Source organism: Mya arenaria, chromosome 12, assembly GCF_026914265.1.
Source record: "Mya arenaria isolate MELC-2E11 chromosome 12, ASM2691426v1".
Lineage (NCBI taxonomy): Eukaryota > Metazoa > Mollusca > Bivalvia > Myida > Myidae > Mya > Mya arenaria.
This window is the reverse complement of record NC_069133.1, coordinates 56463475-56751832: the sequence shown is the minus strand read 5'-3', so window position 1 is coordinate 56751832 and position 288358 is coordinate 56463475. Positions and strand designations below refer to the sequence as shown.

General features: G+C 37.7%; 19 protein-coding genes across 46 annotated transcripts in view; 12 read left to right on the top strand and 7 right to left on the bottom strand.

Moving 5' to 3' along the window:
• The window catches only part of LOC128210185 (uncharacterized), a 10221-nt gene extending 1109 nt beyond the window's left edge, over nucleotides 1–9112 (top strand). The window contains exon 2 of the mRNA XM_052914363.1: nucleotides 7243–9112. Coding sequence (XP_052770323.1) covers nucleotides 7243–8232 — 990 coding nt within the window. The 3' untranslated portion in view covers nucleotides 8233–9112. The remainder of the gene's footprint in view (nucleotides 1–7242) is intronic.
• Nucleotides 9113–24420: 15308 nt separating this feature from the next.
• On the top strand, nucleotides 24421–26135 carry LOC128210822 (uncharacterized; the record flags this gene model as incomplete). The annotated part of the gene is made up of 1 exon (XM_052915175.1): nucleotides 24421–26135. A coding segment is annotated over one exon (876 nt), but the record flags the coding sequence as incomplete, so codon positions are not given.
• Nucleotides 26136–33875: 7740 nt separating this feature from the next.
• LOC128210970 (uncharacterized) lies at nucleotides 33876–40966 on the top strand. The gene is made up of 2 exons (XM_052915323.1): nucleotides 33876–34179; nucleotides 39473–40966. Exons 1-2 carry the CDS (start codon nucleotides 34048–34050, stop codon nucleotides 40481–40483), a joined length of 1143 nt encoding a protein of 380 aa, XP_052771283.1. The 5' UTR covers nucleotides 33876–34047; the 3' UTR covers nucleotides 40484–40966.
• A 12516-nt stretch (nucleotides 40967–53482) lies between these two features.
• Nucleotides 53483–54005, top strand: LOC128210821 (RNA-binding protein cabeza-like). Its single transcript, XM_052915174.1, has 2 exons — nucleotides 53483–53854; nucleotides 53973–54005. The coding sequence occupies exons 1-2, from the start codon at nucleotides 53483–53485 to the stop codon at nucleotides 54003–54005; spliced, it is 405 nt and encodes a 134-aa protein (XP_052771134.1).
• Nucleotides 54006–57168: 3163 nt separating this feature from the next.
• On the top strand, nucleotides 57169–57990 carry LOC128210820 (uncharacterized). The gene has a single exon (XM_052915173.1). The coding sequence runs from the start codon at nucleotides 57169–57171 to the stop codon at nucleotides 57988–57990; it is 822 nt and encodes a 273-aa protein (XP_052771133.1).
• Nucleotides 57991–60037: 2047 nt separating this feature from the next.
• LOC128211846 (uncharacterized) lies at nucleotides 60038–61911 on the bottom strand. Its single transcript, XM_052916938.1, has 2 exons — nucleotides 61399–61911; nucleotides 60038–61285 (listed from the first exon to the last, which is right to left on the bottom strand). Exons 1-2 carry the CDS (start codon nucleotides 61416–61418, stop codon nucleotides 60961–60963), a joined length of 345 nt encoding a protein of 114 aa, XP_052772898.1. The 5' UTR covers nucleotides 61419–61911; the 3' UTR covers nucleotides 60038–60960.
• Nucleotides 61912–69201: 7290 nt separating this feature from the next.
• LOC128210204 (uncharacterized) lies at nucleotides 69202–72949 on the bottom strand. Of its 2 annotated transcripts, none has more exons than XR_008257119.1 (2): nucleotides 72828–72949; nucleotides 69202–70170 (listed from the first exon to the last, which is right to left on the bottom strand). XR_008257119.1 is itself a non-coding variant. In XM_052914392.1 (2 exons), the coding sequence occupies exons 1-2, from the start codon at nucleotides 70844–70846 to the stop codon at nucleotides 69846–69848; spliced, it is 354 nt and encodes a 117-aa protein (XP_052770352.1). In that variant the 5' UTR covers nucleotides 70847–70894; the 3' UTR covers nucleotides 69202–69845. The 2 variants fall into 2 exon arrangements, 1 of the variants encoding a protein (XP_052770352.1); XM_052914392.1 differs by lacking the exon at nucleotides 72828–72949 and adding an exon at nucleotides 70818–70894.
• An 11915-nt stretch (nucleotides 72950–84864) lies between these two features.
• Nucleotides 84865–94353, bottom strand: LOC128212376 (mitotic checkpoint protein BUB3-like). The gene is made up of 7 exons (XM_052917812.1): nucleotides 94299–94353; nucleotides 93859–94066; nucleotides 93376–93445; nucleotides 92831–92982; nucleotides 92342–92525; nucleotides 86373–86592; nucleotides 84865–86043 (listed from the first exon to the last, which is right to left on the bottom strand). Exons 2-7 carry the CDS (start codon nucleotides 94057–94059, stop codon nucleotides 85887–85889), a joined length of 984 nt encoding a protein of 327 aa, XP_052773772.1. The 5' UTR covers nucleotides 94060–94066; nucleotides 94299–94353; the 3' UTR covers nucleotides 84865–85886.
• Nucleotides 94354–94381: 28 nt separating this feature from the next.
• On the top strand, nucleotides 94382–125897 carry LOC128211361 (dynactin subunit 1-like). 5 transcript variants are annotated; one of them, XM_052916067.1, is made up of 37 exons: nucleotides 94382–94485; nucleotides 95493–95617; nucleotides 96054–96230; nucleotides 96547–96648; nucleotides 97048–97277; nucleotides 99558–99755; nucleotides 100076–100147; nucleotides 100369–100476; nucleotides 101009–101105; nucleotides 102039–102117; nucleotides 102771–102930; nucleotides 103182–103286; nucleotides 103605–103706; nucleotides 104116–104205; nucleotides 104683–104902; nucleotides 105345–105430; nucleotides 105848–105975; nucleotides 106501–106615; nucleotides 107048–107101; nucleotides 107675–107806; nucleotides 108481–108564; nucleotides 110574–110594; nucleotides 112093–112158; nucleotides 112821–112923; nucleotides 115629–115658; nucleotides 117398–117497; nucleotides 117946–118039; nucleotides 118214–118342; nucleotides 119118–119260; nucleotides 119626–119765; nucleotides 120065–120138; nucleotides 120683–120754; nucleotides 121761–121916; nucleotides 122303–122360; nucleotides 123128–123219; nucleotides 124002–124097; nucleotides 124669–125897. In XM_052916067.1, exons 2-37 carry the CDS (start codon nucleotides 95509–95511, stop codon nucleotides 124804–124806), a joined length of 3960 nt encoding a protein of 1319 aa, XP_052772027.1. In that variant the 5' UTR covers nucleotides 94382–94485; nucleotides 95493–95508; the 3' UTR covers nucleotides 124807–125897. The 5 variants fall into 5 exon arrangements, with proteins under 5 accessions (XP_052772027.1, XP_052772029.1, XP_052772030.1 ...); XM_052916069.1 differs by lacking the exon at nucleotides 110574–110594 and adding an exon at nucleotides 109477–109494; XM_052916070.1 differs by lacking the exon at nucleotides 110574–110594.
• A 17155-nt stretch (nucleotides 125898–143052) lies between these two features.
• On the bottom strand, nucleotides 143053–145746 carry LOC128211556 (uncharacterized). 14 transcript variants are annotated; one of them, XM_052916488.1, is made up of 4 exons: nucleotides 143883–145746; nucleotides 143791–143821; nucleotides 143481–143697; nucleotides 143053–143418 (listed from the first exon to the last, which is right to left on the bottom strand). In XM_052916488.1, exons 1-4 carry the CDS (start codon nucleotides 144351–144353, stop codon nucleotides 143286–143288), a joined length of 852 nt encoding a protein of 283 aa, XP_052772448.1. In that variant the 5' UTR covers nucleotides 144354–145746; the 3' UTR covers nucleotides 143053–143285. The 14 variants fall into 14 exon arrangements, with proteins under 14 accessions (XP_052772448.1, XP_052772447.1, XP_052772443.1 ...); XM_052916487.1 differs by having other exon boundaries at nucleotides 143053–143697; nucleotides 143883–144279; nucleotides 144342–145746; XM_052916483.1 differs by lacking the exon at nucleotides 143791–143821 and having other exon boundaries at nucleotides 143822–145746.
• Nucleotides 145747–145751: 5 nt separating this feature from the next.
• On the bottom strand, nucleotides 145752–176407 carry LOC128211555 (protein neuralized-like). Of its 2 annotated transcripts, none has more exons than XM_052916473.1 (4): nucleotides 176260–176407; nucleotides 154979–156013; nucleotides 148544–148663; nucleotides 145752–148013 (listed from the first exon to the last, which is right to left on the bottom strand). In XM_052916473.1, exons 1-4 carry the CDS (start codon nucleotides 176285–176287, stop codon nucleotides 147553–147555), a joined length of 1644 nt encoding a protein of 547 aa, XP_052772433.1. In that variant the 5' UTR covers nucleotides 176288–176407; the 3' UTR covers nucleotides 145752–147552. The 2 variants fall into 2 exon arrangements, with proteins under 2 accessions (XP_052772433.1, XP_052772432.1); XM_052916472.1 differs by lacking the exon at nucleotides 176260–176407 and adding an exon at nucleotides 167718–168489.
• Nucleotides 176408–176567: 160 nt separating this feature from the next.
• LOC128212193 (retinol dehydrogenase 11-like) lies at nucleotides 176568–191994 on the top strand. Of its 5 annotated transcripts, XR_008257403.1 has the most exons (8): nucleotides 176568–176666; nucleotides 177307–177462; nucleotides 178696–178935; nucleotides 181394–181483; nucleotides 183692–183880; nucleotides 186047–186156; nucleotides 186360–186469; nucleotides 190059–190072. XR_008257403.1 is itself a non-coding variant. In XM_052917517.1 (7 exons), exons 2-7 carry the CDS (start codon nucleotides 177309–177311, stop codon nucleotides 190251–190253), a joined length of 978 nt encoding a protein of 325 aa, XP_052773477.1. In that variant the 5' UTR covers nucleotides 176568–176666; nucleotides 177307–177308; the 3' UTR covers nucleotides 190254–191994. The 5 variants fall into 5 exon arrangements, 4 of the variants coding, with proteins under 4 accessions (XP_052773477.1, XP_052773478.1, XP_052773480.1 ...); XM_052917517.1 differs by lacking the exon at nucleotides 186047–186156 and having other exon boundaries at nucleotides 190059–191994; XM_052917518.1 differs by lacking the exon at nucleotides 186360–186469 and having other exon boundaries at nucleotides 190059–191994.
• A 1285-nt stretch (nucleotides 191995–193279) lies between these two features.
• Nucleotides 193280–201344, bottom strand: LOC128211763 (transmembrane emp24 domain-containing protein 9-like). 2 transcript variants are annotated; one of them, XM_052916805.1, is made up of 5 exons: nucleotides 201161–201344; nucleotides 198801–198916; nucleotides 197187–197291; nucleotides 196477–196623; nucleotides 193280–195894 (listed from the first exon to the last, which is right to left on the bottom strand). In XM_052916805.1, the coding sequence occupies exons 1-5, from the start codon at nucleotides 201285–201287 to the stop codon at nucleotides 195745–195747; spliced, it is 645 nt and encodes a 214-aa protein (XP_052772765.1). In that variant the 5' UTR covers nucleotides 201288–201344; the 3' UTR covers nucleotides 193280–195744. The 2 variants fall into 2 exon arrangements, with proteins under 2 accessions (XP_052772765.1, XP_052772764.1); XM_052916804.1 differs by lacking the exon at nucleotides 198801–198916 and adding an exon at nucleotides 199992–200107 and having other exon boundaries at nucleotides 201161–201342.
• A 3902-nt stretch (nucleotides 201345–205246) lies between these two features.
• Nucleotides 205247–206971, top strand: LOC128210819 (uncharacterized). The gene has a single exon (XM_052915172.1). The coding sequence runs from the start codon at nucleotides 205247–205249 to the stop codon at nucleotides 206969–206971; it is 1725 nt and encodes a 574-aa protein (XP_052771132.1).
• Nucleotides 206972–211528: 4557 nt separating this feature from the next.
• Nucleotides 211529–234723, top strand: LOC128211669 (coiled-coil domain-containing protein 149-like). Its single transcript, XM_052916671.1, has 13 exons — nucleotides 211529–211659; nucleotides 215204–215362; nucleotides 220926–220985; nucleotides 222010–222114; nucleotides 222599–222721; nucleotides 223300–223472; nucleotides 223723–223795; nucleotides 225361–225445; nucleotides 225881–226019; nucleotides 226255–226331; nucleotides 226688–226832; nucleotides 227133–227266; nucleotides 233240–234723. Exons 1-13 carry the CDS (start codon nucleotides 211567–211569, stop codon nucleotides 233926–233928), a joined length of 2055 nt encoding a protein of 684 aa, XP_052772631.1. The 5' UTR covers nucleotides 211529–211566; the 3' UTR covers nucleotides 233929–234723.
• Nucleotides 234724–240169: 5446 nt separating this feature from the next.
• Nucleotides 240170–252358, top strand: LOC128212495 (uncharacterized). 3 transcript variants are annotated; one of them, XM_052917977.1, is made up of 10 exons: nucleotides 240170–240329; nucleotides 240835–240993; nucleotides 244122–244289; nucleotides 244892–245011; nucleotides 245521–245653; nucleotides 246899–246968; nucleotides 247563–247701; nucleotides 248912–249073; nucleotides 251617–251771; nucleotides 251847–252358. In XM_052917977.1, the coding sequence occupies exons 2-9, from the start codon at nucleotides 240883–240885 to the stop codon at nucleotides 251725–251727; spliced, it is 1014 nt and encodes a 337-aa protein (XP_052773937.1). In that variant the 5' UTR covers nucleotides 240170–240329; nucleotides 240835–240882; the 3' UTR covers nucleotides 251728–251771; nucleotides 251847–252358. The 3 variants fall into 3 exon arrangements, with proteins under 3 accessions (XP_052773937.1, XP_052773936.1, XP_052773938.1); XM_052917976.1 differs by having other exon boundaries at nucleotides 251617–252358; XM_052917978.1 differs by lacking the exons at nucleotides 240170–240329; nucleotides 240835–240993 and adding an exon at nucleotides 242176–242238 and having other exon boundaries at nucleotides 251617–252358.
• A 1307-nt stretch (nucleotides 252359–253665) lies between these two features.
• Nucleotides 253666–259526, top strand: LOC128211595 (protein BCCIP homolog). Of its 2 annotated transcripts, none has more exons than XM_052916576.1 (7): nucleotides 253666–253977; nucleotides 255865–255939; nucleotides 256674–256754; nucleotides 257426–257527; nucleotides 258359–258543; nucleotides 259003–259152; nucleotides 259343–259526. In XM_052916576.1, the coding sequence occupies exons 1-7, from the start codon at nucleotides 253681–253683 to the stop codon at nucleotides 259503–259505; spliced, it is 1053 nt and encodes a 350-aa protein (XP_052772536.1). In that variant the 5' UTR covers nucleotides 253666–253680; the 3' UTR covers nucleotides 259506–259526. The 2 variants fall into 2 exon arrangements, with proteins under 2 accessions (XP_052772536.1, XP_052772535.1); XM_052916575.1 differs by having other exon boundaries at nucleotides 255862–255939.
• A 2848-nt stretch (nucleotides 259527–262374) lies between these two features.
• On the bottom strand, nucleotides 262375–272437 carry LOC128211594 (V-type proton ATPase subunit B). The gene is made up of 14 exons (XM_052916574.1): nucleotides 272280–272437; nucleotides 271968–272023; nucleotides 271461–271559; nucleotides 271047–271140; nucleotides 269919–269996; nucleotides 269178–269317; nucleotides 268734–268838; nucleotides 268160–268257; nucleotides 267909–268032; nucleotides 266441–266591; nucleotides 266054–266136; nucleotides 265604–265708; nucleotides 265093–265222; nucleotides 262375–264439 (listed from the first exon to the last, which is right to left on the bottom strand). The coding sequence occupies exons 1-14, from the start codon at nucleotides 272389–272391 to the stop codon at nucleotides 264255–264257; spliced, it is 1560 nt and encodes a 519-aa protein (XP_052772534.1). The 5' UTR covers nucleotides 272392–272437; the 3' UTR covers nucleotides 262375–264254.
• A 3737-nt stretch (nucleotides 272438–276174) lies between these two features.
• LOC128211597 (transmembrane protein 230-like) lies at nucleotides 276175–286474 on the top strand. Its single transcript, XM_052916577.1, has 4 exons — nucleotides 276175–276262; nucleotides 280033–280150; nucleotides 281667–281789; nucleotides 285834–286474. The coding sequence occupies exons 2-4, from the start codon at nucleotides 280070–280072 to the stop codon at nucleotides 285969–285971; spliced, it is 342 nt and encodes a 113-aa protein (XP_052772537.1). The 5' UTR covers nucleotides 276175–276262; nucleotides 280033–280069; the 3' UTR covers nucleotides 285972–286474.
• Nucleotides 286475–288358: the final 1884 nt, after the last annotated feature.

Genomic DNA, 288358 nt, shown 5'->3' with positions numbered 1-288358 from the left:
GTAACTATTGCTTTCCCCTCCACGTCTGGTTTGCCAAGGTTACTATTGCTCTCCCCGCCACGTCTGGTGTGCCAATTATTCCCTTGCTTCCTCCACCACGTCTCATGTGCCAATGTTTCTTATGCTTACCCCACCACGTCTGTTATGCCAATGTTTCCATTATTTCCCACCATTACGTCTGGTATGCCATTGATTCCTTTGCTTCTACCACAAAGTGTTATGCCATGTTTCCCTTGCTTCCCCATCACGTCTGGTATGCCAAAGTTTCCATTGCTTCCTCCACCACGTCTGCTATGCCAAAGTTTCTCTTGCTTCCTCAACCACGTCTGGATTGCCATGGTAGCACATGTTTTCCGCACAATGTCTGATATGCCATGGTTTCTCTTTCTTCCCCACCACGTCTTGTATGTCATGGTTTCCCTTGCTCTCCCCGCCTCGTCTTGTGTGGAAATGCTTTCTCCACCACATCTGGTGTGCCAATGCTTCTCTTGCTTTCCCCGCCACGGCTGTGTGTCAATGTTTCCCTTGCTCCACCGCCACGTTTAATGTGCAAATGTTTCTCTTGCTTCCACCACCACGTCTGGTATGCCCATGTTTTAATGCTTACCCCACCAGTTTTGTGTACCAAGGATTCTCTTGCTTTCACCACCATGTCTGGTGTGCCAAAGTTGCTCTTGCTTTCCCTACCACATCTGGTGTGCCAAGGATACTCTTGCTTTCACCACAAATCCTGATGTGCCAATGTTTTTTCTTGCTTTCCCCTCCATGTCTTGTGTGCCAAGATGACTATTGCTTTCCCCACCACGTCTGTTGTGCCAAGGTTACTATTGATTTCCCCTCCTCGTCTGGTGTGATAAGGTTAATATTGATTCCCCCCTCACGTCTGGTTTGCTCCACGTCTGGTTTGCCAAGGTTTCTCTTGCTTTCCCCTCCACGTCTGGTGTGCCAAGGTTACTGTTGCTTTCCCTTCCATGTCTGGTGTTCCAAGGTTACTATTGCTTTCCCCTCCACGTCTGGTTTGCCAAGGTTACTTTTTCTTTCCCGCCGTGTCTGGTTTGCCAATGTTACTATTTCTTTCCCCTACATGTCTGGTGTGCCACGGTAACAGAAGCTTTCCCCTCCACGTCTGGTGTGACAAGGCTACTATTGCTTTTCCCGCAATGTTTGGTTTGCCAAGGTTACTATTGCTTTCCCCACCACGTCTGGTGTGACAAGGCTACTATTGCTTTTCCCGCAATGTTTGGTTTGCCAAGGTTACTATTGCTTTCCCCTTCACGTCTGGTGTGACAAGGCTACTATTGCTTTTCCCGCAATGTTTGGTTTGCCAAGGTTACTATTGCTTTTCCCTCCACGTCTGGTGTGACAAGGCTACTATTGCTTTTCCCGCAATGTTTGGTTTGCCAAGGTTACTATTGCTTTTCCCGCAATGTTTGGTTTGCCAAGGTTACTATTGCTTTTCCCACAATGTTTGGTTTGCCAAGGTTACTATTGCTTTTCCCTCCACGTCTGGTTTGCCAAGGTTACTTACAATTACATGGGTGTGTTATTGCATCTTTTGTGTCTTCTTCTTTGCACAAATTCATAAAAGCTACGGTTGAAATTGGTACATGCAAAACCGAGAATTTGACAAATGCTTTCGTCAATATTTTCGATAACATGCAATTTGATTGCGTGATATGATTCCATGCTTATTGTTGTATGAATATAGAAGTTTATATGTACAAACAATATCATATCATACCACACTGATACCAAACACGGGGAAACAGACCGGTCAATATAGATAAACCAGGCAACACGTTTTATAGTCTATCAGATGAAGTGATTGATGTTTGAAAATGAAAAACACCTCAGTGAGAATACAGAATATATTCTTATTTGTTTGGAACAAAAAGAAAATCACCCCCAAATACCTGTTGCAAATTGATAAATATGAAAAAATGTGTTGTTAATGTTTTAAGGGCAAATACAAAGACTGCTTTCATTACAGAATTATCTAAACAAGGATATCTATAAACTTTTAAAACACCTTTGTGTTTGAAATGACAAATGAACTTAACAAACATCATGTTTAATAATCAAAATCAATTCATTCATATTTAAAACCGGTTTGATAAAATCAGGTTTATACTAAAAGAAATCGGTTTAAGACATTTGACAGTTAATTATGCATGTAAACATGTATTCTTTACACATTTAGATCACCGTTTATTTTTTACAACTGGTGGGAAATAAAATTGTATGAAAAAGCTCATGTTAAAGTTTTCTAGACTTTTAAAGACCCAATATGTTTTAGTAATGTTATTTTATCATATTATGAAGTAAATGTATATCTAAATGACCTCTCTTAACATTGTTGACATCATTTAACCCCAAGTATGAAAAAAATGGATTTATCGCAATAACAAATATGCAACACAACTGAAGTATATTCTGAATAAAGCATGGAAATAGTTAAATTTACCTATCATGCGACTTTCTTAAAGACCCAGAATGTTTGAGAAGTTTAGACTTATCAAGGCGTTATTACACACAAATGTCTACTCCTAACCCTCACAAATATCTACTCCTAACCCTCACAAATGTTTACTCCTAACCCTCACATTATGTCTACTCCTAACCCTCACAAATGTCTACTCCTAACCCTCACAAATGTCTACTCCTAACCCTCACAAATGTCCTCACAAATGTCTACTCCTAACCCTCACATAATGTCTACTCCTAACCCTCACAAATGTCTACTCATAACCCTCACATAATAGTTCAACCCACAGGATGATAAAAGAAATGATAAATTGCAATTACAATCAACATTCAACAGAGCTGAAAGTATATTCTAAATTTAGCGCCTATATAGCATATACAAAAAAGATATCAAGTCAGTGATACTGTTGGACATTTCCATACATTTCTTTTTAATAAGCACTGAGTGGACATTTGGGGTTTTATCCAATATTATCTGAGACTGTTTTATACACAGTTTTTAAACCATAAAACATTCTCGGCCATTAAAGTATGAACCTGATTTCTTATCAAATAAGAACGCAGTCAAAGATCACAACATTTTGTTGCCATAAGCTGAAATCAAATATACACTAGATAAATCACCAATCTTCATCATTAATGTAGTTTTGTTTTACTGCTTATATAATTAGTTCCTAGTGTAATGCTCAAATAAAAGAGCAAAGACAATAGTTTCACAAAACAGACAAACACGAAGAGGTTGTTGTTTCATTAGAAAATGATATAATCTCATGGCCGCGACCAGATATAATCTCATGGCCGCGACCAGATACAATCTCATGGCCGCGACCAGAAATAATCTCATGGCCACGACCAGATATAATCTCATGGCCGCGACCAGATATAATCTCATGGCCGCGACCAGATATAATCTCATGGCCGCGACCAGATATAATCTCATGGCCGCGACCAGAAATCATGCACAACCGGCATGAAACAGAGTCATTTAGGAATGAAACAAAATAGAAAGATAAACTTAAAGATTCAAACCCACGAATGACCGCGGGTTTCCGAACGACTGCATGTTCGAATGACCGCAGTTTTACTGTATATGTTTACTTGTTGAGGCAAACATTGAATCATTTATATATTGCATCTGTTTGTTTCAGGAAAAACAGCTGACATTTTACACTATTGTGAACCCTGATCCTTTATGTCATGCGTTTGTTCAATACAATGTAGCGTAAAAGTATGATATTTATTTTTGGTGGTTTAAAATATCTAGTGACATTTTGGGGAATTTTCCACAAAGAACTTAACCATGTGCTGTGAACTTTCAGAAACTATAAACTCATTGTGTTGGCAGCGAAAGCGAAATGTTGGTGGAAATTTAAAGTGAGGCTTACTCACTGAATGTAATGACTATTGTGTGCGTGGGAGGATGGGGCAGGGTAGGGAGAGTGCTTTCGGTAATTCCAAAAACAACCAAATACTAACAAAAAATTACAATCATTAAAGCCCTTATATACAATACAAAGGTCAGTGATGCACCAGTGAACCAGTGAATTCTTACCACGCCCCGCCCCCCCCCCCAGGTCCGGAAATATTCCGGGAATAGCAGGGGAAATGGGCCGTGTTTTTACCTTCCAGATGGCGATGCAACACTGCGAGGCCGTCCCGCTATTTTCGGCACGAAATCAAAACCACTGCATTCACGATGCACTGCGAGGCCATCTGGAAGGTAAAAACATAGCCTGACCTAGGATATCCCTGGGCTGGGGTGCGTGGGCATTTTTAGGGGGGATTTTACCAGCAGTTTGATTCCGCAGGGCAGGGATTTTACCCGGGATTGGCTGGACGGAAAGTTAAAGTCCCCGCTATTCCCCGGGGAGGGGGGGGCGTGGTTACAGTTGACTGATGCATAAGTTGTTTATATAAGATCAGTGTAAGACACGTATATATACAAAAAACGGCATACGTGTATATGTATTTATGTTACCCATGCTATTAAAATGGCAACTAGCCCAATTAAAGATCATTTATGTCATTCACTGATTCGTTCAATCTTAAATTAAGAACATAATTGTGACTCACATATTTAGAAAATACGGCCGAACTGGTGTATTTATTTTTGTGTTTTATGTGTCATAATGCAAATCGTTTAGAATATTCAAAATTGCCGCAGCCGTTGGCATAACATCAACAATTATTTCACCTTCTTTATGATCTAGTTAAACATTTTAGCAGCGTAATATCACAAACAAACGTTGTAAAACCGATAATAAACCGTTTCCACTGATGCTATCAAACAACAAATGAGAAAAATCTGTAAAATAAAAGTTTAAATGGCAATATTTACATTGTGTAAGAAGCGTGTTGGAAAACGGATATCGGATAATTGGTACCCATTCAATATCGTGCGAATGCTCCTGGAACAAGTTTTCGTAAATATGGTAAACCCGTACCTCGATTGGAAATTTTCCAAAGATAGATAAAGCATGAAGATTCTAGTGAAATGGTTTTCAAAATATATGTAATTCAATAAAAAATAAAAACATGCATCTCATACAAACTCACTTTTACAAATTTTAATCAGACTTATTTGTTCCGCTTACTGGGAGTATGATTTGTTATTTGTCTCAGATCCAAATAAAACAAAATGGCGTCTAATGCCCACTTGAAATCTTCATTGTAGCGTGAAATGCGGATTAATATATTCAAAGTTCATTCTATGTGTATTTAGTCTCAGCGTTACTTAGTGACTTGTCGGATGTATTAACTGCTTCATTGACAAAAACAGTTTGCTACATGCTGTATTGCACAGTAGTGAAACATGCTTTCCTATCAAATGCAGTACTATTTTAAACGCATATCCATACATGGAAGTTCGTATCTAAAACGTACATATACCTCGGGTGTTTCCGTGTTGATTTTCATTGGTTAACGGAGGTCAAACACCGCCCAAAACATGTACAATTTGTTTGCCGGCCTGCACGCGCTTCAAATGAGCAAATAATGACAATCTTTGCTGGTTTCCACTTTCATGGTTCAGTGGTGCCCATTTTTTTATACCCATCGCTCCGGCAAAAAGGAAGTAGTCCCTTCCATACACATCAACGTAAGAGGGCTTGTAAAGCTGAATGCTGCGTGTTCGTTTTCAAGCCAGTATAGATGCCTTAACCTGTTAACGTTCGCGAATCGTTTCGTTTTAACGACTTAATTTTCGCGATAATTATCTTGCTATCTAGTTAATATTCGCGTTACTGTTTTGGTAAGATAAATAACATAAGACTAAAAGCAGGCTTGAAAGTGTCAAGAACTGCCACCTATTACCTTAGCTGTACAACATTTACAGGTTATCTAGTTATGTTTTGAGAATTCCACTAAATACGTAACATTTTTACTGGTTAACGTAATAAGATTCTTGTTACCTCTTAGCTATAAATGCATTCCAGATTCAGGCGCTAACAGGTCACAAAGTTATGGTTTGTGTTGCCGGGTCACCTCTGACCTCCAAATGGGCGGTAGATTCGGGAACAGATAAACTTGTGGATTCGTACTAATCGTTTAAAATATAGAAAGTATCTATATCATCTACGTCATGTCTATCTTCAAAAACAATGCATATATATTATAGCATATAATATAACATGGAACATGTGCAAATACTTGCACACAATTTCAGGTAAGGTAAACAATGGCGCGATCATTACACAATACATTGCAATGTAAATATCTCACGACATACACAAACCTATAAGACAATAGATCAATACAAAGAGAACAGATTATAATAACGGGATTTAATGAATTACCTGCAGTAATCTAAATAATAAGTATCTGCATAAATGGAAATTGAAAGCACACTATAAAAATGGCGTAGTGCGTGGTAATGCTCCAGTCAGTTGTAGCCACACACCCCCCCCCCCCCTGGTCCGGGGAATAGCGGTGATTTTGACTTCCGGTCCAGCCAAGCCCAGGTAAAATCTCCGTCCAGCGGAGGCGAACTGCTGGTAAAATCCCCGCCAAATGCCCCCGCTTCCCAGGGACCCGAGGTAAGGCCCATTCCCCGATTTTTGGCGCGAAGACAAAACCACCGCATTCACCCGGCACTTCGGGGCCACCTGGAAGGTTAAAACACGGCCTATTTCCCCGGCCATCCCCAGTATCCCCCAAGACATGGGGGGGGGCGTGGTTACAATTGACTTGTGCATAATTCGTGGACTTGAAAGTGAAAATAGATATCAGTTGATTGGTTAATATGTAACACTGACGTATTAGTTTCAGGTTAACAGACACTATAACTCGATATCTAACAAACTACACCTCGCTACATGTATAAGTAACCAAACCCTGATAATTTACGGGGCGGAGAAATAATTGAGAATGAGGGTAGTTTAAAAAAATACGATAAAATATTTGAAACACTTTTATTGAATATAAAAGTTACACCCTATGACATTAGCATATTTCCACTTAATAAGTAACATACTAACTGGTTAACGTAATAAGATTCATGTTTTATATAATATATAATATATGTGATGTATTCCTAAACAACACAGAACCATTGTATAAACAAAATATTATAGAAGCTTCAGCTTCAAAAGTCTGCAAACAGTTAACAGAACTCGTATTTAATAAGGATAAGAGATAGCCACTGTGTTTTATGATAAGTGTTTTAAGGCCTGCAATTACTTTATATGCATGGATTTTTGCATGCACATTTTGTACACACTACATTGTGTAGTTGTTTTTATGTTGTTGTATATTCTTCAGTTTGGACGTGTTCTTCATTATACAGACAACACCGTCAGTGAAGCATCAAAATTCAGGACGTCCACAGATATAACACCACATGGGGACAGGAAACAGATTCATCGACAGAGTTTGATAGAGAACGTTACCTCTAGCAGTGAGCATGACGTCACCGTTGTCACGGCGTATTTCGATCTTGGAACATTTAGGAAAGGGTCTGCTAAACATTTCTCTACTGAGACCTACCTCAGTTGGTGCAAAATATTCAGATATCTGCTTAACCCGTTAATAGTATACACCGATTCACAGAAGTTTTATAATTTAATGAAGAACATCAGAAATGAAACAGTCACCACAACACGGATTCATCTCATCAAAAGAAACTCGTCTTGGGCTTTTCAGCTGCGAAGCAATATATCTAAAGTATTTTCCCAAAAAGGATATCCTAAACACTATCCTAATACAGTTTTACCCGAATACGCATGCGCACAGCTCGCAAAATATGATGTCATATCCCGTGCTTCTCGCGACGACGTGTTCAAGACGAATTATGTTATGTGGTTGGACGTTGGTTACTTCAGAGATAGAAAGTCAACCAACTATTTTTCACTAAGAAGGCCGATAGGCTACAACGAAAGTCGTGTAGCTATGAATGTCATCCATGCGAATACAAACATGGCTATGTCAGTGACAGATATATTCCGTAACAATCTAGTTTGGGTCGGCGGAGGTCTGGTGTTTGCAAATAGGGATATCATTTCTCGATACGAAACTCAGCTGAAAAAGGCCGTGGATTATTTCCTAAGCAGGCGGCTGATGAATACCGACCAGCAGGTAGTGTACGCGTTGTTTAGTGACGAGGGGCGACGCGGGATCCGCCCTCACATTGAGCTCCAGTTGAACACCCCTCCTGCGGACAACAACTGGTTCTACCTGGGAAATATCATGCTCAGAGAAGACCTTCCATTTATTTCAAGTTCCACCAACAATAGAACAAAACAACGGATATAAGTATACGTAATATTGACAGTTGTCTGTGTTACATATACATAATTAACACATACAAGTAATCAATATAGCGACCGACCTTCAGAAAATTGTATAACTAACATATTTTAGTATGAACTGAAATACTAATGGTATCATTGCGTATCACCAGATTATAGCACGGTATCATAGTAAGGCAAGTTATAATATAAATCATATAAGATAACTCACTGAACAATATATCCAAATTGTTTGGATAACTGCCGGAAAACTCTTTTTTTTTGAGAGCGTTGGTAAAGTCATTACACATCTATCTTAAAACGTACATGTGAAAATATGTGATCTGATCTTTTGTCAGCAGTGTTTTATTACTGGTTCCAGACATTAACGCAAAAAAATGGTTCATTCCAAGACAAACAATAGTGATCAAAACCATTAATCTGTGAGAGTGCAGCTGTACCTATCAACACACATTTAATTACAAACCTATGGCAAAACCATGTCCAATTTCTATGGATTTTAATTCATTTGTATGGGATATCGCAAGGATGTCACAAACTCCAAAGATAAACAAACATTGTTTGATTTAATATAAGCGAACTTGGCAAGCATCTATTAATAATTCAGTCAAGATGCAATTACAAATTTATCAAGACCAGTTTTAATTGGAACCTTACCATATGAAACTAAATCCTTCTTTAAGGGTCCCAATTATCACGCTAAATCAGGAAGGTGCACAAATATTGGCACTAGTCAAAGGAAATGTAATACCTGTAAATGAGACATCGGCGATGAAGCTCATTATATTATATTATATTATATTATTAATATCGTATAATATAGTTGATGCAGACAAAAACTTTCTTAGTACAATAACTAATATTTCGTCCAACAGTCAGTAAATATAATAACACTTATACTTATAATTACCAAAAACATAGCACCTTTAATGAAACTTTCGAGGAATTTAACCATATGTCTTTTGAATACTGACCATGAACAGAAGGAATAAAAAAATATTTATTCAAGAAAATAAAATACACAAAACCCATTTGAAAAAGGCGTAAATGACACGTGATCAAATTCATAGAATAGAGTGGCGTACATATACAAATAGCGGAGAAGTAAACTACAAACAAGTATATTTTTATCGCAGTATTAACAAGTATATCAATAGAATTAAAAATTCATTCATTTATGCATTTATTATTCGAATTACTGACGCACAATATTTTTGATTTTCTTCAATGATTTTTAGCATCAAACGATAATTTTACACTTTATGCAAATGTACTCCACAATATTGATTTAGTCATGTAAAAGCAAGATAAAATAGTCTCATTTGATCTGGTTATATGCAGTGCTTTTATCATAGTTTTATTTAATTTTGTTGTAAACATAATCTTATAGTATAGCTCCTTACCAAATGTAGAAAGTGTTTAGAATACTACTAATGCCAAGTATTATACAAGTAGTACATACAACCTATGACTAACCCAAATAAAGGGTTTCCAGTCCAAATGAAAAATAAATGGGTGTATTTAGTATAGCTATTAGCTATAGCTATAAGATCAGATCGCAGATTTTCGTATTTCCGATCGAAAATTAATGTTTTATGGCTAAAAGCGTTACTCACGGATTAAGAAAAATACATAAAACATCAAATTTTGAACTTTAATATGAAAATCTGCGCTCTGTTTCTTGTCAGCAGTCTTATAATACTGGTTTTCATGCATTTTAGGATAAATTGGCTCGTTCCAAAACAAAAAATACAAAGTTGTCAAAACGTTCAATCTGTTGAGAGTGCAGCTTTAACATATTTGTATTTAAAGACTTTAATATAACACTGATGTAAAGATGTCTGGGGTGATACTCAATATACAATTTAAGTTATTCTTAGGGTCATACATATTGACTTCATCGAGAGCTATAAACAAAAAAGCGTCGGTCCATTGTTCAATGTGTGATATTTTGGACGTATTTGGTTTGGCTCTAAGCGCAATTTCGCCGTTCGGGCCTATTGATCATTGTTTCACATCATCTTGAGCGCTTACGGGGTTTTCTTGGTCTAATTATTGAGCAAAATCGACATAGCTACCAGATATAATCTTAGATTTAATGGAAGCCGACACTGAGTCTCCCAAATGGCTGTGTATGCTTGGCGACATATACATGGTTGCATCCTGCTCTAAGGGTACATTAACTATTGGGGTTATACCTTGCTCACAATGTGCCTGATTCACCAAGGGAGTGGTAAACTCCGGGCTCTGGCTTTGGGCGGCCTGCACGTCCGAATACCTCATGGGAAGCGCGTCGCTGTATGATGTGGCACTAAATGTCGCGGCGCTTGTCGGTGCTCCTGACGGCTGAGCCACGTGGCTGGCAGGCGGTGCGTTCATGGTGTTCACCTGTGTGCACGTGGACTGTGTCCCTGTTACCGGCGTGGCCGTCTCGAATCTGGCGCGCTTGGCCGTCCGCACCTCGTGTATGGTTTCGCGACTTCAGATCTGTCTCAGACATGTCAATAAATGGAAAAAGAAAAGTATACAAGGAAATGACAGCATTATTAACCATTAGCGAGTAAGTCTATTTAACCACAGCTTATATCACTTACAGTTCTTATAGTAAATATTTATTTTATGACAAGACCCGGAACCACTAAATCACTAGTGCATAATAACTATACTACTCCCACACAGCTATAAATTTTAATTTCCCCTGAGCTGAAAAGATGTATATTGAAGTCAAGTATTGAAAACAAAAACCCGAATAACAGAACGCGTCCTCTCAGCTCAGATAATTATGCGGGAGCTATCATTACCATTCTGTTTTAGATACAGCTTTACAATAGCAAACCAAGGTATAGTTACGTATTATACCGGGAACACGTGCGCTCTGTCAGCTGAGCAAATATCGATCATGACTAGACATATGTAACAGGGTCCTCAGCGGAAACACCACGGAGAAGGTGTTACTAACATTTCAAATTTAGTAAAATAACATTTATCAACTACGCACCTGTGAGAGAGAATTCAATATATGTGCTCAGTACCACATACTGGTAAGACATTTATGTATAATTGTCATGTAATGTTTACTGTTTGTCATGTAATATATTTCGTTGTATCAAGTTTGTATTGTTTTATGTTATATGTGATTGATTATGTGTTATTAACGGACAATCGCTTTGTATTGTATCTTTTGGAATTATTGCGATTGACTATTGATTTATTATTGCTATGTTGAATATATTTGAACTTGTTCTTTCAGTGCATGAGTTTTCGTAATAGCTAATAGCTGTTTAATAAAAAGAATAAAACGAACCCGCAACTTAACCTTCTTATCATAATATTGTTGGCTGCAATTTTGTTCCGTCATATTTCATTGTGAGATATATTGTAAAAGCGAGAAAATTTCACTTGCATGATTTCACCTTATGGTTAAGGGCATCTTTTATAACTCCGTAATTCTCTACAGTTTTAAAAAATTTCTCATTCTTACTATCTCTTTTACCTAATTGAGAATAACGTTCTATTTCCAAAATGTAAAAAAAATACTATGAAAGATATTTGGAACGTCACAAATCGAAGTCATTTTTTCACTCCATTTGTTATGTTTGAAGTGGTCCGTGTTGATGCTAAAATTAATTCACACGTGTATTCGGATTTGTAATTAAGGAATACTACCAATATATCATTAAGCTTTGATTTAGTGAATCCTGCATATATTCAAAGGTTTAAATACGGTTGTCTGAGTGTTTACACTATTTGTTGATGTAGTATTCAGTTTGACAGTTGGGAACTACTTTCTGTCCGGTTAACCGCTGACCTTTATACACATGAGAGGTCTTGATTGTTTTCCTACGAGTTTACATTACGAGGACATTTCATTGGAAGTTGGACGTTATCTGACTTAACAAGACTATAATATTAGCTCAGAAGGTTATCTTTAGTTGACCTAGTTTATTTATAGTAATTTAAAACCGGAAAACCAGATCAATAGTTCAGTTTGTTTACAAGTGGATATATTAGTATAGTATAGACTAGTGTTGATGGCTGCTTTCTCACGGTTTTGGTTCATAGCTTCGTGTATTCACTACAAGAAATTGTAGATTAAGTCTTCATTGATCTAGAAGCAATTCATTTGTGTATTATTAGTGATTTAAACAGTTGTATGAATGGGGCCTATATGAATGTGATGACCTCATTCAATTCTACCTTGTATATACATGTCAATGTTTACAAACACTAGTAGAGTGATTTTGATCAGAGACTAGCATTCATATGCTTTGATGTTTTCATTTATTTATGCAATACAGCAATTACTTGTGTAGTATATTGTGGTGATTATTTTGATTGATTAATTTTGATGAAAATTATTTTTGGTAATAACTTTTGTTGTAGCTGATATTGTTTGAAAGTATATTGAGTGAAACATTAGTTTAATTTATTTAAGTTTTGGCCTTATTGATAATACTTGAACTTATTTTATTTAATTTCTTAGACTAGACTTGAATTATTTTGGTATTCTAAAAAAGTTTACTATTGTGATTTTGTAAAAAAAAATAATATTGAAGGTTCTTTAATTTTTATGTTGAGTTTGGAGAAAAGTATAGTTAGTTATAAGACTTAGACTTGAAGAGATATATTAATTGATCATTAATTGAATTACTTTGCTCAAACAATACTCTGATTGATTAATTGATAGCAAATGGTTTGACGGTGAGTGCTAGAAAGTTTAGGGTTTATGATAGACATTGATTAAACTTATGTGAAGTTGATAGATTGGTACTGTGGGTACATGAGAAGTTGTTGATGGATACTGGATGCATTGCCATTTGATGATGATATTTGGTGGTCATTGGAATTTTGATATTCATTTAGTAAGAGACATATTTGTGTATTTTTTAAAAAAGGTGATTAATAACTGGTGGATTCATTATTAGGCAAATGGGTGCCACATTGAGATGTTGTTGTTGTTTTAAATTGAATTGAGCAATTTTACTTGATATTGTATGGAATTACATGAACATAGCTTATTGGAAAGTGTATACATGTACAGAGGTTGTAAATTATACAGCTGATTGACATTTTATTTATTTATTTTTAATTTGAATTTGAAAAGTGTGATATAAATACCTTTGGATTATAGGGGTATAATTAAAGATTGTCAACATGGCAAAGTCATTAGAGTTACTGGAAGATGAAATGGACATTGAAAATAAGGGTGGGGGTGATGGTATATTGAATAGTAGTCATAGATCAGAGGAGGATGAGAAGCTATTGAAAGCATTTCATGCTTTACCAGTTCAGCCAAAGGTTGAAAATCCACAAGATTTGATTAAATTTATGGAGATGTTTGGTAAATTTAGTATAAAAGAAAAAGCTGAAACACAGCAGCAAAGGCAGGTGCCTGAATCAGATACGGCTGAACATAATTATCATTTTCCAAAGTTACCAGCATTCTTTGGCGAAGCTAGTAAGGGGGATGTTAGTTGGCCAGCATTCAAATATGAAATAGATAGTCTGATCATTGATAATAACTTCACGGAGGATCAGATACTCTATGGAGTTAGGAGAGCACTAAGGGGAAAAGTAAGTGATCATTTAAGGAGAGCTGGAACTGGGTTAACACTTAATGCAGCCATACGGAAACTGGAAAGTGAATTTGGGAGTATTGAGACACCTGAGATTGTCATGCAGAAGTTTTACTCTGTTGAACAGAAGGTTAAAGAAGATGTATCTGCATATTCAGCCAGGGTAGAAGATTTGTATGAGCTTGCTGTTAAGTTAGAGGTCATTCCTAGAGGTAACAAAGATATGTTAAAGAGAGTTCTTTATAAGGGTCTGAATAGAGAGTTAAAACAAATGGCTGGCTACAAATTTGACACCATTCAGGATTATGACAGTTTCAAGGTAGAACTTAGGAAGATGGAAGCATATATTAAACCATCAGAGTCAAATAATAGCAAACATTGTGGTGCTGCAAATTTTGAGAATCTGAACTTGGAGAAGTTAAGGTTATGTTTCAGCAGTTTAGTGAACGTATCAGTAAGTTAGAGAGTGAGAAGAATGAATCAAATAATGTTGGATGTTATTTTACAACTTATGGAGGGTATAGAGGGACTGAAGAGGTCGTACTGGGTTTTCAAGAGGTTTTGATAATATAGGTAGGGGTAGAGGTGAGTTCAGTGGAAATTTTAGGGGAAGAGGTGAATTCGGTGGTCATGCTAGAGGTAGGGGTGAGTATGAAGGCAGAGGTAGGTATGGGACAAGAGGGCCAAGGGGGATGAACAATTTTCGGCCAACATGTTACAATTGTGGGAAGGAAGAACACATCAAAATAAACTGCCAAAAAGTGTAAGTGCCTCTGTTGAAGGGTCGAAGGAGAGCAGGAAACATCAGCATTGCTGGACACAGGTAGTTGTGTGAGTGTGATATCAGAGTCCTATTACAAGAATAACTTGAACTCTAAGACAATTCAACCTCTTAGTGATATCATGAAAATTGAGTGTGCAGATGGACAAGCACTTCCATATTTAGGCTATATTGAGGCAGAGCTTGAAATCACAAAAGGTCTTCCAAAATCATCAGTATATGCATGCTTATTTTTAATCACTCCTGATACAAAGTTTTCTGAAAGTATGCCTATTATTTTAGGAACAAATATTATTAATGAGCTTCTTTCTGAGTGTAAAGATAATTTTGGGGAACAATACTTGCAAAGAGCAGGATTGCACAATCCATGGTATTTATCTTTCAGAATGTTACACATTAGGGAAAAGGAATTAAAGAGAAACAAGAATAGGATTGCGCTAATTAGGTGTGCAGAAGCTGACAAGATAGTTTTAGGTCCTAATGCAACTAGGAACATTGTTGGTCATACAGACAAAGAGCTTAACGGTGTTCAAACATATGCTATTATTCATGAGACTGAAGATTCTAATTTACCAGCCTACATAGAATTAACACCTACAATATTGACCTTTAAACCGGGAAAGAATTTACAGGTTATGGTCAATGTTTCAAATTTGACAAAGAATACTGTTGAAATAGCACCAAAGGCAATACTCTGTGAACTGCAGCCAGTAGTCATTGAAGGAAACATAGAGGATATTATCAACAAAGAACAAGCACAAGAAGATATGAAGCTTATACATGTAGATAGAAGCAATAAGTTGAACCCTGAACAGAAAAAAAAAACAAATTGATGATTTGTTGCAAACCCACAATGACATTTTCTCAGTTTCAGATATAGATATTGGGCATTGTACAAGAATTAAACATAGGATAGATTTATTACCAGATGGTCAGGTAACATTTAATCAACCACATAGGCGTATTCCACCTGGAATGATTGAAGAAGTTAGGCAACATTTGAAACAGCTTTTAGAGGCAGGTATAATAACAAAATCTAAATCGCCATGGGCAAGTAACGTTTTACTGGTTAGGAAGAAAAATGGAAAATTGCGTGTGTGTGTAAATTATAGGATGTTAAATCAACGTAGTACTAAAGACGCCTACGCATTACCTAGGATAGAAGAAATTTTTGATTGCTTGGCTGGTAGCAAATATTTTTCAACAATAGATATGAAGGCTGGGTATCACCAGGTTGAAGTAGAGGAAACACATAAAGAAAGGACTGCTTTCACTGTAGGAAACCTTGGGTTTTTATGAGTATGTCCGTATGCCTTTTGGTTTGTCGAATTGTCCTGCAACCTATCAGCGTCTAGTCGAATATTGCTTAGGAGATTAAAATATGACCATATGTGTAGCCTACTTAGATGACTTGATCATTTTTGCGGATACATTTGAGGAACACTTGGATAGATTGAACAAAGTTTTGACTAGGTTGAAAGAAAACAATTTAAAATTATCACCTGAGAAATGTTTTTTTATTGACGAGAAATTGAGCTTTCTAGGACATGTTGTAAGTGAAGAGGGAATAGAAACAGACCCTAGTAAATTGAGAAAATTGAGAAATGGCCGACTCCACAAAATACTGACGAGTTCAGGTCATTTATTGCCTTTGCAGGGTATTACCGCCGTTTTGTAAAGGATTTTTCTAAAATTACCAAAATTACTGCAAGATTTACTCCCTGGTCAGAGTAAGAAGAAGAAAGGAAAGCAGACAGAACAGAAAGATTGGGTATGGACGGAAACAGAGCAAGGGGTATTTGAAAATCTTAAGAAGATACTGACACGACCCCCAGTATTGAGCTACCCCGATTTTACACGACAATTTTAATTACATACAGATGCGTCTGGAAAGGGGTTAGGGGCTGTATTGTATCAAGACAAGAAACCAGTAACTTTTGCAAGCAGATCTTTATCTAAGTCAGAGAAAAATTATTCAGCATTTAAATGGGAATTTTTGGCTTTGAAATGGGAAACAAGGAAGTCGAGAAAGTGCAAGTGGAAGAAAGGAGAGATAACTTCATTGAGGATGAAGATGAGTCAGATGAGGATTGTGTAGCATGTACACATGGACTCGGGGACGCCCATAGGATTTCTGACAAGATTACGGAAGTAGAAAAAGAAACCAATGATGCGCATCATAGGAACAATATTACGGAGAATATTGCTAGAGAGAGAGTAGAAGAAGTTGTAATAGAGGAACGTACTCCAAGTGAGAACCCGGTTAATGGTAAGGTTGAAGATGGGGGAGTAAATGATGACGTCAGAGAAGAAGTCGTCGAAATTGAGACTTAACAAAAAGATGAACATGGAGAGGCAGTGGATAGGACGAGGGCAACAGATGTAAGTAACACGGAACAATCAGATTTAGGTAGGGAAGAGAGAAAAATAGAGCCGAAACAAGTTCAGGAGATCTTCGAGAGGGAAGAAGCCGCCAGATAAATATGGGGATTATCACATGTATCAGATGGTTACGAGACCTAGAGACACGAAATTAGATACATTGAATACTTTGATATCCTCTGGAATATTCAATGAGCTAGATAGTGATGTGGTACACAAAATCATTAAAACTATAATGAACTAATATGATCAATATATTTTTTATTTTATTTTTTATCTTTTATAATTGTATTTCACATGTATTAATTGTTTTTGGTACATATTTGATGTGAAAACGTCGGATTGCTATTTTATTCTTTTAAAAAACTATTTATTTTTTTTTACTTTTCATTTTTTGTGGTTAATTGTGAGGTCACAATATTTTCAAAGTAGGGGAGCAGTAGTTATGAAGTCATATTTTGAGAAAGTAGTTATGAGTAAGGATTGCATTTATGTAGTGTTTATGACTAGCTGGTATGCTGTTTAAGGTTACTTTGTGTTCATAGTAAACGTAGATAGGAACATAAATTTATATAGTGTACAGAATATGTATTTATTAATATATACATATATATACATGTTGACAGACGATGACGAGACGTCATTTTTCGAAGTGGCGGAGTATGTAACAGGGTCATTTATTATTATGATCATTATTATTAGTATGGTGATGACGACTTAAAACTAACATTTCACGGTTTAGGAGATCGCGTAATGGGGGACTACTTTCTTTACTTTCATTTTCCTATATATTTACATGTATGACCTCAAGATTGAACTTCAGCGCTTGGTATGGTTTTGGATATTCGTTTTCCATTGGCCGATAATTATTGCCGCTTTTATTGAATCGTGCTTTTGTGACAAGTTTTTAATTCAATTACATTTTGGAGCTGAACGGAGAAGGTGTTACTAACATTTCAAATTTAGTAAAATAACATTTATCAACTACGCACCTGTGAGAGAGAATTCAATATATGTGCTCAGTACCACATACTGGTAAGACATTTATGTATAATTGTCATGTAATGTTTACTGTTTGTCATGTAATATATTTCGTTGTATCAAGTTTGTATTGTTTTATGTTATATGCGATTGATTATGTGTTATTAACGGACAATCGCTTTGTATTGTATCTTTTGGAATTATTGCGATTGACTATTGATTTATATTGCTATGTTAAATATATTTGAACTTGTTCTTTCAGTGCACGAGTTTTCGTAATAGCTAATAGCTGTTTAATAAAAAGAATAAAACGAACCCGCAACTTAACGCCTTATATATTCCCATTACGAAGAATAGACAATAAGGACGTGTTACACATATGAAAACCAATAATAATGTGAAGCCGATAAATATTTTGCTGATACTGACATATCACTTATAATATTAATTTTGACATAGAAATATAATTTATATCAACTAGTTGTTATATAAATTATCATTTTTTTAAATGCCGGTGAAATTAATTCCATAACTTTTAACACACCTTGTATTGACGATGGCTTGATTCGAAAGAAAGCATTTCCACAAAGGATTAATACTTGTGAAGCGAGAATTAACTTGACCAATATAAATTTAGAAGAGCAATGAACAAGTCATGCGAATTGACCCTACGTTGACCTTCGGTTAATAACAACTAACATTTCATTTGTTGATAACCTCGGTTACTCGACATGAGTAACCGGAAATATCGCTTCATGCGCGAGTAAATCACTTTTAATGTCTCATCCATGATCTAACAAAACCCTGCAGACAAAACTTATTTTACTCGTCTTAACTCAAAAAGCAATATATATGCAAAAAGCTACAGAAACATGCTCAGTAGCAAAAAGTTTAAATATAAACCCGGTTTAGTGGCAATGGGCAAACGCCAAATACATAGAACACAACATCACAAACAAGAAACATAGAACAGCACAAAACTCTACAAACAGCACAGTGCATTAATACTATATATATATATATATAAATAATTGGTATGTTTATCAAGAATTGTTAAGTACCGGCTTGGAACGGTCAGTAAAATGTAAATTTACTGGGGGTTTAAACCAGTTTATGTGCACAAACCTAACTCTTATCCCAACAATTCTTAATAAAGATAAAACGCAAAAGGTAAATCTTATCAAAGTATGCATTAACTTGAGGAAACTTATCAATAAAACAAATAATAATAAAAAACGAAAAGGTAAACCCCAAGTACTTCAATGATTAGAGATCCCAACTCTTTCTGCAGACGGGGGGAAACAATTCAGAGCACCTAATGCAAATACTTTTCAAAGATACGATGCAGTCATCGTTAAAAACCAAAAACATCACACACAGTCTGCCTTATAAAATAAAAGGTTTAAAACTGTGTGAATTTCATAATAAAAAGCATCATTGTACTAACACTTGGAACAAATAAAGAAAAACATTATTAAAAATAAAAGCGACTTGTATATATGCTATTCTCTCCTTCCAAATGATTTGAAAACGTAAACTATTTGAAGAAAAAAAATCACAGCCAAAACACTCGGAGTCAGTCAACACGTGTCTGCCAAAAAAGGTTTAAAGAATAACATGAATAAGCAAATTCTTCATAAAACTCAAAGGTCTGAAAGTTAAGTTATGAAAGGATGCTATATTCAACCCAATATTTTGTTTAAGGTATTCATCTTCAAACGCAAGAAGGCAAGTGCTGTTCAAAATATTGCCTTTATATCCATATAAATCTGTATATCTTTATATTCATATTTGCACAAACTGGCTTAAAATTGGTGCCACCTGTATTTTATCATAAATAACTAATCCATAACCAGGTAAACGCCAATACGTGACAACTACTTTTGGAGACAGAGCTTATTCTCTGTAATACCAGAATGACAATGGTTCGGGAATTGACACGGAGCCTTGGTCGTTTATTCATATGTGTGGTTGTTTTAGTTATTGTGTGTTGTTGTTTTATGCTGGTTCTAACGAAAAACATGGACATAGGAGAAAGTATTTTCAAGGTATGGCTTAAGCTCATCTGTGCCCTATACTGCAGAATGAACCATTTTTCTGGGTTCACATTACAATATTTACACTCGCCTAGTCCTTTGTGTACATAGCACTTCACGTTCATATTGTATTTGTTCATTAAGCATTAACAAAAAATGCGATTAATCCTTACGTATATGGTACTTTTAAAGTTGTCATATCTCATTTTATATTTATGGCCATTAATTATATTGATGAAATTTATGTTAAAGTATGTGTAAAATATAATTTTGACTAATTAAACTCATTTATGAAGCTTTCATCATCAAACCACTGTGTGTATGTTAATTGTCCACGAATATCATATTTAAACATAACTGAAACTACATTTTTGATTATTTAAATATTCACAATAAATTAGTAAGAACAACGGGTATATGGCAGTATCACAGATATATCTAAAATATATATATAATTATACCGAAAACATATGTTCACTTTCTCTGATGGATACTGGCACATGATTTTGCACTTTGCACTCATTAACACTTGCATTCCCCAGCGAGTCTGGTGCGCCAAGGTGTCCCTTTCTTTTTTTCAACATCTTGTTTACCAATCTTTCCCTTTCTTTTCTTACCACGTCTGTGTGACACGGTTTCCCTTTCTTAACCTACCCCTTCTAAAATACCAAGGTTTTCCTTTTTACCCTACCACGTATAATGTAACCCTTGTTTCCCACTCTTTCCCTTCCACGTCTAGTGTACCAAGGTTTTTCTTTATTTTCCTACCACGTCTAGTTTTCCTTCCCGTCTCTATCACGTCTAGTGTACAAAGGTTTCCCTTTCTTTTCCTACCATGTCTAAAATGCCAAGGCTTTCCTTTTTCCCTACCACGTAAAATGTAACCATTGTTTCCCTCATTTCCCCTTCCATGTCTAGTGTAACAAGGTTTTTCTTTATTTCCATACAACGTCTAGTTTTCCTTTCTTTCCCTACCACGTCTACTGACCAAGGTTTCCCTTTTCCTTACCAAGTCTTATGTGTCAAGGTTTCCCTTTCTTTACACACCACGATTGTGTAACAAGGTTTGCTGTTCTTTCCATACCACGTCTAGTGAACCAATATTTCCCATTCTTTCCCTACCACGTCTGGTGTGCCAAGGTTTCCCTTTCTTTATCCACCGCGTTAATGTAACAAGTTTTCCTGTTCTTTCCCTACCACGTCTAGTGTACCAATGATTCCCTTTTTTCCCTGCCATGTCTAGTTTACCAAGGTTACCCTTTCTTTCCCTACCACGTCTAGTGTATTAAGGATTTTCTTTCTTTCTTTCCCTACCACGACAGGTGTGCCAAGGTTTTACTTTCTTTCCCTACTATGTTTGTGTACCAAGATTTCCCTTTCTTTTACTACAACGAATACTGTGCGAAGGTTTATATTTAATTCCCAACCACATCTGTGTGCCAAGTATTCTCTTTCTTTCCCTACAACGTCTGTGTACCAAGGGTTCCCTTTCTATCAATACAACCAATACTGTGCCAAGGTTTCTCTTTAATCCCCAACCACGTCTGTGTTCCATACAACGTATTGTGTGCCAAGGTTTCGCGTTTTTCCCTACCACGTGTTCTGTACCAAGTTTTCCCTTGCCTTATCAACCACGTTTTGTGTGCCAAGGATTCCATTGCTTTACCCACAGGTCTGGTGTGCCAAAGGTTCTCTAGATTCCACAACCAAAACATGAGTGCCAAGGTTTCCCTTGCTTATACCAAAACGTGTCATGTGACGAGGTTTCCCTTCCTTTCCCATCCATGTCAGGTATGCAATATTTTCTCATTCATGTCTGGTGTGCCAAATCTTCAATTGTTTCCAGCACAACGTCTGATTTGCAAAAGTTTCTTTTCCGTCCTCCACCACTTCTGGTTTGCCATTGTCGGCCTTGCTTCCCCCACCACGTCTGGTTTGCCAAAGGTTTCCCTGGCTTTCCCAACGATGTCTGGTGTGCCTTGGTTTCCCTTGCTTTTTTCACCACATCTGGTATGCCAAAATTTCCCTTGATTCCTCCAACACGTCTGGTATGCCATTGTTCTTTTACTTCTTCCAATACCTCTGGTATGCCATTGGTTCTCCTGCCTCTCCAAACACGTTCAGTAAGCCATGGTTTCTCTTGTTTCCTTCACCACGTCTATTATGCCAAAGGTGCCCTTGCTTCCTCCACCACATCTGGTATGCCAACCTTTCCCTTACTTCTCCAACAATGTCTGATATGCTAAAGGTTCTCATGCTTTCTCCACAACGTCTGGTTTGCAATGGTTTCCCTTGTTTAATCCACCTCTTCGTGTATGCCAAAGGTTTCCCATCCTCCACCACGTTAAGTATGCCACGGTTTCCCTTGCTCCCAAATCCATGTTTTGCGGGCAAAGGTTTCTCCATGCTTCCTCCACTACTTCTGTTATGTCACGGTTTCCCTTCCTTCCCCAAATACGTCTGGTATGCAATGGTTCCCCGTGCTTCCTCCACCACGTCTTGTATGCCATGTTTTCCCTTGCTGACCTTACTACGTCTGGTATGCCATTGTTTCCCTTGCTGACCCCAATACGTCTGGTATGCCATGGTTTCTTTTGCTTCCGCCACCGAGTCGAGTATGCCGTTGTTTCACTTGTTTCCCCAACCATGTCTGGTTTGCCATCGTTTCTCCTACTTCCGCCAACACGTCTGGTATACCATGATTTCCTTTGCTTCTACCATCATGTCTGGTATGCCATTGTTTCCCTCGCTTCCGCCACCACGTATGGTATGTCATGGTTTTCCTTGCTGACCACAAAACGTCTTGTATCCCATAATTTCTTTTGTTTCTCCCAACACGTCTGGTGTGCCAAAGTCTATCTTGCTTCCCCGCTACGTCTGGTGTGCCAAAGTTTATTTTGTTTCCCCGCGAAGTCTAGTGTGCAAAAGTGTTTCTTGCTTCCCCGCAACGTCTTGTATGCCAAAGTTCCTCTTGCTTCCAACAACACGACTGGTGTACCATTGTTTCTCTTGCTTTCCCGCCACGTCTTGTGTGCCAAAGTTTCTATTGCTTTCTCGTCACCTCTTGTGTGCCAAAGTTGCTCTTGCTTCCCTCAAGACTTCATGTGTGCAAAGGATTCCCTTACTTTCCCCACCACGTCTTATGTGTCAAGGTTAACCTTGCTTTCCCCGCCACGTTTGGTATGTAAGGTTACTTATTTCCCCAGTTTCAGAGAGTTAACCTTGACCTTTTACGGTATTTCATTATATAAAAAGGACGAATAAATATTCAACCAAGTGTTCAATGTGTAAGTAACCGAAATTGCATTGTATATGTTTTCTTGGGAAAAAACAATCATTATTTAACAGCATCATGAGCGCAGTATCATTGGTGTTTTATTTATATAATGGCTCAATTCACACCACAAATAATAAACAATTATTTATTCATTAGCTGTAAAGTATGCTGTCATTTTATCCAAAAAAAGCATTGTTCACCGAGGCGATAGCCGATGTTTATAAACGTTGTTGCGATTAATATGAACGGCATATTTCAAAGCTTATAAGTCAATAACTATTTAATTGTACGTTACCGCATGATATATAATGATGTTAACAATAAACTTGTTACGGTCTTTAAAAGCAGGTCAATTTAGCGTTTTGGAATTATTTTTTTTCTAGCGTTATATATGATATCATATGATCCGGTCTATAAATAGACAGTTCAGTATGGGGTTTTTTCTGTCTTCAAATTTGTTCTTTGTCCAATCATGAGTTTGTTATTTATAGATCGTGTAAGAATGTGTTTATAATTCGCTTACGGTGGTTTAAGGAGATTCATCATTGAAATTAAAAATCTATACCACACGCTCTCGATTACAAATCAAACGTCAGCGCGCACATGAATAAAAAGTGTTTTAAAATGGCATTCAATTTTAGTTGTTGGCTTATATTTAAAACAAATTTTGTTTCGGTGTCAGATTGGGATACCAAAAGAAAATATTTCACTTGTTGGTACGCCACTATTCGGGCGACTCATCATTCAGTAATTAACAGATACGTTCAGTATATTTCTACTTTGCCATTGGTGTGATTCTTCCCTAAACAACACAGAATCATTGTATCCAAACAAAATAAAATGGCGGCTACTACTAAAAAAATTCTGTATCAAATTAAAGACAAAACTCTTATTTAATAAGGATACGAGATACGAGCCACTGTGTATTATTATAAGTGTATATAGGAGTTAATCCCTTCCATAATTTTAATACATGGAATTTTGCATGCACATTGTGTACACACTACTTTGCATAGATGTTTTTATGTTGTTGTATTTTATTCAGTTTGGACGGGTTCTTCATAACACAAACAACAACGTCAGTGAAGCATCAGAATTCAGGACGTCCACAGATATAAACCCACATGAAGACAGAAAACACATTCATCGACAGATTTATATAGAGAACGTTACCTCTAGCAATAAGTATGACGTCACCGTTGTCACGGCGTATTTCGATCTTGGAACATTTAGGAAAGGATTTGCTGGCAATTTCACTACTGAGACCTACCTCAATTGGTGCAAAGTACTCAGATATTTGCTTAACCCGTTAATAGTATACACCGATTCACAGAAGTTTTATAATATAATGAAGAACATCAGAAATGAAACAGTCACCACAACACGGATTCATCTCATCAAAAGAAACTCGTCTTGGGCTTTTCAGCTGCGAAGCAATATATCTAAAGTATTTTCCCAAAACGGATATCCTAAACACTATCCTAATACAGTTATACCCGAATACGCATGCGCACAGCTCGCAAAATATGATGTCATATCCCGTGCTTCTCGCGACGACGTGTTCAAAACAAATTATGTTATGTGGTTGGACGTTGGGTACTTTAGAAAAAGAAAGTCAACCAACTTCTTTTCCCTAAGAAGGCCGAACGGCTACAACGAAAGTCGTGTAGCTATGAATGTCATCCAAGCGAATGCAAACATGGCCATGCCAGTGACAGCTATATTCCGTAACAATATAGTTTGGGTCGGCGGTGGTCTGGTGTTTGCTAATAGGGATATCATTCCTCGATACGAAACTCAGCTGAAAAAGGCCGTGGATTATTTCCTAAGCAGGCGTCTGATGAATACCGACCAGCAGGTAGTGTACGCGCTGTTTAGTGATGAGGGGCGGCGCGGGATCCGCCCTCACATTGAACTCCAGTTGTACAACCCTCCTGTGGACAACAACTGGTTCTACCTTGGAAATATCATGCTCAAAGAAGACCTTCCATTTATTTCAAATTCCCCCAACAATAGAACAAAACAACGGATATAAGTATACCTAATCATGACAGTTGTCTGTGTTACATATACATAATTAACACATATACGAACATTACAAGTATACAATATAGTGGGCGACCTTCAGAAAATTGTATAACTAACATATAAAGTTTGAACTGAAATACTAATAGTACCATTGCTTATCACCAGACTATAGTACGGTATCATAGTAAGGCAATTAATAATATATCTTAAAGGTCCTCTCTTACAGATCGACAGTATTGACTTTTAATTTTTCGTCTCAGAATCAGCTGATCTTTGTATCAATGTATCCCATTCAGTCATATAAGATTACTCACTGAACAATAGATCTCAATTGTTTGGATAACTGCAAGAAAACTCTGAGAGCGTTAGTAACGCTTTTAGTCATTACACATCGATCTTAAAACGTAAATGTCAAAAACTGCGATCTGATCTTTTGTCAGCAGTCTTATATTACTGGTTTCCAAATATTAATGCAAAAATTGGTTCATTCCAAGACAAAAATAAAAAAGTGGCTAAAACCGTCAATCTTTGAGAGTTCATCGTTAACTATCACCATACAATACAAACCTGATGGTGAAGCACCTCCAATGTCTAGGTTTTTTTCTTCTTTTGTAGAACGATTTACTAACGCGATATCAATTTGGGTTTCGGCAAAGTCAAAGAACAGATGATTGCATTTTTGTTTAAAATCAATTATAAACAAAGTAATACAACACCAACGACGAAAGCTTTATTGCGCATTTGTAGACTTAAAAAGGCGTTTGATCTAGTTTACAGAAAAGACATATGGTTTAAGCTTCACACCAATAATTTATCCCCAAAATTTGTTAAAATGTTACATCTATGTATAAGTCTGTCAAAACATGTGTTCGTTAAAATGACAATGTCTCGGACTATTTTGAAAGTTGTATGGGTGTTTAACAGGGGAAAACATTTTCTCCACTATAGTTCATTATGGTTATAAATGATATGTCTACCTATATATATATATATATATATATATATATATATATATATATATATATATATATATATATATATATATATATATATATATATATATATATATATATATATATATATATATATATATATATATATATATAAATACTCTTAAACAAGCGTCAGGAGTATTTCAAAAAAATGGAATATCACTGTTTATACCAAGAAAACTGTAGCAATGGTTTGTAAATTTGGAACTCGAGTTAAAAACATTGATGTGTTTTATGATAACGTTAGCCTTTATTGTGTATCCAAATTTACATATCTAGGAGAAACGCTATCTTAAAACAGCAAATTATATGAGTCGAAGAAGGCTTTAGCCGACCAGGCATTATAGGATATTTGTTCACTGAAGTCACTTTTTAACGTTGTGTCACAGGGGATAAATGAAAAACTTAAAACATTTTGACAGCATGACCATGCCTATATTTAATTATTGAGCAGAAATATGAGCATAAAGCTCTGTAAAGGTGGGAATTCAAACCATAAACGCTTATGTTTATGGTGAGCTTGAAAGGTTTACCTTAGATATTGCACATAAAGAGCGAATTCTGAAATATTGGTACAAAATTACATAACTAAACACCACGTTGCTTTACCTCTTATGCCCATGACCCACGAATATTATTTATAGAATAATAATGACATTTCATTGCTTCAATTTCAGTTTCACACAAAGATTACATGATCATTATTGCCATTACTGGTTTTCTCTATTAGATACGTCAGCTAAATTAAAAACTTATTGTAGTTAAAACGTAGATTACGAGAATTATCTAAATTGTAGTAAAAACGAGAAGCATTAATGTTGTTGAATATGAGTTTCAATTTGTTCTAGTATTTCCTTTTTTACAGAGGAATACGGGTGAATTTTTGCCTAGATATTTTTGTCATTGGCCCACAATGCAAAAGTTTAAATTGTTACTATCTGATGAGCAGAGTAGTACCCAAATTAAACTTGCTAAGTATGTATATCTTTCAACTGCAAGACAAGAAAGTGACATAAACAAATAAAAGTATTGCTTTTTCTTCTTCTTTTATTGCTATATTGCTATGCTTTATAAATAATTGAGTGCGTTTTTCTTTCTTTTTAAGTCTGACCATTTAACTAAAATAAATACTAATTATGCCCTGAACAAGGACCTAAAACGATAGCCTTCCATCACTCACATACCCGCTGTTGTCAAGAAATGCCTGCCTGACCGACTACCTTATTAGCGGGGTTGGTCAATCTATTCATATTGTTCAGTAAATGGATTAGGGTACGTCACTTTCCAAGCAATATCACATTAATAATTGAATAATACTTGCATTATCAATATCTTAATGGTGTCAATAATCTGTGTCATCATGTTATTATGCTCTTCTCAGTTTTCTGGTTCCGGTCAGAATGAATGTGTATATTTTTTTTTGCTGCAATAAATTGTAAATAATCTTTGAAATATGGATTACTTCGTACTAAATCTTACTAGACTTTGTGAGTGAAGCTTATTGTTGCTATAGACTACCTTTGAAGTATAACACAAAGTGAAATTGAGGAGTTTGCTATATTGCCATGTATATATGCCATTTTTAAAATTATTTTGAATGTGAACGCCATTATGGTGAAGGGGTAATGCCGCGTGATACTATATTCTGCCTGAGGCTATAACGAACTGCCTTTTGTGTTGAGTTTGCTGGTCGTTATCAGTGCTCACTATGTCAGCTATGTTACCAAAAGCAAAGGACATAGCGATAGAGTTTGAGCCACCGGACGACGACGATAAAGCAGGTGTTAAGGTACAATGCGGTGGAAATGTAATGGACTGTGACCCAGACATCACGGACAATACAGGATTTAACTTGTCTGGGGTTGCCAAAGAGGACAAATTCTACACGGAATACAACAGATCAGTTGTACTGTTTCAAGATCTAGCAGAGTGAATGTTTGTGTCTCAAATAATTAGCGACTTTCAGTGAGGATGATCTAGAGTCTACGATAGCTCTGAAATCGAATGAGGATTTTCCCTACGACGACAAAGCGGAGTTGATACGCATAATTGCTAGCCGTAAAGGCGATAAAGTGAGTGTTAAACTAGCAAGTGAAGATTATTCACTTTTTAAGGACTTGCTAAGTGCGGCCAGAAAATCAACTTCTGATGACCCGAACCAGGAGAAGAATCCACGTTACACAGACACTTGTGATACTAACCCTTGTGAAATGAACTTACTGAAAGAAAATATGTCCTCGCTACAGGCGGACATGCTTTTCAAGAAAGAGACTTTTGTAGAAGCCGAGAAAACAAGATTGGAGCAAATGAACTTTACTTTGAGGCAGTGAACAATGTCAAAGATGACTTATACAATTACAGTAAAGCTCTCGGAACACTGTACAAGAGATCAAATCTGTCATACCATCCTTACAAAATGTTTTGATTCCATTAAATACTTATGAATTAAATATGAAAAACTACAGAAACAAGCTCAGTAGCCAATAGTTGAAACATTAACCCCGTTTAATGGCACTGGGTAAACGCCAAGGTAATAGAACACAAAAAAAAAAATCACAATTAAGAAACATGGAACAACAGCACAAAACTCCACAAACAGCACAGTGCATATATACTATATAAAAAACAGGCATGTTTATCAAGGATTGTTAGGTACCGGCTTGGAACGGACAGTAAAATATAAATTTACTGGGGTTTAAACCAGTTTACGTGCACGAAGTGCAGGTTGACCATATTGACAAAGGAGTTGCGAATGTCGAAAAATTCATGAATTTTGGAGTGATAGTTGACAATATACCAAGAAATTTCTATGAAGACTTTGGGACAACTAACCGTCATACTTCGGATTTTACTATGACAATGGATTTGTCGTCAGGTAGCACAGTAAGGGCATGCCCTGACCATCCGAAACGCTTATATAGCGATGTAGCGACATATGATTCTACTGCGCGTGGATCAGAAAAAATGTATAGTATTATCCCCGATTCTATTGGGGCGGCGAACATTACCCCTGCCGCCCAAGTTTCGGCGCCTCCGGTGCCGGCCTCTGTTCAAACTTGTTGCCAAGCTATTGTAGTGCGCTCGGAACTGTACTCTCCTTGAAATTCAAAAACTACTGCGTTTGGTTTTGCCGGTAAACCGATCGAAGTGCATCAAAATGCCCGTCTAGCAGAGCGACTGACAAAGACGGATTCACACTTTATGAACCTCGTCACATAGAAAACTATTTTATATCTGGATATAAAAAGGGTGTTAATACTGATGAAATTGTTCAATATATCTACAAGCAAGGAACACATGTGACCAACATTAATGTGTTTGATATGAAAGAGACAAAGACTATATGCATTATTCGTCTTAATCTCCAGGCGGACCATTATACCTCGTACTCGAAGAAGGGTTCTGGCCGTCATTCTTAATGTGCAAACCTTAGCTGTCACGCTTTAAGATACGACAACAGCGACAGCCACCAAGATTTCAACGGATGTGTTGCAACACAAATGTCAGTCGGCAGGATCGGCAGTCGCCCAGACAGGACAATGTGGAGCAGCGTGGAGGTCTGCGACAATATCAGCAGCCAAGATTTCACCGAGCGGCTACCGGTCGTAATATAGACACTAGTCAGCAGACTCGTAAAACTCCCCTGCAGGATCACGGGAAACCTTAAGGGTTGTACTCTAAAAGAGTGTTCCTTGAAACGCTAATTTAAACATAATACATGTAATGATGAATGTGAACTTTGCGTGGTTATTGTATTTTATTGTATTTTTAAACACTTGTTTGATTATGTTTAATGAAATGACTTGGAATGTAACTGGTATATTCTCAAGTTCCATTTACTTGTCTGATGTGGTGATTGAAAAGAATGTACACATTTGCGGCCTATCAGAACATTGGCTGTACCCACACAATTTACATTTTTTAAATGCATTAAGTATGAATTACAATGTGTATGCTGAATGTGATAAAGACTTATGCGTAACATCTGCCAAAGGGGTATGTAGAGGTGGGGTAGCTCTATTATGGCATAAACGACTAGATCATTTCGTGTCGCCGTTGCCAGTTGTTGATGAGGGTACGAAATGAAATGACCAGGGTACGAAATGACTTGTTCCTCAAATTCATTCCATTTCCGAAACCGACAATTAAATTGAAAATGCTTGAAATGAATGAAAACGTGCGGACGTCTAGCTGAATACCAAATGTGTGTTTGTACAAAGGTACGTTTTAACTAAAAGCATGCAGTATAACCGAAGTTGCGTATCCGCTTTGTTTATATATTTTAATCACAATACGTCATAACTTTGGTCGGGTTTTCCCTGCTTTGCACCAATTTCAGGGTACGAAATGACTTGTTCCTCAAATTCATTCCATTTCCGAAACCGACAACTAAATTGAAAATGCTTGAAATGAATGAAAACGTGCGGACGTCTAGCTGAATACCAAATGTGTGTTTGTACAAAGGTACGTTTTAACTAAAAGTATGCAGTATAACCGAAGTTGCGTATCCGCTTTGTTTATATATTTTAATCACAATACGTCATAACTTTGGTCGGGTTTTCCCTGCTTTGCACCAATTGCTCCTCGTTTTATTTTTGTTCAAGGACGAATCAACTTATTTGGTATTGGTAAATAACGACGTCTTGTTGACACTGATTATAAATTATTCTGCAAGTGCCTTTCGTCACACAACCGAAACCTGGCATAATAATAATAGAGTAAATGAATTTTGATGTATTATTGCTATTTCTAGTACTGTTAGTAACCTTTCAACAGTACTGCTGTACCTATTCCATTTTTAGCGTTTCATTTGATACCTGTCAAGCCAAGAGCATAGCAAATTGTACACATCTGTTCTTGTTAATGTGTGTTCCCCCACTATTACCTATTGTCTTGTACTGGTCATATGTGTACTCAGTCTCATGTGAATACCCGTAGAGCTATCTTGTGTTCTTGGCAAAACTGTACATAACGCTGATGATTACACTAAAACTTTCACATTTTCACATTAACTGTACTATTTTTCTTAGAAAGATAGACAAACTTAAAATTTTCTGAGAAAGCTCCTGTTTTTCGGCCACTACTAGGCTTATATTTTAATAAATTGTATCACAGTGTGACAAGATCGGCTAAACATTTTCTCTTTCTATCGCTAAATTGTTCGTTATTAACGTGTGTGTTTCAGTTCAGCATGTCCCAAATGGCGGGCCTTCTGCAAAGTTTTCTGACCCTTCACCAGCTGATGCATGTGCTCTTTAACAAGCTATCGAGCCAGAAGGCCACCAAAGAGAAGGCATGAATCAGATCCAGTACTATTTAAAGAGAAGACTTGTGCACAGATAGACATAAGATATATAATGGCTTACTGTTGATGTGATTTTCTACTTAGATGTCATTTTTTTTTTACTTGAAGCATTTAGCATAAAGTAAAATGTATTTATTTGGTTTTCAAAAGCTTACACCGAGTGAGCACAAAGTTGTATTTCTTGAGTGATTATACCACGAGTAAAATATTCATTTTGCATGTTAAAGTTCCTTTCACTGAAACAAAGAGTTATCCTCTTAGTATATAAATAAATGAAATATTAATTTTAGACAAAACAAGATATATATTTAGATGCGTGAACGATTTATCTTATTAGAATTTCACAACAGATGCTTTCTAAAAAAAATGTTGAACTTCGCAATATAAACAAAACAAACATTAACATACATGTACATGACGCTTAGAGGAAAATGAATCCATTTTATTTCAACAGCCAAAAAGTGAAGTTTTACAAAATACAAAAACAATAGCTGGATGCTTGTCATAAGGCACATGAAACATAAATATAAATGATTGGACAGTAATACATTAAAGAAAAATAAATATTTCCGATATACTTTAGCAATTTCATGAATAATGAAAACCGTCCGCCAACAGCAACATATGAAAATGCAAATCTGAATGCAGAAACGACGCCAAATTATACAGAAATAGGTGGTTTTCTGTTTTATTCATCTCCAAACACTTTGCAAATTACTGCACCCGTTTTCGACAATATTTGTTCCATTTCACTTCTATCAGGATCGATTCGAATGATATTTGATTCCTGCCAGGTGTACGTTACAAAGTCACAGAAGCCTGCACCAGTTACAAGAAGCTGACCCTGTACGTTATGCCGATGCTGGTGCGTATTCATGAGAAAATGTCTTATTTGTAATTACATGTATTGTGTTTATTCATATTTCCCCGATTTAATGGTGATTTGGCGGCTATAGTTCGGTATCATATGTGGGTTATAATTATGCAACCTTTTTCGGCCAAAATAAAATATATTTTCATATCATGTGTTTTAAATATTCCCGAAATAATTACCGGGCCACCTGGAAGGTAAAAACATGGCCCATTTCCCCGGCTATCCTCGGTATACCTTAGGGTGTGTGTGTGTGGGGGGGGGGGGGTACAATATACTGCGTTGTAGATGCTGCGGATAGCGCTCGAGTAAAACATTGCTTTCATTGGTCACTTAGTGTCGATTGATTGATGATTCTGGCTTGCAAGAATCGATATGCATTTTAATATAAAGTTACCTACTTACGCAAACGACTCCACAAAATTTAAACAAACAAAATAGCGATCGATATCAATTATTAAAGCTTTAATCCAAGAAGTATGTCCTTAATATGTCTCTGTTATATAAAATAACAACGCCATTTACCTTAATAATTCGAATAGGACTGTAAACAGGTTTGACAATTTGACAATCAAAATAAAATGGGAAACAACATATAGGTTACAGTCAACAGTTTTGCACGGCTGTGGTAAAATTCTACAAGCTGTCATTAACCAAGTAATACAACATTAGCGAAAAATCAGTGTTTATGATGATGGCTGCTGCTTTTGAGAAAATACATCTTAAAAACCTGAAATAAGTATTAAATGTTAGAATGCAAACTACGCTTCTGTCTGTGGCGAGCTTGGGATGTTTCTTTTAGATATTGCGCGTAAAGAGCGAATTCTAAAATCCGGTACAAAATTGTAGCTCAACGCCACAGTTATTTGGTGCATGAGGTGTATTGAGATCAAGTAATTAAAAATATTCGCTGACCATTGATATTATATGTAAAGCAATCGCTTAATAATCTAGGTTTTAGTTATTTATGGAAAAAAATAATAGTGCGCCATGCTATTTAAAATATGTGTTTTGTGCAGTCTTCACATTCAAATGCATGTATATGTCTTGTGCAGTCTTCCATATTTCATGTCATTCATATCTATGTCTTCTGTAACTATACGTATTTGGTTTTTACTTTTACTTTTAACCATATCGGTTCAATCGTATTTCGATTGGCGACGGGAGATAACTTGTACTCACTGGCTAATATAACGAAACTCTTTTTTCAATAAATTCTTTATTTCATAATATGTGTGTGCAACATTTGTCTACAATTCGTATTATTAATATAAGAATAGGATAAATCAAACATGATTTATTAAAAGCGTATTTCGTTAACTTTCTTGCGTATTTTCGCTAATGATTTGCGTATTTCGGTAGTTTAGTATACACTTGGTTATTTTATAGGATAACAGAGTCAAATTACCCGGCTTTACAATAACAGTATGCATCAATGACTTGGTGAAGCCCGACCGAAATATGGGTTAACAATGTAAACTTCACGAGGCCGCCATTTTTGTTTTGCGTTTCGGAGGTCGTCCGGTTGCGTTGTCACGGGACGAGTTACAATTACATTTGGAGACAACGAATATTCTCTCTTATACCAGAATGAGAATGGTTCGGACATGGATACGGAGCCTTGGTCGCGTGTCCATACCTCGAATTGCATTAGTGGTTGTGTGTTGTTGTTTTATGCTGATTCTGACGACAAACATGGACATAGGAGAAGGTATTTTTAAGGTATGTGGCTTGATGACTTAAGCTCATTTGTACCCCATACTGTCGTATGAACTATTCGTTTTGGTTCATATTACAATATTTACACTCGCCTAGTCCTTTGTGTAGATACCACTTGACGTTCATATTGTATTTGTTCATTAAGCATTTACAAAAGAAAACATGCGATCTATCATGTTCTTTTAAATTTGTCATATCTAATTTCATGTTTAAGGCAATGTATTATATTGATGATATACATGTTAAATTATGTGTGAAATATAATTTTGTCTAGTTAAACTGATTTATGAAGACTTTTATGAGCTATTTTCATCAAGCAACTGTGGGTATGTTAAATGTCAAAGAACTATCATAATTATTAAGATATAACTAATATATGATTTTTTTCGTACATACTTATCATAGTTATTGAACTACATTTTAAATCTTTGGCTACATGTAATAATTATAATTATATCTAACATAATTATGAACACCAGCTCTAACTGATCCTGGCACATGGTTTTGCACTGTGCACTCAAAAACAAGGTTTCACTTGAATTCCCACCACGTCTGGTGTGCCAAGGTCTCGTTTCTTTCCCTACCATGCATGTTTGGTATGCTAAAGTTTCAATTTCTTTCCCAACCACGTCTGGTATACGAAGGTTTCCCTTTCTTTTCCCAACCACGTCTGGTGTATCAAGGTTTCCCTTTCTTTCCCTACCACGTCTGGTGTGCCAAGGTTTCCCTTTCTTTTCCCACCACGTCTGTGTGCGAGTTGTTCCCTTTCTTTCCCATCAGACTGTGTACCAAGGTCTCCCTTTATTTCCCCCACCATGTCTGTGTACCAAGGTTCCCTTTCTTTCCCTACCACGTACAATGTTTTTCTTGCTTTCACCACCATGTCTGGTGTGCAAATAGTTCTCTTGCTTTCCAAATCACGTCTTGTGTGCCAATGTTTCCTTCGCTTTCACCACCACGTCTGGTATGCCAATGTTTCTCTTGCTTCCACCACAACGTCTGGTGTGTCAATATTTCTCTTGTGCTCCAAACCACGTCTGGTGTGCCAATGTTTCTCTTGTTTTCACCACCACCTCTGATGTGCCAATATTTCTCTTGCTTTCTCAACCACGTCTTGTGTGCCAACGTTTCTTTTGCTTTCCCAACCACGTCTGGTATGCCAATGTTTCTTTTGCTTTCACCACCACGTCTGGTGTGCAAATATTTCTCTTGCTTTCCCTACCACGTCTGATATGCCAATATTTCTCTTGCTTTCCCTACCACGTCTGGTGTGCCAATGTTTCTCTTGCTTTCCCTACCACGTCTGGTGTGCCAATATTTCTCTTGCTTTCCCTACCACGTCTGGTATGCCAATATTTCTCTTGCTTTCCCTACCACGTCTGGTATGCCAATATTTCTCTTGCTTTCCCTACCACGTCTGGTATGCCAATATTTCTCTTGCTTTCACCACCACGTCTGGTGTGCAAATATTTCTCTTGCTTTCCCTACCACGTCTGATATGCCAATATTTCTCTTGCTTTCCCTACCACGTCTGGTGTGCCAATATTTCTCTTGCTTTCCCTACCACGTCTTGTGTGCCAATATTTCTCTTGCTTTCCCTACCACGTCTGGTGTGCCAATATTTCTCTTGTTCTCCCTACCACGTCTGGTGTGCAAATATTTCTCTTGCTTTCCCTACCACGTCTGGTGTGCCAATATTTCTCTTGCTTTCCCTACCACGTCTGGTGTGCCAATGTTTCTCTTGCTTTCCCTACCACGTCTGGTGTGCCAATGTTTCCCTTGCTTTCACCACCACGTCTGGTATGCCAATATTTCTCTTGTGCTCCAAACCACGTCCTGTGTGCCAATATTTCTCTTGCTTTCCCTACCACGTCTGGTGTGCCAATGTTTCCCTTGCTTTCACCACCACGTCTGGTATGCCAATGTTTCTCTTGTTCTCCCAACCACGTCTTGTGTGCCAATGTTTCCCTTGCTCCCACCACCACGTCTGGTATGCCAATATTTCTCTTGTTCTCCCAACCACGTTTTGTGTCCCAATGTTTCCCTTGCTCCCACCACCACGTCTGGACGTCTGGTATGCCAATGTTTTTCTTGCCCTCACGCCACGTCTGGTTTGCCAAGGTTGCTCACTTGCCTAGTTATTGACATATAAATGGTGCATCATGCGCGATATATATTGATGTTCTATGAATGTATTTACTCTATTCAGACCACAAGTATAAACTTATAACTGTGAAATATGTTGTTATATTGTCCAAAAATCATTATTGACTGAGGTTATCGCCCAGGTTAATAAGGTTTTGCGATCATGAAATATGAACTGCAAATTTCAAAGCTAAAATGTAAATAACTATTTCATTGTACGTTACCGCATTATAAATTATGACATCATGCTATAAACAGTTTCTGGCCTTTTAATAGCAGGTCAATATGGGTTTTTTTGGAATTAATTTCCCAACGTTATATATGACGTCATATGTTAAATTGTTTCCAGTCTATAAATAGAAAGTTTAATATGTATCTTCGTCTAATCATGGACTGTTTATTTTATAAAGAATGTGTAATAAATGTGTTCACAATATGCTTAACGGTGGTTTATTCAAATTCATCATTGATTTGAAAAATCTATACTGCCCGCTCTCAATTCATATCAAACGTCAGCGCGCACATGGCTAAACAAGAATGACGGTAGTTGGGGATTCGAATATTCAACTACCTGCTATTTACCAGTTGGTGATTCGAATATTCATCTTCTAACTAGTTACCAGTCGGTGATTCGAATATTCAAGTACCAGCAAGTTACCTGTTGGTGATTCGAATATTCAACTACCAGCTAGTTGCCAGTTGAGGAATCGAATATCGAACTACCTGCTTGTTGCTAGTTGGGGATTTGAAATTTCAACTACCTGCAAGTTGCTAGTTGGGGATTCGAATATTCAGCTACCACCTGGTTGCCAGTTGGGGATACGAAAATTTAACTACCACCTGATTGCCAGTTGGGGATACGAATATTTAACTACCACCTGATTGCCAGTTGGGGATTCGAAAATTTAACTCTCAACTAGTTGCCGATTGTCGATTTGAATATTCAACTACCACCTGGTTGCCAGTTGGGGATTCGAATATTCAACTACCTACAAGTTGCCAGTTGGGGATTCCAATATTCAGCTACCACCTGGTTGCCAGTTGGGGACTCGAATATTCAACTACCTACTAGTTGCCAGTTGGGGATTCGAATATTCAACTACCGCCTGGTAGCCAGTTTTGGATTCGAATATTCAACTACCTGCTAGTTGTAAGTTGGGGATTTGATTATCTGCAAGTTGCTAGCTGGTTGCCAGTTGGGGATTCGAATATTCAACTGCCTACAAGTTGCCAGTTGGGGATTCCAATATTCAACTACCACCTGGTTGCCAGTTAGGGACTCGAATATTCAACTACCTACTAGTTGCCAGTTGGGGATTCGAATATTCAACTACCGCCTGGTAGCCAGTTTTGGATTCGAATATCCAACTACCTGCTAGTTGTTAGTTGGGGATTTGAATATCTGCAAGTTGCTAGTTGCTAGCTGGTTGTCAGTTGGGTATTCGAAAAATCAGAGTTAGATGCTGGTGTTGGTATTAAGCCACTCGACTATTTTCAGTCGGTTATTTGAAAATATACAACTACCAACCAGTTGGTGATTCAGATTTTGTCTTGTTTTATGGATTATAAGTACAAATGCAAAGAATATTACATCCAATACATTCTAATGAATGGATGTACACTCCTATATCTTCGTGAGAATAACTGTTTTATTTCAAAAAAAATTCTCCATTCGGCAGGTGGATATACGAACATTTTCAGTTGGTAGTTCGTGAATATTTAACTACCTATCAGTTCGTACTTGGGGATTCAGATTCTGTCTTGTTGTATGGATAAAAGGTACACATTTGAGGAAATCACATTCTGAAGTATGTTTATGCATGTACACATATGTTTCTCCAACCTCAGATAAGTAGATCCAATAATTTAACCATGCTAGAAATTCTTATCTAGCCCACGGGCGAAGATAAAATGCCCGTATGGAACTTCTTTTTAATTTCTCGCTTCAAATGTCACCATAAAACAGTTTTCATGCACCTTTCAAGAAATAATGCTTCAATCTCCATAGAACTATTTATAAACCGAATTGACTATTAACATCATCTGAGTCATTGCGCGCATATCCATGACAATCACGAATTATCACAAATGGTTGGCAGTTGGATATTCACAAATAAACGACTGGAAATGGCCAAATATCCGACTGGCGAATGTACGAACAAAAGTGATTTAAAACAAAGTTTATTACAAAGATACATATATTTACATGCATAAAAAATTATATATTTAGTACATGTGATTTCTCCATATGTGACACTGAATATACATTATCTGAATTCCCAGCTCCTGACTGGTCGGTAGTTAAGATATTCGCAATAAACCAACTGAAAATGGTCGAATATCCGACTGGCAAATGTACGAATAATAGTGATTTAAACAGTGTTTGGTACGAAGATACATGTATGTTCAGAAATAGAAATACAATAACTGTTTGAGTTCTTTATTAGTGTGCATATCAAACAGAAACAAGACAAAATCTGAATCCCCAACTACCGACTGGTAAGAGGTCAGTAGCTTAATATCAACATCACCATCTAATCTGGCGTATCGATTCCCCAACTGGCAACTGGAGTGTAGTTGAATATTCGAATCCCCGTCTGGCAACTAGCAGATAGTTGAATATTCGAATCCCCGTCTAGCAACTAGCAGATAGTTAAATATTCGAATCCCCGTCTGGCAACTAGCAGATAGTTAGATATTCGAATCCCCGTCTGGCAACTAGCAGATAGTTAAATATTCGAATCCCCGTCTGGCAACTAGCAGATATTTAAATATTCGAATCCCCGTCTAGCAACTAGCAAGTAGTTGAATATTCACAAACATACACACACGCACACAGATATATATAGAGAGAGTCAGCCTCATTGATTTAACAGATGCGTTCAGTATATTTCTACTATTTTCATTTGGGTGATGTATTCCTAAACAACACAGAATCATTATATACAAACCAAATATCATTGAAGCTATAACTGAAAAAGGTTGCAAGCAATTGACAAAACTCGTATTTAATAATGATAAGAGCCCCTGTGTAATATTATGAATGATTATAGGAGTAAATGCCAAACCATTACTGTAATACATGGAATTTTGCACAATATGTACACACTACAATGTGTAGATGTTTAATATGTTGTTGTATATTCTTCAGTTTGTACGGGTTCGTCGTTGCACAGACAACACCGTCAGTGAAGCATCAGAATTCAGGACGTCCACAGATATAACATCACATGGGGACAGGAAACACATTCATAGACAGAGTTTGATAGAGAACGTTACCTCTAGCAATAAGTATGACGTCACCGTTGTCACGGCGTATTTCGATCTTGGAACATTTAGGAAAGGGTCTGTTACACAATTCTCTACTGAGACCTACCTCAGTTGGTGCAATACATTCAGATATCTGCTTAACCCATTAATAGTATACACCGATTCACAGAAGTTCTATCATTTAATGAAAAACATCAGAAATGACACTGCCAACAGAACACGGATTCATCTCATCAACAGGAACTCGTCTTGGGCTTTTCAGCTGCGAAGCAATATATCTAAAGTATTTTCCCAAAAAGGATATCCTAAACACTATCCTAATACAGTTTTACCCGAATACGCATGCGCACAGCTCGCAAAATATGATGTTATATCCCGTGCTTCCCGCGACGACGTGTTCAAAACGAATTATGTTATGTGGTTGGACGTTGGATACTTCAGAGATAGAAAGTCAACCAACTTCTTTTCACTTAGAAGGCCGAAAGGTTACAACGAAAGTCGTGTAGCTATGAATGTCATCCAAGCGAATACAAACATGGCTATGCCAGTGACAGATATATTCCGTAACAATCTAGTTTGGGTCGGCGGAGGTCTGGTGTTTGCAAATAGGGATATCATTCCTCGATTCGAAACTCAGTTGAAAAAGGCTGTGGATTATTTCCTAAGCAGACGTGTGATGAATACCGACCAGCAGGTAGTGTACGCGCTGTTTAGTGATGAGGGGCGGCGCGGGATCCGCCCCAACATTGAGCTCCAGTTGTACACCCCTCCTGGGGACAAGTGCTGGTTCTACCTGGGAAATATCATGCTCAATTCCACCAACAATATACACACAACACAACAGATTCTAGTATATGTTATCTTGACATGTATCTACCTTACAAATAAATGATCAATACATAAACTAGCATATAAAGTATGAACCGAAATACTTATAGTACCATTGCAATTTACAAGACTATAGTAAGGAATCATAGTATGGCAAATACTAATATCTCTTAATGCTCAACTCTAATAGGTTGACAGTATCGGTTTTTAATTTATTTTTCTCCCAGAATCAGCTGAATTTGGCATCAATGCATTCAATTCATATTAGATAACTCACTAAACAAGAGATGTCAATTTTGATCGTATACTTGCAGTTGTAACGTACCATCCGCATTTCCATAATGTCTCTAAAAATTAGCTATACAGCTTTGTATATCTATTATAATTCACATTATTGCTAAACATTTTCCATATTTCTTAAGCTATACCATATTGTTATTGATATTTGCTACCTTGTAACAATGAGCACATGCATGATACGTGTGTTTATTTATATTTATGACGAGATGCTTTGTTATATGAGTCGAAATAAACCTTCGCTATGCTCTGTTGTGTTAAATTTCATTTTTGAAAAAGAAACACTAATGTGTTTTGTATTTAAAGTTTAATGCACAAAGGTCATGTAAAACACGATGACATATAATGATATAATTAACAATAGTATGATGTACAATACAATCATATAATGCACCAGTCAATTGTAACCACGCATCTAGGTCCAGGAAATAGCGGGGACTTTGACTTACGGTCCAGCCAATCCCGGGTAAAAAACCCGCCCTGCGGGGACACACTGCTGGTAAAATCACCGCAAAATGCCCCCCCCCCCCCCGCGACCAGGGGAAATCCTAGTTATGGTCCATGCCCCGCTATTTTCGGCGAAAACCGCACCGCATTCACTAGGCACCGCGGGACGAATGTAACACCACGGCAAATTTCCCCCGGTATACCCCCTGACCTGTGGAAGGGGGGGATAGACTTCTGCACGAAATATCAAAGAAATAGTTATAATAGTTATAGCATCCACTACTAGAGTTGATTTTTTATTACGAGCGCAAAGATTTGAATAAGTTCATTCAAAAGGATTTGATTTATTTCACAAAGTAAATGATAGTAAGTTTTTTATGACATCACAAACAGATAAAATGGATCCAACCAGTCACATACGTACTTATAGTATCGTATGCTCCGACCAGTCACATACGTACTTATAGAATCGTATGCTCCGACCAGTCACATACGTACTTATAGAATCGTATGCTCCGACCAGTCACATACGTACTTATAGTATCATAGGCTCCGACCAGTCACATACGTACTTATAGTATCATAGGCTCCAAACAGTCACATACGTACTTATAGTACCATAGGCTCCAACCAGTCACATACGTACTTATAGTACCATAGGCTCCAACCAGTCACATACGTACTTATAGTACCATAGGCTCCAACCAGTCACATACGAACTTATAGTACCATAGGCTCCAACCAGTCACATACGTACTTATAGTATCATAGACTCCAACCAGTCACATACGTACTTATAGTATCATAAACTCCAACCAGTCACATACGTACTTATAGTATCATAGACTCCAACCAGTCACATACGTACTTATAGTATCATAGGCTCCAACCAGTCACATACGTACTTATAGTATCATAGACTCCAACCAGTCACATACGTACTTATAGTATCATAGACTCCAACCAGTCACATACGTACTTATAGTATCATAGGCTCCAACCAGTCACATACGTACTTATAGTATCATAGGCTCCAACCAGTCACATACGTACTTATAGTATCATAGGCTCCAACCAGTCACATACGTACTTATAGTATCATAGACTCCAACCAGTCACATACGTACTTATAGTATCATAGACTCCAACCAGTCACATACGTACTTATAGTATCATAGACTCCAACCAGTCACATACGTACTTATAGTATCATAGGCTCCAAACAGTCACATACGTACTTATAGTATCATAGGCTCCAACCAGTCACATACGTACTTATAGTACCATAGGCTCCAACCAGTCACATACGTACTTATAGTATCATAGGCTCCAACCAGTCACATACGTACTTATAGTATCATAGGCTCCAACCAGTCACATACGTACTTATAGTATCATAGACTCCAACCAGTCACATACGTACTTATAGTATCATAGGCTCCAAACAGTCACATACGTACTTATAGTATCATAGGCTCCAACCAGTCACATACGTACTTATAGTATCATAGACTCCAACCAGTCACATACGTACTTATAGTATCATAGGCTCCAACCAGTCACATACGTACTTATAGTACCATAGGCTCCAACCAGTCACATACGTACTTATAGTATCATAGGCTCCAACCAGTCACATATGTACTTATAGTACCATAGGCTCCAACCAGTCACATACGTACTTATAGTACCATAGGCTCCAACCAGTCACATACGTACTTATAGTACCATAGGCTCCAACCAGTCACAAACGTACTTATAGTACCATAGGCTCCAACCAGTCACATACGTACTTATAGTATCATAGGCTCCAAACAGTCACATACGTACTTATAGTATCATAGGCTCCAAACAGTCACATACGTACTTATAGTATCATAGGCTCCAACCAGTCACATACGTACTTATAGTATCATAGGCTCCAACCACTTATAGTATCATAGGCTCCAAACAGTCACATACGTACTTATAGTACCATAGGCTCCAACCAGTCACATACGTACTTATAGTATCATAGGCTCCAACCAGTCACATACGTACTTATAGTATCATAGGCTCCAAACAGTCACATACGTACTTATAGTATCATAGGCTCCAACCACTTATAGTATCATAGGCTCCAACCACTTATAGTATCATAGGCTCCAAACAGTCACATACGTACTTATAGTATCATAGGCTCCAACCACTTATAGTATCATAGGCTCCAACCACTTATAGTATCATAGGCTCCAACCAGTCACATACGTACTTATAGTACCATAGGCTCCAACCAGTCACATACGTACTTATAGTATCATAGGCTCCAACCAGTCACATACGTACTTATAGTACCATAGGCTCCGAACAGTCACATACGTACTTATAGTATCATAGGCTCCAACCAGTCACATACGTACTTATAGTATCATAGGCTCCAAACAGTCACATACGTACTTATAGTACCATAGGCTCCAAACAGTCACATACGTACTTATAGTATCATAGGCTCCAAACAGTCACATACGTACTTATAGTATCATACGCTCCAAACAGTCACATACGTACTTATAGTATCATAGGCTCCAAACAGTCACATACGTACTTATAGTACCATAGGCTCCAAACAGTCACATACGTACTTATAGTACCATAGGCTCCAAACAGTCACATACGTACTTATAGTATCATACGCTCCAAACAGTCACATACGTACTTATAGTATCATACGCTCCGAACAGTCACATACGTACTTATAGTATCATAGGCTCCAACCAGTCACATACGTACTTATAGTATCATAGGCTCCAACCAGTCACATACGTACTTATAGTATCATAGGCTCCAACCACTTATAGTATCATAGGCTCCAACCAGTCACATACGTACTTATAGTACCATAGGCTCCAAACAGTCACACACGTACTTATAGTATCATAAGCTCCAAACAGTCACATACGTACTTATAGTATCATAAACTCCAACCAGTCACATACGTACTTATAGTATCATAGGCTCCAACCACTTATAGTATCATAGGCTCCAACCACTTATAGTATCATAGGCTTCAAACAGTCACATACGTAATTATAGTATTATAAGCTCCAAACAGCCACATACGTACTTATAGTATCATAGGCTCCAACCAGTCACATACGTACTTATAGTATCATAGGCTCCAACCACTTATAGTATCATAGGCTCCAACCAGTCACATACGTACTTATAGTATCATAGACTCCAACCAGTCACATACGTACTTATAGTATCATAGGCTCCAACCAGTCACATACGTACTTATAGTACCATAGACTCCAACCAGTCACATACGTACTTATAGTATCATAAGCTCCAACCAGTCACAAACGTACTTATAGTATCATAGGCTCCAACCAGTCACATACGTACTTATTAACCAGTCACAAACGTACTTATAGTATCATAGGCTCCAACCAGTCACATACGTACTTATAGTATCATAAACTCCAAACAGTCACATACGTACTTATAGTATCATAAACTCCAACCAGTCACATACGTACTTATAGTATCATAGGCTCCAACCAGTCACATACGTACTTATAGTATCATAAGCTCCAAACAGTCACATACGCACTTATAGCATCATAAGCTCCAAACAGTCACATACGTACTTATAGTATCATAGGCTCCAAACAGTCACATACGTACTTATAGTATCATAGGCTCCAACCAGTCACATACGTACTTATAGTATCATAGGCTCCTACCAGTCACATATGTACTTATAGTATCATAGGCTCCAACCAGTCACATACGTACTTATAATATCATAAGCTCCAACCAGTCACATACGTACTTATAGTATCATAGGCTCCAACCAGTCACTTACGTACTTATAGTATCATAGGCTCCAACCAGTCACATACGTACTTATAGTATCATAGACTCCAACCAGTCACATACGTACTTATAGTATCATAGGCTCCAACCAGTCACATACGTACTTATAGTATCATAGGCTCCAACCAGTCACATACGTACTTATAGTATCATAGGCTCCAACCAGTCACATACGTACTTATAGTATCATAGGCTCCAACCAGTCACTTACGTACTTATAGTATCATAGGCTCCAAACAGTCACATACGTACTTATAGTATCATAGGCTCCAACCAGTCACATACGTACTTATAGTATCATAGACTCCAACCAGTCACATACGTACTTATAATATCATAGGCTCCAACCAGTCACATACGTACTTATAGTATCATACGCTCCAACCAGTCACATACGTACTTATAGTATCATAAGCTCCAACCAGTCACATACGTACTTATAGTATCATAAGCTCCGAACAGTCACATACGTACTTATAGTATCATACGCTCCAAACAGTCACATACGTACTTATAGTATCATAGGCTCCAAACAGTCACATACGTACTTATAGTACCATAGGCTCCAAACAGTCACATACGTACTTATAGTATCATAAACTCCAACCAGTCACATACGTACTTATAGTATCATAAGCTCCGAACAGTCACATACGTACTTATAGTATCATAAACTCCAACCAGTCACATACGTACTTATAGTATCATAGGCTCCAAACAGTCACATACGTACTTATAGTACCATAGGCTCCAAACAGTCACATACGTACTTATAGTACCATAGGCTCCAAACAGTTACATACGTACTTATAGTATCATAAACTCCAAACAGTCACATACGTACTTATAGTATCATAGGCTCTGACCAGTCACATACGTACTTATAGTATCATAGGCTCCAACCAGTCACATACGTACTTATAGTATCATAGGCTCCAACCAGTCACATACGTACTTATAGTATCATAGGCTCCAACCAGTCACATACGTACTTATAGTATCATAGGCTCCAACCAGTCACATACGTACTTATAGTATCATAGGCTCCAACCAGTCACATACGTACTTATAGTATCATAAGCTCCAACCAGTCACATACGTACTTATAGTATCATAACCTTCAACCAGTCACATACGTACTTATAGTATCATACGCTCCAACCAGTCACATACGTACTTATAGTATCATACGCTCCAAACAGTCACATACGTACTTATAGTATCATAGGCTCCGACCAGTCACATACGTACTTATAGTACCATAGGCTCCGACCAGTCACATACGTACTTATAGTACCATAGGCTCCAACCAGTCACATACGTACTTATAGTATCATAGGCTCCAAACAGTCACATACGTACTTATAGTACCATAGGCTCCAACCAGTCACAAACGTACTTATAGTATCATAGGCTCCAACCAGTCACATACGTACTTATAGTATCATAGGCTCCAAACAGTCACATACGTACTTATAGTATCATAGGCTATAATTCAAGAGTTTAATGATTTATTGTATATTTACTGTAAGAATGTTTGGAGTAAATGTTTGCGCCTATGCAAGTTTATCATTTTTTGACTGTTGACATGTACATGTAACGAGTTTGACTGGATCATATTCCGCCTTTCGTTTCATTGTAATAATTACTTCATCAATTGAATTTATCGTCTTCTACAGAGGAACAAAACGTATTTTCGGGACGTTTCATCAAGACAGCCTACCTACAATATAAATTTAGAATTTCTTTCGGTGCGAAAACAAAATAACCACATTCACTCGACACAATTGACTGGTTCATTATTAAGCTGAGATGATATAAGCTCAATAGCAATAGGCAATTTACAAAAATGCGTTCGATGATAGTAATGAACAAAAGTATATAAACTCCTGTCATTTCATTTTTTTTATTTTTTTGACAGGCACATGTAACATTATTGTTGCATTCATTTTAAGTCAAAATGTCGAGCGCGCTATCCAACCAAAGTTGTTGTTTGATGGAAATATGTTATTGGTCTGTCACGGGGCGTCAAACTAAGTGGGCCATAACCCGTTTGTAAAATTATCTTGATTAAATGATCATAATGGTGCTTGCAAGTACCCAGCTCAAACGACAAGTTTAGAGTGTTCTTTTAAACAGGTGCCGGTTCTTAACCCAGGCTAAGAGCTCATAGATGAAGGCCACAGCGTTCGGTTCATCTTTGTCAAATTCCATTGATTGCCTAATTATAAAGGGTGTGTGTACTGCCCATACATGGGCATGGTCAGACATGTTTGGCAAAATCAGCTCACCTGCTCAAAGGTCTAGATGATTGTTTGGATGAACTTTGGGAAGCTTCATCCTCGAGAGGGAATGGTGTTTAACTGTTATGGGGTAATCACAGGTCAAATGATTTTTGACTGTATTGTGAAAAAAGGCAATGTATGTGTCAGTTGAGGGTATTCATCACGGTAATGAATAGCTCTTGTAATTATTAGTTTGCTCTGTGTGTGTGTGTGTGTGTGTGTGTGTGTGTATACAAGACTTAGGCTATAGTAATTGGGTGTTTAAATGGTTTATGTTACTTGTATGAGGAAGTAAGTATGCATAACAATTGTTAACGTTTATTTGTTCTTACGTAATACTATAAATGTAATAAGGCAAGCAATCCATCATTAGGATGCAAAGATGTGTTCGTGCATTTTAGAATTACACAATAATGCCGCTACAGTTATGATATGATGTATCAATAATGCCGCTACAGTTATGATATGGTGTATTAATAATGCCGCTACAGTTATGATATGGTGTATTAATAATGCCGCTACAGTTATGATATGGTGTATTAATAACGCCGCTACAGTTATGATATGGTGTATTAATAACGCCGCTACAGTTATGATATGGTGTATTAATAACGCCGCTACAGTTATGATATGGTGTATTAATAATGCCGCTACAGTTATGATATGGTGTATTAATAATGCCGCTACAGTTATAATATGATGTATTAAAGGGACAAGAAAAAAAGAAAAATGACAAAAACTTACATGAAATTGATATCGTTGCGTTTCACGCATTGAATCTTACTTACTGATGTATCACATTTTTAAAGACACATGTATCTTTCGTATTTTAGCATAATTTTCCAATTCGAAACTTACTGGGTGTGCCTACAACATAAATCCCAGTTAATTGAAAAATAGAGTCGCTGTATGTATCTGTACTAATCACGTGACTTTCACATGATAAATATACACACTATAAATTGGGAAACCATTATGCGCTATTTTTAAATTGGTAAACTCAGCTGAGACAGCGACAAAATATTCTTTTAATCATGTAAACTGGTGTATTATCGGCCTCATACAAGCTCATATTGACAATTCTAGGCGTGTTTTGTGGAAATAATGAATTTGCCGATTTGGGGACCATCCGGTGTCTAGTCCCTTTAAAGGAAGGTAATGAAACGAATTTAACTATTATTACATAGCAATTTTGTTAATGAGTTTCTTAAATACAATTTTAACGTCTCTATAAAAAAAGCGCTGAAAAATAATAACAAATATTCAAACTTAACATTTTGTATCTTTAAAATGAAACTTTACAAGTGTCAAATTTTATATTAATGGTGTATGGCTTACCGTAAATATGTAATATGCTTATTGTATAAAATGAAGTGGAAATAATAAAAGATAAAACATTTCAATTATATGCAGTTGTCTTGTATCTCTAAAACCACTAAGATGAGTATATGCCACCAGAGGATCTACCCTCTTGTCATTCGTAACTGCTTAAGCAGTAGGTGTAAGGCTTTCTTCAGTTCAGACTACTACTTTGAGGCTTGAACAACAGCAGTAAGGGCTAAGCAACACGGGTTATCAAGCTTAAAATAATACATGCCATGATGGTAATGAAAATAAAATATGATGCGGGTAATAACAACCTTGTGCGTTTCTGGAAAAAAACGTTAGACAGGGAAAAGTCTATAAAACTGGGTTGAAGGTCACTGATCTCGTGTATACTAACATTTGTTGCCAAACATATTGATAATGCCTATCAAAACTGCCTTAACCTAGTATTCTTTTGAGCAGCTACTTAAATTAAATATTTGATTATTGAGGTCTATGTTTTACAACACGTGGTTGTCAATAATTTTAACAACTCGTGTTTATGGCCAAATTTGTTAAGAATTATATTACTTTTAAACCCGTGTCGCAATGCATAATAAAATGAGATACCTTTAAGGCTTAAAAACATGGTCCTGTAATGACAAATATTCAGCCGCCTCCACAATGCCTATTTCAGGTAACATGTGTATGTGTACTGGTCACCTTAAAGCTGCACTCTCACAGATTGAACGTTTGACAACTTTTTTATATTTTGTCTTGGAACTAGCCAATTTTTGCGAAAATCCATTGAAACCAGTTAAATGTTACTGCTGACAAAATATAAGATCGCAGATTTTTATATTTAAGTTAAACAATTGATGTTTTATGCATAATGCAAGTTGTAAGAATGGTTAACCTGTGAGAGTGCAGCTTTAAAGAATGGTGTTTATATTACAAATATTTAGAAGACCAGAACTTTAGTATTTTTTTGTATAATGCATTCTTTTAAAAAACTTATGTCATTTGTGCATTATATGTCTCCATTTGTGGAACTAAATCCTGTTAAATTTCAAGTAAAGTCAATATTGAAAATATAGAAATGGTCTCCTTTATATGGTCCTCCTGATGTAGAATCCAGGGTTATAATAAGTACCGGGGTTAGTAGGTGACCCAATATGGGATATACGGGGCAAAGGAAACCATATCGGGTGAAAGCGAATATATGGTTTCCTGTGCCCCGTATATCCCATATCGGGTCACCTACTAACCCCGTAACGTGTATATGACGTTGACAACCTGTTTTCATGTTTAAATCTTTCATTTATTCATCGGAATATTCATTGGAATCGGAAAATACACGCCATTTTGGTACGATATAAATTTGGTGAACCAAACTACAGAACAGTATCATAAACTGCTTCATCAAACTACATCACAGTATGATAGTATGACAAATTATAGTGCAATATGATAATAGAACAAATAAAAGTACTTTGGTTGGATAGCGCGATCATATTATGATAATAAAACACATATACATTTGTTTTACAAGCATATGTTTGTTGGAACAATCAACTTTGCAATAAATGAATTATTAGTTTACAGATACAGATCGTTAAATTTCAGTATTTAGACATAAATACGGTAATTCATTCATCCTGTCACTTGCATACAAATCGGTCCAATAACAAGATGCCATGTTTATATAGAGAATACTTGGTTAGTGCCGTGGATGGAGGAAGTTTATCTGGCAAGGTGGAGGAATTTATCGGGTGAGCCGAAGTGCTGGTCGGGTGACTTGCGGAATAATTGTTACATCATCAGATAATGTTTGGTGACTGATCAATGTTAATGCACTTTTAAAAGTTTTTTTGTTTTGAATTGATATTGATGTATTAAAATGCAATGACTTTGACTACAAGCTTATTGAAAAAAGTTGAACAGTTTTGAGAACTATTGGGGGGGGGGCGATTTTGATAAACATGGATACCGAGTGTACCGACGTCAACAGGGAAAAAACAGTTGTCCCCCTTATTTTTAAGGATACTTAATAATTATAAGGTTATATATATTGGCAAACATAATGTTCAATTGTTTATTATTTGCTGTGATTAATCAGATTTTGTGAATTAATCATGTCTTTGTTGCACTTGATTTGAGTACATAAATAATGAACTTCTTACGATAAAAATAGCTTATTTACTCCAGCATACTTATAAATGCTTGACTTGTTGAAGCCGGTGGTGTACATGGATTTACCCCAGTAGGCGGGTGCATAAAACCTATTATGGTTTCAGCCCCGATATTGCAAGTGCTCATATTTCGAAATTATGAAAATAAAGCTCAGTCTAATGGATGTGGGTGTATATACATACAACGGGATTTCATTAAAGTGTTGCATTCAGTATGCTAAAAAATGGTTATTTGATAACTGCATTCTTAAAAAAACTGCCACGGGAAGGGACACCCTTGACGCCCCCTCCAACTGTGTTGACAAAAAACACTCATAAAGACCTTCACACGTCGAAGTCTCACTTGAATATATTGGCGTTCACTGTAATGATTCAAGTTCGCCCATGATTGATGTGGGGTTGAGGAACAATAGTTGACATGTTTATGAACAGTGCACATTGCGCCGATACGCAGTGCTCTGCTGTTAACAAGTTTTCCATCAAATTTGTGACCTAATCAGTAACTAACAGTTTGAGACCGAATAGTTGTTAACGAACGGTTGACATTTTGTTATGGTAGTAAATTGTCAACTTCTGGCTTATATCTAGACGATGTCAACTGCCAATAGCGTGCTAAGAACGTATACTAACGCTACACTCAGTAATGGCTTTATCGAATTCTCGCTGCGTATTTTGACGTTGATCACCTCTCTCCTACAGTATGGACGTTGTCAGTGTTGTTCAGGCCTGTGAAAATCGTGTTCACCAATCAAGTATGTCTTCACAGTCACGTAGCTACGGCCATGTTCTAGCCGGTACCGCTAGCGGACTAGCGACCCTTGGAAACACGGTATCACGGCTCAGAGGCCATATTTCACTGCTCGTAATCAAATGTCGACTTTGACAGGTCCCATGTTCTCTATACATACATGGCAAGTCGCTACTCGCTTTTATAGTCCTTCGATTATTTCAGTTTTACCATTCGCTCAGAAGACCGCACCGGAACCGGTTCTTTTTTAACCATGGATAGGTCAGTGACTCGCTTTTTATACATATACCATACGTTTAATAATAAAATGTTCATTAAGTTTCATAATTGAATTATGTTTCATGTTCGATTTAATTAAAATATTATTGATATATTCGGTTAATTTTTGGAATTAACTATGAAATAAATAACGTATAAGATGTGTCTTATGGTTAGATAAGTACGGATGTGTAAGCGGACCTTGAAATTTTGTAGTGTATATTTTTTTCTTTTTCAAAAACGGATACCACGCATACCGCTACATCATTGCAGAAAAATATATTATTCGTTTGCTCTATATCCCAAAAGTGCCGTACTCTCAGACATTGATCGACGGGACGGGTCACTTGAAACGAACTCTGATTAAAGGAGAATATATTAAAACTTTATCCCGGAGTGAAATTCGAAATTTACCCATGTATTTCCATGGGCTTATTTGCTTCATCTTTTTTCCAAAAGATAATGTATTGAACGCGCTTCATATGTATATAACAGCTGTTTAAGATTCAAAAAGAGTGACTTGACCGCTTGTTTCAAATTAAGCAACTATGGAAGCGCTTGGTGGACTTCCAAATATCGCTTTATTGTGTTGTTGTACATGTCGCAAAACCATGAAACAATGCAACGATATAGTTGCATTTTAATTGGGACAACATACTTTGTTATAGATATGCATTTTTGACAAAATGTTTACGGACAAATCGGATATTCCTTAAACGTTACCATACTATTTGCAGAAAAAAATAATTCTAGTAGACATGCCATTCAAAATTAAAAATAGAAAAAAACTTAAGAATAAAATAGTAGTAACAACTGGTCAATCAGTCCTGTCCCTTGCTACTTAAAATAATTTACCACATTTTAGCCTTAAATGTTATAATTGTGGGAACTACTTTTATGCGCAGTCACCCATAGTCGCTTAGGTGTTAATCCGGTCTGGTCATTGTTCAGTTTAATTTCGTTCCGTCCAGACGTCCAGTATTCGACTTAAAAAAAAACGTGTTTGGTCCGCAGTGTTTGGGTAGAAATTGAAGGAGTACGCAAGGGGCGTGAGGGGACGTATTCTAAAGACGCACGCCTAACACCTATAATCATTTCTTCAGACAAAAATCAACAACGTACCAGGTTTTATTGTATTCAAACGAAGCATGATTGAACACAGAAATAGTCAATTGCTATTACTGTAGAACATGCTATAAAATATCCGAACACGTGTCATGGACAGTTCTAATGTTCTATTTCAAAGGAAAGTGACAACCTCTATTATAAGTGATGCGGATTTTATGGCATGTCGTGATCTGTAACAGGTTGTATCATTGGACCGGACTCATTGATTAGTTGTAACTACTTTTTAATTATTTTCATTTTTTATATTTTTGGAGACATGTCTACTTGACAATCTGAAAAAATAATTAGTAACTGATTTGAAAAATGACGTTGAGTTCTTAATAATTATATCGTTTTAGCGCTGGAAACATGTTTACAAAGTTTTACCATAGGTTTGATTTTAGATGTTAACTCTTTTTCATAAAATCATCAACGAATTCAGTGCAGCTTGATTAATTTCTGACAGAATGCAATAAAGGTACCAAAAATGTAACAGTTGTGTAAAAATAAGTCCTGTTAGTGTGCCCAACTCGTATCATTTCAATGTTTACAGATCCGTGCCCATGTGTTATTGCTTACTTGTTTGCTGTCTGCTGTACAAAACCGGAAATGGTCAGAAGCTGTACAACCCGCCACCGGGGAAGGGCGGCATTATTTCCGGTTCTATGCCAAAGTCGGTCGGCACAATAGTGGAGCCCTACCCGGCGCCCTTTGACCGCGTGGACATGAGCGGCGCCGGGCAAGCCGTCTACCCCGACCAGGCAGTTGATTACGGGCGAAAAGGCCACGGCGGCATTGACTACGGGATGTCACCAAATGGCCATGGTGGCGGCGGCGGTGGTGGTGCCGGCGGTGGTGGTGGCGGCGGAGTGATAGACTACGGGATCCCACGGGAAATCCATGGTGGTGGAGGCGGCGGCGGAATAGACTACGGGGTGCCACAGAAAGGACATAGCGGCGGCGGCGGTATTGGCGGAATGGATTATGGGATGCCACTGAAAGGCCATGGCGGCGGCGGTGGTGGCGTAATAGACTACGGGAGTTCACAAAAAGGCATTGGCGGCGGTGGTGGGGTTGGCGGAATAGACCAGGGGATGTCACAAATAGGTCATGGTGGCGGCGGCCCGGTTATCGATGTAGGAGGTGGCGGAATGGGTGGGAGGCTGTTTCCGATGGAAAGAATAACAAAACATGTCCGAACGATGGAACACCACTACGATCCCAACGGTAAGATTCTTTGTTAAACGAACATGGTTCACTATCTATATCAACGTGCCTTATTTACGCAATTAAGAGCATATTTATTCATGTTTGTGTTTTAGCATTTCACACATATGCTACACATTCGTCTGTTTTTTTTCTACATATATGAACAACCTTTTATTTCAATTCATTAAAAGACAATGCTGCAAATTTCATATATAAGCTCCATATTTGTTTAACGTTTCATAAATATGCATAAATATTTTAATAAAATAAGGAACACATCTACAGTAATCGGACCATTCATGTCGCTAAAGTTCCCCAAAAGTAAAGAAATATCACTAAAATCTAACATTTTTCATTTCCCTCATGTTAAACCACATGTTTTTATTTTCACTATACCTACGTAGTGGTGTACATGACCATTTAAAGATTGTTTGGATAGAAGTATTGTTCTCCCTCGTGCAAAATATTAAAAAAAATATGTGACGTGATATTCTACACCTATATACGAACTAATATGTTCTTGATACAATGGGGGGGGGGAGGTCAATGTTGATTTTTATAGAAATAAATTCATATATTAATTACAGTGAAAATATCATTGAGAATTAAAATTAAACCAGTTACTTCATGTTTTAAGAATAATTGGATAACCTGCAATATATGAAAACTTGATCTATATAATACATGAGGCAGAAGGATATCATAGGCGGATCCAGGGGGGGGGGGGGCGTACCCGGCGTCCCCCCCCCTCTAAAATTTTCCAAGTATATGTATAAATTATTAATATCGTTCCATCATTGTAGATAGCTTTTAAGGTTATGATTTGCTCCACACAAAAAAATAGATCTCGATTTGCCGTGGTTGTATCGAACATCTATTTGGACACATTGTACTCTTACGAAACATAATTGGTCCGAGACGTTGTGGAACGCTCTTATCGATTAAATTATCTATTATGACGTATTCAGTAGAATGTGTTTGGTCATTAAAACTTGTTTGGTCCGTCTGAAAACTGGTAAAACAGTTGACTGAGTGTAAAACAGCTTGGATCCAGATCAGACGCCGAGTTAGTTCGTCCAAGCTGGTTAACTTTAAAATTACTATGGTCGCGATCGGTATGATAAGGGTCAACACTGTTTATAGCGGTAAGGGACAATTTACGAGAGGCAATTCATTTAAACTCATAAAAAAAACAATTTCCCACTATGGCGTCAATTTCTATCTGCTCGAGATGCTAATACATGCGTATCTATGAAGTAAATGGGTAATTTCGATAAAGTTTTGTTTGTAACCCTAAGCATGCCGATAGCGACCGTTGTGATGTCGTCAACCAGATTGGATCCGGATCAGACGCCGAGTAACTCGGCGTCTAATCCGGATCCAAACCGTTTAGCAATCCAGTAACATTTTCACCAAATCCGATAATATGAAACAAGATTAACTTAAAAGATCAAATACACGAGAATTCAGCGGACTACTTGCTTAAAGCAGACACTTTCACTCGGTGTCACTGAACAAACATTAAAGTTTGCCCAATAACTGTATGAATTACTTTTTCAATTTTACCAAGGTCTTTCAATTTATGCCGGGAAAAAAACTTGATTTATAGGGAGGTGACGATCAGCTTAACGGCGTTACTACGTTACAAAGTGTCTCTCGCAGTTCAAGCTTTGTAAAAACAGTGTAAACTATGGAACGCCGGGGCGCAATGCTTCTTGCGAATGCGAAATACTTCATGCTTTTTGCATAATGCTTAATGTTTTTTGCAAAACGCTTAATGCTTTATGCGAAATGCTTTTTGCGAATTGCTCAATGCGAAATTCTTTTTGCGAAATGCGAAATGCGAAAAGCTTCGATTCAATATTTTTTACCGTTGTTAGCATAAATTGAGCAGAATCATTTTGTATGAAATGAAAAAAGGAACACATTAATTTGAAAAATACTTTTATCTGCATGTAATAGTCTAAGAGGTGAAAAATAATACGTATGCTGTGTCTATTCATTAGAATAACATATATAAACACACCAATACAATATAATATTCAGAAACGGTAAAGTAAAGAGGTGTCCTAGAGAAAATATGCCAGAAAGTCAGTTAGATTGCGAATAGCAAGATGTGCAACTCTGTATATTGCTGTAAACGCGTTAGGTTAGAAAGAGTATCGTTTCTTCCACCGTATAATAATATTTCTGTAGCAGTATCAGTAGCCTGTGTCTTACATCCCCTTCACTGCCGGGAGCAGTTCGGAACGTGCACAATATTTCGTCCGATTCAATTTGATTGTGTTATGCCATATGCGAAATGCTTTTTGGGAAATGATTTTTGTGCAAAATACGAGATGCTAAATGCTTTTAAAATGCTTCATGCTTCATGCGAGATGCGAAGGAAATCCGTTATTCAGGAGGTGTTACTATATTTAGATATCACATAGCACGAGCTTCCGTAATTCCGTACCCGGCCATTCGATTGGTCGAAAATGAAACTATTGTTCTATATATAGCATTTGCATAACGCATTTCGCAAGAAGCATTGAGCCCCGGCGTTCCATAGTAAACACATGCAATAGTTTAAGAGCTTGAGGCCGTCGCGAAGGCCTCCGACCCCCTGAATTACCATGAAAACACATGGGGGCCTTAGCGGCCAACAGAAGTCAATTTCAGAAGTTACGCCCCCCCCCCCCCCCCAACTGAGAAACCTGGATCCGCCACTGGATATCTTTATGAAAGTTTATGTTCCGCACTTATGATGTCAAAACTTTTTGTATGCGTTTAAATGCCCAAACTTATTAAAAAAATGATGTATATTCGCATCTAACTATGACATTATTTCTTTGTAGGGGGCAGTATCTCAGGGGGAGTAGCTGGACCCATCAATGGTGGGGGCGGCAGTGGTAAAGGTCATGGCGGTCAGGGCGGTCACAGAGGCAGCGGTTCTATCGGAGGCGGGGTTGGCGGCATCGCGATCCGCCCTGACAGGTCGAGACGGCGCCCTGTGCCTTATCCCCGTCCCGAACCGTACCCTGTCCCGTACCCCGTCCCAATGCACGTTCCATCACCAAAACCTAACCAGCATCGTGAAACAGTTCGTACTATTCCGTATCCCGTACAAGTCCCGGTCCCAGTGCGCGTACCGCAGCCAGTTACTGTACGAGTTCCGGAGCCGTATCCAGTGCACGTGTCACAGCCATATCCCGTTTACATTCCCCAGACGTATCCATCAGGCGGCGGCGTCGCCAGGAGACGTGATCCTTGCGCGGACTACCGGATGTGCGTCCAGGGTTACGGGCGCCGCGCCTGCTACCAGTACGATACGTACGGTTGTGACTACGGCTACGCGTACGGCGGAGCTGATTATGGCAGATACTCAGGCCCGTACGGTTTGGGGATGTATTACGGGGATGCGGACTTTAATTCCCCTGATCTCGACTACAGCGACATTATGAGGATGAGAACGATGGGTTATGGACGAGGGGCGATGGGTTATGGACGAGGGGCGAGGGGTTATGGAGGGGGCAGAATGATGGGAAGGGGTGGGATGTACGGCAGTCGCGGAATGAGATGGGGAACAGGAATTGGTGGGGCAGGATTCGGTTATGGCGCTGCGCTAAGAGGACGTGGTGGTTTCGGTGTGCGCGGCGGATTTGGCTCACGCGGCGGGTTCGGTATGTCGGGGGGAAATCAGGGACGCGGATTCGGAGTGCGGGGTTGGGGCGGGTCGGCTATGGGCGGCGCGGGAGGAAGAGGTGGCGGCGGTGACGGTGAAGGTGGCAGCGCTGGCGAGGGCGGCAGTGGCGGATCCGGGGGATCCGGAGGATCTGGGGGGTCTGGGAGAGACTACTGGGAACATGATAACGACGATTGAGGATGAGTTACGGACATTAGTGTTACATTTATTTACCCATATATTTACTTTATACACGCTGAACAATGTGTTGCCTATCAAAGAAACACAAACATTGTAATTACGCTTTTTGCGTGATTATGTAGATCTTACGAATGATAAACATGTATTTTTATAATTCTCCTTTTACTTTATTTTAACGCTTCAAAACATGAGATCAGAATCAAATGTCTCTTAAACGATGTCTGTTGGTATCGCCACTTGAAGAGTTCATAACAAGACAAGTACATGTTATAGCTCGTTTGTCTTGAATGATTTCACGTGTCATTATAGGCATAATGTGTTGTGTCATACAGTTAAATAAATTATTTATTGTAGTTAATATTTCTTGATTTTCCTCCTCAAGTGCAAGATTTGTATGACATTTTAAAATCAACAGCCGTAGAAGCATAAAGGGTAAATTAATCTTCCGGGTTTTCGGTTATGTATTTTTGAGGACAAATCGATTAATATTCATTAAAAGTATGGAGGGACGGAGGTGATCCGAAAAAGCGGTTCAAATGATTTTAACACAATAGTATATTTTTTCTTTCAATTATCTGAGCAAACATCGCTTTATGAAACTTGACAGTATATAAGTCCAAGATCAAAAAACTTTACATGTTAATCAGAGAACACAAAATCATTTAACAGTTGTTATCGAGAATTTCATAAGTGAATATTTCAAGAGCAATGACATTTACACATGTACAAAGACATGCACATGGGCGCGAGTGGATGTCCTGCACTAAATATAGAGATGTGACATAAGCGGAATGTAGATGTTAACATGACATATGACATTTGAGTTATGAATTAATATCATGTATGGTTCGTGTCTATATGAGCTATAATTGATTCTTCATTTCGATAGCTTGTATGTACTAAAGTAATGCTATTTTAACATTTTAAGTCTCAATTATTCATATTATAATGATTTTTTGTAATTTCTTCTTCGAAATACAAGAGTTTCTCACGAAATATTGTACCCTATATATAAGCTACAACCAAGGCATACAGCACCGTGTGCGTACTTTTAGAAACGGGCTCGCAAAGCGAAAACACGTATGTAAAAGTACCTTTTTAACCAACAGACACAAATTACACATGTTAATAATTAAAATAACATAAAATATTCACAATGCATGCGCATTTCAAACTTTTGAATTCTGAACAAGAGCACAAAGCGTCGATTTTTCACACAGCACGTTCGCCATTTTATGTGTTCGCAGTCATCGGCCAATGAAATTGCTCGGTACAACCGTTGTGCTCAGTAATGAAAATGACCGTTATATTTCACCAATCGTATTGCTGAGCTCCATTCAAAAACAACGAATAAAGTGGTCGGAGTTAAAACTTATGATTCTTCGTTTAACTAGATTATAATGTTCGTACTGTATTGTACACAGCAGGATTTTAGTAAGGTATATTCATATTTTGGATGTTTGCGAATGCATTGGGATGTATGTCCTAATGTCGCCATATTTATATTTCTTTTGATAACTCAATACTGTGGGGATTTCGTTCATTCAAACGTTTCGATTTTAAATATTAGTAACTTTATAAATAAACAACCATTAAAGTTACTCATTCACTTTCTTAAGTAATATTTGAACAGTGCTTCTTGTATATCCCTTGCCTATACATTATATTTAGGTTAAACTAAAATCGAAAAGAAAAACCTGCGTGTCGAAAATTCAGAATTGCTTTATAGGAACTAATTCAGAGATGTTTTTAAAACATTGTAAAAATTGGGCTATTCAATTTTTTTAAATGAACAAACACAAAACAGCAAATGGCAGATACGCATTTGATAAAATAATTTTGTAAACCCAAGCCTCAAATAAATCAACTTTCAACAGCGTAACTAGAGCCTTTCGGCAAAAAATAACTTCCTGAAACCTTTTAAAATATTTATAAACAATAAATGCATTTGATAAAATAATTTTGTAAACCCAAGCCTCAAATAAATCAACTTTCAACAGCGTTACTAGAGCCTTTCGGCAAAAAATAACTTCCTGAAACCTTTTAAAATATTTATTAACAATAAAACTTTTATTAACAATAGTACTCATATTAACAATAGTGCAGTTATTTACAATAAGGTTCTTATTAACAACAGTGATATTATTTACTAAATGATGGGTTTTTTACGAAAATCTGAAAAAAATCTGCGTACGCATTTTTTGAAACACTGTGTATTTAATTATGTAGTGTGTAGCAATCGGCTAAAAGGTGAACTATCAACAACAGTTAGACAAAACATAGCTGCGGTTTTAAATGTATAGCTATGGCTGTATTTCATAGCCATCGTTGCATTCGAAAGTATAGCAACAGTTATATGTTATTACTTATAAACAGTTATATATTAGCGACAGCTTACAATACAACAGTATGTTGTAGCTGTATTTCATAACTGTGGCTATACTTCGATCAATCACTGTTGTCATATATTGTAACTTATAAGCCACTTCTTTGTATGCCATTTGTAAAAGACACATGGGTTATGATTGCTCTATATTGAGGCGAATAGCTAGCTACCTATACACAAAATACGCGGCTCCCTACTCAAGCTCGCCCCCCCCCCCCCCCGAAAAAAGAGTTAATTATATATAAATAAAGTATATTTATTTCAAATAAGCAGTTAACGACAAATAAACTAAGACATGAAGTAATTCTTAACCCATTTTTGGTCGGTCATTGTCACACAGTCTTAGTCCAGCGCTCAAAATAGCGCCGTGATCAATACGCTAATGCACTAGTTATTATTTCGCGAATCTCATCACATTTTCTCGCCTGGGATGGCGCAGATCTCCGCAGCTTTATTCCCCTCTTAATCCAGCCGGATATATCACCAACTATCTTTTTCGAGCTAGCACCGTGTAAACATTTCCTGATGTATAAATACATGTATTACCCGCAAGAATCACATAAAAAGCTATAAGTCATATGCTACAGCAGTAAAGAGATGAATCGTTCCAGTTTCATCAACCCGATCCTCACTGGCCTGGTCCATCCCGGCCCCCATTCCCAGCGACCCGACCCCGGAGACTGTGTAACCCCCTGCACCCAGCGACCCCAGATCTGCTCTACGAGAGGTTTGGTGACCGGCTCCACGCGTCGTCCGAACTCTGCGTTCCCGGGATGTTTGATCTCAGATAGGATGCCGTCCCCCGAATCTCCTACCGGAAGAGCGGAGGCCCGCGAGAGGAGGCAGTCCAACAACAGGCATCCAAGCAGGAGTAATATCCAAGGTCGTTGCGTAGCCATGGTAACTCTGAAGATATATCAATGAGTGTCACGTGATTTCTTTCTAAAAATTATTTCTTCGAAATCAGTATAAATTTGCCCAACTGTATTTTCTTTACTCGTTTTAGGTAAAACTTTCACCTGGTGTCGGTATGAGTCATTCTATGTGTGCTGGCACAATATTCCACTGTGACCAGAATTGACTGTTAGATGAATCTATCACTGCACTGCTGCGAAACAAATCGTATATTTAATAAAAACCTTATTTGACAAGCTCTTATATACAGTCCATCCGTGTTCTTCTATCCTCAGGGGTCGAGATATCGAGAATATACCACTATACATGTGAAATCCAAGTAATTATACCAATTAATTAATAGTAATAAGTGATAATTTTGTAACACTGACGGATCTACTTTATAAGGTGACGGTACAGTAAATGGTAATTGCTCGAATGTGAAACCGGATTTCATTGAGTCCTCGCACCCTATATTGTTTCCCTTGCATTCAGACGTATAATTACAGGAAGTTTATGCACTGCTACGTTTAACATGTTTAAGTGTCTGTGTGTTTTTTAAGTACTGAGGTTAGCTTGTCGTCGCAATCAAGCGAAGAACTATAATTATTTACTTATATATCTCTGCGTACAAATTCAATGAATTTTAAGACCCTGCACTCAGATGCATTTTCTATTTAAACTTTTATTCAGCAAAAAATCCCACAAATACCAGTCGGGCTTGTTTTTAAATCAAAAGCGTACATGGCATGGGTATTTAAATGAAAAGCGTTCATGCATCAAAAGTGTCCATGGCATAGGTATTTAAATGAAAAGTATCCAAGGCATGGGTATTTAAATGAAAAGTATCCAAGGCATGGGTATTTAAATGAAAAGTGTCCATGGCATGGGTATTTAAATGAAAAGTGTCCATGGCATGGGTATTTAAATGAAAAGTGTCCATGGCATGGGTATTTAAATGAAAAGTATCCAAGGCATGGGTATTTAAATGAAAAGTGTCCATGGCATGGGTATTTAAATGAAAAGTGTCCATGGCATGGGTATTTAAATGAAAAGTGTCCATGGCATGGGTATTTAAATGAAAAGTGTCAATGGCATAGGTATTTAAATGAAAAGCGTCCATACATCAAAAGTGTCCGAGGTTTACCGAGTTTCCGCAAAACACCCTGCGCGAGGGTCGGGATGAAACTATCTTACACTAGCGGCTATGGTGGATGCTTTTTCTCCCACCTCAGTTAAACAAAATTAAGTAAAAATATATTTTTTTCCGGAACTATTTTGTGCTTAGTGAAAATAATTGCGTACGGATATGCAATAATTCGTGGTTGTCATGGATATTCGCGCAGTGATTCAGAGTGTGTTAATGGTCTGATCGGTCTTTAAATAGTTCAAAGAAGAGTGAAGCATTATTTCTTGAAAGGTGCGTGAAAACTGTTTTCTGGTGACATTTGAAGCGAGAAATAATAAACTAGCGTTCTAAATATTGCCACAAGACAAGGTTTCCATGATGCGCTACAGACGACAGTCTTCAACAAGGGAGGTAATTACAATGTGGTGACCACTAAAAGAAGTTCCATACGGGCATTTTATCTTCGCCCGTGGGCAAGATAAGAATTTCTATCATGGTTAAATTAATGGATCTACCTTATCTGAGGTGGGAGAAAAGAATTTCTAGCATGGTTAAATTAATGGATCTACTTATCTGAGGTGAGAGAAATTTAAATCAAAAGCGTCCATGGTACGAATATCTGAAACAAAAGCGTCCATGACATGGATATTTAGAGCAAAAGCGTCCATGGCTTGGATATCTAAAACAGAAGCGTCCATGGCATGAATATTTAAAGCAAAAGCGTCCATGGTATGGATATTTAAAGCAAAAGCGTCCATGGTATGGATATTTAAAGCAAAAGCGTCCATGGTATGGATATTTAAAGCAAAAGCGTCCATGGTATGGATATTTAAAGCAAAAGCGTCCATGGTATGGATATTTAAAGCAAAAGCGTCCATGGTATGGATATTTAAAGCAAAAGCGTCCATTGTATGGATATTTAAAGCAAAAGCGTCCATGGTATGGATATTTAAAGCAAAAGCGTCCATGGCATGGATATTTAAATCAAAAGCGTTCATGGTATGGATGGTATGGATATTTAAAGCAAAGGCGTCCATGGTATGAATATTTAAAGCAAAAGCGTCCATGGTATGGATATTTAAAGCAAAAGCGTCCATGGTATGGATATTTAAAGCAAAAGCGTCCATGGTATGGATATTTAAAGCAAAAGCGTCCATGGTATGGATATTTAAAGCAAAAGCGTCCATGGTATGGATATTTAAAGCAAAAGCGTCCATGGTATGGATATTTAAAGCAAAGGCGTCCATGGTATGGATATTTAAAGCAAAGGCGTCCATGGTATGGATATTTAAAGCAAAAGCGTCCATGGTATGGATATTTAAAGCAAAGGCGTCCATGGTATGGATATTTAAAGCAAAGGCGTCCATGGTATGGATATTTAAAGCAAAGGCGTCCATGGTATGGATATTTAAAGCAAAGGCGTCCATGGTATGGATATTTAAAGCAAAGGCGTCCATGGTATGGATATTTAAAGCAAAGGCGTCCATGGTATGAATATTTAAAGCAAAGGCGTCCATGGTATGGATATTTAAAGCAAAAGCGTCCATGGTATGGATATTTAAAGCAAAGGCGTCCATGGTATGGATATTTAAAGCAAAGGCGTCCATGGTATGGATATTTAAAGCAAAAGCGTCCATGGTATGGATATTTAAAGCAAAAGCGTCCATGGTATGGATATTTAAAGCAAAAGCGTCCATGGTATGGATATTTAAAGCAAAAGCGTCCATGGTATGGATATTTAAAGCAAAAGCGTCCATGGTATGGATATTTAAAGCAAAAGCGTCCATGGTATGGATATTTAAAGCAAAAGCGTCCATGGTATGGATATTTAAAGCAAAAGCGTCCATGGTATGGATATTTAAAGCAAAAGCGTCCATGGTATGGATATTTAAAGCAAAGGCGTCCATGGTATGGATATTTAAAGCAAAGGCGTCCATGGTATGGATATTTAAAGCAAAGGCGTCCATGGCATGGATATTTAAAGCAAAGGCGTCCATGGCATGGATATTTAAAGCAAAAGCGTCCATGGCATGGATATTTAAAGCAAAAGCGTCCATGGCATGGATATTTAAAGCAAAGGCGTCCATGGCATGGATATTTAAAGCAAAGGCGTCCATGGTATGGATATTTAAAGCAAAGGCGTCCATGGTATGGATATTTAAAGCAAAGGCGTCCATGGTATGGATATTTAAAGCAAAAGCGTCCATGGTATGGATATTTAAAGCAAAAGCGTCCATGGTATGGATATTTAAAGCAAAAGCGTCCATGGTATGGATATTTAAAGCAAAAGCGTCCATGGTATGGATATTTAAAGCAAAAGCGTCCATGGTATGGATATTTAAAGCAAAGGCGTCCATGGTATGGATATTTAAAGCAAAGGCGTCCATGGTATGGATATTTAAAGCAAAAGCGTCCATGGTATGGATATTTAAAGCAAAAGCGTCCATGGTATGGATATTTAAAGCAAAAGCGTCCATGGTATGGATATTTAAAGCAAAAGCGTCCATGGTATGGATATTTAAAGCAAAAGCGTCCATGGTATGGATATTTAAAGCAAAGGCGTCCATGGTATGGATATTTAAAGCAAAGGCGTCCATGGTATGGATATTTAAAGCAAAAGCGTCCATGGTATGGATATTTAAAGCAAAAGCGTCCATGGTATGGATATTTAAAGCAAAGGCGTCCATGGTATGGATATTTAAAGCAAAAGCGTCCATGGTATGGATATTTAAAGCAAAAGCGTCCATGGTATGGATATTTAAAGCAAAAGCGTCCATGGTATGGATATTTAAAGCAAAGGCGTCCATGGCATGGATATTTAAAGCAAAGGCGTCCATGGCATGGATATTTAAAGCAAAGGCGTCCATGGCATGGATATTTAAAGCAAAGGCGTCCATGGCATGGATATTTAAAGCAAAGGCGTCCATGGCATGGATATTTAAAGCAAAGGCGTCCATGGCATGGATATTTAAAGCAAAGGCGTCCATGGCATGGATATTTAAAGCAAAGGCGTCCATGGCATGGATATTTAAAGCAAAGGCGTCCATGGCATGGATATTTAAAGCAAAGGCGTCCATGGTATGGATATTTAAAGCAAAGGCGTCCATGGTATGGATATTTAAAGCAAAAGCGTCCATGGTATGGATATTTAAAGCAAAAGCGTCCATGGTATGGATATTTAAAGCAAAAGCGTCCATGGTATGGATATTTAAAGCAAAGGCGTCCATGGTATGGATATTTAAAGCAAAGGCGTCCATGGTATGGATATTTAAAGCAAAGGCGTCCATGGTATGGATATTTAAAGCAAAGGCGTCCATGGTATGGATATTTAAAGCAAAAGCGTCCATGGCATGGATATTTAAAGCAAAAGCGTCCATGGCATGGATATTTAAAGCAAAAGCGTCCATGGCATGGATATTTAAAGCAAAAGCGTCCATGGCATGGATATTTAAAGCAAAGGCGTCCATGGTATGGATATTTAAAGCAAAGGCGTCCATTGTATGGATATTTAAAGCAAAGGCGTCCATTGTATGGATATTTAAAGCAAAGGCGTCCATTGTATGGATATTTAAAGCAAAGGCGTCCATTGTATGGATATTTAAAGCAAAAGCGTCCATGGCATGGATATTTAAAGCAAAAGCGTCCATGGCATGGATATTTAAAGCAAAAGCGTTCATGGTATGGATATTTAAAGCAAAAGCGTCCATGGTATGGATATTTAAAGCAAAAGCGTCCATGGTATGGATATTTAAAGCAAAAGCGTCCATGGTATGGATATTTAAAGCAAAAGCGTCCATGGTATGGATATTTAAAGCAAAAGCGTCCATGGTATGGATATTTAAAGCAAAGGCGTCCATGGTATGGATATTTAAAGCAAAAGCGTCCATGGTATGGATATTTAAAGCAAAAGCGTCCATGGTATGGATATTTAAAGCAAAAGCGTCCATGGTATGGATATTTAAAGCAAAGGCGTCCATGGTATGGATATTTAAAGCAAAGGCGTCCATGGCATGGATATTTAAAGCAAAGGCGTCCATGGCATGGATATTTAAAGCAAAGGCGTCCATGGTATGGATATTTAAAGCAAAGGCGTCCATGGTATGGATATTTAAAGCAAAGGCGTCCATGGCATGGATATTTAAAGCAAAGGCGTCCATGGCATGGATATTTAAAGCAAAGGCGTCCATGGTATGGATATTTAAAGCAAAGGCGTCCATGGTATGGATATTTAAAGCAAAGGCGTCCATGGTATGGATATTTAAAGCAAAAGCGTCCATGGTATGGATATTTAAAGCAAAAGCGTCCATGGTATGAATATTTAAAGCAAAAGCGTCCATGGTATGGATATTTAAAGCAAAGGCGTCCATGGTATGGATATTTAAAGCAAAGGCGTCCATGGTATGGATATTTAAAGCAAAGGCGTCCATGGTATGGATATTTAAAGCAAAAGCGTCCATGGCATGGATATTTAAAGCAAAAGCGTCCATGGCATGGATATTTAAAGCAAAAGCGTCCATGGCATGGATATTTAAAGCAAAAGCGTCCATGGTATGGATATTTAAAGCAAAAGCGTCCATGGTATGGATATTTAAAGCAAAAGCGTCCATGGTATGGATATTTAAAGCAAAGGCGTCCATGGTATGGATATTTAAAGCAAAGGCGTCCATTGTATGGATATTTAAAGCAAAGGCGTCCATTGTATGGATATTTAAAGCAAAGGCGTCCATTGTATGGATATTTAAAGCAAAAGCGTCCATGGCATGGATATTTAAATCAAAAGCGTCCATGGCATGGATATTTAAAGCAAAAGCGTTCATGGTATGGATATTTAAAGCAAAAGCGTCCATGGCATGGATATTTAAAGCAAAAGCGTCCATGGTATGGATATTTAAAGCAAAAGCGTCCATGGTATGGATATTTAAAGCAAAGGCGTCCATGGTATGGATATTTAAAGCAAAGGCGTCCATGGTATGGATATTTAAAGCAAAGGCGTCCATGGTATGGATATTTAAAGCAAAGGCGTCCATGGTATGGATATTTAAAGCAAAGGCGTCCATGGTATGGATATTTAAAGCAAAGGCGTCCATGGTATGGATATTTAAAGCAAAGGCGTCCATGGTATGGATATTTAAAGCAAAGGCGTCCATGGTATGGATATTTAAAGCAAAAGCGTCCATGGTATGGATATTTAAAGCAAAAGCGTTCATGGTATGGATATTTAAAGCAAAAGCGTCCATGGTATGGATATTTAAAGCAAAAGCGTCCATGGTATGGATATTTAAAGCAAAGGCGTCCATGGTATGGATATTTAAAGCAAAGGCGTCCATGGTATGGATATCTAAATCAAAATGTGTTAAACTATGAATTATTTATTTTAAATCGAAATAAAAAAAACTCACACATTTTTTGGCAAAAAGCGACTAAAAGTACTAAAAAGTTCTACCTGTGCTCCATATGTTTATTGAAAAGAACAGAACAAAAAAGAATGTGTATTTTACTTAAGCATACACATCTCTTCGTTATCAACACAAAAAGAAAAGAAAAAAACAACACTGTTTCAATTCCATTTTTTTACCTTTAAGGTATAACCACTGTATCGTGAACATGTACTTTAAATAAAGCTGTTAACGGCTAGTGTGTATTTTCCATATATCTACTAGGATATGAATGACTTTAATACTACAAAGTCCAGGATGTACACTCTTACAGGCAGACAATTCGTACCAACAAAACATCGTACCAATACAAATCGTAATCGTTATCGTACAGAATCATACGGGATCCGTTAAAACTGCACCATTACTATTTAGAGAAAGCTCATGATCTCATCATATACATCAACAAAAATTTATTAAAAAATCAAAGGCAACATATTAACTTAGTTCTTTATGTTATTGATAGTTTATTATTAGTAGTAGCAGCAGTAGTAGTAGTAGTACTAGTAGAAGTAATAGTAGTAGTAGTAGTAGTAGTATTAGTCGTAGTAGTAGTAGTAGTAGTAGTAGTAGTAGTAGTAGTAGTAGTAGCAGTAGCAGTAGTAGTAGCAGTAGAAGGAGCAGCAACAGCAGCAGCAGTAGCAGTAGTAGTAATATCTTCATATAAATCATTTATTCTTATTTTTTTAATAATTACAGTTATGGTTTAAGTTGGTTCACTCTTCATGCTTGAACGATTTTATGCTGGTTCGATTTATCGTAGGTACAACTTTGTTATTGGTACGACTTGTCTGGTATTCGAGCAGATGGTCAGGTGAGGGCGAGGTGTTTATTAATAATCAGTGGGTGTCGATGGTTATGTAAGCATATCACCTCGAGCATTGGCAAAATGGATAACAGCTGATTATACCTCGTGAGAGTGCTTGTAAGTTCTCTGCGAGAAGACAGTTGGCGCCGATGGTCTGTGTTTTTCTGTTGTTGTGTTTAAGTAATTTTCGCGAAATAAATGTGTCGCAAGATTGGAATGGTCACATTTTTGGATTGAACAACTGATGTAGCTTGTGCGAAATGTTTCACTGTTGAAATTAGAAAGCACTGCTATTAAGCTTTGCAACAGTTCCATACCATACTAACATATATTAGAAGGAGTAGATGATATTTCCTCGTGTGCCCAGCAATAATCACATATATACTATAAATCCCTCGTAATGTTGGTGTTTGACCTGCAGATGCGCAAAATCATTATTTAAACTGAGTTGCATGAAGTATATAATTTATTTTTCACCTTCGTTGAATCGAAGTCTCAATCAGCCCCCCCCCCCCTCCATCCCCACCGCCCCATTGCGTTAACTGTTCGGATGCTTTCTAAATCAAAAACTGAGAAAATCTTATTATTTATCTTATTATTTTTTTCAAACGCTTTGATATATATTGGGTACCAAGCGGCTCAAATGTGTACTATCAACAACAGTTAGACAAAAATAGCTGCAGTTTTAAATATATAGCTTTGACTGAATTTTTAAGCCACAGCTGTATTCGAAATTATAGCTATAGCTGAATATGATTATAAAATACACAGTTATAAATTAGCTACAGCTTAAGGTACAACAGTCAGTCGTAGCTGTATTCCATAGCAGTAGATAAACTTTGAAAAACAACACAATACCGACAAGTACATGTCGATGTTTGAAATAAGCAGCTGCCGAACAAATACCTCAGACTTGCATTAATTCTTAGCCCATTGTTGGTCGGTCATTGTCACACAGTCTTAGTCCAGCGCTCAAAATAGTGCCGTGATCAATACGCTAATGCACTAGTTATTATTTCGCAAATCTCATCACATTTTTCTCGCCAGGGATGGCACGGATCCCCGTGGGTTCATTCCACACTCAATCCACCCGGAGATATCATCAACTATCTTGTTGGAGCTAGCACCGTGTATACCTTTCCTGATATATAAATACATGCATTACCCGCATGAATCACATAAAAAGCTATAAGTCATATGCTACAGCAGTAAAGAGATGAATCGTTCCAGTTTCATCAACCCGATCCTCACTGGCCTGGTCCATCCCGGCCCCCATTCCCAGCGACCCGACCCCGGAGACCGTGTAACCCCCGGCACCCAGCGGCCCCAGATCTGCTCTACGAGAGGTTTGGTAACCGGCTCCACGCGTCGTCCGAACTCTGCGTTCCCGGGATGTTTGATCTCAGACTGGATGCCGTCCCCGAAATCTCCTACCGGAAGAGCGGCGGCCCGCGAGAGTAGGCAGTCCAACAACAGGCATCCAAGCAGGAGTAATATCCAAGGTCGTTGCGTAGCCATGGTGACTCTGAAGATATGTCAATGAGTGTCACGTGATTTGTTTTAAAAAAATATTACTTCGAAATCAGTATAAATGTGCCCAACTGTATTTCTTTACACGTTTTAGATAAAACTTTTACCTGGCGTCAATATGAGTCATTCTAGATATGCTGGCACAATATTCCACTGTGACCAGAATTGACTGTTAAATGAATAAATCACTGCACTGCTGTGAAACAAATCGTATCTTTAATAATGTTCTCTTACGGATGTGTAAATTTATTCATGAAGCATTTGTTATACGTTCTAATATTGTTAACAATGTAGTGCAATAATAGAAATGGATTTAAATTGTTCTTTGTTCGATGAATAACGTAGCAGTCCAACCTCTTTTGGTATTGTTATATATTCATGTATATGTTTATTAATTTTCTCTTTCATTTATATATATCTTAATATGCAATTAATTGATTAGAAATGATTATGTCACGTGATATATAATGTAAATTAAACTTGTTTTTAAAGTACTGAGGTTAGCTTGTCGTCGCAATCAAACGAAGACTTATAATTATTTACTTATACATCTGCGCGAACAATTTCAGTGAAATTTAAGACGATGCACTCTAAGGCATTTTCTATTTAAACTTTTATTCAGCAAAAATGTCCCAAAAATACCTGTCGGGCTTGTTTAAAAAAGCTTTCATGGCATGGTTATTTTAAACAAAAGTGTCCATAAATCAAAAGCGTCCATTGCATGTATATTAAAATGAAAAGCGTTCAAGTCATGGATATCAAAAACAAAAGCGTCCATGACGTATATATCTTAATCAAAAGCGTCCATGGCGTATATATCTTAATCAAAAGTGTCCATGGCATAGACATCTAAAACAAAAGCGTCCATGGCATAGACATCTAAAACAAAAGCGTCCATGACGTATATATCTTATTCAAAAGCGTCCATGGCATAGACATCTAAAACAAAAGCGTCCATGACGTATATATCTTAATCAAAAGCGTCCATGGCATAGACATCTAAAACAAAAGCGTCCATGGCATAGACATCTAAAACAAAAGCGTCCATGGCATAGACATCTAAAACAAAAGCGTCCATGACGTATATATCTTAATCAAAAGCGTCCATGGCATAGACATCTAAAACAAAAGCGTCCATGACGTATATATCTTAATCAAAAGCGTCGATGGCATAGACATCTAAAACAAAAGCGTCCATGGCATAGACATCTAAAACAAAAGCGTCCATGGCATAGACATCTAAAACAAAAGCGTCCATGGCATGGATATCTAAATCAAAGGCGTCCATGGCATGAACATCTAAAACAAAAGCGTTCATGGCGTGGATATCTAATTCAAAAGCGTTCAAGTCATGTACATCTAAAACAAAAGCGTTCATGGTATGGATATCTAATTCAAAAGCGTCCATGGCATGAACATCTAAAACAAAAGCGTTCATGGCGTGGATATTTAATTCAAAAGCGTCCATGGCATGGACATCTAAAACAAAAGCGTTCATGGCATGGATATCTAAAACAAAAGCGTTCATGACCGGGATATCTAATTCAAAAGCGTCCATGACGTGGATATCTAAATCAAAAGCGTTCAAGTCATGGACATCTAACACAAAAGCGTTCATGGCATGGATATCTAATTCAAAAGCGTCCATGGCATGAACATCTAAAACAAAAGCGTTCATGGCGTGGATATTTAATTCAAAAGCGTCCATGGCATGGACATCTAAAACGAAAGCGTTCATGGCATGGATATCTAAAACGAAAGCGTTCATGGCATGGATATCTAAAACAAAAGCGTTCATGGCGTGGATATCTAAAACAAAAGCGTTCATGGCATGGATATCTAAAACAAAAGCGTCCATGGCATGGATATCTAAAACAAAAGCGTACATGGCATGGACATCTAAAACAAAAGCGTTCATGGCATGGATATTTAATTCAAAAGCGTCCATGGCATGGACATCTTAAACAAAAGCGTTCATAGCATGGATATCTAAAACAAAAGCGTCCATGCTATGGATATCTTAAACTTAAGCGTCCATGGCATGAATATCTAAAACAAAAGCGTCCATGACATGATATTTAGAACAGAAGCGTCCATGGCTTGGATATCTAAAAGAGAAGCGTCCATGGCATGCATATTTAAATCAAAAGCGTCCATGGAATTGACATTTAATGCAAAAGTGTCCATGGTACTGATATCTAAATCAAAAGCTCCCATTGCATAGATATCTATATCAAAAGCGCCCATGGAATAGATATTTAAAGCAAAAGCGTCCATGGTATGGACATCCAAAACGAAAGCGTCCATGGTATGGATATCCAAAACGAAAGCGTCCATGGCATAGATATTTAGAGCAAAGTCGTACATGGCATGGATATCTAAATCAATAGCGCCCATACCATGGATAGTAAATTATGTAAAACATGAAGAATCATTTTTTTAATCGAAATAAAACACACACACACACACACGCACACACATTTTTTTTTTGCAAAAAGGCGACTTAAATACGAAAAAGGTCTACCTGTGCTCCATATGTTTATTGAAAAGAAAAGAACATAAAAGAATGTGTATTTTACTTAAGCATACACATCTCATCGCTATGAACACAAAGAGAAAAGAAAAAAAAACTGGTTCAATTCCATTTTTTACCTTTAAGGTATAACCACACAGTCGTGAAGCTGTTAACGGCTAGTGTATATCTATGTCACAGTGTGTTTTGTATTTTTCAATAAAACATTCTTTTCAACCTGTTAATAATATCTGTGTTAGTTATTGGCACATATTTAGTACTAGTGGTATTGTACAGCGTAATGTAACGTATCCCTTAGTTAGTAGTTTAACAACTTCTAACAATGGCATGCGTTTCCCACCAGTGATCACAGTAACAGAGGTTTAGTCAATTGTGATCTTATCGCCTATTGATAAATCGAATTGACTTCACGCTTTGCTTACATACTGTTTGGTTCACGCAATAAATATATATATACAATATCTGTGTTAGTTATTGGCACATATTTAGTACTAGTGGTATTGTACAGCGTAATGTAAGGTATCCCATATATATATATTACAGGTATATTATTCACATAAGGTTTTTGACATATTTATCGACTGTTTTGTATCTGTCTTTTATTTTGCTACTTGTATTCACTAATTCAGTTGCTTATTGTACATGTGAATTCCGTCGACAGATGCTTGCTAATTGACTTGACGCTTTGCCTTCATACTGTTTGGTTCACGCAATAAATATATATTCTATATATATATTACAGTCCTTCCCGTTGATAGAACCCGTAACGCCCATCCGGTGACATCTACTAGGATATGAATGACTATAATACAACAAAGTCCAGGATGTACACTCTTACAGGCAGGAAACACAGTTTAAGTTCAAATGTAGTAATAATGAATTGGAATGCGTAGAAAAAATATCGTTACCTAGGACTACTACTAAACGACAGTCTCGATTATAACATCACTGCAAAATACGTTGCCCAGTCAGCTACACGAGCCCTTGGACTTATTATATCAAAATTTAAAGCCATGTGAGGCATGCCATTTGACGTATTTACGAAACTTTACGAAACAGCAGTCTGGCCAACCATCAGCTACGGTGCTGCAATTTGGGGAACACGGGAATACGCCTGCATAAATGCCGTCCAGCACAGAGCCAGTCGCTTCTTCCTTGGAGTAGGAAAATATACACCAAACGCCGCTGTGAATGGTGACATTGGATGGACCCCACCTCTTGTTAAACAATGGAAAGTTGTCATTTCCCCATTGGGTCCGATTAGCTAATATGGACAGTAATCGACTGAATAACTTTGTATTTAAAGCAATATCTGTTTATAAGAAGTGTTGGACTCGTACTGTAATGAATAAAGTGAAAGATATAGCTGGCTATAACTTGGATATAAACGTTAAAATTCGTAGATCTGAACACTTTAGATTAATAGATAAGTGTCATACAACTATGCTTGACCAAATTCACCATCAATGGCGTAATGTTATAAATGTAAATACAAGCATACGACAGATAAATGGAGGCAACAAACTGGGGCTATACAGAACTTTTAAGCAAACATATAAAACAGAATACTATGTTCAGAGCCCATCTATTACCCGCCTTTACAGAAGTGCGTTAGCTAAATTTAGATGTGGAGTGGCGCCATTAAAACTCGAAACGGGCCGCTATGAATCACTCAATGTTGAACAAAGAACCTGTTTTAACTGTCATAACATAGTAGAAGATGAATGTCATGTTTTATTACATTGTCCTTTATATAATAATCTACGACATTTACTGTTGTTAAAAGTTATTGATATTAATGATAATTTCAATTCATTATCGGACATCGAAAAACTTTCACTCCTTCTTTCAAATGAAACTATTTTTAAACACAGTGCCAAAACCTGTCATGATATCCTAAAACTCCGACGTCAGTATCTGTATATAAAGTAATTAGTGTTTATATGTTTTATTGCAAGTTTTGTACAATACTGATTATTCTCACCTTATCTTTATTATTGAATATTTTAAGTTATATTGCATGTTTTAAAGTGGATAAATTTTATTGTTTTTTTTATTGAGCAAATAGTCTCTCATAACTCCACGAGGAGTGGTTTTATACATTGTTATTGCATGTTTTATCTGTATTTATCCCATGAATGTATAAAAGTGAGACTTGAATAAATTTTATGTCTGTCTGTCTGTCTGGCAGACAATTCGTACCAACAAAACATCGTACCAATACAAATCGTAATCGTTATCGTACAGAATCATACGGGATCCGTTAAAACTGCACCATTACTATTTAGAGAAAGCTCATGATCTCATCATATACACCAACAAAAATTTAATAAAAAAACAAAGGCAACATAATAAATTAGTTCTTTATGTTATTGATATTATTATTAGTAGTAGTAGTAGTAGCAGCAGCAGCAGCAGCAGCAGCAGCAGCAGCATAGCAGTAGAAGTAGTAGTAGTAGCAGTAGTAGTAGTAGTAGTAGTAGTAGTAGTAGTAGTAGTAGTAGTAGTAGTAGAAGTAGTAGTAGTAGCAGTAGTAGGAGTAGTAGTAGTAGTAGCAACAGCAGCAGCAGCATCAGTAGTAGTAGTAGCAGTAGTTGTAGTAGTAGTAGTAGTAGCAGTAGTAGTAGTAGTAGTAGTAGTAGTAGTAGTAGTAGTAGTAGTAGTAGTAGTAGTAGCAGTAGCAGTAGTAGAAGTAGTAGCAGTAGCAGTAGAATGAGCAGCAGCAGCAGTAGCAGTAGTAGTAATATCTTCATAGAAATCATTTATTCTTATTTTTTTTAATAATTACAGTTATGGTTTAAGTTGGTTCACTCTTCATGCTTGAACGATTTTATGCTGGTTCGATTTATCGTAGGTACAACTTGGTTATTGGTACGACTTGTCTGGTATTCGAGCAGATGGTCAGGTGTTTATTAATAATCAGTGGGTGTCGATGGTTATGTAAGCATATTACCTCGAACATTGGCAAAATGGATAACTGCTGATTATGCCTCGTGTCAGAGTGCTTGTAAGTTCTCTGCGAGAAGACAGTTGGCGCTGATGGTCTGTGTTTTTCTATTGTTGTTTTTTAAATAATTTTCGTGAAATTAATTATTATGGCTTCCATACCATTATATCATATATTAGAAGGAGTAGATAATATATCTTCGTGTGCCCAGCAATAATCACATATATACTATAAATCCCTCGTAATGTTGGGGTTTGACCTGCAGATGCGCAACTGGGGCATATTTATGCACCATGTAGCGTGATAAGAACGTAACTAATGATAGACTGCATTAGTGCTGTTTGGCTATGTAATTACTAAATCATTTGAATTTGGTTGCATGAAGTGTAATATATGCAGTTCATTTTTTCTAAGTCTCAATCAGCTAAAAATCAAAGTTTACCAGAATTCAAGTATGTGGCTGTTAATCAAACTTGTTCAAGATACATGTATTATGAACACAACTTGTAATAAGAAAGCATAATAAAAGCTCGGTGTGATTTTCTGAAACTTTGACAAATCAAGGACCATAACCCCAGAGTTAATGATTGACGAATTCAGTCGATTTGTATGCTCATATATACCAGATATGTTCCACCCAATCTGTCTTCCGTCTTTTTATGACTGAAATGAAACTTTAGAGGCTTGGAAATATAAGCATTGTTACTAAATTTTGTTTAAATTGGTTAAGAAATGCTCTCAAATCGAGTTTAGTGAATGATAAAAAAATAATCCAAAACTGTGGCAGTCGAAATAGTTTACCAACACACATTGCAACCAAGTGTGGAAAATATTGAATAGGAAATGCTGAAGGCATGATGAGGGGCAGACATAAAAGTGTGGCGCCGCCGACGAAAGGCAAACTGTTCCCTGTAGAACGTATACTTCCGCTATGAGAGTAGGCGACATAACATGGCTTGTGACCCCGGCTGTTTACCTTGCTTTCTGTTTGACAATGTACTGAATCGAGTTTAATGTGACGGTTCACGTAAATGTAAGCGATCCTATTTTAATTCATAGACGAATTGCCAACACTGTGATTTTCACAGTGACAGAATAAATGTCATTTAAGATATTGTTTGAAACATAAACGAAATAAAAAGGTTCAAAGAAATTAGTTTATTTAAGAACATTGACAAAATAGTGTACAGGCAGACGGACGAAAAGACACAACGTCGTCAGTTTTCGTTTCTTTCGTCAACATTGGGACAAGTTCTGGAAAAAAAAAGATTCACAATATTGGAGCCGGACACGTTAACAATCGGATTTCGTGTAGAAATAAGACCCCCCCCCCACCCCCCTGTAGCTGCATTTATATAAAATCAAACTTAATATTCATTAATTTTCAAATATTCACGTATACAAATTATAATCCTTACATCTTATTGTGACTGTAATTGTATATATGTAAGCTTACTATCTAAATCTAAAAGCTGTAGAGGTAAAAATATCAGATAATAAAACTGCTGCAATGATCATATTCAAATTTTGTAGCATTCAATTTCATTCCATTTACATGTATTTGAAAAATCATATTCATGCAATTAAGTTAACAACATAATGGCGTATTCTCACCGATTACCAAGCTATGTTGGCTACCAGTAGCCACCCCAGCGCCTCCACCCCCAGGGTCGGTAGTAGCCGCCCCTTCCTCCCCATGGCCCCCAGCGGCCACCCCAGCCCCACCGGCGCCTCCAGCCGCCCATGCCCCAAGGGCGGTGACCCCATCCCCAGCCACCTCCCCATCTTCTTGGGAGCGCGGACGTCTCCTGGACGGGAGAAAGAAGGAACAGAGTCCCAAGCAGCAAGCACACAAACAACAGACGCTTGTCCATGGTCCTGCAAGAGAAGTGTAGGTTTCAATTATGCAATTCTTTGTATACCTGTGATGATTACCTTTTATACACCAGACACGTTTTACTACATTTACTCGTATGTGAATATAGCTAGAGTTTCCTGTGAAAAGAAACAAACATTCCTGGTTAAAAGTGAATGTTCCTCGCAGGTACCCGTTTATTCATTCAAGCAGCTGAAAAATAAATTTATTCATTGATTTAAACTAGAAGAAGACGACATGTAGATGGTACTGCTGAATTGGTCGGGTCCCGAGTGTTAAAAGTATACCCACGTACCCGCCAAAGAACGTACTCAAACCAAAGGATACCCGTCCATGCTCCGAGATTGAAGGTCTCTCCTCTTTTCAACCCCAATACCACAAATGTGCATGGAGTCTTCAGCATATACAACATAGTTCATAACGCTAAGATCATAGCTGTATGTGACATGTAACGTTCTACAGAATGTCGTTCAGTTTATATTGTTTCTTTTAGCTAGAGTTTAGCTCATTCCATCTGGAATAACGCTCGACACCGTTTCCGGGGTAGAAACCAGTAATGGGGTCCACTTGGAGATGCCATGAGATGGTACTCTTGATGGGGATATACTTGATGAGGACCGAATCTATTATATCTTGGGTTGGAGACAGACACCTATATCACTATCACCCCCATTGAAGAGGCCGACATTAGGGCACAATCCGAACGACGAGACCTTCTAGAACGGGCAAACTAGATACAGTCGTGTTTAGGGTATGCAATTTTTGTGGACCAATAAGATTCAGTGTCGTAGACTCACAGACACGCTTCCTGGCCAATGATGTCAAACAACTATTAAACTTTTAATGTGCTCAATCGGGTGCGCACTGACTCTCTAATTACAAGGGAATTTCGTCTTAGGTCTTAGGTAGGACTCTCACCCAAACCTTGTTCTTTTGTCTTAAAATACTTAAAATAAAATAAACATCGATTTTTTCTCAGTCATTTAGATCAACAAAATAGCTAGCGACAACGCTTCTCATGGAATACAAACAAGTGGAAAACTGAGTAATACTCAATTTGCAATGGTCCAGAAATAAGTGCATACATTATATATACAACAGAGTTTTCAGTGATATTTCACGATTCTCATCATACACAACAGAACCTGATCGAAAATGTCAAATCACAATGCAGTATGAATACATGGATATAAATAAATTGAAATAAGACAAAATGAAACCTCTTTCTTCTCTTTGAGATGTTAAAACGTTATCGGTCCAAACTCATGGTATACATGAGTATATTGATTTCTATGTTCTATGTTTAATCATTTGAATACAGAACAGAAATGCGGATTGTCTAAACCTTGAAAGAAATATCAACATACTGTTTATAACGAACGTTTCCGAACCTTCAGCGATTTTATTTGCTAATACTTGAACATGTTTTTATAGACACAATAGATCGTTAGAAGAACGAAAAAAATGAAGACAAATTAAGAAAATAACAAATCGAAAATGACCTTATAAGAGAAACAAACTGAAACCCTTACCTGGAGTGTTCAGCTAGACCCTAGGGTGATGGTCCTCCGACCTGTACGAGGGGTTTATATACTGTGTTGGCCGTTACCTTTGACGGATTACAGGGCAGAAATCCTAAATGGGGAAAATGTTATCTGTAATTGAAACTAATCATAATGATGACCCATTAAGAAAAAGTGTTATTAACTGCGTAGCCACAAATTAGTTGTGTGTTCTTTTTTTAACTTTTGAGTACTCATGTAACGAAATTAACTAAAGGCCAAACAAAGTGTATTTGGTATAAAATTGTATCAAAATTACCATTTAGCATGGCCATGTTAAATCTATAGTTCATCAAATTTGATAATTGTGATGGAAGGAGGGGCGAATCCAGGAATTGACGTTAGAACGAGCGTTAATAAGGGCTGCAAGCTTTTGACGTGAGCCCACCTCTGCAACCGAAATGTGTATGGCATAAAATGTTTGCATGGGGTTTAGGGTTACTCCCCAAACATAAGTTTAACAATTGCTTGAGCCTATTTTATAACCATTTGTCTCCGATATCGACTTGCAGGTTTATTGGGGGGGGGGGGGGGGCAGATGACCCCGCCCCTTTATTCAAATGTGAAAAGAAATCATTGTGTCACCCCTTTTAAATTTGAAAACACCACTATACTAAGGGTAAGATACCAATCATATTTCTTTGGACCACAGCGTCAATATTGTACCCCAGTGATATCTCGGTGATCGGTTGATACTAATTGATAACGTCCAATGACAATACTGCTTCAACAAGCTGGCAGCATTTACTTCTCATGGAAAATGATTTATTCTTTCCACTTTCTGTTGAGAATATAGTTTCTATGGCCTTACTGAAGACCAACACGTGGACTAATAAACGTCAGTTTTTGAACTTTGGCTCCGACAGTACAGCATGATAAAGCAAAACTATATAGATTGATGTTAATCATTCAATTACACAACAAACATGACTAAGTAATCAGGCTAAAAATGTTGTTTTACTGTTAATAGTTTGATATATTGCTCATAGCCACATCAAGGTATAAGTGCATTTGCATGGCTGCGTATGAATCGTCATCACCATTGCCTTGGATCGTGCTGCTTCCATCGAGCAGACGGAGGTGGGTAAAAATGAAGTTCTGATTGCACGAAAGTCTACTGTTCATGGTCCTAGGTCAAACCGTTCTATCGTTATTTTGTGAAAAATGTCAAATGGAAATGTTACAAACTGCACATGTAGCTATATGCAGGTGGGTACTCATAAAAGCTATATTGGTCATATTCACCATTAAGTAAAGTCAAAATTATGTAGGATCTACTGGCTATCTGCACCATACCACATGCTTCCCATGGATCTACGTCGAAAGGTTCCGGTGTTAATATGTAGACAAAATATGGTTTACCGATTGGCATGCAGACAATTGCAAGCCTTGGTGAGATGCCTGTATATGAAGAGGGGGGGCGAGGAGGGGGCATAAGAATTTGGAATTTTACATTTGCATACATGTTTTAAAGCTTTGAGGGTTTGTTATCGATCCACGTGCTCTCAGTTCCGTTCTGCGTGAATTAATGATATGAAAAACGCCAGTGCTTGACTCAGCATAAAGTGATGGATGCGTTACATAACCAATAAAGTATAATCACTTGAATAAGTACTTAATAACTTACGTATTGTTTATGTAGTCATGTTTTTATGAGCATGGTGCAAAAGTTAAAATGACATTCTCTGCTTGCAAGCAGATAAAGGCAATTCCTCGGTTCGCAACAGTTAAAGGGGGTATTCTGGGCATGCAATAGTTCATTTGGCATTCTGGGGTTCAAGGGATTTTCTGGGCATGCAACAGCTCAAGGGGTATTTCGGGCATGCAACAGTTCAAGGAATTTCTGGGCAAGGAGCAGTTCAAGGGATTTTCTGGGCATGGATCAGTTCTTTGGGTTTTCTGGGCATGCAACAGTTCAAGGGATATTCTGGGAATGCAACAGTTCATTTGAGTTTTCTGGGCATGCAACAGTTCAAGGGGTATTCTGGGCATGCAATCGTTCAAGGGGTATTCTGGGCATGCAATAGTGAAAGGGGTATTCTGGGCATGCAACCGTTCAACGGGTATTCTGGGCATGCAACAGTGAAAGGGGTATTCTGGGCATGCAATAGTTCAAGGGGTATTCTGGGCATGCAACAGTTCATTTGGGTTTTCTGGGCATGCAACAGTTTAAGGGGTATTCTGGGCATGCAACCGTTCAAGGGATATTCTGGGCATGCAACAGTTCAAGGGGTATTCTTGGCATGCAACCGTTCAAGGGGTATTCTGGGCATGCAACATTTCATTGGTATTTCTGGGCATGCAGCAGTTCAAGGGGTATTCTGGGCATGTAACAGTTCAAGGGGTTATCTGGGCATGCAACAGTTCAAGGGATTTTCTGGGCATGCAACAGTTCAAGGGATATTCTGGGCATGGCACAGTTCAAGAGATATTCTGGGCATGCACCAGTTTAATGGGTATTCTGGGCATGCAATAGTTCAAGGGATTTTCTGGACATGCAACAGGTCAAGGGATTTTCTGGGCATGCAATAGTTCAAGAGATATTCAGGGCATACAACAGTTCAATGGGTATTTTGGACGTGCAACAGTTCAAGGGATATTCTGGGCATGCAATAGTTCAAGGGGTATTTTGGGCATGCAGTAGTTCAAGGGGTATTCTGGGCATGCAATATTTCAAGGGATTTTCTGGACATGCAACGGTTCAATGGGTATTCTAGGCATGCAATAGTTCAAGGGATTTTCTTGGCATTGAGCAGTTTAAGGGATATTCAAGGCATGTTATAATTCAATGTGTTTTCTGGGCATGAAATAGTTACAGAGGCATTCTTGGCATGCAACAGTTCAATGGGTTTTCTGGGCATGCAACAGTACTGGGATTACTCTGCGCATGTAAGAGACAATCTGGGTTTGCCAAGTTTTAAGGGGTCTTCTTGGCATGAAATCGTTCAAGGGGTATTTTGGTCATGCAATAGTTAATTTGGCGTTCTGGGCTTGCAAGCGTTCAATGAGTAATCTGCGCATGGGACAGTTCAATGGGCATTCTGTGCATGCAACAGTTCAAGGGGTATTCTGGGCATGCGATAGTTTAAGGGTCTTCTGGGCATGCAACAGTTCAAGGGGTAGTCTGTGCATGCAAAAGTTAATTTGGCGTTCTGGGCATACAAGCGTTCAAGGAGTAATCTGAACATTGGACAGTTCAATGGGTATTTTGGGCATGCAACAGTTCAAGGAGTTCTGGGCATGCAATAGTTCAAGGGGTATTCTTGACATGCAATAGTTCAATGTGTATTCTGGGCATGCAATAGTTCAAGGGGTATTCTGGGCATGTAATAGTTAATTTGGCTTTCTGGGCATGCAACCGTTCAAGGGATAATCTGGGCATGGGACAGTTCAAGGGACATTCTGGGCATGCAACAGTTATAGGGATATTCTGGGCATGCAACAGTTCTAGGAATATTCTGGGCATGGAATAGTTTAAGAGGCATTCTGGGCATACAACAGTTTAAGGGATATTCAGGGCATGTAATTATTTAATGTGTTTTCTGGGCATGCAACAGTACTAGGGATATTCTGTGCATAGGATAGTTTAAGAGGCATTCTGGGCATGCAACAGTACTAGGAATATTCTGTGCATGGGATAGTTTAAGAGGCATTCTGGGGCATGCAACAGTACTAGGAATATTCTGTGCATGGGATAGTTTAAAAGGCATTCTGGGCATGCAACAGTACTAGGGAAATTCTGGGCCTGCGACAGTACTAGGAATATTCTGTGCATGGGATAGTTTAAGAGGCATTCTGGGCATACAACAGTTTAAGGGATATTCAGGGCATGTAATTATTTAATGTGTTTTCTGGGCATGCAACAGTACTAGGAATATTCTGTGCATGGGATAGTTTAAGAGGCATTCTGGGCATGCAACAGTACTAGGGATATTCTGTGCATGGTATAGTTTAAGAGGCATTCTGGGCATGCAACAGTACTAGGGATATTCTGTGCATGGGATAGTTTAAGAGGCATTCTGGGCATGCAACAGTTCAAGGGACATTCTGGGCCTGCGACAGTTCAAGCGATTTTCTAGCCATGCAACAGTTCATGGGTATTCTGGGCATGAAGCAGATCAAGGGGTATTCTGGGCCTGCAACAGTTCAAGCGATTTTCTGGCCATGCAACAGTTTAAGGGGTATTCTGGGCATGCAATAGTTCAAGGGGTATTCTGGCCATGCAAGAGTTCAAGGGGTATTCTGGCCATGCACGAGTTCAAGGGGTATTTTGGGCATGCAGCAGTTCAAGGGGTATTCTGGGCATGCAATAGTTAATTTGGCATTATGGGCATGCAGAGGTTAAAGAGGCATTTTGGGCATACTACCGTTCAAGGGATATTCTGGGCATACAGCACTTCAAGGGGCATTCTGGGCATGCAACAGTTCAAGGGGCATTCTGGGCTTGTAACAATTAAAAGGAAATTCTGGGCATGTAAGAGTTAAAGGGGCATTCTGGGCATGCAACAGTTCAAGGGTGTATTCTGGGCATGCAACAGTTAAAGGGGCATTCTGGGCATGCAACATTTCTAGGGATATTTAGGGCATGGAACACTCCAATCAGTTTTCTGGGCATGCAACAGTTCTAGGGATATTCTGGGCATGCAACAGTTAAAGGGTCATCCTCGGCATACATCAGTTCTATGGATATCCAGGGCATGGGACGATTAAATGGGCAGTCTGAGCATGCAACAGTTCTTGGGATATTCAGGGAATGGAACAGTTCAAGACGCATTCTGGGCATGCACCAGTCCAAGGGGTATTCTGGGCATGCAACAGTTCAAGGGACATTCTGCGCCTGCAACAGTTCAAGCGATTTTCTGGCCATGCAACAGTTCAAGTGGTATTTTGGGCATGCAGCAGTTCAAGGGGTATTCTGGGCCTGCAACAATTCAAGGGGTATTCTGGGCATGCAGTAGTTCAAGGGGTATTCTGGGCATGCAGAGGTTAAAGAAGCATTTGGGGCATACAACCGTTCAATGGATATTCTGGGCATACAGTACTTCAAGGGGCATTCTGGGCATGCAACAGTTTAAGGGGTATTCTGTGCATGCAACAGTTAAAGGGGCATTCTGGGCATGCAACGTTTCTAGGGATATTCAGGGTATGGAACAGTTCTAAGGGCATCCTGGGCATGCAACAGTTTTAGGGATATTCAGGACATGGGACAATGAAAGGGGCATTCTGGGCATGCAACAGTTCTAGGGATATTCAGGGCATGGGACAATGAAAGGGGCATTCTGGGCATGCAATAGTTCTAGGGATATTCACGGCATGGGACAATGAAAGGGGCATCCTGGGCATGCAACAGTTCTAGGGATATTCAGGACATGGGACAATTAAAGGGGCATCCTGGGCATGCAACAGTTCTAGGGATATTCAGGACATGGGACAATTAAAGGGGCATCCTGGGCATGCAACAGTTCTAGGGATATTCAGGGCATGCAACAGTTCTAGGGATATTCAGGGCATGGGACAATTAAAGGGGCATTCTGGGCATGCAATATTTCTAGGGATATTCAGGACATGGGACAGTTCAAGAGGCATTCTGGGCATGCAACAGTAGTAGTAGTACATTATAGTGCTTTAAGACCGAATAACACACACTGATATTTTGCGGGACTGGTTCAGTCCATAAAAAACAAGAACCAATACATTGAATAATTTATATTTTATGTTTAAAACAGACAATTTTCTACCAGACAAGGAAATATACAAAATATAGTCATGTACAAGATAAAATACCTTTATTTCAACTGTATGTTTACACGTAAATGATGTATGACTAATGAATTTCAAAATGACATGAATTTATATGCATGACCTCCACAAAGTACCAGTAAAACAGTATACTAGGCCTCTGGTAAAAAAGTAAGCATCATCAATCTCTACAGCAAAATAACCACTGGTTGACATTTAATTCTTTGCGGAAGTTAGAAATTTCTTATAACAAGAGAGGTGGAGCAAACACCACCACTTATCTTTTTTCAGTTAAAGAGGGGCATAACTCCGTAATTATTTAAGCCAGAATTATGTGCCTTTTAAAACATATGCAAACTTTCTATGGCAACAAAAGTGGTGTTCTTAATTTCATGTAAATATGCTGGAAGGAGTTTCTAGATATGGGCCGCAGTTAATCTTGCTTCATATCAGGGCCATCACAATACCAGACTTTATTTTTTAATAAAAGACAAACTTAAAATTTATAAAAAAGTATCAAATACCATTAAAATGAATGGTTGGGGCATAGTTCTGTAGTCTAAATTAAGTTTTAATTGCTGTTCAAAACTCTAAATCACCAAGTTAATGTTTCATCATCAAGAAGTCATATTTCAGGATAATTTCATTCTTGTGGTATTACAAATAATTTATGTACAATTAATATGTTATGTCTGACAATTATAAACTTCTATCAGTTTGCCATGTTTATACATGTAGAGTACCACACGCATTTAATAGTCTGTGACAAGCCTCAAGTATTGAACACAATCATGAACATGTAATAAGAGCCAGATATGCTGGATTAACAAAGATTTTACATTAAGTCCATAAATTCAACACTTCAGACCTGAAAATAATGTAAGTACATTCAATTTAAGACAACATTGAAATGAAGTAAGTTCAATCCTTGTACATGGATTCAGCATTTGGTGAATTCCAGCACAGTTATGAAAATCTGTGACTCTTTCAATCCAAAGTTATGTCAGTGCTGCAGGAAATGTGGATGGCTCAAAATGGGCCAAAGTGAAGCCCATTATTTAGGCTTTGTTTCCTGGTCTGTGACATTGCGGATGTAGATCTGGTCCTCCGGCTGATTCTTGTCTTCCTCATTCTCGTACATGTACGACGCTGCGATTGCCAGCACCGAACTATCAGCGCTGAACGACAGTGATGCAATGCTTGTTGGATATCTGAAAGGGAAAATGTACTTGATAGTTAAACAGCAGATTTTTTTTGTAATACTCACACAATAACTTATGTTTAACCTTACTTTACTACAATTTTTTAGTCATACCCTAATGTAAACATTTGAACTTGTTGATCCAATATTTAATTTGATGACTGTTATGTTGTTATGCTGCAGGAAAATCAAAAATATGCTTAAGCCAAACTCGAGTAATTAAAATGAGATATTTGGATCAATAAGCCCACTACGCGTCTAAGTTTACTCATTTTTGCCATAAATAAACTTGACTCCCCCGCCCCACCTGCCCGCCATTTGTCCAAAAACCTTCTATACCTGTGGAATTGACAGAGGCGTTTTTTGTTGAAGCCATCCCAGATGTTGACAAAGCCATCAGAGCCGCCTGTGGCAAACGTGTTGTGCTGGTTGTGGAAGGCAATGGCATTCACTGGGTAAATGAGCTCCACCCCGTTCTCCTTGAGGCGGTGACATTTAAACGCATATTTCCGCTTCTGGATCTCAGGGCTGGGGTCCAGGTACTCGACCGCCACACGGCCTTAATGAAAATTATCAGAGTTAATACTAACCTAAACAAAAATTATCAGAGTTAGGGCTATTCCAGTTAAACATATGTCCCACCCCAGGACGGCAAAATAAAGAAATTCTGTAGGGGGTAGGTCTTTTTCTTAATTTGCTACTGTAGGGGGTGGTGATAAGTCCAATTTCGCTTCTATAGGGGGGCGTCATTTTCTTTTTTGCTTCTGACCGTATCTGCTCATTTATATTCACTGCCCGATGGTGAAATACCGGGGTTTTTTTTATCCATATAACATATTTTACCGAACGTCGTGTACAGAATTGGTTTGGATACAAATTTTCGCGATATTACGAGTCGGTTCCGCGGTACCGGAAATCAGAAGAAGTTGCGTCCCTTGACAACAAGATTAGCCATAGTATTATACCATACCATGCCCACAAGAGGGATAGACTTATATGGTTACTGTGTAGTGGCTCTAGACTTATGTGTCGATAAATATATCATCAAACGTTACTACGTGTGTGTACATATCTGTTAATCAGTTTTAAGCAATGTTTTTTAGTTTTACGTAGCTAGTGTAGCGTGACTAGTACTGTAACGGATCCTAGGCGCAGTATGAAATGCATACAACAAAGAAATAGAGTAATGCATACAACATAGGCAAAGAAGGGTTTTCACATTTGCATACAACATACACAAAGAAGGATGTTGAGAAACGCATACAATATAGAATAAGAACAAAAATATTGACATTGAAATATTATTGGTTAAATCAATAAGTTATTATGTTTATGAGGTTAGTCAAGTGAGAAATAGTTTATTAACTTTATATTTGAATTTTGCTTTTAAAACTAAAACATAATTGATTTGTTTTTCAAACTTTTTGTTTTGTTTGAATAGGGAAAAGATCCTTATATGAAATCATTAAAATTGGTTTAATAGCTTGAAGGAAACAAAAAGTTTATGAAAACTTTGCAATTCGATAAAATAAAGATTGTATTCATTGTGTATACTACAAGTATATAAGTACATTTAGGAAACAGAAACATATCATGTCACACTGATTACAATACATCAGAAACTTGTAAAATAAATCTATATAAATAATTTCTCATAAGTTTAGTAAAGCACCTGTAACTTGATAAAAGACATACATGTATTTTTAAAAATTATTGTAAATTATATGTAACAATTATAAACTGTATCCGAAATGAACAACACATTTGCATAAATATATTATATAAAAAATAATGAATACAACAGAGAAGCATGTGGGATGTAAAGAGTTTACACATGATAAATGTGCATTCATTTGTTTACTTTAATGAGTAATTTTTTACTTAAATATTGCATGAAAAACACAGAAATTCCTCAGTGGTTGTTGAATTATCTGAAGGTGTGTTAACACAATATTTGTTGGTCTTTACGGGTGTGGTGAATTTGACATGCAGGCGAAATTGTTGGGTCCATTTTAAAATTATATTTCCACCGTTCTTCATCCTCATCGAAAAGTGGGAGACATTATATAGTATTACGTACTAAGTAAATGTGTTCTATACAAAATATGCTTCCATATGTTTCAAAGAAAGCCTTTTGTTAAGTTTTTGTCATTAACAGTCAAATTAAGGTTGACCAGTAAGAAACATTTCTGAAACTGGTTCATTATAATTTCTTATGTTTTCAAGATATACAAAGCTTTCACATTTTTCTTTTTCTGGTAATGGTTCTATTTTAGGGATTTTATGAATTCAATTTGCCTCAAACTTTAATTTAAAAAAATCTTTTTTTTCCTGCTTTGGAGTCCTTGATGTTTAATTAGTAATTTTGGCGTTAATGCAGAGTAAAAAAAGTGTTTTTTTGTTTTCCCGGGATTTTGTGTTTTCTTTGGCGTTAAACTTAATGTGTTGTCTAGATTTACAAAATCATCAAATTCAATAAAGATTAAGATCAATACACAGAAACTGTGTACTATATACAGATTGGTAGGGGTCACTTATCCAATAAAATTAAGGGTCACTTGTCCAGTAAAATACCAGTTATTGGAGATTACTTATGTGTATTGTCTGCCATAAGGTGTCCAAATGACATAATTATGATTCATTAATGACATAATCATGATTCAATATATATTTTTCATTTGTCACCTAACACCTATCTTTATGGCATCCCTTAAATTAACGATGTGTGAATAAAGAACAAACAAACGATTGCATAGCACCTGCTATCATGGATAATTGGAGTATTGTCTCAGAATTTTGGGGAGTTTATAATATGGAAGTCAATAAATGAAATCAAAGGATTGTTATTTCTCAACTCATTTTATTGGAAAGAAAACACTATAACACGATTTATCCAAGCACTCTGACAAATATTTTGTCTGACTATGTCCTATCACTAAAGCCATTGTTTATAAAAAAAAATGATAAATTTATTCCAATCACAAATATTGCAATCAATATAATATGCACATGTAATAACTACAAACAGAATAACCAAATTTACTACACGAAATATATATACCTACCCTTTTTACTCATTTTTCCTTTCAATTTATAATTTCAAAAGGATCATTTTATATATTTGGGATTGTTTGTTCTGATGAATGTATTGGATACGGAAAGATCAAATGTTGTTTTTTTTGCATTAAAAGTTAAACTATTAAACAAATTTAACATCTGAGGTTTATCCCTTTACAAATTATATTAATAATTATCTATATTTCTCATTTTGCAATAATGGTAAGAACTTATAAATCCTATTTTCACCTATTACAATACAAATCATCAATTCAGATATTTTTACAACTACCAAAAAATTGTTTAGTTTTTCATCTTATGATGAAATGAAAGTTATTAAAAGTAATTCTGTGTTTGGTTTTATAATCCTCATTCTTCTTAAGGTAATCTTAAAATTTATATTTTGTTATTGTTGTTCCGTGTCTTTGCTTTCCCCGATTTCAAAGTTTTCATAAAAGAAATAATAAATTGTTTCTTTATAAATCTAGATATTAAACCATTAAACCAATTTTAATGATTTGAAATAAGGTTCTTTTCCCTATTCAAACAAAACAAAAAGTTTACAAACAATCAATTAGGTTTTAATTCTAAAAGCAAAATTCAAAAATAAAGTGAATTAACTATTTTTCACTTGACTAAACTTCATAAACATAATAATTTATTGATTTTAACAATAAAATTTCACTGTCAATATTTTTGTTCTTATTCTATATTGTATGCGTTTCTCAACATCCTTCTTTGTGTATGTTGTATGCAAATGTGAAAACCCTTCTTTGCCTATGTTGTATGCGTTACACTATTTCTTTGTTGTATGCATTTCATACCGACCCCGGATCCTATCATACTCGTGATGCAGTAGTTACATCACACAACCAGACCTTAACGAAAACTTCAACAGCAGCAACCAACATTACCTATTCCGATAGGGTGCTCCGATCAACTAGCGGAGGAATCTACAATAACAACAACAACAACGATGGCGGAGGCGCCAGAATTTGTAAAGTCGTGGTCGAAGACCAACCTACAAAATTGGCTAGAAACCAATAGTTGCGCCGCATGTGTGGATACGTTTCGTGGTAAGTATACCAAATTGCAGTGTTCGACACTAACGGGGTCCCGGGATCCCGAGGACACCAGTTTTTCAGGAGGGACACCTGAACTTCGAAGTCCGGTATTCCGTCGGGACACTTTAAATTTCTGACTGATAAACGCTAAATATCAATAAATAAGTAGCATTTAATTAATTTATTACCTAAATTCGGGCTCCCTAAATTTCTTGACAGCACATGTCAAAACAATATTATTAATTATCATTATCGGACTCATCAAAGCGAAAGTATAGCTGACTATTTGACTAAAGTTACGTCATGAATCTATAAATAAACAGGTCATTTCACAGGCGCATGCAGGTTAACGCTTCCGTTTTGTTGTTTACATTTTAAACAAGGTCAGAGCTGACAGAGATTTATTATCGGTAAAATACTTCTGTGGAATTGTTTTGCTTATGTGTCAGAACCGCCCAAAAAGATGCCAACTCTGATGATACCTTTTATATAATATGATGCGACCTTTGAGTATTTACAGTAACATTTACGACACAAAAGAACTGCATCCTACATTCAGCATTCTTTGTTAATTGGCATTCAACTTATCAATATTCTTTGTTAATTTTAAAGACATATATTTTATGCCTTGATAAAAAATAATAGAAATAAAATTTGCAGGGTTTTATTCATTAATTCAATAAATTTATAAAATTTTATGACTTTTTGGCGCGAAAATTAACATGTATACACAATTTTTGGTCGTCTGCTCTTCCAGTATGCACTACGACTGTTGGGCAGTCTGATTGATTTATCAACAGCTCTACTAAATATTGATTGGAGTTTTCACAAGCCAGATGTAATATTCCTACAGTTTCTTAATGAAAAGCACCGACATTTGACAAGACCCTGAACCATGATGTATTTTATGCGTATTTTCCAAAAATCTAAAAATAGTAACAACATCAAGTTTTTGTTTACATTGTATCCATCTCTGTTTTTGACTGAAAACAAAAGGGACTTAGACATTCTCCCGCTTTTGAACCCAATCTACCAACTTAGAGACCAAAATATACCTCACTGCCATTCAGTGCTACTAACCTGTCATTACATGCTGCTGAAAACATGTATAATAATTATGGTGGTTTATACTTGCATTACAAATTGAAAAGTAAAAGGATGTTGAATTTAATATTAAAACAGGCTCAACAATGAAAAAATGTAAAAAGTGGAAGGGACTCCTAATTTCAGGAAGGGACACCTGATTTCAAATGTTGGTGTCCCTTCGGGATCCCTTGGAAAAATGGTTAGTGTCGACCCCTGAAATTGACAACAGTTGTCTAGAATTTTATTAGAAATCATAATTTGTACGTATTGCGTAAATGTTATAAATCCGAATGTTTCGTCCCCTTAACATTTCGACCACAAGTTATTTTAAGGTTGTATATAATTACATGGGTGAAAGTTTCAGCCTCATGTGGCTTAATATGCACTTATAGCAACATATGAAGAAACAAGAGAACCGTGGTGTGTAGGTTATAGTCCATATAATGGAAAATAACCAAATTTATTAATGGAAAATAACAAAATTTATTACAAGCGAAGCCCAGCAATAAGTTTTGTTATTTTCCATTACATGAGCTGTAACTGACTTATAGTTCACCCTAGTTTCTAAGCCAATCATCGAACAAGGCCATATACAGCGTGCCCATTGGCTGCTCGAAGTTCATTTGGCGCACGCCATGTCTGTTGACCTAGTTATAATAATTAACTTATTGGATGCAGATGTGATCTTATATGAAACCTATTCGAGCAAAGATTTGAAAATCTCTGGGTGATGATTGGCTTAGAAACTAGGGTGAGCTATAAGGTCCTATATAGCTCACCTGATCAAAGAGTTACAAAAGAGTAATTGCAAATAATCTTTGCATATAGACGTATAAAAAAATAAACTTCTCAAGGGGGTCCGAATTTGCTCAAAAAATATTCTAAAGGGGGTTCTTTTCTCATCAAATAAACTTCTGAAGGGGGATGGTCCATTTTGAAAGTGCCTTCCTGGGGTGGGACATATGTTTTACTGGAATAGCCCTTAGTACTAACAGGTACTAAGAGACATTATACTAGAAGCCTAAAGTCGATAGTTCATTAAGACAGGAGATTTTACGCATAAAATTGTTATATTTGTATCTGAAGAAGACCAGAACAAACCTTCAATGGAGCTGAGAACATATCCCTGTTTGTTGGGGAAGCATCGTATGCAGCGAGTCTGGTATTTGAGACTGGACTCGCGGCGCTGTTGCACGTAACCCATGTTGCGCAGGTCCCAGACTAGAACACGACGGCCAGCCGTACCCACCACGAGCCGATCTCCACACACAGACATTGTGTACACCTGAAACATACAGCAATCCAGGCAAGGGATGTTAAATGTGTACCTGGATATAATTCAATACCATTGATTTCCCGTTCAATTCTCAGTCATTGCTGAAGGTGGTAGCAGGATTAAATGTTTACTGATTTTTGACCAGATGGTGGAGGATACTTTAGTTGTTCCTTGTCCAGCTGTAAGACTGGAAAAGATGATCCCTTTCCCTACCAGACAATACTTGACAAATTGCATTGGAGCTTCATGGTTACCAACATTCGTACCATAAACACTATACCTCAGATAATGTTCTGACTAAAAATGAATCTTACCTTGTCAGGCTGAGGAAAGGATCCAGCGCTACAGGGGGTGCGTGGGTCCCAGAGTTTCACAGAGGAATCCCAACTTCCTGTGATGATAACATTCACATCTGGGCAGTACTCCACACAGCGGATAGGGGCCTCATGGGTCCCAACATTTGTACCTGAAACATACGCACAACAGTCATACTCTGAGTAGGCTAAACAGAATTTTGAGTCCTTATTTCAGAGCAAAACCATTTTTACAGGCTTTCCTGTGGATTTCTTTGAAAAAGTAGGAGAAAAGAAGGAACTGAAGAGTAATTCAATAGAACGGTAGTTTATCTCTTTTAAGAGTATGAAAATAATTGCATCAATTTTAGAAAAAAATCATACAAAATTCTAGTTTTACACCAAGCTGTGATGAAACTAGTTACTTAGAATTTAGATAATTGAATATTGAAACTTTGCATCAATCAGGACACCTCAGTTTGTAATGGTCTGACTACAAGAAAGTTCCGACATGCCTCTTCGGCCATGGCGAGGTTGTTTTTTTTTCCATATTTTCAAAGTCTTACCAGTGTTTGTGTTGAAATCATAAACTTTGAGAGTGTTGTCCAAGCCTCCACTATAGCAGTGAACTGAGTCCTAAAACAAAGATTGTGTCAATAACTTTTAAAGTAAAGATAAATACTGTAAAAATGACATTACCATGAAATGACTGGGAGCCTAGATCCACATACACAGTTATTAAAGTATATTTGTTAGGGGCTTTGGCTATTGCAAACATGGGCTATTACGTATTATCAAAATTTGAAAATATTATCTCTTTAATAGTCAACTGAATGGATGAATGACAACCGGCATCATGATAATTGAATACAAGCAGTAGCCTGCAATATTAGCAAAATAGCAAGTATATGTAAAACAGTCAGTGGTGTATATTTGCCAATAATTCATTCCATTGCAAATCTACAATGCTCATTTTTAATCATAATGGAAGGATTAAAAATATTGACTGTAGAATGCTGAGCTATTTTTCACTGAGTAGGAGACCTTACATGGAAGCAGCAGTCAAGGACTGGAGCTGGGTGGTTGTATTTCATTCGGAGATGGTTGGCTACAACATCATATAGACGGACAGATGTATCCCAAGAGGAGGTCAGGAGAAACTGACTTGAATTTGGGCCAAACTTCACTGCTGTTATGCCATCTGTTGGTGGATTCTTTAACATGAACTCGCTAGGGGTTTCTGCTGCCATCCTGAATCTGCAAATAGTCCAAAGTGACAGTCCTGGTTCCAAATGATGAAATCCTATTAAAAAAGCTATTTGATGGTTTTATGTCAATACTTTTCAACAATGCACGTCGCGAAAATATATTACCCTCTAAAACGGAAGCCAATACTGTACAGATAATTGGTAATGCTATTTATTATCGTTCAACCTAGTTGTAGGAACAATTTAAATTGAGTAATCTTCTGCAATATGTTCAAACTTACGAAAAATTCAATGAACGTTTGTGTTGTTTTCGCAGACTTTGCCGCTGCCGCTTACGTATATGATAATTTTGATTGGATAGCTATTTCGAATTGACATTTACTTAAGCGGTCTAATCAGATGAGGAAAATGAGAAATTGTCATGTTTATTGATTTTTGTAAGACAACTGTTTAATTGTGAGGATATAGGTACGTTTTTGCATGCACTTATTGTGTTTTGATAATGAGCTATTGTTTTTATTTGATTGCACGTCTTCATATTTCAGTCAACACCAGAACCCACTGGCACTGTCCAGACCACATAGACACTGTCAATAGCCGAATAGGACAGTACACTGAACAGACTATACACATAATCTTAAAACCACTCTAGAAGTTCAATTTATAGATACGCATGCATATCATACCATATGTACTTGACATCATAATTTAAAGAATATTGATGACATTCAACTTTCATGTCCCTTGTCATTCTTAACACAGCTCTGTCAACCACCACTTTAGAAGCTTAATTATGCCAGGAATGATGGTCAAGAAATTGAGGTAGCAGAAACTGCTTAACTGAAGCGGTTCTATTGAAATATTGTAACTGCAAAGGGACAAACGTTATGCTTAGAGGGACTTGCTCTGTTTTGTAAATGCAGATTTGAATAGCGTTAGTAATGCGATTCAACAAAAGGCTTGAAGATGAAATTATCCCTTGATGTATGTATGAGTCCTTGTGGGCAAGTGGTTTAGGTATCAATTTTTTCTTAACCATACCGGCGTGGGTTCGCTCCACACTACAACTATTTTTTTTTATTCTTGAATTGTATTTTTTTCTGCAATGTCGGCATTATGTCGGTATCAAAGAGTAAAAATAAATAGTGTTTTCAGATGCATTACTGTTAAAAATGATTTTTGGTCCAAAAACATGAGCGTGTCCCTTTAACCCATGATGGATAACAATATTTTTGTAATCAATACTTCAGTTGACATTAACAGATTAAGGGAAATGATATTTCAGTCAAGTAGTTTGGAATGCACATGTCACAAATACCTATGCAGTTGGTGAGAAGGTGTGTAAGCGGTCCAGTAGCTCAGTTGGTAGAGCATCCCGCCTGTAAATGAGGGGTCCAGGGTTAGAGCCCCTGTCTGGCACAATTTTTGCCACATACACAGCATCAATGTATTTTTTATCTATCTTCATACTTCAGTTTTCAAGAAGCAAGAATGTCTGAGAAGGGTGAGAAACCAATAAAGATGGGGACGCGGGTGGAGGTGATCGGGAAGGGCGTTGTTGGAACAGTCGCCTACATGGGCACCACCATGTTCTCTGCAGGTCAATAATTAACAAAACAAAAATAGTCACTAAGAAAGAATTATAGTTGTGATACTGTCAGATTTGAAGTTTATGTCTTTCATTATACCAAATACCAGTACAAATTTACAGGATTATACAAAAAAATCTCTTACCAGGTAATTGTATTTTGCTGTCTATGCACTCCTGCTTTTGCTTCAGGACTTACACACTTCATGAATTTTGTACAATGAATCAATTCTCATTTTGAAAGCAAGCAATTTTGTTAAAACATATGTATACACTCAATATAATTATGATCAATTTTCCTTATAAGCGTAACGGTAAATGGTGCTTGGAGATGAACATAGAACTCGAGAAAAAAAGAACATTACGTTTACAATAGACCTGGCGAAATTAACAATTTGTAAAAGCACTGTTAATTAACATGAAATGTATAGTAGTCATTTACCAACAGGAAAGTGGATTGGTGTGGTTTTGGATGAGTCAAAAGGCAAGAACGATGGAACAGTTCAGGGGAAGACATATTTCACCTGCCCTGATAACCATGGGATATTTGTACGACAGTCTCAGATCACAGCCATAGATGACCTGCCTGCTGTCCCGGAAACACCAGCAGCATCCAGACCCTCTGGTACTGTTGGCTGTTTTCTGCATTTTGTTTTCAACCTTTATTGTTGAGCCATCCTTATCTGTATTAATATATATATAAAGGTTTCAATCAATAATAAATCTGTATTGTCTTTAGAGATAGATCTTATGATCATTATACTCTCACATAAGGGTACTTTCTCATGGACTCACATACATTTTATGTAGCAAATAGAGTGACATATGTTTTAGCATATTCACTGATAACAACTTTTGGTATATGACTGTCTTCACAATTAGGTAAATCAGCATTGGTTAGAGCTTTTGGTTTTTGCAAATAAAACTCTAACTGTCCAAAGGTCTCCCAACCCCGACGCCGTCATCTGGACTGCCTACCCCATCCCAGGGTCAGCGTTCTGTGAGAAAGTCTGGATTGCGACCACCCAGCTATGCTGGCAAAGGTTTGTTTTATGTTTTGTGCTAAATAAAACATTTGACAAAAAGTCTACATGTTTACATTCGTTGTTTAGCAAAGGGAAACATCAACACACAAATTTAAACAAAAGGCACTTCTCTTTAGTGCAGACTTACAGCTATAACCTGACGGAACACCTTTTTCACTACCTTTTGTTCTAGTCTATAGAGATTTGGGCAAATATTTTACCAGACCTTCTCAGATTTTACCAAACTTGGCTGTGGGTCAAATGGGTCGATCGCATTCTGCTAGCCTAGTTTCCCTATACTTTCATATCTTGAGCTGTTTAAAAGTTTATAAAGAAGGCTTGCAGCTTGCTTGGTATTTAAAGGATATTGATGTTCATTATATTTCATAGTGTGGGTTTATTTTCTCATTACTTCAGGGACAGAAGCCGAGGTGTCAGCTACACCGAAGCGGGCGACAAGCATCCCAAAGGACCTGTCAATTGCTGGTGGCCCGAGATCCAAGGAGGGCAGCCCTGGTGTGTCCCAGTTGCCCCGTGCTCCTAGCAAGGAGGGACTGGCAGAGAGGACTCCACCGCCTGAGTCACGGCTGAAGAAACCCGGGGAGGGGAAGAAGGCAGGTGCCACGGAGTCACCTACGCAGTCAAAGGTTGGTAAAGGCATACATAAACAAAATATTTGTAAGTTTTTTGGTCATTTTGTTCTGTATTAACTATTAACAGGTTACAAATTAGGAACAAAGAGAAATTTTGTTTTTGATTTAGAATTGAAGTCTATGGTCTAGCTTTTCATCAAGAATGTAAACGTTTAAAAGGCTTTAAAGCGTAAAAAGTTAAGTAGCAAACATAGATATAGTTCCCCCATGTTTCTCTCTCTCTACTTTCACATCGTGTGTTGAAGTGCTTTGTAAGGCTTTACATTTTTGTATTCTTATTAAGTGTAAACTTGCAACGTGCATTAACTTGTGTGTCTTCTTTTGATTATTTAAGAAGTAGAGTGGAAATAGTCCAAAATCAATTTCACAAGTCATTCAATTAATGATCGTTTATGAAATCAGAAACAATATAAAAAAAACAAGTGGTATAACACACTGAAGGTTATATTTGGTCGAAATCTACTGTGTGGAGTGTTGAAATGATAGATGATATGTTTCTATGTTGAAATTAATTTACTTTTATTAAGAAATAATTTCTTCAGTGATAAAATTTAGATTTATGTGGAAATACCAGCCTAACAGCAAGAAATGAATTTCAATTTACTCTGAAAATTTCTAGTTTAAGGGAATACAGGCACATAGTCTGGAGGATAGTCTTTTCTGAGATTATATATATACAATTGATTTTTGGTGATTTTGGTTGCGTAAGTAAATTGTGGACAGTACTCTGTCATTGTTTCATCCCTACAAAAGTGAGCACTGATTATAATTCAATACCATTTGCTAGGCTGTAAGTGTAGATTTTGTGGTTGGTGATGTGAGTTCCGAGGATGAGACCATGTCCGAGGACGAAGGCGAAATGCATGACCTTCACACCCGGATGACTGCAGCCTCTGTAAAACTGTGTTTTCATGACCCTTCTTCACACCTTTGTTATATATGCATTTTTTCCCTGCCTATAAAACCTTTGTCAAGACTTTTAAAGGAATACTTTGTTTTTTAAAAACATTAGTGAAGGGATAATATCATAGCCTTGTTGTTGTAGTTTTATCACAGTGTCATTGATGTGCAAAAACAAAAACTTAAACTAAGCTGTAACCCAAAAACCATTCAAGATATCAAATAAAACTTGATACATTTGTTTCCAGAGACAACATGCACATAGATAGCAAGGCCCATAACTCTGACTTTAATATTTAATGAATTATGCCCTTTTTTGACTGAAAATCAAGTGACAATCATTGGTGTTTGCTCTGCGGCACTCTCGTTTAAATTTGTGTTCCTATATCAGTGTTATTAAATTACCATATACATCTTTGGAACAATTAATTTTGACCGACCATATGAAAACAGCTTGTGTACAAATATACCTTGTCTTCTGACATGTATAGATACTGTGAAATCATATATATTCGTGGGTATGAAATTTGGTGTTTTTTTTGAAAAAATAAAAAAATAAAGGAGTAATTAAACAGTGATTTAGGAACTTACACTGCATACTGGGACCATGCATATTTCTTATGCATACATGTTTACCCTTTTACAGTATAATTTATATATTAAGGCAGTATAATTTGAAAATTTAAGCTCAATGTTTTGTTGGGATCTTTAATTCCTGGAATACCCAACCCATGAAAAATGTCCTACGAATATTAATGATTTCACAGTATATCAGACCTAGTCAACTACCTGAGTTTAAGACCTGAGTTAAGTTAAGCTTCAGATACTAAGCTTGTTATTATATTGACAATGGTAGGATTTCCTTTAAAGAAAACAGCTTTCCCTGCTTAGTTAACCAAAAAAGTCCTTGAGGTGATTCCATGACAGCTGTTATATTAGTTCACCACCTCAGTAGCTGCTGTATATAGAGGGATCCTCACTTATCCATCAACACCTGTGCATTTCCCCAAAGACATATTATGAATTATGCTATTTTATCAAATAGATTGCGCAGGTAAAATTCTGATTTAATTGAAGCTAAAAATATGCTTTGAAACAATTTCTGATCAATCAGCTACCCGGAGTAAAAATCGGTTGTATTTATAGATTTAAAGGATAACTTCTGCTTTTTAACTGTTACATACTATTCAAATTTGCTGATATTTTATAAGGTTGAATTTTAAGAGCAGTTTATTTAAGGGAAGAGAACTCTCTACAGCATGATATACATTGACAATATTTGTTCTCAGCATAGCATGTGCAAATACTGGCCCATTATATGTTTGAAAAATCCTATGCAGAGTAAGAGTTATTAACACATGCTTCTGTCTGCAGGTGGCTGCGGCTGACCTGAGTGCACTATCATCAAATATCGACAGCCGACTTACGAATCTGCAGCAGCAACAGGAAATGGATGGGCTGCGTGCCGAGGTGAAGGACCTTAACGAGAAGCTGGAGACACTCATGGTGAAACGCTCCGACGACCGAGCCAAACTGAAGGATTTCGAGAAGGTCAAGATACAGCTACAGCAGGTCAGTTTGGGGTTATAGTGCAACAATTATACTGAAGATACAGCTAGAACAGAGTAATCAGAGACTAAATGGCTACAATTTGACTGTAAAGAAAATGCTATTTTTCAAATGGCTGTAAAGCATATTTTAAATTGGTTAGTGTTATAATACCACAAATAATTGCTATCAGGCATTTTTTTTTTTAACAAGTTTGTTCATGAAAGTCAAAGATATCTTTTCCCGAGCTAAAATCCCCATGTTTTGACTTAACTTTGATTGTAACAGGTGTTTTCATCATGTTGTACCTTGTGTATATCCTACATGGTCATCCCATTTTTCAGCTGCAAGAGTACAAGGCTAAGATGCAGGAGGGGAACACAGATCTACAGAGACAGCTGCAGACCGCCAAGAAGGTACACTCCAGGTTTTTTTAAAATATTCTGCTAAGCCGAACACTGGCTGTTCCTAATGAATCTTTAAAAAAAATGACCAATGGATGGAATAGGGAAATTTAGAGTAAAAGTTAATATAATAATAATAATAAGAACAATAAGGTCTTTTTTTAAATTGATGACATAGGGTCATATTTAATATTGTATGTAATCATGTTAATTTTTTCCACAAAAACCTGTAGGAAGCAAGAGATGCCCTGGACCAGTATGAGCAGTACAAGGAGGAAATGGCTGACCTGGCTGAAACAGTGGAGATGGCCACACTAGACAAGGAAATGGCCGAGGAAAAGGTGAGACATCATGGTTTGTTGGGGATTGAGGGATGGGGGCATTGCCAGCTGTAAAGGGGGAAGGAGGATATGACTGACGTAGTTGGGTCTGTGGAGATGACCACACTTGACAAGAAAAAAGCTGAGGAACTGATGAGACAGCATGTGTGGTTGGGGAATGGAGGTAAGGGTGAAAGGGGTGTAATCATTTATTTTATTTGGAATATCACCTTTAATCAAAATTCCCAATCAAAAGGCTTTATGCCATTTCCGCTATATGCAAATTCCCTTTTTCAGCCATGGAAGACAATTTACTGGTACAAAGTAGCAAAATACTATTATACAACTTGTATGTTTTACTTTCATTTCAAATTCTTGATTTACCTGACAAGAGATATCTTTTTTTTCCCCAAATCCCCTATCATGATATAAAAAGTTGAATACAAGTTCTCCCCCTGCTACACAGATCTACAGGCTATTCACTGCAGTCAGTTCAAAAGTCTTCAATGGTTATATGTCTTGCTGACTAAAATCAAACTGATCTGCTCCACAGTGCGAGGCCCTGCAGCAGGAGTTGGAGCAGTCTCGGGAACGCTGTGAGGAACTTCAGGTTGACCTTGAGATTCTCAAGAACGAAATCAGTGACAAAGGTCAGTATGTTGTCAATATACAGTCTTGGCATGCAGTCGGTACACAGTGTATCCTCATGACATGAAGTCAAAACACAGTGTACCGACATGACATGAAGTCAAAACACAGTGTATCGATATGACATGAAGTCAAAACACAGTGTATCAACATGACATGAAGTCAAAACACAGTGTATCCTCATGACATGAAGTCAAAACACAGTGTACCAACATGACATGAAGTCAAAACACAGTGTATCCTCATGACATGAAGTCAAAACACAGTGTATCGACATGACATGCAGTCGGTACACAGTGTATCCTCATGACATGAAGTCAAAACACAGTGTATCGACATGACATGCAGTCGGTACACAGTGTATCCTCATGACATGAAGTCAAAACACAGTGTACCGACATGACATGAAGTCAAAACACAGTGTATCCTCATGACATGAAGTCAAAACACAGTGTATCAACATGACATGAAGTCAAAACACAGTGTATCGACATGACATGAAGTCAAAACACAGTGTATCCTCATGACATGAAGTCAAAACACAGTGTATTCTCATGACATGAAGTCAAAACACAGTGTACCGACATGACATGAAGTCAAAACACAGTGTATCGACATGACATGAAGTCAAAACACAGTGTATCCTCATGACATGAAGTCTAAACACAGTGTACCGATATGACATGAACAGTGTGCACTCATGTTTCCTGTAAATGATAGTCCATTTCCAATTGGCTTGACACACATTTTGAGTGAATACATAAGTACATTTCTTTTTAAATTGGTGTACCATTTTCTGAAAAAAACACACTATTTGGTGACCCGGTTTGGTGTCTACTTAGGAAACTAGCTCGCTTTTGATTCAATAAGCTTTAAGCTTTCATCACAATCAAGCTAAAAGAAAACTTTACCCATGTTCATATCTGTGTTTGTAGGTACAGAGGGAGTGGCCACTGACTTCACAGTAAAGCAGCTCACCCAGCAGATAGAACGGCTCAAGGAGGCTCTCGTCAAGTAAGGAGTGCTTTGTTTGTTATATGTCATTATTCCCAGTTTTCCTGTAAATTTAGGTACCATTGTGCTACAAACAATGAAAATTTGCTACATGTTTCAAGCTTCTTTCCAAAAAAACGTTTATTAAATGTTTTTGAAAAAGTATATTAAGTTTGATTGCATTATGCAATACTACTGTAGATTTACCACTCTTATATTGGCATTGTAATTACAAATTAATGGCCATGTACATGGTCAAAATAATACAATCCTCTTTAATAAGTAAGGAAATGATGTTTCTGCTGTGTAATCAATGTATTAAAATGGTGGACAATTGAAGAAAGATGACCAAAAATATATAATGGTTAACCATATGCGAAAAGAGAACATTCACTCTTAAACAAAATTTTCATTGAAGACAAATTTGATGTCACATTTGGTATGTCTGGCTATTAGAATTTCATTAACTTTTGTCCGTTTCAGTTTTCATCCATAGCCTTTATGATTACTTTAAAAAAATAATGATTTCACACTCCTTATCTTCTTAAAATATCTCCATTTTAAATAAATTATCCAGAATTTGGAAAGTGTGAATTTCAAAATGTATAATATGATCACTGCTCTTATTCTGGTGTGAATGTGTGTATTTATATTCGTCCCCTTTGTGCATACAGGATGCGTGACATGTCTAACCAAGAGAAACATGAGAACCAAAAGTTCCAGAAGCAGGTGGAAAGCATGACAACAGAGATCCGCACACTGAGGAAGGACAAGGAACGCCTCACCGGGGAGGTGGCACAGCTACAGGAACAGCAGATAGACCTCCAGGAACAGGTAAGGCTCTTACATTCACTTCCCACGTTATTTTGACTATTACTTTTGATTACGCAGTTGTACCTGCTGACCTACAGTTATACATTTCACCATTACATTTATTGTGAGCATTTGTATATAAGTTCAGGTCATTTTTTTGCATCTGCCATAGTACCAGCCTTCATGTAGTGCACATGGGGATATATCATCTCACGAAAACGGTACCTACTACAAATCATTCTTCATTAATTAGTGTGTGCTGGTGTGTACAGGTTGACGCTGCCCTGGGTGCCGAGGAGATGGTGGAACAACTGACAGACAGGAACCTGCAGCTGGAGGATGCCATCGGGGAAATACGTGATGAGAAAAATGATCTTGTATGTGATCTTAAACTTATGTCAGCTCTTTAAAACTTTCTTCTTCAATGTAAAAAACCATCATATCTGGATTTTTGAGATATAGGCTTTATGTGTAATCTTTACACTGTCAAAACTTATAGTAATGTTGGGAACTTCCTTGATCATTATGTATATACCATTTATCTACAGCAATAGTAGGATCAAGTTATTCCCCAAATGCTACTACCATATTCAGACATGAAAATATTAAGGTGAAATCTGTAATTGAAAACTTGCCATAAAGTATTTCTGAAGAATGATGAAGTAAATACATGTAAACTTGTCATCAATGTTCAGGAAGCCATGAATGAAATGAATGAAGAGCTGCAGGAGAATGCCCGGGTCACAGAGCTTGAACTACGAGAGGAGGTCGACCTAGCACATGCTAAAACACTTGAGGTGAACCATATGTTTACTGCATTGTTTGTTTTTCAAATGAAGTCAAGGTATTGTTAAATTCTTGAGGTCATTGTTCGTACAAATGTGCTGCAAAAACCAGAACTGTAACCTTACCAATCATCATAACCAAAAAATCACATGAAACTTAGAACTGATGTTGCCTGAGACAGTAGGACCATGCATAGCAGGGCTTATAACTCTTGCTTTGATAATCATTGAGTAATGACCTATTTTGAATTAATGACAACAACCTTATCCCTCTGTGGTGCTTTTGTTATTTATATTAATAATGAACAGATGCTGAGATCGTAAAATTATTTAATTTCATGTTACAACCAATGTTCTGTACAACGGCAAAACATAGCTATCATGATGAAATAATGATTATTGTGAACAATTGTCTGTGCAGGCTGTGCGCAAGCTAGAGGCAACCCAGGAGTCTATGTCTGACTACGAGAAAACCATCAGCAAGTTCCGGGAGCTGGTCGCCTCTCTCCAGGTAAGGAATCTAAGTGAAGGGTCAGAATTCAGCTATATTATGCACTCTCATATTTTTGTGAGTGGTATTTGTGCTTACTTCCAGTATGACAAACTCATGTGCCAAATTTATGTGATAATTATATGATGATATTATTTACCATACCATATATAGGCTATGCATGCATTTATAACGAAACGAAGTTTGCTTTTTTTTCTGTCCTCAGACCAAGTATAACAACAATCATTATACAAAGACTTCATTCGGTTGGGCATCATTAGTTTTCATACTCTTGAGTTTATCAAGTGTTTTAGATCATCTAAGATGATAACACAAAAAGATCACACATCCAACAAAGTGGTCTGGGAATAATGTTATCATTCATGAAATCGCAGATTGATCGATGTACATGTGTGCATAACAGTCTTTAAATTACAATGACAACACTGAATGCATTTCTGCAAACTTGGTGTTTAAATCACAACCATTGTTCTCCAGGAGACCAACAAGGAGCTGCGTAGTCGCGAGGCAGGTACAGCAGAGGGCAAGGTGGAGTCACCACAGGTCGAGATGTTCGACTTCAAGACGCGCTTCGCAGAGTCCAAGGCATTTGCCAAGACCATTGATATGGAGATACGCAGACTGGATGTTCAACAGGCAAACACCCACGTACAGCTGCTGCAGTCCTTCATGGCAGAATCCTTCCTCAAACGTGGAGGTATGTGCAGGCGGGTTTCAGGGAGTAGGAGCTGATGAGTATTGTTGGGATTTGGAGGGAGATAAAGAGTTATGGAAGCTGATCGTCTAACATGTGACACACACCTACAACTGCTGCAGTCTTTCTGGCAGAACTTTATCTCAAGCCTAGAGGTACATACTTTAACAGGGATTTGAGGGCTACTTGTAGCCATAGGGATAGCTGTGAGGTGATGGAAGAAGGCTGATTTCCAGGAGACAAAACTCATGTTACATCTGCAGTATTGTCCTCAGACATTGAGATACCTACTGGGACAGAGTAATTGTGGCAATTGTTGGCTGGGAGTATCAGATACCTTTTACTGATATGAATAGTATTAACAAGATTATGCTTACAGTGTAAATTTGATATGTCATGTATGCGATATAATCTCTTGACCACTAGTATGTTATACACTGTGCAGGTGACCACGATGCTATCCTGGTGCTACTGATGATACCCCGCATCATTGGAAAGTCAGAGCTGCTCGCCACACAGATCAGGGACAAGGTATGAGGTCACTCTACTTATGACTAGGAGAGCTTATGGGAGGGGAGGATAGGAGTTCTTGATTGATGGAAATGTTAATAGCTCTTTTAATGTTTTCATGTGTAAGGATATTATTTAGGGGACATATTCAAATTAGCAAGTATTATTGCATTTTTTCTGTAATGCAGTCTCCTTACAAGTTTCCAGTCTCTTTGTACCAATGTGACACGTACAGAAGGGAGTCTATTACAGTTATAGGAAATAGCTGGTGGTTTCTGTAACAATGTGCTGTCTGTCCTGTGTTTTTGAGACATGTTTTTAAAATTATATTTCCTTGTTGTTTCCCCCTGCTCAAGTAGGGCTAACAGAGCAGGGCTTTAACTTACATTTAGTAATATCTTGAGATTTTTTTGTTACCATATGGTTTGGCTGTTTCAGTACGAGCCGTTGACCACGTTTGACCGCACCACAGTACTCAAGTCTCACCAGGGTGAACAGAGCAGCTTCGCGAACCACCTGATTATGATGCTGAACATGCTGCAGAGCATTATGAGGCAGTACGACAGGTGGGACCACAGAAATAATGGAATCACAAATACTCTGCTTTCTGAAAAATGAAGCTTATTGAATATAGAAACTGTAAAATGTTAACATGGAAAACTGTATAAGATATAGCATATTTTTCATTATTTCTAAGTCAATGGCATGTTCTGATGTCTCAATTCTCTGATTGATTTGACGTTGACATGCAGCTTGGATTTGTTCATAATGTACAGCCTGATTCTGCTGATTGTTCCACATATGAAATCATTATTTTTTAACCCATCTTGGTTGTTACTAAAAAGAAATGTTAAAGTATTTGTCATAGCCTGGGCATGAGTCAGCTTGAACCTTGGCCATCAACTTTTTTGAAGATAATCAAATGAAACTTAGTACACACGTTGCCAGAGACATACACACGTGTACAGCAAGGCAGATATTATTTGGCTGATAAATAACAGACAGCCATTAGCGTTTGCTCCACAGTGTTCATGTGACCTAAATCATATCTTTCCATGACCTACTTGACCTCTCACCTCATGTTATTCCAGTGCCCTTAAGACATGCAGTGTGGATCTGTTCCTCAAGGTCGGGACCCTGCTGCCAGAGATGGGCGCACACGAGAAGTCCCTTGATTACTTCATTGACCTCCTCCGCAAAGACCAGGTATTACATAGTATATTACATAGTATATGTGCCATATCCCTTCTCTACACTCATTTCATAATTAAGTTCAGTAGCCAGTTGTATAAAACAGGTAATTTCTTTGGTTTGCTTAAAATTTGTCAAAAGGTAATGATTGGTCAATTTTTACTCAATGCCTGCTGTTCAATTAAATTGCTTCCATATGCAGACTTACCAAAAGATTATTACCTGATAAGAGATCAAGTTTTACATACAATTGGCCTCAGATGTTTTACATTTGTGAATCAGTTTAAATGCTATTTCTATTGTAGAAAAAATGCTGATACATCTTGTAATCCATTTAATGAGTGCTCATGAATTGCTCAGCCTTTGCATTGGTTTTTGTGTTCATTAGTAAGATGGTATTGTGCATTGTTTTTTCCAAGTGCTAAATCATTGTTGTCCTCTTTACAGCTGGATGAGACAACATCAGTAGAGCTCCTGGACAAGTCCATTAACTTCTTCCAGGTAGGGGCAGGGGCAAGGTTTAATGTGTTATTTTCTTACTGTAATATCTTCATTATTTGTTATTTAATTAAGTAAATGAACTAGTAGGTAAAGGAAAGTTAATGTATCAACCAGCTGTGATGTTACTACAGATTGAACATGTTTGTGGTTAAGCTTAAAATCTTTACTGAAACAGGCCTCTGATTATTTGGTGAATGGTTTAGCAATGATACAGGTTCAGCTTCTGGACTGCTAGTACACAATTACCCTTCCTCTTATGCCCTTAAAAACAAAGCGTTCATAATTCATGATTCCATTATTATTGCAATTTGAGGGCTCAGGGGCAAAAGAACGTAGCTGACTATACAAATTAAACGTGTTTAATCTGTCTCATTAAGGCCTCAAATTCCATCGTAAAAAGTTGTTTCTAATCTTTTATTGCTGTTATTTATAGCCACACACACCATGTTAAACATTTATAGATATAAATTTATATACTCCTTACAGATGGTCGTAGTTGTACAGAATTGTGGGTAAAATATTCCTGCTCATGCCTATTTATAACTTACTGTAACATTTCCTTTGTTACCGTAGCAACTGTACTGTGTGCACCTGGTTGGTGAGGAGGTGAACTGTACGACATTCCTGTCCGACCAGACAAGGCTTGTTCTCTCCGCCTGTGACGCCATCGCCACCGACATCGGCAGGCTCAAGGTCCTCATTATGGTCAGTAGACATGATAGTTTATGTTTTAAAATCATTTTTAATCCAATGAGGAAAACAACTGGTTGGTATGCATACTAAAACCTGTGTCCAAACTGTTTTTTTAGGCACTTATTTGGCTACTTACCCAACCCTTGTGTGTACATTAGTGTGTACATTAGTTTATAATTACTTTTGGCACATGCTTACCCAACCCTTGTGTGTACATTAGTTTATAATCACTTTTGGCACATGCTTACCCAACCCTTGTGTGTACATTAGTTTATAATCACTTTTGGCACATGCTTACCCAACCCTTGTGTGTACATTAGTTTATAATTACTTTTGGCACATGCTTACCCAACCCTTGTGTGTACATTAGTTTATAATCACTTTTGGCACATGCTTACCCAACCCTTGTGTGTACATTAGTTTATAATTACTTTTGGCACATGCTTACCCAACCCTTGTGTGTACAGCCTGGTCTGGGTTTTGCAAACATGTGAATTTCTTTTTTTAAATAAAACATGAAAATATCTTTGAAATACCCATCATAGTTCTGTCAGCATTTGAAGTCAAAACCACATCCTTAAGGCACTGTGTGTATGCAGCAAAGTTTCCTTTGACCAAAATAAAGTCAGCATTATCAAGAATGTGTTTTTTAATTACATATAGAACGTTAAAATACTCCTTTTCAGCCCGGCCAGGAGAACACGGAGATATCGATCCTGCTGCGCACCCTGGAGAACTGTAATAGCGACACCCGCACGTGTGCACGCAAGGTATTACCAAACACCACAGAGATAGCAGTTTGCAATCATGATAATGATAGATAATATCTGTGTTGTTGTTAAGACGACCCCAGCCTTGAGACAGTATGCATTGTTAGCAATCACAGTATGCTTTGTGTATGCATGCGTTGTCAGTCATAAGTACATGATTAGAAAATCATTGATACTTGCATGAGCCACCATACTTAGATGACATGCTGTGGATGTTGTGGTGTAGTTGTCTGCTGTCTCTAGGCCTTGTTGGCACCCACAGAAAACCTTCAGTTATCCCCTTAGTCTATCTGAACCACTTCAAGCTCAAATGTGTGTAGTGGTTTGTTTTTATTTTTTTATATAGTCTCAAATATATTTCACAAATAAAGAAACCACTACTTCATAACTTAATTAGTCAAAGGATGCATATTAAGACTTACTTATGAACTATTTTATAAACTCTTGATTATCGGGGGATTTTCATCTCTGAGGGGAAGGTGGGGGTTGGGGGATGGACTCAGTACTAACACAGCATGATGTATCACAACAGTCCTTTATGGTGGATACTGCCTGTTGCCACATTTAATATTGCACCTAGATGGGTCAACACCCTATTCAAAACAATAAAGTCCTAAAATGGATTAGTTTGGAATATTTTTGGCAAAATCTGGCAAGAAATGGGTATCTGCAACAAGGTCTATATGTATAAATGTTGTGCATGTTTACCTTAATAAAATCATTATCTTTGATACAATTATATTAACCCTATTAACTGTTAAACCATTAAAATCATGTTAATTGTTAAATAAATAAAAGCAAATTTGTTAATAGAGGTCACGAAAGTATTGTACATCATTAATTTGGCAAAATAACAACCATTTTACAATATTTGTGTAAATGAAATGCTGGTCACATATTTCATGTGTTTAGATTCAATCCAAAGATCAGGTAATAGTTCGGAGGAAATGGTTTAATTTCATATTTACATTAAATTATTTTGAAGGTTTGATTTTATCTGAAAAATACAAATTCTGTTGCCGGCCTCAATTTCTCAAACAAGCTTAAGTAGCTTATTGCATTGACTTAAGCAAAACATTTTAGTTCATCTCGATTATCATCAAGATAATTTCATTATAAAATCCAAAAACTTGAACAGAATGTAATTATTGCACAAACTGTTCAAACAAACAGGAACAGTCAGCTTAGCTTTAGGTATTTATAAGTGACTTGAGTCAAGATGTTTTGAGAAAATGGGGCCTTGTGATTTTGTTCATATGGAGAGGGTGACCAAATTTCACAGTTCTGTTCAGGGGCGTATTTATGGGTCTTGAGTTTGCCATATGCTTGACGAAGGGTTGACATTGAAATACAATATCATGTATTTAAATCTTATAAGTCACCTAAATTAGACTTGTATCCAAAAGCCCGAAATCTACTGCATGGCTTAAGGCATAGGCAGTGAGGCCAACATTTATTTATGAAAATATTTTGATGCAGATGTGGTCTGTCTATGCTGTGTGTATTGTTAAGCGTCTATAAGGCCTAAGGATACTGCCTTTAAACAGGAACTTTGCTATTTGTTTGTCTACTGGGCTTGTCCCTGTAGTTTCCCTTGTATCATTTAGTCAATTTAAGCAGCCCTGCTATGTGTAATAATCTGACTTGAGGAAGCCCTCCAAACATTATTCGAGTGCAGTGCTTGTAGGCTCTTGCTAATTTGAACCACTGAATGATTACTTAGGATAAGAAACGTGACAAGTATTTATACAAGAATGTACAGGTATTTGAATAGGTATGTACAGATATGTGTACAAGTTGGTGAACAAGTGTGTTCATGCCTAAGTCCCCATGCAAGTGTACATGTATGTTTTAAAGTACCATTACAAGTAGTCCACATACAGGTACCTGTACAGGTAGTGTTTTGTAACCCATCTATTGTCTCTAGATGTATCTCCCATCAACAGTCAGTTATATTGTCATGTTATGTATGCGGCTGTTGTATTACCCTCCCCTGCATGCTATTTCAGGTTTTCTCGTACCTCACCTTGGTAGGTATAGTGTGGACATAACAAGCAGTGACACAGTGTGTGTGCTGTGCTGTAATACACAGGGCAGTTAGTCTGTTACAACAGTAGTGTTTTTTGAGAATTAACAACTAAATTAAAGTAAATTTCTTTATAATACTCTGTGATTATTGCAAATGGAAATGTTCACTTTGTTTTAATCACTTTATAAATATTATGTGTTTTCCCTCTGGCAAAATCTGCATCAAAACATTACTGATCTATGTGGTAGTTTCCATTAAGCCAAGATCCAAACAGGTTATATTTTAAAAGGAAAAGATAACTTAAAATGAGTAAAAGTATAAGTTTTATGTTGGAAAATAATATGCACTGAACAGATTTATAAGACAAAAATAATAACCATAGCAATCCGTGTTATATATCTTTACCAGTCTGCATTTTATTGTGTGGTTCACAAACTATAGAACCAAGGGTTCTCCTTTATTCTTTAATATTTTTCAATAGAATTCTGAGTAAATACTTTGATCTCTTGCAATTGAAGGTGTAAAACAAATTCATATAATTTTTTGGACAATATTTTTTGTCCCTGCATATTGGAGACATTCCAAAAAGGTGACTCTACAATGGGAAATTTACTATCAAATAATTTGAATCAAACACAAAACTATTATTGCCATATAAAATGAAATCAGGATGGTCATTTTTCCGTAAATTTTGGTAAAATTTGAATCAAACACAAAAATATAAACCCCAAAACCCCTGTTTCTTTAGTTAGTGTAACACACAATAGATTTCATTTCAGACTTTGCTATAAAATATATTTGTTCTGGCAATAGTGATACATTCTGGCCATTTCTGTCGCTTTATAACATAGTAATTCAATTTAATGTTTTCTCAATATAATATTGCTAGGTAAGTAGAGTGTCCACTATATACATGTGTATCTAGAAATAGTTTGTAGCTCGTCCGTTGTTTTAAGAAAAGAAAATGAGTTATTGTCATAATTTGGGCTACATCATTGATTTTCAAAAACCTTAACCTTGGCAATAACAAAAATTTGATATGTTTAAAGGAAACTTGGTATACAGTTACATTACAGTACACATTACATACACATCCACCTAAGGCCCATAACTCTGGTTCTGATTATTTTTGAGTTATGCCCATTTTCTACTGAAAGCAACAAATGAGCATAGACGATCGCTCTGCAGGGCTCTTGTTGGACTTCATCTGACTAAAGAAGTACCAGTAGCTGCTATTTTGTTCTTTCATGTATCATGTTCAATTCAGGTTGCTTCTCTTTATGGCCTCTTGTGTAAAACAGTTATTTGAATAATTAAGATATCATTCATATCATCCTTTATTGGAATTTTCATTCTTTAATGCTGAAAGGATTAAACTATTAACAAGTTCAACATTAAAATTGCATGTCTGTTTTTGTGTATATGCAATGTATTCATAAAATTAAACACCAGTCTGAGTTCTGACTGAGAGTTTGTAACATGTTGTGTCTGTTGTTCAGGTGAAGAGGCGTCTCCCCCAGGGCGACCACGCCAGCACCGCTGCGCCCCTCAGCTTCAGCAAGGAGGTAGGTACAAGAAACTTGTTTATCAAAGTGGTTCCATTCATTGATAAGACTTTGAACCCTTTGTGCCCTTTCTTCAAGCATCCTTGTAGCAGAATTGTGCTTCAGTTGCACTGTTGGAGATCTGTCCTGGTCTGAAATTGCTTCGAGGATTCTTGAGGATTCTTAATGAAATATCCCCCAAATGTCTTGTTAACTGGATCTGAAAGTAGGCTTAACACCACCCTACTTGGCATAGTTATGGGGAGGGGTGGTTGTGGGTCCAAAGAGGCCATCTAGTACAGTGAAGTACAATAATACGGCTGATGCTAAAATACTCCCTGTCAATTGAAATTATGCCAAATCACACTAATACAAATACCCATAACTATTAAACCAATTAACTAGTCACAAGATCACCCTGGACAAATATACGCACATCATGGACTAGGTTTAAATTTACTCTTCTTAAACAATGTGAGTTGTTATTGAAGGTTGTCGTTACCCTATTTAAGCTGCATATCAGTTGCCTTAAACATACACCTTAGACTGGAATTTTAGGTTTTAATAATTTACTTACTCATTTATGATTAGTTTGTTCTTTAATCCTAAATTGTGCCTTTAATCTTACCATTGTCATAATCATTCCATAAAATGCATACAATTTTTATTGTGTATATTCCCAGGTACAGGAGCTAATCCAGCAGACAGCAGGCCATATCCTGAAGGTAGCTCGGACCCTACAGCTGCTTGCTTCAGGGGCCGTACAGCAGGCTGCTCTCCTTACTGGTAGGTGCTAGAGTTAGGTGGGGCTATGTAGTATAAAGGTGGGGGATATGGTTGAGAGTTCAGGGCCACATTCTAAGGGTGACGAGGACACAGTGGGTGCTGACATTTGGTACAGTGTTATAGGCTGCCCTAGCTGCATAGGGGGGTTTGGGAGACAGGGAGTATCTTGGTCATTGTTTAAGGGTAGTGGAAACGGTCAAGAAGGAAGGGCCACATTTTGAAGGTGACCAGGACACAATAGTTGCTGACATCTTGGACCGTGCTCCAAGCTGCTGTCAAGGGGGTTGGGGAAGATATGGAGATGGGGGTATTTTTTAAGGGAAGGGGATGATGGTTTGGAAAGAGGACAAAGGAGGTCAAATTCATGCATTCTGGCATTGGTATGTGTTGTTAGTAATTGTTAGTAATTGAGGGGGGGAGACAAAGGTTTGATGGTTGACAGGTGGAAGTAGAAAGATGGGGTTACATTCAGAAGAAGCTGCTATATTTTGATGTCATCAAAAGGTATTCTGAAGGCCTTGATGATATATATATTTCCATCATGGAAATTCCATGTATACTGGTATAACTGGGAGGTAGCAGGTGAATCAAAAAGAACTGAGATATTGTCGAAGTGTCCTTCAATTGTAATTATTTCTGTATTTAAAAACTTATGTAAATTTTGCATATTACCTATGTGTTGTACGATATTGTGCAGTTTTGAAAGTAGTATTGTAATTGTGTTGTTAAATTCATGTATCAAAACATTGTATATATACAGCTGACTCATTTACCATTTGTAGGTCGTAAAGGTGGGTAGATTGCGCTCGGTAGATTGTGCTCATGGTTTCATGTAGCTAGATGGCTTAACCATGCTGCAACTGGGCCCAGATTCACACCATACATTTGAAAAAAACATACAGATATACAGGGTGTTTCATGATATACTATATAACCAAGGTTAGGGTATTGATTGTTTTGGTTTTTATTGAAACATTACCCAATTTGGCTGAATGTGCCAGACCTGATCTAGCTCCATGTTACAATACAAATTTGGGTTCAGTGTAAGGGTTTTATCCAAACGGTACCCTACTGTCCTGGTACTCCTGTATGGTGATCTGGGTCCAGCTTGTCTGGTAGTATTACTGACCAGCTTGATTTGCTTTCTTAACATGAATGCTATGCTGGTTTATATTTCAGAATACATGATGCATAAAGGTTTTGCTGCAAAGTTTAACTATGTTTTGTTGATGTTATTTTAGTTTATTTGGTTAAACATTAACTTTGCTGTTGTAGGGTAGCTTCATACTGCAACCATATACTTGTATGCTCCCCAAGCTAAGCCTTGCTTGGTCTTCATACGATCACGTAATTGATATGAAATAGAGAAGCTGCTGACAGTTTTGTTCAGATGATTTGAGAGAATAACCAGGGGCCATTTCTTAACATAATCCCAGGAGGGATTTTGTTCCCATGACAGGTTTTCAACAGCTGTGACTGCACTGTTGTAAAACTGTCCGAGGTACATAATGGCTTCTAGGATCCTTGTTGGAATGGTCTCAAGCTGTTTGTTTTGTTTGCTAGAAAATTGGAAACTATATGAAGACATATATGTGCTATTTTAAGGAAACTTAAGACTGGAGGTTACTGGCAAATCTAGACAACAGGGTAATTGTAGCCATCACAGTCGTGTGTTGTGTGTAGATTTCATGTTTAAACTTAAGTAACATCTTTGTGATTGCAATTTAAGAGTTCCGCTTTTTTAAAGCTCGGGGCTTTTTGGGGTGGTTGTTTAGGATGTATAATAAATACCCATACCAGTCAAAGTGGGAGTTTTCGTATTTAATTTATTGACGTGGGGGAAATAATTAGAAAATCACTACCATGTATGTAAGGGATTCATTTACCATTTAATCCAAGATGCTGTTAATTCTTTGTTTGTGAGAGAGTTGTTATTTGATATTTCTTTGTTCAAATTCTACCTTTATTACGTAGATTTACAGGGAATTATTACTTTAAATCGGGAGATTTTTTTTGGCATAGGGAACTTTGCGATTAACGGACATACAAACAGCTGAAAAAAGGTCCTGAAACTGCACAATTAATATATGGTTAAGGTTGCAGACTTGCTTCACTTGGGTTGTATAGGATCTATATTAGTTGCCAATGTTCCATCATGCTGGCAGTGGAAACGCTAGATGGCTACAACACGCACTTGCACTATGTTATAATGTACTGTAGCGGGAGCGCAGGGTTTATACAGTTTTGTCCTTACACTAAAGTATATTTGTAATGCTAGCTAGTGCACCACACAGGTTCAACATGTACATGTGGGTGTGGAGTGGATGCCGGAGGAGGATGTGGGTTGATGTATTTCCTTGTGCATTAGAATATACAATGGTTGATTAGTTTCTTAATCAGTAACAACAGGATTGATCATGTTGATTGATTAGTTTTCTCATTTTTTGAAAGTTTGATTATGTTGGGATAGTGAAGATATGACATTCTGAAAACTATTTATGGGTTTGATTGGCAGTATAATCAAATGGCTTGAAGACTAGAATTCTCTATACAATCAACATGACCAATTCCTTTGATTCATATTATAAGCTCAATATTATTAAAAAATCATAACATTGAAAGCAGATGTAAAAATTATGTTGGATTCAGACTGTTTACTAGTAAGTATGTTTGTATGAAGTTTTGTTACTACTATAACGTTACAGATGGGACGTACGAGCTGGAGAAATATAAGGGTAACATCTGACCGCATGGCATCTCGCCCTTCACTAGCTCATTTGTTTTTTAAAGATCAAAAGTTGAGGTATTGTCATAGCATTTGCAGCGTCAGCATGGTCGTGCAATAAGGGGAACATTTGCCATACCTTTAGAAGTGTTGAAAATATTCTAATAAAATCTAATACACACGTTGCTTGGGACACTACAAACATGTACAGCAAGGTCAGTAACTCTGGCTTCAATATTTTAAGTTATGCCCATTTTTCCCCTGAAATACAACAGATGACCATTGAGGCATTCTCTCCTCGGCACTCTAGTTTGGATGTACCTCATATCTTTACTATACTTGTTTTATAAATACTGTTCCCATGAGTGATTACATAAAGGTGATTCAACGTGATAGAGTGTCAATTGGCATATTATCTGAGCTTACCTCTTACTGTTCCTAACTTGAAAATTCTTAATAAATTGTATATTGTTAGTTTAAAAAGAAGTGGTTTTTTTTTTCAAAGCTTTGGTGTCAGTCATGGTGATAGTGTGGTCATAGACATCATGGGAAAAAATGAATATTGGCCATATTTACATAGAACTTCGTACAGATGTTGACAAAGCACATATATGATGTCAAGGTCATATAGACACTGATACCAAATATATTCATCTCCTCATTGCAAGTTTAGATGGGGGGGGGGGGGGGGGTTATCTATGATTGATGAAAGTGTAGGAAGCATGACTTTTCCTAGAAGATTCTTGAAAGTTGCATTCTGTTAGCCAAGGCATGGACATTTTGATTGAAGCTGTTGCATGAGATCTGAATGAATCATACATTTTATTTCTTGTGAAGTTTTATTTTCTGAGTGCTGTCATCAAACATTTCAAAGATTTCCAAGGTTCTTTCGATCCCAAGTTAGATTTTAGTTAATCTTCTACTGATAATTTTAACTTCCAAAGGTCCTGTTCTAGAGATTTCTTAATTTTTGTAATTTTGCAAGGTTCAAAATTTTTGTCATAATATATTAACAGTTACAATTGGTCAATATATATTTTGCTATTTTTTTACTTCATTTTTATCAAAAATTGTGAAATATCAAACACTTGTGATAAGAAAGCATATTCTATGAATGCTCCAAACTCAGATCTTTGCCACATTGAAAATGCTCTGACTGAAACATCTCCACATTTATGTTGAAATAAGCATCATGTTACCTTTGAAAAGATAAAGTATTTTGCATTGTTATAAAAAGTTTATACTGTTATGCAGGCTCTTGAGAATGCCCTCTGTATCATCCTGTATCATCCTGTATTTTCTGACTGCATGTCAAAATTAAAATGACATGTTTATCGCTCTAAAGACACAAAGCAGGTGTAATTTTTTCCTCTTTTTTTTAAGGAGTTAACTTTCTTGCGCTGCTCCCTCAAATCATATTCAAAATAAAGGGGCTTACTTTATAACATTGATCATTGCTAAGCTTATTTTACATGTAGAGTATATTACTGAAGGCATAACAATATTTTGATCAATTATTGCCATGTTGCCATTATTTCGATTTTATTTCAAATTTTGTTTGTTTTATTATTTCACGACGGGAAATAATGCATGTTTACCCTGATCCTGGTGACAGGAAATAGTGTGTGTATACCTTGATCCTCAAGTTAGGGAAATAAAGCTTGTATACCCTGATTTGGGATGGGAAATAATACAATGAGTTCCTGATCCCCTACCTGATATAACCTGTCGACTGTTTTGTGCCTACAGACACGGAGGGCTTGCTGCCCAAGAAGCTTGAGGAGCTGGCCTACCAGGCGTGTGACCGGGTGTATGGCAAGGACGATACAGGCCTTTATGACTGCCTCAAGTAAGCCCAAACATTCTTCAACTTTTACCTATATCATTATCCATAGACTTTTCCACATCCAGAAATTTGTAGAATTTGCATGTTCTATATTCACAGTACTTTTTTATTCATTATTTATTACATTTTTGTGAAGACAGTTATGATTATTATGCTACATAAGTCTCAATGACACAATATTGCGTGAAAGTGTCGTCTTAGGTTGTGGTGGTAACTATAGTACCCTGAAAAATGTGTCTTGGTTTAGTGACCATATATCAAACTCACATGTGTCTAGGTTTGGAATCAAACCAGGAATGTCTTGGTGAGAAGTGAGTGCACAGACCAGTTTTTGAAATTGAATTGATTGACCAGGCCATAAACAAATCAAGTTGGCATATTACGATAAAAAGTTTACCATAAATGTGTGAAAAATGCAGATGTCAAAGAATGTAGACTTGTTTTGTGACAGGATGTCATTTGGTATCGTCGTGGGAACCATGAACAAGACTGCAAATGCCATGGAGAATGGGGAGTACGACTTTGATGGCACGGTTGACAAAAAGGTAACACCGACCTTTCAGTAAATCATTGTTAGAGGCCAGCCTTTCTCATCCTAAATGGGTATTTATATATTTTTTAGTGCTGTGAGCTGTGATATTTGTTTCAGTCAATTTAACTCATTCTGTCTTTTTTGCCAGCAGATATATCCCACTAGTACCCGCATCTTTTGGTTTCAGCCTGTTCCCCCAGCGATACTGCGAGCCAACATGGTGAAGGCAGCCGTGTCGGACATCGAGAGCCTAAAGCTCAAGCTGGATGGCCGTGACGAGGCCGTACGGGAACTCAAGAAACAACTCAAACTTAAGGTGAGTGAGATGTTCCTGGGGTCTGCAAAAGAAATAAAGCTTTAGATCTTAAAGCTAAGACTTAAATCTGAGAGTTTCATTGGACACTTATAAATGGTTGCCAAATCACCGAATGAAATAAATCACAAGACCAGGCGAGTATAAGGGCAAGTATTACCAGTATATTCAATATAGCTGCTGATTTCAGATTTATTATGGTGGAAATTTACCATATCTTTCTGTATTAGTCTTTGCTATTTACTCCCAGAGTAATTTCTTCTGAATGTAGAGTTCATGATCATGAAATGTCATTTTTGGCAACAAGGATATCCTTATCAGTATCCAACTAGGTGTACCGGAGGGAAGTAACGTTTACCCTCCATCCGTCCAGTAATGGATCCGATAATATTTTGATATCCAAGTGTCCATGCTAGTTTTATGAAACTTAGTACGTTGGATTTTGCATGTCATGTAATTGTTTAATTGGACATGTTTGAAACTACCTTATCAAGTCAAAAAGTATAAAAGTTAGGTTCATGGGACCCAGTATGAGAAGGGAGAGTAATATCAAGATTAATCCCTTTTTTTGACAAATGTACTCACAAAGCTCAAAATATGCAAGGACTATTGTATTGCTAGCAGTACTCAATATCTTGTTTTCCCCACCTCTTTTCAGCAAGAAGTGAGTAAGGTTGGTGTACATGTGAACCCTTTGTCATATGAGCAGGTCGATAATTGGACCAGCAAAATCTGTAGAAAATTATTCTTTCAATTCTGTGTTTTGTACTTTTTCCAGCAAGAGGAGGTGAGTGAGGCCGGGCTTCGTGTGAGTCTCGTGGAGAAAAAACTGGAGACAGCGAGCCGGGACTCGGATGAGAGGGTGGACATGATACAGCGACAGCTAGATGACGCCCTCAACAACATGAGGAAGAAGGAGAAGTAAAGCCTTTGTAAAGTATTCAGGCTAGGATGTAAAGACATGAATTTAAATCATATAATAATAATATATATATATAATATTGTATAAGTTTGATTTATCATGCCGTAGCAGTATTCTGACCGACTATAAATACATGAAATCTATATACAATTGTAGTAATATAATATAAAAAATATATGGTGAGAGGCAGACTCCAAAACAGCGACACCATATCAGAATGTGGAAGAATAGAATGAGTGGGCTCAATAAAGTGTTTGTAACAATACTCTGCTGAAGTAAAACACAAGTGAGAGACAAGCCTTTATCTATCCTCCTGTATTGGAACAAAGGTAGTATGTTGTTAAAACACACTTGTTGATTGCAGGGAGTTTGAACAGACCCTGGATGCACTGCAGGCGGACATAGACACACTGGAGCAGGAGAAACTGGAGCTGAAGGAACGACTTGGTGTGCTCTCCAAGAAAACCCTGCTGGAGGGTCTCACACGCCAGGCTGGACACCCAGGTACGCTCGAGGCTAGCAACTGTTTAAGGAACTATATTATGCATTGAGTAACTATTGAGCAAGTGTTTTGCCTCTTGAGGACCTATTCGGTAATCAGCAGTTTGGTGTTGACTTTAATGAAGTGTACTTAACTGTGTTTAGGTACTATGTAATTCCAATTTGTCCAATGTTTAATTCAACAATAGAGCAGCTAGATAATTTTTGTCATAAAAAACCTGCTATCAAAGTTTGGGGGTATTGTTACTCAACCAAGACTAATACATAGCCAAATCGCATATTTCCTGTGTTTGTTGTTTCAGGTTTGTCCAGTGCAGGCTCCCTGTCACCCAGCAGCAGTTTCTCCGCCCAGGAGTCGCCCGCCCTGCTTGCACAGGTACGCACATATATTGGTGAAAACTCTAAATACAGGTACAAACAGATTATTTTACCATGACTATATGTGAGTATTACTGGGATTCAGACCCAAAAATCTATCACCATGCTTTCTATTTTTAAATAGAAAAAAATTAATGATGCTGGCCATTTGTATGGCTGTTGTTCATGAGTCGTTCACGCCTTTGGCTCGTGTATGAACATCTAATATGGGTGGTTTAATGGTAAGTTTATAACCTCCCATGCTTCAAATTAATAGAGGGTGAATTCTGGCAATCTGTACTGTAATATGTAGATTTCGGCTTTTGAACATGTATATCGATACCTTCACCAAGTAGTTTACTGAAAAACAACCTTGTATTACTTTCCCCATGTTGAGAGGAAAATTATTTGCTTTTATAGTCAAATTCATGTTAATATAGTTGTCTACATATTGTAGCTAGACATATTGAAGCAATAGATTACACTGTATGTTTAATATCTTCATAAACCCTGATTGTGTATTAACTTAGCCAACACACACACTTGTGGTATGTGCATTACAGATAGACTTCCTAAAGGAGGCGCTCCACCACTCCCGGTCAGAGAGCACCCGCCTAGCTGCCGACAAGATGAGGGTATGTCGCTCAAATATTGTACACTCATCACGCATAATCCATTCGATGACTGGTTTTCTGCAAAATTGCCTGTTTTCTTAATGCAATATTGTCGCCAGGTTTTGATGCCCCTTAAGTTTAAGGTCCCGTATTATATTTGCAGAGAAAAGAGGCAATGAATGCATTTAGGGAAACAATGAAATGAAGGCATTTAGAGTACATTTAAGTACATCTTTTGCTTAAAATTTATCCATTTATTGTTATTTTGTTTCTTCATTCTCTTTTACATAAAAGTTTGTTTTTTCTTACCATTTTTTCTGTTCCAGGTTATCATTAAAAACTTGAATCCAGGCAAAAATATCTCTAACATTACGTAAAATATAAGCATACATACATACATATTCAATAATGCCTGGCAATCCCATTTACAAGAATTGACATCCACTGAATCTTGCAGGGACCAAAGCACTATACATTTAACCTTACTTAGTGTCTAATGGCATAAACTCCAACAAAGTGACATAGTGTAATGGTATAGGTATCCATCTCACACCGTAGAAGTCTTGGGTTTGATCCCAACAACGGAAACTTAAACATGACTTATCTAAATGAGCACCAGTATTAGTTTCTACCCAAGAAACAGACTCAAGTGGGATTCTGTCAGCTTGAATCTTTCTTCGATATCGAGCTGAAAGAAATATGTGCAAACTAACCCCCATATTTATCTCACAGGACCAGATGGCCCGCTTACCTCCCCTGCGCGTGCCAAACTAACCCCCATATTTATCTCACAGGACCAGATGGCCCGCTTACCTCCCCTGCGCGTGCCAAACTAACCCCCATATTTGTCTCACAGGACCAGATGGCCCGCTTACCTCCCCTGTGCAAACTAACCCCCATATTTGTCTCACAGGACCAGATGGCCCGCTTACCTCCCCTGTGCAAACTAACCCCCATATTTGTCTCACAGGACCAGATGGCCCGCTTACCTCCCCTGTGCAAACTAACCCCCATATTTGTCTCACAGGACCAGATGGCCCGCTTACCTCCCCTGCGCGTGCCCCAGAAGCCTGTGGGTCTGGGGAACCAGACAGTGGCTGTAAACCTGGGTGACCTGCCTGAGGGGGCCCCCGGGAGGGTGGAGCTGGGATCACTTGCCAAGCAGACAGCGGAGCTGCTCAAGGTATTCGCATGTTGCTAACCAAAAAAACAATGACGTTTCACTTTTTACTGCTTAACTCAACATCCTCAAATTTTTAGGAAATGATGTCAAGCTTGATGCAGATTTTTTTGCCAAATGATCCCGTCAAAATATTGGGTTATCCTACTGTAGAAATTATATCCTTTTTGCATATATTGAGAACTGAGTCAATTATACATATATGTGTTGTCATGGATACCAAACATCTAGATGTAGTGTTTTATGAAATACATGATTATTCAACATCAATGTTGATTGCATTGAACTTCATTGGTTTTAATTTACAAAATATATTCAACAACATTTGCTATTTTTATGTTAAATTTCCTGAGCAAGCCTAGTACATGTTATTTTCCCTGTGTTTGCAGACGGTGAGCTCTATGAGTGGCTGCCCACGAGTGGTGGACATCAGTAACAGGAAGCCAGGTAGGTACACTCAGAAAATTGGAAAACAATTTCAGCTCAATAACTTTAGTTAAAAAAGATATGCAATGAATATATCAACCTGTAGATAGTATTCGTGGTGCACTGGCTGTAAATCATACAGTCAAACCCCGATGGCTCAAACTCCCAGGGACCGGTGAAAATACCTCGAGCCTCGTAAATTTCGAGCCAAGCGCGGTTGTTTATCTTTAGTTTAAATTAATTGATCCTTTACATCTAGTTCAAGCTAACGAGGATTTTTCAGCCAAGTGAATTCATATCAACTGGTTCGACTGTAATCAAGGAAAATTGTTAGTCACTTTGTTCTTGCATATTTTCCGGGCCAGATATAAAATGTTCCAAGTTTGAGTGTAATTTGTAAATACTCCTTGTGATTGGCAACTTGTCATTGGAGTATTAAATAAATTAAGAATCTATCAGTCATAGATATGTCAAAATGTGGCAGAAATGCTTCATCATGCCAAAATACAATTAAATCTACAAAATATTGTTCAATAAAAGTCCAAATTGGCTAGATATTTAATCTTGTTACCCAGCATGGTGTGTGTTTTTATTCATGGTATTTAGCTCGCCAGAGTGCAAAGTTAAGGGATGCAGGGGCAATGTTTTTGTTGAAAGTCTTAACAATCCTCTCTTTTATCCAGGCACTGTTGATTATAATTTCATGGAGAACATCTGAGTACCTGTTGTACCTGTTGACTATAATATAGCCTATTAGGCTGCAATATTGTAAGATCTCTCTTGTGCAGGTGAGGCCCCGGTGTCACTATCCATGAGCCCCAAACAACAGCTGGTGAAGAACATGGCCACCCTCACACTCCTGGAGAAACGCACGCAAGAGGTATGTATACACACTAACAAACATGCACAAACATAAACACTAACAGTAGCACAATGGTACTTTCATGTACAGTTGTTACAAGGTTTTTTATTTACAATTTTTTTTTTTAGAAGATGTCCTGGTTATTAGATTAGGGTATGTGGTTGGTATATTGGCGTTTTCTGATATTAACTGTATTTAGCAATGAGAGATTGTGATGAAACTTTTCTTCTTTCAATAAATCATAGCAATGGAACTTGGTATATATAAAATTCAATATGACACTTTTTACTTTGGGATTGCATTTGAGGTCATATACTTCCAGATTAAACTCATTGATGATAAAAATTGAGTACAAGTTTTACACAAAAACTGAGTTGAGAATAATATGAAGGTATATTTAACCCAGTTGAAAGCAGGCTCATGTAAAACATAACCCTATATTAAGGTCAATTTAAATCTAATTGAAAAACAGTTCTGTCTCAATAACTATAGTTAAGAAAGATGTTCAGTGAATATAGCAACCTGTAGATAGCATTTGTGGTGCACTGTGAGTGGACTACTGTGATGTTATTTTTTATATACCCAACTGACAAAACATTTCGAAAATCAAACGACCATTTTTGATATTTTATGTATGTTTGTTATTCATGTCGGAAAATACCTCATTGAGCTAATGTTTCTTGTACATATACCTGACTTTATATAAAGATTCTTGTATCTTGTATCTTTTGTTACGTTTCATGTTTACCAATTATCCTGCCAGTGAAATACAGTGTGACATGTCCATGTGTGTATTTCAGCTGCAGGTCCAGGTGACCACTCTGTTAGCTGCCAACCGGACGGGCGGTCAAGTACGAACAGACTTCTCTGTGTTTCCTACACCAGAGTTTGCCCGGGTATGTATGCCTTCATGTATTTTTGTTAAGGGCTGTAAAATGATGACAAATTCATTTGGCCCAGTTTCTTTAAAAAAAAAGATCTAAAGTGATGTGTATTCACATGTGTTCAGTGTGACATTTAAAGTGACACTCTTATTCAAAATCAATACATGTGTATGTATAAATCAATACATACACATGTATAAAAAAAACAAATTTTGAGTGATAAACATTTAACTTCTTCCTAAATGATGCATTTATGGAAAATAATAATTACTGATTGTGACCATGTATTTAATAGCTGAAAACGCAAAAATAATAAACGATTGGTGAGTCCGCTCCTTTCTTTTAAATAAAACTCGGTATCCTTCATAAAAACCATTGGTTTCGACTTTATGCATCCTTTTTGGTATATTAAAACAATTATATTAATTGTGGTAAATGTTATTTGGGAGTAAGAGTGCATCTTTAATGCAGGTGTATGGGAAGAAGAGTTAGTTTCATGAACAGATGTTTGTACAGTGCTGTCGTTGAATCAAGAAATAGCATATTTAACACATTGTTTAATAAAGGAATGTCTTATACGCAGGTGTTACATGAGAAGACTGGTGATAGTGTGCTGGTGGGGCGTGTCACCGTGCCAATGCCCGGGGGTCAGGGGCAGGTAATCCCTGTCAATGTTCACGCCTCGCACCTCCAGACCATCCACAACCGAATGATTTCATGATCCATGGGAGATTACTCCAAGTGCAATACTGAACAAGACTTTATATGTAGCAGTGATTGAAATGCTCTAAGATAATCCTGAATATTACATTCATGGTAATTCCATACAAAACTCATGGGACCAATTCTGATATTGATAAAGCAAGCCTTGGCGACATTTATAACTTTTATTAAACAAGTTCCATAAATTTGTATGGAATTACCATGAATGTGATGTTCTATTTATATCATAAATACCATTCTGATAATTTACGGAGCTAAATACTTTAAACATAACTGAAAGTGCATACAAATTACAATGCTTTCTACCTACGAAATCATGCCAAAACTTATTGTACCAGTTACATATAAAAAACAAATACAGCCGTTATTTCATGTCTGTGACTTCATTCATGATATAAATTTTCAAATTATTATTAATAAGCCTGAATAAAAAAACAGAATAAACAAAAAATAATAAAGCACAGGCTTGCTTTGGTTTTACGCGCTTGTGCTGTGCTAATTTCGATCAGTTATTATTACAGTCTTGTGGCTTTGGTGTTGTGTGTAGTGCTTAGTCATGAATTATAACTTATTAACTGTATTTATTAGTGGTGAAATATATGAGTACTTGTTAAGAAAATTACCTGATGTTGAAAATCTTATTTTGGACCAAGAATGCTTGGTCACAGACCGCTGCATTTCTCAGAGACAATTTGAATATGTCCGTGAAGTGCTTGTCAATTTAAGATTATAATGCAATATACACTGTCATTTTAGGTATTTTCAGAAAATGTTATTTCTTTAAATTTCATTAATGTTGATATGATTCAGGTATTCCTAAAACATTTTAAGTCTGGTTATTTACTTAAATTACCATTGAGATACTTAATGTAAAAGAATGACTTATTAAAGTTTGGAAGATACTTTATGAATACCAGCCTTGAATTATTGTTATGGAACCTGTTCATTTACAAGTATGTTGGTCAAGGTCATCTATAGGAATACTATTAACTTAGTAATTAAGTTATGGAAATATTTTAAGTATTATCTGAATGTATCTATTTTCCCTGCATTTTTCCATTATGTTTGGAAATAAATGTGCTTACTGCAGTTTGGTTGTTTTGTTGCTATTTCTACATTATTAACAGTACAATGACAATATGATTACTATATCTGTGATTATGGTAAGTTATGACTTGCACAGTGTTAGTGCATTGTATTTGATGTTACCGAAACATCAAATTGAACATTACTATTATTAGAATATTGAAGAATATTTCATATATATACTTATTACTAGACAATTTATCTGCCCGCGCCTTATACTGGCTGCGTTATGGCTTGACCCCATCACAACCCCCAGTGTAACTTGAACAAAACTGTAAAGTCAAGGGAGGGATTTTACCCCAACCGGTTGGTGGGGATTTTGCCAAAAGAATAATATTGGGCTAAAAAAAGCCACGAGACCTGCGATGTATTGACATCTAGGGTGTCCCCACGGCTCCGACTGTCGTGTAGCATTTATTTCTCTGTTCTTCACTAGATCTTGGGGTAGAAGTATATGTTACTTAACATTAACATGTTTATATGGTCATATTTCGAAGGACTAGGAGGTATAGTGCCTAGTCATACATTCTCTACTTATCCGTTCATCGATGACAATAAGCAAAAAATTAATTAACAAATTCCCTCAACTTTCATTACTACTGACACCGACCGTGTGATGATATTCGCAAGGTGACAATTTCATCAGAAAGCGTAGCTTGATAGTAATATTTCGAGATAAAGTCATGAAAATGGAACTCGCCGTTACATTTTTTGCCAAATCATTGGATCTGCAGTCACCGCCTCTACCACCCCAGCACCTGTGTCTCAATTTCACGTAACAAGAAACTTTGCGTCATGAATAACAAACATAGTGACTTGGAATTAAAAACATTAAGTTAAAGAGAAAAGATGTCGATGATAGGATGAAAAGAGATCCGAAACCGCGTTGTCAGAACGAATTTCGGAGTTATTTTATCAATGTTCTATGTTTTATAAGTGATTTTTTAAGCAATGGCAGTGATTTTTATTGTCATTTTATTCTAAAACATCAGCATATTAAACATTATTTTACCAAAGACAATTAAATAACAGCCAGGCTGAATGTAACATTCGTACCCAATCCTGAACGTACAACATTAAGATTCGTCCCTTACATATTTGTTTTTGTGTATTTATTTATTTGATTGCTTCAAATGTATAACTGTCTTTGTTTTTTTCTTCATTTTACATGATTTTTAGGAGAAATATGTGACATTGCACTAAAGAAGACTCCAGACTAGTACAATCACACTATACCACAGACAATAAGACAAATTTTAATTTTGATATTAAAACACACCCTTCTAAATTTTGAGAAAAAGACCCATTTTGTTCAAGTCTGAAAATCATGGAAAATGATTTAAATTGAGTATGAAAACAAAACAAATTCTAGGGTGAGACACTTCCCCCCCCAAAAAAAAAAACACACAACAACAACAAAAAACAAACAAACAACCTTGTGACAGGGGTGGGCACAACCACCCCCAATCGCCCCTACACGACTCATGTAGCTTGCCCTTTTCAAAACTCCACCCTGCCCTTTTCAAATAGTGGCTGGAGCACTGAGGGGTGAAAAAAATATATCTAAAGAGGAGAGTTTTAAAGGGGAAGGGTATGAAAAGAGATGAAGGAAAGGTGTGAGGATAGAATAGGGAGGCTGAGGAATGGTATAGAAAAGAGAGGAGAGAGATAAAGAGGGGGATGCGAGAGATAAGACGGAAAAAGAGGGAGTGAGACGGGAAAGGAAATATATAAGGAGGGAGAGACGAGAGGGAGCGAAATAAAGGAGGCAGAGGAGAGAAGTAGATATGAGGAGAGAGGAAGAGATATGAGGAGTGGGAGATAAGACGGGAAATGAGAGAAGGAGGGGGAGATAAGGAAGGAAAGGGGATAGATAAGATAGGAAAAGGAGAGGGAGAGTTAAGGAAGGAGGGGAATGAGGGACGGAATAAGAAGGAAAACGAGAGAGGGAGAGAGAAAAGGAGGATGAGAAGAGATAAGGGGGCAGAGAGTGCAAATGAAGAGATAAAATGAGAGTGATGAGAGAGTTTAGAAAAGATGACGAAAATGAGAGAGAGGGAAGTTATAAAGGGGTTAGAAAGAGGGGTGATAAAAGAGATGAGGGAACATTAAGAAAACGGATAAAAAGGATGAATGAAAAGAGATGGTTGAAATGGTAAAGGAGATAAATATGAAGAATAGAGCAGTTGAGAAGGTACTATTATAATATGTTGATAGAGTACGATGAAGACAGAGAAGTGTAAGGGATTTAGAGATAGAAGTCGAACAGAGGCAAATTAAAGGTTGGTTAGAGATATAGTGAGTTAGATAGTTTTCGTATCATACGCGACCACATACGCATGAACGAAGTTGGCTCTGAAAGCCAGGAGAAAGACAGAGAAGATGACAGATCTCGTACCATGCACGACCACACGTACGAGTGGTGGCTCTGAGAGCCGGGTCGAGAACCAGCCCAGCCAGTTTCCGTAAAATGTTATCCAAGATTGTAACCCTTGGAGATTTTTTGTCATTTTAGAAAATTTGGGGTTTAAATGATGGATATGTACATGTATATCACTTTCCATGGAAATAATATATTGCATAAATGCATGAAGTGGCAAAACAGCAACCTAAATGTTACAATAACTTTACTTCAGATTATTGTTCTGAAATGATAATTTAAAATAAAAGTGTGTAAATATGTTAAATTTAAGGTAATTATACATATGTTTCTGCCTTCAGGTTTTTGCGTCGAATAACATTTTATTATTATATTCTATAAATAAATGCATTATAACCATAATGAATGTAAGAAGGTTCGATACTCAAGTAACGAATAGAGACATAGGTATCTGTCAGAGAGATGAACGTGATACCATCATATACACAACAAGAAATGCTCCATAACCGTTTTCAACTCTGAAGGTATAAACTCAAAGTTTAGTGTATTCAACGGTTTTCGAGAATTTCAAATTTTATCCCGTTTTACCGTAGTAATGTTTGCCAACATGTTCATTACATCCAAAAGTGAGACAGGTTTTCACTTATGTTAAGTGTTTGTGGATGCAGTTATGTGCCCACAATAATTCCAATAAATGAGTTTGTCAGGCACCGCGTGCATGGCTTATATGGTGTATATATCGCTCGTTATCAATTAACTTGTTTCACCCAGATTAGTTCATTGTGTTAATGGTTAGGTTCGTCATTAAAATGTTGATACTAGTAGTACACAACGAGTTAGACTTGTGAATGATAACCATCAAATATTTCTACGATTATCTATAGTTAAGATCATGGATTTTTAATTATCGAAACCGCATGAAATTAATAACTAATACTTTATCTGAAGTATTGAATGGAGTTCCATAAAATGACTTGTTCCATTATCAGTTTCGAAACGGTAGAAGCTTAACGATCAGAATCACGCATCATAATGCCACCATTCACGGTATAGGTCCGTTATTTATAGCACGCAATCCTTAGATCCGATAAAATAATAATATCGAATTCCACCTTTGTAGGCTGTCCAAAATGATATTATATTTAAAATCCCGTGTACTATTCCAAAATATTTCTCGCTGACAATAACAATCACGTTTTACATGGTTCCTATATTCAAGGAACCCATTGTTATTATTTTTGGAACTAGATAATCGCGTACGTGATTATTAATACAAGCATATACCTATGCTGACCAGTTAAGACTTTTATAAATTTCATAAGTCAGAGTTTGCTCATCTGGTTAATTAAAAACCAGAATCACCACAATGCGACGGTACTATAGGCTTCAAGAAATCAGGAAATTATGATGTGTCCAGTATCTTTAGACATTCAGACAAGAACTGTGTTCGCACCAAACCAAATTGCGACCATAACTACATATCTGCATAAACTTTTTACTTTTAAAAATTGAGGGAATGGTGAAGACGTTACTAATGTTGATAGAACTTGCGTCCAACCCATTTGCTTTCTGTATACTCTATACCATTGTTGTAAATACCGATCATGTTGAAATAAAAAAGGCAATTAAATATGTTTGAATTAAACTTCATTTGATTTCATCACCTGACTACATGTCACTCTAAGCTGAAGTTATTCACCCGAAAAAGCCTTTAGCAGCAATGACCTTGACCTTATTCACCCAAATTGCAAGATATTTTTCCACAAACCAAGTTTGAACACTTCACATCATAAACTCAAATTACAGATTGAAAGCTATGTTTCTATTGTCATTAATAGCCACCTTGACCACACCAACCCCAAATGCACCCAAGATACAACTCCACATGAGCTTGCTATACATCAGGTTTCATAACTTTACATCATTCCTAACTTAAAGTTATAAGCGGAAGCAGTTGTTTTTCCCTTTTTTGAAACAACAACATTGACCTTGACCCTGATCAAACTGGCCCCTAACTCAATCCCAACGTACATCTCCATATGCGCTTGTTAAAAATCAATTTTCACCACAACACAATACCCTTACAGAATGAATGCCTTTTTGTGAACAACTCGCGAACAATTTGTGAATATATTGTGAACACCAGTGTTCGCAGGTATCATTCGCAGAATGTTCGCAGCTTATGCGAATAATCAGCGCACACATAGGACTGCTATTCGCAATAAGTTCACAATAAAATAATTGTTCGCAGAATGTTAACGGTTATAACTTTAAAAATGTTAAAGTTAACATAAAGTTCACAATTAGAACATATAAAATGGTCAGTTTATCAAAGGAAAGGGTTTCAATTCGCAGAATGTTCGCATTTAAGTTGCAGAATGTTCACATAAATAACTTTATTACTGGCTAGGAATAAAATGTGTGGAAAACACTCCCTGTTTACAATATGTTCACAATTGTGACTTGTAAAATTCCACTTATCCGTCCCACAAAGATTAACAAATTAAGTTAATCAGTATATGGATTCCACTTTAAATGAGTTTTTATACTGATCGAGGGTGTTAATTTATCCTAGGTTAAAAAGTGGAAAACAATAATTCCTTTATTGTGCTTTAGGGTTGTTTTATATTTTCATAACAATACCATTAACCTTGACCCCTAAAACCCCAATGCAATCTCAATGAACAGCTTCACATACGCTCCCCATACGCCAATTGAGTTGAACACTTTTTTCGGTTATAGTAACAGCGTCTTTGAACTTGACACCAGTAGCCCCAAATGTAATGCCAAAGTATGTCTTTACATAAGCTTGCTTCATACCAAGTTTCCCTTCTAGGGAAAACACTAGATCGTTTTCATGCGAGTCACTCAAAGCGCATATCTCAGTTACCGCCTATATTGGAGTAATTTCAATATAATTATACGTATAATTAATATAGTTTATTGATATATACTATAATAGTAAGCCAAATTATGCCAATATAACAAAGCAAACGCTTTAATAATTAACGTAAAAACACAGTATTTAGGTCAAAGACCATACTACCATCATGACAATAAACATATTCCACATACCTGACTGAAATGCTTAAGCAATTACGGCAAAGTAACTAAAACAATACTTGACGGTTTAACGGATATTGCGTATCTAATAATAACAAATATTTTCAACGTTTGTGCAGAATAAAAATCACCACATTCTGTGAAACAGAAACGTTTCCGCCCTAAAACTTCTAAACCGTTAAAAGTAGCTTATGCTGAAAGTGTCGTTATTAAAAATGTGGATAAATCCAAAACAATTATGGTCATGGACAAAAATAAGTCAGAGATGAGGTAACACGTCAATTAAGCATCGGAACATATCACGAAAATGAACACGAAACTACGAAATAAAATATTGTAGATTGTAAAGAAGAGATACAACATCACAATACCTATATTACAAACAATTTGACATGTTCCCTTCCACTATACGTACTCAACAGTAACTCTTCAGTTCTACATATAACCGGAGACTCACAAGTCGTATATATAACCTCATACTCACAAGTCGAACATATGACATGAGACTCACAACTCGTACATATAACCGGAGACTCACAAGTCGTAAATATAACCTCATACTCACAAGTCGTATATATATAACCGCAGACTCACAAGTCGTATATATAACCTCATACTCACAAGTCGTATATATAACCTCATACTCACAAGTCGTATATATAACCTCATACTCACAAGTCGAACATATGACCTGAGACTCACAAGTCGTACATATAACCGGAGACTCACAAGTCGTAAATATAACCGGAGACTCACAAGTCGTACATATGACCGCAGACTCACAAGTCGTACATATAACCGGAGACTCACAAGTCGTAAATATAACCGCAGACTCACAAGTCGTACATATAACCGGAGACTCATAAGTCGTACATATAACCTGAGACTCACAAGTCGTACATATAACCTGAGACTCACAAGTCGTACATATGACCTGAGACTCAAAAGTCGTTCATATGACCTGAGACTCACAAGTCGTATATATAACCGGGGACTCACAAGTCGTACATATAACCGGAGACTCACAAGTCGTACATATAACCTGAGACTCACAAGTCGTACATATGACCTAAGACTCACAAGTCGTTCATATAACCGGAGTCTCACAAGTCGTACATATAACCGGGGACTCACAATTCGTACATATGACCTGAGACTCACAAGTCGTATATATAACCTGAGACTCACAAGTCGTATATATAACCTGAGACTCACAAGTCGTACATATAATCGGGGACTCACAAGTCGTACATATAACCGGAGACTCACAAGTCGTACATATAACCGGAGACTCACAAGTCGTTCATATAACCTGAGACTCACAAGTCGTACATATGACCTGAGACTCACAAGTCGTACATATGACCTGAGACTCAAAAGTCGTACATATAACCGGGGACTCACAAGTCGTACATATAACCGGGGACTCACAAGTCGGTCATATAACTGGAGACTCAAAAGTCGTTCATATGACCTGAGACTCACAAGTCGTACATATGACCTGAGACTCACAAGTCGTACATATGACCTAAGACTCACAAGTCGTTCATATAACCGGAGTCTCACAAGTCGTACATATAACCGGGGACTCACAAGACGGTCATATAACCGGAGACTCACAAGTCGTACATATAACCGGAGACTCACAAGTCGTACATATAACCTGAGACTCACAAGTCGTACATATGACCTAAGACTCACAAGTCGTTCATATAACCGGAGTCTCACAAGTCGTACATATAACCGGGGACTCACAAGTCGTACATATGACCTGAGACTCACAAGTCGTATATATAACCTCATACTCACAAGTCGTACATATGACCGGAGACTCACAAGTCGTACATATAACCGGAGACTCACAAGTCGTAAATATAACCGGAGACTCACAAGTCGTACATATGACCGCAGACTCACAAGTCGTACATATAACCGGAGACTCACAAGTCGTAAATATAACCGCAGACTCACAAGTCGTACATATAACCGGAGACTCACAAGCCGTACATATAACCTGAGACTCACAAGTCGTTCATATCACCTGAGACTCACAAGTCGTACATATAACCGGAGACTCACAAGTCGTACATATGACCTGAGACTCAAAAGTCGTTCATATGACCTGAGACTCACAAGTCGTATATATAACCGGGGACTCACAAGTCGTACATATAACCGGAGACTCACAAGTCGTACATATAACCTGAGACTCACAAGTCGTACATATGACCTAAGACTCACAAGTCGTTCATATAACCGGAGTCTCACAAGTCGTACATATAACCGGAGACTCACAAGTCGTACATATAACCGGAGACTCACAAGTCGTTCATATAACCTGAGACTCACAAGTCGTACATATGACCGGAGACTCACAAGTCGTACATATGACCTGAGACTCAAAAGTCGTACATATAACCGGAGACTCACAAGTCGTACATATAACCGGAGACTCACAAGTCGTTCATATAACCTGAGACTCACAAGTCGTACATATAACCGGAGACTCACAAGTCGCTCATATCACCGCAGACTCACAAGTCGTTCATATAACCGGAGACTCACAAGTCGTACATATTACCGCAGACTCACAAGTCGTAAATATAACCGCAGACTCACAAGTCGTTCAAATGACCTGAGACTCACAAGTCGTACATATGACCGCAGACTCAAAAGTCATACATATAACCGGAGACTCACAAGTCGTATATATGACCTGAGACTCACAAGTCGTACATATGACCTGAGACTCAAAAGTCGTATATATAACCTCATACTCACAAGTCGAACATATGACCTGGGACTCACAAGTCGTTCATATAACCGGAGTCTCACAAGTCTTACATATGACCTAAGACTCACAAGTCGTAAATATAACCGGAGACTCACAAGTCGTACATTTAACCGGAGTCTCACAAGTCGTACATATGACCTGAGACTCACAAGTCGTAAATATAACCGGAGACTCACAAGTCGTACATTTAACCGGAGTCTCACAAGTCGTACATATGACCTGAGACTCACAAGTCGTAAATATAACCGGAGTCTCACAAGTCGTTTATATAACCGGAGTCTCACAAGTCGTACATATGACCGGAGACTCACAAGTCGTAAATATAACCAGAGTCTCACAAGTCGTACATATAACCGGAGTCTCACAAGTCGTACATATGACCTGAGACTCACAAGTCGAACATATGACCTGAGACTCATTAGTCGTTCATATGACCTGAGACTCACAAGTCGTACATATGACCTGAGACTCACAAGTCGTAAATATAACCGGAGTCTCACAAGTCGTACATATAACCGGAGTCTCACAAGTCGTTCATATGACCTGAGACTCACAAGTCGTTCATATGACCTGAGACTCACAAGTCGTACATATGACATGAGACTCACAAGTCGTACATATAACCGGAGACTCACAAGTCGTAAATATAACTGAAGACTCACAAGTCGTACATATGACCTGAGACTCACAAGTCGTTCATATGACCTGAGACTCACAAGTCGTACATATGACCTGAGACTCAAAAGTCGTACATATAACCGGAGACTCACAAGTCGTACATATAACCGGAGACTCACAAGTCGTACATATAACCGGAGACTCACAAGTCGTTCATATGACCGCAGACTCACAAGTCATTCATATAAGCGGAGACTCACAAGTCGTACATATGACCGCAGACTCACAAGTCGTACATATGACCTGAGACTCCCAAGTCGTTCAAATGACCTGAGACTCACAAGTCGTACATATGACCGCAGACTCAAAAGTCGTACATATAACCGGGGACTCACAAGTCGTACATATGACCTGAGACTCACAAGTCGTACATATGACCGCAGACTCACATGTCGTACATATAAACTGAGACTCACAAGTCGTACATATGACCTGAGACTCACAAGTCGAACATATGACCTGGGACTCACAAGTTGTTCATATAACCGGAGACTCAGAAGTCGTAAATATAACCGGAGTCTCACAAGTCGTACATATGACCTGAGACTCACAAGTCGTAAATATAACCGGAGACTCACAAGTCGTACATATAACCGGAGTCTCACAAGTCGTACATATGACATGAGACTCACAAGTCGTAAATATAACCGGAGACTCACAAGTCGTATATATAACCGGAGTCTCACAAGTCGTACATATGACCGGAGACTCACAAGTCGTAAATATAACCGGAGTCTCACAAGTCGTACATATAACCGGAGTCTCACAAGTCGTACATATGACCTGAGACTCACAAGTCGAACATATGACCTGAGACTCACTAGTCGTTCATATGACCTGAGACTCACAAGTCGTACATATGACCTGAGACTCACAAGTCGTAAATATAACCGGAGTCTCACAAGTCGTACATATAACCGGAGTCTCACAAGTCGTTCATATGACCTGAGACTCACAAGTCGTTCATATGACCTGAGACTCACAAGTCGTACATATGACCTGAGACTCACAAGTCGTACATATAACCGGATACTCACAAGTCGTAAATATAACTGAAGACTCACAGGTCGTACATATGACCTGAGACTCACAAGTCGTTCATATGACATGAGACTCACAAGTCGTACATATGACCTGAGACTCACAAGTCGTACATATAACCAGAGACTCACAGGTCGTAAATATAACCGGAGACTCACAAGTCGTACATATAACCGGAGACTCACAAGACGTAAACATAACCGGAGACTCAAAAGTCGTAAATATAACCGGAGACTTACAAGTCCAGTTTTTTGTATACCACGTGATAAATTGCGCCATAAATGATACGTCGGAGGGCAATATTTTGCTTCGAATGAAGAGATTAAACAAAGATAGCTTCACTATTTTTTCACCATTTTAAATTAATCATAGCGCAGTCTACCCAGCTCACAGAGACCCGCCTTCGGTATTTTACCAGAGTTTGATTAAGAGCAAGTTTCTTTAAACACTTCGACAAATCTTTTCACAAAACGGCCATGTGACGGAGCACTGACAAAACATTACGTTGGAAACAGGTTTGTCGAGGTGTTTGATGAAGCTTATCATCTTATCAAACTTCGGTTATTAAACGAAGGCGGGACTCCTTAAGCGGAATAGACTGCTGCCGGTTGTTTAATTTAAAATGGTTTTGTAAGAGAAAGGTTAACTATGTATTAAGTCTTCATTTCATGGATATGGTTTTATGCTTTACACTTTCTCTCATTGTCATGTGTATCTTATATTTTTAAAAAAATCCAAATTTAGGTATCTTTTTGTATTAAAAAAGGGTTTTAACATTTGTAATGGTGACTTCATGAATAAATATCAAGAAAAGTTTGCAAATTTTGAACAAAACAATCAATTATACATTGTTTATTTAAAAGTAAATGTATACAAATATATATTTCATACATCTTGTGCAATCCAAATGTATCCAAAGCTTTATGTGAAAAACAATAATTTTATTCTGGTAGTTTTACAATTCCGTCTGGAGTCATCTAATGATTTAATTATCTTGTAGCAATTTTGCGGATATCTGTTATTAAAAATGAGTACATTTAACAAATTAAGTAACACATAGTAGCTGACGTCCACATTAACCAAGAGTAATTTTTATCCATTTATAGTATTGTTTACAGAAAATAGAAGTTTCATACAACCCAATGGCTTTCTCCTCATTTCTATATATCATATGTGTATGCTGTAAATGTTTATTTGTTATAGAAAATAAATAAATACTGTTTAAACCAACCAAGGGTAATACACGTTTTTTGTATTATTTTTATCAGATTGGTTTTGAGCTCTCTCTATAGTATAAATATATTTATAGCCCCAAACCTGCGACCCATAACATGATTTGGCTCAAGAAGAATGAATAGTTCTTTTGTTGGGAAATTTCCTTAATTTTTCTTATTACTGTATATAGAAAGAATTGACATCCGTCTTTCACAGCAATCCCTCTGTGTGTTTGTGCATATACTTTTAGCCCGCGTTGCATACAACGACAATTAAGGGGTAAAGATTAATCACATATATCATATGTTTATACAGATTTTAGTTAAAATGTGTGTAGACACAATAATCATGTGTGTTCCATAAAATTACATTGCTTTATAATTTCTTTGGGATTCACCATTTTTTAAAACAATAATTTGTGTAGAAACTGCTAAATAACATTTAACTGTTGTTGTAATAATCGCTGTTTCAGAGCTTCTAGCAGCAGCAGCAGCCTCGGCGAACATTAGACATACAATATCATTGACTTTGTTTGTAATAAAAAACAGACCCAGAGCTCTCATGTAAGACAAACCAAGTGGACTCATTGAGTGTATATTATTTTCCAATATCCAATAAATATGTCAAATAATTTAATCTTAAATATTGGAATAAAAGTACTTATATCTATGAAATATCTTGAAATAACCATAGTTCGTTGAATCCTGCATATCGTTACATAGTGCCACGGTATACATTGGAACACTTACAACTCTAGTCGAGTCTAATTTCCGCTTCATATCGCAAGCTTAATAATGTTTGGTACAAATGCAATTTTCTTTTTATTGATGGAGTAAAAACATTTTTACAAATACATCACATATTGTCATATAAAGCGAAAATCGACTTAATTTACCACATTTTGTACAGTTACAAGTGATTATTTTAATACAAAGAATCTTTTGAGAATTTTTCTATGAACTCATTTCATAGTACCAGCTTTACAAAAGCTCCAAAATTCACAAGCGTAACATAAAATAAATGAATAAACCGCCCCGGTCACTCATCGGTAGGGTTTACGTTTTCTTCAGATGCGGACGTTCAATCGGGGTTCCATCCCGAACACGGCATACCAAAAGACGTTAAAGTATATGTATATGACACCATCTGTGAACATGAGTCCTGCAGAGGTAAAAGTGGCATGTTCATTTTAGCAAAATATGAGTCTCATAAGCAGGTCATTAGTTCTATGTTGTAATATTGTTGTTTTTTAAATGATGCCTTTCACATTTTCACATTCAAACTGATACAAGTTTTATTCTATTATCCGATCGCTGTTTAAGTTCGGATTTTGTTGATGTTACATTTGGAAGCAGTCGCTTCCTTCCCTCCTCGGCATTGAAGTGGCAGTACTGGGGAAATGGTACACTCAGTATATGATTAGACCCAGTGTTTGTATAGAGCACGCTTAAGAACCAAGAGGTCTATGCATATACAGGTAGTATTATTAGCGGGTCACCCTCATGAACTCGTACAAGTTTATATTTCAATATAGGATAATTATTTTTGTTTTCTGCTCCTGAGTATCACATCCGGACCTCTTGGTTTCAGCTCTTTAAATAGCTAGATTGAACTTGGTAATTAATTCGTTTCTAAATCATGTCATTTATGACATTTGAACACATTTTAAGTCGTGATTGCGCCAATAATTACAGTGACAAGCTCAGCTAAAGAGAATTTAAAAAAATAGCCTTGTTTAGTGACAAAAGGCAAGGGCCTGAACAACAATGATCTAGAGACACAAAAGTAGAAATACAATTATTACACACAGACTACACACGCATCAAATAGCTTTAATGGTCAATGATGGAATTACACCCATAATACAGCCATTCGGTACGAGGCCTTCGTAAACTAAAAAAAAACAGAAAGGTGAATGTAATGACCTGATGACTCTAATGCACATGACCATAACATGAAACTAAGTCATTTTTTTCGATGAAAGTACTTCTTCAACATAAACCGAAAATGTTCTCACATGATGGTTGTCACTTACAGATTTGTTGAATGTCTCTAAACGTAAAAGAAAGCGAAGAAGTGCTCAGTTTGTTAAGTTTGTTAACGCACGCTTAAAGATAACGTGTGCTTTTGTTCTAACTCATTGGAAAATGAATCAAACATGCTCAACATCATTATTGAATTGTATTATACCTTATAACACATATGAAACTTCAGCTGCTTAAATTGAAAAGACACGTATACCCCATTGTTTAACATGACAGGAGGGCATTGTCGAGGCTAGGGCTAACCCTAAACCTTCGTGTGGCCTGTAGAACACCGTGTCACGCAATACCATGCTCACATCAAAGGCCATCTGATTACCCTATTGTTGTCACGCGGCAAATGATTAATAACGATAATCTGGATTTATTTTTTGTAGATCTATTATGATGTTCAATTTGGGTCTTTTCTTTAATTGGATTACGACGATTGGTCGAATAAAATTTTATATTTTGGCATACTATCAGGCGTGGGAGAGTCTGTTAGGAAAACTGGCGGGATAAATACATATGTGTAAGGCTCAAAACTGCAAGTAGTTTTCTTAGAGAGCATTGGGATAGTTAACGAGTATGGAATTACCCAATTCTGTTTCGATCGACCCAAAAAATCCAGGATAAAAAAACTATATTAACATTATTATAGAATGGTAAAGTATATTATTGTAGAATTAAATACTAGGACATTGATAACAATATTTTATTTATTAAAAGAATTGAAAATATACTGAAAAAATGTTTCATATGATGATTTTTCTGATATTCATTTTGCCATGCATTGTCGGTAAGTCACTAAAGAAGTTCAAATTGTATACGGCGTGCAAACCTGTCTACTGCTTTTTGTGTATGGTGCACATTTTATTATCTTTGAACATATTTTGATACACTTTACCAGAAGCGTGTTACAGTTTTGTACAGAACATTGGCAAACTTGTCATATAAAATCAATCTACAAAACAATTTAACGCCTTCTCCCTCCCTCCAGGTTCGCCGGTGGCAGTTGACACGTGCTCTCCGTGCACTTACCATCACCCTACACACAGGTTCAGAGCCTGCAAGCTGTTCTCCCTCCGAGAGCACGTGGACACAAGCATCAGGCTGTTCCGACATTTGGCGGATGACGTGGTGAGTACCATTATTGTTGTGTCTAACGAAAGAAAGCTATTTCGGCAAGTTATTTCGTTTAGTGTAATAAGACCTCTGAAAACATGCATAAAGCAGGAGTGCATTTCTTTCTTTTTTGCGACTGTGGCTTGAACCGGTGCTATTAGGGGCGCTGATAGTGTTCGTATCTTCAGTATACATGTATTGTCAATAAGCATTTTTATTTCGTACCGGACTTGGTGTTTTCAAAATTTAGATGTAGTTTGTACCTCGAAAGTAGCTCTCTACAAAAAAAAATGTATTTATTTTAAGGATACAATTTCAATTTCCAGATATAATTGTTATACAAATGTCAGTTTCGGTCAGCCGGGGTGAAATATGTTTTGAATATAAACATAATGATGTCTCAAACATATTTGCACCAATTGCTTTAAGGAGCATCTATGCACATTACATACTTTAAGGAGCATCTATGCACATTACATACTTTAAGGGGCATCTATGCACATTACATACTTTAAGGAGCATCTATGCACATTACATACTTTCACACAAAAGAAACATGTTAAACATTTTAGTTTTCAATAAAACTCATATTTTATCCCGTGTTTGTAGTGTTACATTTTAACAAGTATCGGATCAAACGACTAAGATAAAAGGCATTGTAGCATACCTTATACATCTCATATTAATGTTGATAAATGTACCTGTTTAAAACATTTAGAAGGAATCAGCATACCTACATATTTGTGAGATAGGTCGAGAAAACCACACGTTTGTACGCTTATGACCCACACTACCAAAAGCTTTGTCAAAGTCTATGTAGACTCTATTTAGTAACGGAACTTTCTTCTTCTAGAGAAATACTTCGATAGTTCTGTGTCTTTTCAGTAGTTTTATGGATTCATTCAATAACTATTGTGTGATATAAGGTATTTTGATATGTGTTTTAACATAATCACTTCATTTTATCAACTGTTTGTAAATAAATACATTGTAACACAATAAAAATGGATATACGATGGATTTCTCGAAAAAAAAAACGTTTAATATTTTATAACACTAGTTGAGGGAAAGTATATCCAAGTTCGTCAAAGCAAGTATATCTTTTAACTTACTAGTGTTTTTTTTTAATTGTTTGGCAAGGGGAGACAATCGTTCTCGGAGAACTTTTATATCACACATATTTTTGTTCACCGTCCCTGATCGAAACTGCAGCATATGGTTCACTGACATGAAACAGATTCCTTAAATCGATTAATCCAACAGGTTTTAAAACCAAATATTACTTTGTTGCGGTATTTTAACATACGTGCGTGTGTTTCTTTCCAGGAGGCTTACTACAATGGACCCATGCAACTGGAGACCACGTCCAGCATTTCGGAGAACCTGTCAGTGGTAAGCATGCCGTTCTTCTTTAGACGTCCAATCTTATGTAGCCACAACTAAAAATGTATAAGATTGTTACTGAAGCATTCCATACGCGGCTCAAATTCAGGAATAAAAACATTGAGGTTATGTCCGCTTATTTACCTAAATTTACTTGGTTCATCCTTTACTGTTTTCTTTATTGGAATCGGTATTTAAATGTCTAAATTCTCATACATGTATTTCAGTATGAACTGGTTCTGTCTACACACCAGAGGACACAACAGGCGCTAGCTGACATAACATTGATATCACAGTGGAACACAATGGGCATTGCACCAGTTATAGAGATAACGGCGCGGAACTTGACTTCTGAACTGAGAAGGATCCTGTGTTCAACTGGGCCCGTTTTAAGATCTGGGTCATTCGATGAGGTTCGAGCTTCCGGTTCCGGTGTTAACATACCTTGTCTTATAACGTCACAGCATGGTACTAGTGAATTAAGTGATCTTGAGAAAATCTACTTTCTTGTGAATACAATTATAGATAACGCAGCCGCCTTTACAACTATATTTAATGGTATAAATCAACTTTTAAAACTTTCACACAATTAACATTGAGTTGACATTTCAGCTTGTCATGTATTAGTGATAGTCTTCAGTGTCTTCATAATGCAAAAAAACACACATTAATCTTGGCGCCAATATAACTCAAAAACAGTGCAAGATATTCGAACAAAACTTGATTAATATGTTGCCACGGACAGTACGCACATTACCAGCAAAGCGCATAACTTTGACGTTAAAATATATTGAGTTATGCCCCTGTTCGTCCTATAAATCACGGTAAACGTTTCCCAGCCTTCAAGAGCTTGTTTAATCCTGTTGCAATGTGTATTGATGCTGGTTCCTGTAAAAACTCTGTTTCTATTTCAAGATGCTTTAAGTACTTTTTTCGTTTTTGTAAAATTGAAGTTTAAAATTTCAAATTGATATTTAGATGTGGATATTTAAACAAAGTTTCTATATTTGTACACTTTCAAGGAGGTGCTATTTGTAAATATAAATGTCATGTGTTTTATTTACATTTTCATATGATTTTGTCTTCAATAAATAAATTATGCATACATGTATATAGTTACGTATTCTATTATTATACTAATGGGTGAAAAACCCATAACTCGGTGCATAATGTAATACTGTGATGGGGAGAGGGTTGTTTTGTATTAGTGCCCTATTCTCTACCAAGAGGTCGTGGTTTTGAGCACCACATGGGGAGCATTGTCTCAAACTGGACATGAGTTCTGGACAGTCCGAGAGTGATTTATCTCGGCTCACAGCTGTCTTCCAGTAAAGCTAAAAAAATAAATCAAATAGGAACAATTTTCAGGGCTTGAAATTTTCTTAAAATTTAGTCCACTGGCCTTGTCTCTGTAGGTTTTCATCAATCTGTCTTACGCAAATATTAAGAACGTATGCAAGTATTTCTTCGTTTTATTATGTATGCAATATTTGCAAGTGGTCAATGTACATGTCACCAGCATAACATCACTGAAATAAATAATAATGAACAGTAACAACTGATCTACATGAAAACAGAAGAGTAACAATACATTAACACCAGCGCCCTTTGGTTCAACAGTACACCTTCTCCAAGGATAGTTACGGTCTCTCTTGTTTTCAATACATCTAATGGTTATTGTCTTAAAGAAGTTATTCATAGTTACAGAGTAAGCAATAGTTTTCAAAAAATACAAATAACGTGAAGAATAACAAACAAGCAATCACATGCACATACCCTGAACAGTGTAGAACCTGCACGCACATACCCTGAACAGTGTAGAACCTGCACGCAAATACCCCGAACAGTGTAGAACCTACATGCACATACCCTGAACAGTGTAGAACCTGCACGCACATACCCTGAACAGTGTAGAACCTGCACACACATACCCTGAACAGTGTAGAACCTGCACGCACATACCCTGAACAGTGTAGAACCTGCACGCACATACCCTGAACAGTGTAGAACCTGCACGCACATACCCTGAACAGTGTAGAACCTGCACGCACATACCCTGAACAGTGTAGAACCTGCACGCACATACCCTGAACAGTGTAGAACCTGCACGCAAATACCCCGAACAGTGAAGAACCTGCATGCACATACCCTGAACAGTGTAGAACCTGCATATATAAACCCTGAACAGTGTAGAACCTGCATGTATATACCCTGAACAGTGTGGAACCTGCACCACATACCCTGAACAGTGTAGAACCTGCTTGTACATACCCTGAACAGTGTAGAACCTGCACGCACATACCCTGAACAGTGTGGAACCTGCACCACATACCCTGAACAGTGTAGAACCTGCACCACATACCCTGAACAGTGTAGAACCTGCTTGTAAATACCCTGAACAGTGTAGAACCTGCACGCACATACCCTGAACAGTGTGGAACCTGCACGCACATACCCTGAACAGTGTGGAACCTGCACGCACATACCCTGAACAGTGTGGAACCTGCACGCACATACCCTGAACAGTGTAGAACCTGCACGCACATACCCTGAACAGTGTGGAACCTGCACCACATACCCTGAACAGTGTAGAACCTGCACCACATACCCTGAACAGTGTAGAACCTGCACCACATACCCTGAACAGTGTAGAACCTGCACCACATACCCTGAACAGTGTAGAACCTGCTTGTAAATACCCTGAACAGTGTAGAACCTGCATGTTTATACTCTGAACAGTGTAGAACCTGCACGCACATACCCTGTTCTCGCAGTCATTTTAGTGAAAAAAAATACAGCCTAAAAACAATAACACTTTTTTGTCATTATTTAAAATATGTCTAACTTTTTGGGCATTCAACACAATCTACATCCTAGCTTAGTTGTACAGCCTTTATAAAAACTAGACAGCGTCCAGTCACTGGTCATTGTACAGGAAGGTTTGTGCATAGTACTTTATAGTTATTTTTTAACGATTCAGTTTTCGCTGAATTTTGTACCAAAATCTTTACAAAGACGATCCATTTCTGGACAGTTTGACTTGCAATTTCATTGTTTTGAATGGGGAGATGAACTATGTAGTGGCAAAAGGCCATACCCGCTAAAAGGATTGTAATATATATGTTATTTCTAGTGATTTATGCGCTGGGAAATTAAATGAGAATGACATTCTTTTTCAAAATATTCACAAGTAATACCACATCAAAAATCCACAGTATTAAGCCTACAGTGAAAAAGTCCAACAAAAATCAATGACCAATGAGAGATAGTGTCAATTACCTGCAAATAACCTACAAATTAATAATCATAAATACCATTGCTTAAAGACAAAACATTTGGAAATATACATCTCAGATCTGAATAAGTCATGACTAATAACATATACACAATAAGCTTGATATGAAAGAAAGATATGGTATAATATCAAAATGATCGATTTTAATGACAGATTAAGTCAAACTAGACTACCCGTGCTCTATTCACAGAAGGTCAGACATTAGGTTAAATATCTCACATATTTGATTGGTCTGATATTTTACTACATTTTTGAGGGAACCCAGAACGTTAATATTAACACTGTTGTACACATCTCAGTTTGTGTTGTGCACTTTAAAAATATAAATTGAATGAAGTAAACTTTCACCGATGCAAATATGTGGTAAACAGTGTTCTCACTGAAAGCATTTAGGAATAACTCCGACAGAAGCTATTTTACATATTTAGAATGTCAGTGTTTTGAACCATTGACTGAAAAGACAGGCAATAGATCTAATGTGAGGCACAGATCAAAGTAAGTCGTGTTAGAAGTGTTAAAAGGAATAGGAGTAGAAAATCGAAATTATTCCTCAAAACAAACTTAGGAATGGACCTTAATATACTAAACTTTAAAATTATTGGCTGGAAAAGGGTAAAAAAAGATATATTAAACATATTTGCATGTCCTAGCAAACAAAGGAGTTCACCACATCAGGTTTTGTATTTGTGGTCATTTCTTCATAAAGATTGTAAATTATTAAAACTTACATAGAACATTTGTGGCTATTTGAAGACATTTTACCACTATCACAGTTACCTTAATATTTAAGACAAAAACATATGACCGAGTCATCAAAAACATATTCTTGGCATTAATAAAAACACTCCAACCCCCCCTCCCCCCCAACTCACAGACCAAGGGGCTTAACTGACTATGATAAATCTTTCTACCAGATAGCATGCTTGTCCCCCTTATGACACTGAAATACAAGCGGGTCATAGCTACTGCAACTCAAGCATTCATTTGTCATTTGTTCTATTTAATCTCAAGGTGAAGATCAGTGTAAGGTAAACCTTTTATATTATATATTATACACACTTGCATTGCCATCCAATCACCCAAATGGAAAAAAGGACACTTAAGCCTGCCCAAAAATCCATCCCAAAGAAACTGGAAGCCATTTCATCCAAAATGCTATAGGATCGATTTCATACTTATGAGAGAAGTGTAGTACAATAGTTCAAAAGCTTTCCTAGGAACGAACTCGCCCTATGATTTGTGATGAAATGGGGCCTGGAGTGTTTATATCTAATGGAGGGGACGGTGATTATTTACATTTGAAATGTGAATAATTATTTTAACAAATTTCTACTTGGTGATCTTCAATAAATATCTCAGTAATTTTATACAATTTTTTTTTTTGAGAGATGAAAACAACCCTTGAGTGAGAATGAGACAGTTTGTACATGGCATGGTAAAATGAGAACAAAAATATATCATAAATATATCATATTAATTAATATACTATGAAAAGCATTGCGTATTTTGTAGCTTGGAATTGTCTGAGGTCATTTGAATATTTCTGTACACTTGGTTACCGAATCTGTTATTAACAATATAATAATTATAATGCGAAAAATGTTAACTTGGCTGACAAAAAAGGAAACTACAGGCCATAATCTGGAATGCTGCACACAATTTAGCTGGTTGGGGACAAGAAGGCACTTATTTCCCTTGACCAATACCTTTAATTCAACCCTGTCTGGATTACCGACTAATCAGACTAATGGCTTAAAATTATTGAGGAATTATTAAGTTATATCCCTTGTGCAATGGAGTTTTTGGAATATTCAGTGTTTATCTAGTATCAGCTAGTGTTTCTTCAGGTTTGAGATATATCTGTGGCTATAAACGCTGTGGCCATGTTTGTAAAGATTGAAAAGAATTGTTTATATTAGAGAATGGACATAGAAAAATCAGCAAAAATTTAATTCAAGGGCCATAACTCTTCAATCTTGGACAATTGTTGCTTCTGCTAGTTGATCTTATTTGATATATTATGATATACCCTTAAGAAATATTTGTTTAATAGCTTAGCAGCTAAATATTGCTCATGTAAGCTAGTGGACAAGGTAAATTTAGTCAGATTTCATCAACTCAAGGGCAATAACTCTACAGAGTGTCAGGGGTGATCCAGTTGTTTATCGTCCTTATCAAAGATACAACTGTGATAAAGTTGATTTATATCATATCAAATATCAATGTTTTTTTAAAAACATTATACTTTTAGTCACAGGAAACTATGTATTTCATATTTTAAGGTCAATTTCTTCTAGACGCAGCTTTGATTCTTAACTTTAGATGACGGAATGGATTAAAAAGGGTCATAAATGTGGGTTATAGATACAGGCCTGTCAATGACATTTCTATAATCACTTCATATGATTGAAGCCTTTCCTTCATCAAAACTGGAACACTTACGATAATCATCTAAGAATGCACATTAACTCTGCATACAAAGGTTCCTTAAATTGAATTCTGAAAACATTTCTTACTTTGAGATTTACTGGAAGTGAAAATTGCTGTAATTCTATCATCTATATTGTAACATCTAAACAACTGCAACCAGTTATAGATGATTAAAACATTTCAGACTTAACAAAGAAACAAGTACAAACATTCTATTTGAATAGCATGATGGTCTATGACCGATATATCTTTATCACATCTTTAATTTCACCTCTACATATTGGGCACAACGGGTTGCGCTCCTGCCTGACAGCTTGCGCACACTCAAAGCACATACACATGTGTCCGCACGTATACAACACGGCATTTACAGGTCTCTCGTAGCAAACGTTACACTCGTTGTTTTCATTGTCAGCGACAGGATCGTTAATTGAGCTGGGCGTGGCAGGTGTTGAGAGGGGAGGCAGCGACGCAGGGGTCCCTGGGGAGGGGGGCACAAGGGGTGCAGGCTGGCTGATAGAGCGGGACATGCCCCCTTGGACACCCCCTACTTGACTCCCCAGGTTCAGGGTCATAGGCGGCACCATGGAGTGGCGTTGGGGTGGAGGTGGTGGAAGGGTCACCATCAATGCACTTGAAGTCGATCGGGACCGAGGCATTGGTCGGGGAGGCAGAAGAGTTGGCACTGTAGCACCTGAAATGTTGACATCACAGCATATATATGAGTCTTTCACTCAGTAGGACATCCCAAATAGCTTATAAAAATATACTTTGAAAAAAATGCCTATTAAAGCTGCACTCTCTCAGATTGATTGTTTTGACAACACTTTTTTTATTTTTTGTCTTTGAATGAGCCAATGTTTAATGGCTAAAAGCTTTCCTAACGCTTTAAGAAAAATAAGTTTTTCAGCAGTTTCACAATTGAGATCTGTTCTATTGTGAGTTATCTTGTATGATTGAACTGAAGGCGTTGATATCAAAATCAGCTGATTGTGAAACAAAAATGATAAGAAATTAAAAACTGTCAATCTATGAGAGTGCAGCTTTAAAGCATTTTACTTATTAGAAGCATGCCTTTTAATTAATAATAATCATAACATTAGTTCAAATGCATCAAAAATGACATATGACGTAATTTTATGATACATCCTGCAGTCATTTCATGCGTAAAGTCATCTCTTCTGTGTACTCTAATACATTACAAGGATGAGACAAGTCCTTTACCAATCATCTTGATTTTCTGCACGTTTCCATAGACGTCGAAGAATGCCCAGAGAGGGAGTGTTCTGTCCACGTGCATGAGAGTGGACCACTTGTGGTTGTTCCGCGAGTACTGAACCTCCCCTGAAACAATAACAACAAGCACATATATAAAGTCTGTGAGATGAATACGAATGAGATAGATAAGCAAAATATGTATTCATCGTAAATTTGAAAAAAATGGAAATATTGAGCTGATTGTTTAGAACCTCATTGAAGTTTAAATCTTGGACAACTGTTGCTGCTGCTTTAAATGGTAAGCAGCCGAATATTACTCTTGTTAGGTAGCAGACATGGTCGATTGGGTCCAATTTCATCAACATTGTAACCTTTTAAATCTCGACTGAAGTGGAAGTTCCATAGACACACCTGTCATCTGCACTATTCTTTAACAAGTTTTGTAGGAACTGTTTCAGATGTGCTTGTCTTATTTAAATATACGAGTACATGATCAAACAGTTAAGCTTGAAATGTTAACAATGATGACGTTAATATCATTGTTGTTTAACAAAGTTCTGAACAATCCCCCCCATTGTGTCATAGTGACCTATGGCTAGAAAATAGCATGGTGGGGCCCATAACACATAAAGAAGAAGTTCACGGTTCTTTTCAGGAATATCATATTTGAATGTGAGGGCCGGCCGGTGTTAAAACTGTAGAAGAATCAGCAGCTATATATTCATGGATATTTGGCATACCCGGGACACAATTATCTTTCTTTTGAAGTTGACCATTGTTTATTTATAGCAATATTTAACGTCCAAATTAAAGATTAATCATTATTACAGCCAGTGATGTGAACCCATGTTTAGTCATGAATGCATTGCTGCTCTCTGGTGATTGCATGAATTGTGTTAGGCTCCCTCCAAGCAGAGAGGTGAACTTGTGATTGTATTAAAAGGTGAACTATTCTTTGCATTCAGATAATGTGATTGTTCAAGAAATCCCAAATGGTATGTTGCCTGGACAACTACAGGGAAACTGCAGCCACTGTCCAATATTCAAAATTTGTCATTTCATACACATTTATTATCAGTTTAGTACGAACATTGTAAAATACCAGTGACGTAGCTTTGTGCAATTGAGGTTGTACAAGCTGCTGCAACCACTGCTCCTGATAACAATGATGATATTATAAATGCTGCTGCTGCTACTGCTGATACTCATACTGCTGCTGCTGCTGATAATGATGTTGATGACAATGACAATGATGACAATGATTGATGATGATGTTGTTGATGATGATGATGATGTTAATGATGATAAGAAATAATTTAACACAATCTTATCTGTTCTGTTAAACAATTACACCCACAGACTAAAATTGCAAGAAAAGGTCTAAAACTCTAACTTAAAGAGTAATGACCAATAACGAATATATTGAAGAACATTAAAAAATGGGTGTTTCAGGTTTAAGCCCATTAACAATGTGTGAGCCCTCAAACCCCACCCACCGCTCCCCCCTTAAGTTCCACACATGAGCAGCACATATTTATGTTTATTCAGATCATATTTACAAATGACAATTGCTGAATCAATATAATTTCCCCAATGAAGTGTACATTGCCTCCTAATACAATTCACAATGCTGTCCATTACTCCCAATAGATTTTGATCTACTGAATGCAGACGTTCATAAACACTGTGACTGGCTATGATAACATCATGTCATCTCAGAAATCGAAGCTTTTTCTTATTACAATATCCATGTGGTGCCAGAGAGACAGATGACCAGAAAATACAGATGAATGAGTTGCATACAAAGAGCAGCATACAGCTGATATGCTTATTGTTTGAATTTTTGGCAAATTCGGAGGCAAAAAATTGTTTCCTACTACAAATTATCAACAGTATGAATGGAGCATGCATGCTTCAGCTTCAAAACTCTTTAAATTGAGGAAATTATGCAATAAATACACAATTGCATGAATGGAGCGTGCATGCTCGTAGTTTCAAACTCTTTTCCATGAGAAAATGACACAATAAATACCAATAGAAAAATAGTGTGCTTTGCTTCATCCTGTTTAACTAAAAGGGAAATAAGACATTTGGGCTGGTCCTTGCACCCACACTGGCAAAATAGTTACATTATAGAGCAGTTGGCTGCAAGTTTTGCCAAGAAAAAGTCCATTGCTAAAAATACCCCCATATAGCTGCAATCATTGGCACTTTGACCTGAATTTATCCATTTGTCTGTTAACACTGTTCATGTAATTATTTACAGTCACTCTGCCAGTTTTTTATCCAAAGAAATATGTGTGTAATATTTTGTCTACAAATATATCAGATGGTAGCCAGGTAATAATTCCATGGCAACGTTCCAGGAAATGCTTGGAATTCATTTTTTGCTGGGAGTATAGTGTTTACATATTGTACATCAAAAGTTTTTTGATAATAATTAAATCAGTTTGTGTGTTAACAGCACCTATATAATTACTAGGTATAAAAGTATAATATGTTGTAAACAACTTCAAGAATATTAGTTGAGATTTGTAATATATTGTTTATGATGTCATGACAGCAGCAATACCAACACAAGTAGGGCAGGACTGCTTTAAAATGTGAGACATGATCGGAACGCAAAAGGTTTGCAAGAGCGGAGCTGGAAAGGCTTGGAATTCATTTTTTCAGAGAGAAAATAGGCTTGCAAGGGCTGATTAGAGATAGTAAAGGTTTGCAAGGGCTGGTCAGGGAGAAGAAAAGTTTGCAAGGGCTGGTCAGAGAGAAAATAGGCTTGCAAGGGCTGGTTAGAGAAGAAAGGTTTGTAAGTGCTGGTCTGAGAGAAGAAAGGTTTGCAAGGGCTGCTCAGAGATAGTAAAGGTTTGCAAGGGCTGGTCAGGGAGAAGAAAAGTTTACAAGGGCTGGTCAGAGATAGATAGTAAAGGTTTGCAAGGGCTGGTCAGGGAGAAAAAAGGTTTGCAAGGGCTGCTCAGAGATAGTAAAGGTTTGCAAGGGCTGGTCAGGGAGAAGAAAGGTTTGCAAGGGCTGCTCAGAGATAGTAAAGGTTTGTAAGGTCTGGTCAGGGAGAAGAAAAGTTGGCAAGGGCTGCTCAGAGATAGTAAAGGTTTGTAAGGTCTGGTCAGGGAGAAGAAAAGTTGGCAAGGGCTGCTCAGAGATAGTAAAGGTTTGTAAGGTCTGGTCAGGGAGAAGAAAGGTTTGCAAGGGCTGGTCAGAGATAGGAAAGGTTTGCAAGGGCTGGTCAGGGAGAAGAAAGGTTTGCAAAAGGCTGGTCAGGGAGAAGAAAGGTTTGCAAAGGGGTGGTCAGAAAGAAGAAAAGTTTGCAAGGGCTGGTCAAAGATAGAGAAGTTTGCAAAGTCTGGCTAGAGAAAAAGGTTTGCAAGAGCTGGTCAGAGAAGAAAGGTTTGCAAAGGGAGAAGAAAGGTTTGAAAGGACTGGCCAGATATAGAAAAGGTTTGTAGAGGCTGGTCAGAGAAAGTAAAGGTTGGCAAAGGCTGAACAGAGAAAGTTAAGGTTTGCAAGGGCTGGTCAGACAGACGAAAGTTGAGAAAGGGCTGGTCAGAGAGATGAAAGTTTTGCAAAGGCTGGTCTGGGATAATAAAGGTTTGCATGGGCTAGTCAGAGAGAAGAATATTTTGCAAGGGCTGGTCAGAGAGAAGAATAGTTTGCAAGAGCTAGACAGAGAAGATAGGTTTGCAAGGGCTGGTCAGAGGGAAGAAAGGTTTGCAAGGGCAGATCAAAGAGAAGAAAGGTCTTCAAGGGCAGGTCAGAGGAAAAAATAGTTTGCAAGGAAAGATCAAAGAGAAGAAAGGTTTGTAAGGGCAGGTCAGAGGGTAGAAAGGTTTGCAAGGGCATATCAAAGAGAAGAATGGTTTCAAGAGCAGGTCAGAGGGAAAAAAGGTTTGCAAGGGTTGGTCAGAGAGAAGAAAGGTCTTCAAGGGCTGGAGAGGAAAAGGCTGTGCAAATGTTGGTAAGAGTTTTAAAGGGCTGGCCAGTGAGAAGAAAGGTTTGCAAAGGTGTGTAAGAGTTTGCTAGGGCTGGCCAGTGAAAAGAAAGGTTTGCAAAGGTGTGTAAGAGTTTGCTAGGGCTGGCCAGTGAGAAGAAAGGTTTGCAAAGGTGTGTAAGAGCTTGCAATGGCTGGAGAGAGGTAAGGTTTGCAAGAGGTAGAACTGAGAGGTAAGGTTTGGAAGAGGTAGAACTAAGAGAGGTAAGATTTGGAAGAGGCAGAACTGAGAGAGGTAAGGCTTGCAAGAAGATGGAATGTGAGAGGTCTGGTTTGCAAGAGGTAGAACATAGAGAGGTAAGGTTTGCAAGAGGTAGAACTGAGAGGTAAGGTTTGGAAGAAGTAGAACTGAGAGAGGTAAGGCCTTGAAGAGGCAGAACTGAGAGAGGTAAGGTTTGCCAGAGGATGGACTGAGAAAGGTAAGGTTTGCAAGAGGTAGAACTGAGAGAAGTAAGGTTTGGAAGAGGTAGAACTGAGAGAGGTAAGGTTTGGAAGGGGCAGAACTGAGAGAGGTATGGTGTGCAAGAAGATGGACTGAAAAAGTTTAGGTTTTCATGAGGTTGAACTGAGAGGTAATGTCTGGAAGAGGTAGAACTGAGAGAGGTAAGGTTTGGAAGAGGCAGAACTGAGAGAGGTATGGTTTGCCAGATGATGGACTGAGAAAGGTAAGGTTTGGAAGAGGTAGAACTGAGAGGTTAGGTTTGGAAGAGGTAGAACTGAGAGAGGTAAGGTTTGGAAGAGGAAGAATTGAGAGAGGTAAGGTTTGGAAGAGGCTGAACTAAGAGAGGTACAGTTTGCAAGAGGATGGACTGAGAGAGGCAAGGTTTTCATGAGGTAGAACTTAATGGTAAGGTTTTCATGAGGTAGAACTGAGAGAGGTAAGGTTTGGAAGAGGCAGAACTGAGAGAGGTAAGGCTTGCAAGAAGATGGAATGTGAGGGGTCTGGTTTGCAAGAGATAGAACATAGAGAGGTAAGGTTTGCAAGAGGTAGAACTGAGAGGTAAGGTTTGGAAGAAGTAGAACTGAGAGACGTAAGGCCTTGAAGAGGCAGAACTGAGAGAGGTATGGTTTGCCAGAGGATGGACTGAGAAAGGTAAGGTTTGCAAAAGGTAGAACTGAGAGAAGTAAGGTTTGGAAGAGGTAGAACTGAGAGAGGTAAGGTTTGGAAGGGGCAGAACTGAGAACGGTATGGTTTGCAAGAGGATGGACTGAGAGAGGTTAGGTTTTCATGAGGTAGAACTGAGAGGTAATGTTTGGAAGAGGTAGAACTGAGAGAGGTAAAGTTTGGAAGAGGCAGAACTGAGAGAGGTATGGTTTGCCAGATGACGGACTGAGAAAGGTAAGGTTTGGAAGAGGTAGAACTGAGAGGTTAGGTTTGGAAGAGGTAGAGCTGAGAGAGGTAAGGTTTGGAAGAGGAAGAATTGAGAGAGGTAAAGTTTGGAAGAGGCTGAACTAAGAGAGGTACGGTTTGCAAGAGGATGGACTGAGAGAGTTAAGGTTTTCATGAGGTAGAACTTAATGGTAAGGTTTTCATGAGGTAGAACTGAGAGAGGTAAGGTTTGGAAGAGGCAGAACTGAGAGAGGTATGGTTTGCCAGAGGATGGACTGAGAAAAGTAAGGTTTGCAAGAGGTAGAACTGAGACAGGTAAGGTTTGGAAGAGGTAGAACTGAGAGAGGTAAGGTTTGGAAGAGGCAGAACTTAAAGAGGTACAGTTTGAAAGAGGATGGACTGAGAGACGTAAGGTTTGCAAGAGGTAGGACTGAGAGAGGTAAGGTTTTCATGAGGTACAACTGAGAGAGGTAAGGTATTTATTAAACTTATAAAGTGTGTTTGTGTGATGGAACAGTTTGTTATGGTGACGAAAAGGAAAGGCTCATATGAGAAAAGGGGATGGAAAAAAGAGCCCTCAAAGGCAAATATCTTCATTTAATCTTATGCACAGACATGAACATAGGTCAAGCACCTAGCTATAACTTTCCAAAGAAACTACTACGGAATAACTTTGTTGCTCAATGGTTATTGACCTAGATATTTATGTGAGGAGTATTTTCCTCATTTTATACTCAATTGATAAGCCTCTCCTATTGGCCTGGGTAACCTGCCTTCAAGCTCTTACAACCAGGAAATGGTTGTTCCACTTGAACAAAAGCAAGAATTCCCATACTTATATTATTTATGACTATGAGAAAATATTCAAATTATTTCATTAGACTATAAATAAAATGTGGTATAATGCCAGAAGATACCAAAACCTTCTATGGTTTAATGTTAGGTTATTTGGAGTTTAGGGAGGGTGTAGAAGCATACTGTTCACAGCACAGGTATTGTAATAATTATGTGGCATTTCAGTGATTCTGCTTTGGTTTTTGATTCAACAGACATGAAATAACCTTCATCATCATTGAAATAGTGCTTTAAAAGATAGTTCAACACAAACCTTCATTAGTCAGGTGGAAGCCAAGCTCGTCCTCTATCTCAGGGCTTCGACAAACATCTTTGTTGACAACCCAGTACTCGAGACGGTCCAGCAGCAGGTCTGCGTCGTCTGGAAGATCCTCCTCCTTTAGTGTTGTCGGGTCACATGACGTAAACCCAAATGCCAGCCCACCGATAAATGACCTGTCAACACCCTGCACCTGAACAACAATCTTTTCACCACACCTCAGAGGGCGCGATGTGAACACATAAGCGTTACAGTATTCATCCTTAGTTCTTGTTGCAATTAACTGATCAGGCGATATGCGAATGTTTCGACCACACAGATTGTGAAAAGGAAGAGGTGAAAATTCCGCATTGCCATGGAATCGGCTTATCTGAGCGCGTGTGTGAGCCTCCCGATTGTTCCGTCTATTGTCCGATATTGTTATTGATGTGACATGGGAAGCCATGCTGTTGTTGGCTTGACGTGAGCCAGTGGAACCCATGGGCGAGCCGGTCGTCATGGATACCATATTATTGAGAGGCTGCTGTAGAGGGTTGGTGAATTCCACGCAGCCAGTGTTACCATAGATATCCAACAATGCCCACACAGGTTCGCTAGTGTTCACACCACTGAAAAACAACCCCTTCTCTTCACCATTCACACCATAAAACACATCCCCTGATCTTGTCACATAGAAAAACAACTCATTTCCCGCCACAGCGTACCTTTCACCAAGAGCTTTTGCCCAGTTTCCGGGTCTGTTTGTCATATCAGGGCATGCATACCGAGGTAAGTCCTCTCCCCGCTGTGTCCCTGGATCCGTGCTGGTGAAACCGAACCTCAGCACACCGCTCCAGCTGCCTGACGTGTCAACAAACTTGAGAAAGACCCGCTCCCCAATGGCAATTGGCCGCCCACTGAAGCATATCCCCTTACAAAAGCTGTCCCCGCGTTTTGCCTGTCGCCGGTCCGCAGACAGCTCAACGTTGTCACCGTGAACAGGGTGGAATGTGAGTGGGAAGTCTGCTCGGGACAGGTCCACACTGTTCCCTGCAATGTATAAGAAGGCGAGATAAAAACTGTGCTGTATTAACCATTATTTCAATAACTAAAGGTTATACATTCATTCATTCCTTCAAATACCTGGAATGCAATAAACATTATTATTTTTACTGTCTACTTATACAAAAGATTGCATTCTGAAACCTTACTGGCCAATACTCAACCCGCTAATTAAAACTTTAAATCCCACTGTTTCTTTTTCACCTTGTAATCAATTAACACATTAACTATGACAGTATTTCCTGGAAACTGTATACATCTCTAATGGGAAAATATTAAGAATCAATAGACACCCATTCCCTCATTATTAATTCATCATACATTTCATGCTTAGAAAAGCAGCATTCCTCTACAAAAATGTAACTAGTGCCCTAGAATAACATTGTAGCTATTGTCTTAGTAAATTGCATTGAATAGTAAAACAGTATTTGAGGATAAATTTACTGAACCATGAAGAAGACAAGGCAAAGTATCTGATCTTTATTATTCTATAATTTGCAAAATAAAAACATTAACTTGAAGGGTACAACAACAATTTCTGCCTCAAAGGTCAACTGTAAAGTACTGTGTCCCAAAGGTCAACAATTTCTTTTCCAAAGGTGAACAATTTCTGTCCCAAAGGTCAACAATTTCTGTCCCAAAGGTAAACAATTTCTGTGTCCCAAAGGTCTATAATTTCTTTCCCAAAGGGTCAACAATTTCTGTCCCAAAGGTCAATGATTTCTGTCCTAAGGTCAACATTTCCTGTGTCCCAAAGGTCAACCATTTCTGTCCCAAAGGTCAACAATTTCTGTCCCAAAGGTAAACAATTTCTGTCCCAAAGGTAAACAATTTCTCTGTCCCAAAGGTCTATAATTTCTGTCCTAAGGTCAACAATTCCTGTGTCCCAAAGGTCAACAATTTCTGTCCCAAAGGTAAACAATTTCTGTCCCAAAGGTAAACAATTTCTCTGTCCCAAAGGTCAATGATTTCTGTCCCAAAGTCAACAATTTCTGTCCCAAAGGTAAACAATTTCTGTCCCAAAGGTAAACAATTTCTGTCCCAAAGGTAAACAATTTCTGTGTCCCAAAGGTCAATAATTTCTTTCCCAAAGGGTCAACAATTTCTGTCCCAAAGGTCAATGATTTCTGTCCTAAGGTCAACAATTCCTGTGTCCCAAAGGTCAACAATTTCTGTCCCAAAGGTCAACAATTTCTGTCCCAAAGGTAAACAATTTCTGTCCCAAAGGTAAACAATTTCTCTGTCCCAAAGGTCTATAATTTCTGTCCTAAGGTCAACAATTCCTGTGTCCCAAAGGTCAACAATTTCTGTCCCAAAGGTAAACAATTTCTGTCCCAAAGGTAAACAATTTCTCTGTCCCAAAGGTCATTGATTTCTGTCCTAAAGTCAACAATTCCTGTGTCCCAAAGGTCAACAATTTCTGTCCCAAAGGTCAACAATTTCTGTCCCAAAGGTAAACAATTTCTCTGTCCCAAAGGTCTATCATTTCTTTCCCAAAGGTCAACAATTTCTGTCCCAAAGGTAAACAATTTCTGTCCCAAAGGTAAACAATTTCTCTGTCCCAAAGGTCAATGATTTCTGTCCTAAAGTCAACAATTCCTGTGTCCCAAAGGTCAACAATTTCTGTCCCAAAGGTCAATGATTTCTGTCCCAAAGGTAAACAATTTCTCTGTCCCAAAGGTCTATAATTTCTTTCCCAAAGGTCAACAATTTCTGTCCCATGGGTCAACAATTTCTGTCCTAAGGTCAACAAATCCTGTGTCTCAAAGGTCAACAATTTTTGTCCTAAGGTCAACAATTCCTGTGTCTCAAAGGTCAGCAATTTCTGTCCTAAGGTCAACAATTCCTGTGTCTCAAAGGTCAACAATTTCTGTCCTAAGGTCAACAATTCCTGTGTCTCAAAGGTCAACAATTTCTGTCCCGAAGGTCAACAATTTATGTGTCCCACTGGTCAACAATTTCTGGATCTCAAAGGTCAACATACTTCATTAAACATTTTCACTGTCTGGAAGCTGTTGCTGCTGTGAATACTGACACATATAATGGTGACCCAGCAAGAGAAATGCAATATAGATGTCAGTGATTAATGTTACCCAATTATGATTCTTAAACAAAACCAGGTCTGTTATTGATTACCACAGAAATGAAACTATAGCAGTTGTTGCTGTTGCATCACTCAGGTCAACATGTTACCAGGTAACATATCTCACTTGTCACAGATGACAGATGTTTCACACCAGTATATAGCTCAATAGTGAACTTCATAACTAGCATCTTCTTCCATTGAATACCTTAAACTTATTTATTTGAAGTTAGAACTATTTTATTTAGATGAGCCAACTTGCAATATTCTTGGACATCTAGATTTGATAGCCTGGTTGTCTCTTCAATGAGATGCTTTTCTTGCAAATAAGGTCCTCTACATAACTGACCAATCCAGAAAACACACCAACTTCCTGACTGGTAACAGTCAGTACCATGACTTTTCCACATGCATCCCTATGTAATTTCCATGGCATTCACCCCCTCTACCATTGTACAGTTTAAGCGCCTTGTTGGGTGCCGAAGACAAATACTAGAAAAAATATTGACTCTCTATTTCTACTTTGAGGAGGTAACAATCAGGAAGGATTCATCCTCTTCACCAGAAGACTGATTAATACGAATGTGCTATCACTTAAATGCAGTACCTATTATAAAATTGGGTTCCTTTTGATCGAGTCAGTGGACACCTAACATGGAAATCTTGCAGCAAAGTCAGTGAATAAATGAACAATACATTAAAGGTGCACACTTACTCCCAAATAAGATTTACCACAATTAATATAATTGTTTAAATATACCAGAAAGAATGTTAAAATATTGAAAACAATCTTTATGGTTCTTTTGAAGAATAACAAGTTTAAATTGAAAGAAATGTGCAGAAAACAATATATTTCTAATTAATAACTTATTAGAAGATAGTAGACACAATAAATCTTTAAGCATTCACTCATCATTTAGATAGATTTGTGCGTTTTTACCTATTCAATACACTGTTACAATCTAGTTAGAAGTAACTAATAAATTCCATAAATGCATTATTTTGTAAGTTAAAGGTTTATCACGCAAAATTCATGTTTGTTAGACATGACGTGTATGTTTTGATTTTGAATAAGAGTGTCACTTTAACATACATCAACCATGTTTCATGATCTGGTAATACTTTATATAAGCAGAGATATTACAGCATAATACCATAACAGTAATTCAGTCCTCCATCTCGTGATCGAAATGTGTTCAGTTCTTATTGAACAATGACAAGCAACAAGTTCATAAATCAAAATGCAACTCCTGTTTGTCAACCCACATCATGGTCTCACCCATCACATTTGAAGTTTTCTCTCCATGTGTTTGCTAATAGTGTCTTACTACTGCATTGCATTGGAAAAATGTCAACGGTATGGTAGCTGATTTCTGCCATCGCATATTTCTTATTTTTGCGGTGAAAATACAAAACTGCAGAAATCTGCCATCATAATATGGGCTTTACTAATGGATGCTGATTTATTTGCGTATGCCTAGCAGACGGTGATAATAAGCACATTGGCGGGGCAAAAATACTTAGTGCCGATTACACACATGCCACTCACATATACACTTAAAGAAAATCACAACATGTCCTCTGACATTCTGCTTTCATTATGAGACCCCACTGAGTGTTATTTATACAAAAACTTCCTAAAAGCTTGCTTGTTCTGTAGTTTCTAAATCAATGCTCTAACTCAGTGTGAACTGGGGCACCAGCAGAGTGGAAGCATGTCTGATGTCATACATCACGGGATGGTGACAGTTGGCTTCCACAGAAATACGAGTATACAATCTTTATTTGTGTATATTTCCTTCAAGAGAGTTCATTCACATATTAATGTGAAAGCAAAAGAATAATAACAGAAATAATTGTCGTCTTAAAAAACCTTCTACTTCCGCAAGAGGTGGATTATTGCCCTGCAATGTTTGGCATGAGTTTTGTGGTTTTCTTTGTTACAATATGTTTGTTCAATATTCATACTTGGCACCCATTCAGCTTCCAAACTGCAAACATAATAATCAGGCCGCTGGTTCATTATCAGCCTCATTTTCAAGCACTAAATGCCTTTTAACAGAGGAAAGATCTTAAAATTCTCTCTTCTTAATCTAATCTTCAGTATTCTAAATCCTAAGTGGTATACTCCCACAGTTCAACAATGGAACTAGGCAGTTAAAAATTCTTGAACAATTTTTGCACACTTAATCTTATGCACTGAAACAATAAACATAATTATCATAACATATCATTTTGACCTTGACTGTGCACAATATACCAGGTAAATGCAGCCTTTCTCTCCCCCACAAATCCATAAGCAATACTTAAATTTCCAGAATAAAAACAGAAAACCAGGTAACTGACCTTGACACCATGATGCAAAGAAAACGCAGGCAATGGTAGGCAAACTCAGACAGTGTTATAATTGTAAACATTAACACATGGATTGTTGGGCATTAGCAAGACTTAGTATATGTCAGGCAAATAAAATACTAACTATAGCTATACACATTCAAGAGAATAGATGTAAGATGTCTAAATACACATGAAACTATGCGAAGTCTGCATACAACACAGTCTGCATACAGATATAACAGCCAGTGCACAGTCCACATACTGATATAACTGCGCACAGTCTGCATACAACAGCCAGCACACAGACAAGCATACAGATATAACAGCCCGTGCACAGTCTGCATACAGATATAACAGCCAGTGCACAGTCTGCATCCAGATCTAACAGCCAGTGCACAGTCTGCATTCAGATATAACTGCGCACAGTCTGCATACAGATATAACAGCCAGCACACAGACAAGCATACAGATATAACAGCCCGTACACAGTCTGCATCCAGATCTAACAGCCAGTGCACAGTCTGCATTCAGATATAACATGCGAACAGTCTGCATACAGATATAACAGCCAGCGCACAGGCAGCATACAGATATAACTGTGTATAGTCTGCATACAGAAAAAACTGAGCACAGCCTGCATACAGATATAAGTCTGCACAGTCTGTAAACAGATGAAACTGGGCAGTCGATGTACTGATATAACTTGGCAAAGTCTCCATTACAGATGTAACTGGTCGCAGTCGATATACAGATATAATTTGGCAAAGTCTCCATTACAGATGTAACTGGTTGCAGTCGGTATACAGATGTAACTTGGCAAAGTCTCCATTACAGATGTAACTGGTCGCAGTCGGTATACAGATGTAACTTGGCAAAGTCTCCATTACAGATGTAACTGGTCGCAGTCGATATACAGATATAACTGGGCACAGTCTGCATACAGATGCAGCTGGGCACAGTCTGCAAACAGATGTAACTGTGCATAGTCGGTATACAGATGTAACTGTGCATAGTCGTCATACAGATGTAACTGGGCACAGTGTGCATACAGATGTAACTGTGCATAGTCGTCATACAGATGTAACTGTGCATAGTGTGCATACAGATGTAACTGTACATAGTTGGCATACAGATGTAACTGTGCATAGTCGGCATACAGATGTAACTGTGCACAGTCTGCAAACAGATGTAACTGTACATAGTCGTCACACAGATGTAACTGTGCATAGTCGTCATACAGATGTGACTGTGCATAGTCGTCGCACAGCTGTAACTGTGCATAGTGCACAGCTGTAACTGTGCATAGTCGTCATACAGATGTAACTGGGCACAGTGTGCATACAGATGTAACTGTACATTGTCGGCACACAGATGTAACTGTGCATAGTTGGCATACAGATGTAACTGTGCATAGTCGGCATACAGATGTAACTGTGCATTGTCGGCATACAGATGTAACTGTGCACAGTGTGCATACATATGTAACTGTGCACAGTGTGCATACAGATGTAACTGTGCATAGTTGGCATACAGATGTAACTGGGCACAGTGTGCATACAGATGTAACTGTGCATAGTGTGCATACAGATGTACCTGTGCATAGTTGGCATACAGATGTGACTGTGCATAGTTGTCATACAGATGTAACTGTACATAGTCGTCACACAGATGTAACTGTGCATAGTCGTCATACAGATGTGACTGTGCATAGTCGTCGCACAGATGTAAATGTGCATAGTCGTCATACAGATGTAACTGTGCATAGTCGGCATACAGATGTAACTGTGCATAGTCGGCATACAGATGTAACTGTGCACAGTGTGCATACAGATGTAACTGTGCATAGTTGGCATACAGATGTAACTGTACACAGTGTGCATACAGATGTAACTGTGCATAGTTGGCATAGAGATGTAACTGGGCACATTCTGCATACAGATGTGACTGTGCATAGTCGTCATACAAATGTAAATGTGCATAGTTGGTACACAGATGTAACTGTGCATAGTTGTCATACAGATGTAACTGTGCATAGTCGTCATACAGATGTAAATGTGCATAGTTGGCAAACAGATGTAACTGTGCATAGTCGGCATACAGATGTAACTGTGCATAGTCGTCATACAGATGTAACTGTGCATAGTCGTCATACAGATGTAACTGTGCATAGTCGGCATACAGATGTGACTGTGCATAGTCGTTATACAGATGTAACTGTACAAAGTTGTCGCACAGATGTAACTGTGCATAGTCGTCACACAGATGTAACTGGGCACAGTGTGCATACAGATGTAGCTGTGCATAGTCGGCATACAGATGTAACTGGGCACAGTGTGCATACAGATGTAACTGTGCATAGTCGGCATACAGATGTAACTGGGCATAGTTGGCATACAGATGTAACTGTGCACAGTGTGCATACAGATGTAACTGTGCATAGTCGGCATACAGATGTAACTGTGCACAGTGTGCATACAGATGTAACTGTGCAAAGTTGTCATACAGATGTAACTGGGCATAGTTGGCATACAGATGTAAATGTGCACAGTGTGCATACAGATGTAACTGGGCATAGTGTGCATACAGATGTAACTGGGCACAGTGTGCATACAGATGTAACTGTGCATAGTCGGCATACATATGTAACTGTGCATAGTTGGCATACAGATGTAACTGTGCATAGTGTGCATACAGATGTAACTGTACATGGTTGGCATACAGATGTAACTGTGCATAGTCGGCATACAGATGTAACTGTGCACAGTCTGCAAACAGATGTAACTGTACATAGTCGTCACACAGATGTAACTGTGCATAGTCGTCATAGAGATGTAACTGTGCATTGTCGTCATACAGATGTAACAGTACAAAGTCGTCGCACAGATGTAACTGTGCATAGTCATCACACAGATGTAACTGGGCACAGTGTGCATACAGATGTAGCTGTGCATAGTCAGCATACAGATGTAACTGGGCACAGTGTGCATACAGATGTAAGTGTGCATAGTCGGCATACAGATGTAACTGGGCATAGTTGGCATACAGATGTAACTGGGCACAGTGTGCAAACAGATGTAACTGTGCATAGTCGGCATACAGATGTAACTGTGCATAGTGTGCATACAGATGTAACTGTGCAAAGTCGTCATACAGATGTAACTGGGCATAGTTGGCATACAGATGTAACTGTGCACAGTGTGCATACAGATGTTACTGGGCATAGTGTGCATACAGATGTAACTGGGCACAGTGTGCATACAGATGTAACTGTGCATAGTCGTCATACAGATGTAACTGTGCATAGTTGGCATACAGATGTAACTGTGCATAGTGTGCATACAGATGTAACTGTGCATAGTTGGTATACAGATGTAAATGGGCACAATCTGCAAACAGATGTAACTGTGCATAGTCAGCATACAGATGTAACTGTACATAGTCGTCATACAGATGTAAATGTGCATAGTTGGCACACAGATGTAACTGTGCATAGTCGTCACACAGATGTAACTGTGCATAGTCGTCATACAGATGAAACTTTGCATAGTCGTCATACAGATGTAACTGTGCATAGTTGGCATACAGATGTAACTGTGCATAGTCGCCATACAGATGTAACTGTGCATAGTCGCCATACAGATGTAACTGTGCATAGTCGCCATACAGATGTAACTGTGCATTGTCGGCGTACAGATGTAACTGTGCATAGTTGGCATACAGATGTAACTGTGCATAGTCGGCATACAGATGTAACTGTGCATAGTTGGCACACAGATGTAACTGTGCATAGTCGGCATACAGATGTAACTGTGCATAGTTGGCACACAGATGTAACTGTGCATAGTCGTCATACAGATGTAACTGTGAATAGTCGTCACACAGATGTAACTGTGAATAGTCATCACACAGATGTAACTGTGAATAGTCGGCATACAGATGTAACTGTGAATAGTCGGCATACAGATGTAACTGTGAATAGTCGGCATACAGATGTAACTGTGAATAGTCGGCATACAGATGTAACTGTGAATAGTCGGCATACAGATGTAACTGTGAATAGTCGGCATACAGATGTAACTGTGAATAGTCGGCATACAGATGTAACTGTGAATAGTCGGCATACAGATGTAACTGTGAATAGTCGGCATACAGATGTAACTGTGAATAGTCGGCATACAGATGTAAAGTAATATCCTGCTTGAATTAAGGGCAAAAGCAAACACAGAAAACCATAATGCCATACAACACCAGAAGACATTAAATTATTAAACAAACACTGGCAATCTACTTCAGATCCCATTTAAGTATATTTTCTAAGCACCTTGGTTACATGAAGTTGTTTCATATCTATTCTCATTACTGGAAATTCTCCCATGAAAATAACATCAGACTATAAAGACATAAAATCTCATTGCTCAATCCTCAATCAGAATATAAATCTAGGTGAAACACTTCACAACTATCAAGACATGGTTCCTGGTAAACAAAACTTCTTTTTCTTTGTCTCCTATTTCTGCTTGGGTACAAAGAGGTTCTTGTGGGTAAGATCAAAGAACTCTCCGGGAAGGAGATAGAAAAGAGCAAGACAGAGTTGATATGGAGGACAGCTGGTCCCAGATATGATCACAAACACCTGGAAAAACATTATTCTTCCCGGTCTTGTGGGGGAACCAGGACTGTTACTGTCTTGCACAGTGATAAGCTGGATGTGGTAGAGCTGGTGTCATGTCATTTGTTTATATTGTTTCAATGGTGAGCTGGTGTTATCCATGACTAACATGCAGCCATGAGTTGTTATAGTCATGTAGGTCACCTGGGAAACCATGTTAATGAATGAGCAATATGTAAGACTGGGATAGAAACAATACTGGTGTCAGATCAGTTTCAGTCTTACAACCTGGAGCCAAGTTGATGTATTTCTGATTCATGAAGTGTTGACTCAGGCACTCAGTTACTACTGGGTCAAAAATATTGCCTTACTGTAGTGTATCTGAAACTGGATGATCAGTATGAGCAACCATGTGATAAAACAAACAAATTCCAATTTGGTATAGAATTGATAAAGAATGCTTTACAAGAATATGATCAAATTTGTTTCATTAAGAATACACCAACTTTGAATACGGTACAAAAATGGATTGGGGGGTCCTATTGTTTTTTGTTTTGTTTTTCAAAAAAATAAAATTGGGAGTTTTATTTTTACATGTGGGAAAAAAGTATATGCATTAGCATTTGGAATAGGGCCCAATTTCAGCCCCAAACTGCTCAGAATAAGCAACACTGCCACTGGTGATAAGAAAACGCAACCCCAACTTAAAGAATTAATTACACAGAAATGATGTTGCAGTGCATTGGTTTGTTGGTCTGTTAAGCAAACTGTTTTATCTTTTTGCCAATTACTGTGGTGCCTCTCCTAATTATAATTAGGTGTGCATTAACTGAAGTGGAGACACTATGGACAAAAACAGTATTGATGGATATTGACATAAACAGTGCATGTAGCCAAGTAAATAGGAGAGCTGATAAGCGGACTGGCTTGTACCAGTTAACCGAGGCAAACAGGAGGATGGGGGAAAACATGGCTGATGATAACACTGATAGTCATCAAATAATTAGCTGGTAGCCAGTGGGTGATGGAGGCAACCCAGAGCCACCAGGCAATCAGCCCAGGTATGACTGCAGGTACCACTGGCCCTTGCCAACAGGTTCTGACCAATTTCAAGCCAATCAGGCTTACATGTTAGGCCTATCAGGTCAGAAAAGTAGGGTTTTTTTTCCTAAAGTGGTCAATAATCACCACAAGTATTTCAGAAATATGGACATTTCCAGGCCCTGTGATAACCAGGTGTTACCACTGTGTGCTACCAAGCTATTTTTAACATTCATAACATAATTTTTAGTTGATTTTTAATTTGTATTCCTACAAATGCAAATAAGCTCAAATGACGTTAACTAATTGTGATCACAACATTACACAATACACATCAGCATTTGCAATTAAGATTTTAGTTGATTTAAGTCGTAAATTGATATTATCTCAGTTTCATTAATTTGATACATGTATATAAATTTACACTAGTCAGTACTATCAATCAATAAAAGTTGTGGAAATAAAACAAATCAATGTATTGCCACGTATTTGTGATGTTTACAGGATTTGAGATTATTGAAGTAACAACAAAAATCCTGTTTTCAAACGGCTCCCAGTACCATATGCATAGGATAATGTCTCTTGCATATCATTTTCCTTCTTGTGAGATTATTCAGTTGTCACCATGTGGATTATGAAAGGATCAAAAACATGGAAAGACATTCCAGGGAGGGCTTTAGTCGTCAAGTGGGGGACATTAAGAAGTCAATTAGGCACCCTTGTGCTGAAAAACGTCTTAACCAAGTACAGGATGAAGACCATAAATGAATTGTTCATGTCAATATGGTAGAGAAAGTATGCATTAATGTCACTTTAGTTATACAGGGGGGTAGCCAGTGGGTTTCTGTTGTAGGGGGCGCATGCCCAAGATGTGCTGCCCTGAAGTGCGCTTGTGCCCCTCTATCATCAAATTCTGGATCCACCCAATGTTGTAAATTTTACAATGTTGTGTTATATATATTGCAACAACTTAAGATTTCCCTCCTAGTTCCTGCTAACAGTACCCATAAATGTTCACTAAGGTCTACCTCAAACAATACAAAAATGAAGGTCTTGGAACATATCATTCCTACACAAGTGGTACATCTTCAAAATAAATGTGTATTTTGATAAAATTGTGCTTTGATCAATGAAAAATAAATATCAATATTAGAACAAAAATATTTTTTGAATAAAAAAAGCACATGAACCTGATCAAAACAATGGGAACTTTAAAAAAAACAAGAGAGTATTGACAGGCCACTGATTACTTTCAATTATATTGAAAAGGGAGTACTTTGATGAAACAACATGTACTTTGAAGAAACAACATGTACTTTGAAGAAACAACAGGTACTTTGAAGAAACAACAGGTACTTTGAAGAAACAACATGTACTTTGAAGAAACAACAGGTACTTTGAAGAAACAACAGGTACTTTGAAAAGGCAATGGATACTTTCATGAAACAACTGGTACTTTGATAGAAACAACAGGTACTTTGAAGAAATAACAGGTACTTAAATGAAACAAGGCTTACATTGAAAAAATGGGGTACTTTGATGAGAATTTCAAGAACAAGGAAAGCTATTGGAGACAAATGATTACTTTGAGCCTAGTGACCCCAGTGACACCGAAAACTTACTATTGCTATACAAGACCCTGTTCTGGAGGAAGCGGCCGTGCTGGGCCAGTAGACTGCGCCAGTCCTGACCATTCGCGTACTCAAACGCTTGCGGGGGACATGAGTTTCGGCGCTTGGCCACCGACATCCTGTCGTTCATCATGCTCTCAAGACTGTACAGCCCCATCATGTGTCTCCGTTACTCCTCAGTTCAGCACCTCAACTCTCCGTTACTCCTCAGTTCAGCACCTCAACTTTCTGTTCATTATGGCGCATGTACAACCATGTTTGCTTTATCATGTGACAATTTAAGTTCAGTTATTTATAAACCTCCAATGAGACACAGTCATCTTATGACCTTATAACATAACTCAGAATCAATATTGTCTATTTACGAACATTTTCTAAAATTCTGAGATCTTATCTTTGGTTTAACTGATCTATGTTTGTTTTTTAGAAGATAGCCACAATGTACTGAAGAAACACATCTTTGTAATGGATGATAAAAACTTTCAGTTCCAAACACAAGCATGCACATCAGTTCTCAATCTTTACACTTTCCATACTGTAACACTTCCAATGCACTTTAAAACACATTTTCGCTGGTGTTTGCTATGGTGTGTGTGTATGTATTCCATTCTTGAAGTAGTACTGTTATCAGCACCATGGGAGCACCAGTGTTCAGGTTTTGGAAGCTGAGAGAGCAGGCAGGCTGCTGGAGTCTCTACCTGGCTACTGTACACCCTGTCATGTCTGCGGGAAACACACACACAGACACACACATACATCCACCCTGAGTATGCAAACATTGCAGAAGAATGTTTTATGTATTCCTTAATAATATAAACACAATTCCTTTTTTCATACCTGCCAATGCCAAAATGGCTTCTTAGTAACCTATATACATGTAAAATAACAATGTTGATGGCCATTACTAGTAAGCAATTATTTGTGCAAGAAATTTAACAGCTACCATGTTTACAGACTTGACTTGTACAACAAGTTACAGTTATCAACTTTCCTTTTGACATTTATTTCCTAAATCCTAGAGTTTTGCTTAACCCTCACTGTTGTGCATACCGTGAATATGTGTAACTATTTTGAAAGTCAATTATTTTATTGAAAACTTAGATGCCATATTAAAGCACTTCTCAGGTCAATTAATTCTGCGATTTTGATGAACATTTACGAAAATAACCTCACCTCAAAACCAACAGACCATACATGCCTTGGGATGGCTGGTAAGTGGGAAATGTTTTCTAGGCGTACCTGATCAGCAGACATGTAAAATATTGCCTGCAGAAGCCGGCAGAAATCTACCTGGCCCAGAAGGCTGGCTTTCACAATTCTTTGTGTCTGAAGTACTCTGCAAAATGTATTTATGATATTTATTTATTTAAAATTTCTAATTTAATGAAGCTTTGACCAAAAGCCAAAGCAATTAATGCAAGTTTTGGAGATCTTTTTGACAAGGATTTTCAGTTGATCAATTTACAAAATATAAGCCAATCATTGGTCAATTAATTGTTTAATTGACAACTGGCTTCTGGATGATTGAAGCATTTACAATCAGTGCAAGAATGCCAAGATGATTTACACAATATGTTTGTGCTTCTAATATTGAGTTCTGCTACTGATAAAAATATGAACAACTGATGAGAAGCAAATATTCAAATAATTGGTTGGAAACAGAGACGTGTGGAACAAAATCAGTGTAATTAACAGCTAAAGGGAGCTTCTTCTAATAAAAGTATTGCTCTTTTTAAAACCAACTCTGAACTAATCATGATTCCATTGTGATTTAAAGCTATCCCCATGCCTTCCAAGATTCTGAGCTAATGGACCAAATTACAGACAGATAATCTTGCAGAACAAATCAATACTGCTAATTAAGTTTCAAGAACTACAGTGTCCTTTATATCTAGCAGTCTGAAATTCCAGTTTTCTGTCAAAACCAGTTGAAAAAGCCTGTAAAACTGGGACACTGATTGAGCTAGTGACTGACACTTGAACAGTTCACCCAGTGAAAGTGAAGGATTTCTTTTCACTTCTTAAATTAATGTCATTAGGAAATTCTTCGTTTTCACCTCTTAACTTGAAGAGTGTCCTGGACATTCCTGGCTTTTCTCTCTTATTTCCTGAAAAGTTATCTTGTCAAAATTAACACTGTTACACCATGAAACCTTCAAACAGAGAATATTAGCAGCAGGAAATTTCAATATGCAAGGTTCATCATTAGACATGCATGGTTTCTGCAATGGTTTTGCAATGTTCACCATTATGCATGTGTGGTTTCTGCAATGGTTTTGCAAGGTTCACCATTATTCATGTATGGATTTTCTAAAATGGTTATGCAAGGTTCACACCTTTTCTGCAATGGTTTTGCAAGATTCACTTTTATTCAGGCGCTGTTTTTGCAATGGTTTTGCAAGGTTCACTATTTAAGTGATGCCTGGTTTCTGCAATGGTTTTGCAAGGTTCCCCATTAGTCACGCCTTTTCTGCAATCGTTTTGCAAGGTTCACCGTTATTCATACATAGTTTCTGCAATGGTTTAGCAAGGTTCCCCATTAGTCAAGCCTTTTCTGCAATGGTTTTGCAAGGTTCACCATTATTCATACATAGTTTCTGCAATGGTTTAGCAAGGTTCCCCATTAGTCAAGCCTTTTCTGCAATGGTTTTGCAAGGTTCACCATTATTCATACATAGTTTCTGCAATGGTTTAGCAAGGTTCCCCACTAGTCAAGCCTTTTCTGCAATGGTTTAGCAAGGTTCCCCATTAGTCAAGCCTTTTCTGCAATGGTTTTGCAAGGTTCACCATTATTCATACATAGTTTCTGCAATGGTTTTGCAAGGTTCACCATTATTCATGTCCTGTTATTTAAGCCTAGTTTTCTGCAATGGTCTGTGAGAACGATGATGACATCTTATTAAAATAGAATGGACACAGTGAGACAACTTAACTAGTTTGAATCATCAGGCAAACAGATGCAGGATAAGTGAAAGATTCTGGGGCCCATTTCATTAAAGGATCTTAGAAGAAACTTTTAAATTTCAAATCTGAATAAACGTCACATATTTAAAAATATCAAAATCAACTTCAAATTCATTTTCCCCACAGGATAATGTTAATTTTGCACAAATATGAAGCAAATATGACAGTAAGTTCATGTCAATTTACAACTGAGATCAACTAACATCTTTATGAAACAGCCCATTGGCCAAAAGATTTGCTAACTTGCAGATTAATGGCAGGATTATTGCCCTTAGATTTGCTAACTTGCAGACTAATGGCAGGATTACTGCCCTTAGATTTGCTAACTTGCAGATTAATGGCAGGATTACTGCCCTTAGATTTGCTAACTTGCAGACTAATGGCAGGATTACTGCCCTTAGATTTGCTGGAAAGCATGCTGATGGTAAGATTTGCTAGAGAGCAGGTTGATGGCAGGATTATTGCCCTTTTATATGCTGAATAGCCAGATTATGGTAGGGTTCTGGCCCTTTGATTTGCCAGCTGGTGGTAGGATAATGGCCCTTAGATTTACTGAAGAGCAGGCTGATGGTTGGATTCTGGCTCTAGATTTACTGAAGAGCAGGCTGATGGTAGGATTCTGGCTCTAGATTAACTAAAGAGCAGGCTGATGGTAGGATTCTGGCTCAAGATTTACTGAAGAGCAGGCTGATGGTAGGGTTCTGGCCCTTTGATTTGCCAGCTGATGGTAGGATAATGGCCCTTAGATTTACTGACAGTGAAGAGCAGGCTGATGGTAGGATTCTGGCCCTATATTTGCTTAATGGCAGGCTGATGGTAGGATAATGGCCCTTAGATTTACTGAAGAGCAGGCTGATGGTAGGATTCTGGCCCTATATTTACTTAATGGCAGGCTGATGGTAGGATTCTGGCCCTATATTTGCTTAATGGCAGGCTGATGGTAGGATAATGGCCCTTAGATTTACTGAAGAGCAGGCAGATGGTAGGATTCTGGCCCTATATTTTCTTAATGGCAGGCTGATGGTAGGATTCTGGCCCTATTTTTGCTTAATGGCAGGCTAATGGCAGGATTACTGCCCTTAGATTTGCTGAAAAGCATGCTGATGGAAAGATTCTGGCTCTAAATTTGCTGAAGAGCAGGTTGGTGGCTGGATTCCTGCCTGGCCCTTAGATTGTTTTGCCCTTAGATTTGCCAGTTGATGGTAGGATTCATTTGCTAATATCTTGCTTCAATTCTTTTAATTAAAAACTGGTTTCTTTGTACAACATTAATTTTGTTAACATTACATTGAAAAAAAAAACGATATTGCATCAACAATGTTTATTGAGTTTTTTATAATTCAAAACTGCTTAAGGAATGTCAAAACATGAGAATTGATGGAGAATCAGCAGCTTATTTCTCAAGAGAGAGTTAATCAGATTGTTTTTGACAGTGAGTTTGCTGGTGTGCAGATAACATCAGGTGACATGCATTAGGAGCAGAATGATGGAGTGGAAACAGGCCTCACGACTCTCAACTCAACACACAAGCCTCTTTGTGAACATTCACTGTAAAGGTTCCTTGATCTTGACCTTTTTCTCACATTCAAATTCAGGCTTTGAGCAAAAATTGATGTATCTAACTCATTAATGGTATTGATTAACCATGTATCTAAATGGTATCCAATCAACACCAGGGTCTGGGTCCAATATCTTACCATGGTAACATATGACAGTCATTTAATTTAGTTTTCAGTAATCAGGTCTGAATCTTTGTACTAGTGCTTACTATAAAACAGCTTGCCATAAAAATAAATCAGCTTGCCATTTAAAGAAGTCAACAAGCCCTGCTATATAACATCAGGAATTTTAGCCTGCCCATTAAGCATTTTACCATTGCAGGGCTTGTGGGCTTGTTCTTATTCCAACCACTGATATGATAATGAGATTGTTCAGTATGCTGTTTTGCAGCAAGAGCACCCCACATGGCTGCCAATGTCCATCTGTTCTTGTTTCAAAAAGGGGCATAACTCAGAAATTATCAAAGCCAGAGTATTAAGGGTACTGTTACAAATGTGCATATTATCTCTGTTAATATAAAGCTATTTTCAGTCATAGGCATGGTTAGAGTGTTTCCATACAGACAACAACAATATCAATGACAACAACACTGATGCTATCACAATAAAAACACATGGTCAGAAGGAGCACATCGCTATGATGCAACTGGTTTTCACCCATTTTAAATTCTTTGAATAAATGAACATACTAATGCACAAATATCATACTTAACCGATATGTCTGGCATTGCAGACACCATTGTTATAAAACAGTCAGACAATTAATCTTGCTGCTACAATTTTGCAACATATGCGAGACAAGGCCTACATAAATTATAACTGCAAAAAAACAGCAAATGAGTTTTGGTGCACATGATTTTGGAGCTTACCTAAAAGTTATTTTTTTGACATAAAAATAAACAATTACATCCCGACTGTTTGATTCATTACATAACATAAATGCAAGATGTGCAAACAAATATGATTGTTTTGCCATTACTCTCTCTCGCTGACAGAAACCTTTGTAAGTGCAGGAACACTATCAAGCTTCCTGGAAACCTACAAACACTCGGGATGATGAGATTCCTACTACTAAAAGAAAGCAACAATATAAATGGTAATCAGTTCCAAATGAAAATGGAATCTTGTCAAAATGTGCGGAACATAAGAGCATCCACTACAGAACCAGTGTTGAAGAGATCCAAGATAGCTTCCTGCTTTACACTCAAAACACTGCTTTTTTTTTTAGAAATGAAACTTTCAAGGAAAATCAACTTTGTGCTATTCACTTAAGTACACAAAATTGAATGCTAAAACAAATGAAAAAAAGTAAAAAACAAATTTCTGAAAAAACAAAACAATTTTTTTATAGACCACATAAACTGACTTAACCTGAAATTTAGAAATATCAATGTACAGATGGTTTAAACCGTTAAATATTTCAATTATATATAGCAATAAATTTCTGTGTCTGTATGCAACATTATGATTACTAATGAAACATTGTTCTCAAAAGACAAAAATGGTAATAAATATGTTCATAAAAGAAATCCACTTTTGCAAAAGAAGATTACTGTTGCAGAAGAATTTCAGGAAACAATAGTCCACTGCAATACTGCTTTAGTGTCTTTTTGTTATAAAAGGGGGAGGATTTACCAGGTACATCCCCATTGTATTATGAAGCGTAAGGAGGTGTATCGTATGGAGGTGCATCGTCAAGCAAGCCGTACAAGAGTGTCATATGCACCTTAATATCAATGAGTTGAAGTTGTGATGGGCATTAAAAGGGGACGTTAGACAGAAGGTAATGGCCGACATGAGGGATTTTGCCACATGAGACCACCACCACCTTGAAAATAGATTTGGTCAGATTTTTGATGCCTGGTCAACATCAGAAATAAATTAGTCTAAATACCATGTGATAGCACTGGATAATCTTCCTGTCTTGGAAGTTTTGGATGCACATGCGTCAGATGCTGCTCGTAGATTCAGTAATAAGTTATAATATTTTTTATAGGAAAAAAACAATGTTCATAATTCTGGTCAAAAAGGAAGCAGCATAAATTCTCCCTTAGTTGACCTCTTCACATGATGCCTAACCATCTGTAAAAGTTTTAAGGAAATCCATCAAAACATGTAAGAGGAGTAACAAGGTCATCACCCAAGGTTTTGACAATATCATATGTTAATGCTTCCCACAAAGTGTTATCACCAAAAAACATATGTTTTACAATATTTGAAACAGCTTTCAACACCAAATTTCATGGAACCTCCAAGTCAAATGTCCCGACTGGTGACATGATATTTTGGCAGAAAGTTAGGAACTCAAAATACAGGCTAAGTTCACTCAAAATTTAATCAAAACCATATTAAAAACTGACTTTATTTGCAGATTTATTTAGCACAGGATGTTAAATACAATGTAGTTAAAACATATGGTTTTGCTTGTCATCTTCCGGTTTCAAAGTTGACATAGTTGAAATTGTAGTGTTTTTTTCCACATCTAAGGGAATGGTGGCAGGGTCCTTTGATGGGAAAAAAAGCATCGTTTCAGCAAAAATGTGAATACTAACATGATACATATAACAAAGCTACAGATAAGTTTTTTATCTAAAGAGTATGTTACACCCTTATGCAATCTAGTTTGTGTTTGTAGGTTTCCAGGAAGTTTATGGTACACCCTTGGGTCATTCATTGAAGTGTAATGGGGATTTTTAAAGTGTACAAACCGGTTTAACATTTAATCAAAACAGCTAGCGTAAAACACTCAAAACTACTCGGAAGAAGTTTATGCCCTATATATTTTTTTTAATCGTACTGGTACAAACGGTTGTTTGATTTTATGTTGTAATTGGCGATTTTTGTGTTTTTACGCCCATTACGGCCCTTATATGTAGCTCTGATATAATGTTCAACTTATTTTCAAGCCTTATTTTCAACAAAATCAACATATTCAGGAATGGCACTATACATTGCTATATTTGCTAAAAGTTAAGAGGTCAACGCTTCTCCAAAAAATAAATAATACATATATACATCTTTACCTGTGTAGGGGGAAACTATATTCTTTTTACAAAGGGGGATGTTGCCCAATTTTGGCCCTAAACGGGGCTGAAAAAAACCCACTGAATTTATTTGCATTAGATTCATTTATATTTTGGATGAAAGCAGATCTGTATACACAAGATTTTAACCTCTCAAGCATCCAAAATAATGATGATTGATGATATTGCCAAAACAATGAGACCCTATTGCGTACTCAATGTATTTTATACACATGATTCCTACTCTTATCATTCCATCCACAGACACCTAATTGTATGATGCAGAGGCACATCAAGCTGTGGGACCTAAGTATACAATTATTTATCATAACTCCACACCAAATTTTTAGATGCTACCAAAGCTAAATATCCTCTAGAGTTATGATATGGACACAGGTGTCTGTAATTTCATCCATATGATAAGGACTTAAAGCATTATTTTTTTAATGCTTGATTTAAACACTAAAATACTATTCAGAAGAATTTAAGAGCCCTTCTACACATGTGTAATATGATCATGTGATTTTTTTTATAAAAAAAGGCAAAACATAATTCCTATAATAAGCCAATGCTAATGGAATTTAGAAGAAAACAAAGACAATTTGACACATTTTCAGAGCGACTCATGACTACAGACATGACACCTACAGGATCCTCAGAAAATATAGTTAGCGTTGACCCATGTGAAACTTCGAACCATAATATTTCTGAAATATTGCTACAGTTCCCAGCAAAACACACAATAAAAATTCTTAATTTGTGATCCCTCTAGCTAGAATCCCTGTCTGACCACATACTTTCCTAAACCAGTGCATTAGATTGTTGTTGTTTTTTTCAGATGTGGTTTATAATAATTTTATACTGGCCAAAGTTGTATGATCTGACAAATATATTATATATAAAAAAGTACTGTACTGTACTGAGCGGCCTAGTTAACGGTTTAACCGTCTCTGGAATTTAAGGCAGTAAAATAACTGGTGATCTTACCTCTTTGCCCGGATCCTTGGTTTCCCATTCTTCAAAATGTTTTACTTTCCATTTATTCGTTTCAGCACTAAGGGGCCAATACATTTCATGGGAATCATGGTGTTCTTCCTGTTGTTTTTTTCTCAAATTTTACTGACGTTTCAGTGATATCGCTTACATCATCAAATAAAAAAAATACTTTGCATCGATAAGGGCCATGTGTCAGTAAAGATTTGTTAACTTTGATATGTATTAACTTGCCTTAAATAATATATCATGCGCATTGAAAAAATAAACTCGAATAAATAGTTGTTCTGCATTACGTCAGAACATCGATTTAAGCGACCCAGTGGCCAACACCTGCGAAATTTTAAAAGCTGCGATTTTTCAGTGACATTCTAAATCAGGATTCCGTCATTAACTCTTAGGTGATAATTTGTATTTCAGGAGTATTTTGTGCATGATTGTTTTAGATTGTCAATACCTTAATCTGTTTTCACTTTAAGTATATTTTAACTGGTTATTTTTCGGATGCAAACTTTTCGGATATCCTTCTTCTGTTTATGGCACGTACCTAACACTTTGGCTTTTGGAATCAATAGTAACGGTTTAAAGATGCACTCTAACAGATTGAACGTTTTGACAACTTTTTATTTTTTGTCTTGGAACGAGCCATTTGTTTCGAAAATCTATGGAAACTAGTTATAAGGCTGACAAAAATTAGATATCAGATTTTTATATTTAAGTTCAAAAATTGATGTCCTATGCCATAAAATATTATTTATCTGTTCTTTTGTCAGCATTTTTTTATCACTGGTTTGCAGATATTTATGAAAAAAATTGCTTTTTCCGTGACAAAAAATAAAAAAGTTGTAAAAATGGTATATTTGTGAGAGTGCAGCTTTAAGCGCCCTATGCTTTTTTAAGCCTTTTACTAAATTGAGAGAGAAATGTTTGCAATGCCTGTGGGTGGAACGCCTTTTGGTGGAACCTAGGACATCAAATCTTGCAGTTATGTACCACCTTAGCCCCTGAATGACTAAATGATCTCTAATGTTTTATCACCAGGTATGGACACACTGTGGCAGGTGCTTATAGCACTGTTGGTTGTTGTTGTCACGTTGATGGTGGGCTTAAAGATGTATGTGGAAGCTATCAAGGGTCGCTGTTCAAGCACTAGGGATCTCACCGGCAAGGTCGTTGTTGTCACTGGGGCCAACACAGGTAGGGACATCTACTGGGTTGTCATTGTCACTGGGGCCAACACAGGTAGGGACATCTACTGGGTTGTCACTGGGGCCAACACAGGTAGGGACATCTACTGGGTTGTCATTGTCACTGGGGCCAACACAGGTAGGGACATCTACTGGGTTGTCATTGTCACTGGGGCCAACACAGGTAGGGACATCTACTGGGTTGTCACTGGGGCCAACACAGGTAGGGACATCTACTGGGTTGTCACTGGGGCCAACACAGGTAGGGACATCTACTGGGTTGACATTGTCACTGGGGCCAACACAGGTAGGGACTTCTACTGGGTTGTCATTGTCACTGGGGCCAACACAGGTAGGGACATCTACTGGGTTGACATTGTCACTGGGGCCAACACAGGTAGGGACTGGGTTGTCATTGTCACTGGGGCCAACACAGGTAGGGACATCTACTGGGTTGTCATTTTCAAATGGGACCAACAAAGGTAGGGACTTCTATAGGATCATGTTGCTAAGTCCAACACAGGTAGGAACTTCGTCTAGGTTGTTTTTGTCACTCAGGCCAACACAGGTACTGACTTAAAAGAGGCTTCATTGTCACGACATTGATAGGGACATCTGCCGGATCGTCATTGTCACTGGGGCAAACATAGATAGGCACATCTACCAGGTCTTCATTGTCACTGGAGCCCACAGAGTTAGGCACATCTACCAGGTTGTCATTGTCACTGGGGCCAACACAGATAAGGACATCTTCAAGGACATTATTGTCACTGGGGCTAACATAGGTAGGTACATGTACTGGGTCGTCATTGTCACTGGGTCTTACACAGGAAGGTACATTTACTGGATCGTCATTGTCACTGATGCCAGCACAGGTAGGGACATCTACCAGGTTGTCATTGTCACTAGGGTCAACACAGATAAGGATATCTTCAAGGACATTATTGTCAATGGAGCTAACATAGGTAGGTACATCTACTGGGTTGTCATTGTCACTGGACCCAACATAGATAGGGCATCTACAGGGCTTCAAAAAACAATATCATCATTATGTTTTCACTAATCTGGAATATAATTCATATCTCCACACATGCTTACTAGTATGTACTTATTTGTTCTGACACTCGTTTACAGTTTGTATGTTAATTTTTAGAGCAAAGAAAGATCATAAAAGTACCCTCTATTTACAATATCACTATTGTTATTGTCCTTCTTTGTTACACAAACATTTCTGGTATTGCAGGTATTGGTTTTTGCACTGCTGAAAACTTGGCTCTGAGAAATGCAAGAGTCATCCTGGCATGTCGGAATGAGAAAAAAGCCAAGGATGCTGTACAAAGGATTAGGGCTGCTACTGGGAACAAGGAGGTTGTGTATCAGCATCTGGACATCAGTCTGCTGTCATCGGTGCGGACATTTGTTAAGCAATTCCTTTTGGAGGAGTCAAGGCTGGACATTCTTATCAACAACGCAGGGGTGGCAGGTACTGTAGATAGAAATCTAACAGGGCACAAAAGGGTGGCAGGTACTGTAGATAGAAATCTAACAGGGAACAAAGGGGGGCAAGTACTGTAAATGGAAAATTGACAGGGCACAAAGGGTGGTAGGTACTGTAGATGGAAAACAAACAGAGCACAAAGGGTGGCAGGCACTGTAGATGGAAAACTTACAGGGGCACAAAGTGTGGCACAGACTGTAGATGAAAAACTTACGGGGCACTAAGGGTTGCTGGTACTTTAGACAGAAAACTAATGGGGCACACAGGGTGGCAGATAGGGTAGACAGAAAACTAACAGGGCACAAAGGGTGGCAGGTACTGTAGACAGAAAACTAATGGGGCATAAAGGGTGGCAGGTACTGTAGACAGAGGCAGGTACTGTAGACAGAAAACTAATGGGGCACAAAGGGTGGCAGGTACTGTAGATGGAAAACTAACAGGGCACAAAGGGTGGCAGGTACTGTAGACAGAAAACTAACGAGTCACACAGGGTGGCAGGTACTGTAGATGGAAAATAAACAGGGCACAAAGGATGGCAGGCACTGTAGATGGAAAACTTACAGGGGCACAAAGTGTGGCAGGAACTGTAGTCAGGGATCTAACTGGGCAGGCAGGGGTGGCAGTTATTGTTGTCGAGGGAACTGGGGGGGTGCAGGGATGGTAGGTACTGTAGACCAGGAACTAGTTGGGTAATCAAGGATGGCAGTTACTGTAGTCAAAGAAGTAACAGGACAAGCAGGGGTGACCAGAACTGGAGACAAGAAATAATAGGGCACGTAGGGTTGACAGGTACTATGGACATGGAACTAACATCGCAAGTAGGGATGGCAGGTACTGTGGTTTTGCTCAGAGATAACATTGAAGAAGCAAACCAGAAATCATTTTTCTTATCATTTGTTCAAGTCATAAGACAATGAAGACTGAGTAAAAATAAATATCAGATTGATCCATATAAGCCTTTTAACACACACATTCAATGGTCATGACATGCTTACATTTTTATGCCCCCTCTTCGAAGAAGAGGGGTATATTGCTTTGAACATGTCGGTCGGTCGGTCCGTCGGTAGACCAAAGCTTGTCCAAGTGATAACTCAACAATTCCTAGACGTATTGTCAGCAAACTTGACATGAAGGTTGGGCATGACCAGTAGATGACCCCTATTGATTTTGGGGGCATCAGGTCAAAGGTCAAGGTCACAGTGATCCTTAATTGGGAAAAATTGTCAAAGCTTGTCTAATTGATAAGGCAGCTATGCCTGGACCTATGGCCATCAAACTTGACATTGAGGCTGGGCCTGACCAGTAGATGACCCCTATTGATTTTAGGGGTTATAAGGTCAAGGTCACAGTGTCCTTAAATGCTTAAAGGTTGTCCGAGTGATAACTTGACAATGCATGTACTCATGGCCCTTAAACTAAACTTTGAGGTTGGGCCTGACCAGTAGATGACCCCTATTGATTTTAGGGATCATTTGGTCAATGGTCAAGGTCACAGTGACCTTGAACACAAACTTGGCAATTCCTGGTCATCAAACATGCCATGAATAATGGACCTGAACAGTCGATTACCCCAGTCAATATTAGGGGTCATGGAATCAAAGGTCAAGGTCACAGTGACCTTGAATGCGAAAAGGTTGTCTGAGCAATAACTCAACAATGCCTGCACCCACGGCCCTCAAACTTGACTTGGAGGTTGAGTCTGACCAGAAGATGACCCTTATTGACACAGTGACCTTGATCACAAACTTGGCAATTCCTGGACCTATGGTCATCAAACATGCAATGAATAATGGACCTGACCAGTCGATTACCCCTGTCAATATTAGGGGTCATTAAATCAAAGGTCAAGGTCACAGTGACCTTAAATGCAGGAAGGTTGTCCGAGCGATAACTCAACAATGCCTGCACCCATAGCCCTCAAACTTGACTTGGAGGTTGAGCCTGACCAGTAGATGACCCCTATAGATTTAAGGGGTCATCGGGTCAAAGGTCAAGGTGACCTTGAAAGCAAAAATCATGTCTGTGTGATAGCTCAACAATAATTGCACCCATGGCCCTCAAACTTAACATTTAGGTTGTGGCTGACCAGTAGATGATCCCTATGGATTTTGAGGTCAAAGGACAAGGTCACAACTGATATTGGTCATTAAAATTACATCATATGTACTTATTCCCTGCTGCTAAGAGGATACATGTTTATCTGCAAAGATCAGTCATCATCTGAACATGATTTAAAACTGTACCTACTATCCCCACACTTTGAATGGTGGTCATATTCTTCCTCAAAGGCATCCAACGTCAATGATCATTCAGCTGTGTTTCGGTCCATGCATATTTCATTCGTCCAAATATTCATTCAATTGTCCAAATATTCTTGACAACATGGCGCTCATGGGGGGCATAATGTTTGATAAAAATCTCTTGTTACATATGAATTTTGCAGGTATGCAGTTCAGCAAAACAGAGGAGGGATTTGAGACAACGTTTGTGACAAACTACCTCGGCCATTTTCTCCTCACAAACCTATTGCTAGGTCAGTAGACTTGCCAAAATGTATTGGCATATTGCAAAAGTAATGCTGATATGGGTGCATGTTGTCAAGAGAATGTGTCTGCTGGTAGGTGCTTGGAAGTCCCAGCATTTCTTTGCACTCTTGTCTTATTTTATTTCAGTTTAAGCTCATTGTCTGTGGTCAAAAATTAAAATATACAATATTTATTGGACAAGACCTTTTCTTTAATATTTTAGAACCACAAATCTTATTTAATTCTAATTATTATTGAATCATTTGTAAAGAAATATATTTAATAACTAATGATATGTTTCACAAGAGTACATAGTACATACATGTATACGCTCCAAGTCCTATGGTATCGAGTCTTGTTCATGTGCACAATGACATCACTGAAATAACTTGAGTGGTTTTGTGCTTATATTATTATTGATATAAAATTAAATTGTTTTACTATTTAAAAGTGAACCTTCTGCCTATGAAATTGAGTTTGAAACTTCAGGAGGTCAGGAATGAATGTCAGAAATTATTATAAAATCTGTGCTGTGTCAGTTTACTCTCATTCATAATTAACAGCCATATTTATTTAACAGAAACATTTAATTTACAAAACCTTGATCCCACAAACAGAAACTTTCGTGGTGTTTGTCGTCTTCTTAGAAACAAAATATGGGAAGTGTAAATTAATTTGAATGATTAAGGTAATCTACTTTATTAAATGTATTGCACGGAATGTATAGAAAGGTCTTAGCATGTTTTTATGCTAGTAGAGCAAAGACACACCAATTTGATTGTGAAATTCGCCTGAAGCAGAGTTATATGCATCACTAAAACTATGTTGTTTATTGCTTACTTACAAAATAAAGGTGCACAAGAGATACAATTACAGCAATGTGATACAGAAATATGTTCCGGTAGCCTTCAGTTGGCAGATGATGTTGCTTTACTTACAAACACAATAACTGGACTCCAAGAACAAATTAATTTAGATATTATAATTTTTGCCAAAATAATTTCCAGCTGTGAACACCCCAAAAAAGTCATGGTTTTCAAAATTGGAGGGCACCCTTCATTCAATGAAAAGTGCTATTATAAAGTCAAATTACTGTTGGCTATCCTTTTCATACGTAGAAGTAGGATTTTCTTCGTCTCTGTCACTGAACCACGTGGCAGAAGATACCACTGTTAAAGGTAAAAGGGCATCATATAGTATTCTTTTGTACATGTACAAATGTGGTCAATTGCCACAGATGCTTTTTAAGTTGTTTGATTCAAAAGGTTTGATTCTGCTATACAGATGTTGATTGTGGGGATTTAAGGCTAGAGAAAGCATCTGTGGGGATTTAAGGCTAGAGAAAGCATCTGTGGGGATTTAAGGCTAGAGAAAGCATCTGTGGGGATTTAAGGCTAGAGAAAGCATCTGTGGGGATTTAAGGCTAGAGAAAGCATCTGTGGGGATTTAAGGCTAGAGAAAGCATCCAATGTGTACAGTGTTACTCCTGTATGTGCTTAAATGAAAGGACTCCAAATGTTGTTCCATTAGGTGATTGTGGGCATTATCCATTATTTGTAAATTGATACAAAAAATATATCAAATAGTGGTTAAAAATCTTTAAATGCCAAACTCCAAATATGTGAAAAAATGTTGTAACTATCTGTTGTTCACAAATATATAACCTATAATAACCTGGAATAACCTATATTCATCCCAACCAAATTACTTCATCAACAAATTAACACACACCTCAGAAATCATGGAGGAAAACTTTTGAACATTCCCCGAATCTCAAACTATTAATATAATAAATATACGTATAAGCAAGAGTAATACCTTGATATTCTGATTTTACGGAAATACAAACACTGTCCCACACAATTTAGATCCTGTTACGCTGAACTTGAAATAGAAAGGGGTTTGTATTACCTATCCCATGAAATGAAGGTTATGCAAAGTTTTTCATTAAAGGAAGTTGAAGCACAATATCATTTTACTCTAATATGTCCAATGTTTATAAGGGCTGCATTCATCCCACACTTTAACAATACAACAATCATGAACTTTTATGTGTTGATGTCCAGTCGAAAGAGATAAAATGTTTATCATCTTTTATTTATTTTGAGGTAGAAAGAAGGGAATTATTATTTTTATAACAATGTTAAATTTGTGTTGAAAAACTATCACTGTTACATGTTTTGTACACATTAAGTATTGTAAATATCTATTTTCAGACAAGTTGAAGCAGTGTGGCCCAAGCAGAGTGGTGAATGTGTCTTCCATGGTCCACAACTGGAGCAAGAAGTTTCACCTTGACGACATGAATGGGGAGAAGTCGTACTCTATTCAACTGGCCTACTATAACTCCAAACTGGCCAACATTCTGTTTACGCGGGAACTAGCTAGACGATCACAGGAAACTGGTATGAGGAATAATGTTTTTTTTTAGTTGTTAACACAGCATAACATAATAACAAGGTGTTAGGAAATAACATCTAGTAAGTTTCTTGCATACAGGACGTGTGCTGGAAAAACCCATCTTACATACCCCATGTAAGATGAGTCACGCGCAACAACGCGCCACTTCTTATTTCATTTATTGTATGGTTTATGAAAGATATAGAATGCCATTTCAATAAAGCGCAATCAAATATATATGTTTGCGAGACTTTTAATTAAAATTGAAAATAATTCATCGTAAAAAATGCTATTTTTAGTTATTTAAAATTACTGCGCTCTATGACGTCAGTAAACAACGTCGCACGCGCTTTTTTGTGTAAATGACGAAAGTTCGTTTTCTACGTCATTTTTTCCATAAATTCATAATTTTAGGTATGCAAGAGAAAATATCAATCATGTTTTTCCGGTCCGGATTGAAAAATCCGACCCTCGGGCACGCTGCGTGACCGGTAACACGGCAAGCCTCGTTACCAGCTAAAATGACGTAGAAAACAAACTTTTGTACAATTACACCAAAAAGCGCGTGTGACATTGTTTACTGAATTCATAAAGCGCAGTAATTTTAAATTACTGAAAATCATTTTTTACAATTATTTACTTTCATTTTTAATTAAAGGTCTTGCATACATATATGTATTTCATTGCGCTTTATTGAAATGGCATAATATACTTTTCATTAACCATACAATAAAAGAAATAAGAATTGGCGCATTGTTGCGCGTGACTCATCTTACATGGGAGGGGTGAGATGGGGTTTTCCAGCACTGGTCACATGACCAGAAACACACGTCCGGTATGCAAGAATATAAGTATCTATCATGTGTTTCCGGTACGGATAGAAAAATCCGACTCGAGGTCACGTTCGTTAGCCGGTAACGCGGCTTGTAGAGTTACCAGCCACACAGCGTGCCCAAGGGTCGGATTTTTTAATCCGGAACAGAAAAACATGTTTGATATTTTTTCTTGCATATCTAAATTAATCAAATTGTGGAAAAAATGACGTTGAAAACAAACTTCTGTACAAATACACAACTAGAAGCGCCGCAATGCGGCGAAACCAGGTTTTTGTTATGGGCAATCAGAAATTATAGCCAATTAATTTGTTGTATGAGCAAGTTCAATCTGCAGCTTCATATAAGCTATATTCACACTAAGATTCATCACTATCCATCAATTCTAACTAAGTTGTTGGGCAGAAAAACATTTTTCTATTTTTAGGAACAGTGACCTTGACCCCACCTCCCAAGCTAGCTCTTCACATAAGCTACCTTCGCTCTAAGTTTCATCAATATCTATCAATGCTAACTAAAGTTATTGGGCAGAAACCATTTTTCTATTTTTAGTAACAGTGACCTTGACCTTAGCTCCACCCCCCTCAAAAGCAATCCCAAGCTAGCTCTGTACATAAGCTACCTACACACCAAGTTTTATCAATATCTGTCAATGCTAACTAAAGTTATTGGGCAGAAACCATTTTTCTTTACAAGAAAAGCTTTTCTATAGCATACATCAAACTGAGCATTTGCTCAAAACAATTGTAACAGAACCAGTATAAGAGTAATATTGCAAATCACATGACCGGAAACACACGTCCAGTATGCAAGAAAAGCTTTTCTATAGCATACATCAAACTGAGCATTTGCTCAAAACAATTGTAACAGTACCAGTATAAGAGTAATATTGCAAGTATATCTGTTAATTCATTTGACTTAAAGTAAATCTGTGATTGTTCCTGTTGATAAAACTTCTGATATATTGGTGTCCAAAATCAATACTATGTAATTATGTTTGCAATTTCAATGGGGGTGGAGGGGGTATGGGGGTATTGCCATTACAATCTATGAAGTATTATTTCAGACCAAAACATCCCAGCAATTTGTGTGTGTATTGGCAAAGATTTGGCACTGGTACTTTTTGGCCTAAGTTAGGCCACCCACAGGCTAAACGTATAATCTGCATACTTCTCTGATTCTAACCATGCATTGAGACATCCTTCTGGAAATGTTTGATAACAATGTATGAAATAGTAGGATTATTGTCACTAATATGAATGTTTGAGAAAGAGCAACATGACCACTTAAAGCCAAAATCTCTTGAGAGCAGTGAAATGGATTGTCTGTCTGTTACAGAGATGAAGTGTTATTGTGCTCACCCTGGCTGTGTCAAGTCAGACTTGTTACGACACCTGCCGTGGTATCACATACCGCTGAAAATTATCATAGAGGGGCTGATCTTCAAGGTGAGCGGGTAGTCCCCTGAATACTCAGCAGTGCTTAATACATCGCTTCTGCAGCCAGTAAACAGAAATGTCCCACATATATCAGCAGTCTTGCAAAACCTTGCCAGGCCACTTGTGTGATGTTGGGATATTTATTCAATGTTCAATTATAACTAACAAGTTGAGCCTTATTTGCTGTGACTCATTAATTGGTGCTGTTAAAGGTGTGATGGCGTACAGTCTTCATCCCGGGGCGGTCCAGTCTGAGGTGTGGCGTAATGTACCCCGCCTGCATTGGGTTTTTCTGGCCATTCCACTGTACTTGTATTTTAAGGTGAGGCAAACATCTGTGGATGTTGTACCCATTTTTTGTAAGCTGCATCAGGTGTAAACAATGTAGGGCATCATTTTAAAGGGTCGGACATTGAACATTTCAGTTTCCTACAACTGTAATACAAACAAAGGGCTTCTAGCATTTATTGTGAGTAGTTATTATGACATTTAAGAACAGTTTTGTTCTCAAATATTTGAAATTATGACAGAAAATACTTCATTCTTTTGAAAGTCCGATAGTCTTGGAGTCTGATAGTCTTAGAGTCTGATAGTGATAGTCTTAGAGTCTGATAGTCTTATAGTCTGATAGTTATAGAGTCTTAGAGTCTGATAGTCTTAGAGTCTAATAGTCTTAGAGTCTGATAATTTGATAGTCTAATAGTTATAGAGTTTGATAGTCTTAGAGTCTGATAGTTAAAGAGTCTGATAGTCTTAGAGTCTGATAGTCTAATAGTCTAATAGTTTTAGAGTCTGATACTTTGATAGTCTGATAGTTAGAGAGTTTGATAGTCTTAGAGTCTTGATAATCTTTTAGTTTGACAGTCTCAAAATCTGAGAGTCTGAAAGTCTGAGTTTGATAGTCTTAGAGTCTGATAGTCTTAGATTCTGATATTCTAAGTGCCTTAGAATATGAAGTCTGAGAATTGGAGCAGAAACTGGGATATTTCTTTAAATAAGAGTTTTTTCACTAATCTATTCATTAAATGGAAATAAGAAACATTCTTTGTTTACACCATGCAACATACAATAATTATATACCGTTGCTTGCTGGCCAATATCTTACCTTGATGTTGTCAATTTCTCACACTATTTCCTTGCGTAAGGTGTGTGAATATGTTCATCCAATGGTTAGCCCACAATGGTCTTATTACCTTCAAGATCAAAATCTCTCGTAAATGTTTGGCATGTATTTCCAGTCATGCTATTCAATTTTCCAGCCATATTTGGTAAATTTCTATGTCATTTAAGGCATTTACTTAATACAACTACAAATGCATGTAGTGTCTGTTATTTGTGTCAGCTAGTAATGTATCTTAATATCAGAGCAACAGTCTCGGTGAGGTGATTAATTTTACATAATTCAATACCAACTATTTTCTGAGCATCAATGTTTTTAAGTCTGACTCTTAGCAGGATTTTTTATTAATGGAAAGTTATTGCTTTTAACTTCTTGTTGTGTTTAACATTGGTTACCTTTGCCTGGTTTGGTTAAAAACTGGTTAGTCTTGCATGGTCGTGTTTCACACTTTGTAGTCTTGCATGGTCATGATTAACATTAGTTGGTGTTGTGTTTAACATTGGATAGTCCTGCATGGTAGAGTTCAACATTGAATAGTCTTGCATGGTCGGGTTCAGCATTGGATAGTCGTGCATGGTTGGGTTCAGCATTGGATAGTTGTGCATGGTTGGGTTCAACATTGGATAGTTCTGCATGGTCGTGTTCAACATTGATTAGTCTTGCATTGTCATGTTTAACATTGGATAGTCCTGCATGGTTGTGTTTAACATTGGATAGTCCTGCATGGTTGTGTTTAACATTGGATAGTCCTGCATGGTTGTGTTCAACATTGGATAGTCTTGCATGGTCGAGTTCAGCATTGGATAGTCCTGCATGGTTGTGTTTAACATTGGATAGTCCTGCATGGTAGGGTTCAACATTGGATAGTCTTGCATGGTCGTGTTCAGCATTGGATAGTCCTGCATGGTCGTGTTCAACATTGGATAGTCCTGCATGGTTGTGTTTAACATTGGATAGTCCTGCATGGTCGTGTTTAACATTGGATAGTCCTGCATGGTTGTGATTAACATTGGATAGTCTTGCATGGTCGTGTTTAACATTGGATAGTCCTTCATGGTCATGTTCAACATTGATTAGTCTTGCATGGTTGTGTTTTACATTAGATATTCCTGCATGGTTGTGTAAACATTGGTTAGTTTTGCATGGTTGTGTTTTACATTGGGTGGTTCCACATGCTTGTCCAAATATAACATTTGTGGATGGATTTATATGTATATTGCATGCATGTATTTTCAGGAGTAACGGCACTCTGTTTACACCCTGGTCCTGTGCACACTAACCTCCTCTGTAATATCTTTAACCCTCTTCTTAAACCACTTCTCCCCATCATAGCGGCATGTTTTGTTAAGGTATTATTATACTTGTCAATTTTTATGTATAGATGCATGTGTAGTTTTTAGTTCAAATGTACTTTATTTCTTTAAATAAATAAATTAAGGCAGTTAACAGAAATGAGTTACACTTATGTTTTTCATACATGCCATATCCTCCAGCTGGGGATTTATAGAAGTATGAATAAATTACTTCATGAGGTAGAAAAAAGGCAAGATTATTCTAAAAAAATCTAGAAATGATGCTAGTGTAGTAAATTGGCTTTTCACAATACTGATGTCAATGAGTAGAGTTAAATGTAAAGTAAGATATATAAACAAAACACCAATCTCATTTTATTTTTTTTTTACTTAAAAGGATAATGGTCTTTAAGATAGGTCTGCCTTTACTGGTCTAGCTTTAGAATAAACATTACCATGGCAACACACTTACATTTATGAAACTAATTTTATCAAAATTCTTACATTTAGAATAGAGATAAAATTTGAAACATTTTTAGCTCGACTTTTCGAAGAATAAGGAGAGCTATCCTAGTAAGCCGAGCGTCGGCATAACCATTTATGTTAAAGTTTGTGTACCACCTCAAATATTTTCAAAATCCATGGACATATGGCTTTGAAACTGTGCACCCTTGTTCACCATCATGCCCTCAACCTGTACACAGGAGGAGGTAACTATCAAGCATTTTGACAAAATTATGCCCCTTTTTCTACTTAGAATTTACGTTAAAGTTTGTGTACCACGCCAAATATTTTCAAAGTCCATTGACATATGGCTTTGAAACTTTGCAAGCTTGTTCACCATCATGCCCCCAACCTGTACACAGGAGGAGGTAACTCTATAAAGCATTTTGACAGAATAATGCCCCTTTTTCTACTTAGAATTTACGTTAAAGTTTGTGTACCACCTCAAATATTTTCAAAGTCCATTGACATCTGGGTTTGAAACTTTGCACGCTTGCTCACCATCATGCCCCCAACCTGTACACAGGAGGAGGTCACTATCTCAAGCATTTTGACAGAATTATGCCCCTTTTTCTACTTAGAATTTATGTTTAAGTTTGCATACCACCTCAAATATTTTCCAATTCAGTTTATGTAAATATCTCAGCACATCATGTATTGCATTGAAATCTAATCTAACAGTGATCCATGCATGTTTCGCCAAAACTTTACAATCCATACACTGAAAAGTGGCGGAATAGTCGAACACTCTGTCTCTGTGACAGCTCTTGTTATTACTATAAAGGTTTAAGACCAATCATTCTTTTTAACACAATGTTTATGAGCCAGGTGTTTTGTACTTTTATTAAGGTACCTTTTCTCAGATTACGGGCCATGTTTTCCTTTTAATAGCTTACTCTGATTCTTTCTTTGTATTTTGTTACAAAGGGTTAGGTTTGTGAGGTCTCAGGGGCTACATATCCTTATATTACAAGACTGTTTTCTGCTGCATGTAGACGTCGGAAGAGGGTGCCCAGACATCGATTTACTGTGCAGTGTCTGAGGACGTGGCGGAGGAGAGCGGGAAATACTACGTTGACTGTCGCCAGGCAGAGGACCAGGCCTCGGACACTAGCCGGGATATGGGCTTGGCACGTAAACTGTGGGAGTACAGCGAGCGAGTCACAGGACTGGCAACATCCGACAATTAACGGTGCATGGTACAGACAGGCTGTGAAATCCAGGTGTTTTGGTATGATGTACACTAGGCAACTTTGCTTCCAGCTCTTTAGATATAGATAGTTCTAAAAAGTTGTGGCCATTGCAAACATTGCAAGAACCATCAATGATTTTACAGTATACTCGTATTTGTCTGTTTTTTATAATCTTTGTTTAACCTTATTCAGTATTACCGTAGATATTAAAGAGTTATGGCTCAAAGTGTTTCACTTTATATGGGTATGTGTTTTTAAAATTATGATGTTTATGTATTTTTCAAAATCTACTGTAGTATTTTTTTTATTTTACATCCTGTAATATATACATAGATATTATTTTATAGATCCCTTATCAAATGGCTACCATATTGCTTTTGGCATATCAATTGTATTTGAAATAATAGAAGCATTATATGGTTTGTCTATTAACCACAAATCATGTTATACTAGTCAAAGATACACGGCAACACATCCATTATTTCCAGTCTAATGGCAAAAGAATTGTTTCATTGTAAATATAAAATAACGTATCACACTTATTTCTGTTGAGTTACATCATAACTTGTCAACAGAATACGAAATCATAACTATTTGTTACTGCACTTTAAAAATGCATTGATTTCTTCATAGATAAATTTAAAATTATTAACAACTATCATGGAAGAATTTTTTTATAAAAACCTTGCAGTCTTTTTCAATGACTGGGGATTGTACAATGTGTTACCTGGCAGCATGTATAATGTATTGTTGATAATTTCACTGAAGTGGGTTTTATTTCACATTGCTTTTGTGACACAAACTAGTCAAACTATTTTATTTCTATTTTTAACACAAGCCTAACAAGTGGCTGCCCAAGTGATATCCATGGTTCATCAAAGATCATTGTGCGAGCATTACTTCTTAATGTATGACTGACTATGGTTAGGTCAACATTAAGGACACAAATAAAAATACACCTCAAATTCTCTCCACCATATAACAAATGTTTCTCAAAAATGTATTTTACCTGACTTTTTATGGTTATCCATTTTTATTGAATGAAAGCAAGGTCTAAATGGTCGCTTTTTCGTTTCCTTAAATTCGCTAAGCAATAAATCAGCAGGGACAACCTTATAAACTGTTCACAATGTCACCCACTACCAGTTGATCTTTATACATGTTCTGGTAGTAGTATTTTTACCAATTTGTAATAGACAATTACCAGGTCCCTTTTTTTAGGAATTGAGAATCATAATTGAAAATGTTTTAGCTGGTCTGTTTTTTTTAAGTACAGTCAAACCTGTATTAAGTGGCCACCCTTAGGAAAAGTTCAAAGTAGCTGCTTAAGACAGGTGGCCACTTAATCCAGGTTGATCATTTCGGCCATTTAAACTTTGTTCTGACTGAGGTCGAATATGCATCTTAACCGCAACCTCAAAAAACGTTTTAGTGGGTCTGTACATGAATTGTCATAGCCTTTGTGTCATAACTCAAAAACTGTCAAACATATGTGTTGCAAGTTTCATAAGGTTGCAATCATTAAGGATTGTTTATATATGCCCCTTATTCCAGTGGAAAAAAGACGATCATTCATATTATTGTAGTCTGTTTTATATCACATCAGTATTGTTCTATCATTCCATAGTTTTGTATCTTGATACTTTTTGTACGGCTATTTAACCTGTGCCAAATGATGGTGTGTCATGTATTAGCTGTCTAATTGTGAACCCATATTGAAATACATATCCAAGATACATGTAGTGTTTGTTGTTATTGGTTATACCTCACAGTTTTGAGGGAGGGGACTTGGGGGCACAGACGGCATCACCCCTCAGTCTGCCAAATGGTATTTTTAGGATACATCAATAAGGTTAATTTCAGAAATGCAGAAGGTAAAAAATGATGAGGCGTTTATCGCACTATTCACATGGACCTACTTGACTGGACTGTCTGACCGACCGGCTGATCACATTTTACTTTTGATTTTGTATGTCATTTTATTGCAATCTAAGCCCTACAGTTAATGAATTAACTTGATCTTGGCACAAATGTTCCTTTCATCAAAACAACATGAAGACTGAAGAGCAATAACTCCACATTTCTCCAAAGTCTTTGTCACACTAACATGTGAAATGTGTGTTGAGTTCATATCTGCGCTGTAACTAACCTGATGAAACTATTTCAATTAATGTTCAACACATTGAGACAACATGCACTTAAGTGCTTCTTCAAATGAAGCTGATTTAAGATCAAGGTCTTATTAAGGGGTCAAAGTCCATGGTCAAGGTCATTGTTAGGGGTCCGAGAGCCAGTGTAAGTGCCATAAGTACAACCAATGAAGCACATTTCTGTTTTGTTTAATATTGAGCTGTATTCAGGGGAAAATAGTCGGATAGACATACCTGTTCACTACAGATCTTTTTGCACCAAATAAAATACTTCCAAATAAGGCAGAGACTGACAGTAGGTCAATGCAGCCAGGTACATGCAAGTTAAGTTTTGTGTTCACTACATTACTCCTTTTTTTTTTTAAATACATGCACATTTCAGAACCAATTTGCATATATACCGGTACTTGTTTACATGGTCATGAACATTGTGATTTAAAATTACCTATAATATTATGTTTTAATGCAGATTTTGAAAAATGGCAAAAGGTTTATTGATCTTTCTTATGTTTTTAGAGGATTGTTTAAATAAGAGTTGTGTTGCTTGTTTCACCATAAATATTGCAACAGCACTCGTGAAACTTCATATACTAGTAAATGATGGTCAGCATGTGTTGTTGTGCACATTTCTTTCTCATTCCATTTGATCTTACAAGAGTTATGGCCCTTTAAATTGTTATATATGGTCTGAAATAATTGTGTCACATATACCTTTTGAAGAATTAAACCATTCAAGGATACATTTTTAACTCCAAGAAATAAACCATTCGAGGACACATTTCTTTACTCCCAGAAATAACCCATTGGAAGGTACATTTCTTTACTACCTGAAATTAACCTTTGGAGAGTACTTATTAACAAGACAAGAACATATGCAATGTATCACCAATTTTATTTCACACGAGTAGAGAGTCAAAAGAAAATATACATCATTGTTAGGATAAATACAAGAACCATTCCAATTTCACATGCTCTCAAATGGGAGATGTGTACAAATCGAAGGTAGGATACAAGATGGTTGTAACTCCTATTTTGATAAGAGTTACATCCATTTAGTGCCGAGTCCTCAAAATGCTGTTCAGTATTTCTGTCATCATAATTCTAAACATACATGTATGGGATATATAACTTCAATTACCAGAAAAGAAAAGACCATCTTTCATCACATATATTGATAACTGTGACTCATGGACATGTACATAGTAAAACATGATACAGTAGAATAATCTACAATGGTTCATCATACACACAGCATACACAACAATATAAAACACCTATGTAAGTACTATAGTGTACAGATTAACGGGATTTGTTTACATTTTAAAGGGCAAGTTAGAGAAAACAAAAAAAGAGAACAAAATGTTTATTGTTAATAATGACATAATTTTTAGTTAATAATGACATAATTTTTAGTTAATAATGACATAATTTTTAGTAAATGCTTAATTAAGCCATAGAGCATTAGAAACACTATTGGAAATTGAATTTATATTAGGCTTGGATTTACAAAATTCTGTTCAATTAAGTATCTGCCCATTGCTATTTGAAGTTTGTTCAGAAAAGTAAGTAAACTCAATATCAACAAAGCTTAAAAAAATTGTTGCCAACATAAAATCTATGAGCGAGTCCCAGTGAGATAATAATTGTACATTACTTAACACCATACAACAGCACTCATGTACACAGTCAAGCAAACAGCAGTACCAGTCTGTTGTCCTGGTAGCATCTAGGCAGAAACAACTTGCTAGTACCGTACGTGGATATCAAATTTAGTCACTAGGTAAAGAATGAAATCAGACAAGTTTTTTAGAGATGAAGAACTTCTTAAGATGTCGTACTTGAAGAAAGGCTATGATAACTAAGGTAGCAGTTTGTCCTATGGACCACCAGAAGACACGCTGGTTCGTGCTATCGCTCGTGTACCGGAAACGATCTTCCCTGCTCTGAAACCCACCAAACATTGGCAAACATTCTTCACTGGGGCACTAGCTATTAACTACACTTGCTTGCTGCTTGCTAGTATATAAACTTACTAGCTGCTAGCCTTAACATCCACTGGCAAGCTTACAATTTATCCATGTTGTAAGCTGAACTTCTGATGAGAATTCAGGCACAAAACCATGTTAAAGACACTTGATCAAAGGTTTCTTCTTATTGTACTTTGAAAACTCAAACAAAAGGATGGTCTATACATACAATAAATGTACTAAGATTTGAATCTGGAGTATTTACTTAACAATATGTAAATGATGAAAGTATCTGATAATATTATATAACACAATTACACAACAATCAAAATCCAGTTTTTCCTTATAATTACACACTATCAAATATGTTCAAATTGCATAGTAATGTTGATCCTGTGTTGCTAAGCTTGAAATAATGGTGTTCATCAGAGGTTGCTGGGCAAGCAGTGGAAATGTAACAAGGAAGTGGCAGTAAAGCAACTCGACATGTAACCTAAATGACGCTTTGTAAGCAGTTTTTCAACATTTGAAACTTATTATGCACTTACTATTGAAATAATCTTCTTTGCCTTCCCCAGTAAATGCAGGGTGTAGTCAAAATGTTTATTGATTGGTCTATATATATCCAATTATGACTTGTGACCAATTACATTGCTTTCATACGCAAACAAACCAGAAGAAACCGTGTGGATTACTTCTCAAGTTTAATCAGTTTTATTTTTTTACAAGTGGCCCATCATCTATTCAATTGTGTTGAGCATGAAAGACTGCATGTAAAATTACCACTTAACATAGCTGAGGGATAATAAAAGTCAAATATTTTCATGGACAAAATCTTTATAAAAAAGAAACATGAAATTGACTTATAACTAATTACATGAAATTTTCAACGACACTTGATTAACATGGGAGCCTGCAATGTTGAAAGTCCCTCCAAGGATTTTTGTTGAAATGGGCCCCTGAGTGATTCATATTTACTTTTTTAATTAACAAAAATAAGATTCGATAAAAGCAGTCCTTTACACAGGAACACAGGTACATGGAATGATTTCACTACAGTGTACATAGTACAAATGTAACCATGGAAACCTTAAATAAGCTGTTAAAATATGTACACAGTCCCCTCAGAACACAAGTCACTTGAATCACATTTACTTGATTGAAATTATTTTCCCTGCAACTTCTTTTCTTTTTCATTTGGTATGATAAACAGATCTTATACGGTTCCTCTGACTAGAAAGTGTTTGCTCTATATGAAACTTTTCATCTTATTTTCAAATTTAACATCTCATGCTTGTAACACACTTTACAATTAAAACCTTCCTATTATGAACAATTCAATTGATAAATATCCTAAATAAATATGTGTCCTTATACTAATTTCTTGGCCTCAAAGAAAGATTTTAAATGACGCATCTGCCAGAATCCTGTGACGAGGAGAATGAGGGTTTGAGAGATGGACCACCAGAGGACACGCTGGTTCGTGCTCTCACTTGTCTGTCGGAAACGCTCCTCTCGGTACTGAAATACACAGGTGCATGGGGGTAAGGTGCGCTGCTGGGAGAAGGGGATGGGCTGCCGTACTGGCACATGATATGGAAAAGTTACATTGGTGAAAAGGTTGCAGATGTTCTTTGTTGAAGGAGTAATCTTCAAAGACATTAGTCTGGCGCCTCAACACTTCCCATAATAAGGTACATATACGTGTAAAGGACCTCACAAGGCTTTGACAATAAGATAACTTTCCGGACAACATAAAACTATTTTTTTTCTAAAATTGCAAAATTGATTGAAACGGCAGTTAATTAAATCATTCACAGTAGTTTTAAAATGGCTTTGAAAATGAAATGTAGTGTTCTGAAACTGTGTAGTAAAGAAGGTCATTTGTTTGATCTGCTGCATAAGAAGAAGAATGGTAACAATGCTTAATTATGACCATTTTATCTTATAATAATCCAAAATAGGCAGTCAACTTTACAAACAGCAACAAATACTTTTGACGTTTCAAAGGTTTGTCTTTCCCAGACAAGGGAAGAACGGGTGGGCAGGCAAGACGATGGCTGGATTATATAGCCTATGATAAATTTATGAGAGCATACATACCCTCTGGTAGTTTTGTTCCTTAGTAATCTGCTCCACCTGGTCAAGGAGCTGGCGGATACGGAGCTGGAGCTCGGAAAGCTTGTCCTTGGCCTGGATCTGCTGGTAGTCCACAGCATGCTCTCCAACCTGGATGTCCAGGTGCACACGCTGTAACAGAAGGCAAGAGAGTGTTAGAGATACTGAGATGGAGCTCGGACAGCTTGTCCTTGGCCTTGACCTGCTTGTTTTATGTCTGCATTTCTGGTATACCTCACCAACCTGGATGTCAAGGTGCATGGCTATAAAAAGGCAGAACATTGTAAGAGATCTGGAGCTTTCTCCTAGTCTATGTCATCTGCAGTCCAGTGTTGGGGAAAATGCTTTAATAAATGTCTCATGACTGGACAGTGTTCTATCGGGTTGACCTGACTGTTTTCTCCTAGAGGACAACAATAGCTTACAATACGGTATGGTGACATACCAAACTTGGCATTTAAGTTTTGAAAGCAATAATTAAATTTATCACTTGTGGTGTTGGAGGATGTCAGCTGTTGTATCAATTCAGACTTAAAAAGTTAAAAGGTTGCCGGCTCCATGTACATATAAATGATATTCTACGTGTTGGCCATTGCCTTAGGTAGATATTATTCTATGTACCAGCTGTCCATTGCAATGAAAAACACAGAAGTACTATTACTGGTCATCTATAAGGTATCTAGGAGGTTACATACCAGCTGTCCACTAGAGAACCAAGCACTTGAGTTAGAGTGGAGACAGATGGTGTGTTCCCCGGCCATCGCAGATGTGAACGTGAAACGACCTTCAGATGCGTATGTCTGTAAAATAAAAAAAAATCTTAAAATGCAGGAATGATACTCTAAACTATTACATGTATGGAAAAAATAACTAGCATGCTTTACACAAAGTAATTATCTATGATGTCTAACCGATCAAAATTCGAGTAACAATAAATCACTTAATGCTGTTTAATAATAACCTTGTCTTACACATTATAAAATTTTAGATTGATATAATTGTAAAATGTCATTTAGTAATCATTCTTTTTAAAACTAAATAAAATGTTCAGAAACCATAAATAGTGGAAAAACATCATAATAAAATCATACACTTGTTGTGTTATATTCATAATAAGTCTGATTTGAATGTATCATCAATGAATTCGTATTATAACCAAGGGTAAAGCTTTTGCATGCAGGCGCCGACACGATGAGCTTAAAGTCATATAACAATCAATAATATTCTCTTTGATGCAACAACAGTAATACATACATCTTATAGAATTTTCTTAGTGTACTTTTCTATACCTAACAGTGATTACCAGAACTTCATTTAGATTAGATTTCAAACTAATACCATAATCGATATCCTAGATGCCATCACCAACATGAAATGGAAATATAAATGAATAGAGTTATATAAGTCAAGTCAATTGCCTTCATTATTATAAGTCAGAACATACAACAAAGGAAAACAAGCTCGCACAGTTTTTGAGTCTGACAATAAAAAAAAATTGTGCGTTATATAGTAATGTTTAAAGTGTTTAGCTTTACAAATCTTTAAGTAGGTATATATAAAAAGCAGAATATCTCAATAGAGTTATTCACTACAAAATTTATTCAACTTGGTTCGTTTTCATCAATGGTAGAAATCTTCTGTGTTAATGGATCACTCATATAATATTCTTAATGTCAATGATTCATAATATAGTATGCTTTTGTTGCATCAAAAGAACACCTTCAAGCGTTTTATGATCAGCAATTTGTTGTAGCTTTATTGTATGCTTCAATTCTTATAAGGTGGGAATTTCTGGAAATGTCGACAAACTTACTGGTAAATGAAATTGCATTGGTAATAACAGGTAAAAGTAATATTTTATTATTCAACAATGAAAAGGATGTAACAGGAAATAAGAACTTTTAAGTAATGAACTAAAACTGAAATGTTTCCACTGGAATACAAGTATAATTGACCAACACCATGATATCCAGAGCTACTGATAACTTTATACAGATAACACCATGGCTTTGACATAACCTTGACATTTTTCCTTCAACATACAGAGGAGCTTAAAATCATCTTAACTGACAAAGACAAAGCTTTTACAATTAAAAACAGCACATTAGGAAAGCAAGGAACAGACAGACATGCAAGAATCGTTTTGTGCCATCTTCCAGATTTATACAAGAGGGAATTGTTATATGATGCTTACCAAAACCAAAATTTTATCAACATGGGTAATCTGGTCACCAAGAACTTTGAAAGAGAGTTGGATTTCAACCAGCCTTATTATATAAACTTGACTTTAAAATAGAGGCTGCACTCACGCGGGACAAGATAATTTTGTTGTCAGGATCTTTTATTTCAACGAGCATGCCGATGCCCGGTGCTGAAGGAAGATATTCCTTGACAGAAAAGTCATACAGTTGGACCTTGTAGTTCCCTGAAAGTGGCACAGGTGCATTAGTTTGCTAGTGTCGACAGTTATACATGTATATTGTGCACTGCCGCAGTTGCGAATACACATGTACATCATCACCTGAAGTCATTCAACTTAAGTGCGTTATATGCATTCGCAGTGATTTTTTGACTCTGAATGACTTCAGCAAATACTTTCACAGAATACTTGTTTCAATGGTCTGCTACAACAAGAATAAAGCAGATTTTATGTGAGTGATCTACATTTCATGTCTGAACCAAAAATGATAAAAAAAACACTCATATGATTAAATTCATATGAAGCAGAGCAAAGAAACAAGTTTTCTATGAATATTTCCCAAACTTGAGTAACACTACCGCAGACTGAAGGTAATGAGCCATTCTGATTTTCTGGACAATACTGAATGCTTAAAAGCACTTTAAAGGGACATATCACTGAAAATGTATATTTTGTCATATCTATGAGAATAGTGTATTTATAATACATAGTTTTCACTGTTCGATGCAAAAGTTACATGATCCTAATGCTGGCACACTTTGTTAGGGCAAAACTAAATTTGTCCTTTTCGTTTCAAACTATTGATAACATTTTCATATTGTTCAATAAAGGAAATCTGAACAAAGGCCTCAAATGTGAAAGTCAGCGAATGGAAAAATGCAGGACATCATTTTGGTGACAACATGATATGTCCCTTTATGTTTAAAGTTGCACTCTCACAGATTGAACGTTTTGACAACTTTTTTTTTTGTCTTGGAACGAACCAATTTTTGCGAAAATCCATGGAAACCAGTTGTAGAAGACTCCTGACCAAAGATTAGATCGCAGATTTTTATATTTAAGTTCAAAAATTGATGTTTTATGCCATAAAACATTTTTGTCAGCAATCTTATATCATTGGTTTGCAGATATTTACGCAAAAAATTTACATTTCCAAGACAAAAAAATAAAAATGTTGTAAAAATGCTACATCTGTGAGAGTGCAGCTTTAAGCACTCTGCATACAGTATGTTCACTTCATGACAGTGCTCAGTGTGGCTCAAGCCTTCGATGGCATGCTGCAGGTCTACTACGTGCTTACCCTTGACATGATTATTTTAGAATCATGATCTTTGATTTCGACGTGCATGCCTAGACCTTGAACAGTGGGCACATAATCATTGACATTCTTGTCAAATATATGAACTTTGTATCTTCCTGAAACAACAAAATTATTTCATTATATAGGCAAAGTTCCAAACCGTTTGTATACCGGTACATATAAAGTCCATCATGATCATTACAGGCACTATTAACAACAGTAGAATTAATCCATAAGACATGTGTAATGGCAAAATTTTAGCCGATAGTGTGTATATTTTAAAGATGCACTCTTACTCCCAAATAAGATTTATCACATTTAATAATATTGTTTTAATATTCCAAAAAGGATGAATAAATGTCAAAAACAATGGGTCTTATGAAGGATACCAAGTTTAATTTGAATGAAATGAGCATAAAACACGCTATTTCTACCTTATGAGACTAAAGTAGATCACAGTAAATCTTTTAGCATTCACCAATCATTTAATTTTTTGCGCATTCTGCTATTAATTACACGGTTACAATCTTGTTATCAGTTATTAATATTTTCCATAAATGCATTATTTAGTAAGTAGTTAAAGGTTTATCAGTCAAAACTGATGTTTGTTATACATGTTTATGTATTGATTTTGAATAAGAGTGTCACTTTAATTCAGATTCCTGCTACAATTTGGAATAACCAGTAAGATTGTAGTATCGCTTCGATGTAAAAAATTACAATTCTCTGCGCAGAACACAGTGATATGCTTAGGATTGGTATATTAGCTATAAAATTAATGTCTGAACTGGACGTTTATTATTTTCATGACGAATTGTGTTTTGGGAAGTTTCTTCGCTTGACAATTATAAAACCCTAGTGGACTTTTAGCTTCATATGTATGTATATTAATTATGTTGAAATATCGCCCACAAATCATGATTATTAGTTGTATTGTGTCCCGAGACGTTATAAGCATCCCTAAAATTTTGTATTATTTTTTTCATTTACAGGGTCAAGACTGATTTTGCCAAACTGAAGCCACAGGCAACTACTATAAGTAAGTCAGTGGCAGCTGTTAGGATCTGCATCATACTTTTAAGTCTTGGTGTTCAACAACACTGCCAAATGGCACTGGTCTGTTGACAGTTTCAGTAAGTGAGTGACCTGTATCATTTAATGACACTTACCCACTACCATTGTTTCATCAGGAATTTCTTCAATAAAACATTTCTTCTCCGTTTCACCAATATGAAAATACAGGCCAGAAACGGCCGTAAATAAGGCAGAAACAGCTAATATTGTCTGTAGTGACATGTTGGCCTATTTACAGGAAGTGGAAACAAGTGCCGCCAACGCATGCGCACAGCCACGTCAAAATTCGAAGTTGCGGCTCAAAGGTATTCATTTACGCATTCGGAACTCCTCGGCCATTTTATCGAAAAAAATTCGATAAAATTGCCGAGGAGTTCCGAAGGTCATTTACGGCGATACTATTTCCCGGTCTCTTCTCGTAAAATACGGTCTCATCCGGTCTCATAATTCCTGGTTCATAACTAATGGCCTCAGGCAACGGATTGTGTTGCCGATGTTTGTTGCCCCTTACTCTCGCCATATGCCCGTATTCCGACCCAATCCCCTTACGCTCGCCTTATGCCTGTACTCCGACCCAATTCCCTTACTCTCGCTATATGCCCGTTCTCCGAATCAATCCCCTTACTCTTGCCCTATTCCCGTACTTCTACCTTCGCCATGTACCCGTACTCCGACCCAATCTCCTTACTCTCGCCCTATGCCCGTATTCCTACCCAATCCCCTCACTCTCGCCCTATTCCCGTAGTCATATCCAATCCCCTTACTCTCGCCCTATTCCCGTACTCCGACCCATTTCCCTTACTCTTGCCCTATTCCCGTACTCCGACCCAATCCCCTTATTCTCGCCCTTTGCTCGTATTTCGACCCAATCCCCTTACTTTTGCCCTATTACCGTACTCTTATTCCCGCCATATACCCGTACTCATACCCAATCTCCTTAGTCTCGCCCTATGCCCGTATTTCGACCCAATCCCCTTACTCTTGCCCTATTACCGTACTCTTACTAACGCCATATACCCGTACTCATACCCAATCTCTTTAATCTCGCCCTATGCCCGTATTCCTACCCAATACCCTCACTCTTGCCCTATTACCGTACTCTTACTCACGCCATATACCCGTACTCATACCCAATCTCCTTAATCTCGCCCTATGCCCGTATTCCTACCCAATCCCCTAACTCTCGCCCCATTCCCGTACTCCTACCAAATCCCCTTACCTCCGCCATATACCCGTACTCCTACCAAATCCCCTTACCCCCGCCATATACCCGTACTCCTACCCAATCTCCTTACTTTCGCCCTATTCCCGTACTCCTACCAAATCCCCTTACTCTCGCCCTATTCTCATATTCCTACCAAATCCCCTTACTCTCGCCCTATTCCCGTACTCCTACAAAATCCCCTTACTCTCGCCCTATTCCCATATTCCTACCAAATCCCCTAACTCTCGCCCTATTCCCGTACTCATACCAAATCCCCTTACTCTCGCCCTATTCCCGTACTCCTACCCAATCCTCTTACTCTCGTCCTATTCCAGTACTCCTACCCAATCCCCTAACTCTCGCTATATTCCCGTACTCCTACCCAATCCCCTTACACCCGCCATATACCCGTACTCCTATCCAATCTCCTTACTCTCGCCCTTTTCACGTACTAATACCCAATCCCCTTACTCTCGCCCAATTCCCATATTCCTACCTAATCCCCTTACTCTCGCCCTATTCCCGTACTCCTACCCAAATCCCCTTACCCCGCCATATAACCGTACTCCTACCCAATCTCCTTACTCTCGCCCTATTCCCGTACTCCTACCCAATCCCCTTACTCTCGCCCAATTCCCATATTCCTACCTAATCCCCTTACTCTCGCCCTATTCCCGTACTCCTACCCAAATCCCCTTACCCCCGCCATATACCCGTACTCCTACCCAATCTCCTTACTCTCGCCCTATTCCCGTACTCCTACCCAATCCCCGTACTCTCGCCCTATTCCCATATTCCTACCCAATCCACTTACTCTCGCCCTATTCCCGTACTTCTACAAAATCCCCTTACTCTCTTCCTATTCCCGTACCCCAACCCAATCCCCTAACTCTCGCCCTATTCCCGTACTCATACCCAATCACCTTACTCCCGCCATATACCCGTACTCATACCCAATCTCCTTACTCTCGCCCTATTCCCGTACTCCTACCCAATCCCCTTACTCTCGCCTTATTCCCGTGCTCCTACCCAATCTCCTTACTCTCGCCTTATGCCCGTATTCCTGCCCAATCCCGTTACTCTCGCCCTATTCCCGTACTCCGACCCAATCCCCTTACTCTCGCCCTATGCTCGTACTCATACCCAATCCCCTTACTCTCGCCCTATGCCCGTACTCCTACCCAATCCCCTTACTCTCGCCCTTTTCCCGTACTCTTACCACATCGCCTTACTGTCGACCTATTCCCGTACTCCGACCCAATCCCCTTACTCTCGCCATATGCCCGTATTCCGACCCAATCCCCTTACGCTCGCCTTATGCCCGTTCTCCGAATCAATCCCCTTACTCTTGCCCTATTCCCGTACTCCTACCTTCGCCATGTACCCGTACTCCGACCCAATCTCCTTACTCTCGCCCTATGCCCGTATTCCTACCCAATCCCCTCACTCTCGCCCTATTCCCGTAGTCATATCCAATCCCCTTACTCTCGCCCTATTCCCGTACTCCGACCCATTTCCCTTACTCTTGCCCTATTCCCGTACTCCGACCCAATCCCCTTATTCTCGCCCTTTGCTCGTATTTCGACCCAATCCCCTTACTCTTGCCCTATTACCGTACTCTTTTTCCCGCCATATACCCGTACTCATACCCAATCTCCTTAGTCTCGCCCTATGCCCGTATTTCGACCCAATCCCCTTACTCTTGCCCTATTACCGTACTCTTACTCACGCCATATACCCGTACTCATACCCAATCTCCTTAATCTCGCCCTATGCCCGTATTCCTACACAATACCCTCACTCTTGCCCTATTACCGTACTCTTACTCACGCCATATACCCGTACTCATACCCAATCTCCTTAATCTCGCCCTATGCCCGTATTCCTACCAAATCCCCTAACTCTCGCCCCATTCCCGTACTCCTACCAAATCCCCTTACCCCCGCCATATACCCGTACTCCTACCAAATCCCCTTATCCCCGCCATATACCCGTACTCCTACCCAATCTCCTTACTTTCGCCCTATTCCCGTACTCCTACCAAATCCCCTTACTCTCGCCCTATTCTCATATTCCTACCAAATCCCCTTACTCTCGCCCTATTCCCATATTCCTACCAAATCCCCTAACTCTCGCCCTATTCCCGTACTCATACCAAATCCCCTTTCTCTCGCCCTATTCCCGTACTCCTACCCAATCCTCTTACTCTCGTCCTATTCCCGTACTCCTACCTAATCCCCTAACTCTCGCTATATTCCCGTACTCCTACCCAATCCCCTTACACCCGCCATATACCCGTACTCCTATCCAATCTCCTTACTCTCGCCCTTTTCACGTACTCCTACCCAATCCCCTTACTCTCGCCCAATTCCCATATTCCTACCTAATCCCCTTACTCTCGCCCTATTCCCGTACTCTTACCCAAATCCCCTTACCCCCGCCATATACCCGTACTCCTACCCAATCTCCTTACTCTCGCCCTATTCCCGTACTCCTACCCAATCCCCTTACTCTCGCCCAATTCCAATATTCCTACCTAATCCCCTTACTCTCGCCCTATTCTCGTACTCCTACCCAAATCCCCTTACCCCCGCCATATACCCGTACTCCTACCCAATCTCTTTACTCTCGCCCTATTCCCGTACTCCTACCCAATCCCCGTACTCTCGCCCTATTCCCGTACTCCGACCCAATCCCTTTACTCTCACCTTATGCCCGTACTCCGACCCAATCCCCTTACTCCCGCCTTATGCCCGTACTCCGACCCAATCCCCTTACTCTCTTCCTATTCCCGTACCCCAACCCAATCCCCTAACTCTCGCCCTATTCCCGAACTCATACCCAATCACCTTACTCCCGCCATATACCCGTACTCATACCCAATCTCCTTACTCTCGCCCTATTCCCGTACTCCTACCCAATCCCCTTACTCTCGCCTTATTCCCGTGCTCCTACCCAATCTCCTTACTCTCGCCTTATGCCCGTATTCCTGCCCAATCCCGTTACTCTCGCCCTATTCCCGTACTCCGACCCAATCCCCTTACTCTCGCCCTATGCTCGTACTCCTACCCAATCCCCTTACTCTCGCCCTATTCCCGTACTCTTACCACATCGCCTTACTGTCGACCTATTCCCGTACTCCGACCCAATCCCCTTACTCTCGCCATATGCCCGTATTCCGACCCAATCCCCTTACGCTCGCCTTATGCCTGTACTCCGACCCAATTCCCTTACTCTCGCTATATGCCCGTTCTCCGAATCAATCCCCTTACTCTTGCCCTATTCCCGTACTCCTACCTTCGCCATGTACCCGTACCCCGACCCAATCTCCTTACTCTCGCCCTATGCCCGTATTCCTACCCAATCCCCTCACTCTCGCCCTATTCCCGTAGTCATATCCAATCCCCTTACTCTCGCCCTATTCCCGTACTCCGACCCATTTCCCTTACTCTTGCCCTATTACCGTACTCTTATTCCCGCCATATACCCGTACTCATACCCAATCTCCTTAGTCTCGCCCTATGCCCGTATTTCGACCCAATCCCCTTACTCTTGCCCTATTACCGTACTCTTACTCACGCCATATACCCGTACTCATACCCAATCTCCTAAATCTCGCCCTATGCCCGTATATCTACCCAATACCCTCACTCTTGCCCTATTACCGTACTCTTACTCACGCCATATACCCGTACTCATACCCAATCTCCTTAATCTCGCCCTATGCCGTATTTCTACCCAATCCCCTAACTCTCGCCCCATTCCCGTACTCCTACCAAATCCCCTTACCCCCGCCATATACCCGTACTCCTACCAAATCCCCTTACCCCCGCCATATACCCGTACTCCTACCAAATCCCCTTACTCTCGCCCTATTCTCATATTCCTACCAAATCCCCTTACTCTCGCCCTATTCCCGTACTCCTACAAAATCGCCTTACTCTCGCCCTATTCCCGTACTCATACCCAATCCCCTTACTCCCACCATATACCCGTACTCCTACCCAATCTCCTTACTCTCGCCCTATTCCCGTACTCATACCCAATCCCTTTACTCTCGCCTTATTCTCGTGCTCCTACCAAATCTCCGTACTCTCGCCCTATGCCCGTATTCCTATCCAATCCCCTTACTCTCTCCTTTTTTCGTACTCCGACCCAATCCCCTTACTCTCGCCATATGCCCTTACTCATACCCAATCCTCATACTCTCGCCCTATGCCCGTACTCCTACCCAATCCCCTTACTCTCGCCCTATTCCCGTACTCTTACCAAATCGCCTTACTGTCGACCTATTCCCGTACTCCTACCCAATCCCCTCACTCTCGCCCTATTCCCGTACTCCGACCCAATCCCTTTACTCTCACCTTATGCCCGTACTCCGACCCAATCCCCTTACTCCCGCCTTATGCCCGTACTCCGACCCAATCCCCTTACTCTCGCCTTATGCCCGTACTCCGACCCAATCCCCTTACTCTCGCCCTATGCCCGTAACCCGACCCAATCCCCTTACTCTTGCCCTATTCCCGTACACCGACCCAATCCATTTACTCTCGCCCTATTCCCGTACTCCGACCCAATCCCCTTACTCTCGCCCTATGCCCGTACTCCGACCCAATCCCCTTACTCTCGCCCTATGCCCGTATTCCTATTCAGTCCCCTCACTATCGCCCTATTCCCGTACTCCTACCCAATCCCCTTTTAATTACTCTCGCCCTATTCCCGTACTCCTACCCAATCCCCTTACTCTCGCCCTATGCCCGTATTCCGACCCAATCCCATTACTCTCGCACTATGCCCGCATTCCGACCCAATCCCCTTACTCTCGCCCTATGCCTGCATTCCTACCCAATCCCCTTACTCTTGCCCTATGCCCGTATAAGATAAGATAAGAACATAAGCTCATGCGAGCTTTTGAACCGACTATTTTTAAACATATTGTATATGGTATAACAAGTGTATGAAAGCTAAAAGTCATTGGTATATATAGTGGCATATTATTTAAGGTGTTATATAGTTATTGATAATACATAATAACTTTAAAATCAAAGGTGGTATATAAAGTTAATTAAAAGATACTCTAACATAAAGACAGCCCGGGACTAATGTATTCAATTAGGTAACAGAGATATGAATGATAGTTGCCAAGTTATGGTACATGCTATTAAAAAGGTCAACTTAGTTAAAAAGACTTCTAATTAAAATGAGATATCTATTTAAGAAATTCACAGATAGCTTCATAATATCAGTATTGCACCAGATTGGCATCTTTCACAGAACTTTTGACAATAAACATTTCAATTTGATTTAACCAATATGAAAATAAAAAACACGCACAAAAACAACCCATAAAACTTGTTAGCACATACAATTCACGCAAGGATAAAAACATTGTTAAAGTTGCTAATCTGGGCACAATCTGCCTATAAACTGCCATAAAAAGGATAATAAGAACCTAAAAAAGGAACACAAAAACTATATGCTTTAACAAATGGTTTTATATTCCTTCCGAATCCCATTACTCTCGCCCTATGCCCGTATTCCTACCCAATCCCCTTACTCTCGCCCTATGACCGTACTCCTACCCAATCCCCTTACTCTCGCCCTATTCTCGTACTCCTTGTAATGAAATCGTCCTCTAAACATGACATTGTGACAGAATATAATGACATTTTTCAAGGTGTTGGTCTCCTTCCAGGTAAATGTCAATTACACCTGCGAAAAGATGCAATTCCCGTAGTAAACGCTACTAGACGGGTACCGTATGCAATAAAAGACAAACTCAGACAGGAGTTAGATCAAATGGAACAAGAATCGATCATTTGCAAGGTCACAGAGCCAACAGAATGGGTCAATTCTCTTGTTTGTGTAGAGAAACCCCAAACTGGCAAATTACGCATTTGTATAGACCCTAAACACTTAAACGACGCCCTACTGCGACCTCACTATCCAATGAGAACACTTGAAGAAGTGACCTCTGACATCTCAGGTGCTCGCTACTTCTCTGTGTTGGATGCCAAATCAGGTTACTGGAGTATCGAGTTGACAGAAGAGTCTTCATACATGTGCACATTTGGCAGTCCATTCGGACGGTATAGATTTCTTAGACTTCCTTTTGGAATCAAATCAAGTCAAGACGAATTCCAAAGACGAATGGACGAGTGTTTAGAGGGTCTCACTGGTGTAAAATGCATTGTTGATGACATTCTTGTTCATGGAAAAACGCTAGAGGAACATGACACTAACTTACGCAACGTACTAGGACGATGTAGAGAAACGGGCATTCGACTCAATCCTGACAAATCCAAAATCGGACTGACAGAAGTCCCGTACTTTGGTCATATTCTTACATCCGACGGACTCAAACCAGACCCTGACAAAGTGGCATCCATCCTACAAATGAAAGCACCGACGTCACGTGCAGAGCTAGAGACTCTGTTAGGAATGGTTACATATCTCAGCAAGTTCTCACCAAAACTGGCCGAGTTGACAAACCCATTGCGGGCACTGCTAAAAAATGACGTGCACTTCCATTGGGACAGACAACATGACAAAGCTGTTGACGATGTCAAAAAAGCCCTGACTGAGAGCCCTGTGCTAGTATATTTTGACACGCACAAACCTGTGACGCTTCAGGTAGACAGTTCAAAATACGGACTAGGTGCATGCATATTGCAAGATGGTAAACCTGTCATATATGCATCAGAATCATTGACACCTACAGAGGTAGGATACGCACAAATTGAGAAAGAAATGCTTGCTATCCTATTTGGGTGCAAACGTTTTCACCATTTCGTGTACGGACGTCAGGTTCTTGTTCAATCAGACCACAAACCGATTGAGAGTATCATAAAAAACCACTCTCTGCTGCCCCAGCCAGACTTCAACGTATGTTATTGCAACTACAAGCATACGACATTCTGGTCACGCACGTACCTGGAAAATCAATACCAGTCGCTGACACACTTTCCAGGTATTATGCCGAAGACACATGTTCAGACTTAATTGACGGTCTAGATTTCCAAATCCACTCAGTCAAGTCAAATCACAACATGAGCGACACAAAACTAGACGAGGTTAGGATATCGACTGACAAAGACGCCGAACTTTGCACTTTGAAACGTGTCATTCTCGATGGATGGCCTGACAAACGCACACATTGTCCTTCGTCTGTATTGAAATACTGGACATTCAGAGACGAACTAACTGTCACGGACCGTATGATAGTGAAAGGTGAGAAAATTCTCATCCCTCGCGAAATGAGATCTTCCATGTTAGAAAAAATTCACATAGGTCATTTAGGAATCGGCAAGTGCACCAGCCGAGCACGTGACGTAATGTTTTGGCCTGGAATGTCGAGTGACATATCCGACATGGTTCAACAATGTGACATTTGCCTGACGCATAGGAGTTCAAATAACAAAGAACCAATGCAACCTCATCAGATTCCAGAACAGCCCTGGCAAGTTGTTGCAACTGACATTTTTACACTGGACGGTGTTGATTACCTCGTTACCGTTGACTATTACTCCAGATTCTTTGAAGTTGACAAATTATCAAACACAAAAAGTATCACCGTAATACGCAAACTAAAGACACATTTTGCTAGATACGGTATCTGCCAAAAAGTTGTCAGCGACAACGCAGCTCAGTTCACATCAGAACAATTCATTACATTTGCGAGGGAATGGGGTTTTGAGCATACGACTTCTAGTCCCCTTTACCCTCAATCTAACGGTCTGGCAGAAAAGACGGTACAGACGGCTAAACGACTGTTACGAAAGGCAAAATCTGACAACAGAGACCCATACTTAGCCTTTCTAGAGTATCGAAACTGCCCATCAATAAATCGCGCTCCAGCCAAAAACACTACTACGATCAGACTGCTAAATCGCTACCGCCCTTGGCAGACGGACAGACGATCAGGGTTCAAATGAAAAAAAGATGGGTTCCGGCAAAACTTATTAAAGACAACCATGACAAATCGTACACAGTTCAGACTGATGACGGTGGTATTTACAGACGAAACAGACGATTTATTATGAGTACTAAAGAGAAATGCCCCGAACTTTCGGAAAACTTTCCAAATTTGCTGCATCAGACAGATTGCGGCAAGTCTCAGTCCAATGAGTCAGCCGAAATATCTCCCTTAATCTCTCCAAAAAATATGTCTGCGTCCCACGAAAATCAGCCATACGTAACTAGATACGGGCGCTCTGTGAAACCAACTTCCCGCTTAGTAGAACACGCTTGAATGAAAGCATGTGAGGTTTGTTTACTATTCGTAGTAAATGCCATGCATAGTAAATTCCCGAGTGCCACAGTCCAGACTGTAAACAGCCTCTATAGACTGGCACGCGGGATTAAATCACCATGCAGCACATGTTTTATATGACGTGTTGATATACCGGACTACATCAAACACATGTTATTTTTATACTGTTTATATAAGTTATCAAATTAAGATTCTTTGATGAAATATGTATCTCTCATAAAAATGTTGTTCAATCTCAAAAGAAGAAAGATGTAATGATATCATGTATGTGGCCAGTCTATGGTCACATGGTCAAGCATGCTGTAATTTGATAGGCACTTCCGCCCAAAGGTGAAGCGCCAGTTCTTAGAATAAACTCACACTGCTAACATCGCTGTTCTCTGTGTTTATTACAATCCTAAACTTAAGTGGATTTAATGCATCCGATTAGCATATCTTTACACTCCTACCCAATCCCCTTACTCTCGCCCTATTCCCGTACTCTTACCAAATCCCCTTACTGTCGACCTATTCCCGTACTCCGACCCAATCCCCTTACTCTCGCCATATGCCCGTACTCCGACCCAATCCCCTTACTCTCGCCTTATGCCCGTACTCCGACCCAATCCCCTTACTCTCGCCATATGCCCGTACTCCTACCCAATCTCCTTACTCTCGCCCTATTCCCCCACTCTCGAAAATCCCCCTTGCTCTCAGCCTATCTCCTTACTATCAGCCTAACCCGGCTTACTCTCGTCTTCCGTACTCTCGCAAAAAATCTTCCTTTCTCTCGCCCTATCCTCTTGCTCTCGCCATGTTGGCCCTTATTTTTCGTATATCATACGTACTCTTACGCTGACGTCTTTGATCGTAAAAAATGCATATCGAAGTATATTCATTTTTACTTCTGACCTCATCTTCTATAAATGTTTAGGGATACCGGCTTAGCCGCGTTTTAAACTTTGCTCTACCTCAAAGTTCGAAACTATTTATTTACGCTAGCTTTGCATGGATTTGTTGATGATGCTGGCGAAGGATGTCAAAAAATGAGCAGGAAAAGAGGAGAATATGCCGCTGTTAAGATCTCAGACGAGGAATACAATAGGCTGGAAGCTAAACTTGAAGCTGTTAAAAATGAGGTTTTATTATGTGTTTTTTTCCCGAAATGAAATGTACACGTTTTTAAAATATTTCATTGATATTATTGCTACAATTCAAGTTAATCATTAATGTGAATAAAAAGTTATAAGTCAGTGTTAATCATTAAATTGTATACTATTGCATATGAATGTGCTCTGAAAATAAAATATGTTTAAACCATTCATAGTTTCATCAAGCCATTCCTGAAAAACTAATAATAGGAAAGTGAAAGTAAGATTATTTTTCACTAGGGCTTGTAATTCAGGTGTTTTTTACTAGCCCGTGTCAAACTCTACTACTTTTTTGCTTTTGGACTGTTTTGGGAACTGGTTATATGAATGCTGAATTGTACATTAAATGCCATAAACACGTAGAATTGTGGAGCCTGTGAAATATATCAAAATACTACAAATTCATATTTTTTTGGTATATGAAATTATTAATTCAGAAATTTATACTTTACTTATTTTTTGCTATTAATTTAAAAACAAACAAACATGTAGAAGTGGTTTTGTAGAGTGCTGGCCCTTTGCCCTCAAGTCAATTGCATCTAGATATATAGTCTAAAATATTAGACGTGTTATACGGGATTCTTCCAATCCCTAACGTCTAAACGGGAATGTGCAAAAAACGGGGGTGTTTTAAAAATATTGAAATTGTTTTAAGTGAAGTATTTTATGGTTGAAATTGATCATAAAGAGTTATATTCATATCTTACCATGTAAGTGAAATGTTATTTTGCACTAAACAAGCATTTAATGCATTAAAACAAGTTGTTTACCTTTCCAATAAAACGAAAGTTGACTGACACAGAAAACAATTATGCGAAGAGGAACAACTCGATACAATCGTAATAACTCGGCCTCCTCCAACAAAGCTTCAAGATAGACCTCGTTATACAATCGTAACAACTCGGCCATGGCCGAAATGTTCCGAGCGATTAAAAACTGTGCCCTGAAGCCTTGCAGGTGCCCTTCATGTATATATCGTTATGTTTTGACAGAATGAAATAAAGAAAAGTCGCCAAACTCATAATTATAAGTTGGATATTTATTTTTTGTGTACGGAACTAATATAAAATAACATTATCTGGTAATATTTCTTTTTTTTTATGATATTTTATAGACTCTATATGCTTTAACCCGGAATCCTGATCGGAACAGCTACCCACTTTTGATACTAAACAATTTGTACGTGAAGAATTTGCCATATCAAAAATAAAAAAAATCCGCCAACATACAATTATTTGGACTACTAGATATACAGATGTACTTTGTTTTAACACTCACTTAAAATAAAACAAATAATTGGCAGAGTTTTCCATTGGTCCAAAACCTAAATTGATAGATTTTGTACCCTTTATAATGGTATACATATAAGCATTAATGTAACTGCTCAACATAGTTTTCATGAAACACAGCCTTTATTTCAGATACCCATCGACCTAAGGCCAAAAAAATAATACCTGTGTTCCGGTAACCCGACAGACCCTATTTTTTCTTGCCCGACCCTCTTTTTTTTTTTTTAAACATAAAAGTAAAAAAAAATATTTATTTTTTAAATTCTATCGTAAAATATATATATCTTTTCAATATATCGTCATTATTTTCGTTGTTTGTCTTTCAATGTCCCCTTGAAATAAACTTTAATTCCTGATTATGTATTACCGAGACGGGAAAACAAAATGGCGGAGGGCAGTGAACCCTGTCCGATATCTTCTAATTGGCAAACGCATGTTTACGGTCTGCACACATGGTTGATCACAGGAGACATATTTTGCTGTCTTTATAGTGAAAATTTTTGAATTATAGTTCGCAGTGATATTTATCCTTGCGGCTTTGCGAATTTATGCAGGCTACTGCCAGGTTCCTTTAAACACATTTCATTAATCATTACATTAATTTATCCGCAATTATCAATGGTTATTTATTTCACCTTATTTAAGTCACATCAACTGAAATCCAAACGAAAACCTGCGAAAGTTAACAACACATTTATTGGAATGTGTCGGCTGCAGATCAAACGGTACAATTTGTGACGTCAGAGCATGAGCGGTGATAAGATCAAAGGCGCGTGGCTATGGTTTGTATCTAATTCCGTCAGTCGGATACCGTATGATCCCATTTGATTGCCAGGATTTCGCCTAGACTGGTAAGAAAATACCATACGATCGAAAAATTAATAATCAATAATCGTCGTCTGGGAATCTTAATACAATGACTGAAATGTTTGAATTCACTATAGATATGAATGAAACTTTGATTGTACGAAAATAAGATACGTAAAATAAATCCATATCCGCATTTACTTGTTCTATTATTGACCTACCTCCACCTGAAGGCCTAGTTTAAGGAGCTCACTGTTGACAAGAAAATCGGCGATTTTCCTCTAGCAAATTAACATATTAAGTTGATAATTGACTGTTTGGCTACAACATTATCACAGATTTGTAGAAATTGGAGTGCTGTATTTTTCCTAAAAATTGATCGCGACTTTTAAACGAGTATTGTATACAAAAAAAAAAACAATTTCATGGGCAAAATTGGCGGGAAAATATGGTAGTCGAAGGTAAGGAAATGATTTCAGACATTAAACAAAGCTATATTTATCAGACTTTTTGTAAATTAGGAAACGCTTAGATATAACATAATTGATCTGATGCAACAGAAAATTCCATGATATGGAAACTGTAAAAAACAAAACAAAAACAAACCGACCGACCCTATTTTTTTTCGCCATGTTACCAGAAACACATGTATTTTTTTTTTGGCCTAAGTTACCTTAGACATTTATATATGGGAGATTGTGGTAAATTTCTTCAACATTTTCGGAGGATTTGTGCTGACTCTTGGTTCATATGTTCACCATTAAGAGAACTCGTTCCCAACATACGTCTTGATATCAAAAAATGATACCGTAATTATATTCTCTGCCTTAAACCACAAAACAGGCAGCGTGCAATGGTAGACTTGGCTTCTGTGAAACAAGGCATTTCAGATTTGCAATAATGGAGGTGCATGTTCTTCTAAACTATTATTATGACAATATTGTTTATATGGCTATGGAAATTTTCAGATTAACAATAAATTGTTTGAAATATTCAATAGAAAATCAGCAATATATGAAATAATTTAAAGAAAATGTCTGATAACTACTGGTACAACTTTGACCCATTTGTACACTTATTGTAAGTCTTAATTTAGAATAATGAAAAACAAAGATTTCTCACTTATATCAGCCAATTGTGTTTACAAGTTTCTGTTGTATAAAAAAAGAGCTGAAATTTGCTGTTAAGAAAACAGTCAAATGTCTATCAGGGTACATGTAAATATTAAATCAGGGGGGTATCTTGGAGAAGTATCTGTGATAAACTCTGTTATTGGTCCATTGATTAAGTGCAGGCCTGTTTTCTGGCCACCTTAAGCAAAAAGGATTTTTGTTCAGTTTTAGAGCACTGTACATTTACTTTGTAATGATTTTTGCTGTCAGATTGCTGACAAATATGATTATTGAATGAAACCTTTCCTTGTTTTGTATAACCAGTTTAGTGCGTGCCGGCGGAAGCTGGAAAGCAAATGTGAGGCCCTGCTGATCCTGAGTCAGGAGCTGGATGGATGCCGCAGTGAGCGTGATCAGTACAAGCTGATGGCCGAACAGCTCAGGGAGAGATACCAGTCTCTGAAGAAAGGCCTCACAAAACAGGTATGTTGGTAGGCAGCTTGGGGTATGAAAACCAACCTACCAACAAAGGAATGTCTGTATGCAACTAGGGTAATTAATTCGAATATATACAAACAATTTTTTGCTTGTACAGTGTACTGTGATAAATTAGTTTGTGTTTTATGTGCAAAACAGATGCTACATAGGACGCAAGGTTATAATGATTTTATATTTAAATGCACATGATCATTAAAAACATACTGTATTGTTAAAGAATCCTCAATCAATAATCATTCATTAACAGCTGGTAATCTATCTGCAGCTTTGTTTTCACAATGAAAAGCAAAAGAGATTTGGAGTGTAACATCTTGCAGACTTAAAAAGATTAATATTTTTATCAACATTTTATTTGTAAAACAGACCAGCTAAAACAAGATGTTGTAGTCGCATAAATACTATAATACCAATTTTGTAATGTATGCTGTTTAATGTTGGTACATCTATTTGCATATATATGCATGTGTTTTGAGACATCAGTGTTGTGTTTACAACAAGAAATAACAACAGTTTTACGGTTTATTACTAGTACTTGAGAACTAAACTACTGTGATAGCATGCAGCATGTAGTAGTACAGAGGCGTGGCTTATCAGCAAGAGGTGTCGCTATTGGCTGAAGTTAAATACACAACAGTTCTCCCCTTTCAAATATGAAGTCATAACATCATATATATCAATAAAATATTTCCATAATATTTTAAACTGTTTATGTTTTTTATCATAAAAATATTGTTTCAACAGTGCGATCATTGATAAACAATACACATTTTGTAAAGATATTAAATTAATTGATCTTTATTTGATAAAATTAATCACAAATAGCAGCTATTAGTTGGCCACACTTCTCCAGCGTCATTTAATTAAGCACATTAATTTACAATGCCTCTTGACGGGTACTCTCTAATTATACGCTAATCTTTTCGGCGGGTGCCTATCGCGTTGTGGATAACGACGTTCTTCGACCTGGGGCGGTTCATTATTATTACTAACATCTGGGGCTAATTGCTCTGAATGTTGTGAATCGGGTAGTGTATTGAAATACCCCTGACCACGAGTTAATGGCATTGATCCTGTTAACTCTGGTATCTCAGTTTGAGCCTGACTTTGTTCTATTTCGGTGGGCCGTAACTGATCAATGTGTCGTTTCCATGTGGCATTTCCAACAAGTACTTTATACATCAAGGGGCCATCCCTTGATACCACCGTCCCTGTAACCCATTTCTCTTTCACGCTCGGCCTATAATCGCGCGCAAGTACGCTTTGACCTAACACAAGCTCCCTAAATGTTTGTTTTCCTGCTAATGACAATTTCATTTGTTTGTCTTGAACACATTGCTTTGTGTCTGGCTTGAGCAAATCGAGCCTAGTCCTAATTTTTCGACTGAAAAATAGTTTTGACAGTGTTTCGTTGGTTGTGGAATGCACAGCTGTGCGGTATTATAATAGAAAATTACTGAGTTTCAAGCCGAAATCGTCAGTTTCGCCATCCATAGCTCGCATAGCAGATTTAAATGTAGCATTGAACCTTTCAACGAGACCATTTGTTGATGGTTTTGCCGGGGCTGTTTTGATATGCATTATGCCATTACTATACATGAATTTTGCAAAACTATCAGGAATGAATTGAGGTCCATTGTCTGTAACGCATTGTTTCGGAAGACCGTATCTTGAGAATATAATTCGCAATTCATTTATCGTGCGTTCGGCAGTAGTCGATTTCATTTCAATAACTTCTGGCCATTTGCTATGTGCATCGACAATTACCATAAACATTCGTCCTAAAAATGGGCCAGCAAAATCGACGTGTATTCGTTCCCAGCTGGAACTCGGCCATTCCCACGGATGTAGGTAAACATGTGCTGGCTGTCTTTGTTCCATCTGACACCCATTACATCTTTTGACTAGAGATTCAATGTCACTATCAATACCGGGCCACCATATGTAACTTCTAGCCAGTCCTTTCATTTTGACAATCCCAGGATGCCCTGAATGAACTGTGTCTAATACCTTAGACTGTAATTTGATTGGAATTACTACCCGGTTACCCCACATCAAACAACCATGATGAATTGCGAGTTTTTTCTTACGCGAGAAATAGCTTTTCAACAGAGGGTCCTTAAGCTTTTCGTCCCAGCCATTTTCTACATAACTGAAAACACGCGATAACAAACGCTCGCGCTGAGTTTCTCTGCGAATCTGAGAACTTGTGACCGGTAACTGATCAATTTGAGAGGTGTAAAACACTTCTTCAATATCATTGTCATAATTTTCGGCGGTGTGCTGCGCCGGCAATCTAGACAAGCCATCTACGCTTGTATGTCGCTTAGTATTCTTGTACTCAACATCGTAATAAAATCCCGACAAGTATAACGCATATCTTTGAACACGTGCCGCGGTGGTAACCGGTATGCTTTTACCAGGGTTAAAAATCGAAGTGAGCGGCTGGCAATCTGTCACTAGAGTGAAATGTATGCCATACAAATACGTGTAAAAACGTTTTACTGCCCAGTAAATCCCTAATGCTTCTTTGTCTATTTGCGCATACTTACGTTCCGTCTTGGTCAAGGAACGCGACGCGAATGCTATTGGCCTTTCGGAGCCGTCCGGCATAACATGTGACAATATACCGGAAATACCAACAGGGGATGCGTCCGTTGCGAGCCGTACCGGAAGTTCCGGATTGTAGTGTGTTAGCACGGGCTCTGATGTGATCAAGCGCTTCGAATCATTTAACGCCCTGTCACATTCATCTGACCATTTATACTTTTGATTTTTCTGGAGAAGTGCGTTTAACGGACTTACAACGGTTGCAAGATTTGGCAGAAATTTGTGATAGTAGTTTAAAACCCCAAGATAAGCCCTCAATGAAGTTACATCATGTGGTACAGGTGTGTCGAGCACCGACTGAATCTTGTCATTACATTTCCACAATCCTATTTTATCAATGTCATGACCACAATATTTAACCTTGTCCTGAAAGAATTGACACTTATCTTTGTTAACTTTTAATCCATAATCACTCAAGCGTGATAACACTTTTTCAAGGTTTTCGTAGTGCGATTGATCACTGTCCCCTGTGACAATTATGTCATCCAGTATACACTGTACTCCCGGAATTCCCTGAAGTATTGTGTCCATTGTGCGCTGCCATATCGCTGGAAGTGAGGAAATTCCATACACAGACCGGTTATAGCGGTATAGTCCCCGATGTGTATTGATTGTCAGTAACTCCTTGCTGTCGTCGTCGACCTCCAAGTGTAGTTACGCCTGGCGTAAATCCAGTTTCGTGAATTTTTGTCCCTGTGACAGATTAGCGAAAATGTCATCAACACGTGGAAGTGGATACTTGTCAACCTTCAGCGCCTGGTTGACCGTGACCTTGAAATCTCCGCAAATCCTGACATCTCCCGTTGATTTCAAAACAGGTACGATTGGTGTAGCCCATTCGCTTGTATTTACTTTCGTTATTATCCCTTGTCTTTCAAGATTGTCAAGTTCTTTCTCGATTTTTGGTTTCATTGAAAACGGAACCGACCTTGCCTTCATGAACTTGGGTGTGGCATCGTCTTTCAACGTTAATTTCGCACTGAAGCCTTTAGTGTGACCAATAGCGTCGCTGAATACAGACTCATATCTATTCATCATATTCGCAAAACGATTTTTATGTGATTCAATGTTATTGACGCGCATAACGCTAGTCCAGTCAACATTAATCTCACTCAACCAGTCTCTCCCAAATAAGGATGGTTTGTTGCCTTTCACTACACAAAGCCTTAAATCCTTCGTTTGGTTGTTGTAGTCTACACGCACTACTGCAGATCCTACTTGCTGTATTGTTTCCCTAGAATATGAGTGTAGCTTACAGTAGGGTTTGTCCAGTTTGATATTTCCAAACAATTGTTTTATGTTTTGTTCTGAAATAATGGTAACTGCAGACCCAGTGTCTAGTTCCATTTCAACCTGTTTTTCATTGATGACTGGATATAGAAGAATTCTCGATGTTCTTTCGCTGGTCACTTTGTTTATGACATACACACTGTCATTTTTCGTTTCGTCAATTACGTTCACATTTCTGGGGTTTGGACAGACAGTCTTAATGTGTCCCTTTTCACTGCAACTATGGCAAATTGCATTCTTTAGTCTACACTTGTCAGACTGGTGGTTTGATTTACCACAATGTATGCACCGTGTATTGGAATATTTCCCTTTTTGTTGTGGCTTCAATGTCACGTCTTTACGGTATTGTCGTTTTCTCGGTGGCTTCTTTCCTATTTTGTTTACATTTGAACTTCCTGATGCCGTATAATGTAATTCAGCTGCGTCTTTGCAAGCTGTTTCCATCGCAGTGGCGATTTCAATTGCTTTTTTCAAGCTTAAGTCAGCCGTTGACAATAGCTTACGTTGTGTCGCTTCATCCTTCAACCCACAAACAAACCTATCACGTAATGTGTTTTCGAGATTATCATTGAATTCACAATGTTCTGCTATTCTCCTTATAGCGGCTGTGAAATCACAAATAGATTCACCTGTTTACCTGATTACTTTTATGAAAATATGCACCTTGCACCTTTAAATGCTTTCCCTCACCATGGGTCAGGATGGGGGCTGGCATATGGGGTTTAACGGTTTTGATTCCTGACCCCCAGCGACTTTGACATATTTCCCTGCTCCTGATGTGGGATTTAGATAACGAATAAGCTGTATGTCTATATCCCTTGAGTTTGCCCATTGTTTTCAGCCATTGCAGAGCAGTTCAGACACAGCCATGATAAATGTCTCCCATGTATTTCAGCCATTACAGAGCAGTTCAGACACAGCCATGATAAATGTCTCCCATGCATTTCAGCCATTACAGAGCAGTTCAGACACAGCCATGATAAATGTCTCCCATGTATTTCAGCCATTACAGAGCAGTTCAGACACAGCCATGATGAATGTCTCACATGTATTTCAGCCATTACAGAGCAGATCAGACACAGCCATGATAAATGTCTCCCATGTATTTCAGCCATTACAGAGCAGTTCAGACACAGCCATGATAAATGTCTCCCATGTATTTCAGCCATTACAGAGCAGTTCAGACACAGCCATGATGAATGTCTCCCATGTATTTCAGCCATTACAGAGCAGTTCAGACACAGCCATGATGAATGTCTCCCATGTATTTCAGCCATTACAGAGCAGTTCAAACACAGCCATGATAAATGTCTCCCATGTATTTCAGCCATAACAGAGCAGTTCAGACACAGCCATGATAAATGTCTCCCATGTATTTCAGCCATTACAGAGCAGTTCAGACACAGCCATGATAAATGTCTCCCATGCATTTCAGCCATTACAGAGCAGTTCAGACACAGCCATGATGAATGTCTCCCATGTATTTCAGCCATTACAGAGCAGTTCAGACACAGCCATGATGAATGTCTCCCATGTATTTCAGCCATTACAGAGCAGTTCAAACACAGCCATGATAAATGTCTCCCATGCATTTCAGCCATTACAGAGCAGTTCAGACACAGCCATGATAAATGTCTCCCATGTATTTCAGCCATTACAGAGCAGTTCAGACACAGCCATCAGCAAGTGCTACACAGACACTCAAAGCCAAGTAAGCTGTAATTTAGTAATCAGGTTCATAAGATGCTTTAATATGATGTTTAAATTCTTACGTATCATATAATGTTTATGACATTTCCTTTTTAGTGTAATAATATTTATTATAATCACTTTCTTTATTTAATATACTTATACAAGTGGTCCAGCATAAATTATTTTGGCAGTCAGTGCGGAATTAATGATGGATTTATTGGGTTGTTTTGTATTTTAAGGTCTATATAAAAAAGTGCTCCTATATGTCCAAACAATAAAAAAGAACTTAAGTATTTCTCTATATTTAGAGAGGTGCACCTCTACACCTGGTGTAAGAAATAGAGGTGCATATCTAAAATAAGAGGTGCACCACTAATTTTGGGACTACCAATACAGTTTTACTGAACCAAATTGTATGTCATATTTAAACAATTTATGTTAAAATAAAAACATATTTGTGTATTTCGTCAGTGTATTGTTGCTTAATTGCTTTAGTTCAGTCTCTATCCAGTAATATTTTTATAAGTGAATATTTCTGAATACTGTGTTTTGTGAAATTTGGTATAATGATAAACAATATATATATATATATATATGAAAATGGGTAGGTAATTTCGCAAAACAGTACATACAACCATCATGTGAATTGCACAAGACCTTGTATAGAAATAGATGAAAATTTCGATAAAACTTGAATAGGTCTAAGAATGATATATTTTTACTAAAACACAGTAAAACAAGCGAAAGGAGCTTACACGTCTGGTCTCCAGGTAGGCCTTTTTATATTATGCTTAAAGTGATATAAACCTACTAACCAGTGCAAAATATCCTTCAAAAGTACAAAACTACCCAGTGATTTCCCCATTTTGTTCCGCACTGAACATGTATCCCACTTAAAATTCTGCATAAAAAATCTATGTTGGACCCCCTGTTATAGAATATTAAGACATAACCATATCTTAGGAATAATATGGGATTCATAAAAAGTACAACAGCAATAAAAATAGTACCTGTCTCAATCATTGCTTTATTTTTTGCTTCAGAATTTAGCACGGCTTCTGTATGAATCTCAGGAAAACAGGAAATCTCTCAAGTTTGAGGTGGATGACCTGAAACAGAAGCTCATTGATGCTCAGGGAGACATCCGGGTATGTGAGCAGGGACCATCATTGTCAAGTACTCAGTTAAACAGTAATAGGGTTATTGATATGAACTGTTTTAGTTTCCATTCTGTTGAATAGAATTTGCTAACAAACAATAATCAGACTGCTTAAGTAACTGTTAACATATGCACTTGACTCCACCATTCAAATAAATACTTGACTCAACTGTACACATCACTGTCCATGTGAACACTTGACATCACTGTCCATATGAACACTTGACATCACTGTCCATGTGAACACTTGACATCACTATGCATGCCACTGTCCATGTGAACACTTGACCTCACTGTCCATGTGAACACTTGACATCACTATGCACATCACTGTTTATGTGAACACTTGACATCACTATGTACGTCACTGTTTATGTGAACACTTGACATCACTGTACACATCACAGTTCCATTTGAACACTTGACATCACTGTACACATGACTGGTCACATTGTATTGTTTTTGTTTCACAGTTACTGAGAGAGCAGATAGCCCGTCAGCGTGTTGGGACCACAGATGAAGGAATGAACACCCGTATATTCCCCGCACACGAGCGTGAACAACTGGTACAGAAACTGGAGTCTTCCAATGAAAAGGTTCTACCAGCCTAGCAAATAATTTCAGCTTTGGGAACTTGACATCTTCATCGCATTTGCAATAAAAACAATACAACAACTTAATGTTTTTGAGTTATTGCTAAAATACATTTTTTGCTTTATTTTTTTTTATTTAATTGAACAAATATTGAATATTTGATATCATGATAATTCATTAATTTTTTTATTCTTACAGTAAAATTAAGAGTTTGTACAATGGTAGGGTGTTAAGTGGCAAATCAAGTTTGAATGAGTTATTGAGTAATTACCTGTGAAGTATTTTTGCGAAACTGAGGCCCCGTAGCTGATATCATATCTGGTTGTATTACAGTAAGGTTAAATGATATTCGTAATGTTTATTTGTTTTACATATTTTACATAGTTATTAACTTTGTTACTCAATATCATGTCAACTATTTTGACATCTTTCATACAAATCTTTCATACATACCTAAGTTTCACCTAATATTTGTTTACATAATGCGTCTAAGACAGGGAAAGCTGAAGTGAGGGGCCCTTAGTTTGATTGTAACAATAGCCACACATGTGAATTCACCTTGACCTGCATGTATATACAGTATGTGCAGCTGGAGCGTGACCTGCAGACAGTACTGGACGAGAAGGAGGAGCTGGTGACGGCCCGGGACGTGTACAGGAACAAGTATGAGAGACTCAACACTGAGCTCACATATATCCTCAAGGGGGATGAAAACAGGCTCCTCGACATCGATGCCCTTATCATGGAAAACAAGTGAGAACGTGCAATATTTAACAATGAGGTATTATCTTTATTTGTAAAAATTGAACAGTCCGTATGTTAGATTCCCTGGTTGTAAAATGGTACTATCATTGGTTGGCTCACAGTACAATATCACTTTGTACAAGTGAATGTCTTGCACCAGGATTTTCTTAAATGAAAGTGTTATAAATAACCTGGCAGGGTGAGGATTGTACCAGTATTATATAAACCGATGCTGATGAGTACCCTGTTCATGTTCCAGGTACCTACAGGAGCGGCAACATCAGATGGAGGATGAGAAGACCATGGCCATGCAGACTGTCTCCAAGTACAAGGTACAGGGCTTGGAATAAAATATGAAAGATTATCTCCGGTGCTGTATATTAACATCAGTATAGAAAAGGCTCCTCTGGTTAACACTGCCTTCATAACTTGCCACTTGTTTTAAGGCCATCTTTAGCTTTTAATTGGTGCAAATGGTATGACTTCATTCTGACTACCGGTAACATTATGACTAACAGTATGACAACAGTATGGCATTATGACCTACAGTATATGACCTACAGTATGACTTGCATTATGACCTACAGTATGACATGCATTATGACCTACAGTATGACATGCATTATGACCTACAGTATGACATGCATTATGACCTACAGTATGACATGCATTATGACCTACAGTATGACATGCATTATGACCTACAGTATGACTTGCATTATGACCTACAGTATGACATGCATTATGACCTACAGTATGACTTGCATTATGACCTACAGTATGACATGCATTATGACCTACAGTATGACATGCATTATGACCTACAGTATGACATGCATTATGACCTACAGTATGACTTGCATTATGACCTACAGTATGACTTGCATTATGACCTACAGTATGACATGCATTATGACCTACAGTATGACTTGCATTATGACCTACAGTATGACATGCATTATGACCTACAGTATGACATGCATTATGACCTACAGTATGACTTGCATTATGACCTACAGTATGACTTGCATTATGACCTACAGTATGACATGCATTATGACCTACAGTATGACTTGCATTATGACCTACAGTATGACTTGCATTATGACCTACAGTATGACATGCATTATGACCTACAGTATGACATGCATTATGACCTACAGTATGACATGCATTATGACCTACAGTATGACATGCATTATGACCTACAGTATGACATGCATTATGACCTACAGTATGACATGCATTATGACCTACAGTATGACTTGCATTATGACCTACAGTATGACTTGCATTATGACCTACAGTATGACATGCATTATGACCTACAGTATGACTTGCATTATGACCTACAGTATGACTTGCATTATGACCTACAGTATGACTTGCATTACAACTTGAATTATGACTACAAAATGACTTGCATAATGGCTTACCGGTACATTATGACTTAAATTATGACTTAACATTATGACTTGCATTATGACCTACATTATGACTTGCATTACAACTTGAATTATGACTTCAAAATGACTTGCATAATGGCTTACATTATGACTTAAATTATGACTAACATTGTGACATGCATTATGACTTGAATTATCATCAGTTATGACTTACATTATGATTTGATAAGTATAGTTGTTTTACAGTATGACTTAAATTATAACTTATGGTATGACTTTCATTATGAATAACAATATGACTTACAGTCAGACTTATGGTATGACTGTCATTATGACTTATATACTGACTAACTTTATATATGACTTACATTATTTCTTACAATATGACTGACAATTTGACTTACATTATGACTGACATTATTAATTACATAAAGGAAAAAGGAGTAATATGCAAATGTCGCCTTAGCTGACAAAATCTGTTTGTTTTACAGAGTCTGCTGGAGAAGAAAAAGACAAAGAGTTCCCTGAAGTTTGGCACGAGTCGGGGAGGGGGCATGATCATCTCACAGAAACAGGGTAAACTACACCTCATATTTTGTTACAACAGTTAGAAATATGAGGCCATAACTATTTTTTTAAAGGGACTAGACACCAGATGGTCCCAAAATCAGCAAATACAGTATTTCCTCAAAACAAGCCTAAAATATTAAGACAAACTAGTTTGAGGCCGATAATACATCATTTTTCATAATTAAAATATTTTGTCGCTGTTTCAGCTGAGTTGTCCAGTTTAAAAATAGTCATAATGGTTTCCCATTTTATAATGTTTATGTTAAGCATGTAAAAGTCACTTGATTAGTACAGATACATATACCGACACTTTTTTAAATTAACTGATTTTTGTCAATTTGAGTTGATCATATTTACACTGACTTAGACGCCAATGTGGTTTTATGATCTGTGCTGTTAGACATAAACTAACTCTGTGTTCTGTGATCCTTCACATTACAGTACAGGAAGTGCTTGAGTCACGGTCGAGTGTGGTTCCCAGTGTGAAAGCTCTCACTGACCTGCAGGCTCTTGCCGGTGCCCTGCTCGACTCTGTCAACGATAAAAATCTTGCTCTCTCGCACCAACGCAAAACTAACAAGTTAGTCTAGCATATCAGGGACTAATTTCTTGAAAGATCTTCAGTAGAACTGGGTTATACCTTTGAAACAATTTGGTGAAAAACCTTACATTTTATTTAAATCAGATTTTACAGAATACAATTTAGTTTGTTATCCTTTCTGTATTTAAAAACCACTGAACCTGTAGCCTGTACTCCAGCAAAAAATTGTTCTTTCATGTTGAAAAAAATAAGAAAGCTATTATTTTTCAAACAGAATCCTGGGAAACAGAGTGGCGGAGCTGGACAAGAAGATAAAGACGTTGGAATGTGCTGGACTCTGGTCAATACCAGGTAGGTGGCTTTTGTTTGTGTTGCAAATTATTTGTTTCAAAAACAGATTAGTGAGCTTAATAAATGTAAAACCCTCATGTATGCTTGACAATAATATTTACACAAATACATTGTGTCAGCAGGGTATGTGATGAAAGTGGACAATCGTGTCAGTTATAGTGGTGAAATAGTCATTAATCTGAATTTCAAAATTGAAGACCACACTTAATAAAATTTCTACAATGCTACTAAAATAAGTCCTTATGATATTGCATTGCCCAGCAGTGTAATAATGTAAGGTTGTCAGTCAATTAAAACTGCATTTAAAAATAGAAAAAGAATATCATACGCTGAATCCTGAATGTGATGTACTTTAGGAGGCAGCATGGGGAGCCTGGAGAGACTACGGCAAGACCTGGCTGACTTCAAGACTGAGATCATACCACACAGTGACTCTGACTCTGACAGACTTTCCACATCAGACAGGGACAGCGAACTGGAGACTGTTACACCCCTAGATAGGTCAGAATAAATTTACGTTTCATTTGTAAGACTGGAATGTTCTGGTTTTGACAATTTTTAAAAATATGATTTATGTGACAGTCACAAAGCCTGATCGTGTCCGGGTTATTTACATGAGTCATATCCAAAAGGGTTATTTAAATGCTTAAATTCACTAAAGTTTAATACATTGCATTGTTATGTCAAAGCCATATTTTTATAACCATTTGAGACAACTTTGTTAAGTGTTTTTTGAAGATGATGGTTATGTTGTTCAATAATTTTTTAAATCGATTTTCTGATGTGCCCTTTTGTTTATAGCACATTGACATCCCCGCTGACAAGCCCCGTGCACGCCCGCCATATGTCCGGGCCTCGGGAACACAGTGATCTTGACCTCCTGCCGACCAAGGACACATGCAATACACTCACAAACGGCCAGGAAACTCAATCAGGTAAACTCACTAGGCTGTAGTATAGGGGAGATACACAGGCAGGAAACTCACACAGGTACACACACTGGGATGTAGACTGGGGGAGATACATGGGTGGGAAACTCAAACAGGTACCCACACTGGGATGTAGACACACACTGGGATGTAGACTGGGGGCGACTGGGGAAGATACACGGGCAGGAAACTCAAACAGGTACACACACTGGGATGTAGACTGGGGGAGATACAGGGGCGGGAAACTCAAACAGGTACACACACTGGGATGTAGTCTGGGGGAGATACACGGGCGGGAAACTCAAACAAGTACACACACTGGGATGTAGTCTGGGGAAGATACACGGTCGGGAAACTCAATCAGGTACACACACTGGGATGTAGACTGGGGGAGATATACAGGCGGGAAACTCAAACAGGTACACACACTGGGATGTAGTCTGGGGGAGATACACAGGCGGGAAACTCAATCAGGTACACACACTGGGATGTAGACTGGGGGAGATACACGGGCGGGAAACTCAATGAGGTACACACACTGGGATGTAGATTGGGGGAGATACACGGGCGGGAAACTCAAACAGGTACACACACTGGGCTGTAGTATGGGGGAGATACACGGTCGGGAAACTCAATCAGGTACACACACTGGGATGTAGACTGGGGGAGATACACGGGCGGGAAACTCAATGAGGTACACACACTGGGATGTAGATTGGGGGAGATACACGGACGGGAAACTCAAACAGGTACACACACTGGGCTGTAGTATGGGGGAGATACACGGTCGGGAAACTCAATCAGGTACACACACTGGGCTGTAGTCTGGGGAAGATACACGGTCGGGAAACTCAATCAGGTACACACACTGGGCTGTAGTATGGGGGAGATACACGGGCGGGAAACTCAAACAGGTACACACACTGGGCTGTAGTATGGGGGAGATAAACGGTCGGGAAACTCAATCAGGTACACACACTGGGCTGTAGTATGGGGAAGATACACAGGCAGGAAACTCAAACAGGTACACACACTGGGCTGTAGTATGGGGGAGATACACGGGCGGGAAACTCAATCAGGTACACACACTGGGCTGTAGTATGGGGGAGATACACGGGCGGGAAACTCAATCAGGTACACACACTGGGCTGTAGTATGGGGGAGATAAACGGTCGGGAAACTCAATCAGGTACACACACTGGGCTGTAGTATGGGGGAGATACACGGTCGGGAAACTCAATCAGGTACACACACTGGGCTGTAGTATGGGGGAGATACACGGGCGGGAAACTCAATCAGGTACACACACTGGGATGTAGTCTGGGGAAGATACACGGTCGGGAAACTCAATCAGGTACACACACTGGGCTGTAGTATGGGGGAGATAAACGGGCGGGAAACTGAATCAGGTACACACACTTGGCTGTAGTATAGGGAGATGAAAGTGGGGTCACCTTGTACCCAAAATATTTCAGATTTAACCACTTCTTGTATCAAAATATAATTAGACAACAGCACTGGCTTTGACTTGACAAATGATCTAGGGCGTAATTTATGTCAGGTAACATCATCTGATAAAATATTACAGTAAGTCTCCATCCAATCATCCACCAAGCATTAAACACAAAAAGTTTCTTGTTTACAGGAAACCTATACATGTAAAAAGTAGAGAAAGTAGAGAAATGCAAATTAATTCTGTCATTATCAGTGTGCTAAATTCTGAATTGTTTAGAGTTCGAAGTTTTGAATCACATGTAGATAACTTTGTTTATTAAAAACATATAATTGTGAAAGTCAAATAATTGTGATATCCGCCTGTGTGGGGGTTGTTGTGCAAAAACTTCAACATTGGCCACACCTCAAAAAACATTTAAGAAATTCAAACTGGAAACTAATAAACAAGTTGCCACAGACAATGTGAATATGTTCAGAAATTGCCATGACTCTGGCCTAGATAATTGTTGAGTTTTTCATTGTAAATTTGGTATGAGAATTAAATGATAAAACAACCGTTTAATTAAAAAATATATACAGTCCAGACTCACTATCAGGGATGATAAAATTCCGGATTAATCCGGAATTCCGGATTTAAGGCCTCACGAATCGATTTTGAGATATATGTAAATCCGTTGAGTTTTTTCAAGGGAGGGAGGGGTACAGGGGGCGATTCGAGCCCAGTTCGAACAATATGGGTACAAAAGGTGAGTTTTCCGGAAGTTTAAAGCCGGAAATTAACGAACCTATTTACGTCTTGGCAATCGAGCTATATGATTGGTTAAGATAGCATCGGGTGATTACGGAAATTACCGATCGGACTATAAGGCAGTATCCGGATATGACAGACGACGAAGACGAATAAACGAGTATTGGAAAAAACACGACTACCAATAACTTCTAAAAACATCGATTCGTCGATTTAAAGGTATATTTGCTATTCATTTTTAAGAGAAATTCCCGAAACGTTTCTTTTAAAGTTAATAAAATGTGTTAAAACTGAGAATGGCTTTTGCGCATGTAGCAATATTTCGGACATCCCGATTCGGATTGTGTTATGATAAACGATTTTTATTTTACAAATTTTATTTGGCCGATTGAAATTTACGCTGCAAACCGTTTCTTTATTGTTCTCATAATGTTTGAAGCATTGTTCTCAATAAGAAGTGGCTGTTGATCATAATGGAAGGTTCAAATGAAAATTGGGTTGGTTAAAATTAAAAAAAAAAATGAATTAATATTTTGTAGTAGTAATATATATATTAAGTAGGAGCAGTCAGTTTATTTTCTATTTGAGACAGTTCAACAAAACTTCTTGAGGACCCAGTTTGAGTGAGATTTAATTTCTATTGTTGTATTTCCAGGTATGTTGATGGTTCCAAAAGTCAGGGATGAACAGACACCAGTTGTTTCTGTCAATGACCGCCATGATACTTGGATTTATGGCTGAACATGACCTTTCATACTCCCTGGCACCACATGTAGTGAGTCTTACCTAAGACACTTGCCAAAGATACAAAAGCTCTCAGCGAAATTAAAACTTCAAAGGTGTTCAGAATCATATAAGATGACTTACGGAGTGGCAAGCCATTTCAATGATGAACTCGTGGAGGAGTTACGTGAAACTCGGTTTTATTTGAATTTAGACAAGTCAACAAACACACACAATGAGAAAACTGTTGCAGCTATTTTTCTGCTATAGAGAAAGAAATAGTGTTAAGACATTTGTCCTCCTTAAAAATCACAAGGGCTGATTCTGAATCAATTTTCAAGGAATTTGAAAGCCTGTTTTGAGAGACTTAAACTGCTGTGGGACAATCTAGTTTGTCTACTGGACAACTGTAACACCATGAGGGGAAAAAATCTGGCTTGGAAACCAGAATACGTCAACTTGTGCCTCATAGACATTGATGGTGACACAGTCCACCATGTCCACAATGGTTACCCTGCCAAAGCATTTACAGTCCCATTTGGATATTACTTGGAATAATATATATAATAATTAATAATATTATATTCTCATAAAATCTGCAGATAATGGAATAAATACTCTTATGATATATAAAAATTGAATAAATAACACTTTTACAATAAACATTTGCAAGCTTGATAATTGATATGCTGTTCATTATTATTTATCAAACATCCCACAGTGTAGACTATTCATACTCAGGCATTTGATCATAGCCAGTTGAGTTTTATGGGAAGTGGACAACTGAACCAAAATGTCAGGTACATGTCTTATGCCTGTGACTTCAGGTAAAAAAGTAAATTTAACTTTGTTTAAAAACAAAGGTGTTAAACTTCACTGCTAAGATTCCTGATAATTGTTCTGATTGCGGATGTCTCCTGTTGAACATAATTATATCTACCAAACCGAAAGGTGTACTCCTTGAACACTATTCTAAGGCAAAAAAGGGTATTAGAAACCCTGAAATACTGAAAGCTTCGGGGGCTTTGCCCCCCATGTCCCCCCACCAGGGCTTTGCCCTACGACCCATCAGGGGCCTTTAGCGGCCCCCTGAACCCCACGCAGATATTTTCAGGATTGGCACTTTGGCTCTGTTATCATCCCTGCACTATGTCGATGTCGGATATCTCGACTTTCCGGTTGTGTCGACTTTTTTGTCGAAATTTATTCCTTCTTATTCTATATAAAATAAATCTGCTTGTGTCGATTTTTCTATCTCGATTTTTCGCTATGTCGACCTCCTATTTCAGTCCCTTTGGTCGAATTTCACACGTTTCTCTAGTTCCTTATGTCGAACTATAGATCGAGCTAGATGCGAAAATATTCATGACTTGCGGCATGTCGCTAAACTACCGTGCGTGTCAAAGTAACAAACTGTTATAATTTCTGCCCAATAACTTTAGTTAGCATTGATAGATATTGACGAAACTTGGTGTGTAAGTTGCTTATGTGAGAACTAGCTTGGGATTGCTTTTGAGTGGGGTGGGGCTAAGGTCAAGGTCACTATGACTTAAAATAGAAAAATGGTCAAGGTCACTGTTACTTAAAATAGAAAAAAGGTTTCTGCCCTATAACTTTAGTTAGCATTGACAGATATTGATGAAACTTGGTGTGTAGGTAGCTTATGTGAAGAGCTAGCTTGGGATTGCTTTTGAGGGGGGTGGGGCTAAGGTCAAGGTCGCCTGTTACTGAAAATAGAAAAATGGTTTCTGCCCAATAACTGTAGTTAGCATTGATAGATATTGACGAAAGTTGGTGTGTAGGTAGCTTATGGGAAGAGCTAGCTTGGAATTGCTTTTGAGGGGGGTGGGGCTAAGGTCAAGGTCACTGTTACTTAAAATAGAAAAATGGTTTCTGCCCAATAACTTTAGTTAGCATTGATAGATATTGACGAAACTTGGTGTGTAGGTAGCATGTGAAGAGCTAGCTTGGGATTGCTATTGAGGGGGGAGGGGCTAAGGTCAAGGTCACTGTTACCGTACTTAAAATAGAAAAATGGTTTCTGCCCAATAACTTTAGTTAGGATTGACAGATATTGATGAAACTTGGTGTGTAGGTAGCATGTGAAGAGCTAGCTTGGGATCGCTTTTGAGTGGGGAGGGGCTATGGTCAATGTCACTGTTACTTGAAATAGAAAAATGTTTTTTGCCAAATAACTTTTGATAGCATTGATAGATATTGATTAAACTTGGTGTGTGGGTAGCTCATGTAAAGAGCTAGCTTGGGATTGCTTTTGAGGGGGGGTGGGGCTAAGGTCAAGGTCACTGTTACTAGAATTTAAAAATGGTGTCCGCCCAATAACTTTAGTTAGCATTGATAGATATTGATAAAACTTTGTGTGTAGGTAGCTTATGTACAGAGCTAGCTTGGGATTGCTTTTGAGGGGGTTGGAGCTAAGGTCAAGGTCACTGATACTAAAAATAGAAAAATGGTTTCTGCCCAATAACTTTAGTTAGGATTGATAGATATTGACGAAATTTTGTGTGTAGGTACTAGTAGCTTATGTGAAGAGCAATCTTGGAATTTCTTTTGAGGGGGGTGGGGTCAAGGTCACTGTTACTAAAAATAAAAAAATGGTTTCTGCCCAATAACTTTAGTTAGCATTGATAGATATTGATGAAACTTAGAGCAAAGTAAGCTTATGTGAAGAGCTAGCTTTGGAAGTGGGATCAAGGTCACTGTTTTTAAAAACAGAAAAATATTTTTCTGCCCAACAACTTAGTTAGAATTGATGGATAGGGATGAATCTTAGTGTGAATATAGCTTATATGAAGCTGCAGATTGAACTTGCTCATACAACAAATTAATTGGCTATAATTTCTGATTGCCCATAACAAAAACCTGGTTTCGTCGCATTGCGGCGCTTCTAGTTTGTAATTAGGATGTGTCGAATGTTTATTATGTCGACTTTTTTCCCTAGGTCCTGTCAAAGTCGACACAACAAGTTTTGACTCTATATACAACGTTACTCTCCATGTTGTCAAAGAAGGTTAGCTTGAAATTACCTTTTTCAGGTGTATTGATATCAGTGTCCGATTGTGTGGACATTCCCAGCCTGCCCAGACCCCCTGACAAACAGAGACCCAAGCAGTCTGTGGCTGCTGGCCTTGGAGAGAAACATGACATGATTAACACCCCATCCCACAACACCCCGTCCCAACACATGCCACTTCATGACAGCCTGCATATGGGCCAGGGTGACGGGATGTTCATGGAGAATGGTGGTGATTCATTCTCTGCTTCATATTCGGAAGTACAGGTGTATGCTGATGACCATAATATAGAAGATAATGCAAATGATCCAGATTGTGATGTTAATGATCAAAATGGTGATGAAGAATTTGATGCCAAAGAAACATTAAGAGAGACAGAATCAGATAATCTGGAGCACTTTTATGACAATGATGAGGAGGATTCAGAAACAGTTGGTCTTTTACTGGAAAAAGTGGCCAAGAAAATGTGCAATATCTCCCACAATCCAACAAACAGGGACACAAGTGTCCAACATCTTCGCTCTCAGGGAGGCTTAGAGGAGCGACATGATGGCTACACGGGCAATGTGCGGGCACGAAATGCCAGTGGGGACTCCATGGGTGGCAGCATGGAAGTGGAGTGTCCAACTGGGGATAGCGAGTCCATGTCAAAACAGCATGACTCTGTGGACGAAACAGGAGGAAGTCACACTTACAATGTCCAGTGTTGATTCAGCCACATTAATTGTGATTACATACTGTTAAATCACTCATTTTTGCGATGGTCATACTAGTCACATACTTCGACTGATTTGCATGATTGATAATTATGATTTGTCATCATTTTTTCCATAAATATAAAAACCATAAGAAGTACTTATGATGTTAGATTTTTAATGAAGATAATATCGGGGATCACAACATACAGGGGTAATCCTGAAAATCTGAATTTGGAGCCGTCAATTTCAGACTATAATTTATTTGTTAAGTTTGTTTTGCTGGACATTTGCATTTAAAACAGTAAGAAGTACCTTGAAATGGATACAACAGGCTTTGAAAACAATTTCACAAGGGGTCTTCGCCTGAATCCCTCATTCACAAAATCAGGATTTTCAGTCTGTTATCATACGGGTAAAAGAATCATGGTGTGATGGATTGAATTAGGATAAAACATATGTAGCTACAAGCGCAGGCTGATAGCCACACTTACCTTATGATGAAAACAAGGAAGTGCCACTTTCCTCCATGGGACCTTTATTGCCTGAATGTCTTGCTTATATCCGTCAATTTTGTGTATAAAAGATGGTTATGAAATATCTTATAGTTTTACCTGCCCAGTATTAGTTTAATTGCTAAATGATACAGAAATTATGTTCATAACCATAACTGGTGGTAAAGAGAAGTACAGATAGTCAGATATATGCACCATGTTGTTGTTTTTTTGGTGGCACCCTTCTGCCCTCACAGAATGAATTGCTTAAAATAATCAAATATTACTTTTGTTTTGATTAAAACTTAAAATATGATGTTTACTGTCATGTTTTGTTTGTTTTTTAAATGTATTTTCCAATATTTCTTGAAATAATTTGTACCTTTTACTCAATTGTTTACCAAAAAAAACAAAAATCAAGCACAAGTGTATTTCTTATCAAAAATGCATTCTGTGGAACTTGTTTCTTGAACTTTTTTATTCACAAAATGTATAACTTGTTTTTCTTTCCCCGTTAAAGTACATTGTATCGGAGCAGAATCTGAAGAAAACAGCCCATTATTACCTTCTCATTTAATAGATCTGTCTCCATAGAAGTATATTGTTGTTTTACATAATTTGAGTGATCTGAAATCCTGTTGCTACAAGTTTATTTACATTCCATGGGCTGTTGTTATTGTTGTTTAGTGTTATTATAGTAATGTTGTTACATATGATACATAATTATAATTGTTGTTGTTATGGTTGTGAAGATATTTATTTAGATATGACAGTGGGTGAATGTGTATATGTTGGGTATGCTGGAATATATACATGTACAATTTGACCGATTTTTAAGACATCAGTTTGATATATAGAGGGTAATTATTTGTTTTAGTGAAATATCGTAATAATATTTCACCGAGTGACTTCTTAAAGCTATATTTCATGATTGGCATAGCTACTAGTGAAATATTTACTTCTGGTGATAATGAGGTGAAATATAAAATTGACCCAGATATATTGCAATCTTACTCTTAAAATATGCCGAAAAAGAGTATAAAATGACATTTAATTTTAATTTTTAAGAAAAAGCATGCTTAATTGTTTGTGAATGTAACAACATTTAGAAAATGACGTTGTTGAAATTGTGTCCCAGCCCTGTATCCGCCTTTGTTTGCTTGGAATTAAGAGCCGTTTAAATGTTTTTTTAGTTAAGTATCATGCTGGTCATGTTGTATTAATAACCTAATTATAGCTATTTTCATTGATTTTTAGCCTGATTTTTCATCGAAAAATTACAAGTTATAGAAAGGCGAAAAGCAGGCTGGCGGGCAAGCGCGGTTTTTGTTTACAATTCTGCGTTAAATTTTTCATTTTATGTAATAAAATCAAGAGTTTTAATCCAATAGTTATCAAATTTGGTCAGACTATTTGTCGGCATGTTATCTTGAATATATATATATATATATATATATATATATGAATATGGGTCATCTCGGGTCAAAAATTAGGTCACAAGGTCAAATCTTTAGAAAAAATATTTCACGGTAATGAATTAAACAATTTTTATTAAATCTTGATGAAACATGGTCAGAATGCTTTTCTGCATTATATCTTGCATATTTTTTTAATATGGGTTAACCTGGGTAAAAATCTAGGTCACTAGGTCAAACCTTAGGAAAAATATTTCCACATTATAAATTCAACATTTTTTTTCATATCTTGATGAAACTTGGTCAGAATATTTGTCTGCATTATACCTTGCTTATTTTTTATATCGGTCATCCCGGGTCAAATTGTAGGTCACTAGGTCAAATCTTAGGAAAATCATTCCACGTCATAAATTCAACAAGTTTTGTCAAATCTTTATGAAACTTAGTCAGAATATATGTCTGCATAATATCTTGAAAGTTCTGTAATATGGGTCATCCCTGGTCAAAATCTAGGCCACAAGGTCAAATCTTAGGAGAAAGAATTCCACTGTCATAAAAATTCATGAATTTTTGTCAAATCTTTATGAAACTTGGTCAGAATGTGTCTACATGTTGTCTTAAACATTTGTGAATAAAGGTCACCTCAGCTCAAAAACAAGGTCACTATGTCAAATCTTAGGAAATATTTTCTCGATGTGCTTACCAAACCTATCAATATCAGTCAACAACTAAATTCAATTGCTATTTTATAAACACACATCCCAATCATGAATTTCATATCTACCCATATTTAAAAAATAAATAAAAATGAATTAACTTTAAAATATTTGTGTACATGAAATGTAGATGATCAAGTGTAAATTAATTTTCGATCGGAAATATGTAAATCTGCGATCTGATCTTTTGTCAGCAATCTTTTATCATTGGTTTGCAGATATTTACAGATATTTACGCAAATGTTTCTCTTTCCAAGACAAAAAATAAATGAGTTGTAAAAAGGTAAATCTGTGAGAGCGCAATTTTAATGCGGCGTTTCCGCATTGGCGTCTTGTATTGAATATACAATTGATATGATAAAAAACATTTATACGTTTCTTTTAATATGACTTAAAAATCTTAGTAAATCAACTTAAGTTAAGAATTGAATTAAGAAGATTTACGACTATGACCCCTGGTATTATGAGTAGCCTGTTCAAGGAGGGCGCCGTTAAAAGCAGGTGGCCGTTAAAACAGGTGGCCGTATGACCAGTTTATGTTGTATGCATTTATTTCACATTCATCGTTTCAAATTGGTAGTATTGTAGTACTTTGTGTAGATAAATAACATCAAATGTGTCTTGATGTTGGTGATGAGGCCTTGAACCACACTGGACGTCTTCATTATTTGTGTGTTTTAGAAAACGATGTAGAAATGATTATACATATAGGTATATCGTAACTTCAGTTTGAATCACTGTTCTTGCAACTAACTTACTAATCAGAAATGTTGTTTATAGTTTCCTTGGAAAGCTATCAATATATTGTTTCACTATGATTTTATTGACCAAAATAAAATCTTGAAATTGCGAAAATGTCTTACTTATTATTGTTAGGTTGATCGTATGATGTATAGCACATCAGTGAGGCGCTCAGAAGAGTGAGACATGAAATGTTGAATGCTGAAAAATTAGGTTATAGCACAGTTGGCTAGTCTATTAGATTAAATATCTTACGTTTGGAACGCAATTACCCGCGGGTAGTTAGATTATTTTTAACGCAAATTAAAGTACTTTCATGGAACTGTTGTTTTTTCAATGTGATTGTTTTGAAAACGTCACTAAATTATTTATTAATGCATAAAATGTAGCGATGTCTTAACGTTTGAGAGTGCGTAACATATGAAAGGCATACAAGGAGTATCGGGCGGTCTTCAATTTGTACATTGTATTTTAAATTATGAATTAAATTATATCATTTTTAGCTCGTCTGTTTTCCAAGAGCGGTCGAGGTATTATCACGGCCTTGTTGTCGTCGGCGATGTCATCGTGCAACTTTGGCTGTAAATGAACGTTCATGACATCCAAATGAAACTATATGCAAATGTTTACCAAAACCCTTAACCCTGGCTTCAATTATTGTCCAGTTGTACTCCTTGTTCGAATGAGCAGTCAAATATTGCCGCTCTTGTTACAAATTTCGGCTCGACCATCAACAGTTTAAATATCACTCGCCTTACTTCGACCTGATGTATTGAATAATAAAACAGATCATGTCATATAATTGGATGGTGTAGACCTAGCCATAACAACAGGCATATGGACAGAGGCTAATGTGTATAAGATGTTGCCGGAGCTCGAAGATGATTAACCTAGTGGTGACCTCTACCCGAGCTGAGACAAGATGACTGATACATAACAAACAAGACATAATATGGACTTATCATTTTCTTCTCTATGAGATTTAATTTCTAGAGAGCAAAATTCTCAACTTTCCGCTTTATTAATATTAGAACTCCGATACAAGCGCAGAAAAAAAGAACTTTGGATTTTAAGATGTTTAAATGTGACGTTGATACGGACATCGAACCGATAGGTATTGTTTATATTAGGTAAAACTGACAGCTGATACAGTTGAATTTGAAATGCATCGTATGCGTGGTTTATTCTTTATCAACGCATTCTCAAAACTTTCCGGACAACCCCGTACATTGTGTATGTGACTTGGTACTGGCGCTAGTTCCCGGACACCCCCCGTACATTGTGTATGTGACTTGGTACTGGCGCTAGTTCCCGGACAAACCCCGTACATTGTGTATGTGACTTGGTACTGGCGCTAGTTCCCGGACAAACCCCGTACATTGTGTATGTGACTTGGTACTGGCGCTAGTTCCCGGACACCCCCCGTACATTGTGTATGTGACTTGGCACTGGCGCTAGTTTCCGGACACCCCCGTACATTGTGTATGTGACTTGGTACTGGCGCTAGTTCCCGGACAAACCCCGTACATTGTGTATGTGACTTGGTACTGGCGCTAGTTCCCGGACACCCCCCGTACATTGTGTATGTGACTTGGTACTGGCGCTAGTTTCCGGACAAACCCCGTACATTGTGTATTTGACTTGGTACTGGCGCTAGTTCCCGGACACCCCCCGTACATTGTGTATGTGACTTGGTACTGGCGCTAGTTCCCGCACAAACCCCGTACATTGTGTATGTGACTTGGTACTGGCGCTAGTTCCCACCCCGTACATTGTGTATGTGACTTGGTACTGGCGCTAGTTTCCGGACAAACCCCGTACATTGTGTATGTGACTTGGTACTGGCGCTAGTTTCCGGACAAACCCCGTACATTGTGTATGTGACTTGGTACTGGCGCTAGTTTCCGGACAAACCCCGTACATTGTGTATGTGACTTGGTACTGGGGCTAGTTTCCGGACAAACCCCGTACATTGTGTATGTGACTTGGTACTGGCGCTAGTTCCCGGACAACCCCCGTACATTGTGTATGTGACTTGGTACTGGCGCTAGTTCCCGGACAACCCCCGTACATTGTGTATGTGACTTAATTGGTACTGGCGCTAGTTCCCGGACAACCCCCGTACATTGTGTATGTGACTTAATTGGTACTGGCGCTAGTTCCCGGACAACCCCCGTACATTGTGTATGTGACTTAATTGGTACTGGCGCTAGTTCCCGGACCCCCCCCCCCCCCCCCGTTCATTGTGTATGTGACTTGGTACTGGCGCTAGTTTCCGGACAAACCCCGTACATTGTGTATGTGACTTAATTGGTACTGGCGCTAGTTCCCGGACACCCCCCCGTACATTGTGTATGTGACTTGGTTCTGGCGCTAGTTTCCGGACAACCCCCGTACATTGTGTATGTGACTTGGTACTGGCGCTAGTTCCCGGACAACCCCCGTACATTGTGTATGTGACTTGGCACTGGCGCTAGTTTCCGGACAAACCCCGTACATTGTGTATGTGACTTGGTACTGGCGCTAGTTTCCGGACAAACCCCGTACATTGTGTATGTGACTTGGTACTGGCGCTTGTTTCCGGACAAACCCCGTACATTGTGTATGTGACTTGGTACTGGCGCTAGTTCCCGCACAAACCCCGTACATTGTGTATGTGACTTGGTACTGGCGCTAGTTCCCGGACAACCCCCGTACATTGTGTATGTGACTTGGTACTGGCGCTAGTTTCCGATTTGCATCACCTCATACATGAGTTTTGTATTGTTTTTAAGTATAACGATAACAGGGTGATTAACTCGCTGCTTGAGTTTAATGCAATACGGACATGGACGATGGAGGTACTTCACGTTGAAGAGATTCGGCGTTAAGTGTTATTGTGTTCGGAAGTATCACTGACGAAAACTAATCACGTGCAATTGCAGTTTATTTAGTTTCCAAAGATTCGGTGGATTCGGTATAGAGTTTGTGAATATTCTACATGTAATTACTGAAGTGCTGGTGGACGACCGAACTTGCCTGCTTGAAATCTTCGGGGTAACAGTTCACAGGTACTGTGTCTTTTATGTTATCGTTGTGTATTCGGTGTAGGCCGAAGAACTCATGTCAGTTTTAACAAAGATCATATCCATTATTGAATGTATATTTTCCTTCATAATTTGGACACTTCATGACTGTTACAATTAATCTTCAAGTCCATATCGTTACCATACGGTCTCAAGTTGTGAAATAAACTAATTTAACGATATTGTTTTGTGAGAATAAGCCTGAAATATCTGAATGTTTAATTACGCGAAATACTTATTAGGGTTCTTTTGCACGCATCGACAAACACAAAACAATACTTTATTTATTATTTAAACAAATATCTCTACTTCAAACTTCCGAAACCGACTTAATTACCACTGGAAAACATCTGTTCTGTTACTTTTCACACCAACATATATCATATCAAAAATCTGACCCAACTATGTTTTTGATCCAAATAAGACGTGGGAAAAGTCATTTGATGCTTATATGTTCTCTTTAAACTAAGATCCCGTTCATGATTTGCAGATTCCTGTACTGTCTATAACCCTTGGTCAAGGCGGTGCTGGGCGGAGGATGCCGGAAATCACGGGTTGTGTCAAGGTGGTCGGGGTGGCCGCCGTGGTCGTAATTGGTCTCACAATCATACTCCTCGTCGTCTCCTTCAGCTCGCTCGAGTACTACGAGGTAACAGGGCATGTTCAGTCAGTAATGCCTAACTCATGGCCATACTCCTTGAAGCATCCTTCAGCTCGCTCGAGTTTTACGAGGTAACGGGGCATGTTCAGTCAGTAATTCCTAACTCATGGCCATACTCCATGACGCCTCCTTCAGCTCGCTCAAGTACTACGAGGTAACAAGGCATATTCAGTCAGTAATGCCTTACTCATGGCCATACTCCATGACGCCTCCTTCAGCTCGCTCGAGTTCTACGAGGTAACAGGGCATATTCAGTCAGTAATGCCTAAATTATGGCCATACTCCATGTCGCCTTCTTCAGCTCGCTCGAGTTCTACGAGGTAACAGGGCATATTCAGTCAGTAATGCCTTACTCATGGCCATACTCCATGACGCCTCCTTCAGCTCGCTCGAGTACTACGAGGTAACAGGGCATATTCAGTCAGTAATGCCTTACTCATGGCCATACTCCATGACGCCTCCTTCAGCTCGCTCGAGTACTACGAGGTAACAGGGCATATTCAGTCAGTAATGCCTAACTCATGGCCATACTCCATGACGCCTCCTTCAGCTCGCTCGAGTTCTACGAGGTAACAGGGCATATTCACTCAGTAATGCCTAAATTATGGCCATACTCCATGACGCCTCCTTCAGCTCGCTCGAGTTCTACGAGGTAACGGGGCATATTCAGTCAGTAATGCCTTACTCATTGCCATACTCCTTGACACCTCCTTCAGCTCTCTCGAGTACTACGAGGTAACGGGGCATATTCAGTCAGTTATGCCTTACTCATGGCCATACTCCATGACGCCTCCTTCAGCTCGCTCGAGTTCTACGAGGTAACGGGGCATATTCAGTCAGTTATGCCTTACTCATGGCCAAGGTCATTGTCGCCTCCTTCAGCTCGCTCGAGTTCTACGTGGTAACAGGGCATGGTCATTCAGTAATGCCTTACTCATGGCCATACTCCTTGACGCCTCCTTCAGCTCGCTCGAGTTCTACGAGGTAACATGGCATGGTCAGTCAGTAATGCCTTACTCATGGCCATACTCCTTGACGCCTCCTTCAGCTCGCTCGAGTGTTACGAGGCAACGGGGCATGTTCAGTCAGTAATGCCTTACTCATGGCCATACTCCATGACGCCTCCTTCAGCTCGCTCGAGTTTTACGAGGTAACAGGGCATGTTCAGTCAGTAATGCCTAACTCATGGCCATACTCCATGACGCCTCCTTCAGCTCGCTCGAGTACTACGAGGTAACGGGGCATATTCAGTCAGTAATGCCTTACTCATGGCCAAGGTCATTGTCGCCTTCTTCAGCTCGCTCGAGTTCTACGAGGTAACGGGGCATGTTCTGTCCGTAATGTCTTACTCATGGCCAAGGTCATTGTCGCCTCCTTCAGCTCGCTCGAGTTCTACGAGGTAACAGGGCATGTTCTGTCAGTAATGCCTTACTCATGGCCAAGGTCATTGTCGCCTCCTTCAGCTCGCTCGAGTTCTACGAGGTAACGGGCATGTTCTGTCAGTAATGCCTTACTCATGGCCAAGGTCATTGTCGCCTCCTTCAGCCCGCTCGAGTTCTACGAGGTAACAGGGCATGTTCTGTCAGTAATGCCTTACTCATGGCCAAGGTCATTGTCGCCTCCTTCAGCTCGCTCGAGTTCTACGAGGTAACGGGCATGTTCTGTCAGTAATGCCTTACTCATGGCCAAGGTCATTGTCGCCTCCTTCAGCTCGCTCGAGTTCTACGAGGTAACAGGGCATGGTCAGTCAGTAATGCCTTACTCATGGCCAAGGTCATTGTCGCCTCCTTCAGCTCGCTCGAGTTCTACGAGGTAACAGGGCATGTTCTGTCAGTAATGCCTTACTCATGGCCAAGGTCATTGTCGCCTCCTTCAGCTCGCTCGAGTTCTACGAGGTAACAGGGCATGTTCTGTCAGTAATGCCTTACTCATGGCCAAGGTCATTGTCGCCTCCTTCAGCTCGCTCGAGTTCTACGAGGTAACAGGGCATGTTCTGTCAGTAATGCCTTACTCATGGCCAAGGTCATTGTCGCCTCCTTCAGCTCGCTCGAGTTCTACGAGGTAACAGGGCATGTTCTGTCAGTAATGCCTTACTCATGGCCAAGGTCATTGTCGCCTCCTTCAGCTCGCTCGAGTTCTACGAGGTAACGGGCATGTTCTGTCAGTAATGCCTTACTCATGGCCAAGGTCATTGTCGCCTCCTTCAGCTCGCTCGAGTTCTACGAGGTAACGGGCATGTTCTGTCAGTAATGCCTTACTCATGGCCAAGGTCATTGTCGCCTCCTTCAGCTCGCTCGAGTTCTACGAGGTAACAGGGCATGTTCTGTCAGTAATGCCTTACTCATGGCCAAGGTCATTGTCGCCTCCTTCAGCTCGCTCGAGTTCTACGAGGTAACAGGGCATGTTCTGTCAGTAATGCCTTACTCATGGCCAAGGTCATTGTCGCCTCCTTCAGCTCGCTCGAGTTCTACGAGGTAACAGGGCATGGTCAGTCAGTAATGCCTTATAATGTCACATAATTATACCCTGACTTAAACAAACGTTGTTGTTGTTGTTGCTGTTTTTAAATTATTTTTAATATTAAAAAATAGAATTACCTGAAACAATAAAATAACTTATATCTTGACAGACTGAACAAAACAGTGACCACCAATATGTTTCAAATACTCCCGAGTAGACGTATTGAAATACAAGTGTACTTGAAAATTTAAGTGTAATCGCGTATCATGGGCAATAGTGGATCCGGAAGGGTCGCACTCGGCGCCCCCCCCCCCCCCCCCCCTCAAATCGTCCAAGTTGACTTTATATGTTCACATAGAAACAAAGTACTAAATATGCACCAATTGTATAATAATTAATAAACTATGAAAATTTACTTGGGGGAGTACCTCCAAACCCTCCGACTGGAACACTTTAAACCAAATAAATGATGGCTCTGAGGGAGGGGCGCAACTCAAAAGTTACGCCTCGAACGTCACATTCAGGATTCGCCCCTGGTGGGTATCGGGGGCAACAGAAGATTTGTTCTGCAGTTACAGGAGGTGGGTTGAAGTAAGATGATTTGACCATGTAATGTGTTGGACACTGCTACTATTTCCCTGTTTGTATCCCTGCAGTACGGGTTTGCGCGGCGGAAGTCTACAGGCACGGTGGACACGAGCCGTGTGTACACGTACGGGAAATACCTACTGGGCCCGGACTTCAAGTTTAAGGTGTTCCCAGCCGGAAGCCATGACGTCGTCATTAACAACATCGCCGCCTTTACCTCGGGCCGCGGCGTGGAGGTGATTTTACAACAACTAACTTCATAGCATGTTCTAATTTGTCATGGATTCCTATGAATCACATTAGTTAAACATTATAAGAAATGATTGTTTCCGTACTCGTAGGTGAGGTGGATCGATAATACGTCATCACGTATGAATGAATATATTTTTATGACGTTTATTTTATTTTATTTATCATGTAGTTGCTTTCACCTCAAGTCGAAACGTGTTGTGGAAGAGAGGGGTTTTTTTAAGAATATAAAGGCATTTTAACTCTGTAATCTGCACGTTTTGTTATGGAAACAGGCTTAGACAATAAATTTATACCAGTAATAGGAGGACAATTGTTTCACGATGCTTTCATGTTCATGGCTAACAGATACATGTATAACAACGCTGTATTTCTGTTTCTTTCTCAATGCGTTGGTGTGGAATGACGTCAACCTTATATTGGTTTGTTGTGGGGTTGCCCGGCTATCAGAGAAATTAAGGTCGACGTCATTTCACTGACGGGCGCGTCCATCGCAGCGGTTGAGGCTTCGAGACAAACTCGCGGCGTTACTAAGTATATTAGATATATATGTATAACTTTACCGCATTTAATGTCGCCTTTCCTGCAGGTTATAGTGTCCGCCAAGTTCCAGTATTTCCTCCGGCGACAGGAGCTTCACCTGCTGCACAAGGCGTACGATCTCAACTACCAGGACGTTATGAGATCCTCTGCCGTTGACGCCATAAAGGTAATTCTTTACAGCTTAATCTAGGGCGTTATGTTCACACACGACAAATAAAGAAACAGTTATCCCGGCGGCGAGGGTAAATACGCTCACCACCCTATCAACATCGGCGAAGGACTGGTGGCAGTGAGGGAGTATTCTACCGCATTGAACGAGACATCAATAAGTGAATGTGGTACACCAGCTCGTAATACAGATTTTAGCCAGCATTTTATGCCAATAAAAATCCATCGCATTCAATAAGTACCACGCTTACTCGTTACATATACCATTTGAAGTTTTACAAATTACCTGACATGGCATCAGAATCTGCCAGGTTACAATTGAATACGTTTAAAAATAGGTAAAATCTTAATGACTGAAGTTTCGCTCGCTTCGCTCACACTTAAGATCTTACCTAGTAATAAGTTGTACTTAGTATTACAGACAGGAAATCAGTAATAGACTTAATCAATAAATCTTCGGCTATAAATATCTATTTAAAAATCTTATGCTAACTGATATAAATACAGCGAGCGTGTACGGATTTCAATAAGACGGAAACGTTCAGGAACCGCTCGGACGTTGAGCGGCACATGTTCCAGGCGGTGCAGACGCGCCTCGGAGGGAAGTGTTGTCCCGAGTACTGCAGGGACAAACCTTCCGGTAAGAGAACACAGCCTGGTATGTGTAATTTGGTAGACTATTGTTTTCGTTGTTGTTGTTTGTTTTTTAAGAAAAAAACACATACTTTGCAGCGTACATTCTACATTTATTCTAGAAATTGATATGCCCGAACGACAGCATATGGTAATAGACCGTCCTTTCGTCCGTCCCCGCGGTTTCTGATAAAAAAAAACGTAGAACGCTTAGGCCCACGGACATCAAACTTGATAGGCTGATTGGTCATGAACAGCAGATGTTATCTATTGAATTTGAGAACATTGAGTCAAAGATCAAGGTCGTGGTTACCTTAAGCTAAAACTCTGTTTCCGATCATAACAAAAACAATGACCTTATACTTGGTAGGCAGGTTGGCCTGGACCGGTAGTTAATTTTGAGATCATTGGGTCAAAGGTCTAGGTCGTGGTGACAATCAAGCTGAAAATCTGTTTCCGATCAAATTACTGAACAACGCTCGTTCCCAATTTGGTAGGCAGGTTGGTCATGACCAGTAGATGTGCTCTTATGTGGTCAGTAAGATCAATAACTGATGAACACTTTGGCCTATTAACCTCATACTTTGTAGGAAGTTTGAACGCTTCCAGCGGATGAAATCATTGATAATGGATACTAGAATCCCAATACGGTAACCATATCAAGCCATTTACCTACTTCATTCACTTAAAAGTGCCTGTTATTTAAAGTGTTTTTTCATTCTCTTTAATATAAAAGTATATTTTTCCATACCATTTTTTTTCTATTTTATGATTTCATTTTGAACTTGAATCCTGGCAAAAATAGTTCTAACATTTTGTAAAATGTTCACATATACATGTACATACATGTTCAATAATGTCCAACAATCGCAATTCAATGTGTATAACAGACACGAATTGACATCCACTCACTCTTGCAGCGACTTATTATCTCCATGTTTACAAAAAAAAAAAAAAATAGCATTTTTTTTTTCAAACGGCATTCGGAGGTGGGGAAGTTTGTCATGAAAGTATGTCCAATACTGCAGGCTATCTGTCCATATAGTCCAAATACTAACGGCTATTTGTCCAAGGAGGCATTTCGGGGGCATTTGTCACGTTCCTGTGATAGCTCTCGTTCGGGTTCAAGGACCTTAAAACCTACCAGCCAAAATATGCTAAACATATAATCAGTTTGATACGGCCTACTGGATAGCTAAATTGTATTAAATAGTCATTCAAACAAGATTGTGGGAATCTGCTGCTTTTACAGATTGTCCGTTCGAATGCAAGGCACGTGACTGCAACGACGACACAGAGAGAGGAATATTTGTCGATGTGAGGCAAGTCCCGTGTAATCTTTATTATAATAATTAAATAAAGGATCTTATGAAATTTTACTGGAACATTTAGACGTCTTTTGCTTTAACTGGAACCCATGGGAAGTTGATACTCTGTCATAAAAGACAATTTAACCAAGTTACTTATACGTACATTGTACATGCATAATTATCTAAAAACCTTTGCGAGGTAAAAATATGGCGCAGCCCATATACTTCGTTTACACAAAAATCTTGATGATGTTGTACACTGTTCGAGTTGTCGGGCAGGTACATTAAGCTGGGCTCGGTGCAGATCTCGCACGATCTGCAGACCCAGAAGATGTAACTCTGTGTTCATTTTTCGGGCAGGTACATCAAGCTGGGCTCGGTGCGGATCCCACACGACGTGCAGACCCAGATGATGTTACTCCTTGTTCATTTTTTTGGGCAGGTACATTCAGTTGGACTCGGTGCGGATCCCGCACGATCTACATAATCAGATGATGAAACCCCTTGTTCATTTTTCGGACAGGTACATTCAGCGCTGAAGTCGGTGCGGATACCACACAGCCTGCAGACCCAGAATAAGTAACTCCTTGTTCATTTTTCGAATAGGTACTTCCAGCTGGGCTCGGTGCGGATTCCGGACGATCTACAGAAGCAGATGATGGAGAGCATCCTCATACAGGAACGCGCGCTACGGGAGGACTTTATACAAACAGCACAGATCGTCCGCAAGGAAACAGATAAAAAGGTATATATTAAATTGCTATATGGCTTAGCATATAACATTTTATTTTGTCGCCACAAAAGGCGATAGATATACAATGTATATAATAACTATACATTTTGGCGTCGGTAGCGTCGGCGGCAAAACCTTGTACAGATAACATCTTAATGTTATATCATTGATCATTATCAAACTTGGTGACAGGCGTGTGGGCATAATATCTCGTTCAAGTTCGATCGTGGTTAAATCGCCTCCGTAACACAAGAGTTATGCCCCTTTTATATATAATTACAGTAATGACATGTGTATGCATAATTTCTCGGTCAAGTTTGATCAGCGATGGATCGCCTCAGTAACTTTTAGAGTGATGCATCTTTTACATTAAAAATAGAATCTATGTGAATGTCTTGTGCAGATAATAACTTCAGTATTTATCGGCCAATACTGATAAAACTTGTTGACGACTTGTTTGGGAGTATATTATGTATGTCCGACTGTGGAAATCCGTAGTTATGTCCCCTTAACCTAAAAAGTAGATGTAAGTGTTTATTATCCACTCATGATGAAAAGTGGTGACAATAGATGTGGGCATAATTTCTCAGTCAAGTTTGGTCGTGGAGTGAATCGCCTCAATTACTCTTTATGCCGAATTAACAGTGAAATATAGTTGCTCTATTACTTGTGCAGAAAAATACTTACTTACGTATTCAATTCAGGTAGAAAACTTAGTGACAGTGTTTTTGAGCATACAAACCCAGGTTATACCACAGGCTTACATTCAAAATCATATGATAATTGGTTTGATTATGACGCTCTCCAAACAGAGGACACATATCCATTCTGCGGAATTCTATTCATACAGTAGTTTAAATTTTATTTATTGCCAATACGGAAGCACAAAACACATCCAAATAAGAATACACCACTATCGGTTTGATTGCGTCTGTTCATTGGTAGCAATGGGAGGTGCAACAGTGCTAAATTAAATGGGTGGTACTTATGTGGATTCACATTGATTGGATTTTTTTTATTTGTACTTCAATGTCATAAGTAGACTGTCAGGATGATGAATATGATCCCGCTATATTTTGAGGGTCTTTGTACCATATAATGTTATATCTTTTTTAAGTTTCTACGTACCGCGTACAACCCTTTCAAGTTCATAGTACTCTTTTAAAAGCTCCTGAATATTGCGTACCAAAACATATGGTTTTCATTCTCTTGATTCTGACAGGTTCAACAAATTAAAAACAACGCCAGGGAGGTGAGCCGTCTTGCAACGGCTCAGGCAGAGTACATCGGCACCTCTGCTACGGCCTCCTACACCAACGTGGTGGAGACCGCTCGCAGTCGGGGCCTCACGCTCCTCTACTCCACCCTCAACATCTCACAACAGGTAACTGTCGACCCGCAGTTGGGGCCTTACGCTCTTCTACTTCAGCCTCAGCATCTCATAACAGGTAACAGTCGGCCCGCAGTTGGGGCCTCACGCTCCTCTACTCCAGCCTCAACATCACATAACAGGTTACAGTCGGCCCGCAGTTGGGGCCTCACGCTCCTCTTTTCCAGCCTCAACATCTCACAACAGGTAACAGTCGGCCCGCAGTTGGGGCCTCACGCTCCTCTACTCCAGCCTCAACATCTCACAACAGGTAACAGTCGGCCCGCAGTTGGGGCCTCACGCTCCTCTACTCCAGCCTCAACATCTCACAACAGGTTACAGTCGGCCCGCAGTTGGGGCCTCACGCTCCTCTACTCCAGCCTCAATATCTCCCAACAGGTAACAGTCGGCCCGCAGTCGGGGCCTCACGCTCCTCTACTCCAGCCTCAACATCTCACAACAGGTAACAGTCGGCCCGCAGTCGGGGCCTCACGCTCCTCTACTCCAGCCTCAACATCTCACAACAGGTAACAGTCGGCCCGCAGTCGGGGCCTTACGCTCCTCTACTCCAGCCTCATCATCTCACAACAGGTAACAGTCGGCCCGCAGTTGGGGCCTCACGCTCCTCTACTCCAGCCTCAACATCTCACAACAGGTAACAGTCGGCCCGCAGTTGGGGCCTCACGCTCCTCTACTCCAGCCTCATCATCTCACAACAGGTAACAGTCGGCCCGCAGTTGAGGCCTCACGCTCCTCTTTTCCAGCCTCATCATCTCACAACAGGTAACAGTCGGCCCGCAGTTGGGGCCTTACGCTCCTCTTTGCCAGCCTCAACTTCTCACAACAGGTAACAGTCGGCCCGCAGTTGGGGCCTTACGCTCTTCTACTCCAGCCTCAACTTCTCACAACAGGTAACAGTCGGCCCGCAGTTGGGGCCTCACGCTCTTCTACTCCAGCCTCAACATCTCACAACAGGTAACAGTCGGCCCGCAGTCGGGGCCTCACGCTCCTCTACTCCAGCCTCAACATCTCACAACAGGTAACAGTCGGCCCGCAGTCGGGGCCTCACGCTCCTCTACTCCAGCCTCAACATCTCACAACAGGTTACAGTCGGCCCGCAGTCGGGGCCTCACGCTCCTCTACTCCAGCCTCAACATCTCACAACAGGTTACAGTCGGCCCGCAGTTGGGGCCTCACGCTCCTCTACTCCAGCCTCAACATCTCACAACAGGTAACAGTCGGCCCGCAGTTGAGGCCTCACGCTCCTCTTTTCCAGCCTCAACATCTCACAACAGGTAACAGTCGGCCCGCAGTTGAGGCCTCACGCTCCTCTTTGCCAGCCTCAACAACTCACAACAGGTAACTGTCGGCCCGCAGTTGGGCCCTTACGCTCTTCTACTCCAGCCTCAGCATCTCACAACAGGTAACAGTCGGCCCGCAGTTGGGGCCTCACGCTCCTCTACTCCAGCCTCAACATCTCATAACAGGTTACAGTCGGCCCGCAGTTGGGGCCTCACGCTCCTCTTCTCCAGCCTCAACATCTCATAACAGGTAACAGTCGGCCCGCAGTTGGGGCCTCACGCTCCTCTACTCCAGCCTCAACATCTCATAACAGGTAAAAGTCGGCCCGCAGTTGGGGCCTCACGCTCCTCTACTCCAGCCTCAGCATCTCATAACAGGTAACAGTCGGCCCGCAGTTGGGGCCTCACGCTCCTCTACTCCAGCGTCAACATCTCACAACAGGTAACAGTCGGCCCGCAGTTGGGGCCTCACGCTCCTCTTTTCCAGCCTCAACATCTCACAACAGGTAACTGTCGGCCCGCAGTTGGGGCCTTACGCTCCTCTTTTCCAGCCTCATCATTTCCCGACAGGTAACAGTCGGCCCGCAGTTGGGGCCTTACGCTCCTCTACTCCAGAATCATCATCTCACAACAGGTAACTGTCGACGCGCAGTTGGGGCCTTACGCTCCTCTTTTCCAGTCTCAACATCACCCGACAAGAAACAGTCGGCGCGCAGTTGACGCCCACGCTCCTCTTTTCCAGTCTCAACATCTCACAACAGGTAACAGTCGGCCCGCAATTGGGGCCTCACGCTCCTCTTTGCCAGCCTCAACATCCCCCAACAGGTAACAGTCGGCCCGCAGTTTGGGCTTTACATTCCTATTTTCCAGCCTCAACATCTCCCAACAGGTAACAGTCGGCCCGCAGTTGGGCCCTTACGCTCCTCTTTGCCAGCCTCAACATCCCCCAACAGGTAACAGTCGGCCCGAATCGGGGCCTGACGCTCTACTTCTCTTACTAACCTCACCATCAAATAACAAGCTAACAACAGTTCAAAGTTCAATGTTTTCCAGTCGGCGTTTATTTTAAAAATGTATTAAAGCTTTTCTTAAAGACATGACTAAAAAATAATGTTAATGTGCATTTAATAAGTCGACATGGTTGTTCTCTTACATAACTCCATTTTTGTTTTCTTTGAAAATAATTCTTATAAACATCGATCGTAAAACAAAGGACCTATCAGTCATGTGCACGCTTCTAATGACGTTATTTTGTAGGCGCACAAGAGCAGTTTCGACTACCTACGGGCGCTGAAGGAAAACAAGCAGGTCCATCTAACCGTTGACTTCCAACAGAGGATCGCCGCCAACGCCTGGACTCACCAATAATACAGCAATGCCCGACAATATTGTATACTATGTTATATGCTAGATTTTCTAAATTAAACAAATTAGATAAAGGGAGGATAATTGTTGATAGCAATAAATTTCACTGAGTAAAAGCTTTAAACGTTATAGTGAGGTATTTAATTTTGATGTTCACTACGAGAATTATATATTAATATATTGAAACTTTTGAAAGTGTAACCGGACCAACGTTAAGTATTTACTGATCAAAAATCGTGTTAGTTGTGCAAGCGATTTATCCAATCTAATGGAAATAAAACAGTAATCCATTGACAATCCACATGTGCGCACCATGTCCACCGTCGAACGAAGGAGAAATGTATGCTGGATTTAATGCTTTGTTTTTCTATTCGTTCGCGTGATCAATACTTAAGTGGTCTAATAAAAAAAGAAACACAATTAAGTGTGCTCTAACTATTTTTTTCTGCAATACGCTTAGAAATGTAAACCAGCAGACTGACCAAGAATACTCAGTGTGCAAGATGATAAGGATATAAAGTGATGTATGTTTCTACAATATGCAGATTCAGTCAAAGGACCGGTGTCTGAAATATTCTCAAATTCTTACTCAGTAAGAAACTCAAATCCGTATTAAAATCTCTTACTTAATTTTGACATGTGTTTTAACTTTTGCTTGAGTCTTCTCTACCAAGTAACTCGGGCAATTCTGCCCCGAGGGGCGTAGCAAGACCAAATCTACCATCCAGGTAGGGTGTTTGGTAGTCCGAATAAGGGGGCCATGATTGCAAATCCTTCCAAAAAGTGATACCATGTATCCCAAATAAACATTCAATTGTTTAGACTAAGGGTCAGGGTACTTGTACACCTAAATGTCTTTCTTCTTCTTTGGTTTCCAATATATATATATATATATATATATATATATATATATATATATATATATATATATATATATATATATATATATATATATATATATATATATAAGCCTTTTTCATATTAAAAAACACCTTTTGTCAAAATGATGTGCATACCCGGGCTTACAGTGCCTATATATACGTGGATCTACGGAAGCAACTGAGAACGGTAGGGAGTTGCTGTTGAAACAGTCTTAAAAACAAATTACTGCGAAAATAACTCATTGAACGCCCCCCCCCCCCCCACACACACACACACTTGTCCCAACACAGGGCATATGTCACAACCCTTGCACCCGTAAGGTTGAACCGATGCTATCAAAATGTCAATAGCGCCCCCCCCCCCCTTGAAGGCTCGAATGCCGTTTCAGTCAATGGCGTGAGCGTGTCTTTGTAGCACCGTCGGAGTGTTTATGTCCTTTGGGATATAACTGGGAGAGGTTTCTGATAGTTTCGAACTCCAGTAAACAGTATTGCTGTTTAACTCCGCTTCCAGTGCCATCTATATCTACTGGAACAATCAAGTTAGTTGGTGTGCTCTTTGCTGCCGTAACCCCTATATGGATCACGCCCGACTATTTCCACGAATGGTCGAGTTGTTGAAGAGTAAATAAGCTTACACACCACCTTTCTCGGGTATTGTCACTTGAAGATGCCCGTGTCAGCCTTGCCCATTCGGCGAGTGCTCCGTTGAGATTGTTAGTAATTTTTGTTCAGTTTTCGGAGCATAGAGCACAGACAGAATGTAACCATGGTTAGTTCTACCCTGGATCTTTAACTTGCACCAGAGTATAGCACTATCACACGGGACCCCCATTTAACGTCCATCCCGGAAGACGATTAGTTTATTATCAATCTTAAACTTAACTCTCTTTCAATATACGTATATATTTAAAAAAAATAGACATGTTTTTGCTTATTTTCGCTCAAAATATTCTCATTATCGCCAAAAAAAGTCTTAAAAATAGCCAGTCTCCATAAAAGCTTAATAACTGTCATGTTAATATCGTCTAAATTCGAAAATGACAACTTTCATTTTTATATCTTTTAAAAGCAAATGAGATTGTCAAGTGTGTTTACCAAACATCGGCAACGCAATCCGCTGCCTGAAGCCATAAGTATTGCAATACCTAGCGACCGAGAATTAGGAGACCGGATGGGACCGGAATCTACGGTGAGAGACCGGAAAATAGTATCGGCCACTGTTGTCTGCACCCTCAAAATGGCCGCTTCTAAAAAGAAACGTGTGGAAGAAGTAATGGAAGATGACGAAGCCGACGAAGTTGACGATGAAAACAATGACATAGATGATGAGGAAGATGATGATGAAAGTGAAGATGAAGCCATGGATCAGGTTTATTTATATTTTAGTTTTGCTTTTCTATTGCCCAATTTTAAGCATTATCAGCTTCGGATAATTTTAGTTCGGATGTAATGTCATTTTGTGTCAAGAAATCGGGAATGATGCTGCATGATAGATGATGCGCTTTACCCATACGAAATTTAAGCCAGGAGTGGAAAATATTTATTGACGTTTGAAGCAACTTTGTTATATATGACCAAAATGATTATTGCACAATAATTGAGTAATGTCATATTTTCTGGTTCTGTCATGGAATGGATCACTTTCATGAAAATAAATACTATGGTTTTGTGAATAAATTGGTAAAACCATTGGTTTGTGTATAAGTTTTTTTCTGACCTAATGTTAGCCACAGGAATTGGTATTAATATATAATATACACATACATCATACATGCCATATCCCCCGGCGGGGGAAAAATCCCCCCGAAATTTCGACCCATCCCCTGGTCCTCCACCGGGGGATCCATATCCCCTGGAATTCAAAAAAAAAATAAAATAAATTAAAACTTGCTTAAGGTTGACAGTGGAAAGCATCAGTAATATTATGAGTGTGAGATTCCATGAAGGACCATGATGACTAAGTCCAAAAAATATTGTAATTTGAGTGTATTTCTGTATTTATTCTTATATTATAAATGCAAATATTGCGCAAATTTTCGCCGCGTAAAAATCCCCTGGTGTAATATCAAAATCCCCTGGAATTCAGACCCAAATCCCCTGGGAAGCCTCTCAGAAATATGGCATGTATGCATACATAATATTCGTTACCTGGTCTAAATGTAAACATCATGGTGCTAGTAGCTTGCCTCCAAAAAAAGCCTCAAAACTTAAAGAAATATGGTGTATAAAATAGCAAATATGAAGCTAAATGGTCACAGAAAAACCCCGTTATCTCGTCAAAGATCGCTAACAATTTTCATTGCACTGTTTGTGACAGAGATTTTAGTTGTGTCCATTAAGGGGTAATCCATGTTAAGAGACAAGTTGTCTTGGAGGTGTCAATAAGCTTTTCTGCCTCAAAATAGGGTGTGATTTTGGTCAATAATTGTAGGATCACATCACAGCTTTGCTGTAGCTGAACTACTGTAAATATTAATTATTACACCATAATTTGAAACAATCATACAAATTTAATGAAAATTTTAGTCAAAATAATTGACTGAAACTGTTGTAGAAAACACGCTAGAACACACCACAGACGATCTCTAAATCAATTTTTTTTCTAGGTTGGGGGTTTACTTAAGCTTTGACAGCTATGTGGTTTGCGCTTACCATATGAATTGCTTTTGTAACTTACATCACTCATCAACCTGGGTATAATGGTTTTAATTGTGACACTTTTACTAAGTTATAACTTTAAGGCAATTGGATGTGGGTTCTTAATTGAGTATTGTTTCTTTTTTTAGTTGAATATATATATCAGTATCAAGAAAATACTGGACCTGAAATAACTAATACAAACATTTGAAGATTGTGGCTTTGGGGATTACTCTGTGCGCCAAAATTGTATTCCAAGTATTAAGTGGCAACATGTATTAGCCAATAAAAAAACAAGTAACCATAAACATAACATGCACTGGGGTTCACTGGAGGTCACACGTGTAAATACATAAGAAAATGAAAGTAACATAATAGTTCCTAATACACAGTCACTAACCTTGTAACTTTAGTTAAAGGTCTTAAACAATCTCCTGCAATAAACGACCTTGACACACGTGCAAAAGAGCAATCTAGTCAATATAATTAGACATAATATTACGTTTCCCATTAACAATTTCAAACGATATGCCAAAGTATTTTATTTTATTTTTTAATGTAAGATTATCTAGACTAGAGAGACATAATTAATAACACCTGTGTCATCATGTTTTAGCAGGAGGTACAGCTGGATTTTGAAGCTCGGGTGCCAGAAGATTCAGATTTCAATGGGATGAGGACGCTTTTGCAGCAGGTTTGACATATAATTATGCATTTATTAAAAGCAGTTTAATTCAAGCAGTTTAATTCAATTTTAGTTTAGGCATTAGCAATACTGTTACAGTAAAGATTATTTAAATTTCGCAAAGGGTTTTATTTTAGCGATTTTTACAAATCAGTCATGTCACAAATGTAAAACCTAGCCAAAAATCTAAGTATCTTTCAAATAATTAAGTAGCGCATTTTAAAGCTTACAAAAAATTGGCAAAGACCAAAAAAAAGTATAGCGAAAAAAAGATCCTCAAAACTTAAAGCAATAGCTTTGGAAGTTGAAGGTACATAAAAAATTTGAACGATTTATTGTTATCAAAAATAATAATGAAACTTTAAAAAACAACACACACACACCGAAATGATCTTATAACCTGATATAAACTATGAAAGTGACTAAGGTGACTTAGATTTGTTAAGTTTAATCCAATGATAACTATCCCAACTTTTGTTTTTTGGATTTGTAGAAAATATTCGGAAGAAGTGTTGTTGTTAATAATTTGAAATAAAGATGTTGATCTTTTTTTCTATTTTGGACTTAAATTAAAGGTCTATAGAGTTCAAACAAGGGAATAAATGTTGAGATAATAGTAAAGACATTGCCTATTAATATCAAAGTAACAAATACAAAGTATTGAAGGTAAAGATAATCTATGCTTTAATTTGATATTATTTTTACAAGAAGGAAATCATGTTTATTTTCTTGCTCTTTTTCAGGTGTTTTTGAAGGCAAATGTGAATATGTCGCAATTGACTGACACCATTATCTCACAGAACTACATCGGAAGTGTTATAAAGGTAAGATGTACACCTACTATCACCAGTCTATTTTGTATCCTTAACTGTAATGTATGTTGGCCTCTAAACTTCATATTAAACAGCTTTTTTAACTGTTTTATTTGAAGCCAGATGCTGTATCATTTTATATCTGATCATTTGTGGGGGTCATAATAATAAGTTAAGTGCTGGCAATGTTCTACAGACTGCCATAGCCCATGAACAAATGCACTTCTGTTTGTATTTGTGTTGACATGTCAGAAATATTCAGATGGTGGACAGCTGCAAATGCTACGCTACTTCTATGAGAATGTGAACTTGCGAACTACTTTTTGAGTGCTTTATTATCCAATGAAATTAAATTATGTGTACATTTGACAAGTTAAAAGGATTCAGGCCACATTTAAAATTTGTGAACTATGTCATACTGTTATAAATAGGCTCCTGCAAGGTGAGACTGGTAGCATTTTATGTTTGAACTAGTTGGACTACTGACACATGTGCAAAGATTTCGCAAACAACTTTTAAGCGCCTGCATCATTGACTTGTACATGTTACTAAACAAGCTGTAACTTTAAATTGCAAGGACAGCTAAACATTCTACTGGTTAAGGCAGGTACATATACAAATACAACAGAGTTTTGTAACCTCTCTAAAATGGCTATCAAACTCATGATGTTGGCACTTTTCAGCAACCCTACAACTCTGAAGTAGATGACGATGATGATGATGATGATGACTGTGATGACTCGGTGCTGGCACTTACCACTGTTATCAATCTGACAGAGAGAAAGGTTGGAGTCTACTATGTTTATTTCCATAAAACATTTTGATACTTCACTGTCATTGTCCACATTTTTTATTTTGTTATATGTTGGGCCATTTTTGAAACATACTTTTCAAAATAATATTAAGACCACATTTTGTCAATTAAAGGACCCTTTTAATCATTCAAATACATTGCATTAAATGTGTATAGTTCAAGTTCATTTTAACATTTTGAAATCAAGGCTGGAAATGCGCTCTTCTTCCATTTACATGTTGCAGCTGCTTATACGTTGCTTTGTTGGCTAAAAAAGCTCAGCCAAATAGGGCAAATCTAGCTTAAAAGTTATTTGAAAAGCCTAGGAGGATCAAATGCAAAGTGTCTTGCATACTTTAATGACTGCAGCATGTTCCGGCACATGTTAGGATACACAGTGCACTGAATGGCTGTGCACTTGCTCACCTTGAGTCATATTCACATATTGTCTTTATATCTTTATATAGTTTTTCGGTGGTTTTATTCCAAGACACAAATTGACTATATCAACAAGGATGAATCATTTAGTCGATGGGCTTAATTTTTATTTGATTTAATATGATGGTTTGCCAATGCTTTTAGAATACTCATATATACCAATTAAGATGTATTAGTTTTTCTATTTGTTCCTTAACTTATTTTTAGGAGTATATATATGACATAGAAGTTGTTGAAATAAACCTTAATTATATTTTCATACCAATATTAAGTATTGAAACCAACTTTTGATTATTTTCGATTCATTAACTTATGGTTGTCCACTTTGATTCATTTAACTATGAAATTGTCCAATTATCCTACAGAAAACTGCATTATTCTGTAGGAGCTGGAGTGTGTGAAGGAGTTCAAATCCATGGTTCTGGAAAAGTGTCGTCAGTGTGCGGCGAAAGATGCCGACAGGCTTGATAAGCTTCTTAGTGACCCTGATCACCAAGTGGGGTACCTGATCAGCGAACGGTTTCTTAACCTGCCTCCCACACTCACTGTGCCGCTGTTTGAGTCACTCATGTGAGTCGATATTTATATTACATGTACTGCTGTCCTGTCTGTTAGGCAAGACATCCAGTTAAGCATTGTATTGATCTTAACTACTCCTTAATAACAGAATAAATGTATCAACAAATTAATATGTTTCAATGAAGTTTTTATTTACAATTGTCACTGGTAAGCATATAGTTGTTCTTAATACAGCCAAGATTGCAAAACCTCAATTGTCATTGTATTTCATACTGAAAGAAAACATGGTTACTTGGTTGTGTGATTTTTCAATGATTTAAATTAATTTGTTATTTGCCTATGCCTTGTCATCATCATAATCATGGACAAACAAATGCAGGTGAACCAAGATTCAATGTATTCCTTTGTTAAGCAAAGAAGGCAATTACTGAAGGTGTTTGTAATCTGATTAAGTGAAAACAAAAACAAAATGCAGGCAAAGTCAGAGTTGAATGATACTGTATTTTCCAGGAAGGAGATGCAGAAAGCGTGTGACAAGAAGATGAAGTACAGTTTCTCGTACTATGTGATGATCTGCAAGACGTACGAGATGAAGACCGCCCACAACGTACGAGAGATGATCTACTCAAATAGCGAGGAGGAGCTGTTTCAAGAGGTGAGGTGTTTAGGGGAGGTTTTGTGGAAGATTAATGCCAAATTTAAAAAATAAAAGCATACAGCTCTCTGGCTTAACTGTTTATCAAAACAATTGTCGTTTAAAGTTTCTATTTTTTCAAATTTTCAAAAGAATACGTTATTGCTACTTCTGTTTATTGATCTGACTGTACATAGTATTTAATTTTCAGGTGAGCGAGATCAGTTTCCGCTACTCAGTGGCGGACCAGAGGGATGGGGTTGTTCAGGAGTGGAGCGCAGAGAAGGACATGGAGCCCTTCAGGACTGTGCTTGTAATCCCGGGTGTTAAACTCGCTGCTGTGGTTGAGAAAATAAAGCAAGAGGTGGCTAAGACATGAATAAACTGGTTGAACCTTGAATACTGGTGTTGTTTTGTATCAGGGTCTTGAAAACAAAAATAATCTATACAATCTATACACAACATATAGGTATTACTTCCAGTGTCTGTTGGCAAAGTCAGCAAAACCTTTTGCAGACAATAACTTAAATACAGTATAACTGTGGTCGTTCGAACAGGCAGTTGGTCGAGAATCGACGGTCCCTCGGGGTCCCAAACATTTTTCCTTCTATTTTCATATAAAATCTACTGACGCTGCTTCGAAACCTAATAAGTGGAGGATTGGAGCACGATAGCCGGTCCCAAATACACAAATCATGCACAAATCCTCATGGCTCCCTCGAGGTATAATTTCACACTTTTTCCTGAATGTGATTTCCAAAATAAACAAACAAAGGTGTTAAAATTTGTCAAGTTGTAAAAATTGCAATAACTGTTGAAAGGAAATTTCATAAGGTGTCACTGTTTATGCATGGCCGCTATTAGTTGATAAGGGCATTTGAGAAGATAATTTTGAGTTTGAACAGTTTTACGAGACAGACAATCCCTGATTTTGAGAAACATAAATCTGGCTTATGCCATATTATTAATATGTACTGTACTGTCATATTTAAATGTTGCTTGTTTAGAAAATGTGCTTTTTGAAAAAATAAACATAACTATTTATAAATTTATAATTGTTTTTTTCTTTTGCATTTAGTATACAACAGACTTTGAACATTTGTAAAAACATATACAAAAATACACTGAAAGATATTTCATAACAGACTGGAAAATTGAAACTCGGTTTCAGCTCGGACCCCGGCATCCTCGAGCGATCGCAGTTTTACTGTATATATTTTACAATCATGATATAACTCATTGACAATCTTTATGGCCATAATGTCTCAGTCAGTTGAGGGTGAAATGCATCAGTAACTGCGAATTATAACAGTATAATCATTTTAAAAAAATCTTAAGAGTTATGCCCCTTTTACATCAATATACAGGCTTATATCTTGTGCAGACAATAACTTCTGTATGTTTTTCCCAATCATAATGAAACTTGGTGAAAATGTTCGTAAATATAATTATCTCTGAAGATTGATTGTGTGACTCATTTGCTTCTTTTGCCCTCCAAACCTCAGTGTGTGTATACCACGTGATAAATTGCGTCATAAATGCTACGTCGGAAGGCAATATTTTGATTTGAAAAAAAACTTTAAACATAGATAACTTCACTATTTCATCACCATTTTAAATGAAACAAAGTGCAGTCTACGCCGCTTACGGAGCCCTGCCTACGGTCTTTCACCAGAGTTTGATTGGGAGTTTAATTTCTTTAAACACTTCGACAAACCTTTTCACAATACGGCCGTCTGACGGAGCACTGTCAAAACATGATTTTGGAAACAGGTTTGTCAAAGTGTTTGATGAAACTAATGACTTTATCAAATGTCGGTAAAAAACAAATGCGGGGCTCTTTAAGCAGCATAGACTGCCCTATGTTTCATTTCAAATGGTGTTGTAAAAGAAAAGTTATCTTTGATTTAAGTCTTCATTTTAGGCAAAATGTTGCCTTCCGACGTAGCATATATGACGTAATTTATCACGTGGTATACACACACTGAACCTGCAAAACATCCAAATCTGCAGAGTTCTAGTTTATGTTAATGCCTGTCTTTCTCTTGTTACGAAGAGACTCCTTCTACGTGTACAATGATGAGCACATGTAATTGGTGACCAAGTGTACCAAGTTTCCCGAAAACACGAGCAAGGAAGTATTGGCTGACCCATAATTATTTTATTTTTTTATATAATGGCACAAGCTTTTATGAGATAATATTGATAATTAAACTAGAACAGTGCTCATTTCTTCCAAAACCCCTCATCCATTAGGAAGGACAAAACATTCTTTGTATTGTTTTAATGATTTTACTTCCAGTTTTTACATAGCATTATAAATCATTCTATCTAAATATACAATACAGGTTCACGTTTACACAATGTGTCTTGTTAACACATTTACAAATAAATATTTCAGTTTGATTTGGGACTTCTTATGGATTGTTTGAAAAAAAACCCAGAACATTTAAAACGAGATATCTGCAGAGTCTCATTTCAGATAAGAATTATTTTTTTTATAATTCTAATTATTTTGTTTAAATTATGTACTAGTATGTACTACCAGTAGTTACTTGCATATATTTACAAAGCCTTTCAACTTGCAATATTGATTTATATATTTTTTTACAATTTATAATTACACTCTTGTATTACATGATTTATATCACAGAAATGACTCGTGAGACCAACAATTTATACTAAACTATATGAGTCTATATCTACAAACATTGTTGACAACTAGAATGTAGATTTGCTGACTTGCTAAGAACAGTAGGACAATTAATTGACACAACATCAAATAATGGCAGTTTGAAATTTTACCACTTTCTTGCAAACAAGCAATGATACATGACTTTCTGGCCTATTTTGATTGGTCAATTTGAATTTTTCCTGAATGGCCGTGATTAGTTGATTTTTTTTATTATTTTATAAGATATGATTCAGGTGACCTACTCGTCTGTAAACCAATCAGAGCAATTCTTCTGAAGCATCCAAAGTCTCATTTTGATTGAAAATGTTTATTGACAGCAGTGATTGGCATTCCCTAGCCTTAAAAGTTTATTTTCATAATGCTACCAGTCCTATCTCCACACCATAATGATGATAATACCTGGAAACTACCGCACCTAGGCTATCTGACAACAATTGAAATTGTGACATGAAATCATTGTTCTTGGTTAGTACATTTACGAAAAAGTGTCTACACAATTATACACAACTCGGCTGCAACATTTTGACAAATAGTCGCCAATCACACAAGTAAATAAATGAACAATCTTTATTACATAACTATACTCGTAGTTCTCCATAGTTCTCCACAGAGAGAACACAAAAAAATCAAACAAGCTGTACATCTGATTAAAGTACAATACTAAAGGAAATATCTGAAACTACTTAAATACATAGCCCTATCCTTCAGACATTTTGCATGTAGAATGAAATCATTATTATTAAGATAGTTAAGTCATACGCTTATACATTATATAATATTTTAAAACTTGATTTTATATTGAATAGAATATACATTTCAAATGGTGGTAATTATGGCACCAGAATACTTCATGGCAGATCTTTGTTAAAACAACGTTTTTATTTAAATCATGCACAAATGAAAGAAAGGGTAGAAATGTCCCCCCCCCCCCACATCACATAAATAATATAAATGTACCCTTTGAAAGAACAACACTCCTGGTTTACATATTTATACATGTTTAAACATTGATACTCTGTAAAATACAGACATACACATCATAGCACATGTACGATATGATATGAAACATACTGACATGTCCTCCCCAGACATGGAACTACTTTTAGAACAATCAATGGTCATAGTGATCACGTGATCAATAAAGGTTTCAATATTTAAGAGCAACTCCTCTCTGAGGAACAGTGTGTAATAAGGATTTTATAAGCACATTGGTAGATAGTTCTTTTCAGTTCATTTTCTTCTGCATATAAATATATTTTTGCTTGCATGTCATTCCCGAACTACATGTACTAATAATGACAAGGAAAGACACTGCTGTCCACTAGCAAGTACACACAACATCTGACTAGCTCTGGGTATTTACAATGCAGAATACAGGGGAACATTTGTATTGTCTATGACGGTTGTCATGGAACTGAATTTCTTTAACACTGAATGTGTAGTATGTAAGTTATGGCCTCATTAAAAATGCAATGAGCAAATCATAAAGTATATACCGTAAATGACTGGGTATTAGACGCACTTTTTTCCCTCAGATTTTGATGCAAAAAAATGCCTGCGTATAATACCCAGTAACAATTTTTTGAACTTTTTTTCTGATGTCAATTTCAAGCCGAGAGTATATCTATAATATGTTGTTGCAAGAATACCCATTTAATAAAGGTTGGATTAGCTTAATATACTTGAGACATTCACAAATTTTGATGTGCAAATCACACTGATTGTTGATGAACCAAGTCAATGTTAAGCACATTGCATAGGGCTATTTTCTTAATACTTTACCAACCCCAGGAAGGCCCATAAAACTGGACCGGCCACCAAAAAACGAACAGGAACCTATAGAATTTCTTTATTTTGCCTTCCTGAAGTAGGTTTAAAGTTTAAATGGAATATGCCTTGCAAATTGTGAAGCTTTATAGTTCACATTATTCCTAATGAAATATAAAGTACAACTTGACCTCCTACAGAACATGGAGTTTGTGATTTGTACCCCAAGTTTTATCAGCAAAGAAATAAATACCGTGTCAGTTGATAACTGCAATGTATTTAGAGAATGGAATGTTACTCTGGCCCAAGCAATAAACCATGCTCTTAGGACACACTTGTTACACAAATGTTTGAAAATGATTCCCTTTACAGAAAATACTGAACTTACATCTAAGTTAAAGCATCCATGATACCAACATGGTGACTTATTACAAATTGTCTTTAATTTTCAGTATTAATGCTAAAAAAAAAAATTACATCTGGTTAAACTGTGTCTTTCACGATACATCACAGAACTACAATTACTAATTATTCTCCAATTGTATAATATGATTTTTGAATTGGTCACGTCTGATGAAAATCCCAAAGCATCAACTCAAGGATGCATATATATATTAAGTCCTATTAACAACAAGATTTCCTAGATATTGCTGATGTTTGTCTCTATTATAACTGTGTGCTGTGCTCTGCCGACTTCTGTTGCGATGTGCCAGCCCCCTTTTGTGCGTCTCTTGGGTAATATTTGGTGAGCGTCCCTGCTGGAATTCTTTTCAACATCTCCTTGGGGAAGATACGCAGCAACTGCCATCCAATGTCCAGAGATTCAAAGATTGTTCGGTTCTCATAATGGCCTGGAATGAAAAAAATACAATATTATAGTTGGGGTTTGTGAAAAAAGATCTCTAACTGTAGGCAGATTGTTCAGAACATGGTTCAACAATTTTGTTAATGTCATCGTTGTTAACTATCAAATCTCGACTTCTGTGGAAGTTAATGGATACACTTGAGGTCAACATTATTTCTTACAAGATCTGAGACAACTGTTTCAGCTATTCTTGTTAAGATTTAAATATGTGAATACTTCATCATTTTTTTCACTTTTAAAAGTTAACAACAAAGTCGTTTATCAAGTTGTTAACTTTTACAAACTTCTGAACAATAGGCCCAATAGTGAATACATTTAAAGGTTGGTTTTGTCTTGAAAAAGTGCCTCCAAATATAGTACATTGTGTATTGCTAACATTACATTATGTATTTATGTAGTAAAAAAACAAGTAGCAGAAATATTGAACAACGGTTTTTAATATTGTTTTCCTTTCAAAGCAGACAGATTTGAGCAAATTGAAAGAGGTCTGAAAACAAGCACAAACAAATGAAAAACTTGACAATCTCAAGGTTATAACCATAGGCCATGCGATGTATCAAACAAATTGTAGAGGCACTATTCCTAATTTTTTTACTTAATATCCAATTTATATCGAATGACAAATCAAGCAAAACCCACCTTGTGATATGAAGTTTTTCTCGAACTTTCCTAAGAATTCCAGGTACAATAAATCCTCTGGTGTAAGAGCCTCTTCACCGACTACGGCCTTCATGGCCTGCACATCCTTACCAATGGCGTAGCATGCATACTGTGGGTTGGAAAAAGATAACTTAATTTTTCATTCAAATCCAAGATTACATTAATTTTATCATTGTCATAAAACATTGACAAGGAGTAAATTCTCTTCCACCTCAAACAGCTTTCATAACTTGAATTTATGAATAGATGCAATAGTATTAATACTGCAGGAAATATAATACCCCAATCATTCAAATATAACGTTGGAATCAATTCTTTTAATTGGTAATAACAGCAGTAATTAAATTCCAGCTTTATATTTAAAACACTGAGGTGAAGACAAGGCTCAAGTCTATTGATAGTTGATATACTCCATGTACAAGCTAACACAGAGCTCACCAATTAAGTACATTGTTAAACACTTAAATTTTGCAATAATTCAAAAACCTACCAGTTGGTTTGAGACATCTGCGTGATCTTCTCGCGTCATGCCCTCTCCGATAGCAGATTTCATTAATCGGGACAGGGATGGCAATACATTGATTGGTGGGTAGATCTGAAATACACGGGAAATATGATGTGAGAAATGTGCAACCAGTCTGGAGCATTAATGTTTCATTTGCAGTAGGTCTAACTGTGGAAATGATAGATACTGTGGAAATGATAGATACTGTGGAAATGATTGATATTAATTTAGAACTAAAAACAGTGTATGGACTTGATCTGAAATAAATCCTCTGATAAATCAGCTGACAAAGGTTTTTGAAATGATCATTACTCCAAATTGAAAATGAATGAACAAATAAATTAACTTTATTACATTATGTGACATATTTATCCATGTGTTTCTCCCATCATAAATGAGAGCTATGATATACCAGAATGAGCTTTAATATGATACCTGTCTGTTGTGTAGCTGTCGGTCCACATAGATCTGTCCCTCAGTGATGTAACCAGTCAAATCAGGGATAGGATGGGTGATGTCTAAAAGATATCAAAAACTTGCATGTTACTTTTTAGCATTAATTCAAAGCATGCATACCTTGTATGCAATAAATACAGGCATGAAATAGAAGAAATTAAAACAAAATAATGCATGAACATCTCAAAACGTAATATCTTCACAATATGATTTGCTAGAGCTAGATATTTGCACTTTATTACCCCTATATTGTTGTATTAAAATCCTTTGGTTCACCCTTTTCTGTGCAAATATTGAAGTCTTCAGTTTTGTATATAACACTCAGTCTAACTGAGAAAGCTAGAAGTCAAATTCTTCTCCACCTACCATCGTTTGGCATAGTTAGAATGGGAATCTGGGTAATTGAGCCGTTCCTGCCCTCTACTCTGCCAGCACGCTCGTAAATGGTGGCCAAGTCAGTGTACATGTAACCAGGGAAACCACGACGTCCGGGCACTTCTTCTCTAGCAGCGGACACCTGTGAATACATCAAGGATGATGTGTTAGGTAAGGACTTGCTTGAACATTTGCTTACTTCCGTTTTTTATTTGAATTCTCCTTTACTAAACGCACACACAAGATTATGGGCGTGGAGTTATATGTAATATCACTTCTCATCCACAGAACTGGTTGGTTTGGTTTGATACAATGCAGTTAACTGAAGTAAATTTCTCTTATAGTCCATATCTTCAAAGATGCTGTAACTTCCTTTGCATTAATTGTTTAATACATATACATAGTCTCTCATATTAAACTTCAGAACTGATTTTACCAGAGAAAAAGATAAAATGAATTCCTATCAGCTCAGGGTTGTCAATAAGTTTTTGTTGAACCGACTGAAACAGAAAAGTAGGCGGCCAGCTAGGGGGATCCGTGGGCATGCACCCCCCCCCCCCCCCGGAATATTTGGAAATTCAGCGCTTCATTTCCTGCATTCTGTGGCATTTTGGGAGTTTTAATTAACCCTTTACTTCACAGATACGCAATTTTACTTATCTATCCACGCTTCATCGATAGCTTCATAGATACGTTATTCTACGTACTCGTAATGTAGGTTCATTTATTTTCATATCTGTTGCTTGTTTATTTGCTATAAATTAATTTCCATGAAGTGTAAACATCGATAAATACAATGCACTCAAAAAAACATAACACTATGTTACTATTTTAAGAATTTTGGAAAATCGCGAAATCATTGGTATCAAAGATGCGTACAACGTTGACTGTGTTTGTGAGCATTTCTGTCTCATGTTCCTCGAGGAAACACAATGCTGCAAGTTATAATTAACTATCAATAATACAACTATATTTTATTGATCACGCGCCTGACGTCACAGGTCATGATTCAGAATTGTGTCAAAATGTCGGCAATGTTGGATAAACAAAAAATCGTCTACTGCGTCTACAAATACGCCGAATCGTAAGATAATTATTAAGATTATCGGAAAATTTTAAACCAGTCAATGCGATGCTCTAAATATCGAAAAGAGCTGTTATAGGCGAAAAGGGCCGTTTTTAGCGGTAAGGAACATTTATTACCAAAAGACTCGCGATCAATTTTTTTTCTTCTGAATTGGAACTGGCCCAAACTCCATTTGAACCGTCCATTTCGGCCGGTGGCCGGTTGTTATTGACAACCCTGTCAGCTGTCATTGAATTCAATCAAAAGGGATTATAGTTTGTCTGATATACAATGCCATATAGAACTATTTGCCTCCCACCCCTTCATTTAAGCTTAATAGTAGCAAGTTCATGACAGTGACTTCAATGATCTAGTTTTAACCCAATTGATCACCTCTCTCAAAGCTTCAGCATAGGAGCTCATGTCTGTCAGGATAACGAGCACGTGCTTCTCACACTGGTAGGCCAAGAATTCCGCCGTGGTGAGCGCAATACGGGGAGTAATGATACGCTCAATACTGCAAAGGAAAGTTGACACACACCTCACAGACAGCGTCAAATGAAGGTTTCAGTAATACAATTAGAAGGCTTTGAAGAATCATTTGTCTAAAAGTTAATCGGAAAAATTCCTTTATCTTCACTTACGTCGGGTCGTTGGCCAGGTTCAGGAAGAGACACACGTTTTCCATAGAGCCATTCTCCTCAAAGTCCTGTTTGAAGAATCTAGCAGTCTCCATGTTAGCCTGTGGGGAAAAATGAAACAATATTTTTTCTACTTGTTCATTCCTACATAGGAAAAACTAAGAGGATAACTCTATTTCATTGATCGCAGTGTATTCACGTTTTAAAAGCAAGCTGAATTGTATGAATATGTAACGTCATCTTGGAAATTGGGTCCCAGCCCTGTGTGTTCTGATTTTTGACTTTGATGCGAGAGACAGCAAAATTTTCAAAATAGTTTAGAATATCAAACTGGAATTTATGAAATTGGTATTTTCACTGATATATCTCCATAAACCACCGGAAAGCGTATCATGAAGAGAAATCATCTATGGTAAATTTTGTTCACACTATATTCTAAATGTACCGTACACATATCATTGACTGATTTCCCAAAGGGAATCTTACTTTATTGACAACTGGCCCTTTCAGCAATCAGTAAACGATATATTACCATCATTAATCATTACTGTAATAGTTTATCAAGAATTATACATACGCCCATAGCAGCAAACACGATGGCAAAGTTGTCCTCATGGTCATCCATGACACTCTTTCCTGGCAGCTTAACAAGACCACCCTGTCTGCAGATCTGGGCAGCAATCTGAAAATAAGGGTAAAAAAAATGCTTGAAGAGGTTATTTCAATGGTCATGGCCCACGAGTTCCGACATGGTTTTATTATAAATGTCTTTACAAATAAAAAAAATTATTCCTCTTAATCCTTTAAAAATCCTTTGCAGGAAATATACCGTATAGAATTATGAAACCCACATTTCATAATAAACTCTTAAAATCTTCCATATAACATTTCATCACAAAAAATTCTATTAATTGTTCAATCAATGCAAAACAGACTTCAAAATTGAATCTGATTATCTAGAACAGTAACAGACGTTATAAAGATATTAGTTAATCATCAAACAAACAGAAAAGCATATTACTTCATTATGTGGGAGACCAGCTGCAGAGAAGATGGGAATTTTTTGTCCTCTGGCGATACTGTTCATGGTGTCGATGGCGGAGATACCTGTCTGCACCATCTCCTCTGGGTAGATACGAGACCACGGGTTGATTGGCTGACCTGGAGGACAAATTGATACACATCTAGAAATGCTGGCATTATTATGTTATTATAAATCAAACATGTATATTTTACCATCTTTTTTCACACATAGTGTACACAAGAACATGATATATAATTATAATGCTTGAAAAATTGACTGTTGTTATTTGCAAATTCGAAAACAAAAGCCATTTTCTGATGTTAATTGCTAAAAGTTCTGAAGTCATCCCTACAATCTTTGGCACATCAGAGTAATTTTTTGAGATGAAAAGATCATGGATTGGTTTTAAAAGGAGGTTATTTGATTTTTCAGAACTAGTCTTATTGACCTTGGAATTCAAGATAATTAAGATAATCCTCTGCCAGAACTAGTCTGATTGACCCTGGATATCAAGATAATCCTCTGCCATAACTAGTCTGATTGACCTTGGATATCAAGATAATCCTCTGCCAGAACTAGTCTGATTGACCCTGGATATCAAGATAATCCTCTGCCAGAACTAGTCTGATTGACCCTGGATATCAAGATAATCCTCTGCCGGAACTAGTCTGATTGACCCTGGATATCAAGATAATCCTCTGCAAAACTTGTCTTGCCAATAGAACTAGTCTTACTGACCTTGGATATCAAGATAATCCTCTGCTAGAACTGGTGGTCCCTTGTCAATGCCTTTCCCAGATCCATTGAACACACGTCCTGAATGAAAGATTAAAATCAGACCTATTAGCAAGATAAATATATAAAGCATTATGACGCCTTACTTCTTCTATGATCACATTGTCTTAATTCTTGTAATAGTGAAGCACAGTACATCATTTTTTGCCTCGGTCAGAAAAGTTAAGTTAGACCTAAATTAATATTATAAGTACTTAAATTGACTGTCAAAGACTGACTACAGCATTCAATAATGATTAACCCAAATTTATTTTAATCTCTCCGGTTGTCTGAAAATAATTTTCTTCATTACAGAATTCAGGGGCGAGGAAGTAAAAACATGAGCTGTCATAGTAGGTGATGAATGCCCCTGAAGTGCCATTAAGTTTAACTGATTATGCAATTACTAACATGTCTAAATTTAGGAAGAGCTAACGTAAACTATAAGCATATGCCAGACCTAATTACATCAAACGTGGGGGAGAGACGAAGTAAGAGGAAGGGATGTACATCTTGCATGTGACACATTCTTTTTTGTACTAAATTGATGTTACAAGTAATTCTAAAATCCCTCCATGTATGACAAAGTTACAGCACACACACAACCAACTACACTAGATCTATGTGCCTTGAACTTATGGTCGGGAGTCTTGCACGCTAGAGACATTGCTTTTACGTATCAAAAAAAAGCATTCAAAACCCTTTTTGCTTGACAAAGTAACAACATAAACACTGAAAACCAATGGTCAAACATAGCCATTTTAATATTTTACCTAATTAACAATTTAATTGTATGACTCTCTGCTGTTATGCTATATTCAAACATGTCTTGACCTACCTTAGTTGTAAACATACGACTTGATTAAAATGTGTTTAACCATCACATATGATAATATGTCAAAATACATGTGAATTTCAACACTATTATTGAGTAAATAAAAGGACCCCATGAATGTTTTACATGGTCAGACTTAAACAAAATAAAGTGTGAAAAATATTAACATCATGCTACTAATAATGATAACATAATTGATTTTAGGCTTGGATTTGTCTGTGAGTGTGTTTCTTTAACAGGACACTCGTTAATCTTACCCAACATGTCCTCCGACACAGGCACTCTAAGAATGTCTCCGGTGAACTCACATGTGGTGTGCTTGGCATCAATACCTGCTGTCCCTTCAAACACCTGGGGAAAATTACAGCTAAAGGTATACAAGTTATTTTGTAGCAGACATATAAAATTTGAATAAAAACAAAAAAGCAGTATTTTTGGATTTGCTCAAACTCTGAATTTTAACAAGTTGGGGCTTGTTAAAATTTTCTTGTCCAAGTAGTAATGTTTGAACTCTGACTTGTTGATTCAAAAGACTGATGTTGTCTTGCTTACAACAATGATGCTTATTTAAAATTAAAATCGATCACTATAATCGATCACTATAATCGATCACTATCAACTTAGGCTTAAAGGTAACTTGATATAGTAAATTAGAACATGTTAGAATATACCTGTACGACAGCCTTTGACCCGCTGACTTCAAGCACCTGTCCACTTCTAATTGTGCCATCAGCCAATGTAAGGTTCACAATTTCGGAAAACTTAGGAAACTGAAAAAAAAGAAGCAATGACCTTGACAAATTGATTCTCAAGTTTAAAATGTCCAAAAACATGTTCTTTAACATCTACTATTAATATTTTTATGATTTTGGTTTGTATATGAGACGTAAAAAGCCACTGCATGCATGCCATGATCTCCAAATTTTGTTCTCAGTATTTTACAGTACCTTATAAATTTAAATAACTTGTTCAGTTTGTTGTTAAATAAACATATTTTAATATAGGTCATATAATTTCAAATTTTAAAACATGTTAGTTTTAATTGAACATAACCTTTTGACCACCATAAAACTGGCAAATGAATGAATTTAGTTAACTTATAACTTAGATATGATGTTCTGGCATTCAGTATCCATAATACAAATATTAATGAGGAGTAGTGTTTCGCTTGTATTTACCTTGACATCATCCAAAATGACCAGTGGACCATTGACACCAGACACTGTTTTGTATGCTGAAATAAATTAACTCAAACTGTTGATGAATCTTAAAATCAAATGTTCTATTTATAATACAAATACATGACAGTGACCTAAGAGAACATTTCCTCACAGGTTTACTTGCTGTTGTTTACATCATAAAACTTGATATTCTTCACTTATTGGAAAGCCGGTCAAGAAAATGTATGCACATAAAAAATTCAGCAGAACTGTCACTCTTCAGCAGAGCCAAAAATGGACGTATTCAGAAAAAAAAGCCAAACTACTCACTGAGACGCGGCTGTGAGATGTAGTCGCGAGTAATCGCTAATTTGTGCTCCATCAACGCCGCACCGGCGTTCAAACCGTTCGTTGCACCCTGTATTTTGATGTTCACGGCCATTTTGTGAACTATTGATCATGTGATGTCACGAGAAGCTTACTTCCGCAAAGGGATGTAACTAATGCATTTCCGCTCAGCTGTGTTGTACTTCCTGTGGAAACAACTCGTGCGGTACATACAGTTACAGAATAAATATAATTCGGGATTTATAGAATGAAGATTTCCGATAATCGTATGTTGGAGAATATTCCAGAAAATAAAACTTTTTTCTAATAGTGATATATTTTATACTCAGATAACGGATACTGGACTTACCGAAATAAGAATAATTAGCAGAAATATCACACAACGCCATGATCAGCTATCAGCTGGCGTACCATCATACTGGCGCATGATTGATGTAAAATCGCCAGTTGTGGCTATCGCAGGGCGGCTGTCGGGACCTCTTTCTTGAAGCTATCAATGGTATGACAGCCCCACACTGTCTGCGTAAGCCTGTTACACAGTGTAAATGGTTGTCACGATCTCAAGAAAGAACATTTTCTGGAATGGCAAGGTTCAAGCGTATGATGCCAGAAGATCGTATCGTACCAGGAAGATCTCATTTACATTGATCGGATTTTTTAGAGTTAAGCTGATAAGACGACTGATATCCGACCATTTACTGTACACACATATGAATTGAAACTTTTATGCGCCTCATGTCAATTAATAGTTAAACCGGTATAGGGACTTTTCAACCCCAAGACTTTTCAACCCCTTCTCAAAACGAAGACTATCCAGTATACGGTTATTGAAATACACTTATTATATATATTAACTATAATATGTTTTACTCAAAATGCCACTCGTTGCAATACCTCACATATATATTCGTATATATTAGGCTGTTTATGGCTATAAGAATTCTCTTTAATTGAAATGTGATAGAAGTATTAGTTTTGATGTGATATATTTTTGATATAATAAAATATAAAAGTTATAAATAAAGAAAGGATAATATTGATAAGAGTTTGTTTTGATTTGACATTTCTCATTGTAATTATGTCTAATTTGTGTGCTTAGTGTGGGGTTCACCCCCAAAGCGCCCGCCCCTTACAGCATGGGGTAATGAACATTAAGAACCATACATTACGGAACATGATTTATAATTTTACTTACAGTTTGTATAAACGTTATAATGTTTTATATTTGGAGACATTACGGACCATGATTTTAATTGTACGCACAGTTTGGTATAATTAGCTCGTATGATTTTTGCAAAAATGACGAGGTTTTGTCGTCACTTCATTGTCGTCGTCGTCGTCGGAGGAGGAGGAGGAGGCGTTGGTTAAGTTTTGCGTTTAGGCCACTTACATTAAAACTATCAAAGCTATCACTTTAAACTTGGGGAACTTGTTCATTTAATACCCTTCTTCACCTTGTTCCTTAAAGCTGCTGAGACTCACCTGTTTTGGGGGATAAAACAACATGAAATTTGATAGATTTGGGTTGAATTGGACATAGCTTCTTAAATTTTTGTTGGATTTATATTTATTTTTTCACAGACAATAAATGGATAATGCACTTTAATATATCAAACGGATTCTTAAGTCACACATAATGCCATTTGGAAGCGGGCTAGGGGAGGGTGGGGATATTTTAGTATTTTTGGACTTTGTTATTTCTTTGTTATTTTTGGCTAGTCTGATTTTTTTTGTGCTTGTGTCACTCATACCTACAAGCTATCAAAGACATCACTTTCATACTTTGAAACTCCTTTTCACTATCAAATGTACAATATTATAAATGAAGAAAAGTAATAAAATAAGACGAGAGGTCAACACCGGCAGGAGGTGCTCTTGTTTTATATATCCTTATATGCGCTCGATTTTTTTGTGAAATTAACGTAATCTTAAATATTTGTTTTCTCATATCTGTTTTTACTGACGTAGTTTCACATTTCGTTCCCCAAGGACATAATTATTTCGCATAATTATTATTTTATCAAAAATAAATTTACTATATACGTATTTACAGTAGGTGTATACTGGTCTTGAACACCTGATGGAATTTCACAGGAATTTACAAAGGTCACATTATGAACATCAATTGATTGGAAATTCGCTGGATTTTTTCACAGACAGTTGAAAGACATTTGGGATGTGCCATATCAAAACGAGTATTCATATAGAGGATATTTGTTTATTTCAGTGTAAGATCGTATTCTATTTCACGAGTGTCATAGAAAAACATATTTTCACGAGTGGCTATCGTGAAAATATAGTTTTTTTTACGATCACGAGTGGAATAAAATACGATCTTACACTGAAATAACATTTTTTTTCTGTTTCTTTTATGCTTATTTTATAGAATTTAAATTTATTTTCTTAATTACCACCTTTTTTGAAAAGGGTATTTATTACGCCACTACCCGTGGGGTGGCCCTTTTGCAAAATTATAGCTGTCAATTTCTATTTCCGGTTTGTTGAGAAAGAGTTCTCTGATATCCTTTTTTATAGTTTATTATTCGATCAATTTTAGTGAAAATATTTTATGAGCAGTTATCAATGAAATTTTATAAGTGCATCAATGTTCCTAAAATAACGAAAACACTTATTTTAAGCGTGGTATGAATACATAACCAAATTACTACTCCGCCATTTATTGAATGACAATTTGAAAGGTCGAATGTGTTGGCAAAACATTATGCGGATAATCATTGGATATAAAACATTTTTCTTAGTTTAAGAGTGTGTTTTATGATACATGGATAATCAGTCATCTTACTGTCAGAGACCAGTCTGTTTTGTTTGAAGACAGGTCGATTTCCAGGTATTGATGAGGACCACGCTAGTTTGTTGACAAATATTGTGCCGTGGGTTGGGTAAAAAAATCAGTAAATCTGTAAATTGTTGTGTGAAATTACCGGGAAGTTCGTATTGCGTATAACAACGACAAACAGTTCAAAATACATTTGAACGATGTAATACCATTTCTTTTATGTTCGAACAGTTGTTTTCGTCTGTAATTTGTTTGGTATGAACATTCACCTTTGCACAAGGTCAAGAAAACGTTTTAAAAAACGGGATAACCATTTTTCTAATAAACGGTAAGTTGTTAATTTCCAAATAACGTTATATCTTTATTTAAACTGATGTAACATTTTTTAAATTTCAAATATTTTATTTGCAAACATTTTCTGTTCCAAAAGTGAAGTATTCTGTTTTGGTCAAGGGGAAGTAACTACAATGGATTTTAAAAGTAGGTCTGAAAGTTGATATTTTCACTCCTTATTGTGTATTGAAAATATCAATTTTGATATTTTCACTGTTGTTATTTCACTGATAAAACTCCATATTCATCGAAAAGCATGAAAGAAATACAAGTATTTTTTAAGTATGAAGCCGAGGTGGATAAAGTTTAACAAATGTTAATAACATAATTAATGATGTTCCGATATATTTATCTAGATTGTCCGTAATGTCTTGAAATATGGTCCGTAGCATGTAGTGTACCAAAATATGGTCCGTTATGTCTTGTCCGTTATGTCTATGGTCGGTAATGTCCGTAAATCGTAGCATGCATCTAATAATCAACGAATCAATAAATGAGTGGATGGATGGATGGATGGATAGATGGATGGGGTGGTGGTGTGTGTTTGATTTTGAGTGGGTGAATGGATGAATGAATGGGATGGATGGATTGGTAGATAGCGAAATAGGACCACCTTTTTGAAAATTAATGAGGCAATGTGCCACCGTCTTCCCATTGTGTACACACCGTTCTTACTGTCTATTTTTGATACCGGTGTGTACACAATGACCGTCTTCCATCCTACGTCTATTATTAATCCTGTAAGTAGTCCAACCCATGGTTCTCCTCCGATTTAAGCTGGGAACCAGTATCCATTTCCTGCTTCGTGTTGTAAACAAACATAAAACACTATATAGTGAGTTTATTTATATTTCAAACTATCGTTGCGTATGTTTCTTGATTGATTCGTTAGTATTTTGTAATGTTGTTAAATGGATTGATAATATTTCATATGACACATTTGAGATGTCAGTTTTACCAACATGAAATTGTCAGGAAGTTATAATTTCAATTTTTATGAATGTCAGATTCAGAATTATTTTTATATATCTCCTGTATGACATGCATTATTGGATATCATATAGATTTAGTTCAACTGTAGTGCCCTGTGATTGTCTTGCAGTCTCCTTCATCATTGTTTTGTTTGAAAGGATTTCGAAATAACATTTAAAACAATTTACACATGCATCAGGAAGACTGGTTGACGGTTTAGTCCAAATAATTGTATGTTGACGGATTTTTTTTAGATTTTTGATATGGCAAATCCTTCACATAAAAATTGTTTAGTATCAAAAGTGGGTAGTTGTTCCGATCAAGATTCGGGGTTAAAGCATATAGCGTCTATAAAATATCATAAAAACAAGAAATATTACCAGATAATGTTATTTTATATTAGTTCCGTACACAAAAAATAAATATCCAACTTATAATTATGAGTTTGACAGCTTTTCTTCATTTCATTCTGTCAAAACATAATGATATATACATGAAGGGCACCTGCAAGGCTTCAGGGCACAGTTTTAAATCGCTCGGAACATTTCGGCCATGGCCGAGTTGTTACGATTGTATAACGAGGTCTATCTCGAAGCTTTGTCGGAGGAGGCCGAGTTATAACGATTGTATCGAGTTGTTCCCCTTCGCATAATTGTTGTCTGTGTCAGTCAACTTTCGTTTTATTGGAAAGGTAAACAACTTGTTTTAATACATTAAATGCTTGTTTAGTGCAAAATAACATTTCACTTACATGGTAAAATATGAATATAACTCTTTATGATCAATTTCAACCATAAAATACTTCACTTAAAACAATTTCAATATTTTTAAAAACACCCCCGTTTTTTGCACATTTCCGTTTAGACATTAGGGATTGGAAGAATTCCGTATAACATGTCTATTATTTTAGACTAGTTGACGGTACATTTCTGAACAGGGCACAAATCCCAAACACCTGTTAAAACATTTTAACAGGCGTTTGTTTACTGTGGTCTTTTATTTAAATATCTAGATTAATACAGTGGCTTGCCTTGGTCACACTTGCAAAGTTTCATCTTGTTTTGTTGAGTATTTTTCTAAAAATGCCATTCAATATTCTAATACGCTTAAAGATCAAAATCTAGCACATGCAGGAAAGTCCTCAGAGGACGCATGCGCATCTTTGAGGTTTTGCAGTAATTTTGACCCACATTCAAGATATTTATAAATAAAAATCATGCTTAACATATAAGTGTTTATTTACAGTGATTTTTTTTTGGAATTATTTTTACCGCCAGTGCTTGCAAATTGGGAAAAAGAGTTGATTTTGGGAAAAATATAAAATCATGCCAAATTAGGTAATATAATGGCAAATATACATGTTTTATCATTTTTTTGCATACATTGTGCTGTAAAAGAGTAAGTCTTGTCAGGATTTTGTTTATATTTCAAGAAATTCATTGCTTTTTAATTCTTTAACGTAACCTGCATTTATTAAATTGGGAAGGCGGTAAATTGCACCAAAAAAAATCACTGATTTAATATAGCATACAAATTAATTATAATTGTATGACCATGAATTTTCACTTTTCAAGTGTTTGGTAATAGTGCCCTCCATAGCATAAATTGAAGGATGATTTACTGTCCATAAATAAACGATTTTCGACATAAATTGTTAAGATCATGAATCTGTACTTTTACAGATGTTGTCACATTAACCAAAGATGTATCATACAAATTTTTAACTTACTACAACAAAAACTCTTCCAAGATAATTGTAAAAAAACCTCCAATAGTGTTCAGATTTGTGACCTTAGCCAGTAGAGAAGTTTGCATGACCTTGATCAAGTTGATTCAAACCGAGACCCCCTCCTTTTTCTTCAGACATGTAAACTGTACCGGCAAAAACTGTATGTAAAATCTACCATTTTTGAGAGCCTTATATACCGATCTATCACTCTACTGACAAAATCTACCGCCTATGGAAATTGCGGGACTAGCATGTGCGGACCTATGTTTGCTGAGAAGCGCACTAAATAAATACATCACTAATTGACAAATGACTAATGTAATTGTTTAAAGTTTATTTGAGAAATTTTCATGATAAAGATTGTTTTGTTACCACAAAATGCAATGCTTACTGTGAGCATTTTCCATAGAACTGTGATGTCAGTAAATTGAATATTCAGGGTTTATTCAGTAGGTCTGTGCTATTTTGTTGGAAATGCTTTTTCGTTTTGTTTTTTTCAACATTCAATTTTAAATAAATGAACTTTTCTTCAACAACAGTGATTTTAAAAGTAATTTAATTCCTAAATGCCAGCTTATTAAAAATTGTTGACCCAAAGACATGTTGAAAACAACACAGCTGAATGTGACATTCATACCCTATCCTGATCTTACTTAAATACGATTTGCCCTTTGCCCGCTGCACTGAATGATTTTTATACGTACATGTATTTAGGCTATTCTGAATGTTTCAAATGTTTAGCTGTCTTTGTTCCTTTCTTTGTTTGAGATGCTTTTTAGGAGAGAAAAAAACAGACAATCGAAAAATGGAAACTTCAGACAAGTACTCTTAAATGCTTCCCCAAAAAGGACTCATTTTTTTTTCATATTCCTTTTTTTTAATATTCCATCTAGTAAATGCAATCAAGGCGAATGTGAATATAAATTGAGTTTTAATTGATGAAAATGATGTGATGCTTGCAAAGAAATATCATATTAAGTGAACCTACTACAAACTTGAGTGACACAAAAACTAAGGAAATTGCTGAATGTATGTACAACTTTTTTGTACGTGCATTCTGTAAAATCTACCTCTCTGGACCCAAATCTACCTCTGGAGAAATAAATCTACCGCTCTGGCACAGCCAGACAGTCACATGTCTGCTTCTTGCAAGTCAAGCTCTACCAACTGAACTGACCAGCTTGCATACTCTCTGACCGATGCGGTTATGTCACACAAGGGCATTTCGGAACCATTTTGGAGTCATAAATTTTATTTTACATTAAAAGTACTAAAAAACCAAGAATAGCCAAAAATTCACGATCATTAAAACCACAGGGGCAGGTTGCGTTGTTTTGACACACCACGCCCACGTCGTTTTTTTTTATCAATTTTTTTATCAAATTTTAGTAAGAATCTGATGTGGTAACTGTAACTTGTGAAATTTGGCAATTTTTTTTTAATTTTTATTTTATTATCTTTGTAATAAAATAAAAATTAAAAAAAAAAATTTTGTCCAATTTTCACAAGTTACAGTTACCACATCAGATTCTTACTAAAAATTGATAAAAAAAAATTGATAAAAAAACCCCAAAAAAAACAACGTGGGCGTGGTGTGTCAAAACAATGCAACCTGCCCCTGTGATTAAAACTAGTGCCATTTTTGGCTCGAATAAATTTAAAATATGCTTCAATCCTTGTTGCTGTTTAACTTAACTCAGTTAAAAAGATTTCTTCCAACATTAATATTTTATTGATTACGGTAATACTCAATTTCTTTTCGTATGTGAATGTATGTCTCATTTCCATGATTAGGTATTTTTGTTTAAGATTTCAATTTTATATTGGTTTATGTTACAAGATGTTAAACATCTTTCATGTTAACATGCTGAATTTTATTTTTATTAATAATGTTTGTTTTTTAGGCAGGAAGAAATTTTGGATCGTTCAGTAGAGATAATAATGAGGAGAATGGCTGGAGAATCAACTGTAAAGTTCAAGAAAATGCGCCGACGTGATGATGATAGCTTTTCTGATATACAGGTTGGATGTGGTCTTCAGACTTAAAGTCTTTACTCATTGCAATTCATCTTTAGACTTAACAAATTATGTTGTTAATTACAATGTATAGTCTGTGACAATATAGCGTTTCATAGCTGGAATGGTTCTGAAGAAAAAAGTATGGATAAACTGATATAGCATAGCCTTGGCACAACTCAAACACACTTTTTAACACAAGCTACTAGTGAAAATATGCATCTTCATGTATAAAGACTGATAAATGTGGCTTTGATAATAACAGTCAAGTTATATATGCCCTTTTACTGGCTCCAAAAGCAACTAACTAGTGTTGGTACGCCTATCTCCTTAAATAAAATAATAGACTATAGGAAAAAAATAAAATTATACTTATAAAATCTTTCTTTTGTCACTGAAAGTAACTTGTCATTTTTATGATTAACTTTTTCCTCTTTCTTGAAGCCATTTTTTAGCTCCACTGGCCGAAGGCCATGGAGCTTATGTCGTCACAGATTGTCCGTCGAGAGTGCGTGCGTGCGTAAACTTTTACTTTAAACGACATCTCCTCTGAAACTGATAAGCGGATTTTGACAAAACTTCACAGGAATGTTCCTTTGGTGGTCCTTTACCAAAATTGCTCAAATGGTTCCGGTCCATTGCACAATATGGCCGCCAGAGCTAAAAATAGCAAAATCTTTAAACGACATCTCCTCTGAAACGGTTCGGCAGATTTTGATGAAACTTGACAGTAATGTTCCTTGGGTGGTCCTTTATTAAAATTGCTCAAATGGTTCTGGTCCATTGCACAATATGGCCGCCACAGCTAAAAATAGCAAAATCTTTAAACGACATCTCCTCTGAAACGGATAGGCAGATTTTGATGAAACTTGACAGAATTGTTCCTTGGGTGGTCCTTAACCAAAATTGCTCAAATGGTTCCGGTCCGCTGCACAACATGGCTGCCAGGGCAAAAAAATAGAAAAACCTTTAAAGAACATCTTCTCAGAAACCGATGATCAGATTTTGATGAAACTTAACATAAATGTTCCTTGGATGGTCATTAACCAAAATTTGTTAAATGGTTCCAGTCCACTGCACACCATGGCTGCCAGAGCTAAAAAATAAAAAAAACTTTATACGACTTGTCGTCGAAACCGATGACCTTTTTTTCGATAAAACTTGACAGAAATGTTTGTTTGGTGCTCCTTTACTCAAATTGCCCAAATCATTTCGGTCCACTGCACAACATGGTAGCCAGAGCTATTAAAGTAAAACAAAAAATTAAATAACTTCTCCTCAAAAATTGATGATTGTATTTCTATGAAACTTGACGAAAATGTTCGTTAGGTGGTCTTTGCTTGAACCTTTTGGCCAGTGGAGCACAGGCACTGATGTGCCTCTTGTTATTTAAATATGATTAGATAAATCTTACTTTGAATATGTAAGGAGTATTATGTATTTTCTAAGATATAAGATCTACATAGCTTTTTAACCCAATATAACCAAATGACTTTCAAGTATACCATCTTATTGTGTATAGTTTCAGAAACCTCCTCCAAAGTTCCCGAAGAAAGCCATCGCCCTTGCAACAGTTCTGTTCCTGGTTGGCAGTGCACTCATTGTGGTTGGAGCCTTACTTCTCACAGGATATATTGATGCAAAGGTTTGCCTTTATCTATTTATTTGTTTGTGTACTTATCTTTGTTTATTGAACCTGTTCAATATAATACTCAGTATAAGCTAACCTAAGAGTAAAAACATGGAGCTCTGCTCACCATTCAGGAGACATAATCGTCTATATCCATACTAGTGTTTGAAAATCGGACTCCATTTGCTATCAATAATCGAATCGGACCAAGCATTTCAATTTACCATCAGACTATAATCGAAAGTTCATAATATCAGTAAGGAATACATTCTTTATACATAGTATCATTAAGATCATTTAAATGGTTAGACCTGGAATCAGTTCGTGTGATGCTATAATCATACTATTAGCAACAGTACGTAAACTCCTATAACCTTTCTCTGTCTTTAATAACTCAACAAAAAAACATAACAGCACAACACAGACTTAATAAATGCACATTAATTGCAAAATGATGCACTCTTCATCAAGTAAGTTATCTTAAAATTTTATCCATGTAAAATCATGTTAAATATTTGTAAAGCAGCTTAACATACAATTACCTGTTACACTGAACATTTCATTAGAATATCTTATTTTCATTAAGCATTCAACAAAAATGTAAATTAGTAAATTGCAAACGATATCAAAAAAAGGTTTCAAAAACTGAATGCATCAAGCTGGGATCCCCGGTATTTGAGGGTAATACTGGACCCAGTACAGACAGAATGCATCAAGCTGGATCCCCGGTATTTGAGGGTAATACTGGACCCAGTACAGACAGAATGCATCAAGCTGGGATCCCCGGTATTTGAGGGTAAGACTGGACCCAGTACAGACAGAATGCATCAAGCTGGGATCCCCGGTATTTGAGGGTAAGACTGGACCCAGTACAGACAGAATGCATCAAGCTGGGATCCCCGGTATTTGAGGGTAAGACTGGACCCAGTACAGACAGAATGCATCAAGCTGGGATCCCCGGTATTTGAGGGTAATACTGGACCCAGTACAGACAGGTTATTGAAGAAGGTTTTATGAAATATATAAACAATTAAATATTAACAGTTTTCCCTGATAAACTGAAAGAAGCACGAGTAATACCAATTTTCAAGTCGGGCAACAAAGAGGACCCCAATAATTACCGCCCCATTTCAATACTCCCAACTATATCAAAAATCTTTGAAAGGCATATAGCGACACAGGTACAGTTGTACTTTGAGAAAACCGATGTCATACACAAAACACAATCTGGATTTAGAAAACACCATTCATGTAACACTGCTCTAATAAGACTTATAGATACTTGGCTTAAAGATGTTGACAGTGGTAAACTAGTTGGTGCGATATTTTTGGATTTGAGAAAAGCTTTCGATTTAGTTGATCATGAAATTCTTCTTTATAAATTGAAACTGTATCATTTTTCTGAAATAGCATTGAATTTGTTTAAATCATATCTTGAAAATAGAAACCAAATTGTAAAGATTGGCAAAATTAAATCGCAAAAACTCACTGTTACATCTGGGGTACCCCAGGGTTCCATACTGGGACCCTTGCTTTTTATTTTATACATAAATGATATTGCAGTTATGCATCCAACATTAAATATAGATCTATATGCAGATGACTCAACCCTTTATGAATCTGGATATCAGTTGACGGATATTCAAAATAAATTACAACATCATTTAAATTATGTTAATAAGTGGTGTCAACTAAATAATATGTCATTGCATCCTTCCAAGACTAAATGCATGTTAATAGGGTCTGCAAATAAATTAAAAAACACTGGGAATCTTGAACTTTGTATTAATGATGTTCAAATAGTTAATGTTGTTGTGCAAAAGTTATTAGGGTTGTATATAGATAATACACTAAACTGGCATGTGCAAATCGATTATGTTTGTAAAAATCTGAATAAGAAAATTGCACTTCTAAAAAATATAATATATTTCCTCACACCTGATACAAAACGAATGTTTTACAATGCATATATTCTGCCAAATTTTGATTACGGCTGCTTGGTCTGGGGCAAGGGAACCAATTCATATGTGAATAAAATAAATAACTTACAAAAACGAATTGCAAAAATCATACTTGGTAAATCTAAACGAGATTCATCAACAAATCTATTTAAAGAACTAAAATGGCTAAACTTCTCGGATAGATGTAAATACCACGCAGCAGTATTAGTTTACAAGACGTTGAATAGCATGGCTCCATCATATATGTCAGAATTAGTAACAGTTTCAGACAATAATGTATATATGCTAAGATCAATGGCACACAAAGATATTGTTTTACAAACTAGACCTCGTACTAATTATATGAAAGCATCGTTTACATATTACAGCAGAATTGTTTGGAATAATATACCTTTGGAAATACGAGAATCAAAAAACTTTAATACGTATAAAATAAAGGTCAAACAGTACCTCATAGGAAACTTGTGATTATACAAATTGTGATGTTTTATTCATAATTATATTTAACTGAGAGTATCTGTCTAATATTGATTCAACATCATCATCATGTCATCATATGCATCATTATCGTCAGCATCAACAGCATACTTATAATCATCATCATCATCGTCATCGTTGTTAGCATCGTCTTCATGTTTGTCTTATGATTATTTGCCATATTTTCATTCTGTTTCAGAGGGCCATATCGAAAATAAGATTCTGTAGTTTTGTACATGATCTTAATATGTCACCTTCTTAAAATAAAGATATTATTATTATTATTATTATTATTATAAAAGAATTTGTAACTTTGGGAGAATTTATAATTTTTTAAGCAAAAGTGTTTACATTCACCGAAATTGTGTAAGACAGTGACCTTTCTTGATAAAAAGGAACTCAACGAGATTTTACCGAATTGCCATTTACTGGACTTTAAGCGCAAAACAAGAAAATACGTAGTTACCGGAAGTAACATTAGCAACATCGACTTTTGGACAATACTATCGATTGTCGCCGACATAGCATTGTCAGCAACGATTTATCAATTGTACTTGATAATCGTTTCATCACTAATCCATACCAATAATGCATTCAACTGCAGATGTCATGATTTCATGACATAAGGCCAGAAGAGCTTATGCGATGGTAATGTGTACGTAGTATGTGCGTCTGTGCGTCTGTAAACAATTCATGTTAACACGTTACAGCCTTCAGTTTTGAATGTATCTTGATGAAACCTGTACAGTATCTACATATCCATTAGAGCTTGGTTCCTTTCGAAAACCAGCCAGATCCGCCCATGCATGCCTAGATTATGGCCCTTGATAGTATAAAAATCCTGTAAACAATTGCTCGTTAACACGATACAGCCTTCAGTTTTGATTGTATCTTGATGAAACTTGTACAGTATCTACATATCCATTAGAGCTCGGTTCCTTTCAAAAACTAGCCAGATCTGCCCATGCATGCCTAGATTATGGGCCTTGATAGTAAAAAAAATCAGTATGTCAGTAAACAATTGCTCGTTAACACGATACAGTCTTCAGTTTGGATTGTATCTTGATGAAACTTGTACAGTATTTGGATATCTATTAGAGCTGGGTTCCTTTTGAAAACCAGCTAGATCTGCCCATGCATGACTAGATTATGGGCCTTGAAATGATTAGATAATGGACCTTGATAGTATAAAAAATTGATATTGTGTAATAAATGCTTGCGAACATGATACAGTCTTCTGTTTTGAGTATTCAGATACCCATAAGGGGATGGTTCTTTTCGAAAACAGTGATGTTGACCACACAAACCCAGCCGGTAGAGCATAGGCCCTTTTGGGCCTCTTGTTATTACTTTAATCTTGACTATCAAGTTAAACAAAATCAAGAAAATATCTGAATAATAAGCACAATTTATAGGTACATATTGTTTCTTTTTTTCAATGACATCTCTCCATTGACTAAATACAATGTGGCAGAATGAACATTCCCAATCTGTCCACTGAAGATGTGCAACAATTTTTCTGAACTGAATGTCATATGCGATGTCAATGGCAACTACAGAAGATTTTCACATGACCTTTTTTCAAATGGCAAAACCTCACCGTGGTTTATATCTCTTGCAGTATGGTGACCGAACGTGGCCCATCCTGATCCTCGGCTCCATCATGTTTATCCCAGGATTTTACCATGTCCGGATAGCATACTACGCATACAAGGGCTACGTGGGGTACTCGTATGAGGATATTCCCGAGTTTGAATGAGCATAGAGAAAGGAAGGATCAAAACACATTCCAGCGGAGAAGTGCAATCAGGGCAGCTCACTTACTTTGAAGGCCCTAATGAATTTGTTTTCACTTTAATTCAGATATGATTTATGAAGCTAAAATTGGTTACAGATCCTCAAGTGCAGTCAGAGGTCTGTTCATTGAAATATAAAACTGCAGATTAAATCCTGGTAGAAGTCATGATGATTACAATAAATGTGAATGATTAACAAGATTAAGATCATCATCAATTTTTTATGATAGAAAAAAAAACTGATTAAAAGTTATGACTTGTCGATTTCATTTGGATTTGTTAATGCGATTTTAATGCTGGAAATTCAAAACTTCTAGAGGACCTTTTCAGAATTTTTTTGTTCTTATGTTGAGCTCATGTGTCCTTACTTGTCCATGTTTTCTATGTTGGTTGTCTGCATTTTTACATTATTACTATCAATAGCTTTATGTCATTCATGTATATAATACAGGCTATTTAATGTTTATATGTTATTATTATTTTACTTATTTATATGTAGAAACTCTGATCCGGTATATAGCTTTGAAAATGATGGTCGGTCTGTCTGTTGGCAGACCATTTCTTGTCCGAACAATAATTCCTGAATAGTTTAACCTAGGACCATGAGACTTCATTAAGGGGTTGACTAGAAGATGACCCCTGTATGTGTTGGTCAGTAAGTCAAGGTCACCATATCAAGGTCATTGTTGTTTTATAAATTTTATTAGCACAATATCTTGAGAACTGCGCTCAGGGAGTACCGGGTTTTACAAACATATTTCATTTTGGAATTTCTTTGTTGTTGATCAGTATCATGTTGTAAATATTCAAATGAAATCTGTAGGTATGGGCATCCATATACTGTATAACTGTACTCTTCTTGTTATGAATATTGCAAATGCCAAATTGTTGCTTATGTACATACATGTAAATGCATGTGTATGTTCGTATGTTTTTCTGTTGTTTTTTCTGTTTGTATGAATACTTAGGCGAAAGATATATTTTTTAAAGAAATTAATTAAAATTAAAAGTGTTGTCATGGTTTTGTTCAGTGGTTTTATTGTTAACACTGTTTTCTGTTTTTAATCTGTTACTTTTAATGCATGTAAGGCTCATAGTTTTAGTAACTATAATAACTCAATGGAATATCGAGGGCTTAGCACAAAACAGATGTAACTCCTTCTATTCCTATTTGGAGTTACACCCACCTTGCGGTCAACCCTCTATATGCAGACTGCTGTAGAATGCGCGGATATTTTACATAAACATAAAACATGAGCGTGTAATACATCTGTTCTATTAAAAGATGAATCTGTCTTTAATCTGATAACAAAATTATCTAGATAGCCAAATACATGTACAGTTGAATATTATAGAGGTTGTGATACACTACTTGTATGTGTGGGGGTTTTTGTACTACCTGATTCATGTTTATAAATTTTCAAGTTTAGAATGCATGATAGCATGATTAATGCGAGTATCAGCAGGCCTACAAGTTTGAAGTAAACATTGCAAACAACTTTTAAACTAGACTGCAAAGTTCTGTAACATGTAGGTGTAGCTAGGAGTATACGTACCTGTCATGTTACAACACGTTTCTGCTGTTCCGTGGCTCTTTCATCTTTCATTGTTCCATGTCCATATACTCATGCTGTATATGCTTTATGCTGTATATGCTTTAATCTTACTAGTCATGTTATTCTTGTTAAAATGTGAATGACATGGAAGTATTAAATGATAAAACATTACAATCCTTCCTATGATTTTGTTCACATCAACCGCATGTCTCTGTGAATGTAGCCAGTGGTTGGAGGAATTCCAAATATATGGATGTGTTTGGTTGTTCACACTTCTTTCATCTTTTTTTTCTGCTACCCTTAAAGAATGTTGGTAAAATTGGGCACATATTCTACTGGTACTTTGCATCAGCTGTACCCATGTTGGAACCACACTTGGTCACGATTACAATTCTAGGTCAATTCTTTAAACCTCTTTATCGTCTGCATGTATTGAAATAATTCTATTTTGATGAAACTTTAGTCAAACTATCATTGAGGCCTAAACCATGGGACAGGGTCAAGGTCGAAGTACAAGGTCAGAATACAAGGTCAAGGTCAGAATACAAGGTCATGGGTTCATGTCTACTTTGTCTCTTAACACCTATTTAACAATCCTTGTAAGTTTGTTCTGCTCTGCATATCTCAAAACAATGTTTAATGACATTAATGAATCTGCAAAGAATCTGGTCTAGTACTAGGGGTTCATTGAAGGTCACTTGGATGGAGTTTGTTATATATTGGTAATTGGAACACCTTCGTGTTAGTCATTATTGACTTTTAATTTCTTGCAGTTAGACCAAAAAACTGGTAGT

What these genes read in the sequence shown, in the direction of transcription:
- LOC128210970 (XM_052915323.1), top strand. Translation starts at nt 34,048, where the DNA reads ATGAGAATGGTTCGGACATGGATACGGAGCCTTGGTCGCGTGTCCATA. An exon ending in TAGGAGAAGGTATTTTTAAG is followed by an intron (nt 34,180 to 39,472) that starts GTATGTGGCTTG and finishes TATATTCTTCAG; the next exon opens with TTTGTACGGGTTCGTCGTTG.
- LOC128210821 (XM_052915174.1), top strand. Translation starts at nt 53,483, where the DNA reads ATGTGTTATTGCTTACTTGTTTGCTGTCTGCTGTACAAAACCGGAAAT. An exon ending in GCGGCGGAATAGACTACGGG is followed by an intron (nt 53,855 to 53,972) that starts GTGCCACAGAAA and finishes GTTCACAAAAAG; the next exon opens with GCATTGGCGGCGGTGGTGGG.
- LOC128210820 (XM_052915173.1), top strand. Translation starts at nt 57,169, where the DNA reads ATGCACGTTCCATCACCAAAACCTAACCAGCATCGTGAAACAGTTCGT.
- LOC128211846 (XM_052916938.1), bottom strand. Translation starts at nt 61,418, where the DNA reads ATGACTCATACCGACACCAG. An exon ending in ATGACTCATACCGACACCAG is followed by an intron (nt 61,286 to 61,398) that starts GTGAAAGTTTTA and finishes ATATATCTTCAG; the next exon opens with AGTTACCATGGCTACGCAAC.
- LOC128210204 (XM_052914392.1), bottom strand. Translation starts at nt 70,846, where the DNA reads ATGAAAGCTTTTTTAAACAAGCCCGACAG. An exon ending in TTTTTAAACAAGCCCGACAG is followed by an intron (nt 70,171 to 70,817) that starts GTATTTTTGGGA and finishes ACATATCTTCAG; the next exon opens with AGTCACCATGGCTACGCAAC.
- LOC128212376 (XM_052917812.1), bottom strand. Translation starts at nt 94,059, where the DNA reads ATGGCAGCAGAAACCCCTAGCGAGTTCATGTTAAAGAATCCACCAACA. An exon ending in TCCTTGACTGCTGCTTCCAT is followed by an intron (nt 93,446 to 93,858) that starts GTAAGGTCTCCT and finishes TCTTTGTTTTAG; the next exon opens with GACTCAGTTCACTGCTATAG. An exon ending in TGTTCTCAGCTCCATTGAAG is followed by an intron (nt 86,593 to 92,341) that starts GTTTGTTCTGGT and finishes ATTTTCATTAAG; the next exon opens with GCCGTGTGGCGGTCGAGTAC.
- LOC128211361 (XM_052916067.1), top strand. Translation starts at nt 95,509, where the DNA reads ATGTCTGAGAAGGGTGAGAAACCAATAAAGATGGGGACGCGGGTGGAG. An exon ending in AGACAGCGGAGCTGCTCAAG is followed by an intron (nt 121,917 to 122,302) that starts GTATTCGCATGT and finishes CTGTGTTTGCAG; the next exon opens with ACGGTGAGCTCTATGAGTGG. An exon ending in CATCAGTAACAGGAAGCCAG is followed by an intron (nt 122,361 to 123,127) that starts GTAGGTACACTC and finishes TCTCTTGTGCAG; the next exon opens with GTGAGGCCCCGGTGTCACTA.
- LOC128211556 (XM_052916474.1), bottom strand. Translation starts at nt 144,353, where the DNA reads ATGTGCGTGCAGGTTCTACACTGTTCAGAGTATAAACATGCAGGTTCT. An exon ending in TTCAGGGTATTTACAAGCAG is followed by an intron (nt 143,944 to 143,973) that starts GTTCTACACTGT and finishes TATGTGGTGCAG; the next exon opens with GTTCTACACTGTTCAGGGTA.
- LOC128211555 (XM_052916472.1), bottom strand. Translation starts at nt 167,886, where the DNA reads ATGATGGGGCTGTACAGTCTTGAGAGCATGATGAACGACAGGATGTCG. An exon ending in CAGGGTCTTGTATAGCAATA is followed by an intron (nt 156,014 to 167,717) that starts GTAAGTTTTCGG and finishes TATACATTGCAG; the next exon opens with GGAACAGTGTGGACCTGTCC. An exon ending in CTTCCACCTGACTAATGAAG is followed by an intron (nt 148,664 to 154,978) that starts GTTTGTGTTGAA and finishes TTATTGTTTCAG; the next exon opens with GGGAGGTTCAGTACTCGCGG.
- LOC128212193 (XM_052917517.1), top strand. Translation starts at nt 177,309, where the DNA reads ATGGACACACTGTGGCAGGTGCTTATAGCACTGTTGGTTGTTGTTGTC. An exon ending in CCTCACAAACCTATTGCTAG is followed by an intron (nt 181,484 to 183,691) that starts GTCAGTAGACTT and finishes ATCTATTTTCAG; the next exon opens with ACAAGTTGAAGCAGTGTGGC. An exon ending in TAGACGATCACAGGAAACTG is followed by an intron (nt 183,881 to 186,359) that starts GTATGAGGAATA and finishes GTGCTGTTAAAG; the next exon opens with GTGTGATGGCGTACAGTCTT.
- LOC128211763 (XM_052916805.1), bottom strand. Translation starts at nt 201,287, where the DNA reads ATGTCACTACAGACAATATTAGCTGTTTCTGCCTTATTTACGGCCGTT. An exon ending in TGATGAAACAATGGTAGTGG is followed by an intron (nt 198,917 to 201,160) that starts GTAAGTGTCATT and finishes TGCCACTTTCAG; the next exon opens with GGAACTACAAGGTCCAACTG. An exon ending in ACAAAATTATCTTGTCCCGC is followed by an intron (nt 197,292 to 198,800) that starts GTGAGTGCAGCC and finishes TTTATTTTACAG; the next exon opens with ACATACGCATCTGAAGGTCG.
- LOC128210819 (XM_052915172.1), top strand. Translation starts at nt 205,247, where the DNA reads ATGCCCGTATTCCTGCCCAATCCCGTTACTCTCGCCCTATTCCCGTAC.
- LOC128211669 (XM_052916671.1), top strand. Translation starts at nt 211,567, where the DNA reads ATGAGCAGGAAAAGAGGAGAATATGCCGCTGTTAAGATCTCAGACGAG. An exon ending in GCCCTTATCATGGAAAACAA is followed by an intron (nt 223,473 to 223,722) that starts GTGAGAACGTGC and finishes TTCATGTTCCAG; the next exon opens with GTACCTACAGGAGCGGCAAC. An exon ending in CGGCCAGGAAACTCAATCAG is followed by an intron (nt 227,267 to 233,239) that starts GTAAACTCACTA and finishes TACCTTTTTCAG; the next exon opens with GTGTATTGATATCAGTGTCC.
- LOC128212495 (XM_052917977.1), top strand. Translation starts at nt 240,883, where the DNA reads ATGCCGGAAATCACGGGTTGTGTCAAGGTGGTCGGGGTGGCCGCCGTG. An exon ending in CTGCAGGGACAAACCTTCCG is followed by an intron (nt 245,654 to 246,898) that starts GTAAGAGAACAC and finishes CTGCTTTTACAG; the next exon opens with ATTGTCCGTTCGAATGCAAG. An exon ending in CCCTCAACATCTCACAACAG is followed by an intron (nt 249,074 to 251,616) that starts GTAACTGTCGAC and finishes GTTATTTTGTAG; the next exon opens with GCGCACAAGAGCAGTTTCGA.
- LOC128211595 (XM_052916575.1), top strand. Translation starts at nt 253,681, where the DNA reads ATGAGATTGTCAAGTGTGTTTACCAAACATCGGCAACGCAATCCGCTG. An exon ending in ACATCGGAAGTGTTATAAAG is followed by an intron (nt 256,755 to 257,425) that starts GTAAGATGTACA and finishes GGCACTTTTCAG; the next exon opens with CAACCCTACAACTCTGAAGT. An exon ending in CCGCTGTTTGAGTCACTCAT is followed by an intron (nt 258,544 to 259,002) that starts GTGAGTCGATAT and finishes TGTATTTTCCAG; the next exon opens with GAAGGAGATGCAGAAAGCGT.
- LOC128211594 (XM_052916574.1), bottom strand. Translation starts at nt 272,391, where the DNA reads ATGGCCGTGAACATCAAAATACAGGGTGCAACGAACGGTTTGAACGCC. An exon ending in TGTGTCGGAGGACATGTTGG is followed by an intron (nt 269,997 to 271,046) that starts GTAAGATTAACG and finishes TCTTTCATTCAG; the next exon opens with GACGTGTGTTCAATGGATCT. An exon ending in TCTAACTATGCCAAACGATG is followed by an intron (nt 266,137 to 266,440) that starts GTAGGTGGAGAA and finishes GATATCTTTTAG; the next exon opens with ACATCACCCATCCTATCCCT.
- LOC128211597 (XM_052916577.1), top strand. Translation starts at nt 280,070, where the DNA reads ATGAGGAGAATGGCTGGAGAATCAACTGTAAAGTTCAAGAAAATGCGC. An exon ending in ATAGCTTTTCTGATATACAG is followed by an intron (nt 280,151 to 281,666) that starts GTTGGATGTGGT and finishes TATTGTGTATAG; the next exon opens with TTTCAGAAACCTCCTCCAAA. An exon ending in CAGGATATATTGATGCAAAG is followed by an intron (nt 281,790 to 285,833) that starts GTTTGCCTTTAT and finishes TATCTCTTGCAG; the next exon opens with TATGGTGACCGAACGTGGCC.